This window comes from Mauremys reevesii, linkage group 8, assembly GCF_016161935.1.
Source record: "Mauremys reevesii isolate NIE-2019 linkage group 8, ASM1616193v1, whole genome shotgun sequence".
NCBI lineage: Eukaryota > Metazoa > Chordata > Testudines > Geoemydidae > Mauremys > Mauremys reevesii.
The window spans coordinates 52357691-52646048 of NC_052630.1; the positions used below are offsets into that span (position 1 = coordinate 52357691).

The window sequence follows — 288358 nt, forward strand, 5'->3', positions numbered from 1 at the left end:
GCTGGCAATCTGGGAAAACATCTTCCTACTTGTAAACCCAGCACAGGTGATCTGAAATCCTTGACTGAGAGACAAAACCCTCAATGCCAGTCTTACAAATCCCCTTTTCAGAGATTAACCTCACATTAAGTTGAAGGCAAGGAATCTGCAGAGACCTCAAACATGGCAGCACTTTGTCATGCAAACTACTGTTGACTCACCTTCAGTCGAGTGTCTCTTCCTTGCTGTGTCTTGGGGTCTCTCTCCCTCCTTGTTTGAGATACTCTCTTTCATTGGTTCCAGGAAGTCTGCAGATGGAAGTGTGGTTTCTTGGATTATGGTATCTTGTGGCTCTCCTCTGGGGGTGGGTACACTGTTCTCCTCTTCTGTTGGGGGTTCCCCTATGATTTTCTCCTCCAGAGCAACTGGCACTGAATGTGTTTTCCTTTCACCTAAGGAAGATACCATGTCTTTGTCCAGGGAATAGTCTGGTAAACTCATTGTGTTAAGGTTCAGAAGGCCTGGAGACTCCTCAGTGTTTGTTTTCAGAGAAATTCCATCAGAACTCACTGGCCTTCCCTCTGAGGAATCCTCTTCATTTACTGCAGAGGGGCTTCCAGACACACTGTTTGTATCTTGGGGACCTAGTGTTTCTATTTCTGGGGAGGTTTTCAGTTGGACAGAACCAGAATCTTCAATCATCTTTTCTTGGTGGGTCCTCAATACATTTTCACCTTCTTGGACCTGGGGAGTCTTCTCCTCCTCTCTTCTCATCAATTCTTGGGCCGGGTAGGCTGTGGGATCAAAAAGTCAAATACTGTTTATTTTCTTTAATATAATGGTCAAGAATACTGAGTTGCTGACTAGTTTTCTATAAACTCCCACCAAAACTCCTAGTCCTATACGCTCCAAAACTGACACACAACAAGAATGGGGATGAGATTCCCATGACTCCTCTCCACCAATGAACTACACTTTACCATCTTCGTAGAGATCTCAACCTGGCCTCTAAATTTGTGCCTGCCACTCTGCAAATACAATAATTTGTTCACGCTAATGGTCCTGCAAAGATTGGATCCTGGCTATTTTAGAAATTTACCCCTCTTTCTGTACTCTGCACCCAGCTGTCAAGACCAGCCAGGACATATAAATGGTCACCGACAGTCTTAGGTGGAAGTCCCTTGACTCTGTAAGTATAGTCCATCAAATTGCAGAATATGTCATAAGGCCTAACTATGTATCTGGGGTTTCCCTAGTTGGTATGTCAAGGAGAAGAGGATGTAGATTATGTTTTGTGGTTTGGGGAGTTTCTGCTAGTGGTGTTGACATGGTAGCAGATTGATCTGAGTGAATTCAAAACATTTCTTTGCAACTACTGTACATAAAAAATGTAACTTGCTTCTGCTATATTTCTAATTTTTTTTCATTGACTTTCTGTGGTGGTTCTACCAAAGAATTTAGGTTTGTTTGCAGAAACAGAAATGTAAAGCAAATATTAGAGAATATTTGCACAAAGGAAGTTTTGAACTCGTAAATGTGAGTATCTGTGCCAGGAACTTTAATCTTAGACTTCCAGTCAGGGATCAAACAACAGATATAAGAGAGCTATAGGCTCTAGCAAAACTACCCAACATGGTTCAGATTTCAAATACTGAATATTTGGAACAACCTGCTCACAAAAAATCTACAGCTCAAGAACTATTATCGTATGGAAATTATTCAGCAAATAATTTTGAATACAAAATAAATCTGACAAAATTGTAAGATGCTCTCAGACAATTCAAGAGCAGTGAAACAAATATATATTTGTTGAATACAATCTTTGCTATGAATTACCCACTGAATTCTTTTAGCACCGGTGTGGATTGGGTAAAGTGAACTTATGTGTTCAGGAGTTCTTTGGGGGTAAGGGGGACTGTCATTTATCTGTTTTACACTAGCACAGTGGTTCTCAAACTTATTTGATCATGCCCCCTTCATTGTGTCTGTAGTAGTTTACGCTCTGCACCACACCACTACATATACCGATAAAAAACAATCAACTTGCAACTCTCACTAAATATGAAAAACAGTAAGGCACTGATTCAAACAGAGCCAACAGACAATTGTAATGAGTAAAAGCAACACTGAAATTGTGGTTGATGCTTACAATTAAAGGTGCACCTAGTGTCATAGCAAACAGATTAACATACAAATGGCAACGACTCTGTATAATGCTATTCATTCTTACCAGAAATCTGTCAAAACGCACAGTGGGGACCTGAGGACCTGATATGTTTGGAGGAATTAGCTTTGCTAGTTATTCATTACTGTGGGTAAAATGTGCAAATTTTTCCCCCGCTAAAGCTTCTCATACCCAATTTGAGAACCTCTGTACTAGAAAATAAAAGTACGCAGTATACATAGAAACAAAAATAAATTGTCCAGTTAGGCTTCTGAATACCCAAGTTGTGCACAGATAATTGCTGTGAGGATCATTCTGGTTTACATATTCAAAATCTGGGGCCAGCAAGCTAGAGGCCATGTGTTGAACAGTTGGTCTATGATGTGACCAGCTATAATTTCCTGGTCTCTGGGTGCTGTGGAATTTGGATCTCAGAACTGATCCAATTCTTCTTTGTATGGAAAACATGTCTCCCACAGGGATTCTGGAACAATTGTATAGTGGAGGTACTGAGAGCCATTGAACCAAACTGTAAACCCTGTATATAATGAAAATCACTTCAAGCCAGGGGGTGCAGCAGCAACACCCCCAGCACCCCTATTTCCAGCACTTATGGTCCCCTAAGTCCACAACACACTCACTTCTCAAACATAACCATATTCATGTTCTTAGGGAAACTGGGAACTTTAAATTCAGCTCTGCAGTTGCAACTCTGCAGTTAGTTCATCTGCAATAAAAGCTACTTTGTTAATTGCCCCAAATATTGGCCTGTGGGACCTCTGCCCACCTCTGCTTGAAGCTTGATTATTTCAGAGGTCAGAAGGAGGGATAGCTCGCTGGTTTGAGCATTGGCATGCTAGACCCAGGGTTGTGAGGTCAATCCTTGAGGTGGCCACATAGGGATTTGAGGTAAAAAATCTGTCTGGGGATTGGTCCTGCTTCAAGCAGGGGGCTGGACTAGATGACCTCCTGAGGTCCCTTCCAACCCTGAGATTCTATGAAAGAAATTCCCCTCTATCCTCTACAGTAGAGCACAATTAGGTAACTGTACGGTGTTGAGGTGCAGGGTGGAAAAGGTTCTCTTGGTCTGAAGCATTGATCACTGTCCTGGATAGAACCCTGGACCTAGGATAGGTATCTATGGCCTTGTCAACACAGGGATGGCTTGTTCTCACAGGACTCTGAAATTCAAACCGCTAGCTTTGCTTTAAGTATGAGAGTGACTGGCATGGGGCTTCCTTTTATTGAACAGGAAATACAGAAATGAAACAGGCTTTTTCCTTTCCAGGTTTTAGTTTCATTGAGGAGATTTTCTCTTCCGGTGTTTCTGAAAATGCAGTAGCTAGGGACTATAGCACTGGAGACATGCATAGAACTCCCTTAAGACTCAGCTTTTCAAGGAGAACTTTGTTTAAACACAGATGCCCCAGCATGCGCGCACACACACCAGAATCCAGCCCATCTCTGCAAGCGTTCACCCACTGTGGCCCCACCCTATTCTTAAAGGACCAGCTCCCATTTATCTTATTATATAACTAGTAATAATGACAAATACAACAGTACACAAATATTGAAAATTATTATTAAATATTAACCTATTTCTAAAACATCTATTCCAGGGGCCTCACATTCACACCAGACTTACTCCGGTGAGGATCCTGGTCTCCGTTTTCTGCCATTCTCTTGATCGTTTGGTGTTTTGGTTTCTTGACTAGATTGTTACACTTCCTGATTAGGTCATACAGATGCCTGCTATCTTCTTTCTGGTCCGAATAGCTTGATTAGTCTCAACCAGCTCATGGAGACCATCCCCTGAGCCAACTAAATACAAAGAATAAAGCAATGACTCATACTGGAAAACTTGAGACCTTCCCCACCACCACCAAAGCCATTAATAAAGCTGTTTGGAGCTGTGTGAGCCTGTTACCTTTACGATGGAATATATCGAGATGCACCTCAGATAATCAGTGACATCTGAACACTTCAGGCCTAGTGCTGTTAACAAGCAGCTAATATGACTGTAAAGGTGTTCAACTGGGTCTATATGGGTGATCTTCAATTATGTTAAGATAATTTGACTGGAAAAAAAAACAAACCACTTTTGCCCATGTAGACCAGGCCTAAGCCCTTATATCTGAATCCCATTAGTGGGGCAGTGATTTGGGAAGTCACACTGTACCTGTCAGTGCTGTCTCTGTGGTCAGAGGACTTCAATCTCCAGGGCTGTCGCACCAGCAATTTAATCCACTCATTTAAAATATGTTTGAATCAAACTGCCACACACAGAATATAAATGCTGGGGGGTGGGAGGGAGAGTGTTGAAAGGAAAAGGAAAGAGGAGGCATGCCTCTCAACCTGCTAAGGCGTAAGAATGTGAGCCTGGCTTTTGAACAGTCACAAAGGCCCTAAGTGAGGGAAGGACACAAATAACACAGAAGAGCGATGTGGGATTCAGTTTCTTCACGTAATAATGTTTTCTATCGTTTCAGTTTCAAAATGATGCATTTTGTGATGCCAAACATGTATAGTCAACACTAGTGAGCAATGTATCCTGTTTTCAGACTTGGCTAAGAGGAACGAGTAAGTACATGGGCAATTGAAAAGAGAAACTTTCCCTGATGGCAATCGGCTTGCATACAAGATTTCTGCTTAGTACAGGATCTATATGCACAGGACCAGTAGTCTGTGCCCTCTGTCCCTCATACAGAGTCTAGTAAGAGACTTCCCCACACCAGATGGCTTACCGTCTCTATTGTCATGCCCTCTAACTGAAGGCAATACCATATTTGGAGTTAAACAAACAAAACTGCTCCCTATGGAGGCAAGTGGTCAGATTTACAGCTCACCCCCCAGGAATTTCTGCACTCTGCCGCCCACTGCAACCCACCACCTTTTGATTCCTCCTTTGTGTTATTTAGAAAGAGCAGGAAGTGAGAAATTAAAAGTTCAGTAACTCCAAGAGTTGAACACTTACTTGTGTGGATTGCAGCAGCTGCTCTTAGCGGGGATTTCTTAGCAGAGGGGTTGTTACAGGCGGATCCAAACTGCTCCCTACCACAAACGTCCCAAGGGCCCTTCAGTTTCGATGTTAGAGGGAAAACAGATCCTCTCAAATACACACACCCATAAACTCTTTATCCTTCCACTGTCAACGTGACAGTGAACTTTGCACCCATCCAAGGTGCCATAGTGTGGAATGCTGGGATATGTAGTTCTGCCCCCACTCTTTGACTACAGCCACGTTTCTTTGAATGAATAGTCCCTAGTTGTAGATCAGTCAGTGGCTTTGTTCTGATTACAAACATGTATTTTCAGGAAATAACTCATCTGTTTGGACTTATTTACATAACTCTACAATTGTACAGAGCATCCTTCAAACAGACTATCTCAAACCACTTTAGATGTTAAATAATAGAATTAAATTTATAGCAGCAGCAGCAGCATGGCAAATTCCAAAGGGACCTAGCCTCCTTGCAGCTCAAGTGGATCTTGAGATCAGATGGCTCTCTAGCTCAGTCCTTAAGTTGGTCTGGCTGGATGTTCAGTCTACGTCTATCATTCATTACCTTATCGCACCACTGAATTGCCACCAAGCAGCCTCCAGATAATCCTTCAGATTATAGCCAGCTCAGTATTAACCTGTCTCGATGGGACACTGAGCAGATGGCAACTGTTAAATACTTAAGAAGCATCATAGACAGTGCTGAAGGATGCTCAAAAGATGTGGATGCTTGTATAGCAGGAGCTACTGCTATATTTCAAGCCCTTCAGTGATCTCTGTGGGGACGTCATGACATTAAGCTTGCTGTGAAGCTGCAGGTCTATAGAACCCTGGTTACACCAACTTTATGGTACAGCAGTGAAATATGGACATTGAGGAAGGCTGAAGAGAGTGGATTGATGTTTTTGATTCTTCATCAGCTGCTCCATATTAAGAAGCAGAACAAGATCAGCAATGAGGATATTAACTGAATCCAGCAACTGTCTCTGTCAGCCCTGGTGACTTTCTTGGTACAGACTATTATTAGGATGGAAGACCAATTAACAGAATTACAACAGAGGGAGAAATTATTGAGGTATAAGGCAAGGGAGAAAAGAGGCAATTTATGTACGTTAAAAAAAAAATACAGAAGCGAACTGGCCAATGGGGGATTAGGAAGGGAGTGGTGCACAGAGTGATGCAGCTGGAAAATCACTGATCAGTCAGTATGTACAGCATTGGCAGTGTAAAACAGAAAGTGGGAAAGAAAAATCAGGGAAGCCAAGATTTATTGTTTTATTTTCTGGAACTCAAAACATCCCCATTTAGAAAATAAAGTGTCCAGCCCTTTTCCCAGTAGCCTTCCTTGCATAGGGTCACTTCATTAAGCCAGCCTTGTAGAATACCAGGCTCCAGACTGGAGCAGGTGCAAAAAGGCTCACTTCAGTGTTAAAGATGGGACTGTTCAAATGTTACTATTATGCTAGGCAGCTTAAGAAGCAAAACTAAGCTGGAGTCAAGGGCCTTTTGTTTTTATCCCCTTCACTGATCTTTTAACAAATTTTCAAAGCAGATTCATCTATTTAGTCATACCAAGGAATGCACTCACAGAGGGCGTTATTTAGAAACTGGTTTGAAAATGTTCTGTATATGAGAGCAGCATGCTTCTTCGATACGCTTCCATTCACCTCTGGATACATTGACAGGGCTGACCGTAAGAATGAGCTATTGCATGGATACTCAGCAGTTTAAGGGCTCCTCAACTCCTTCTGGCAAAAGGAGAGGAGAAAGAAAAAAGCCAAAGCCTGAAACCAACTCTCTTGGAACTTGGAGCCTCACAAAATGGAAGGGCATAGCACAGGCTGAGATGCACTGAAGGAGAATCTATTCTGTTTGTGTTCTTATACATCTGGTACATAGCTCACAGACATATAAAACGTGTCTTTCTGGGTCATGCTGCATAATCTTTTCCTTAATCCACATTTCACAAACAAAATGTATTTGCCCCTCTCATAAATTAATAGATTTTAAGGCCATGCATTTTCCCATTATATGAGGTATTAATTTTCAAATTATATCTCACAAGGCATATTTTGTACAAAGATTATTACTGTAGAGTGTAGGGTGTGAATACAGGAATGCATTCGGTCACACAAGCTTGAAAACATAAAGCTAAACAGTTTTTGAGTTACAGGTGATTATAAACTACTCTGATTGGAAATGCTGACTTTGTCTAATTTTCTTTGTCTCCATCTAGCAAAATTATAACTTGTCACAATCCTGCTGTGTTTTGATAGGTGTATATATATTGTCACTTAGCAACATTAACTTTTTTTTAAACTAAGGTTTTTGGGTTTTTTAGAAATATACCAAGTTAAAGAAGGGTCAACAAATCAGTTTGTAGCACAGTACTCCACTAGATTACGCAGAGCATATCTTGAAGTGCCGCTTTCATTTACAGTCAGTAACCCACATAATTTAATTCTTGTAAAGCCCTTTGAGACCTTCGGATGAGGTGAAATGTAAAGGTTTTACCTGCACATTTACCAGATGAATCTATGAAAGATTATAATTAATTTACTAGATCTCTTTCTGCATAGCTCTGTGGACTTTAAAACCTCAAGATTAGATGATTATCTGTTACATCCTTTTGTATTGGTTAATAAGACAATGCTCAAATTCTTTGTTCTCCTATTCCATTTTAGAAGACTGACAGTTAATACATCTATTCCTGGCATAAAAGAAGGCATGCATAATTTACATAACAAAATTTCACTTGCTTCTAAACATAAATTGAACTTCTAGAGCACACTTGTACAACATTATTTAACACTTCTTTCTTCTTTAATAAACATCCCACTTGAGAGGTAGAGAGGCTAGGAAATGAGGAAAGCTGTCATCCCACATTCTTGCTTAAGAAGTGCTCATAGCATATCCATGTCTCCCCAAACACAATTTATAACCTTGCAGTACAAAAAAGGCATCTTCCTGACTGTTATATATATTCTAAATAAGCTGGACTTTGCTGAAGAAATCACAGGAAGGAAATGCTCCCTTCCCCCTACCGATCCCCTTTCAGTAAAATGTAAACCCTTTAGGACCTCTTCATTTTGCAGTTAAATTTGCCTTTCCTGAATCGTGTTTACAGATATTCTTTGCTCAAATCCATGAGCAAAATAAACTAAATAATGATCTTGAATTTATATCACAGCTTGTATCCAGAAGATCCCAGATAACTTTATATGCTGTATTAGTAAAATCCTCTGGAGGTGACACATGCGTGTGGTTAAAAATGGTATTTAAAAAAATCAAACTTCCCTACTGTATGTTATAGGAATACTACTACTTTATGTTATTAGTCTTTAATCTGAGCATCTCATAGCACTTTTACATATATTAGTGAATTGCAATTGTAACAACCCTCTGAGGTAGGTATTTTATTAGTCCCATTTTATAGCAAAATTTACGTACAGAGTCATTAGGCCCCAATCCAGCAAATGCTTACGTTTGGGAGCAACTTTATACAATGTGTAGTTCCAGTGACTTCAAGGGGTTACTCATGGGAGTCAGGTTTAGCGTGTGTAACAGCTTGTCCAAGTTCAGGCAAGAAAGCCAAGAAAAGAACTCTGCACTCCAAGTTCACCTCATTGCCTTCATTGGCATGCTTGTGTGGGTCTAGCTTTTGCATTGCTCACAACAGGAGCAATGCAAGGCCCAATCAGCCTCACTTTTGTTGCTAGTTCCTTTCACAAGCCATTCCCTCTGTCTCCCCCACTCCTGACGTTTGTTTAAAACAAGTCAACCTGGGACTGACTGAGAAGCTTCCCAGAACCATTTCCAATGCTCTCGGAACTGCTGGATTTTCCAAAGCTACATGTGGGGGACATATTCGATCCAAGAGCTTCCAGCAGCACCATCAGGGTGGCACCTGTGGCTCCCAGCCCCGACTCTGGGTGGCACGACCCCCATCTTCAGGCAGCGTGGTAAGGGGGACAGGGAGCAGGGAGAGGGTGTTGGATAGAGGGCGGGGGTGGATTAGGGTCGAGACTGGGGGCAGTCAGAGGGCAGGGAACGGGGGAATTGAATGGGGGCAAGGGTCCTGGTGAGGCAGTCAGGAAGGACCAGGGGTTGGATGGGGCAGTGGGAGGCAGTCAGGGGCAGGAGTTCCAGGGGCAGTCGGGACAGAGAGAAGGGGTGGTAGGATGGGGCAGGGGTGCCGGGGAGCCATCAGGAATAAGAGGAGGGGTTGGATGGGGTGGCAGGGGGCAGTTAAGGGCCAGGGAAGGGGGGTGGATAGGGCAGGGGTCCTGGGGGGTGGGGCAGGTGTCCTGGGGCGTGGGGGGGTCACGACCCCCTCCTGGGGTGAGGAGGAGGGAACCGGTTGTTAATATTTTGGCAGCTCATCACTGCCCCCGTTCCATCCCCCTGTTCCCTGCCCTCTGACCGCTCTGACACTAATCCACACCCCCAACTCCCCTACCCTCTATCCAACACCCTCTCCCTGCTCCTTTACCGCGCTGCCTGGGGTGGGGGCCGGGCTGGGACCGGAGCTGCCCGGCCGAGTTCGCAGCCGGACCCGGGGGCCGGGCAGGAGCCGCACTGCCCGGCAAGGTCACGGCCGGACCCGGGGGCCGGGCAGGAGCCATGCCGCGCTGCCTGGCAAGGTCACAGCTGGACCTGGGGGCCGGGCAGGAACCACGCCGCCCGGCCCCTGGGTAGGGCCGTGACCTCGCCGGGCGGTGTGGCACCTCGATCCCTCCTCCCGCTGGCGCCCCCGGCCCAGCTCACCTGGTGGAAGCCGCTGCTTCCTTCTCAGCCCTCCCAGGTTTCCCGTGTGAACATGGGGAGGGGGAGGAGAAGCCGAAGGAGCGTTCAGAAGAGGAGGCAGAGGCGGAGTGAGGTGAGCTGGGACCGGGGGAAGGGCAGGGAGCTGCTAGAGCTTTTGTAAAATTTAAAAGCCCTTTTGGAACTAGTTGTCCCTCACGGGACAACCGGTTCTAAACGGGCTTCTAAATTTAACAACCGGTTCCCGCGAACCAGTGCGAACCGGCTGCAGCTCACCACTGAACGGGGGCAAGGGTTCCGGGTGGGGGGGGCAGTCAGGAAGGAGCAGGGGTTGGATGGGGCAGTGGGGGGCAGTTAGGGGTAGGGATTCCAGGGACAGAGAGAAGGGGTGGTTGGATGGGATAGGGGTCCCGGGATGCCATCAGGAACGAGAGAAGGGGTTGGATGGGGTGGCAAGGGGCAGTGGATAGGGCAGGGGTCCCGGGGGGGGGCTGTCAAGGAACATGGGGGGTTGGATGGGGCAGGAGTCCCCAAGGGGGGGCATGACCCCCTCGTGGGGTGAGGAGGAGGGAACCAGTTGTTAATATTTTAGCAGCTCATCACTGGGTAGAGGGGAAGAAAGAGGAAGCTGGGAGCGGATTGACGGATCCAGCTCTTGACTGTTGGGCAGAGCTGCTGCTGGAGCCGCAGGTTTCTCCGCAGCTAGAGCTGGGACGGGAGAGACAGGGGCCGAACGAGCCAGGCCACACCAGAGCGTTCGGCCTTAGGCGGGCGGGGCTGCTGCGGCCTCACGTCCCGTGACTTCCTCGCAATGAGGCGGGAGGCCGCTCCGGAAAAGCACCCCAAGAGAAACGCCCCTCAAAATGGCGGCCGCCCGAAGTAACGGGTTCCCCTAATAAACTTCCGCCCCTCAACATGGCCGACAGGAAGTGAGATTATCGAAGCAGCAGAGCCTATCATCAGCGGGCTGCAGTGCGGCGGCTTCAGCCTGAGGAGGAGTGCAGCGGGGGGCGTATCCGGATGGAAACGCGGCTGGCGGAGGAAGCGTTCCGCGAGGACGAAGGCGGGAGAGCCGAGAAGGAGCGAACGCCGAGAGGAGCCTATTATCTGCGCTCCAGGCAGCCGCTGCGCCAGGAAGCGGTGGAGATGCAGACACGGCAGAGAACCGGGGCCAAGCAGCCGGGGCCGGAGACCAGGCGGCGGGACGCCCAGGCTTCGGAAAGTGAGTGACTGGGCAGCGGTTACCGACCCGCGCTCTTGGAGCGGGCGGGCGGGCGCGCGTCGCGCCCCTGCTGTATCCTGTGGTTCGGGGCACGCTGGGGTGCGGTGAAGGGACGCGGGCGGGGGCCTCAGAGCGCTGCGGGATGCCCAGGGGGAGGGAGCGGTGTAATGGGGGGCGCAGGCATGATCCCGTACCGGCGTGGGGGGGGGGGTCGGCCGTGTCCCGTTCGCCCGGGGGAGGAGGGCGCCCTGGTCTCTGCCTCACCCGGTCCCTGCAGCCGGTCGGGCTCCGCGGGGGATGGGGGGGTGTCAGGGTCCTGAGCCCCCATTGGGTTCAGTGAGAGCTGCCGTGCTCAGCATCTAGGCTGGGGATCGGGGGGACATCACTGTGGTGTGGGTCACGGTGCACCCCGTGTGTGTGCGTGCTGGACCCGCCACGTGCGGGTCTCCCCAGGGGAGAGGCACCGCGTGGCTGCAGCACGCTGGGGCTGGGTTGGGTTTCCTTTCCCCGTACCCCGCGTCTCAGCTTCTCCCTGAGTTTGCCTGCCAAGTGCCCGGAGGGGACAGCTTAAACGCAGCAGACTTTACTTCTGTCATATGCAGCTAAACGGCTTCAGAGGGGCAGGTGAATGAAATGCAGGCAGCAAAAGTCTCCTTCGCTAGTAGGAGGAGCTTTACACGCTTCCCTTAAAACTGTTTCCAAGATAAAGGCTGGGGAGACCCAGGTGCGGAAGATGGGGCAACCTGGCTCCATAGGAATCGTTAATGTGACAGTGACATCTGGCCAGTAAAGTAATCCGGTTTAAGCAAATCAGTTGTGCTGCAAGAAACAGGGCAGGGCCAACTGGCTTTTGAAAGCAGAATAACAGCTTTATTTTGGGTACAATTAAATTCCATTCTCTTACCTGCTTGCACCTGTTTTCTTTCATACAGTCAATGTGTATCTTTTGTTTCTAGCATGATTGCCATTTTAAGGAGGGTAGAGTTTGCTATTAACCTTCGATGGTCTGGCCTGTCTGAGGCAGGGAGGGAAGAGATGTGGTACAGAGGACATTCAGCTTGGGCATTGCGCTGAGCATTTTCCCACCAGTTTTTGTCTATGGTAAAACTCTTTCCGGAATCTATATGGAGACGGTTGAGGTGTGCAGTGTGCTACATTCTTCTTAGCTGTCTCCCCACAACATAACTTTGTATCCAGCATCAGTTTTCTTTGAAAGGACCAGAAAGTGTTTAAAAATACACTATCTGCCAATGAATTGTAGTTATCAAATAGTTGAGATGTTACATTAAAGTTGTATAGAAGGTATTTTTAAAGTGAATCCCCAAAAGACTGGAATGACAAAGCTGAAGTTACTTGTACACCATTAATTCAGCCCCCTTGTAAATATTTATTACAATACAGTACTTAATTATATGATTGCGTACTTTTTTGCGGGCTCCTGCCTCGTTCATTGTTCAGGTTGGACTCTGCACTGTGAAGACTTAATTCTGCTACTCTTACTCATGTTGAATAATACCATATTACTTATGCAGTAACATTGATCTTAGTGAGTAAAGGTGGTAGAATTGGACCCTGTGTGTAAAGTGTGTGACATATTTAAATAGCTCACTGAAACAAGTGAAGAGTCAGGCTGTGCACTATACAATTGCTATGTCTGTTGACATGGAACACTTCCTCAATGGAAATAAAACTTACTCAAGTATTTTAAACTAAATAACTTGTAGATCTGTGCTTACTGCGTTATTTTGATCCTCCACAGTGAGTTCACTCTTGCCTTTATTCCCTGTGCACCAGAGACCAAAATTTGCTCTGTTACTTCAGTATAAATTTAAAACACGGAATTCAGCTTTACTTTGTAGCAGTGTTAATTGGTAAGCAGGCCTGCCTCATTCTCCATGTAGTAAATCTAAAGTGTGGTAAAACTTCTGGCTTCTACATAGTTCTAGATTTGTGCATGAGAAGGGGCTACTTTTATAGCTGCTCTCCTGCAAAGTTCTTCACATCCCTTAATGTATTTCACACTTCTCTGAATAGTTGTTTCAGGCTCTCTGCCAACTTTGTCAGGCTTCATTACATCTGTTTCCAGTTAGCTCACAGTGCAACCATAAGGGGTTGAGACTTCATTTTTTATTTTTTTGTTTTTACGCGCCGGTTTAGTTTCTCATAGGGATGTAAATACTGTTTAAAAGTTAACTGTTTAAACAGTAAAAAATATTTAATCTAAATGGTTAATTGCTGGGATCTATTTCCTCTCCTATCCTTACACTCTTAAAATTAAGCAGGAAGGCTCAAGTTGAATAGTAAAGCCCGTGCATTTCAATATTTGATGACAAGTCTCTTATGCACAACTTGCCTCTTATGTGGTTGTATGAGTGACTTTACTAGTTCAATCTCAGTGCTCTTATAAACTGAATAAAAATTGAATTTCCAGACTGATTCAGACATTTTTATTTCTATAGATATGTGCACACTAAATTACCTGTTTGTTTCTAAAGTACCTGTGGCTTTTTTTTTCTGTGAATGTTTTGAAGATGAAGTGTCCACATACAGAACCAGAAGACAAAGGGACAACACAAATTACAACAGCCAGACACGCTTGACAGAAGGTAACAGTGGGCTTCCTTTCCTTTCCCTTCCCTTCCCTTCCCTTCCCTTCCCTTCCCAGTTAGAGGAAGTCTCCCCCCTCCCAGATCTTATGAATTGCTATCAACAATAAATTAGTTCCTTAAAATATCTACAATATCCAGTTTCAATAATTTACCTATCTGCAGAGAAATATTAGATTTCACTCTGCAGTATTGTGTCTTCTTTCAAATAGTTAAGGTAGGCACTACTAGATTTTTAAATTGCCATTTACACAGTAAAGGCACTGTTGTGCTCTTTCAGATGCACCTTAACAGGATAGTTTTTTTTGTATAGTCTCCATTAATTTATGATTAATAAAAATATAATATTACAAAAAATATTTATTATTGAGGCCCCTTGGGTCTCAGCACATAGTTTAGATGCATCGAAATCAAACATTTGTATATAGGATTCTGCTAGGCCAAAAAAAGCCAGTATTTATTTGTTGTTCATACAGTGGTATATTCTTGAATCAACGATTGGTTTCCTAATCCATTGGTGTTCAGTTATTCCACATGGTTAGGGATTAGAAGGATGGTATTACTAAACAATTTTTTTTTAGGACTTGTTATCTTGCTTTTATTGATCTTTGGGCCTCTTTGATGCGTTAACCTCTCTAGGATTAGGGTTTTTGGGGAGGATTGGGTGAGGAACTTCACTTCCTCTTTAGCTCCTTGATGACATATGGGGAAGTTTCATGGAGCCTGATCATTGATTCTTTAGGATTGATCTAGGGGCAGATTTTGGGGCAGGATCAAACATTGCTTCATTTAGAGAAGTTTGGTCTGACTCACTCAATGAATGAATGACTTCAAAGCATGTCCTGTCTCAGTCCCTGACATAGAATCTTACGCTGTCACTCATTCAGGACTGAATCCTGCCTGACCTGCACCTTAAGCAAGTGCAATTTTTTACCTTCAGATCCAGAGCACTGGCCAGTACCCTTTGAACTAACTAACTGAGTGACTGCTTGCGGTAGTAGATTGTAAGCTTCTGTGTAGACCAGCTTTTAGAGGGTGATGAGGCACCCACTTTATCAGTGGGTTTTGCAGCTATTTGCCATATGGCAGAAGAATGCTGAGACTTGAGGATCCTGGGATCGATTCCAGCCTCCAGAGGGAAGTGTCCTCTAGGGGTAATAGACCCTTCTGCCCCATTCCCCTTGCTTGTCTCTGCCACTCTCAGCTCCTGTTCCTGTCCTCGCATCCCCTTTGTTTCTGCTCCCACTTTGCTGCCCATCCCCTGGATACACTAGCTACTTCTTGTCCTGCACAGACCTTGCAAACCTCAGGAAAATTGCCAAACTGGAGTTGTGGACTTGAGAAGACCATGTTCTTGAAGAGATGGAGTGGAGGGTTAAAGTACTTGTGGCGGAGGAGTGACTGCTTTGGTGACTCCCTGATCTTATTTGCCATACCCAACAGTCTCATAAGAGTTAACAGTCCAGCCAATCAGAAACTAGCATATTTATAGAGCGTTTTCTCTGCTTAGCGGAAGTGTGTCAAACTGTTCTATAAACCCATCAGAACCCAGTTTTTCAAAATGTTATACTTTTAATGTATTCCTCTTTCTCTTGTTTTAGGGAGTGAAAGTGCATTTGGCATAGCAGATATATCGCCTTTGGTTCGACCGAGTATAAGAAAGAGTCGACAGACAGGTAAATTAACTTTTAAACCTAAAGGATGGGGTTTTCACTAGTTACAGTATAATGTTAGTGAAACACACACAGGACTTGTGGGAGCATAGTTCAGTGATCACAGCCGGGAGTGGGAATTAGGGGACCTCAGTTCTATTTCTGACTTTGTCGTTGACTTGCTGTATAATCTTGGGCAAGTCACTTAATCTCTCTGCACTTTGCTTTTTTCTCTAAAATGGGGGTGGTACTCTTCTATCTCACAGGAGTTTGTGAGGATTAATGTACGTATGTAAAGCCTTTGAGATCATCAGATGGAAAGTGCTATACAAGCGTATATTGTTTTACAGTGCATGAGTTGCAGTAATAGTTGGCTGGGATATTGCAACATATAGTAATTGAGTCAGATAGCATTGTGTGGTTTTGTAAAAGCACTGAGTAAATGCTGTGACCAATAGTATCTGTAGTTATGCAAGCTAAGAGAAGGGTAATAATTTATATCTTGAAGCATGAGATCTTAACAAGGATTCCGGTGACACCTTAAAGATTAACAGATTTATTTGAGCATAAGTTTTCGTGGGTAAAAAACCACTTCTTCAAATGCGAAGAAGTGGTTTTTTACCCACGAAAGCTTATCCCCCAAATAAATCTGTTAGTTTGTAAGGTGCCACTGGGCTCCTTGTTGTTTTTGTGGATACAGACTAACACGGCTACCCCCTGATACTTGAAGATATAAATTGACTCTCTCAAAAGGATTGGGAAGGGATCCCAGACCATCCAATGTTTAGCATTACACTTCACCAAATGCATTATTGGGATTTGGCAGTACCTTCTCTAAAGCATCAGGCATAGACCACTGCCAGATGCGGGTTACTGGGCTCGATAGACTAATGGTTAGGTGTAATTTGGCACATCCCATGTTTCATTAAAAAACAAAAATATGAAGGACATAATGAAGTTTTAATTTGCCAACCTCTGGCGGTTGGGAGGGGAGCTAGGTCTGTTTTACAAGTGAGTGTGCAGCCTTTGCAGTGTCCTGAGAAATGTATCAGTGACTGCATCAGATAACCACAGCACGAACATGACTGCTTCATTTCCTTCCTTTTTTTCTGTTAATCGTTCTTGTGTTGTTTTGCCTTACAGAAAACACGCTCTCCAGTGCAAGTAGAGATTTCAAACGGAATGAGTCAGGTTGGTTCAAGTGACTTTTTTCCCCCTTTTAAATATTCTGGTCTGCTTACTGTTATAGGGTTGTTTCTGTGAGTTTTGCTTGTTATGACTGTAATGCCCAGATCGAGAGAGAGTGAGAGCACATGCAGAACTGAACGTTGACAGTGGAGTTTGCTGCTACTTGAAAAATGCTGAGATGTTGAGTGTTCCAAGTATAGACCTTTGACAATGTGCTATTACAATGACTTTTTCTGATTTCCTCCCCCACCCCAATACAGTAAAGTTGAAGTGTAACTGCATGACACTGGAAGCTGATTGGGTGGATTTTTCTTTCAAAAGAATTTCAGTTTACTCAGCACTGCATTTACTATGACACCCCCATGAGTAGAAGTGAAACTTAAAAACCAGTATCCTAGTGCAAAAACTTCAAATAGCATGTGACACAGTTGCAGCAATGACGCTTAGTGGTTTAAGTGTAGACACTCACTACAGCGACAGGAGGGGTTCTCCCATTGCTGTAGTTAATCCACCTCCTCGAGGAGAGTGGATGGAAGAATTCTTCTGTTGACCTTGTGCTGCTTACAACGAGAGTTAGGTCATCTTACCTATATCATTCAGGGGTGTGGATTTTTCACACCCAGGAGTGATGTAGATGGGTCAACCTAGCTTTTTAGTGTAGACCTGGCCTCAGATGTCAGCTATATATTTTTTTAAGCTCTATATTTAAAATTTATGTAAATGTCAGTGCTCTTATTGTTTTAAAAACAAAACCCTCCATTTTATAAGTGATTTTTGAGCTAAAGGTATGTTTTGGGTGCTGGAAGTATTTTTCATTTGGCTTCGTGCCTCATTGTGTTTACAGTTACCACGATAACCACATGCACTATTGTATATTGTGTCTTATACACTGAATAATTTTGCAGATGTAATCACTTTGCATAGTGGATTTTGATACTGTAGGAATGGCTGAGCTCTATACCGGTTTTAAAAACTGGATTCTGAAGAGTTTAAAGAACAGCCAAAGCATATAAGACTATCAGAAAATACTCTAGAAATGGTAGTTTCTAATTGGCTGGGGTGTTACCTACTGTTGGGTGTGTCAGATAAGATCAGTCACCAAAAGAGGGATGCTCTGAAGACCCACCATGTAGGCAGGTGATAGGCACTGTCTAAAGCTGCTGATTACAGCAGTCTTGTGTTAGGTGTGGCTTGTTAACTCCTCCATTCCTATAAGGGAGGTGGGAGTGATCCTCTGGACAGAAGGATCCAGGATCTGGGACAGTAGGGGCCAAAGGGAAGAACCTAGGAACAGCCAAGCCTGAGGACAAAGCTCAGGCTGGAATTTGTTTCCCTTTTTGATAAAGCCAGACTCCAGGCAGAGTGAGAGTTTGCTGTACTAAGAGCAGGTTAAGAATGCTACCTGCTCACACTAACTTTTTCCTCCCCAGTCAGGCAGTTTGCATTACTAGCTGGTGAAATTAGGCAAGATTTATACCCTAATATTTAGTTTCACGAGGGAAGTGAAATTGCAGATCTCTGCATCTTCCTCTTTCCTGTGACTTTTGTTCCTGTAATAGAGAGCTTATGAAAAAACCCTCCAGTTGACAAATAACTGCTTAATTCTGCAGATGATTTCTTTTAGATTGGGTTTGTGAAACATTTGTTTGTTTCTTAAAAGGAACTTGACACTGAACCTTGTAAAAAGAAAACAAGCTGTGGCTTACACAGCTGAAAAGGACAGTCTGTACCCTTTTGCTGACATTTCAGAGATTTCTGTTTGCATAATTTCATCCCCCTCACAGCCCAGTTTCTCCAAGATGATAGACCACTGTTACCTGAGTTAAAGGAGACTCCCCATTAACCATTAGTGTTATAGGGCCTAAGACATACAGTTGAACATTTGAAAGTTGCTCTTGGAGTGAATTCCTATGTTTCCCAAACTTCTATCAGTAGCAATTGATTACAACCAGGTTAATACTCTTTGGAACTGCTAAAGTCTGTAAGGGAATTAATAGCTATATCTTCGCTTAAAGTAATAATAGTGATTTAAAGAACTGTTGTATTGTTCAGTACAGACATCTGATGTCATATTTGCCCCTTTTATGTGCTGTAGTAGTGTATTTTAATCTTATGTGAAATAAAACTATTTCCCACTGTTTCATTATGCTGTTCTTATTGTTTGATAACTGGAGAGTATTTTTAAAACTGGACAAATACATTTTAAATTTAGCACAAAAATTGCTGTGAGCTGTTCCTAGAATAAGTATCACTTTCTTTCTGTTTCCTTTCCTTCCATCTAAAGAGAGACTGCGAGATCTGCACAATTCACCTGCATGTACGTTGCCTAAACTATTAGGAGTGCATGAGTGTCTGGATAGCCTAAGAATGTTAAAGATGAATTGACAAGTAGTTAAGGCCCCAAATGTAGGTTTTGCATGAAAGAATAAAGGGCTTGTCTACACACTCTTATGGAAATAAGCTATACTGGTGTAAGCAGCTTTATACCCATATAATTGTGTCCACAGTGTGGAGTTTCACCAATCTGAACAATCAGGTTTTAAATTGATATAGGTAAGTCAGTACTTAAACTGTGTGTAGACCAGCCCTTAGTATAAAGAAATGTCTTTGTGAAAACTTAAATAAATACTTCAGCAAAAACAGTGTTATATTCTTTTGGTGGTGAAATATTCCCCAAGAGTGTTGGACCTCTGGCACCCTCACAAAACCCAGATGCAATTGTGCTATTGCATGAGAGCCAGGAAGTGAACCTAAGTAAACGTGAAACTGACTAGTCTAGTTTTCTGATCAAGTTGAGTGTGTTGCAAACTAGACTGCAGGCACTCTGTTTTGTTTTTTTTTAAGTAGAGGTTTCTAAATATGTGAGCAGTCTGTCTTGAGTTCCTTGACTATTTACTTTTCTGATAGCATATTGCAACAGTCTTGAGAACCCATCTTCCCTAGATTTGCGGGAAGGTCTTGCACTTGACTCATGACGTTGATGTTCTAAAATCTTGAAAACTGGTAATGGAAAAAGCTGATTATCCCATCTACCAGGGGCCAGGGTAGGACTGTTCCTACAGTATATTTTCCAGCACACTGTAGTTCTAGATGCTTTAAGCGAGGGGGCAGCAGTCTATTAATTACTTATTACAGTAGAACCTCAAAGATATGAACACCAGAGTTATGGACTGACCAGTCAACTAGACACCATGTGAAACTGGAAGTAACCAATCAGGCAGCAGCAGAGACCCCCTTCCCCACCCTCCAAAAAACAACAACAACAGAGATACTGTACTGTGCTTGTATTGCATCTTTAAAGGTAGGCACGTCTGGGCTTCCTGTCCCCATCCCACCCCCATGCACGGGGCAGCCACTTACAGCTAGGAGGTGAAGATGCTGGGGCTGCCAGCCCAAGGCAGCCAGAGACAGCGGAGCAGGAGCAGCACTGAGGTCTGCGCCGCTTCTCCCACACTCCCCCTAGCTGGGAGGGGGATGCACTTTTTTTCTGTCCCCGGAGCGGGACATGCTGTTTACTTACACACTCACAACACCCCCCCACACACACACACACACCCAGCTGGGAGAGGGACAAGCTTGCAAACTCAGTCCGACCCAGGGAAAGAAGCTGCCTGCAAGGAAGTTGCTGGTGCTGAGGAGGGAGCTCAGCCACTGCTGGAGCCTGTACGAACATTTCAGAGTTACGGACAACTTCCATTCCCAAGGAGTCCGTAACTCTGAGGTTCTACTGTAATAATCACCTTACAAATAGCCAGGCAATTTATGTTTTGTAAACATCACAGATTTTATTACTTCAAAAAGATAGTCCATTAGTAGAACTAATTCACTTCTTTTATTTTGCACTGATGCATTCATTTTGTAGATAGGAAATTCCTATTACATTTAAACAGGATGTTTAGAACCCAAGATACTACAAAAATTTTTCCCACTTGCTCTCTTCCTAGAGGAAATCCTAATCTATCAGACAAACAATTTAGAGTGAAGCATATAAATTCCTTTTAAATAGGCAAACAGGCTGCTGTTGAATCACTGACTGACACTGTTGCAACAGAAGCAGTTTTTTAGTAGTTAAATCTCCTGGAATCCCAAAAGATTTCAATAAAAGTAAAGCCCCGTCTGAGCTTTGATTGGTTTTTGAGACGTTTGAAAGCTGTACATATTTCTTACATGCTATTAGGGCATAAGATAGCAGTCTTCCCTAAACTGGTCTTGGTGGCCACTGTGAGCCACAGTGTTTGCATTATAGAGGGGAGTTTTTAACTATTAATCGTAAATTCGGGCTTGGAAGAAGCCCCAGTACATTTTTAGAAATGAAGATTGAAAGAACTTAAGGCAAAACTGAGATCTTGAGCACAGTTTGAGAGCAAATGACTATGAACAGCTTCTGCTGCTATCAGCCATGTAAAAATACCTGGCCTAATGGGTTTGTTGTGAATACAGTGGTGACTGTGGCACACTTTAAGAGTAAAAAACTTTTGCTAATAGTTGCTATGCCCCTTTTTATGTAAGTTCTACACTAACCCCACTCCTTTGGAGGTGATGGGGAGCTGTAACTGCAGAAAAGTCTAGTGTAGCATAGCTATTACTGCAGAAATCAGTAGTCTTGGGGGTCCCCAGTCATGGGCCATAGTAGCATCAAGAGGCTTCTTGCCTCTACCAGCACCATTTCCCTCTACTATGTGTTGATCCTTGACTTTTTGCAACCTTGTGTTTCAATATGAGATTCCTACTTGTGGACTGAGATTTTAAAACAAACCAAAAAGCCACATTTATCAAAAGGAAATACACCTCTACCTCAATATAATGCTGTCCTTGGGAGCCAAAAAATGTTATCACGTTATAGGTGAAACCGTGTTTATACTGAACTTGCTTTGATCCACCGGAGTGTGCAGCCGCCTCCACCCCCCATCCCCCCGAGCACTGCTTTACCGTGTTATATCCAAATTTGTGTTATATCGGGTGGCGTTATATCGAGGTAGCACTGTAATTGTATTTGTGGAAGGAATATTAAACGTTATGCTTCAGTGCTTAAGCCAATCTCTAACTACTAGAGATCAGGAAGAGACCGAACGTGTGGGTCATAGTACTTCACATCTGCCAGTTGTGCAGTTCTTACCCCTACCTCTGAAGCGTCTAATGCTGGCCACTGTTGGAAACGTGATAATGGACTAGATGGACCTCTGGTCTGATTCAGTCTGGTGGTTCCTATCCAGCTCTGTTCACTTAAAGTTCTCAGGTTTGTTTAGACTGTGGCTTCTGAATTAGAAAGCCCATGACTTCAATAATACCTCACAAAAGAATATTGCATTGTATCTTTTAATACAGACTTAGAGTTAAATATAACTAGGGGGTGGGTGTGAAACTGAGAGTTAATAATTATTTCACAGATGAGAAGTTAGTCAACTAAAGATTTGAAATGAAAAGGAGTAATATAGAAGAACTGTTTTAGATGGCAGGAACTGCAGAATAGGCAATGATATTTTTATGAAGGAATGCTGAGAAGGCTGGTATTACACAAGGCAGGAAGGGGCTATTTCTTTAACAAAAACAAAAAACTCTTCAAACCTGTATTGTAGTCTTAAGAGATGCCAGTCTGAATTGGTCACCTTTCACCTTCAAGGCGCTGTACAGCTCTGCTCTTCCATTCACAACCTCTTCTCTGTTCATGCCCCATGCTTTGTCAGCCCTGTGCATTTGGTCACCCTCTTGATTGCCTCCCATGGTCAGCTCTGTGCCATCTATCATGCTACATCCCTACTGAACATCTGAAATATCCCTCTGATTCTGTGCACCATATGGTGGTACCTCGCTCTTTCAAATCCTTCTTCTAGCTTGATTCTCTTGGTTGACCTGCCATCTTGGTGGACTTTGCTCCTTCCTAGTATTAACATTACCCAAGGGAGAACTGTAGTGCCCAAACAGTTACACAAGTTGACAAAATAGCAAGTAACAAGATATGTACATCCAGTAGTTTATCTTACAACCTTTCCTGTTGTGGCCTTCACCTTTTGGTGTCCCATGATTAGTGTAGGCCATAAACTTCTTGAGACAGAGACCTGTCCTTTTATACTGTAAAATGTGATGCATACAGGTAGTGCTGTTAGCTATATATAATAGCCTTTGAGTTGTGTGGCAAGCAGTTCTTAATCTTTATATAACCTGTTGTCTTTGCAGATGAGGAGGAGGAGGAGGAAGACGAAGAGAATGCTGATGGCTACAGTGATGATGATGAATCTGAAAATGATGGGGGAAATTATAAGAAGACTAATGTGCGTCAACCACCAAGCAATAATGGAAGTGATGATTTGCAGTCGTCCCTTCTGTCAAAGGGTTTGTCTCCAATGATTATCAGTTCAGTTTTTTAAACGTGTAAACTTTGGGCCAGAACAAAGCAAAACATAAGATATCATTACAGTACAGTCCTGTATACATGGCATTACAGTTTTGTAGTTCAGTGTAGCATTCTGAAAAATTGGGCAGAGAGAACCACCCTTTGATACGTATGAAATATTTGTACAGTTGAGACAAAGGGGGAAAGATATCATCTTTTATTGGACCAAGTTCTTGGTGAGAGAGGCGTTCAAGCTACATAGAGCTCTTCAGCTGTGGGGAAGGTACTAAGAATGTCACAGCTAAACGAAAGATTGAACAGATAGTTTATGCTAACTACTTATGATATATTCTAAGGGACCATTCAAGGTGAAGTGGGCTATTAACACCCCTGAAGTCATAAGACTAAACGGGGGTTAGTGGGTTACAGATTGTAATAAGACATAAATTAGTGTCTCTTTATTAAGACCATGATTTTTAGTGTCTAGCAAAGGTATGAATTTAAGCTCCCAGGCTCATCTTTTGAAAGTATTGCGCAGGTTTCCTTTGAGGATGAGGACTGATAGGTCAGATATAGAGTGGTGGCTTTGTGAAAAGTGTTTGCCAACAGGTGATCTGGTATTTTTCTCTTTTTCCTGTGAGTTCATTTGAGAGCTTAATTACTAGTTTCACCGCATAGTTGTTGAGGCATTTAGTGCACTGGATGAGTAGGACCCATGGATCTTGAAGGGTGTTTTGTGTGGTGGGGGTGGGGGTGTTGATCATTGTATTAGTGGGGATATGTCTGCAGGTTTTGTGTCTGTTGTTCTGGCTGGGTCTGGTGCTGCTTTGAGTTGGTGTGCCCTGGTCTGTGGTGTCCTGGGCTTCTGATGATGGACATTTGCCATCTCTTGCTGGAGGTTGCTGAAAAACATCTGACACAACATAGTAGCCAAGATTCATTTTCTAGCCTGCTTAAATCCTGTTTAAACATGAGAAATCTACTATAAATCATTTTGTTTAAATATAATAAAGTTGAAGTTCTCCTAATTTTATTAAGGGAGCACTGTTAATTTGAAAACTAGTCAGTTGAAAAAAGCTCCTTGACAATTTTTGTGGATTTAGGTATTTATTTATTTTAAATAATCACTATACCGTTGTGTTAGGCCAAAATGCTCAAAAGTGAAATCCTAAATTTAAGTGCACATATAGGCCCCGGTCACTTAAGATACATGCTTGATAAGACTCATGTGAGTAACTTTACTTGTGTGTTTCCAGGAGTGGGGCCATAGCCGCTTAATTAGGTGGCCTTATTTTTTTTCTAGAAGAGCTGAGTTACTGACAGCTCCTAATGACTCTGGCAATGGAAACTAACTATACCAAGTGCTATCAAATAAAGTGATGAAAGAGAATTTTTTCCTCTACTCTTTCTCAGTTATAGTCATCTTAGATGTGACTTGTAACAGTATGAAAAGACTTTTAGACAGAAGTGTTTGGGGTTTTTTTAAGTTAAGGGCCCCTTTAAGACATGATTTAAGATAAATTGATTTGCAGTCTCTTCAACTGATACTAAAGTGTCTGAATAGATACACTGGAGGACTGGGTGATTGAGGACTGGTAATAGGTTATGGTATGAATCCAGTCTGGTCAAAATCGAATCAACTTGCTATATGATTGCTTATGGGAGAAGACCAGGGGAGCGGCCAGGTGCTCCAACCTGACCAAGCACAGAGATGAACTGGACTTGGAGATGAGAGGTGCATGCAAAAGCAGAGCTGTGCTGGCCTTTGTTCAGTTTTAAGGAGGTGGTGTACAGCACCTACACAGTCAATATGCTTTAGCACCCTTGCCCCTAGGCATGACCCCTCAGACTTCAGGTGCATGGTGAGATGACTGGCCTTGTTGTTAAACAAGTGGTTTTGGTTCCAAAAGGCATTAGTCTGGTGGTGCCTCTCATGAGAATTAATTTCACTTTAGTTATAACTTTCCATCCTCTGCTTAGAACTCCAGTGACTGAATTCAAAGACTAGGAAATAAAGACAGCTAAAAGTGTAGGTAGGGACAGGCTGCATGAGAAAGAAGTGACTGTTTTAAATCTCCCCCAGCATCCCAAATGCCAACCTGCCCTTTGAGTAGCAGTTTGGAAGTACTATGTCCATGATTGATTTGTCTCCAAATTGGTCAGTGTCTATTAAATTTATGATCTCTGTTCATTTTATTGTGGTGCTGCTTCTGTGGTTTGAATGTAATCCTATGCTGAATCTCAAACAATGAGCAGCCACTAATGAGGACATTGCCCAATGTGACAGGCATGTGTGGCTGCAGCTGAGCAAACACTGTGTTGAAGTATTAGACATGATACATAGCATTCATGTCCCATATGTTCACTTATGAGTGTTCGTGCTCCTAAACCTCTGATCAGGGTCAATTGTTTTAGGTTATCTCCTGGGATTCTGGGCTACCCTTCCATTACCCATTCATTTTCCTTGCTCAGATTCTGCCTGCCTGTCTGCTAGCATCCTCTACTCTCTCTCCATCTGTGACTATGCATCTATATACCTATCTATATGTGAGATCTTTCATCTTTGAGACAATTGCTGTGATTACAAAGGATTGATTTGACTCAAGGAGCCATAAATGTAGGTGTTTTTGTACCATGTGAGTAAACATTACATGTACCCTCACTGAAACCATAACAACAGATAACTGCATGGTGTGCATATTCATACATGTTGATGGAATGCAGTTTACACTGTCCTTTTCAGGAGTTACTTTTTAGTATCTTTTACCTTCTCGTATTTTTTACATGAATACTCCCAAGGCTCACTTTGATATAAAAGCTTGCATTTTGGGTTATAAAGCACTATCTGGTCCAGTTTTCTGATGGTGTTACACAGCACGTTGGTGGGCAGAAGTAACTTTGAGGACTGAGATTGTGCTTGACAAAACTACTTTTCTTCTGTTTCTTGAATCTCATATGGTAATGGTATTGCTTTAAATTATGCATATGTTTCTTCTGTTACTATGTTCCAGATCCCCCAACAGTTGTACAAAAACAACCAGTGTTTAACCAGAAGATGACATTCAGGAGACCAAGTATGTGGATAAAACTCTGCCTCTTGTTTACCTATGTATAGACCAGGGGTCTCAAACATGCGGCCCGCGGGCCGGAGCTCTTCCCTGCGGCCCACGGAGCTCCCCAGGGCCGCCCAGAGGGGGGGGCAAAGGGGGCAATTTGCCCCGGGCTCCGCAGGGGCCCCCAAGAGAAAAGCGGAGGCTCCCGCCTCCGCCCCTTTCCTGGAGCCTCGGCGCATAGAGCGCCAAGTCTCCGTCCGAGCGCCTGAGCCCCGCCCCGCCCCGAGCCGCGTGGGGAGGGGGCGGGGCTGGGAGCTCTGGGCTGAGCGCTGCGCTCGGCGTGGAGCTCCCAGCCCCACCCCCTCACCACGCGGCTCTGAGCGGACGAAGCTCAGGCCTCGCCGAGACGCGCTCGGGTAAGGTGGGGAAGCGGACCCGCCGGGCCGGGCCGGGCCTGGGAAGCGGACCCGCCGGGCCGGGCCGGGCCTGGGAAGCGGACCCGCCGGGCCAGGCCGTGGGGAAGGGAAGCGAGACCGCCGGGCCGGGGAGGGAAGCGAGACCGCCGGGCCGGGGAGGAAGCGAGACCCGCCGGGGCCGGGAAGCGAGACCCGCCGGGCCGGGGTGGGGAGGGAAGCGAGACCCGCCGGGCCGGGGAAGGGAAGCAAGACCCGCCGGGCCGGGCCGGGGGGTGGGGGAGGGAAGCGGGACCAGCCGGGGTGGGGAAAAGAGGGACCCGCCGCCGCTGAAGCGCAGCCCGGTCTTCGGCGGTGGGGGGCCCCTTCTGTTCCGGGACCCGCCGCCTAAGTGCCCCACCGCCAAGCCACCAAACAGCTGTTGGTGGCGCTTAGCACTTTCCAGGAGGGAGGGGGGAGGAGCGGGGAGCCGCGCGCTTAGGGGAGGAGGTGGAGAAGAGACAGGGCAGGGGCGGGGCCTTATGGAAGGGGTGGATTGGGGGTGGGGCCGGGGCAGCAAGGGGGCGTGTCAGTGATGCAGCCCTCGGGCCAATGCACTAGTCCTCATGCGGCCCTCGGGGTCATTTGAGTTTGAGACCCCTGGTATAGACTGATTGCTATTTTCTTTTGGTGGTTCAGCATTTGAGGAGTTTGTTAGCTCTACATAAACATGTTTAGTTATTTGTGCTTTTCTGAAAACGGGACCTGGGAGGAGTGTGGATGGGAAACTGAAGCTGGTCTGCCAGTTGAAAGAGATCAGTTTGCTGGCCTGAAACAGTTGTGAACTTGCCATTGTATTTGTCTCTGGGGATGGGGCAGGGCTGGCTTTGAACTCTTTGATGCAAACCTGAAATGAAATCCTTTCCAACTGATTATTTGTCACAGTAGCAGCTGGACTGCTGAGTTCATAGTCCCTTCCGCACTTCTGTTAGTGAGACAATGCTGGCTAAGCAGTGTTCTCAATGAGGTCAAGTCATTTAACCTTTAATCTTTCTGCCTGTTTTACTGTAGAATTAATCTACAGAAAGCAGAAGCTAGACTGAGTTTAGAGCTAAAATCAATTTTCATATGATTTCTCACCCCTTCCATTGATAACTAGATAAATGGATCAGGATTCTGTCATCTTAACTCCCCTTCCCTCCAATCACTCCAACAGATGAAGCTGAATCTCAGGTTCAACCCAGTACGCTGAAGAAGCGTTCACAGCCTGCAGCAAAAAGTAAGATTTATGCTTTCAGATCTGTTTAATGTGTATATAGCATTTAACCATTTTTGTGCCCATCCTTGTATTCAAGCCCCTTTAACTTGGTGCTGTATAGTGGGTCCTGCTAGAACAGACCTGCATTACAGATCCTGCTTATCAGGAGACATATTTTCAGCACTGAGGGAAAGATAACTCAAGAGGCCTCTTGTCTAATCTCTGATTTCCACCTGGTCTGCCCTCTACTCCTTTAATAGACTCTGGCATCAATATGAGATTAAATTTGGGGCACACATAGTGATAGTTCTGTGTTCCATTGGTTTTTTAAATTAGATGCTTCAAATTCAGTTGTAGTAATGTACAGAAAACTTTTGTCATCCTTCTTTTCTGATATATTTAGGATCCAAGAAATGCATCTTCTTGCTATGGGTCTGGTCCTACTTCCAAAGAAGTCAATGGGAGTTTTATTAGTGACTTTGTTGGAAGCAGAATCGGACCCTGTAGGATTCGGGAGGAGGAGAAGATTTTTAAGAACATGATACAAGCTTTTTTAATGTTAACAATAACCCTGGTGAATAGTTCAATCGTTTTGTTAAATTAACATTTAAAAAACGAACATGTAATCCATCTTCAAATGTCTGATTTCCCATGCATTTCAATGGTAAGATGCATTTCCTGTGTCCTTTTCATCCTCTGCTTTTACTTTTTGCGTTCTCTGAATGAATGGATGAGACCATTTCACTTCTGGGTTCTTATGCACTAGCACACTGGTTCTCAAACTTCCTGTATTGGTGACCTCTTTCACACAACAAGCCTCTGAGTAAGACCCCTCACCCCCTTATAAATTAAAATCACAATTTTTATATTTAACACTATTTTAAAGTGATATTTGTATGTTTATCACTTTTCACAGCAGACTTACTAGCGCAGACTTCACAGCAGACTTGGTAGCTAGCTGGGAGGCATGTACTTGCAACCCCCACATAATAACCGTGCGACCCCTAGTTTGAGAACCCCGGCACTAGCACAATGCAGTAATGTTTGAGTTGCAAACAATGGCGAAGAATGTTCATTTTGTTTAAAAATGCCTTTGAGATTGGTTTCTATGACTTTACTTTTTTTCTTTCTGTTGCCTTCAGATTTTGTAGAAGATTATTCTTAAAAAACTTAAATATTGGGCCAAGTTTGACCTGCCTCTTTAAGATACATTTTAATGTGTTTTTAATAATTTATAATTCTTTGATTAGATAGAATGGTTAGAATGTGAGTGAGCAAAATTTTCAAAAATGCCTTAAGTCCCGTTTTCAAACTGTGACTTGTGTGTTTAAGTTGTTTAAGTGCTTTTGAAAAATTTACCCGATGTCTTGCATTACCCTGCAGTTTTTCTTCTAAGGAAGTTAAGTCCTTCTTTCTCACTCCAGGGTGTCTCCATAATCTTGTGGTGGTCAGTTGTTTATGGGATAGAAAAATGGGTCTTTTCAAATGTCACTGTTCATTCATCCATACTAATTGATTCCTCATAGAGCATGACAAAAGCATTTGTTTATTTTTAACATCCACCCCCTCTGCCCCCATTCTCTTTTGTGCAGAGCCTGTTGGACAGTCCAGTGCAGGATGGCTTAAGATGTGCATTTTAATATTAGCAGTAGCTTCCGTTACTGTTGTATGGCATGTCTGGAAGAATCAATCCTCCAAGACTTTGCCGAGGGAAGAAATCAAAGTTGTGCAAGCATTTGAGACCCAGATGAAGAAACTTAGGAATGTCTATCCAAATCAGGATCCAAGACTGTGGGAGAGAATCCAAATGTTCCTTGTGAAACGACTCAATACCACCCATCCCCACTCGCAGCCTGCCATCTTACTGCTCACAGCTGCTCAAGAAGCTGAAAAGTCTCTAAAGTGTTTAAGTAACCAGATTGCTGAAGCTTATTCCTCCTCCCTGAGTGCTGCCACAATCAAGATTGATGGAGCTGGAAAAGCCACGCTGGATAGTGACGTCGTCAAGCTGGAGGTAGATAATAAGCTAAGCTCTGGGTTCAAGGAAGGTAAAAAAGCAGCTGTGGTGCATCGATTTGAGTCATTGCCTGCAGGCTCCACTTTGATCTTCTACAAGTACTGTGACCATGAAAATGCAGCATTTAAGGATGTAACTCTTCTGCTAACTGTCCTTCTGGATGAGAAGTCGCTGGGAAAGAACCTCAAGCTGCTGGATGTTGAGGAGAAAGTACGGGATTTTCTCTGGGCCAAATTCACCAATTCAGACACTCCCAGCTCCTATAATCACATGGACACAGATAAGCTGAGTGGACTGTGGAGCCGCATATCCCACCTGGTCCTGCCTGTTTGGCCTGAAAATGGTCTCCCTATGGAGGGCTGCTTACAGATGGATTAAATATAAGACATGGGAGGATAGGAAAACAGTGTTGTGGTATCTGGGCAGTGCAGAACTTAACTGCTGAGCTGAGGCAGCACACAATATTCTCTGTGCAGAGCAAGGATTGGTAGGGTTATTCCATTTAAAAGAACTGGAGTTCTCTCTAGACAATTGGAGAGCATAAGTATGGGGCACAGCTGTTAGGTTGGTGTCTCCTCAGTAACTGATAGGGCCTAGTGCTCTGTAGGTAGAAATGTCTTGCCCCCATTGTAGAGCCATCCCTCTGTATGTAAAGCTATTCTTGTGTGCAGTAGACAAGTGTGTGTCTGCTGAAACTTTTCCAGCTGTAGGTAGTACTGCTATTGGGTATGGCAAGATAATGAGATTTAGCGGATTCTACAGACTCTTCTCCCATCTCCTCTACCTACTTGCAATCTACTAGAATAACATTCCCTTCTATTCTCAGAGGCTTAATTTTATTAATTGGCGGTGGAGATGGGGCTACATGCATCCAGCCATCGGCTTTCTTTCTCCAGCTGACCATGGCTTTGGGTATAAGTTGCCGCTGCATGTTTCCTAGACTGACTGAATTGTATAGAAGATATTCTGGTTCAGGAGAGACTTCTCAAAAGCTGTTTCTGTTCTGTTTAGAAGATCCTGGTGCTCTTCTCCCCTCCCGCCCCCCCCCCCCCCAAAAAAAAAAAAAAAAGCTTTGGAGGCTGGGATGAACAAGGTGCAGGTGAGTGCATCTGCTTCCCAGAGCACCCAGGAATCCTCTGTTCTGCATCCAGTTTTAAGACCTACAAATCTCGAGGAGGAAGTGTTAAATGCTGTTCCAGTGTGTGCTAAAAAGACCTCACCATACCCTTCTCAAAGGCCTAAGATGTGTACATTCTGAACAGATTATTTTGGCTAGGTCCAAAGGTTTTATTCAAAAAGAGTATTTTTACATCAAGAGGATTTGTTTATTACTGTTGTAAGCCTTGTCCCAAATGAGTCCCCTGTGTGTCTGCATAAAACCTGCTGCCTCCTATGTAAATTTTAAGAAAAATAGACTTGATATGCATGTGTTGAACATATTTTATTGAGTGGCTCATGCCAAAAATCCCTAAAATTTACCACCGATTGAAAATCATGTATGTATTTCTATACCCACAGAAGAATTGTCATACTTTCATGCCTCTCTGCTGCCTAGTAGCTCATCTTGGTTGCCTCTTGTTCCAGATCCATTCAGTTTATTTGGATTTGAAGGAAACTGCTCACGTTTAAGATACGTTTTCTTATAATAGCTGTCAGATTGATGGCACTCTAACACATCTATTACTCAATCTTCCCCTTGCCTTGCTATAAAAGTCCTTAAAAGGGACTATCTGTAGGGGGTGAAAGGGCAGCTAAGTCCCCATGCTGAGACTACCAGAAAAGACACTGGTTTGCAATCTCAAATGGGCTGGATTAATGACCGGTTCAAGAAAACTCCATAGACTTGGAGCTGTGACCACTTATGCCAGTGGTGGATTTGGTCCTTCTTTGAGAACTGGAAACTGACCACGAATTTGTTTTATGTAGCAGTATTTATACAGCAAAGAGACATGGAAGTGCTGCCATTGTATGTGTGTAAGAACAGCTCATGAAGAAAAGAGATTTAAATGTTACAAACACTTCACTGGACAAGGGTTTTTTAAAATCGTATGTTAGTTTATCAGTTGGAAATGACCAGTGATGATTTGTAAATAATTTAAAGAAACTATTTTAGTAACCATTAGAAATAAATTTACCTATTTGTTTTATAACCTGTTCTAAGACTGCTGAAAAATTTTTAAGATGTGATCAACTTTTTTTTTTTTTTTTTTTTTTTTTTTACAAGCCAGCATTTTCAAATGTAGTTACCTCTGAAAATCAGTCCACCTTGATTTAGGTACTTGAATGTAGACTTAATGCCTAATTTTGGGCACCTAAACTTGACAACTTTGGCCAAGATCCTTGAATTATACGTAAATCCAGACAGAGCTGTTTGGAGAGGTGGAGGCTGGTCTACAGAGACACCCCCTTCCCTACCATCTGAGCTGTTACATAAACTTCATGAAAATAATTTTTGGCTAGCTGGGAGAAAGCTGCATCACATTCAAGTAGATTGGGAATGTAGTTGGGAACTTCCTCTTACCTGGTGTTCTTGCATCATTTCTTACTAGGGACTCTGAATTGGACATACTTATTCTGAGTTGTAAATGTTTGTCTGAGATTTTTAACCTTGTCAGCTGTCCTTTTCACCTCACCTAGACAGTTTGCATTCAGACTGAAAACACGAAGTTGTTACCTGCTTTTAATGTAGAAGGCACCTGTAATTGCAGTTGGTTTTTCAAGATTGAGGGAAGAATGATGCAGTGTCTACTCTGCCACCTTGCAGGCTGCACTTCAGTTTCCAGTCTTTTTAGTAATTGGTATGATGGAAGTGATTCACAGGTGATTTCTTACCTGTCTAAGCATTTCCACGCAGGCTGAAAAGCTAGAAAACTGAATAATGCTTGGCATTTATAGGGCATGTCACTGGAGGATATCAACATGCTTTACAAGCATTAATTCATTAAACTTCACTCCACCCAGCAATTATACTTTTTTTTCTTTCTTCATGTACATTTGATGCTTGTGAACTGTCAGTGACAGCCCTGGAGGTGGAGTTTCTCTATTGTATCATAGAACAGTTATAGCACAGACCTCAGAAGTGCAGGTTTCTCTACACTGTTACAAGGTGCCCCAACCATGCACTGGAGAAAACACCCTTAGGTAGCGTAGTCTCCTTGTCCTCTGTGAGACTGCATCTAGGAGATTAATGAGAGTGTTGGACTAGGAATACTAGTCCTAACGGGTGTTGAAATAATCTCATGATCACAACCAGTACAGACCAGGCTTCAGTTTATGACTTGGAGATGAAAGGCTCCATGTTTCTCTACCAATAATTACTTGAGCCACCCAGTTCCCTCAGAAGGGAGCTGATTTTGAAGGGCTGTGTGTTTAGGAGAGTAATTTTTTTTCTGTCTGAAAAGGTAAAATGAGACCTTGTTTAGTACATGCCTCTCTTTTACTCCTCACTGAAGATGTAAAGGAATTTCAGATATTCTTTGGCTAGCTGGGATAAAGCAGCATCATGTTACATGTATGTAAAATGGAATATAGTTCCAGATGTAGATTGCGGCACTTATCTCAGGGTGGGGAAATAAATTTAAAAGAGAAAAGCTATAACCTGGCCCACATTTGACTGTTCGTATACCACCTCAGTCAGGTGAAGTGAGGCTGTATGCATCCTTCACATGGTGGCTGCTGACCATTGTCCTCTTCAGGCTTCCCTTTCCATTACAATGTCACTCCTGCCATTGAAAGTCTTTTCCAACCACTCCACAGCACCTTGGCTTCTAGAGCAACCTCCTCGCTGGAGGGTGAAGCGGAGTTGGATCTAGCTGTCACAGACCAGTGAACCCAGCCCATGGAAATGAGTGAGTGCTTGCAGCAGCTAGAGCAAGGAAAAGTGTAATTCACCTGTGGGGCTGATAAAATAAAGTGCTACTTTGTGTTCTGCAGGCATATGCTGCAGTAGTGTTTTTAAGCTTTGGTTGGAGATTCTGGGTAGCGGTTGGGACATCATCTTTAGTGTTTGCAAGTGAAAATGAAGGGGAGCTGAACCAATTAAAGTAGCATAAAGTGCTGTATAAATACTGTGGCTATTAGCAGCTGGGGTCCAGTGGAGTCAGTCAGGAGGAAAACAAGTCAGTTATATCAGGGCAAAAACTCTGAAAGAGAGGAACCATAGTCTAGAGTAAACTTAGAGGGAACATATTTACCTATGGTACAGACAAATACTCAGGGCAATTGATTTGTTTTTAATAGTGATGAACAAAACCCCTCTAAAGAGTACAGTATACACGGTAAGAAGCTGCAAACTCAAACATAGACTGAAAACATACCCAATGACAGAACTGAAGATTGATGGCTTTCCATGTCTAAAGTGCAGTATTACAGATAAAAGTACTAGGAAAGGAAAAGAGTGTAGCATTATGAGAACAAGAAACACGGGCAAGTCAGTGTGGTGCCTAAAGGTGAAAAACATGTAATACTGGCCCTACATAGTAAATTGTTCAGGGTAGCACATCAACAGAAGAGACTCCAACCCATCTCCCTGTTTGTTGCCCTCTCCACCATTTCATCCAGGGTGGCTAGCTACCACTTCCAGTTACTCATCCCTGAACTTCTTTACCTAGGACCTTGCCTGAGTTCCTTTCCTCAGTAGGGACAGTTCAAACCATTCCTCTCGCTCTGGCAGATGACTGGAGCTGTATGGTGACAGTGATGGATCCTGCCGTCCTGATCCCGTGTCTCCTCGCAGTGGTGGCCTAGTCCTCCCAGCAGGGGGCTCTGCAGCAGTTCCTGCTTGTCCCACCTGCTTGCCCTGAGTTTGAGAATACTGCTCTCCCCTTCAGTGGTTTATGACATCACAAGCACCTAAAACAATGCACAACCAATCAGTACGCTTTGTCTTTCACATCCTGCTCTAACTGAGTTGTCAGTAATGTTCTCTGTTGCTACAATGGGCAAAGAAGAATCTTGAATTTGGTTTGCAGGTTAGTAAAAAAGGCTGATTTTCCCCCCCCCCCCACACACATTTTCCCAAAAATAAATGTGTATATCCAGGAATATGGAATCCTTACTTAACTTTGTGTGTTGACTGGCAGGTACTTGGGTAGATTCTCAATTCGGTACACAAGTGCAGATGTGCATACATGTTAAAATAGATATATAGGTAAATGTTATAATTAGTAAATACACTGCTTTTTATACATTATTGTTGTACACCATCTGGGACATGGTTAATTGGCAGTGTACGACATACAGAAAAGAGAGCCTGCTCTTGGTGCTGCATACTGATATGTGTGCATGAGTACACAAACGTAATCAAATTTTGTACCAAGGTATGTAGATGACTGGGAAGTTCTATTTTGTATGATGATCAGTGTGTGCAATATCTAATACAAACGAGGAGCTAACATCTAAATACCCTACAGTACAGCTGTTCCTACTTTGTTTTATGAGCCCAGATCATACACAGGAAATTTTCATTTTCTTTATATAAATTTTCCAATTCACCTTTTAAGATTCTAATATAAACGTATGTACTGTATTTTCCTGCAACTAGTTTTGCACCATTTCACAGTTGTCTTGTGTCCTGTTTTTACTGTTGGGTTTTGGCAGCTGGATTTATAACTGAATGCCTGCACAATCCAGTCCATGTTCAACAGGTGGAGATAACCCTTTCCAAAATTCCTGGATGGCTTTCAGGAAGCATGTCAGTCAAAGAAAGGAGAAGGGGGGGAGGGAATTTACAGGGTCTTCTTTCAGGCACAATAGCCAGCTGCCCCTCTCTATTTTTAGAAGGTGTGTGCAAGGGTACTATGGAGTGGAAAACTTTCCACAGCCTGGGTGTTAAAAGCTGTAATAGTCAGCACAGTGTAAAATGAGATGGTGCTTCTTTATGTTTAGTCCTCCTCTCCCGGCCACTGCTTTCTAGTGCTTGCGCTGCACTGCTGCAATATATTCAATAATGCTGCCTAGTTCTGTTACCAGTTCGTCAAAGCCATATTGGAATTGAGTGCACTTGTTTCTTCCTTTCTCTGTTAGCCATGGTTGTTTCCAGGTAAAGGATTTACTTTGTTTCTAAAAGGCTAATAATTTTAGCAAATTTAATTGAAAAGAGCTTAATTTTCACAAGAGAAATTAAATTTCCTTAATTTATCAGGTGTTATGTTGTCTCAAATTATTAATTTTTTTACATGAAAGCTGACTCTGGAAGCATTATATTCTTTGATCATTTGCTTTAAGATTTTGTGCAAGAGTTATAATTGAATTCCATTGTTACATAGAAAAGTCCTGACATTTTGAGAATGTGGGAATAATATAGAAGCAAAGTCAGGGCAGAGGGGATCTTTGTATAATGATTGAAAATAAAGAAGCTAAATTAGTGGCTTTCCTATTCAGTGTAAATTCTAATGCACCCTATTTGTCTGGAGAACGAGGGAAGAGTGAGGAACTAAATTAACTGCTAATGAGTAAAATAAAATGTTACGTTCAAAGACAATTTGAGGCAATATGTTACAGCAAGTGATGAATAGGTGAAGAGATCTGCCAGTAAAGTACTATTAAGCAACAGATTTAAGCAAACACTAGGTGACTATATGGGATATAATCAGAATTAAGAGGTCTTGGTTTATGGCTAGAACAGTTAAGCACTTTGGTAATACAAATAATAGTCACTTTGGTGCTTGGGCTACCTTTCTCAGGAGTCAGGAGGGAATTAATCACGATCATGCTCCTTTTCCCCACTAGAGATATCTGTTTTGTCTTTGTTGGCAGGGATTTTTTTTTCCTCCTCTGGCAAAACAGATACATATAATTTTAAAATCTTTTAAATTTTAAGACAGAGATGTTTGTTGGTGTGAACATTTGAGACACCCTGAAGCCCATGCTATGCACTGAATGAGGCATGGTCATATGGAAAATACAGTACACAATCATGTAATTAAACATTATCGTACTACGTATGCAGGAGGGAACAGAATGTTGAATGGGCAGCCTTTAATTCTAACACTTTCAAAGTACTGAGTGCTTGGCTTTGCAACCTTAACGTTTTTTTAACATAATGTTGGGGGTCTTTTGCATGTATTATTAGAGGCAGGGCTTGTGTCACTGCCTATTAAGGTTGCCCAACACATCATCTTATAAGACGCTGGATTCCAGTTGCTTATAACTTTGCCAAACATCAGCTGTTTGGGCTGAAATTTTCCATGCTGGTTGTCGGTAGTGGGCTGAATTTGTTTGGAAAATTTCAGCCAAAATGATTCAGAGTGAGGCTAGGGAAAAATGTTTTGCCCATGTTAAAATATTCCGGTGCACTAAAAAAACGCCCGCCCGCCCACCCACACAAAACCCTGAAAAGATTAGCATCCACATGATGACTATAATTTATTCTGAGAATCAAGGAAGCTTAGCAAAGCAAAAAACTTTGGACTCATGCACCTTGGTCCTGATGTGTCAAGCAATAAAAATACCTATTGGAGTGACACATGAGATTATGCTGAATAGTATACTATTAACTTTTTAAAACTGAAAGTAAAACTCTTCTGAGTTTTCTGCCTCTGTGTTGATCAAGAATGGAGTTGAAATGAGGTCGTCTCATTTTTCAAATTAGGTGACATACTGTTTCTTTAAGCAAGTAGCATGATGGAAGTGGATAAAGTTGTAGGTAGAAGCCCTTAAGTGAAGCAAGCATGTGCCCACATGCCTGTATATATACAATTGGCTCTTTATCAATAATGCTGTTTTTCCTTTTCTAATGACTTTCCTTCTTCAGTGTTAGAAGAAATACTTTACCTGTGTTGCCTTAGTGCAGGGAGCTGGACTAGATGACCTCTTGACCCCTGCATTTCTATGATTCTATAGCTGCATGTTATCACATGCCTGCTTTTCAAATACAGTTCTCTTTTTATAATGTACCTATGACGAGGGGGAGAAAAATCCTGCAAGGTACAGAAGTATTAGAGGTATTATAAAAATGATATCCTAAACATTTCCCCTTCCCTGCATTTTTAATGAAACTTTATTAAAAGTGAAAGAACTTAACTTCAGTTTTCATTGTATTTATTTAAACTGCTTGTTTGCTACATTTTTCACTTAGAATTAACTTTAAATTTCTTCACAAATATTTAATTGAATTTTTTTAAAAAAGGTGTAAACATCTGTACTCCTACTTTTTATAATTTTTTTTCCTGTTATTTGCCTAAACCTTATGTTCTGGGTCTCAGTGAGACAGTCACTTTAATTAGTCTTTTTTTTTAATTAAGTGGTTCTTATAAGAATGATTTTTTTAGTAGATATAAAAGTTGGAAAAATAACTCCCTGTTCTGGTGTAAGGAGGCAGGTTCAAAGATTTGGCATATGTAGACTTCCTGGAACCCCAGGTTTATTAACCCTGCACCATTTATTCAGGCATCAGAAGTAGACTGAGTTTCAGGCAGGTTTCTGTCTGTATAACATTTGGATGAGCCTTTACAAAGCAAATTGTTCTTTCACTCTAATAGCCATTTATGTAAAAACTAGAGTTGGTCAAAAAGTGATGGAGAAAAATTATAAACTAAATTTTGAAGTAATTTCTGTTCTGTGGGTTTCAAAAAAACAACTTTTCACTCATTCAAAAAATTGCACATCATTTTTGAAATGGAAAATATTTTAATTTAGTTTTTTTAAATATTTGATTTTTTTTCCTGGTTTCTTCCTTAATTTGATTTTTGCCCTGAAAAGGGAAGAGGAAAAAGGGGGAAATAAAATCATGGGGAATAATCCTGAATATTTTGTTCCATTTTTTTAAAAAGAGTAAATCATAGTGGGAGGGGAAAAAGAGGTTTAGGGTAATAGATCTAAAATAATGTCCTTATTTGAAAAACTGACTAGCCCTATACTACCTGAAGACTCCATTAAGACTTGGGTAAGAGCACGGCTGTTACCACTGATGCCATTGGTTGCAGTCCTCCTATTTGAGTTGTGCTAGGGGTGAGCTGCCGCTCTTACACAACAGTGTTGGCTGCAGTTAATGAATCTGGGCTACAGCACCACTTGATTGGGCCGTGCTGTGAAAAATTTTGTGGATGGTGAAATCTGGTCTCCCCTGTGAAATCTGTATAGTACAGGGTAAAAGTACACACAAGACCATGATTTCATGTGGGTGATCAGTGTTTCTCAAAGTGGGGATCCTCACCCAAAAGTGGACTGTGGGAGAGGGGGGGTTTGCAAGGTTACTGTAGGGGGTCCTAATATTGCTACCCTTACTTCTGTGCTACCTTCAGAGCTGGGTGGCTGGAGAGCAGAGCTGAGCAGTTGGCCAGCAGCTGCTAAAGACAGCATCCTGCCAGCATTACTGTAAACTCTCCCACCCCCACCACACAACTCCTGTTTGGGTCAGGACCCCTACAGTTACAACACCATAACATTTCAGATTTTAAAATCTGAAGACTGTGAAATTGAACAAAATGGATTGTGAAATCTGGTAGGGCCCTTTTCATTGATTTTAATGGAGGTTAGGAGCCTACGCTACTTTTGTGGATCTACTTTTGGATTCACTGCCCCAAAACTTTAACATAGGGTTAAGGCAGCACCCACCAAACTTGTCTTGTTCCAAAACACTGAACACATCTAAACTTAACCCCCTGAAAAGCTGCCATTCCAGGGTTAAGATACACACCACACCAGCTCTGCAATAGATGTCCTCCAGGTCTTAAACGCTGTGTCTCAACCTTAGCTGTAGGGGTGCTCCCCACCCCTACATCCCTTACAAAGGGCAGGAGAAATAGTTGGTTCCAGGTGCTGAGGATCTATTCAAACCATTGCCACTCTTGGAGCACGTTTTGTGGGGAATCTTTCCTCTCCTTCACTGCTCAGCTGTTGTCCCTCCAAATGGTAGCCCTGCCTTCTGTCAGATCTAAAGCTGAGAGGTGTCAGTGCCCGAGTATTACATCGCAGCTGAGGCAGGTGCGCCCTGAGGTATGCAGGAAGCTGTGCCACACCCAATATGGCCGAAGTCTCGTTTGGGCAGGAATGCTTAGGGGCGCCGCCATGTTTGGAAGGTCATAGATTAGGCCATTCTCGCGAGGCGTGGCCGGCTGTTCCCGCCCTGCCCCGCGCCGCTGCCGCCGCCGCTCCGTGTCAGTCGTTGGCCGGTAATGGCGACCGGCGAGCTCTCCTGAGGTGACTGAGCCCGTGCCGGGCCCAGAGTGGGACGCAGCCGCCCGTGGAGGAGCAACGCGAGGGGTGCTGCTAACTCCACCGGGCCCCCAGCCCCCCCAGGATGCGCTGGGAGCTGCCCCCGGGGTGGGAGGCGGCGGCGGCGACTCTCAGGTGAGGAGCCTGAAGTGGGAGAGCGGCTGGCAGCGGCCTGTCCTCAGCCGGGCCCTGCCCTGCTTCGCCCCGCGGCCGCCTCGGCTCCTGGCCTCCTGGGGCGAGGTGGAGCCCCGGGGGTGGGACGCCCTGGGGTCGGGCTCAGGGGCTCCATCTCTCGTAGGGCCGGTGTCCGGGCCGTGACTCGCCCCCAGCGCTGCCAGACCCACTGGACCTCCGCCCCCGGGTCTCCATAGTGCTGGGCAGCCCTGGCTCCGGGCCGTGCTGTCATTCCCTGTTTAAAGAGACCTTCCCGTAGGGCCATGCCCCGCACTAGCCAGCGGCGCTTTCTGCCGGGCTGCTAACCCGCCGTGAGCGAAACCTGACCTAGCTGCCCCGCTCAGCTGTGTCTGGGGGCTGGCTACTCTGCTTCTGCTCCGCTTGGAAAATGAAACTGGGTTAGCCTCGATCACGGCTCTTCCTAGCCCACTTCCCTTTCTGCTTCCCATGCTCGGGCATGACATCTGGGTGGTGAACGCTGTTGAATGTTCACAGCCACTTTTCATTTTAAATGTATCTATTTAAAGCCCCACACACCCCTTGTGTTAACATTAGGCTTGTAAAACCTTGTTTTAAAATACCAAGCGTACGTTTGGTGGTGGATTGACTTTCATAACCTTGTCCTCACTTGTCTACAAAAGTGTTGGAATGCTTTGAATGTACAATATCTGTATGTACACCTTGCATGCACTCATAACACAGCAGGCATTTTACAAATTTTGGTTAAGCTATTTGTTTGTGGCCTGATCTTTACACGGATTTTGTACTGGTGTGACTGTGATTTTGAGTTGTGATACTTTTTAAAAAAAATATCTAATATCATTATACTAGTACAACCGCTAATGTGGGTTTGGCTATACTGGTATAGCTTACTTCCCTTTCTGTGAGGGTCTGTCTTCACTACCAGTGATAAAGCGATGTGTAGTTGTGATGCCAGTGCTGGGAGAGAGCTGTCTCAGTGCAGTAAAGAAGCCACCCCAACCAAGGGAGTAGCTACTAGTGTACTGTCTACACTGCCACTTTATAGTGCTGAAACTTGCATTGCTCAGGGAGGTATTTTTTTCACATCTCTGAGTGGGAAAGTTTCAGTGCTGTGAAATGGTAGTGTAGACAAGGCCTAAGGGAATAAGTTATACTGGTATAACAACTGCATCCACAGTTGTGGTGGGGAATTATCCTACTTTAACTATACTAATATAATTAAAGCAGGTAAACTTTCTTGCGTAGACAAGCCCTGTAGTGCCTGGAAATATAGGTTTTTATTTTAATGTATGGTTGAATTTGTGCAGATCTATATCTAGACTGGTCAATTTTACTTTCTGGTTCACTTTCAGTTTAAACCATAATACAATACCTTTCATCTGAAAAATGGCTAAAAGTTCTGCTCTCAGCAAAAATTCTGGGCAATCTGGGATAGATACTATGCCTTAAGAGTCCCAGAATGTACTGATGCATCCAAATTTGTAAGGCACACTGTGTGTGGATTCAGTTAAATGTTTCTGTCAAACTGTGATATTGTGTTGACGCACTAACCTGTTATAAGGGCAAGTGAAACAACTAGCTGCTTCATACAATCTTTGTCACTAAAACAGTTTCATTACTAAAATGATGATGTTAATGGTGTGTCTACACTAACACAGTAAACTTTTTGGAGCAAAGAGAGATGCTATTAAAACAAATATATGCGGTGTGTTTTGAATACAATTTAAAGTTGTTTTAAGAATTGTCAAGAATGTTTGTTTGTCTCACACCCATGAATCAGATTACTCACATGAATATTCCGTTGATTTTAATGGGACCATTCTTGCCTCAAATGAAGCAATGTTTTTAAGCCTATGTTCTTAAGCGTAACTTTAAGCTTCAGAATAGTACCAGTTGAAGTCAGTAGGATTACTAGTGTACTTAAAATTAGACTTTGTCTACAACTTTTATATTGGTATAACCATGTCAATTAGAGGTGTGACTACTTTACCAACATATTTTACCAGCTACTGTCAATATAAGCCCTAGTATGGACACAATTACACTAGTATAGCTTATATTAGTTTGAACTGACATAAACTATACTGGTATAACTGTCCACAGTGGATGGGTTTTGCCAGTTAACAGCATAGGTGCCGACCCCGTGGGTGCTCTGGGGCTGGAGCCCACTGGCAGCTCCCCGCCTCAGGTCACCTCCGCCTTCTCCCCTGAGTGTGCCTTCCCTGCTTCTCCCCCTAGCTCTCAGCACTTGGAAAGTGCTGGGAGGGAGTGGGGAGGAGGGGGAACACGGTGCGCTTGAAGAAGAGGTGGGGCTGGGGTGAGGATTTGGGGAAAGGGTCCAACAGGGTCAGGGAGGAGGTGGAGTTGGGGTGGGGACTTTGGGGAAGGGGTTGGAATGGGGGTGGGGCTGGGCCAAGAGGAGGCAGGGAAGGGGTGGAGTCAGGACACGGCTGGGCCAGGGGTGAGGTCAGGGGTGTCAAGCACCCACCAGTGCCAGGAAAAGTTGGCGCCTGTGGTTAACAGTACAGGTATAACCATATTGGCAAAACTCTCCTAGTGCAGACAAGACATTAGGCATGTGCTGAAGTACTTTTCTGAATTGGGATCCATATGAGTAAAGTTACTCATGGCCATAAGAGTTTGCAAGTTGTACAGGTGTTACAAACTTGAAATATTCTGATGACTTCTGTCTAGTGTGACTTCAGTGGGACTAGTTAAGTGAGTAAGGTTACGCACAGGCACAAGTTTGCAGAATCAGGTACAGTATTTGGTTGAAAGACTTGTGTGAAAGAACCACAAACAAAGTGGGAAATAAGTTTCACTCATTGACTATACCAGGTCAGTTGAAACTGACTAATAACAGAGGGTGAAATCCTGATCCCATGTAAGTCAATGGCAAAATATCCATTGACTTCAGGGGGTCCAAGATTTCAACCAAAGTGCTGTCAAATACAAAAAGTAAACAAACGGCAAAAATGAAAGTTTTTTTCTTCTAATCTTCAATTATTAATATTACATGTTACATGTAATAATAGTAGGTAAAAATCAATCAGACAGAGGTATGATTCCTTTTTTAAGTTGTTGTTCCTGTTAAATAGATACAGACAACTCTCATGAATGAAAATCCAGCAAATGTCAGCATTCCTAATGAGGAAGATGATTTGTAATGCCAGGAACTGTATGGTCAAGTCTTGGGAAGATTTCTAGGTTCTTTATTGCTGTAGATAAAAGTGGCATTTTCTTTCCAGGATGCAGATACTAGCCATAAAGGTGGTATAGCAGACAATGCTAGCTATCAAGTTGGTACAGCAGAAGAGAAATTATCCATGAAAGAAAAACATACTTTCCAAGTTATATTATTTTGAGCTCTATGTACATGAAAGCCTAAATTCACTGTGCTAAAATCAGTCATGTGCTTTGGGATTTTGGGGGAAAGCTTCTGATACACTGTGACTGAAAACAGTGTTCAACATCTTAAAGTTTTCTGAATGTCTGTTTCTTACTGATATTATTGTTGTATTAATGTAGGTGGAATATATGGGCCCAGAGTCAAAGGTGTTAACATAAACCAGTCACTGTCCACCATTAAATAGTGTTAAACCGGGTTATGGGTTTGGTACACAGAGACTTCAGCATGCTTAATACCATGGTGCAAACAGCGTTAAATATTCTTTTAATATTTTCTTGGCGATACAAAGAAGAAGGGGAAAACAATTAAAGGTTTTGAAATGTAAAACATTAAATTAGGCTTTCATTTTAAAAATATCCATTGTTCCCTTTCCCTTTAACTGGAGACAGTCTTTAAAGGGAAAAAAAAAAACCCTTGTTTGACTGTCTCTTGTGTGGTATTAAAGATGATGATAACTTGTCCTTTGTGGGGAAAAGAGAAGTTAGTTGGAATGGGCTGGTGGTGCTGCTGCGCTTTTGTTGTTAAAGTCTGATCCTGTTTCCTAGAAGACAAAACAAGACAGACACACAAATGAGAAAAGAAAAGAACAGCAAAGATGGAAAATGCAGCTTCTGTCTCTGGTGTTGACTTTTACTTGCATACTTACTGCTGGAAAAATACAGGCAGAGCACATTCTCTTGTCAGCCACTCTGAGGCCTTGTCTACACTACCGGGGTAAGTCGACTTAAGTTATGCTTCTACAGGTCGTGAATAACATAGCTAGAGTCGACGTAGCTTAGCTCGACTTATTGCGGTGTCTACACTGCGTTGTGTTGACGGAAGACACTTTCCTGTCGACTTAACTTATTCCTCTCGTTCCAGTGGAGTATCGGAGTCGACCGGAGAGTGCTTTGCGGTCACTTAAGTGGGTCTTCAGCTAGTGTTCCCTCTAATTTTTTACGTTCATGTGTAGAATGAATTTTGTTGTGTGCACCAATATGGAGGTGATATTTGACACATCACCTTCATATTGGTGCACATAACAAAATTAATGTGGTGGGGGTGGCACCGAGGGGTTCAGCGTGTGGGAGGGGGCTCAGGACTGGGGCAGAGGGTTGAGGTGCGGGGTGTGTGTGTGAGGGCTCTGGCTGGGGGTGTGGGGTTTGTGTGTGGGCTGCCCCAGGGCTGTGGTGGGAGAAAGGACTCTCCTTAGCCCTCTCTCTCTCCACAGCAGCTTGGGGAAGGAGGAGAAGTGCCTCTCCCTGGCTGCGGGTGGGCCTGAGATGGGCCAGCGGGGAGGGGCACCTCTCGCCCGGCCACGGCAGGTCCATGCTGGGGGAGAGGCCTCTCTCCCTTCTGCAGTTCTGAGCCCCTGCCTGGGGCTTAATAGGCAGTTGCATGGCTTAGAGGGAATTTAGGTCTTCACTAGACCCACTAAATCGATCCCTGCTGCAGCAATTGTAGCAAAATCTGTCCATGGTAAGTGTAGACATGGCCTGAGACTTGGCATACTTGTACCAGAATTGGGGTTTTTAGGGCATTGCATTTAGTTGCCTCTCTGAGCACACAGCAGTGTTGCAGAATACACAGTCTTGGTCAGCTAAGCTGGACTTTTATTAGGCGGAAGGAAAAAGGAGAGAGACATAATTGGGGGGATCTGTGGGGGACAAAGTCTCACAACCCAGATGATATTTGGGATTTAGCTGGAGCTGGGGATGTTATCTGGCTCACTCTCTGCCCCTGTCTGGTTAGTACATCTTTGAGGATCGGGATGAAGAAGTTCTGGGGGTCCCAAGAGACAGTAGGTATGGCAGCCATGATGATAAAGCTCACTGCAATGGTTGTTTGCAGAGAGCAGCTGCTTCTGCTAATTTTTGCAAAAGGTATTTTCTTTGTAAGGGAGTGCAGGGTGGAATAGTCCATCTTCTCATTATTTTGTCCACCAGTAGGTCCAATTCAACACATTAATTTTTTGGTTAATTCATTTCCAGTCCTCTTCATCTCTGATTTACCAGTTATATTCTTAACACAGTCCTTGAATGGGATCAGTAAATCCCTTTCTGTTTAAATTAATTCAGTCTTTCTTAAACAATTTTATATAACAGAACATTGTGACAATTTATGAACGTTCATTCATTGTTTATAGATGAGCTTACAATTAGGCCATTATTACAACAACTCTTCCTCATTGGGTATCAATAAACAGTAATTTTTCCTAGAGGGTCTCTGTGTATTCCTTCACTTGGAATCCAGGCATTTGCTTGACAAGGTTCTAGACTATCCTTAAAGCTATTTCTGTTGGAGGCAGTGTGGGCCGTGCTTCGTAGCACTGAATGTTCAAGGTCCGAGGTTATAAGTTATTGACTGCACTACCTTTTTCAGTTTCTACCTTCTTGTCATACTTGGCGGGTGTAGGAATATTAAGCTTGTACCTGAATCGGACCACATCAAATGTTCCTCTTTACGCAACCTTTGGTAAATAATTTTAAGGTATTTTAATTGTGTTTAGCTGTGTGTGTGAGATAGAGATAACTTAGCTTGTAGAACCACTGTGGTTCCACTGCTCTCCCTTAGCCTCTGAAGCAGCTGCAGCTCTGGGGCTGGCAGGCTGTGGCTGCGCCGCCCGGTCTGGCCCGCCCGGGGCAGGCTGCGGCCAGGTCAGAAATATCCTCCCCTGGCCCTCCCCAGATAAGGTGGGAAGGGATGGGATGAGGAGAGTGTGGGGGTCCTGGGCTAGGGGTGGGGTCATGTGGGGGGTTGGTCACAGGGGTTACTCCCCTGACTCCCAGCTTCTCCCCCCACAAAAATTTCCCCACCAGTTGCTGTCCCAGCCCGTCAGGGTAAGCAGCTGGTATGCCGGGACACTTTGTTTACTTAGGTTTACCTCTGTGCCTGCAGACGCTCGAGGTAAACAAACCATCTCGTCCCACCAGTGGCTTATCCTGATGGCCTAGGAGCCAAAGTTTGCTAACCTCTGAATTATAGGGTAGGCTTATGAACAGGTTATAAAAAATTTCCATTTTTACTTATCCATCTGGGGGGGGGGTCGGCTTATAAACGAACTGGCTTATGATCGAATATATATGGTATATATTCCTCTGAAGACAGCTATTTAAAAATTTGTTTTCACTGCTCTGTGGAAGTGGGTCTACATGGGGGTCTGCTTCACACCGAAGTGACAGGAAGAGCCATTTCAGATACTAAGATACTACTACAATAATGTGGGCTATATAAATCCCTAGATTGGCTTCAGGACAGAGGTCCATCAACCTGAGGAATTTCTGGAACCCTTAGTGTCAGATGACCCAGAATGGCAGGATGATTACCGGTCTTTAACCTTCAAAGTTTGTTCCTCTGTCAACTTTAATCTTCTTGGTTTTACCCTACCCGAAGCTCTTTAAGGATAGCTTCTAACTGTTTGGGTTTAGAGGGGGTACTTGAATTCATTAGCAGACCTGTACAAGAAACTACTTTTTGTGTTCTTCTGGCCTTTAAATCGTGTCATCTCTCTGGAGCTTTTGGAAAGATGTCACTGAATATTGAGTCGTCTTATACTCTTTTAAAAAAATTGTCTAATTATTACTTTTATTGTCATGCTTCTCGATCTCAGTCAGACTTCAGACCCTTATTTCTTTTAAAGGCTAAGGTGGCACATGTGTCAGTTGTTCCTTTCATTCATCCATTGGCAGGGCCAGACATTTTCAAAGCTTTTCAAAATTCTCTAGGGATGACTCTTGACTGTGTTTTATTTCCTCGGTTCCCTGTTAATGTAGCCTCTTTATCAGGATTCGTCTTATAATTTCTGCAGACTCAGTGGAGCGCTTGTTGCTGTGGACTGACAGGTTCTCTCTGTCTTTCTATATTGAAATCTATTATAGTGTTAGAGGCCTTACCTCATACCTTCTGGATTTTTGTCTCTGGTCGCCTTCAGCCTCCTTTGTAAACATTCTTATTCACAGTGTCTCCCGTTGTCAGTAGTAGTTCACTCTTGTTCCTTTTTAAGAGAATTACAAGCTGTAGTCACCTTTTTGGTCTCTCAGTGTTGCCTGTCTGATCCAACTGGTGATGTATATAGTATCAAAAGGTAATTTGAAGGTAAAACATTTTCTTTGGTCTTATTGATCAAGACAAGAGAGATCTTTCTTCACTTTTATTTTGTATACTTTTGGTCCTTAGTGAATGTTTCTGTTTGTAGGTAAACTAACAGGATGTGGAGCAACAAATCGAAGGAGGTGCCTTTACAAAACCCAAGGCACACTCAGAACAGGGATTCCCTCAGAGGTATGGATTTGCTTTGTTGTATCGCTTTACTTTAGAAGCAGTTTTATCCTAGATAGTGTAATATTTTGTACTGTATTGTAAATTTTGTAGATATAATTTGTCTTAATTGAGTCAAAGGCTAAAACCATATCTTACATAAGAACGGCCATACTGGGTCAGACCAAAGGTCCATCTAGCCCAGTATCCTGTCTACCGACAGTGGCCAGTGCCAGGTGCCCCAGAGGGAGTGAACCTAACAGGTAATGATCAAGTAATCTCTCTCCTGCCATCCATCTCCACCCTCTGACAAGCAGAGGCTAGGAACACCATTCCTTACCTATCCTGGCTAATAGCCATTAATGGACTTAACCTCCATGAATTGATCCAGTTCTCTTTTAAACCCTGTTATAGTCCTAGCCTTCACAACCTCCTCAGGCAAGGAGTTCCACAGGTTGACTGTGCGCTGTGTGAAGAAGAACTTCCTTGTATTTGTTTTAAACCTGCTGCCCATTAATTTCATTTGATGACCCCTAGTTCTTGTATTATGGGAACAAGTAAATAACTTTTCCTAATTTACTTTCTCCACATCACTCATGATTTTATATACCTCTATCATATCCCCTCTTAGTCTCCTCTTTTCCAAGCTGAAAATCCTAGCCTCTTTAATCTCTCCTCATATGGGACCTGTTCCAAACTCCTAATCATTTTAGTTGCCCTTCTCTGAACCTTTTCTAATGCCAGTATATCTTTTTTGTGATGAGATGACCACATCTGTACTCAGTATTCAAGAAGTGGGCGTACCACGGGATTTATATAAGGGCAATAAGATACTCTGCATCTTATTCTCTATCCCCTTTTTAATGATTCCTAACATCGTGTTTGCTTTTTCTGACTGCCACTGCACACTGCGTGGGCGTCTTCAGAGAACTATCCACGATGACTCCAAGATCTCTTTCCTGATTCGTTGTAGCTAAATTAGCCCCCATACAACTATATTGTATGTATAGTTGGGGTTATTTTTTCCAATGTGCATTACTTTACATTTATCCACATTAAATTTCATTTGCCATTTTGTTGCCCAATCACTTAGTTTTGTGAGATCTTTTTGAAGATCTTCACGGTCTGCTTTGGTCTTAACTATCTTGAGCAGTTTAGTATCATCTGCAAACTTTGCCACCTCACTTTTTACCCCTTTCTCCAGATCATTTATGAATAAGTCAAATAGGATTGGTCCTAGGACTGTCCCTTGAGGACTAGTTAGCCCTCTCCATTCTGAGAATTTACCATTTATTCCTATCCTTTGTTCCCTGTCTTTTAACCAGTTCTCAATCCACGAAAGGACCTTCCCTTTTATCCCATGACATCTTAATTTACATAAGAGCCTTTGGTGAGGGTCCTTATCAAAGGCTTTCTGGAAATCTAAGTGCAATGTAGCCCTGATCCTGATTGGGGCTTTTGGGCACTACTGTAACATGTAATTACATTTAGCAACACTTACAGCTGACTTCTTTTTACAAAGTGCTTGTCAATATAGTCTAAGGAAAAAGATCGTACTTAAATATTATTTCAATAATTTTGGTCATATTACTAGATTTGTGAAGATAGTTAACTTTATAAATTTAGCTTATAGAGGTGAAGTAAGTAAAGCTTATGAATCTATCACCCATTCTTTGGAAATCTTGGCTATATGTATTGTATATGTAACCTGTGACGCTTAAATATATGAATTGGTATTTAAGAGTAACAAGCTGACAACTTGTAGTCTAAATGGGAGCTTCCACTGACAATATATTCATAGCCTGTTTGTAAAATAAATAAATAAAAATATAATAAATAAAAATTCAAAGCATGAGATATAATGGAAAAACCCCATAGATATTTGTGTGTCACATGGGTAATGAATTTGCTATAGATTTTTAAAATATATAGGAGTTCTGGCTTTAGCTGTAATAAGAAACTCAGCTTAACTTATGTAACTCTTGTTAACTTTGATTTTTTTTTTTGTTAAAAATATAGTTTTTAAAGAAAATCATAATATTGAATTGATGTGTTTTAATGACGCTGTATAATAATTATCCCACACACAGGAGTTTCAAAGTTTGGGATGAATTCATTAAAAGGAATTAGTTAGTGAGCCATGCAAAACTGTTTTAAAATGTTTTGTTTCATTGTGTTACTTGAATTAATAGGAAACTTGTTTTTATTCTTTTATTTTTGTTTTGTGAGATCTAACCACAGCTTGGGATACTTTTTCTCAAACTAAAGCTACAGTAAGTATAATTTTTTCTGGATTGAAATCAGTTAATGGCCACTGCAGTTTTATTTAATGCCTTATTTTCCCCATAGTTTGATGGTTATAAAAATAAAAAATGGGGTAGGTGGTTGGTGGCATGAAGATGATGGATGTTCTTATTGCTTTGGACCGCAATTCTGACAATGTAATTTAGTGCTACAAGAAGCTCAGAACTGAGGTTAATGAAAAATCAGTCTTGCTTGGCTACTATAAAACTAACACCATTATCAATGAATAGTATTGTTTGTATCACCCATACATTTGTTATACCATTCTGACTAACTTGTGCTAAATATTTTTGTAATTTCTTTTTAATTATTGCATAAAAGATGTAAATGTTAACTAGAATCTTATGATATTTTTACACTGAAGATTTTAACTAATATTAAATATTTCTTTATTTGTATTATCATAGTGCCTAGGAACCCCAGTCATTGGCCAGGACCCCCTGGTGTTAGGCACTGTACACAAACAGAACAAAAAGACAGTCCATTCCCCAAAGAATTTACAACCCCAGAAAGCACATAAGCTGCCAACTGGTAGCTCTGTAGTAATCCTGGGCCACCAAATTACATGTCAGCTTTCACCAAACTGAATATTATAAAGAATCTTTCTCCTGAAGACCTTAGTTAGGGCTAGTAAATATCAAGGGCAAGGTTTTTCAAAAGTGACTAATGATTTTGGGTGCCTAATTTTGGCACTTTAAAGTGTACTGGTTTTCAGAAAGTAATGAATGCCCATCCTCTGAAAATCCAGACCCCTTTACAATGTCAAAGTTGGGCACTCAAAGTCACTGCTTACGTTTGAAAATCTCCCAAATCCCTGCAGATATGAGCTGTAGAGTGAGATACCTCTGTTCATCATTTTAAAGGAACTGACTGTCCTCTCCTTACCTTCAGAGATAGAGGCTGTTGAAGCAATATACATGTGTTTCATAGTTCCATATGTACTGCACCAACCATGGAATTACTACTATGACGTGTGAACTTAAGCTATATACTCATGATGCAATGCTACATTTTCTATAAACTGGGATACAGTGATATCAAGATGCTAAATTTCTTTGGCAACTTAGGGAATTTATCTATATGTTCATTACCCCTCTCATTTTTAATAGCTGAGTGAAGTGGTACAGTTTTATATGTGGAATCCTATTTCGTGTTACCTCTAGAGTAGAGCATTATAGAATACAGTGTGTTTTCGTTCTTAGTGGTTATGTTTCAATGAGGCCAAGTGTTAAGACCTTTGGCATTTTGTATAATTCTGTTGTTGGCAATGACCCACTTGTGGAAACAGATTTAGTCAACAGAACTGAATTTGAATAATCTTTTTTGTACTAATCTCCATCATCTAATGTTTCTGGTCACAAGACTATGGAAGTTTATACCACCAGACTTTTAAAGCTGTTCTTCCCTGTAATTGTTTCTGACTATGAAAGCCAGAGGAGTTCTGTACTCTTTTTTTTTTTTTAAGTTGTATCCTCAACATTTGAAAAATGAACCTGAATATTGTTTTGTGTCTTGAAATTCTAGTTGCGTCATATTGAGAATAAACTGGAGGTAGCGCCTACCAGCACAGCAGTGTTTGATTCTGTCATGGATGCCAAGAAACCATCTGCCAGTGCTACTAGGAAAATAAGCAGGAAAGGTGTGTATTACTTATATAGGGCAGGGTAAGAATAAGTCTTTCTTAGTAGTATCATTTTTATTTTTTTAATCCTCTTTTCCTGGTTTCCTTTGTTTATGAACTTGAGAGAAAGTTGGAGCAATGTTTCTCTTCTGAATACATTGTCCTGAAAAAAAAAATATGCTGCCTATCTGGTGATGGCATTTGGAACTCACTAGAAGGGTGCTTTGCTGCAACTTGTGCTTGCCATAGTCTGTTACCTTGTTTCTACGGCATTCCAGCTAACAGCTACACACGCTGATGGCTAGCTCCAACAGTAGTATTACATTGGAGTGACCATCTAAATTTTTAACATTTCTTTAACTGGTTAACTTATTTTAATAGTTTCACAACGCTCACTTTCAAGGATAAATGCCCTTATATTGCCTTTTTAGAGTGATTGTAATCATGACAACAAGGCTATGAAAAGAGGAAAAATCATATTCTAATGCTACTTTTAGAACTTAAACCACTTATGAAAAAATGTGTTTCTATTTGCAGAGTGTTTTCCTCATCCCTATTCAGCCCCTATGGTTAGTTGTAATTTAACTCATTTGGCATTCTCATAGGTTTTATATCAGGGGTTCTCAAATTGGGGGTCGCGACCCTTCAGAGGGTCACAAGGTGGTTACAAGGGGGGTGTGAGCAGTCTGCTCGGTGGGGCTGACATCCCCGAGCCCCCATTAAATTAAATCCCCCCCCGCCCCATTTTTAATTTCTAGGGGGGTCACAGTCAGAGGCTTGCTGTGTGAAAGGGGTCACCAATACAAAAAGTTTGAAAACCACTGTTTTATATTGACATGTCAGAGCAGCAAGAAAACTGGTTGGATCTCTATATTTCTCTGATTCAATCAACTCTCTTAGGCTTAATCATTCCCAGTTATGATTTTTTAAAATATTCTTTTAGAAATTTTATATGCAGAACTAGTGCAATGATTTGCTTGAGTGTTTACCACTTACTCCTGGTAGCTTGAAACAGCTTGCTGGTGAAGAGAAGGTGATAACTTAAGTACTATTCTTGAGCACTAATTGAACCGGAAGAGAGCTGCATTCTAAACCACTCAGCGCTATGAGCCTTCTCTTCCTGCAGATGGTAGGTACCTAGAGGATTCCTTGGTTTCTGCTTCAGCCTCCAGGTCCTCCAGCCAAAATAAGTCACGCAAAGAGAAGTCCTCCCGCAGTCCTCTTCGAGCTACAACTCTGGAGAGCAATGTGAAAAAGAGTAGCCGTGTGGAATTTCGTGAACCCTTGGCTTCATACAGGTTAGTGCAAGAGAGAACTGACATTTACTGTGAAATACACAAACTGGAACAGAGCTGTTGCCAGTGTTCTTATGAACACTTCAGGACTGGGTTTATTTTTTTTCTGCCAACAGGTGGAGAATGGTTTTAGATTGGTTTTAGATTGAGCAAGTATAATGTCTGATGTGTTGCATAAGGGGCTTTATCATCCATTTACAGGAGGATGGACGCAATGATCCAATAGGTCTCTTATGTCTTTAACTTCAGTGATAATTCCCCCAATATTTGGAATATCACAAAAGTGTTGTATTTGTTGCTGAAAATTCATTCTTGTTCTTCTCCTGCTTCTGCTAACCACCTATAGTAAAATAATACGCTGTAATTATACTAATGTCTACTAAATCCAAGCATTTAATTCTTAGTATTGAGGCAAAACATTTGTTTTTAAAGATCAGGGAGTTGTCTTAACTGGATTTTTAAAGGGGTTTAAGTGGGTTAGGAACTCAAGTCCCTTAAACTGTTCTGAAAATTCCAGCCCTAATGGTTACTACTCACTATGACAACTTGTTTAAAAGGCTGCCCTTAACAGAGCTGCCACTCTTTACCAATAGTTTAATTTTCTATACAGTGTACAGAATAAGCCAAAGAATCTTCTTCAGCACTGGTATTGCAAATGATATCAAAAAGACTGAAATGTTTTATTTAACTGCTGAATTGCTGTTGCAAAGCCAGCAGAGGAAGTAGAAAGCATTATTACAAGTCATAGGGAATTAGTAGTTATTTCTTATCTTCTTGGCAGTAGTGATAGATTTTAAACACAACTTTTCCTATTTTTGATTCATCTTAGAATCTTTTTTCTAATGTATAATATTGGTGATGTAGAAAGAATGTTTTCTATCTTGATAACATTTTTTCTTTGCTCTTTTGAGGACTTTGATTGAGGACCAGCTCTTTTATTATTGCCATAACCAACAGAACATGACACTTCATTTATTTTTGAACATCATAAGTAATGATAAAGTTTTTCTTGGCTGTTGTCATGTATTCATGTAATTTAAATTTTTTAACTTCCTTGACATTTTACTTGTGGAATTTTTGCACCCTGTTAAGTCAGCAGACAAGCTGGTAAACTATTGCATAAACTTGGAGTCTTTAAAGAAACACCTTTAAAATTGCATAGGAGAGTGTTGAACAGGAGGGGATCACTGACCCTGTTGTAGGGAACACTCTCTGTCTGTCTGTCTCTCTCACATGCGCACGAGTGCAGAGAACCTTGCTGACTTTAAGAAAATATTGGTTGGGGGCAGTTGGAAGGTGTGTGGTGGGGAGAAATACTTAATGATTACAATGTACCCAAAAACCTAAAACAAGCTTGTCACTGCAGAGTTAGTTTGGTTAGTACTTAAGATTTCTGAGACTTGTAACATTTCACCATAAGTCCTTCATTACTTTTTTTCTCAGTTTGTGGCAAACCTCGGCCCTAGTCATAATGAATGACTTGTTTAAATTGATAAGGTGTAGGATTTTTTCAAGTGCTGAACTTCTGCCTAACTCAGATCCCACTGAAGTCAATGGTAAAACTTCTATTGACTTTAGTAAGAGTTGAATTAGGCCACCACTGACTGTTTTTTTAAAATCCCACCCTTTATCTCTTTATTTATAATGGGCCCAGCACCAATGTTATCTCAGTACCAGTAGAAATGAAACGTAAGCAAACATAGAAGTTCTATCTTGCCTGCAGGCTCCTCATTCCAACTGTGGATTTTCCTCGTTGGCTACATAGGAGGCAGAGTTGGACCTGTCAGGCTGGGGGCTCTTTTGCTAATTAAACTGCTCCTGTTGTTAGTTCCCCATCTGGAATAATTCTTTCCCGGACATCAGTTGCTTGGTGTAAAAACAGTGTATCAAATTGTTTGACTTCAAATGCAGGGCGGGAAACCATGAGCAGATGAACTCTTATCAACCTAATATCCATTTCTCATCCAAATATACTTAGATATAAAGAAATCTAAAGTACAGGAAATGAAAAAGACTAGCTTTTTACATTGTGAAGATTGTAAGATCAAGTACTCAAGTCAGGGCATTCAAATTGTTATCCTTGTGCTGATTGTTAATTCTGTCCTATTGCATGTCCTGTATACTTTTATGATATACATTACTAAGAGCGTGATACCTGAAGGTCTGTATTTAACAGGGAAAAGAGAAATAGAAAATGCTGTGTGTATGCAATGTTACGCACATGGCTTCAAAAAGCTCCCTTGAACATATACTTGCCCAAGGACTAAGCCTACTAGCCTAGATGAAAAATAGTGTCACCTCAGTACTCCTGCCATTGGCACATATTCAACCCCTCTTCAATAAACCTTAAATAAATTCTGCCCTCATAGCACGCAAACATCCTAGAATACCAAAGGAGCTGACTGAGAGATCTGAGCCATCAGCAAATGTTCAAAAAGTCATGGAAGCCAGGAGAGATTTTAGAGGACTGGAAAAGGGCAAATATAGCACCAGTCTATAAAAAGGAAACAAGGACAACCCAGGGAATTACAGGCCAGTCAGCTTAATTTCAGATAATGGAGCAAATAATCAAATTGCAAACACCTAGAAGATAATAAAGTGATAAGTTACAGTCATCATGGATTTGTCAAGAAAAATTGTGTCAGACCAACCTAACAGCCTTCTTTGACAGTAACAAGTTTTGTAGATGGGGGTGGGGGAGGGGAAGGAAGCAGTAGATGTGGTGTATCTTGACTTTAGCAAGACTTCTGATAGAGTCTTGCATGACCGTCTCATAAACAAACTAGGGAAATACAACCTAGATGGAGGGTGCATGATTGATTGTAAAACTGTTCCCAGAGATAGTTACCAGTGGTTCACGGTCAAGCTGAAAGGGCATATAAAGTGGGGTCCCATGGGGATTGGTCCTGGGTCTGGTTCTGTTCAATATCTTCATTAATGATTTAGATAATGGCATATAGAGTACACTTATAAAGTTTGCAGATGATACCAAGCTGGGAGGGATTGCAAGTGCTTTGGAGGATAGGATTAACATTCAAAATGATCTGGACAAGCTGGAAAAATGATCTGAAGTAAATAGGATGAAATTCAATAAGGACAAATGGAAAGTACTCCACTTAGGAAGGAACAATCAATGCACACATGCAAAATGGGAAATGACTGCCTAGGGAGAAGTACTGTGGAAAGGGATCTGGGGTCATAGTGGATCACAAGCTAAATATGAGTCAACAGTCTAACACTTGCAAAAAAAAAAAAAAAAAAAAGCAAATGTCATTCTGGGATGTATTAGCAGGAGTGTTGTAAGCAAGACACGAGAAGTACTGTATATACTCGTTCATAAGCCGAATTTTTTTAGTAAAAAAGGGAAGCACCAGAGCAGGGGGTTGGCTTTTGAATGGGTATAGAGAGGGAGAGGTGGGACACAAGGAGCAAGGAGAGACAGCACAGCCAGCAGAGACAGAAGGGAAGAGGTGGGGCCAGAGTCTCTCTGCTTCTGGCCACGCTGCTCTCCCCACAGCCTTCGCAGCAGCTGCAACTCTGGGGCTGGCAGGCTGCAGCCATGCTGCTCGGCCCCACCCCCCAGAGCAGGCTGTGGCCACACCTCCTGGCCTGCTGGAGCACGCTGCGGCCACGCTGCCCAGTCTGACCCGCTGGAGCAGGCTGCGGCCGCACTTCCCAGCCTGCCAGAGCAGCTCCAGCCAGGCCAGAGACATCTTCCCAAGATAAGGTGGGAAAGGATGGGATGGGGAGATTGTGGGGGTCCTGGGTGAGGGATGGGGTCATGTGGTGGTGGTCACAGGGGTTACTCCCCTGACTCCCAGCTTCTCCCCCTGCCCCCCCCCCCCCAAAAAAAAATTTCCCCACCAGTTGCTGTCCCAGCCCGTCAGGGTAAGCAGCTGGTGCGCTGGGACACTTTGTTTACTTAGGTTTACCTCTGTGCCGGCGGATGCTCGAGGTAAACAAACCATCTCAGCCCACCAGTGGCTTATCCTGATGGCCCGGGAGCCCAAGTTTGCTGACCCCTGAATTATAGGGTAGGCTTATGAACAGGTTATAAAAATTTTCCATTTTTACGTATCCATCTTGGGGAGGGGGGTCGGCTTATAAATGAACCGGCTTATGAATGAGTACATATGGTAATTCTTCCGCTCTACTCCGTGTTGATTAGGTCTCCACTAGAGTATAGTGTCCAGTTCTGAGCACCATGTTTCAGGAAATTGGAGGAAGTCCAGAGGAGAGCAACACAATGATTAAAGGTCTAGAAAACACGATGAGAGAAGATTGAAAAAATTGGGTTTTTTTAGTCTGGGGTAAAGAAGACTGAGGGGGGACATGACAACAGTCTTCAAATATGTAAAATGTTGTTACAAGGAGGAGGGAGAAAAATTGTTCTAGTTAATCTCTAAGGATAGGTGAAGCAGCAATGGGCTTAAATTGAAGTATAGGAGGTTTAGGTTAGATATTAGGAAAAACTTCCTAATTGTCAGGGTAGTTAAGCACTGGAACAAACTGCCTAGGGAGGTTGTGGAATCTCCATCACTGAACGTTTTTAAGAGCACATTAGACAAGCACCTGTCAGGGATGGTCTAGATGATACTTGGTCCTGCTTTGAGTGGAGGGGACTGGACTAAAAGACCTCTCAAGGTCCCTTCCAGTTCTGTGATTCTATAGGTTTTTGCGAACAGGGCTGCTAACAAGGACTTTCGCAAGGGAGTTCTCCAGGTGAAGGAGGAGCAAATACAGCACCCTTGGGGTAAGTAGTTGTCTGTAGTTTGTGTTTGGAGGTTACTTGCTGTGTGCTGAGCTTGTGTGTGTCTGTCCGTTTGGTTGTTTGAAGGACCATGTGCTGTGGCTGGCAGTTGGAAGCTGTGAGCTTCAAAGTAAGGTTTGAAAGCTAGAAGCCTCTGTTAATTGGCTGAGCCTTAGTCAGCGGGCGGGGCTATCAAGAATGCCAGGGCTTTATAAAGCAGTGAGCAAGTGCCAGGGAGCTTTGCGACTAGGGCTGCTAAGAGGGAGTTTCGCAAGGGAGTTTGGAAGGGGAGTGGGAAGGGGGCAAGGTTCACCTGTCTTTCTTTAAAACCTGTAAACTGAACTACATTAAAAACTTCTTGATTTAAACAAAACCCTTTGATTAACTTAGGTAGCTGTAGGAGAGAACGCAGGCAGAAGCCCAGCAGCAGAGTTGGGGCTATCCAGTTTATTGCGCTGAGTGCAGAATGTATGATTACCTGCCCTGTGGGTAGGTGGCGTTTGTGTGCATTCGGTGCAAGGAGACCGCATACAGGCTTTGGAGGCCAGGGTGGTGGAACTGGAGGAGCTAAGGGAGGCAGAGAGATGTGTTGATGAGGCTTTCCGGGACACTGTAGAATTGTCTCACATCTGGTTAGATAGCCCGTGCACTGTTGAGGAGGATGAAAGGCCCAGGGAAGTAGAGCAGTCAATGGGAGCAGAGGGAAACCTTCCCATAGTTGGGACCCTCCTTCCAGATGGTTTTAATGTATCCTCTCGCACTGAAGTTACCTCTCCGGGGAGGGAACTCCAGTCACTAGGAAAAGGCAGGTGTTAGTAATGGGAGATTTGATCATTAGAAACATAGATAGCTGGGTTTGTGATGACCGGGAGAACCGTATGGTGACTTGCCTGCCTGGTGCGAAGGTTGCAGATCTCTCGAGGTATATAGATAGACTTATGTGTAGTGCTGGGGAGGAGCCGGTGGTTGTGGTACATGTAGGTACCAATGACATAGGGAAGGGTAGGAGAGATGTCCTGGAAACCAAATTTAGGCTGCTAGGGAAGAGACCGAAATCCAGGATCTCTATGGTGGCTTTCTCAGAAATGCTCCCAGTTCCATGCGCAGGGCCAGGTAGGCAGGCAGAGCTTCAGAGTCTCAATGCATGGATGAGATGAATCTAAACCCCTCCTCTCTACACAATCATTAGGAACTGGGGAAACTTTTGGGTTAGGGGGAGCCTATACAGGAGAGATTGGCTCCACCTAAACCAAAGTGGAACCAGACTGCTGGCACTTAACATTAAAAAGGTTGCAGAGCAGTTTTTAAACTAGGAGATGGGGAAAAGCCAACTGCTGCAGAGGAGAATGTGGATCGGACAGAAACTTCTCTTAGAGGAGAGTCTATTGATAGAGATTTTCTAGGTTTTAGTCAGGAGGAGAGGATGGAAGAGAATAATGTAAGGGTCAGATCAGACGAGAAACATTCACATAAAAAAGAATCTGACACATCAGAAAAGGGCAGACAAATAAACAGTGACAAGTTCTTAAAGTGCTTGTACATAAATGCTAGAAGTCTAAATAAGATGGGTGCACTAGAGTGCCTTGTGATAAAGGAGGATATTGATATAATAGGCATCACAGAAACCTGCTGGACTGAGGACAATCAATGGGACACAATGATTCCGGGGTACAAAATATATCGGAAGGACAGAACAGGTCGCGGGGGGGAATATATGTGAAAGAAAATGAAGAATCAACTGAAGTAAAAATCTTAAGTGAATCCACGTGTTCCATAGAATCTCTGTGGATAGTAATTTCATGCTCTAATAAGAATATAACATTAGGGATCTATTATCGACCACCTGACCAGGACAGTGATAGTGACGATGAAATGCTAAGGGAGATTAGAGAAGCTATAAAAATTAAGAACTCAATAATAGTGGGGGATTTCAATTATCCCTGTATTGACTGGGAACATGTCACCTCAGGATGAAATGCAGCGACAAAATTTCTCAATATTTTAAATGACTGCTTCTTGGAGCAGCTGGTACAGGAACCCACAAGGGGAGAGGAAACTCTTGATTTAGTCCTGAGTGGAGCGCAGGAGCTGGTCCAAGAGGTAACTGTAACAGGACCACTTGGAAATAGTGACCATAATATAATAACATTTAACATCCTTATGGTGGGAAGAACATCTCAACAGCCCAACACTGTGACATTTAATGTCAAAAGGGGAACTATACAAAAAATGTGGGGATTTATTAAACAGAAATTAAAAGGTACAGTGACTAAAGTGAAATCTCTGCAAGCTGCATGGATGCTTTTCAAAGACACCATAATAGACGCCCAACTTAAATGTATACCCCAAATTAAAAAACACAGTAAAAGAACTAAAGAAGAGCCACCGTGGCTTAACAACCATGTAAAAAGCAGTGAGAGATAAAAAGGCATCTTTTAAAAAGTGGAAGTCAAATCCTAGTGAGGTAAATAGAAAGGAGCATAAACACTGCCAAATTAAGTGTAAAAATGTAATAAGAAATGCCAAAGAGGAGTTTGAAGAACGGCTAGCCAAAACCTCAAAAGGTAATAACAAAATCTTTTTTTAAGTACATCAGAAGCAGGAAGCCTGCTAAACAACCAGTGGGGCCCCTGGACAATGCAGATACAAAAGGAGCTCTTAAAGACGATAAAGTCATTGCGGAAAAACTAAATAGATTCTTTGCTTCAGTCTTCAAGGCTGAGGATGTTAGGGAGATTCCCAAACCTGAGCCGCCTTTTGTAGGTGACAGATCTGAGGAATTGTCACAGATTGAAGTGTCACTAGAGGAGATTTTGGAATTAATTGATAAACTTAACAGTAACAAGTCACCGGGACCAGATGGCATTCACCCAAGAGTTCTGAAAGAACTCAAATGTGAAGTTGCGGAACTATTAACTATGGTTTGTAACCTGTCCTTTAAATCGGATTCTGTACACAGTGACTGGAAGATAGCTAATGTAACAGCAATATTTAAAAAGGGCTCTAGAGGTGATCCTGGCAATTACAGACCAGTAAGCCTAATGTCAGTACCAGGCAAATTAGTTGAAACAGTAGTAAACAATAAAATTGTCAGACACTTAGAAGAACATAAATTGTTGGGCAAAAGTCAACGTAGTTTCTGTAAAGGGAAATCATGTCTTACTAATCTATTAGAGTTCTTTGAAGGGGTCAACAAACGTGGACAAGGGGGATCCAGTGGACATAGTGTACTTAGATTTCCAGAAAGCCTTTGACAAGGTCCCTCACCAAAGGCTCTTATGTAAATTAAGTTGTCATGGGATAAAAGGGAAAGTCCTTTCGTGGATTGAGAACTGGTTAAAAGACAGGGAACAAAGGATAGGAATAAATGGTAAATTCTCAGAATGGAGAGGGCTAACTAGTGGTGTTCCTCAAGGGACAGTCCTAGGACCAATCCTATTCAACTTATTCATAAATGATCTGGAGAAGGGTAAAAAGTGAGGTGGCAAAGTTTGCAGATGATACTAAACTGCTCAAGATAGTTAAGACCAAAGCAGACTGTGAAGATCTTCAAAAAGATCTCACAAAACTAAGTGATTGGGCAACAAAATGGCAAATGAAATTTAATGTGGATAAATGTAAAGTAATGCACATTGGAAAAAAATAACCACAACAATACATACAATATGATGGGGGCTAATTTAGCTACAACTAATCAGGAAAGAGATCTTGGAGTCATCGTGGATAGTTCTCTGAAGATGTCCACGCAGTGTGCAGTGGTGGTCAAAAAAGCAAACAGGATGTTAAGAATCATTAAAAAGGGGATAGAGAATAAGACAGAGTGTATCTTATTGCCCTTATATAAATCCATGGTACGCCCACATCTTGAATACTGAGTACAGATGTGGTCATCTCATCTCAAAAAAGATATACTGGCATTAGAAAAGGTTCAGAGAAGGGCAACTAAAATGATTAGGAGTTTGGAACAGGTCCCATATGAGGAGAGATTAAAGAGGCTAGGACTTTTCAGCTTGGAAAAGAGGAGACTAAGAGGGGATATGATAGAGGTATATAAAATCATGAGTGATGTGGAGAAAGTAAATTAGGAAAAGTTATTTACTTGTTCCCATAATACAAGAACTAGGGGTCATCAAATGAAATTAATGGGCAGCAGGTTTAAAACAAATACAAGGAAGTTCTTCTTCACACAGCGCACAGTCAACTTGTGGAACTCCTTGCCTGAGGAGGTTGTGAAGGCTAGGACTATAACAGCATTTAAAAGAGAACGGGATCAATTCATGGAGGTTAAGTCCATTAATGGCTATTAGCCAGGATGGGTAAGGAATGGTGTCCCTAGCCTCTGTTTGTCAGAGGGTGGAGATGGATGGCAGGAGAGAGATCACTTGATTACCTGTTAAGTTCACTCCCTCTGGGGCACTTGGCATTGGCCACTGTCAGTAGACAGGATACTGGTCTAGATGGAACTTTGGTCTGACCCAGTACGGCCGTTCTTATGTTCTAGGTTGAATCATTTCTACCCCATCTCTTTCCAGGCTGTCTGTTCTCAGTATGCTGCCCAAAGAGATGGCATCTACCTTCCTGGGTGCAGATCCCTTTTTTCACTTGAGTCTTCTGTATCTAGATTCTACCTCCCTTTTTTTAAGGCAACAGAAGCTGTGGTCCACTCTACTTCTCACTCTTCCACCCTCCTATAAAAATGTAGCAGCTCTAGCTGTTATAATTCCTTCTTTCCGTAAAATGTGCTGTAGTGCTTGGGCCACTCTGTTCCCAGTCTCCCTCCTTCTCTTCATGGAAAGCTGCTGAAAACTGCTTTGCCCACTCAGTTCACTCGTTTGGCCAAAACCTATGCATGCCCTGAATCAGTAGATGTTACAAACTCTGATTCTGCACATTTGCATTAAAATACTGCATATAAGAAATTTTGTCAGTCAGCTTCCAAAACAGCCTTATCTTTTGGAATTTTCTTACTTCTGATTGCTTGATACTGCAAACTGTTAACATCCCATTAACAGTTGTTGAGTTTTTAAAAAGGGAGAGAACTGTTGGGAAGGAAGATACTGGGAGGTAATTAGCTTGCTGAGCTGATCACCTCTATTAGTGAACCTTGTTAAGTTTGCTGTTCTACCCCCAATTCAGTCTGAAAGATCAGTAAGTTCCTTTCTCGTCAGTTTTTCTATGCTGTGCACATGACAGATGCAAGTTCCTTTCTCTGCAACTTAGAAGCTTCATTGTCTACTATACATTTTCTGAACTAAGAAGTGCTAACTTAAGGAACTGTGCACACATTTTTTTCACTCTTGCCAAACCTAAGCTACTGAAGGGATTTTGCTCAAACTTTCCAGGGGGTGGGAAGGAATCACTTTCAAGGCAGAAACCAAGTATAGAAAATTTCAGCTGAAATAGGGAAACATTCGAAAAGTAGGGAGCATATAAAAATGGGGTCATCATTTAAACTTTTGCAACTTTCGTTATATTAGGTAACATTAAGTGCCCATTGTAATAAACAAAGTAATTGTTTCCATGAGTCATCTAATAGGTGTTGCTGATTGGCATCTAGAAATCTATACTTTTCAGAGGTTTTCTGGTGTATGTAAAAGTTAGTTTATCTCAGCAAATGTTGAAACCATTATTATGCTGACCACTATAGTTTAGGCAGCATAAGCGAACATCACAAATGTTAAAATTGATAGATTTTTATACAGTGAATAACATTCTCTCTGATTTAAGAAACTCACAGGCGTTCATACTGTATACTTCATGTAGGTGATGATGACTACAGAGTTAATTCAAACCTAGTTTGTGGTGTTTTTACTGTTGTGTTTCTAATGTTGACTTTCTTTTGTGGTAGGGAGACTTATGGTGCGCCATCTTATCAAAGTGCTAGTCAATTGGAGGCAAAATGTTTGCTGTCTGGTTTAGACCGTAATGAAGCACAGGATAAGACTGAAGGAAAGAGCTGTATGATGTATGACAGGAATGAAAATGACTTACATAACAGAAATTTTGAAAGCCCACATTCTTCTGCTGCAGATGACACAGTTGTTAGGTATTTGAATGACCGACCAGCAATTGATGCTTTGCAGAACTTTGAGTCTCTTTTTAAAGCTGTAACCCCTACAAGATCAGAGGAGGAAAAGACTAATGGATCCAGAAGAGATGAGAGCAGCACTAAAACTCCTTTGAGTAGCACAGCCCAGGACGCGGAATTGAAAGGGATAAGGCTGGCAGAATCTTCTCCTTCCTCCACTAGTACTTCTAGTGCCCACAGGCTGGAAATCTTAAAACGGAGGCAGCATGACGCTAAATTGCATGATGCTAAATTGGAGAAGCTGAAGGAGCGGATTAGGAAGCAATGGGAGCATTCGGAAGAATTAGGCAGCAAGGGACAACTTCTGGGATATGCCGAGCAGCCTGTAGTGGTAACAAATGTGGAGAACGCAGTGACGCCAAAAGTCAGAAAAGTGGCAGTTGCACCCCCTGCTCCAACATATAAAGGTATGTAGACCCTCTATCTCATGTTATTTACATGTGGGGGGAGAGAGAGAAAGCAGAGTTTGTGCAGCGTGTCAAAATATGGGAATTGGCTTGTGACTTCTGTCTGTTTGGGTAGAAATCATTTAAATATGACCACAGGCAAGAAATTATGCCATCTAAATGTACACCTTCAGTATATTTTACATCATTTACAATTCCTCCTGTACCTTCTCCCCAGTCAAAATAGAAAATTAGAGCATGCCATCTCATTACTCTCTTAGGTTACCTGCATACCAGATGCATTTTCATGTAGTCCTGTGCAGCGTTTGGTAATTTATATATGCAGAAATTTTTTTTTTGTTCTAATCACTTCGTCAAAGGTATGTTAAACACCAGCTGCATTTAAAACAGTTTAAAGGTTTGAAGCAAAAGCCAGGAAGTGCAAGGTTAAGCTTTTCACTTTGTATTTCAGCATAAACACAAAGAATTAAGACCAAGTATTTGTCCTAACTTCAGGCTCCCATAATTTCTGTGAGTCTAGAATGGCAATGGTGGTGGTCTAACATCATTTCTTAATAAAATTTAGACTTTTTTTACAAAGAGAAAAATGCAGAAACCTCAAAAGGTACAATTACTGACATTAACCAAAACATCCTTTAGAGTTCAGGTAATCCAATATGGGGCCTCTTTAGATTATATGACCATATTATATTCTTATATACTGTTTAAAAGTATTGTTCACTCATTGAGTGAGATAGGTTTTTTTTTGTTTGTTTGTTTTTTTAAAGCTGTTGCTGACTATAATGGAAATACAGTCTTGAGCACAAGAGCTTTTTTAATGGAACCTCCTTTAAATTGTTTGTTGCACATGTGCTAGAAATGGGCCCTTTCTGTGAAATTAGGATCCAGCTTCCCCCCTAAACTCAGTGATATTTTTGTGAGTGAATAGAGAGTGGGTCTGCCTATAAATATATGTGGAATCCACTCCAAAGATTAAGGGTGCCTAGGCCCCTCTTTGTGCACAGTAGCTTCTTTTTAAATCTAATATCTTGGTTGGTTTACATACTTCTCTGAAATCTCTAAAGATGAATCCTGGTCTTTTATTCTCTAAATGTGAGATATGGAATAGGTATGAATTTCTGATAAGACTTGGAAAATCAGGCCTTATTTGTACTTTTGGTAATGCACCTTGTTAACCTAGTGCTTGTCAACTGCTTGCAGTGTAGTACTTTCTCCTCATGTAATATACCTTGGCAACTGAAAACAGCCTTAGGCACCATATAAAAGATATGTCTCTATTAAGAAGATAAGTCAACCTTTGTTAAGTCGACGTACAGCCACCGCATTAATTACTGCAGTGGCTGGTGTCCACACTACCCTCTTTCTGTCTGTGGTGTGTGCCCTCACAAGGAGTGCTTCCACCGTCTGAAGAGGGGCAGTGTGGGGGACTGAGAGCCAGGGCTCTTAGCTCCATGTAGCTCCCCACCAGGAGCCCAGCTGCTCCCCTGGGCTTCTTGCCTTCCCGCTCCCACCTCGGAGTGGTGGGGCAGCTGCCTGGGGCACCTTGCCTCCTTCAGGGAGATCTGCACTCAGTCTGGTCAGCTGCTGCGCTCCCAGCGGGAAGCCAGGACCGTGGGAGGTGGCAGGGCTCTCACTGGGGAGTTAGGAGCCTGGGCGGCAGCCCAAGCTGGAAGCCTGTGTGGCACCCCGGCTTGAAGCAGAGACCGGGCAGCAGCCATCTTTGGAGCCAGGAGTTGGCTTTCTTGTCAATTTGGAGCCGTGAAACTGACAAGAATGACAGCCAAAATCCGATGTAAGGAACACAGTGTCTACCTAGACCTAATTACACCGACATAAGCTCTATACCTCAGTGAGGTGATTTTATTATGTTGGCATAGCAGGGGAGTTACATCAGTGGGAGGAGCATTTCAGTGTGTACACCTCCACTGTTTTGTCAACAAAACCATGTAGTATAGATAAGGCCTAATAGCACAATTTTTTTCCTCAAGGTTTTTAAAGTATTCTGCAAAATCTAGATAAAACTCTGTTTATCATAGGTTTCAATCCTGCTGAGACAAAGATTCGCACTCCTGATGGAAAGGTGTGGCATGAAGAGGAATTTCAAAACATCAGTAGGGAGTTGTATCGAGATATAGCACTCCAATTAACAGGTGAGAAGCAGATCTAAGCTTATTAATACACACAGGCTTCTTTGAGAAGCATCTAGGGTTGCTACACACGGGAAATGAAAGGTAGAGCTACCTAATAGTGCATATCCTGTATTCCAGTGTTTCTTAAACGTATTTGATCACACGATTCTTTGCGTCTATAGTAGTTTATGCCCCCCTGCCACACAAGTAAATACACCAATGAAAAAATCAACATGCAAGTCTTGCTAAATATTAAAAACAGGAAGGCATTGATTCAAACAGAGCCACTTAAGTATATATTAAAGTAAATTTTAAGTGAGATGCTGCAGTTTTGGGCACCCGGCCAGCAGCCACCACTCTTCGGCTTCCCAGTTCTGAAGGCAAGGCAGAGGGCAGCATAAAATGTGCGTAGTACTTTTTTTTCTTAAGCTTCCCACACCAGAATATATTCTGTGCCTCCCAGTTTGAGACCCTCTTCTGTACTCCATCCACAGGCACTAGAACTGGTTGAAAAAACTTTTGCCTCCCACAGGATTTTTTTTTAAATAAGTCAAATGATTGTTTTATTTTGTATTGGAGTAAAAAATGCATATTGAAGTGGAACAATTTTTCATTTAATTTTGAAATTTCCCATTGAAAAATTTAATCAGATCTTTTCCCACAATAAAATTGTTTTTGATGAGACCACACTTTTTTGTGGTAAAATTTTTCATTTGAAAAAATGCAGACAGTTCTAACAAATGCACACCTTTCAGTTACCACAACTACTACCACTATGTGGCACATCTTTAATTCTGCCCCTTCAACACTCCTTTTTACCAAATTACCCACTCCCAAAATTAGTTGTGGAGATGTTTTGTGTTGTGCTGTGTTCCGCTATGAGGTAGCTTAACTCCTCCTAAAGTGTCAGGAGTGGAAAGTCATGTCATATGCTAATCAAAAGATCACTGGACAATACAGATACTTCAGGACCCAAAAAGGGACTTTTGTTGTCTTGACAGCTCTTATCCCAGTTTCTCTTATAAGGGGTAAATTAAATCAAACCAGGTATTCTCCCTCAGCTCAGGGGAAACAGAAGGTTCATCTGTATCCAACTTTCAAAAGAGGAGGAGGAGTGGAAAAGTTTTTCCAGTAAGAAGAGTGCCAGGATAACTCTTCCCACAATCACGTTGCTGTGTAACTCTTCTCTAAAGAAGGGAGACAAAAAGGGTGAACTAGTAGGAAATGAAAAAAACATTGTCATGATGTGCCATGATTTTTTTTTCCTTACAGCACTCCTACATTGTTTTTGTCTGTTGTGAGGATCTTGGGGATTTTATAATTTACTTGTTTGTTTCTTTACTGCTGCTTTGTTAACAATAATTTGATTTCAGGGTTTTGAGTTTTTTACAAGGGCTTGGCTTTGCTTATTTTACACTACCAAATGAACTTTTTTCTTTAAATGTTTAATAAACACACATACAAAAAGGGGGTGGGGGAGGGAAACAATGAAAATGTTCAAAGTGAATTGTTTTCAGTAATATCCTTTATTCTCTCTCTTTGTGTAGAGAACAAAACTTTGCTTGATAGTCTTTTAAATAGCATTAAATGTCTTTGTTGTGGCAGGGGATCAATTTTAGCGCTAGTACTCAGGTTTTGTTAAAGCAAATGCTGTTTCTTAAAACAAATGCATACAAAGGACAAAAAGAAAACAGTAACCAAAGGTGCTAAAATGTAGCCTGGCTTTGCTTACAGTTCAGTTGCTGAAAGACCACAAGTATAGCACATGCCCATTTAGCCACTCCAAGTCCTTGGCTTTACTCCTCCTGGCTCTGGAAAATGTTTGGCTGCTGTTGATTGCCCTCACTTTCCTCTGGCAAGTCTGTAGAATATTTTTACTGAGATAAGGCTACTTTTTAGTTTCAGACTGGCTACATCAAAATGATACTGTTAAATAGCTTCTGATTCACTAAGCCAGGGAAAAAGAAGAGATGAGAGGAATAAAGTGGCTATGGAAATTGACACACTAAGAGGGCGTAATGAGGATCTTAGGCTTTCATCTCGGGAGTTGCTTGGATCATACCAAAGATAAATGTTGCCCAAATACCTGTTCTTATCTGGTCAGAACATATTTCAGGCAAAGGAAAAGGACCAATGGTGTAATAGTAAATCTTTGGGCCCCAGTGTTAATGATGCTGGCTGAAGTAATGGTGGTTGTGATCCGTCTTCCTTCACACTCAGAACTTGCTGCCAAGCTGAAGAAGTTGACATGTGATCCTCACAAAAATGTCCAGAAAGAACAACAATCTATTTTTATCAAAATTACCCAGTCAAAACAAGCTTTCAATGGTCCACATATGTATGTTCTGCCATATTTGTAACTTCACCAGGAGCCTCGAAGGCTCCTAATTTAAGTGGTGTTTTTAGTTCAAACAAGTTTAATTTGCATTTGAATAACTTTATTGAATTATGTGCTTTTTGAAATATTTTTGTCACTTTTACTTGTCAAAAAGATTGTTTACATCTTTCACCCACTTAAGATGTTTCAAGATTTTAACCCAGGGTAGGATTCAACACATGTCCCAGTAGATGCCATCTCTGTTCAGAAATGGTCCTTTTAAATACGGTCCTTCCCTAAGCTCCAAAATGTTAAGCCTATACAACAGTCATTTTCTAACACCTTCCCCTTCAGAGAGACACACATACGCGCGCGCACACACTCTCTTCCTATGCATTCTCTTCCAGTAAAATTTGGGATTTCATAGTATCAGAATAATGTAAATTGTGGTTCTGACATGGGGTTATTGACATTATTGAGAGTAGATCTAGAAATACTGTTGTTTTTTTTGCGGTGCCTTGGTGTTTTAAAAATATGCTGAGATCGCATAAATTATCCTGCAAACATCTCCCAACAAAAAATAACTGGAGAATTCTGCACAAACTCTCTGGACTTTTATGGCTTTGTTATATAAGTATTAAAGATCCATTTTGCCTGTGAGAGACTGTTCAGTTTCTAAAATTCAAAGGTCTTTTATCACTAAGCCTATTCTTTAATTAATTTCAAAATGATTTAATGTAATTATTTTTTTCTCTGAATGTATTTAAAAATCAGCACAAGAAAACAATCTAAACTCTTTACAAAGTCAGTTGGGGCTCACTTTGAGAACTATAAGCAAAACTTAGCTTTTCCCAGCTCTCTCCTAAACTCTTGTGGAACCCTCCTTAGCTATGTGTTATCTATCTGTTGATCTTTCCACTCAAATTCACATTTGTTATCCTAGAGTTTTGGAAATGTCCATTAGATGTACCTTCACAATATCCCACAGCAGATGACTGCTCTCCCCAGATGATGATGATGTTGTGAGGTTTTTCTAACTTTTCTGAGACTAACTTGCAAGATGCTTGTTGTCATTCTGCCAGCAGAATCAGACACATGCTAAATAGCATACAAGCAATTCAAAATGTATGCATGGTAATATAATCTTCAGATTTCTGGCTTTGTCACCTACACTACATTGACACCACTTAAAAGATTTATCTTGAGTAACCGAACCTATTTCTTTTACCTTTCTGTAGACTTAAACTTCTCCTTCTGACTTGCAGGTTGTATTTTATGGATTCATGAAGTTCTAAATCTTTGGTGCCTTTCTGGCTACTTCTGACACTCTGGCAGTTCAAAGCAGCTGTAAACCTGGCAGATCAGTCTACTGGTGATTTTTCTAGAGTAGTGATAATCCCCATTTAGAGTTAGACCCACCCTTCTCATGGCCCTTGGTGAAGGAATTATGGCTTGGGTCACAGTTCTGCCAGTGATCCTTTGCTGCTGGAATTGCCTCAAAGGGCTTTGGGAAGCTGGGTGCAATTTAGAGCTGCCCTGAGGTGGTTCAGAATTTCACCAGGGACTGGACCTGCTCTTGACTAGTACCATGACTGGGGAGCCACAAAGTTGTCTTAAAGCCATTTTGCTTCCTTTGCTGAAGTTCTAGCCCAGGGTAGTCAATGGTGGACTGCGGGCCAAATCCAGACTACCAGACACTTTGGAATGGATCCTGAAATATTTTTATTTACTTGTTGTTTTTTATTGTTGGGTTTTTTACTTTCTTCTCTGGAGTCTGGACCATGACTATACCTTAACCAAGAAATTTGGACCTTGACAAAAAATAGACTACCCCTGTTTTTGCCCAGGGTTTTTATTCAGATTACTCCAGAGGTGGGCAAACTGTGGCCCACAAGCCACATCCGGTCCATGGGACCCTTCTGCCCGGCCCCTGAGCTCCTGGCCCGGGAGACTACCCCCGGCCACTCCCCTGCTGCTTCCCCTCCCCCGCAGCCTCAGCTTGCTCCGCCGCTGGTGCAATGCTCTGGCTGACGGGGCTGTGAACTCCTGGGGCAGCGCAGCTGCAGAGCCTGGCGGCGATGGCGTGGCTGGCTCCAGCCAGGCGGCACGGCTGTAGCGCCGCCAGCCACCGGTGTTCCAGGCAGCGCAGTAAGGGGGCAGGGAGCTGGGGGGTTGGATAGAGGACAGGGCAGTTTGGGGGGTTGGTCAGGGGCAGGAGTTTGTATAGGAATCGGGGCAATCAGAGGGTGGGGAACAGGGGGGTTGAATGGGGGCAGAGATCCTGGGGGGGGCAGTCAGGAATGAGAGGAGGGATTGGATGGGGCAGCGGATAGAGGGTGGGGGCTGGGCCCCGACCCCCTCCCCTAACTGGCCCTCCATACAATTTCCGAAACCGGATGCGGCCCTCAGGCCAAAACATTTGCCAGCCCCTGGATTACTCTAATGTTTATAGATATCTTATTATGTTTAACTTACCTTCTTTTTTTCTAGAAATCCAGTTTTTCTTTAAAAGTTTAATATAAACAGAGTTGTCCGAATTAAATAGACATCTAGTCCATTTCTCACGTTTTCCAGGGGACACATTTCAGTAAGAGGAATGAGTTGTATGCAAGTTTGGCCATATGCCGCTCTTGATGCCATGTGTACACCAGCTGTCTGGAATGATCTCCTTCATTTGAAAAGATCATATCAAATAGCTGATTCTAAGTAACCAATCTATAGTCATACACAGTACATACTGCAAATATATATTGAGGTTGTTCTATTAAACGTGAACACGTGGACAGAAAATCTAACATAGATATATTCACCATGTACTGTATGGACAGCTGAACTTATATTCTTTTCCAATCTGGTACTGAAATCAGCAGCATACCTGAAAATTCTGCAGAACCTTCAAGAACATGTCTCTTAGTAATTGAGGTTTTTCTTTAATTATGAAAATTAATACGACTAATATAGAATCTCATGATTTGGTTTTTTAATTGTGATAGTGGCTACATGTATCCTACTCAGTGGGTATGTTGATTCTGAATCCCACCCTTGGGTTCATCTCTATCAACTAAACACATGTTAAAATAAATCTTGTCCTGTCTACGCTAGAGTTTAAAACAATGTGTTAAAACACTTTAGCTAAATGCATTTTAAAATACCATATTTATCTTAGTCTACACAAGCCCATTGGTAACAATGCACTGACTTGCATTTGGTTCACTTTTTGAATGCTTTCTTTGCAGCCATAAGGGCTAAGGCTTAAGTCTTTTTTTTTTCTTTTTTTTTTTTTAATGAAAGCTTAAATGATGCAGAACAATTTTGAATCAGTGAATATGTCTACACCACAAACAAACACCCATGGCTGGCCTGGGTCAGCTGACTCAGGCTGCAGGGCTGTAAAATTGCGGTGTAGATGTTTGCCCCGTGAGCCAGAGTCAGCTGACCCAGGCCAGCAGTGGGTGTTTAATTGCAGTGTAGACATACCCAGTTGGTGTATTCTGTGGCAAATTCTGCAGGCACAGTTGCAGAAAGTACAATGCTCTGCTATTTAGCCTGTCACATTTTGATGGATTGGTTGGGAACCAAGGATTAAATGTGCTAGCATGTATAATGTAAAGTTAGAGGGTCATGTATTCAACAATGAAGAAGCTAGACGTAGCTCATTCAGGTGGAGCATTAATATGTACTTTGTAAAACTTAATTTGTCCTTCAGTAGAATAAAAAAGCAACATTAGCTCAGATATGCCAAACTATTAACGTGACTTCTAAACCCCAAAGTGAACTTCCTAACGATCTGTTACGGCTGTTATCTGTGCATACTTATGGCTTTGCAGTTTTCTAGTATTTATGTACACAGTGTTTGAGGCAAAATGTTCATTCTGAGTGTTTTGGGGCAAAGCTATAAGGGTAAGCCTAAGCAATGCATTGTGGAGTCTAACCTGTGGGCCTTGGAGTAGCAGTAGAATTCTACCTACCGGTGGGCGTGGTACATGTAGGTACCAGCAACATGGGGAAGGATAGGAGAGAGATCCTGGAGGCCAAATTTAGGCTGCTAGGTAAGAGATTGAAGTCCAGGACCTCCATGATAGCATTCTCTGAAATGCTTCCAGTTCCACGTGCAGGGTTGGTTAGACAGGCAGAACTGCAGGGTCTCAATGTGTGGATGAGATGATGATGTAGAGAGGAGGGGTTTAGATTTATTAGGAACTGGGGAAGCTTTTGGGAAAGGGTGAGCCTATACAGGAAGGATGGGCTCTACCTAAACCAAAATGGAACCAGTTTGCTGGCGCTTAAAATTAAAAAGGTCGTAGAACAGTTTTTAAACTAAGGGTTGGGGGAAAGCTGACAGGTGCACAGGAGCGTGTGGTTTGGACATCCCTTTGGGGAGGATCTATAAATGAAGATTCCCTATGTCCTACTAAAAAGGCGAGGATGGAAAATGATAAAATACAGGGAGGATCTGATGAGAAACAGTCAAATGAAAAAAAGTCCCATTCAATTACATCACGCAATAGGAGACAGCCAAAAAATGACAAGTTTTTAAAATGCTTATATACCAGTGCTAGAAGTCTAAATAATAAGATGGGTGAACTAGAGTGCCTAGTATTAAATGAGGATATTGATATAATAGGCATCACAGAAACCTGGTGGAATGAGGATAATCAATGGGACACAGTAATACCAGGGTACAAAATATATCAGAAGGACAGAACAGGTCGTGCTGGTGGGGGAGTGGCACTATATGTGAAAGAAAGCATAGAATCAAATGAAGTAAAAGTCTTAGATGAACTAAATTGTACTGTAGAATCTCTATGGATAGTAATTCCATGCTTGAAAAATAAGAATATAGCAACTTTGCCTCGGTCTAATACTTTGCCTCGGTCTTTAATGAGGCTAATGAAGGGCTAAGGAATAGTGATAGAGGGACCGATGGGAATGAAGATATGGGGGTAGACATTACGGTATCTGAGGTAGAAGCCAAACTTGAACAGCTTAACGGAAGTAAATCCGGGGGCCCGGATAATCTTCATCCTAGAATATTAAGGGAATTGGCGAGGGATATTGCTAGCCCGTTAGCGATAATCTTTAATAAATCCCTAAATTCGGGGATTGTACCGACTGACTGGAGATTAGCTAATGTAGTTCCTATATTCAAGAAGGGGAAAAAAAGTGACCCGGGGAACTATAGGCCTGTTAGTCTAACATCTGTAGTATGCAAAGTCATGGAAAAAATCTTAAAAGAGAGAGTGGTTCCGGAGCATGAGGCAGATGGCAACTGGGATAGATTAAAGCATGGATTTACGAAGGTAGATCGTGCCAAACCAACTTGATCTCCTTCTTTGAGAAAGTAACAGATTTTTAGACAAGGGAAATGCGGTGGATCTAATATATCTGGATTTCAGTAAGGCGTTTGATACGGTACCGCATGAAGAATTACTGGTTAAATTGGAAAAGATGGGGATCGAAATGAAAATCCAGAGGTGGATAAGGAGCTGGTTAAAGGGGAGACTGCAGAGGGTAGTATTGAAGGGGGAACTGTCCGGTTGGAGGGGGGTTACCAGTGGAGTTCCTCAAGGCTCGGTTTTGGGTCCAATTTTATTCAATCTATTTATTGCTGACCTGGGAACCAAGAGTAGGAGTGGGCTGATAAAGTTTGCGGATGACACCAAGTTGTGGGGTATTGCCAATTCGGAAGAGGATCGGGATATTCTCCTGGGAGATTTAGATGACCTTGTAAACTGGAGTATTAGTAACAGGATGAAATTCAATAGTGAGAAGTGTAAGGTTATGCATTTAGGGATGTCTAACAAGAACTTTAGTTATAAGCTGGGGACGCACCAGTTGGAAGTAACGGAGGAGGAGAAGGACCTAGGAGATCGTAGGATGACTATGAGTAGGCAATGTGATGTGGCCGTTAAAAAAGCTAATGCGGTCTTGGGTTGCATTAGGCGAGGTATTTCTAGTAGGGATAAGGAGGTGCTAGTCCCGTTATATAAGGCGTTGGTGAGACCTCATTTGGAGTATTGTGTGCAGTTTTGGTCTCCCATGTTTAAGAAGGATGAATTCAAACTAGAACAGGTACAAAGAAGGGCCACTAGAATGATCCGAGGAATGGAAGGCCTTTCGTATGAAAGGAGACTTGAGGAGCTCGGTTTGTTTTCCTTAACCAAAAGAAGGATAAGAGGAGATATGATTACACTCTTTAAATATATCAGAGGGATAAATACCAGGGAAGGAGAGGAATTATTTCAGCTCAGTGCTAATGTGGACACGAGGACAAACGGATATAAACTGTCAGTCAGGAAATTCAGGCTTGAAATTAGACGAAGGTTTCTAACCATCAGGGGAGTGCAATACTGGAACAGCCTACCGAGGAAACAGTGGGGCGAAGGACCTCCATGACTTTAAGATTAAGCTAGATAAGTTTATGGAGGGGATGGTATGATAGGATAACGGGCTTAGTCAATAGGTCAATTAAGTGCCACACTGGTAAATAGTACAATGGGTCAATGGTATGATATAACCTTTTCCAGAGGGTTTGGCTGGAGAGTCTTGCCCGCATGCTCGGGGTTCAGCTGACCGCCATATTTGGGGTCGGGAAGGAATTTTCCTCCAGGGAAGATTGGCAATGGCCCTGGAGGTTTTTCGCCTTCCTCCGAAGCATGGGGCAGGGGTCGCTTGCTAAGGAGTGGGTGGATCGGCTTATGTGGCCTGCATCTTGCAGGAGGTCAGACTAGATGATCATAATGGTCCCTTCTGATCTTGAATTCTATGATTCTATGATTCTATGAACAGGGCTATATTACAGACCACCTGACCAGGATGGTGTTAGTGACTGAAATGCTCAGGGAGATTAGAGAGCCTATTAAAATAAAAAACTCAATAATAATAATAATGGGGGATTTCAACTATCCCCATATTGACTGGGTACATATCACCTTAGAAAGGGATGCTGCGATAAAGTTTCTTGACACCTTAAATGACTGCTTCTTGGAGCAACTAGTCCTGGAACCCACAAGAGGAGAAGCAATTCTTGATTTAATCCTAAGCGGAGCGCAGGATCAGGTCCAAGAGGTGAATATAGCTGGACCACTTGGTAATAGTGACCATAATATAATTAAATTTAACATCCCTGTGTTGGGGAAAACTCCACCGCTGCCCAACACTGTAGTATTTAATTTCAGAAAGGAGAACTACACAAAAATGAGGAGATTAGTGAAACAGAAATTAAAAGGTACAGTACCAAAAGTAAAATCCCTGCAAGCTGTGTGGAAACTTTTTAAAGACACCATAATAGAGGCTCAACTTAAATATGTAGCCCAATTTTAAAAAACATAGTAAAAGAACCAAAAAAGAGCCGCCGTGGTTAAACAACAAAGTAAAAGAAGCAGTGAGAGATATAAAGGCATCCTTTAAAAAGTGGAAGATAAATCCTAATGAGGAAAATAGAAAAGAGCATAAACTTTGGAAGATGAAGTATAAAAATATAATTAGAAAGACCAAAAAAGAATTTGAATAACGGCTAGCCAAAGACTCCAAAAGTAATAGCAAAACATGTTTTTAAATACATCAGAAGCAGAAACAACCACTGGGGCCACTGGACAATCGAGATGCTAAAGGAGCACTCAAAGATCAGGCCATTGCGGAGAAACTAAATGAATTCTTTGCATCGGCCTTCACTGTTGAGGATGTGAGGGAGATTCTCAAACCTGAGCCATTCTTTTTGGGTGACAGATTTGAGGAACTGTCCCAAATTGAGGTGTCAGTAGAGGAGGTTTTGGAACAAATTGATAAACTAAACAGTAATAAGTCTTCAGGATCTGATGGTATTCACTCAAGAGTTCTGAAGGAACTCAGATGTGAAATTGCAGGACCACTAACTGTCATCTGTAACCTATAATTTAAATCAGCTTCTGTACCAAATGACTGGAGGATAGCTAATTGCGACGCCAATTTTTAAAAAGGGCTCCAGAGGTGACCCTGGCAACTACAGGCCGGTAAGCCTCACTTCAGTACTGGGCAAATTGGTTGAAACTATAGTAAAGAACAAAATTGTCAGACACATAGATGAACATAATTTGTTGGGAAATAGTCAACATGGTTTTTGTAAAGGGGAATCATGCTTCACCAATCTATTAGAATTCTTTGAGGGGGTCAACAAGCATGAGGACAAAGGAGATCCAGTGGATATAGTGTATTTAGATTTTCAGAAAGCCTTTGACAAGGTCCCTCACCAAAGGCTCTTAAGCAAAATAAGCAGTCATGGGATAAGAGGGAAGGTTCTCTCCTGGCTTGGTAACTGGTTAAAAGATAGGAAACAAAGGGTAGGAATAAATGGTCAGTTTTCAGAATGGAGAGAAGTAAATAGTGGTATCCCCCAGGGATCTGTACTGGGCCCAGTCCTATTTTCCAGATTGTTTATGAATATGTTAAAAGGGGTAAACAGTGAGTTGGCAAAATTTGCAGGTGATACAAAACTACTCAAGATAGTTAAGTCCCACGCAGACTGCTAAGAGCTACAAAAGGATCTCACAAAAGTGGGTGACTGGACAACAACATGGCAGATGAAATTTAATCTTGATAAAGGCAAAGTAATACACATTGGAAAACATAATCCTAACTATATCTATATATCTATATCTATAGATAGATATTCACACACACACACAGAGATGGGGTCTAAATTAGCTGTTACCACTCAAGAAAGAGATCTTGGAGTCATTGTGGATAGTTCTCTGAAATCATCCACTCAGTGTGCATCGGCAATCAAAAAAGCGAACAGAATGTTGGGAATCATCAAGAAAGGGATCGACAATAAGACAGAAAGTATCATATTGCCTCTATATAAATCCATGGTACGCCCACACCTTGAATACTGCGTGCAGATGTGGTTGCCTCATCTCAAAAAGATGTATTGGAATTGGAAAAGGTTCAGAAAAGGGCAACAAAAATGATTAGGAGTATAGAACGGCTTCCATATGAGGAGAGATTAATAAGACTGGGACTTTTCAGCTTGGAAAACAGGCAACTAAGGGGGATATGATAGAGGTTTAAAATCATGAGAGGTATAGAGAAAGTAAATAAGGAAGTGTTATTTACTCCTTCTCATAATACAAGAACAAGGGGCCACCAAATGAAGTTAATAGGCAGTAAGTTTAAAACAAACACAAGAAAGTATTTTTTCACACAATGCACTGTCAACCTCTGGAACTCCTTGCCAGAGGGTGTTGTGAAGACCAGTACTATAATGGGGTTCAAAAGGGAGCTAGATAGATTCAGGGAAGATAGGTCCATCAATGGCTATTAGCCAGGATGGGCAGGAATGGATTGGGTGACAGGGCATGGATCACTTGATGATAACCTGTCTGTTCATTACTTTTGGGGCACCTGCCATTGGCCACTGTCAGAGGACAGGACACTGGGCTTGATGGACATTTTGTCTGACCCAGTATGGCCGTTCTTATGTACCTAGCTCTTTCTAAAGCAGATGGAACTGCTGGATTCTAAGATAGTGGGTATGACCTAGGGAGTGATCATGCTGCAGTTCTCTGACTAATCCCCACTTAATCAAGGTAAATGCTGAAGCAAGTTTGCTTCTGAGTTTTATTTTTCCTTCCCATGGCGTATCAACTAACAGTTCACACATACTGTCTGCTTTTCAGAGGATTCAACAGGGAAAGAGAAACCCCCTGAGAAAAGCAAGGAGAAGAAAGCAACCAGACCAGTGCGCAAGGTCCAAAAGCTAACCAGGTCATCAAGCCCAGATTCCAAACCAGGTGAACAGTAGTACTCTTGACATAGGCTTCTTTCTAGATGTGTATGTTCACTGATTAGTTATGCCCAGACTGGTGAAAAAAGCTGTAGTTTAAAGGCACCCCGTTGACTTGAACTCTGGTCAGTTATACCAAATAACCTTTAGGATATTTTGTGCATTATATCATCCCTGTATCCCCCACCAGTTTTTTTTTCTTCTGTTTACAAAATTTTCCTTTTCCCTGCTGTTGTGTGCAACTCTCAGAAACAGCAGAAGATTGTATATGTATTTCACAGAGGTTGTCTGAGGACATTCACCAGCCCACTAGAGACCAGCAGCAACAGCAGAACTTCCTTGCTCTTCTCTTCTGCCTGTGTCATCTTTCGTCTCTGTGGAAGAGCCGGTGTGTGTGTGTGTGTGTGTGTGTGTGTGATATGTACTTCTCTGGGGTGCAGCCTGAAACTGGGATACCACTGAGCTCTGTCTCACCAGCCTGGGCTCTCTCTCCCACAAACCGCAGACCTCTCCCAGTCCTCCAGTCACACAAACATTTACAGGCAGGGACACACCCTAGTGAGTTACACGAATGCTTTTTCCAGTCACTTACGGACCAACAATATGCAGGCTCCAGCCACTTCCACCCCAGCTCCCAAGCCTAGGAACCCACAGCTGTACCATCTTGCCATGCTCAGAAGCCTGACCAGTGTAAGTTATTTACCCAGTTCGCCCCTCCTTCAGTGTGGAGAGGACATGCACCAGCCTCTGTTCCTGAGCAGATTTCCCTTTAAACTTCAAACAACACACTGTTCTAGGTTAAAAAAAACAAACATAAAACAGATTTATTAACTATAGAAAGATAGATAGATTTTAAGTGATTATAAGTAATAAGTGTACAGATCAAAGTAGATTACTTAAGAAATAAAACAAAATCACAATCTAAGTTCTATAAACTAGACAGGATTTGAATCAAGCAGTGTCTCACCCTGATGGTACAAACAGTTCACAAATTTTCCATACACAGGTTGGGGGGACTCCTTTCCAGTCTGGGACCAGCTTCCCAGTCAAAGTCTTTGTTCCTGAGGTGTTTCCAGGTATTGAGTTGTGGGGGGAGTGAGGCCAAGTGATGATGTCACTTTCCCGTTTTACAGCTTCAATGTGGAGGGAACTTAATTGTCCCAAACACAGCCTCCAGCACAGTTAGTGGAAAAGTACATGCACAAGATGGAGACCAGTGTCACATAAGCTGGTCACATGCTCTTGCATGCTTTGATGAGTCATAGCAGGGGCCATTACCCATATTCTGGCTAGAATATTCTGAGGAAAGTTCATTGGGTAGGGATAAGCTTCTTCCATGGCCCATTGTGTTCATTGATGGGCCATCAACTTGAATAATCCATTCACAATGTGCTGGCTAGACTGGATGTAAACTACCTTGTGGGAGTTACCACAGGAGCAAACACATTTGAAATACAGTAACTCCTCACTTAAAGTTGTCCCGCTTAACATTGTTTCGTTATTACGTTGCTGATCAATTAGAGAACATACTCAGTTAAAGTTGTGCAATGCTCCACTCTTCCGTTGTTTGGCCGCCTACTTTCTTCACAGCTGGCAGCCTCCTACGCCCCCCACAGTGCCTCCCCGCTGCCGGCAGACCCCGCGGATCAGTACCTTCCCCCTCCTCCTGCCCCGGCAATCAGCTGGCTTGCGGCGTTTTGGAGGGAGGGGGGAGGAGCGAGGACTCGGCGCGCAGGCTCCCCCTTCCTCCCCTGCCTCCTGAATGCCACAAGCCAGCTGATTGCCCTGGGCAGGAAGTGGGGGGGGGGGAGGTAGGGGGAGCCTGAGTCAAGTCCTGCGTCAAGTCCTCCCTCCAAAATGCTGCAAGCCAGCTGATTGCCGCTGGCAGGAGGCAGAGGAAGGAGGGGAAGGCGTGCCAAGTCCTTGCTCCTCTCCCCTCCCTCCTGCCTGGGGCAATCAACTGGCTTGCGGTGTTTTGGAGGGAGGGGGGAGAAGTGAGGGCATGGCACGCAGGCTCCCCCTCCCTCCCCTGCCTCCAGAAATCTGCAAACCAGCTGATTGCCCTGGGCAGGAGGCGGGAGGAAGAGGCTGCGCCAAGTCCTTGCTCCTCCCCCCTCCCTTCTAAATGCTGCAAGCCAGCTGATTGCCCCAGGCAGGAGGGAGGGGGGAGGAGCAAGGACTCGGCGTGCCTCCTCGCTCCCTCCCCTGCCTCCCGAACACAGCAATCAGCTGACTTGCGGCATTTAGAAGGGAGGGGGGAGGAGCCAGAATGCAGTGTGCAAAGTAAAGGGGGAGAAGGGGGAGGGGAGAAGAGATGGGTCTAGGGTGGGGGCTTGGAGGAAGGGGTGGAGTTGGGCAGGCTGAGGGTTGAGCCCCCTGCCCCTGGTGCTTGCAGAGTAGGGGAAGCTGCCCTGGAACCTAAACCCCCCCATTTACATTAATTCTTATGGGGAAATTGGATTCGCTTAACATCGTTTCACTTAAAGTCACATTTTTCAGGAACATAACTACAACGTTAAGTGAGGAATTACTGTACAGGTACATAGTCAATATTCATAACTTCAGATACAAAAATGATACATGCATAAAAATAGGATAATCATATTCAGCAAACCGTAACTTTTCCATTAACACCTCACATGACACATTTTGTACAAGATTTGTTGCAATTATAACACTGGTGAATACGGGGGTGCCAGGGTGTTGCTTTGGGGTACAGAATATCACAGTGGGATGCTGCATGTTGCTTTCCTGTTGCCTATCCTATCTCACAGATAGATGCCAGCAATGAGGGAGGGGCCATCAGTCTCCACTGCTAATAGGTGGGGTGAGGTCAATGGAACCTATTGTGTTATCCTCCTATGGCCTGATGGATTAGGAATAGAATGAAGGAGTCATCCCTCTCCTTTTTCCTCATCTTCCTCCCCGCCCCCTTCCTGTATACAGGTCCAGGTCTGTGGAGGGAATTGGGAGGTGGAGGGGAACAACTTCCTTCTCCGTTGCTTTTCCTGTACCTCAACTACAAAAATGAAGGGAGGCACTTTTCCTTTGTTGTACTAATCTTTGGTATTACAAGAAACAAAAGTAAATGGAAAACCTTTCAGATAGAATCATATTTTAATTGAACTTTCATGTCAAATAAGCAATCATCAGGATCAATCCAATCAATATACTAACATAGCTTAAAAAATGCATAGGGCATTTATTTTTGCATATTTAACCTCAGAATGTACTGTGGTCTGTAGTTAGCTCCTTTTTTCTTTAACTAAGCTTATAAAGTTAAGCCATATACAAATTTATTACTCCCAAAGAGTTTCGGCAACAAAGTTAATGTGGCACAATATAGAAATTGTGCACTCAGTATATAGTACTCAGGGGAGCGGTGTGTAAATGTCTCATTTTAGTGATGATGGCTAATAGTTGAAACTGGCATTGAAAGTAAATGTTAGATATGAAGCTGTTTCTTTGTGCTCTGTTGAATTCATGTTGTTCAGGAACTGTGAATGGCTAAGCCTCCTCCCTTATATAGAAAGTAGAGTTACCAAAACTTTAACAGAAGTTGTGTGTTCTGGATTCATCTTTAAAGTAGCTTGAATTTTAGAGCTGCTGCTACCTTCAGTTTGGTTTTCTTTGGGAATCTGAGAATGGATTTCCCAGACAAAGTTGAAAGGATAGCCTGAATTAAGCAATGCTTGTGGGCCTATGGATTAAGAAAGGAACCAAATGTCTCCTTAAAAAGAAAAATAATTAAGAGTTTTCCATAAAATATTTGTGACCATACTATTATTCCAGAAAGGGAGAGTAGCACAGAGGCAGTTGAACTCCGTAACCATGTTGATTTTATGGTGTTATCCAGCTACACCTATCTCTGTATTGGACTACATAATTCTCCTCATGTTTTTGTGCTGAAAATCTTAGAGGAGAGGCATCAGAGCTGGCTCAGTGTTATATCTGTAATGATGTTCCCTCCCCCTTCAGTCACTGCAGTAACAGAATGCATAACACAGCCAAGTACTATAAATAACTGCAGCTCATATTCTGCTTTGTTAGCTTCTTTTAGTGTAGACAGCTGACCTGATATAGAAGATGAGCTCTTCCTTCTGGCTTTGTGGAGGGGTATAGAAATAATTGAGAGCAGCAAGTTGGGCAAGAGAATCTCTTTGGCTGGTGCATCTATTTTAAAAAGGTTCATGGTAACCTGTTTCTAGTTCAAGTGACAGGTTCATAAACAGGTTGCATAGTTTATAATTTAAGTAGACACTGAAATGGTGGCTTTTCAACCTTTTATCTTAGAGATTCTATTGCTTTCATTAAAGGAGCATTGAAGATATTGAATGTCAAAACATACTAGATCTGCTGTGTTGGTTTAGTTTTTTAATTTAGTTAGATTCAATGTCTAGGTTTGTCAGAGCCCTGTAGGGCCAGTAGGCTGATATCCTTATGTATTTATGACTAGTTTTTAAACTATGCTCATGCTCTAGTGTATGAACATATATGGTTGGAAATCCCAACTAAGAGAGAGACAAATTGACCTGATTATTAATTACCTGCAAATTAGGTGTTTCTCAGCAGAGATTCAAGTGATAAATGGCCCAAATTAAATAATCAGTATACTGCTTTGCACTTTATATATATACTTTTCATCCAAGGATCTTGGTGCTTTACTTCAAAAGGTCATTAAATATTGTGTGGGAAGCTAACGGGAAGAAAAACTAGTCAGATGAATTTATATGTTTAATCTTATAAGCATTCAGTGAAGATACTTTTGTGCCAGATCTGCCAGCCTCTGATCTGATATAGGGCCATTGAATAATATTAATGCATGTTTGAAAAAAATAATTGTGATGTAACCCTTTATAACTGCATTCTGTTCCTAAGCAGTGCATAAACCATTAAGATAGTGTCTTAACCCTTTAAACTTCCCCTTCACGGAATTCCTTGCTAGAATCCACTGGATTTGCATAGCCCAGGACTGTTATTGACTCACATTTGAACATTCGTAAGAGCCATCTATTTCAGCAGCAAATTTGCTCTTAAAAATGCTATTGCTTTCTAAAGTCCTTTCTGTAAACTAAACTGCTGCTCGTTTAGCCTCAGTACTTAAAAATGAACCATTCATTTCCTCTCCCCCCCACCCCCATTCTGGGCCTCCTTTTATTCTCGTTACTCTGAAATTTTATCTTTCCCCCTATTCTATTTCTGCTCTGCTTTCTCGTTTTCCTACCCCCCCCCCCCCCGCTCAAGATACAGAGCCTCTTTTCTCAACCTCACAACCTTCTACAGATTCTCTCTTTATTTTCACTAACACTTGTCTTCAGATCTTTTAGGCCAGCACAGGACTATTACTTCTACCGTTTTTTGTAGGGATACAAGTTACTGCAGGATGCTTTGGGTTTTTACTTTGTGCTGTACCTTGGTAATAAACATTATACCTCAGCCTTCATATACTTTTATGCTTCGAGGCTATTTATTAGGCCTGAGTTGTGCAACTGAAGTAGCACCATATTTGTTTGGAATATAGTGATAGTTCTTAGTGTAATAATAAGTAGAAGGGTTATGGTAAGTACTAGGTACATTCAAGATGCACTGGAAAATACATTCAGTACTTCATTATTTGCTCTTTGTTTAGGTGGAGGTCATCTGATAAGTACATCTTCCTGGCGGGATGGACAAAAACTAGTGAAAAAGATACTGGGTCCAGCACCTAAAGTAGAGCAACAGAACAAAAGAGCAACATCCAGTGACAGAAATGGAAGGGAGAGAGCTACTAAATCTCGTAAGCTGTGCTGTATTTAACACTAGCTTTTTCTGTTGGTTTTAATTTTTTATTTAACAACTTTGCAGACTTCTAAGATTTGTGGAGGCTCCTACTATATTAGGAACATGCAGCAGTTAAGGTTGCAACTCAACCTGCTTTTGTTATAAAGCCCTATTTTTCTCTCTTATGACTTTGACTTGGAAAACTAGTTTGGCCTGAAAATTGTCAGTTCTTTGTGTCTTTGGATCCCACTGCAGGTGTATATGAATGTGAGAGCAGAATCTTTTTGAATAGCTGTGTCCACTGGAGCTGTGTCTGCACCTTCCATGCCCATGTGCCTCCCCTTTCCCACCTCAAAAGCATAAAGGGTAGAGCAGCCATACAGTCCCTCTGTTCCCTCTTACCAGCCTTGGCAGTGAGACAGAACTAGTAGCATTTGTCTGCTACCCCTTATTGTTTCTTCTCCTCTTAACTCAGGGCTAATTTTTCCCTTTTTACCCTCTGTTATTCTTTATTTCTTATTTTTCTGTTTGGATTGTCTCTTAAAAAAAGCAAAGGCACCTCTTTCTGCACGAAAATGGCATATTCAAAGTCTTCAGACTTCAAACCACATCTTTTCTGGATGGCTTAATCCCTCTCATTACTGGCCACAGCCACCGTTTATTCTGCCTTGGTGAGAGCCACATTCCAGGTCGGTGTTTGATGCGCTGGACGTTTTTCCACAAGGACATGGAAATTCAGGGAAGCCTGTATAAAGTTTCACTGCCTCAGACAGTGTATAGGGTCACTTCAGACCCTGAAGATGGAGGATCAACTTCTAAGACAGATCCGACCACTGTTAAGTTCTAGTCTGCTAGTGCCCCTGCTACCCAGCACATGACTCCCAAATGGGTGCCAACAAAAAATCCCTGGCATCAGGCAAGGCTCCGGCACCAAAGTCCATGCTGGCACTGAAGACTGGTGCAGCGTCTTCTGTGAGACAAGAGAGGCCCAAATATAGAGACAGACATGGCTCCTGGCACCAGTCCCTATCTTTCTGTAAGGAAGGGCCCTAACATCAGTTCTCCAGGGAACAAATCACTATGCCTCTGTCCATCACAGGAGGAGTAAGTGATGCTGGCTCAACCTTCAGCTTGGTGCTGAAGAAGCATTAGCCTCATGTGGTACCAGTGCTTACAATACCACTGGCACAGGCATTGACACAGGTGGCAGCTTCAACATCAGCACCATCTATGGAATTCCTAACAGTGCCTGATGACTTTTTACTGGAGGAGACTATCTTGTACCCGGTGATGTTTTTGGTACTAAGACTTTCATAATTGGCACCAGTGCATAATTTTGGCTTCTTGGCCAAGAAGGTCTTGGCTTCAAGGTCTCCCCAAAGGTCAAGCTGTCCCTTGACTGTTTCTTTGTTGTCCTCCTCACTGGAGCACACTCTTTCTCCTGTGTCTAGCAAGGAGTCTTCTCACCTCAGATCATTATATCACCACAGACAAGAGGCTCTTCCTTTACAGCTCCTACACACACACACACCCATCACAGGCATACAAATGGCCTGGTCAACCTGATCTGAACCAGTCTTACCAATACAGTGGGCCATAGTGGGATTGTGCATATTGGGGGTCTTTGGTCCTGGATATCCAGGAGACCTTCCTACCATTCTAGGAAGTAGAGTAGATCTCTGTTTCCCCTCCACTTCTATGCCCCGATCACTATCATTTGAGAGAGATGAGTGAGCAAGTGGTTGAGGAGGAACAGACACCAGAGAACCTGAGGAGCAACATCCTTTGCATTTCAGGCACACATTGTCATCTTTCCCCAGCCAAAGCTGTTTCTTCAACCCTTGTACCAGAATCTGATGACTTCAGAAGTTTCAGGACCTGCACCCCAGAATTGCCAAGAGACGTTTCAATGTCAAGTGTATCACTTTAAAAAGAAAAATAAAAAAAAAAGGCTCTCACAAGCTTCTTGAAATTCTGCACTCATCTGCTCCTGCTAGGATAGTACAACCTGTCAACGAGGGCTATGGACCCATCACTCATCCCATCAGCACTGAACTGGTGGTCCAACCTCAAGAATTTCCAAAATGGGTTCTCTTTTCTCTAACTCCTGCAAAGATGCTGATCACTGACACATCATGAGCAGGTTGGTGTGTTCACCTGGACCACCTCCAGATACAAAGGATTTGATCTCAAAGGAAAATAACCCTTCACATAAATGTTCTGAAGCTACAAGCAATTAAATTAACTTCCTTGGCATTCCAGACTGTCCTATGGAATTCCACAGTACAGTTTCATACAGTCAACACATATGCAGGTGCATCTGCACCTGCTTATTATCCCCATGTCAAGAAGCTATCAAGTTATGGACATTGTGCCAACAACCCAGGTAACATCTCTTCATCTTGCAGGAGTCAGCAAAGTTTAGCATACTACTAAGCAGACAATTCATCGCCAACTACAAGTGGTCTCTGAAGAGCTTTATCAAGCTTATTTTTTTTCACTAGAGGGGAAATCCTGTCATAGACTTGTTTGTCACCAAAGATCATCTGAAATGTCCAGCCTTTTGTTCTGGGGAGGCAAGATGCCTATCTCATACTGTTGGATCAAGGTCTCATATAAGCATTCTCACCAATTCCCATGATTCCCAGAATGACATGCAAGATCAGATGAGACAGAGTATCTCTCATTAGTCCTGATGGTCTCATACAAGTCAATACAGTTCTGGTTGATAGACCTTCCCCAGACATCTGCTTAGCCTCCCATTCCACTTCCAGACTGCCCAAATATAGCTGAGATTGGCAGAACTCAATTTTTGTTTTTTTATTTTAAATATTTTTTCTATTAACTATTTTTATTTTTATGGTTGTGGGGAGAAGGTTGAAGTTAGAGTTAGGGCAGTGCTGACTGTGATGAGCTGCAGAGGGCTTCCTGTGTGGCTGAGGAGCCCAAGACACCAGGGCCCAAGATGAGGTGCATGGGTGGTGGGGATCACCCTGGCCGGGCAGAGCAGAGCCCTCTGCAGCCAGGACTGTAAGGAGGACAACGAGCCCTTGGCCAGGGGGGAGGCCACCCTGCAGCTGAACAGTTCCTGCCCGGGGACAGCTCCCATGCTCCTGGCTGGTGAGTAGGTGAGCAAGTCCATGACAGCAGAGCTGTAGAGTGCTCCCTGCATGGCCATGGGACCGGTGACAGTGAATCCCAGCAGTCACAAGGTACAGGAAAGTCTGGGGTCCAAGTAGGGCATAGCAGAGATCTCAAGCCAGAGCCTCAAGAAGGACAAGTTCTTGGCTGTGGGAGAGGTCACCCTGCTGCTGAATGGCTCCAGCCAGGGGATGAAATCATTCAGCAGCTGGATGACTTCCTCTGTGATGGGGGAGAGGACTCCTCCCTGCAGTTCTGGCCAGGTGTCTCTGCTCTGCTGGGTCAGGACCGCAGTCTTTCCCACACCGTATGCCTGTCAGGATTGAGTCTCACCAGCCCCACTCACCAGCCGGGAGTGTGGGAGCCATTCCCAAACAGGAAATTCTCAGCAGTGCAGTGACTTCCTCTATAGCCAGGATGAGTGAGCAATCATCCTTGCAATCCTCATCCCTTGCAATCCTGGCCAGGGGTGTCTCTTCCACTGGGGCGAGGGATAGTTCGGGGGTTTGAGCATTGGCCTGCTAAACCCAGGGTTGTGAGCTCAATTCTTGAGAGGGCCATTTAGGGTACTGGGGTAAATATCTGTCTGGGGATTGGTCCTGCTTTGAGCAGGGGGTTGGACTAGATGACCTCCTGAGGTCCCTTCCAACCCTGATATTCTATGATTCTATGACAACTGCAGCCTCCCTGACACCTTGTTCCTTCAGGGATCGGGTGTCACTGGCCCTGTGGCTATGCAGGGAGCCCTCTTCAGCTGCACTATCATGGCACCTTACTCCTGTGACAGTGGAGCAGCAGAGGTCTCCCTGCATGGCCAGTGACACCCAATCCCTGCAGGGACATGGTGTAGAGATGGCTGCAATCCTGGATGGGCAGACCAGAGATCCCCGGCATTCCCAGCTGGTGAGAGGGAGTGGGGCCCATGATAGTGGGCTGCAGATGGCTCCCTGAACTGTTGCAGGAGCCATTCAGCAGTGGGGTGACCTCCCCTGCTGTTGGGGGCTCCTCCTCCTTGCAGTCCTGGTCAGGGGTCTCTGCTCTGCCATGCCAGGACCACAGCCTCCTTCTGTTCTTTGTGCCTGTAAGTATCGGGTGTCACCAACCCTGAGGCAGCTCAGGGAGCCCTTTGCAGCTCCGCTGTCTCTTACCCGCTCACGTACTCCAGTGACAGCAGGGTTGCAGGGGACTTGTTGCAGGGCTGATGATATCCGATCCCAGTAGGCACACTGGCTATTACTGTTTGATATTTTTTTCATCGATTTCAGTGTGTCAGCTGAAAATCCTATAGTTAGCAATTAAAATTTAACCCTGCCAAGCCTAAATGTAGTATTGCAGCATCAAGGTCAGATACTACATAAAGACCAAGGGTCACTGCATCTGATAGTCTGGATGTAGGCTTGTTGAGCGCTACTGATTGAGACACCTCTCTACAAGGTCCTATTCCAAAGCAGAAATCCCTCCATGAGGAGGCCTTTTTCCTATAAGTGGGGAAAAAAATTTCAACTTGAGTAGCTCAGCACAACTTTGACTTACTGAAAGCTTCTATACCAAAGATTCTTGACTATATCATATATTTGAAACATTCTGGATTTTTTTCAATTACATTACAATCCGCCTTGCAGCATTCACTTCATGTCATGCACTTGTCCAGTTATATATTTTTATCCTATGGTATCCAGATTTCTAAAGGGGTTGCTGCATACTTACCCAATAGTCAGAGAACTCTCTCCTGCATGGAATCTTTGCAAACCTCATGATGTCACTCTTGGCGCACCTTTTAGTATGCTCTTTCTACCACCTCTCATTTTCTTGACTGTCTTTTTAATCCCATCACATGGGCCAGTAGTTATCAGCAAACTCCAGGCTCTCGTGGTTGATCTTCCTTACACAACGTTCTGCAGAGGCAGATGATGTTGACACCTCATCCAAGGTTTTTCTAATGTCTGGATTTAATTTAAACTGGTCCATCAATTTACCTATTTTCTCCAGGCCTTGATGTTTCAAGGGCTTTATTATACTACCCTTTCAGGACAAATCCTTTGACTGTCTTCCAGTCTTTTTATTGCCTTTTCTCCAGTGACTTGAAGGGCTAAATCATCTCCTCCCAGAGAGTATCAAAACGGGTTACTCAGTGCATCAGTTTGCTACCGTATGGCTGAGATACCTCTTCCTTCAAAGGTAAAAGCATATACCACTGGAGCATAAACTGCTTCCTTTTCTTGTTTCAGAAACCTCCCCATATCTGACATTTGCAAGTCAGCTACATGCACCCCTTGAACGCTCCCTTGATCTGACTGCAGGATCAGATGCCAAGTTCTGGACTGCGGTATTATAACCATTCTTTAGTGGCAGTTCGGACTCCTTTATACCACCTCCAGATGGGGCACTGCTTATCAGTCACTTGGAGTGGGATCCACATGGATATGTTTGATTAAGAAAAAGTGGTTATTTACCTTTATAGTAACTGCTTTTTCAAGATGTCATTATCTATGTGGATCCCACTCCACAATCCAACCTCAATTCCCCACTTTTTTGGAGTTCTCTGAATTAGCCAGGGAACTGAGGGAGAGTTGCAGCTGCTATGCCCTATATGCCCTTGTGTGTGGGGGGGGGAAGGGACAAGGGAGAGTGTGAGGACATTCAGGATGCAGGCACCCGGCCCCACTGGACATTGCTTTTTCCAAAGATCAAGGCACTGAGTTGGGCACCTGGAGTGGGATCCGCACAGACAAAAACATCTTGGAGAGCCACAGATACTGTAAGATAAGTAACCAGGTGTGAGGGTTTTTGTTCATTTTTTGCTTTTAAGGCAAAGAGGGTTTCTGCAAAGTTGAAAGAAAATTCATCTGTGTTTTGAATTAAAAAAAGAGTGGTGTTGCACCTATTTGCAGCTTTGTGTACTGATGTAAGTGTTCACACAAAGTTGCAAGTGGATTAGCTAATTTGGTGCAACATTACACCTATAATTAAAACTGGTGAAATTGTGTGTATAGATAAGCCCAGGGTTGTAGTCTAAGATCTGCAGTTGTGTTTTATTATGGAATCAGTTATACCCTTTTGTAACCCTGGCTATAATTAAGAACCCTGGTTGTAAACTTGGAAGCGAATTCTGATCTGCATCTTACAGCAAAAACAAAATCCTTGAACTCTCAGATTTTCACATTTGTAGTTATGGTGTTAAGAGAAGAGTAATTCCAAAGCTTCATGACACAAAATTATCATTGTAGAGATCAAGAAGGATTTTTTCCAAGTTAGAGAGCTGTAATAGTGTATTACAAGAATTCTTCTTTCCTTTGAAGCAGCAGATTTTGGCCACCTTTGGTCTTAATGGCTATAGTCCAATCCAATATGGCAAATGTATATTTTTACTTAAGATTAATATGATAGCTCATATAGCTCCATATATGGATTGACCCTATGGTCCATACAATTTAATGTGGCCATTTTGATTTCAAAAACTGTAAAGAAAAGACTATAAAACTTGCAAGATTCTTTGGTATTCCAACAGTGTACACATTTCACATCAAATTTGGAAGAAAAATTGCACTTGTAATCATTTCTTTGCCCAATGTCTAGTTTCATTCTGAAGCAAACTTTACAGCATATTTGTAAAGCTGGACGGAAGGGATTTAATTATAAACTGATAGATCCTGAACTGTAGGAAACTATTAAAATATGTGCATTTTGGTAGCAGTGTCCTGGCTACAACCTATCCGTTTCCAATTAATACTAATATATATAAGAGCTTTGGACATCATTGGCTCTGCTTGGTGCATTACAATTCTTTGCAGATATTTCAGTGGTGGCTTCTACTTCCCAAATCTTTGCTTTATATATCAAAGCTTTTTAGTACAGTGCTTTTGATATATAAAACAGGATGTTTTCTCTTTCGAGTGGAACTGACAAGAGAATACTAGTTCATCTCCTTACTTTTTATGCTCTTCAATTATTGACCATTTTTATGTGATTGGTTTGAAACAAAGAAAATCTTCCCTCCCCACCTTTCTTTCCCATTCAAAATGTTTAGTTGTAGCATCTGACACCTTTCATTCTTTAGCAGGTCCTATTGGAAGGACAGGGTCAGATCCCAGACTGGATGTTACCCACAAAACCTGTCCAAGAAGTTCTGAATGGTCAAGGAGTAAAGTACAGTCTGAGAGTAACCTGAAGAAATTGGACTCTACTCTTCCAGATAGTAAACAAGATGAAGACCATACCTCCTTAAATAAGGACTTTCTGCCCATAGAGATACGTGGAATTCTTGATGACCTACAGTTGGACTCAGTGATTCCAAGTACAAAGCAAGAGAAAGATGGGGAAAGGCAAAGTCAGAAATCTGCAGTGCCTACACAAGGTGCCAGGAGTCACAGTCCAACAAAAAGGAAACCAGACAAGTTAGCTGCTAGTGAAGAGCCTCAAGTTATCTCCAAGAAACGTCACTATGACACAGATGAGGTTCGCCAGTACATTATTAGACAGCAAGAGGAGAGGAAGAGGAGGCAGAATGAAGAGAAGAAGGCACAGAAAGAGGCAACAGAACGGAAGAACAAACGGCTTCAAGAGCTTTACAAGAAACAGAGAGAGGCTTTTGCTAAGGCAAAGAACATTCCAACTTCTGAACCTTCAGCAGCTAGGCGACTACAGGAAACCTATTCTAAACTGTTGCTGGAACACACTTTGCTAGAAGAAACTTCTCAGCTCCCTGTTGCGCAGGAAATGCAGGTATGTCCGTTTCATTACCTCAGTATTTTAAAGATAGGCATAGAAATAGAGGGTAGACTACTTAGGAAGGTCCTGAATTATCTTTATTAAGATAGCAGTTAAGGAAAGAAGCAGAGTATATCTATGAAAACAATGATCTATACTAAAAACCAAAATTTTATTTGCCCACAAGACAGATAAATTGCAGAATCTCCTCGCATCAGCAAGACATACAATAATAGTGAATGGAAATTCAGTCTCTCGTAATTCTAAGTAGCATCTGAGTTTAATGTATTGATTAACTGATACAATGATTGAAACTTAAAAAATGCATATAATAAAACTCCGCAGACTGAATGAGGGGCTTCAGTTCAGCTTACTTTGGCAGAGCTGTGACTATTGAGGTAATTCAACTCACTGCTGTTTGAGGCTGAATGTGAAACATGGTTGTTAGATGACAGGTCATTACTGTTAACTTTCCTGGTTCCTCTTTGGCTGGCTCTGTGTGTGAGTAAAACTTGTGTCCCACCAGTCAGTTTTGTTGGGACAAAAATCTTGAATGCCCTCTCCTTTTTTCTATTTTTGCATGCTAGTAAAACTTTAATGTTGAGTTTCTTCTAGTCCCTTTGACTTTGAGACTTAAGCTCCTCAGTCACTTTAGGCGCTTCTGAAAATTTTGCTGTTAGAGTCTTCTTTTTATTTCTAGCCCAGGCCTGGATATCAACCATCTGGGGAATCTGACAAAGAAAACAAGGCACAGGAACGTTCTCCTAGTGCATCTTCCAGTAGTGATATGTCCTTGTCGGAACCTCCACAGCCTCTTGTTAGGTAAGTAGGTATGGACGTTTATCAGAGACTTCTAATTCTCCTTAGATCATATAGTACACTTCTAAAATGATTGCTTTTATAGTGATTAGTGATATAAAAGTGTTCTATGACAGTAGGAATATTTGAAGTGCAGTAATACATTTTTATTTTGAGGTTGTACAGGAATCTGATGCACAAAAAATTAAATTTTGATTACCAATCTGCCTCAAAATCATAGCATCTATAAATAGTATTTGAAATATAATTGACATCAACTGCTACTGTTATTCTTCTATAGATATCTCAGAGAGATGTGCATTCCGCATCAGGGACTGGTCTTTCCTTTGTCGTCATCCCGGTGCAAGAACAAGTAATCATATAACCATATCTGCAAGTTAGATTGCATTCTTTATTTGAATCACCTCGTTATTTTCTTCCTCACTTTCAGACTGAGGTTCCAGCTTTTGATTTTCACCTTCAGGCTCCACACAAGACTGTTTCTGCCTGCATCTCTGGTCTAACTTCTTTCTATTCCCCAGCTTGCTCCTATTTTTCCCCCTTCTGCTTCCTCCAAAATACTCAATTTATATCCATCCACCATTGCCTTCATACATGAAATAATCTCTCTCCCTCTTGTGTAGCAAGCAGACTCTTGCTCATTATCTGGGAAGCTTTTCATTAATTCACTAAAGTCAGAAGCAGCATGGAGTGGAATCTCTGTACAGTGTTTTGACACTGAACTGTCATCTAGTCATTTGATATATTGTCTAATTTAGGTTGTAAGTCCTTTGCAGCATCGACTGCCTTTTTTTCCTGGACATTTAAACTAATGGACACCACTTAATAAATGTAATCAAATTTATGTTAACAGCATATTCAGGATGCACATTGAAACATGCAAAAGTGAGGAAATGACTGTTAAGGCTACATACACATCCTTAACTCTGTCCCCTTGTACATATGCCCTATGATCTGGTCTTTAATTACATGATCACTTACTGTTTCTTAAATGTGTATATCTCATTACCATGATCAAATTAAAACACAGTTTTGTTGTGTAGCAATACTTGTCTCTTAGTCAGGAAGAGTTTTAGCTAGGGCTAGGAAATTCAAGTGGTAATAGTTCAAATACTATACTGGTATTGCTGTATAATGCAATATTAATATACTACTGTGATGGGCACCTTAGCAATACCTAGGTGTGGGTGCTAATAACAGGGAAGAACTGAGACTAGAATGGCTGCATAATTTATTTGGAGAGCCAAGTAGGAAGTTGAGAAGCAGGACTTAGCTGGTGGGTTTCTCAGGAAACCTAATATTCAGACTATGCTAGTAAGATTAAAGAAGGAAATTCCAAGACACTGGATCACTGGAAGAGGAATGCATTTGTAGAACCCTAGTTAGGGGAAACTTGGGTATCTATAATAAAAGGCTTTTATTTTATTTATAGATTTGTGAATATGCTTATATTCCACACTAAATGTGTCTAGTCCTTGCCCAGTGTGTCAGTTGCTATGAAGTGTTGGGAGGGTAATGTGAATAAAACTGGAGAGGGTTCTCTGGGCTTGGAAGACAGGAGTGGCAGGGAAAGCAAGGTGTCATCTGAACTGTATTCTGTAAACTTCTGCAAAAATCTTGCTTTTTCTTACCAAAGAATATTATCTGGTACAACATAATGCAATTTGAGAGTGTTTAGACTTTGTATGTATATGCTGTGTATTTTATGTATATACAGTATAGCGCATTTTTATTTTTGGTACATCTATAATTTCTATTTCCCAAAAGATTGTTGTATTTTGATGTCTGTGAAAAACCCTTTTGTTGCAAAGATATAAGTTCACATGAGCTCTTAGTACTTCACAAATGTTGCACTTGGTCACAAATTTCAGTCTTGTCTTTTGATTCTAGAAATGATTTGATGGAGCCTACGTGGATACAGCCAGATAGACTGAGCCCAAGAGTCCAACTCTCTCACCCACAACCTCTTGCTGGCTCAAGTGGAGGACTTTTCTCCCAGCTTTTGGATCTGGAGCAGATGGGCCTTTTGCCAAAGGACTTTGACTCAGTACTGTCAACCAGGAGGAACCACAACACAGCTGTGGGATCCTTGACTTTGACACCTCAGCCTTACCTGACTTCATCTGCTGCACAGCAAGATCTCTTGGTAAAGCCTGGTGCCAGCCAATATAAGAGTAAACTGGATCGTATTGAAGCCCTGAAAGCTACAGCTGCTTCTTTGTCTAGCAGAATTGAAAGTGAAGCCAAGAAGTTAGCTGGGGCGGGCATCAACTATGGCTCAGTGTGGAACTCTGAGCAACTACTGCGGGGGAAGCAGGATGATGGACACTGGGCTAAGGCTGTGAGTCCCCCTGTGAGAGAGGATAATGAAGATGTTTTTTCAGCCAGAATTCAGAAAATGTTGGTTACTTGTGTGTCTCATACAACCTTTGATGATAACCTTCCTGGAGTGGGCAACCTTAGTGAATTTAAAAAGCTCCCTGAGACTATCAGGCCTCATACTGCTGCAGTCAGCCTTGGAATGAGATCCCCAGTGAATCAGAGACCTGAAGGAATGCTAGGACATTTATCAAAGAGGCAAACTGACTCCCCTGGGTCTGAAAATCAGGCTTATAGTCAAAACAAAGGCATAATTCCTCATGATTCCAGCACAGATTCAATTAGTGAAGGACCTCTTCTAAGTGAGGGGAGTCTCTCTGAGGAGGAAGGTGACCAACGTAGGCAGTCTCCTTTGAAAATTGCTGAGGTGTTAAAAGAAAAGGAGTTCTGTGTTGGGGAGAGAACTGCTTTTGAGCCCATAAAAGAGTTTCAGAAGGAGGCAGAAAAGTATTTACCACTTTTCACACAGACAAGTGGCACACAAAGCAAGGGACCATGGGAGGAACTGGCCAAGGGAAGTCCACATAGTGTCATCAACATATTTGCAAAATCTTACCAACTACATGGAAAAGGTAAGGAAAAGAAATGGAAGTATTACACTGGGGGAATCTTGTGTATATTCATAATTTTCATATTTACTGCATTTTATAGTTGAATTTGCTGGTGATGACTCAATTTTCAAGTATCTCAAATATGAAGATGGATTAATAAGAAACTGTTATTAAGGCATAAGTGTGAATGAGGAAGTGTTATTTATTCCTTCATATAACCCAAGAACCAGGGTCACCCAATGAAATTAATAGGCAGCAGGTTTAAAACAAACAAAAAGTAGTACTTCTTCACATAACACACAGCCAGCCTTGGAACTCGTTGCCAGGGGATGTTGTGAAAGCCAAAACTATAACTGGGTTCAAAATAGAATTAGATAAGTTCATGGAGGATAGGTCCATCAGTAGCTATTAGCCAGTATGGTCAGGGATGCAATCCCATGCTCTGGATGTCCCTAGTCTCTGACTGCCAAAGCTGGGCGTGGACGATACAGGATGAATCACTCAATTACCTGTTCTGTTCATTCCCTCTGAAGCACCTGGCATTGACCCTTGTTGGAAGACTGGATACTGACCTAGGTGGACCATTGGTCTGATCTGCTATGGCCATTCTTACGATTCACAGGAAACTTTTATGGATGTAGTTTTGAGTAATAAGTGATTGACCTGATTTTATTTTTTCCTACTCCAGGAAGAGAATTCCATTGTTTTTGGAAGCAGAAGACTGCTTTTGTGTTTAGGTTGCTACACTCCTGCAGAGTGTAGGTAATTAGAACCTTGGACCTATTCAACTGTTAAATGCAACACAGTCTAATTTGGGAGTTAATTGTATTTTTTACATGTATTTACCATGATTTTAGAACATTGAACTATATGTGGTACAAGTTAATTTTATATGTTTTTAGAATTGTATGCTTAGGTTTTATCAGGTATCTTGTCATATGCAAAGTGCTATGCTACACCTAACTATCTTGGGTTGGGTTTGAGGATCAGAATGTGTTTGATAGTTGACTTCACCCCTTACAGTACCAAACAATTTCTCCATAGAAATCTCCCTAACTTCTTATTTGTAAGCCACTTGTATTTTTCTCTTTCCCTTCCCATTCTGTTCATCTCAGTTCCATATATGCTCAGTGTCCCTTTAAATATACTTCAAATACATGCTGTTGTGGACATCTTTCAGTTTGGCATCAATAACTATTTTCAGACCGCTTTGCCAGCGTCTGGGTTGGAAATTTATTTTTTTAAATTAAATAATAAAAGGGTCTTGTTGCTGAGAAAAAGGTAAGTCCTGCCCCTCTTCTTTCTTTTCAGGTTTCTTTAATGTAGCTGGGCAAGTGGAGCCAACAGGGAGAGCTGAGCCAGTGGTTGGGAGTATGCTTCCTCCTACCACAGCTCCATTTCAAATCCACCCACCAATCCCACCGATGCGATTTCTTAAGTGAGTTATTTCTAACCAAAGGATCAAGCTTTGTGCCAAAGCTTTAACAGCATTTCATCCCGTTCTCTTCCCATTTCAGTTATTCCTGAAAGATGGAATGCATACATTTGCAGGATTTGCTTAATGTAGTAATGTCAGTGACTGTATATATGCCAGATTTTCTTTACTCACCAATATAATGCTGCACAGTCAGGGTAGGTTACTTTGGTAGAGGGTAGATTTTTTTTTTTTCTTTTTTAACTTCAACTCTTCATATGTTGTCTTATCCAATAGCTCTGAAAAATAGTTTGGCAGACAACAGATAGTTAATGAACTGAGATCTCTGTAGCAATCTCTGGTCTTCATAGATTAGGCGCTGGTGGTATATCAATAGGCAGGATCTTTCTTACTAAGTGAGCAAGTTTATAGTGTTAATTGCTCTATTTGGTGCCTTGTTGCATATTTTCCAGAATTTTCATGCAGGACACTGCATTCCATTCTTGTACATAGCTGTTCTGTCCTTTTACCAGCGCACTTAATTCTCCTCTGTGAGGCACTTGCTCTTGCCTTCAGGTACTGTAGTCATTTGCTGCTGAATGTTTTCTACAAATTAGTTTACATGATGTCCTTTTTGATTATTTTTTTCATTCTTCAAAGATGATGGAATTTACTCCCTCTAGCTCTCCAGATGGCTCCACTCCCAAGCATCATGTTATTCAGATAATGTTTTCTAAGTGGCTTGTTACTTCAGTATAGAAAAGAGGCACAATATAGTTGACATTTTGTATTAGACATCCAACGGCAGTTTTATCATGTTCATTTAGCATGCTTCTATTGGGAAGGCATTCTTTCTTACTCAGTACTGGTGGAAGTATTTAAAGCTTGCAGCCTCATTGCCTGTCATGCAAGCTACATGGAGTTTAGTATCAACTCTTTTTTTTTTTTCCTTTTTCACAGGATTTGAGGAAAGGTCAAATGGAGGGTCTCCAATCTTGCGACCTTTACTTCCTACCATGAGCCCTCCAGATAGTGTTGTTTCGTATGAAGATGACTTTGTTTCATCCCAGGGCAGTGGAACTTTGACAGACAAACAGATTGCTCTTGAGCCTAGGTAATTATGTAGAAACATTTGGAGAAAATCTAAATGAAAAATGATACTGAATTTTTGAGAGTACTTATAAGCAGCTTCCTTTTTGCATCAAGTAATGTGTGGATATCCCCCAAAAGGGGTACTGTTACACTATTTTATCCCATTAGTGAAAAAGACGATTCCTTACAGTAGGATTTGGCAAATTATTTACAGTAGAACTTCAGAGTTAGGAACACCTCAGGAATGGAGGTTGTTCATCATAACTCTGAAACATTCATAACTCTGTGTCCCTTTAAATCTACTTCAAATACATGCTGTTGTGGACATCTTTCAGTTTGGCATCTATAACTATGGTTCTTTCAAAAGTTTATAACTGAATATTGCCTTAATATAGGTTTGAAACTTTACTATGCAGAAGAAAAATGGCAGTTTTTTACTATCTTAATTTAAGGAAACAGTTTCCTTACCTTGTCAAATCTTTTTTTTTTTTCTATTCCCTTTATTTTTAGTAGTTTACATTTAACACTGTACTGTATTTGCTTTTTTTTTTGGTCTCTGCTGCTGCCTGGTGCCAAATGAAGTGTATGGTTGACCGGTCAGTTCATATCTCTGGGTTTCATAACTCTGAGGTTCTACTGTATCTGTGGCCCTACACAGCTAATATGTCAAGCCACATGGCCTCGGAGCAAGCAGTGTAGGACAGAGAATTGAGTACTCCTGAAACCTAATCCCGGTTCTGCCCTGACTTCTTATGTGGGCTTGGGCAAGTCACTTAACTCTTCTGGGTCTGTTGCCCCATCTGTAGAATGTGAGAAGAATAGTTCCTAACCTTTCATAGCTGTTATGAAGCTTAATGTTCAAAATACTTTGAAAATATTAAGCCCTATGCAATTGCCAAATTATAATTTGTTACTGTCTTTTTGTAGGTTTCAGAGTGGTAGCCGTGTTAGTCTGTATCAGCAAAAAGAACGAGGACTACTGGTGGCACCCTAGAGACTAACAAATTTATTTGAGCATAAGCTTTCGTGGGCTAAAACCCACTTCATTGGATGCATACAGTGGAAAATACAGTAGGAAGATATATATATATACACACAGAGGACATGAAAAAAATTCCATCCTGATTATCACTACAAAAGTTTTTTTTCTCCTGCTGATAATAGCCTGTACAAGAGTTCACCAGGGCTCGACCCTCTCCGGGGTGGAGGGGAGCCACGCCGGCTCACTACACACCGATGGGTCCGGGGAAATAGTCCGTCCGGGGGTCTCCCTCGGTAGCCCTTGCGGTAAATCGGCTGCACTGTGATTACGTCTAGCCCTGGCCCTGGCTCCAGCAGGGCAACAACCACTGAGTCAGGAGGCTCAGGCCATCAGGCAGGGCTGAGCCGTAACAACAGTTATGAGCCCCGGCCCTAGGTCAGGGCGGGGCAACACACACTGAGTCAGGGTGCTCAGGCCTTCAGGCAGGGCTGAGCAGTAATAATAGGCTTCGGCCTCCTCAGGCCAGGGAGAGGAGGAGTCTGCCACCCCGGAGTTGGGTGGCAGGGGGGACACAGGCCCTCCCACTCCACTGCGTCCCAGCCCGGGGCCCTAGCAGCGGCTGAAGATCCGCTGCTTAGTCAGTGGGGATCCTGGCCGCAACACACTGACATAGGCTCTGGTAATGCTGCAGCCAGATGGGGGTTGGCTGCCCCTGGGCCACTTCCACACTCCCCCTCGGGCCCTACCTGGGTTCTGGCATCAGCCTCTCCAGGGTCCAGGAGCATGGGTTCATCGCGGCAGGGGTTGATTGGCAGGTCTGGCAACTCCTCCGGGTAGCTGGCACAGGGTAGCTCCGGCAGCTCCTCTGGGTAGCGGGCGCGGGGTAGCTCTGGCCAGTCTGGGCGGCTGCCTTGGGCCGCAGGAGCTTCCCAGTCTTGAGCTCCCCTAGGGACGTCTGCTCTCTCTGACGGCTGGGCTCCTACTGAGCTCTGAGGGCCAGCCTTTATAGTTCCGGCTCGCCGCCTGACCCTTTGAGGGGCGGTCTCACAGCTCCCTAGCTCCACCCACTCTGGCCTCCGGCTGGGCTCTTCCTCCTCCGGGGTGGAGGGGAGCCACACCGCCTCACTACATAGCCCACCTTAATTGATTACTCTCGTTATAGTTAGTATGGCAACACCCTGTGTATATATATCTTCCTACTGTATTTTCCACTGCATGCATCAGATGAAGTGGGTTTTAGCCCATGAAAGCTTATGCTCAAATAAATTTGTTAGTCTCTAAGGTGCCACAAGTACTCCTCGTTCTTTTGTCTTTTTGTAGTAGTTTGTTGTAAATGTCTAGAATTTTTTTCAAGGTTCCAGTAAGGCTTAGTAACAGAAATATATTTTTTAAAAATTCTGATAGAATTTTAAAACCTTTTCTGTAACTGCTTGGAATTTCAAGGCCATGACATTTCAGATCTTCCAATTTATTGTGAAAATGGTTGGATTCGATGTAGCTGAATTTTGAAAAAATTCAGCAATAAATTTGAATTTTCCATCTTTATAGCTCAGATTTATAGAATCATAGAATCATAGAATTCAAGATCAGAAGGGACCATTATGATCATCTAGTCTGACCTCCTGCAAGATGCAGGCCACATAAGTCGATCCACCCACTCCTTAGCCAGTGACCCCTGCCCCATGCTTCGGAGGAAGGCGAAAAACCTCCAGGGCCATTGCCAATCTTCCCTGGAGGAAAATTCCTTCCCGACCCCAAATATGGCGGTCAGCTGAACCCCGAGCATGCGGGCAAGACTCTCCAGCCAAACCCTCTGGAAAAGGTTATATCATACCATTGACCCATTGTACTATTTACCAGTGTGGCACTTAATTGACCTATTGACTAAGCCCGTTATCCTATCATACCATCCCCTCCATAAACTTATCTAGCTTAATCTTAAAGTCATGGAGGTCCTTCGCCCCCACTGTTTCCCTCGGTAGGCTGTTCCAGTATTGCACTCCCCTGATGGTTAGAAACCTTCGTCTAATTTCAAGCCTGAATTTCCTGACTGACAGTTTATATCCGTTTGTCCTCGTGTCCACATTAGCACTGAGCTGAAATAATTCTTCTCCTTCCCTGGTATTTATCCCTCTGATATATTTAAAGAGTGTAATCATATCTCCTCTTATCCTTCTTTTGGTTAAGGAAAACAAACCGAGCTCCTCAAGTCTCCTTTCATACGAAAGGCCTTCCATTCCTCGGATCATTCTAGTGGCCCTTCTTTGTACCTGTTCTAGTTTGAATTCATCCTTCTTAAACATGGGAGACCAAAACTGCACACAATACTCCAAATGAGGTCTCACTAACGCCTTTATATAACGGGACTAGCACCTCCTTATCCCTACTAGAAATACCTCGCCTAATGCAACCCAAGACCGCATTAGCTTTTTTAACGGCCACATCACATTGCCTACTCATAGTCATCCTGCGATCAACCAGGACTCCTAGGTCCTTCTCCTCCTCCGTTACTTCCAACTGGTGCGTCCCCAGCTTATAACTAAAGTTCTTGTTAGACATCCCTAAATGCATAACCTTACACTTCTCACTATTGAATTTCATCCTGTTACTAATACTCCAGTTTACAAGGTCATCTAAATCTCCTGGAGAATATCCCGATCCTCTTCCGAATTGACAATACCCCCAACTTGGTGTCATCCATAAACTTTATCAGCCCACTCCTACTCTTGGTTCCCAGGTCAGCAATAAATAGATTGAATAAAATCGGACCCAAAACCGAGCCTTGAGGAACTCCACTGGTAACCCCCTCCAACCGGACAGTTCCCCCTTCAATACTACCCTCTGCAGTCTCCCCTTTAACCAGCTCCTTATCCACCTCTGGATTTTCATTTCGATCCCCATCTTTTCCAATTTAACCAGTAATTCTTCATGCGGTACCGTATCAAACGCCTTACTGAAATCCAGATATATGAGATCCACCGCATTTCCCTTGTCTAAAAAATCTGTTACTCTCTCAAAGAAGGAGATCAAGTTGGTTTGGCACGATCTACCTTTCGTAAATCCATGCTGTATTCTATCCCAGTTGCCATCGGCCTCATGCTCCGGAACCACTCTCTCTCTTAAGATTTTTTCCATGACTTTGCATACTACAGATGTTAGACTAACAGGCCTATAATTTCCCGGGTCACTTTTTTTCCCCTTCTTGAATATAGGAACTACATTAGCTAATCTCCAGTCAGTCGGTACAATCCCCGAATTTAGGGATTTATTAAAGATTATCGCTAACGGGCAAGAATATCCCTCGCCAATTCCCTTAATATTCTAGGATGAAGATTATCCGGGCCCCCCGATTTACTTCCGTTAAGCTGTTCAAGTTTGGCTTCTACCTCAGATACCGTAATGTCTACCCCCATATCTTCATTCCCATCGGTCCCTCTATCACTATTCCTTAGCCCTTCATTAGCCTCATTAAAGACCGAGGCAAAGTATTCGTTCAGATATTGTGCCATTCCAAGATTATCCCTAATCTCCACTCCGTTTAAAGTTTTAAGCGGTCCCACTTCTTCTTTCTTGGTTTTCTTCCTATTTATATGGCTAAAAAACCGTTTGCTATTGGTTTTAATCCCCTTCGCTAGGTCCATCTCCACTCGTCGCTTTGCCTTTCTCACAGCTTCCCTGCACCCTCTGACCTCAATAAGGTAGGTTTCCTTGCTGATCCCTCCCATTTTCCACTCCTGGTACGCTTTCTGTTTTTTCTTAATGACCCCTCTAAGACGCTTGCTCATCCAGCTCGGTCTAAAACTGCTACCTACGAGCCGTTTCCCCCTTCTCGGGATACATGCCTCTGACAACTCCTGCAACTTCAACCTGAAGTAACCCCAGGCGTTATCTGCCCTTAGATCCCTAAATATGTTAGCCCAGTCCACTTCCCTAACTAGTCGCCTTAATTTAGTAAAATTAGCCCTTTTGAAATCATACACCCTAGTCTCAGATGCACTATTGATTATCCTCCCATTTATTTGGAAACGAATTAGCTCATGATCACTCGAGCCAAGGTTGTCCCCTACAACAATGTCCTCAACAAGGTCCTCGTTACTCACTAAAATCAAATCTAAAATGGCATCCCCCCTCGTCGGTTCAGCAACCACTTGATGAAGGAATTCATTAGCTATCACGTCTAGGAAAAGCTGAGCCCTATTATTATTACTAGCATTTGTCTCCCAATCTATATCCGGGAAGTTAAAGTCCCCCATGATCAAGCAGTTCCTATTAGTGTTTACCTCCTTAAAAACATTAAAGAGCTCTCTATCCATCTCTAAGCTAGATCCCGGCGGTCTATAGCACACCCCAATCACTATCCCGGGTGAGGCTCTGGTAGTTTTCTTCCCCAATGTGACCATTGCCCAAACAGACTCCGTATTGTCCATTGCAGTGCTAGTTATCTCCTTACATTTTACCTCATTATTGATATACAGTGCTACTCCCCCACCTTTACCTTTGCATCGGTCTTTCCTAAACAGCACATACCCTTCCATACCTGTACTCCAGTCATGGCTACCATTCCACCATGTTTCTGTTATTCCTACGATATCCGGTTTCAATTCCCGGACCAGGAGCTCCAGTTCCTCCATTTTGTTACCTAAACTTCTCGCATTGGTGAACAAACATCCTAATTTTTCCTGTTGGGCTCCTCTCACTCTTTTCACCCAACTCGGTAGGGACACAGTACTTCCAGTATGACTTGTAGATCTAGAATCTGTCCCCCCCCTCTTCCTTACACGTAACCGCCCCCCTCTGGCTATATCTGTTGTTATCTTGTTGTCCTCACTCCCAATGTGAAAATTTGGCGTGGAGAGCACTAGGACCTCTCCCGACCGTCTCCCCCCAGTGTCTAGTTTTAAAGCTCTTTTAATCAGATGAGCCAGCCTCCCTCCTAGAAGTCTACTTCCTTCCCTACTTAGGTGGAGCCCATCCCTTGAGAACAGTTGTCTGTCCCCAAAAGCCTCCCAGTGCCCATACATCCCAAAGCCCTCCTTGTAACACCACTCCCTCAGCCAACTATTAATCGTCACGATCTTCTCACCCCTTTGGCGCCCTTCCCTAGGGACAGGTAGAATCCCACTGAAGATCACCTGGGCCTCAATTTCCTTGAGCGTCTTACCCAACCTGGCATAGTCTCCCTTGATCCTCTCTAGCGAGAATCTAGCCGTGTCATTCGTTCCTACATGAAGGATGATCAAAGGGTTCTTACCCGCTCCTCTTAGGATCCTTTTCAACCTCAGGTCCACATCCCGTATTTTAGCACCTGGTAGACAGCACACCCTTCTGTTCTCCGGATCGGCCCTGGTCACAGGCCTGTCCAACCTTCGCAGTATGGAATCCCCAATCACGTAGACCTGCCTTCGCCTGGGGACAGCACGGTCCTCTAACCTATCCCCCGTTCCCCCTGGTTGCAAGCTCCTTCCATTCCTATCATCCCTTGTGGTTCCCCTTAAGCCATCCTGTATCCTCCCTGGGCCCAAACTTGGTGCTACTTCCATCGACTCCTCCCCTTTTTCTATGGGACTGGCCGCTCGCCTCTTTTTCTTTGGCCTCCCACTGTCAGCTACCAGTTGCTGTACCCCTTCCTCATTCTCCAAACCTTCAAACCTGTTCCTTAGCTCAATTTCCCCCTCACTGGCTCTCCTTTTCCTTGGCCTGCTTCTCACGGTCACATGCTTCCACCGCCCATCTTCCTCCTCTGGTGGTCCCCCTTCCTTGGCCTCAGCCCCTGCTCCCCCCTGTGCCCCTGGGCGTTCCCCCTCAGTTACTGCTTGCCATTGCTCCATCAGCCTCTCAAACCCCCTTCTATTCTCTATCAGGGTTTCTACCTGCAGCTCTAGGCCCTGGATCTTTTCCTCCAGCAGCTCTATTAGGCGACACTTCATGCATATATAGTACTGTTCTGGGTCCCCCGCTAGGACCAGGTACATACCACAGCTGCTGCATGCTCTCATCCTCGGTGTGTCCTCTGCTGCTTGGCTCATGGCTGCTGGCTGCTGCTGTCTTGGCTCCGCTTGGTGTTCTTACCTGGGGGGTGCAGGGCCTCCCCTTCCACCTCCCCCTTCCACCTCCCACGCTAACTCCCCTGTTGGCAGCCCTGTTTGCTGCCTCCTGTGCCGCTGCTCGCAGCTGTGCCGCTGCCTGGCTGGGCGGCCGCTTTTATAGGCCCCTCCTAGCCTGGCTCCTCCCCCTACTCAGGGCTCAGCCAATCCTGGCTCAGCTGCCCCTTCAGCAGCCTGCCCCTCCGGGCCTCTACAGCGAGATACAAACACTACACAAACAGACGCAAAGACACTCACCTGCTCCTCCAATGGCAACTCCCACGCTAACTCCCCTGTTGGCAGCCCTGTTTGCTGCCTCCTGTGCCGCTGCTCGCAGCTGATTTGAGGGGTTTGGAGTGGGATAGGGGAGAAGTGACAACCCTAACAACTTTTTGGGGAAGGAGGGCAGCAATACGTTTGTCTACAGTTTTTGTCTAGGCCTGAATAAGTGGAGGACAGAGCACATTTTTCATGTTGATTATATGGCTAGCTGTAAAAATGTTCTCTTACCGAAGAAAACAAATATTACAATTTAGCTTCTAATACAACTTACCACCTTTCACATAACACTATCCCTTTAATTTTTTTCATAAATGTATGACCCTATTGAAAAAGTCTATAGTTCTACAAGTTTATCAATAATATCAGACGTCATTGTGTAATTTAGATTTCTGTCAACTTAAGGGTAATACATATGTGTATCCAAATCTGTAGCTGAATGCCCATAAAAACTTGTATCTGAAATTATGCAAATATTCGTCTTTTGTAATTTTACATCTGGGCTGAAATTCAGTACACTTAGAATCAGGTCTAAGGCCTGGGCTACACTAGCAGGGTGGTTCGAACTAAGATACGCAAGCGTAGCTGAAGTTGAAGTATCTTAGTTCAACTTATCTGGCCATCCTCACGGCAGCGAATTACTCCTCCTGCCAAGGTGGAGTATGGGCGTTGATTCGCGGATCGATTTATCGCGTCCAGATGAGACACGATAAATCGATCCTCGATACATCAAACACTACCTGCCGATCCGGTTCTGAGTGTCCTAGCAACTTGCTACCCATATCTAATACCAAGTCATCTTGTTTCTCAAGATGGGTTTGTAATGCAGCAATATAAAATTGGCCCTGATTTTAGTCATCTGTCTCCTCAAGAAAGTCATGTAGATTTCTTGTGGCATGGAATAGAGGAGTTGAGAATCTTCTGCTAGTGTTTTTTGTTCTATGGCAGTATCAGTGGCAGCAGCAATTCCAGCATTCAAGAAGAGCTTCCCAGCAGGAAGTCTCCCCATGAACACCGATCTATAGAGCTAACCTCCCAGCATTCACCTGTACCCTGGTCTGCAGCATCTTCTCACTCATCTGGATCTTCTAAAAGGAGAGGGAAAAAGGAAAGTAAGTACAGTGCCGAGTGTAGACGCACTTTTATCACTTTTGTCAGCTGGTTATATTGGTATGCTCACATTTGTAAAGGATTTTTTCTGGGATTATTTAGTGTGATTGATTAAGCATTTTCACTTATCCAGGGTGGTAAGCATCTGTAAATCTAGTACCAGTGTGTAGGAAGCCTTGTTTACTCTTAACCCTGTATGAAAATGTCTGCTTTCATTACATTACTATTCTAAAGAGAGAGCAAATGTCTGTTTTCAGCAGTTACTTTCTCATGCTTTGACCATGTAAGATGCTCATTTGTAACTCAGTCTGTTACAAATTCGGTGAATATTGAAACTGAGTTGTTAACACTATTTCTACCAGAAACCTCACTGTACAGTTTGGGGTGATCCTTTTTTTGGCCTTGTCATATAGTAACTGCTAAAAACAAACAGTTGAGAAACTTAATAGTATCGTGATAAAATGTGCTATATTAAGCAAACTGTTTAAAAAATGATCTAGCTTTATTTTTTTATATAACCTAAAGATTATCCTCAAATTCTAAAATTAATTTTAAAAAATCCATTCAGCTACTGTGAAATTAAAATAATGGCCACCCTATACAATATATAGTCCATCATTAGGCTATGAAACATCTGTATTTTATGCATAAATGAATAAATATCAAGCCTCTTACGGTAGTTTGTTACATTAGAAAGGGAGCAAAATATGATTTGACAAATGGGAAATTAGTTTTATGCTTTTAAAAAAACAAATAATGGAGAGTAAGATGAGAATACTAAATTTAAAATGTGGTTACAGTCAGAAAAGAAATTGTTACATTGGAGGTTCCATATTTTCTCTGTGGCTTCTGTATCAGAATTCCTCAGTGTGCAAGACAAGATAGGAATTTTTCTAACCACCACCACCACCACCACAAAAACTGATATTTTCAGTTTGAGTTGCCAGTAATTGTGTGTGAAGTTGGGGTTTAGCTGACTATTTTGATGAAGAATGTGTGAGGCAGAACAGAATTGGCTATTATACGTTCATGGCTGAATTGGCTCTGCAGTGCAACAGGCACTCTATTACTAAATTTAAGTAGATGTGATTCAGAACAGGAGCTAGTCTTGAGTAAAAAGGTGCCATATTTATTTAAGAGCACTTTAGGCTAGATAAGGCCCTTTTTAAGTGAGGGAAAAGTCCACTCAATTGTTTCTTTGTAGCTAATTGCTGAACTTTGGATTTAACTTTGCCGGTATTATACTTTGCACGGATAGAATCTTTCAATGGAAGTTCACACCACTTTCCTGTGGAAGACGACAAAATACTATCTGAGTCAGAGCGTGGGTCCCAGCAAGCAAAGAAGTCCTTGCCTAACAGCAGAGTTTCTAATAGAGACCCTGAACAGAACGCAGATACTGATAGCACTTTGGAGGAGTTGTCTGGACATTCTTTGCTGAGGTAAAGTGGACCTTTATAAGACATCATGCACATATTACTAGAACTTGGTGTTGAGTTTTAATATGTAGTGTGTAGTACAAGTGCAACCATAATGTAGAGGGTGAGAACAGATTTGCAGCTTGATCTGCTGTTTCAGCACTGTATTGAATAACTTGGTATAAAAGTCTTAAATTATAGCCTGAGTCCTGAAAATTCTACCATCTATCTGGATAAGTTAGTAGTAGTAATTCACAATGTTTACTAGTGAAACACCTGTACTTGGAATAAACATAGTTTAAAAGATGCTGTCTGATTAAATTGATTCATTTTTAAAATTAAAGAAAATATTGAAGCTGACACTATCGTTCTGAGAGAGGACATAGAGTTTGAATATTATTTGTAAGTTTGTGCAGCTTTTGTAATCAATACAGCTACCTCATTTCAGCACAGAAATGATCCTCAGGGTCTTGTCTGTCTTGTTTAATGCTCAGAAGGAAACTGTCAACTTCAGTTCTTTGAAATGTTTAAGTTTAAGAGAATCAATTTTTTGATGGAATACCCTTTAAACACAATGTTCTGAAAACCTTTTAATTTTTGTAAATATTTGAGAGTTTTTCTTAGGGCTGTCGATTAATCGCAATTAACTCACACGATTAACTCAAAAAAATTAATTATTATTATTTAAAAAAATTAATTGCAGGTTTAGTCGCACCGTTAAGCAATAGAATACCAATTGAAATTTATTAAATATTTTTGGATGTTTTTCTACATTTTCAAATACACCGGACCCTTGCTAGAACACGGGATTTGGGATCCATGCACAGTACCATGTTAATGTGGGGACCGCGTTAAAATGAATTGCAATTAAAGTTATTACATTTGGGATCCATGGCCGCGACCACGTTATATGTGAATTCGTGCTATATAGATGCACTTTCTAGCGAGTGTCCGGTGTATATTTATTTCAATTACAACACAGAATACAAAGCATATTGTGCTCACTTTATCATTTTTACAGTGCAAATATTTGTAATAAAAATAATATGAACAAAACAAATAGTATTTTTCAATTATTATTTAGCATGTGCATAGTTCTCTAGCCAAGCAATAGCATCTTCAGTGGTGCGATGCAGTTCTTCTAGGCCACCACTGAACCTAGTCAGCAGGCATTCATCAACAATGTGTTTCATTGTCTGTGTTGCGCCACAGCTGCACAATGGACTGTCTCAAAAGGTCCAGCGATACTGGTTAGCTGCACAGAGACCTTGCCCGGACCGGAATCTGTTCAACAGGGATCATTGGTGACGGGCCATGTCAAAACCAGGTTGGCAGATTGAGGGGTCGGCAGCAAGGGACTGGTTGGGGATTATAATAGATATCCATTCCTCTCGCCAGAGTGTTTCCACCCTAACATCCTGGTGTGACGGATCAGACTGTAATGGGTGATGTGACAGCAAACATGTAGCTGGTGATTTCAAAAGGTCATTGTGCGGTGGCAGGCTTGGGTTGATGCTTAGTTTCTCTAGTAACTTGCCAGTGGCAACCTCTCCTCTAATATAAGGAGGAGCAATATTGCTCAGAACTGGAAGCCATGGGAGCGGTGTCAGACGCAGGGTGCTGGAGACGATCCGCATGGCGGCATGTAACTGCTTATCCACCAGTTTGGTGTGTGACATTTGACTCCATACTGTTGCACAATACTCCGCCACCGAATACGAGGTGACAAGAGCTGACAGCCGCAGAGTTGGAGCACGGGCACCCCATGACGAACCTGCCAGTTTGCTTAGAAGGTTGTTACACATCTTCTGTCTTCTTCAGGTGAGCATGGCAATTCAGTGAGTGATCTAAGGTCACACCTAGATAGACCAGTTCTACTTCATGCTTCACCTTCTGACCATTCAGATAAACATTCAGTTCTCAGGTTGCACTAGACTGTTTTTAAGGTGCTTGACTGAAGGAGCCAAGTCTTACAGTAGTCAGCTAACTTTAACATGTCCCGGTTTAAGGTGGCATCAAGCTCGTGAAACGTCAGGGCTGGGTACCGCAACAGATGTCTGCGTAAATGAACTTTCATGACTCCGTTGTTGGCAGGTCATTGATGTAAAGGTTGAACAGGGTTGGAGAAGGCACAGAACCCTGGGGTAACCCATTGCTCAGTCATCTCCAAACACTCGTCTTCTCCCCCATATGGACTCTGAATTGCCTATCACAGAGGAACAGTTCAGCGATGCCTGTGACCCAAGGTAGCAGGACCCATGATACCTTCACGAGCAGGCCAGTGTGCCATACCGTATTATACGCCGCTGTTAGATCAATGAAAACACCGATTTTCAAGGGTCTTTGGAAGCCATTTTCAATAAATATTGTCAGTGAGAGTACTTCGTTGCATATGCTACGACTTTGAATGCCGAAAGCCAGCTTGGTAAGGACTCAGAATTTTCTCCACATCTCTCCATTGTAGGACTAGGCGCTCCAGTGCCTTGAAGCACACTGACAGTAATGATATGGGACAATAGCTTGATGCTTGACTTGAGTCCTTTCCAGGCTTTAGGAGGTCAATGATTTTTGCGGTGTGCCATATCTTCAGTAGTCTGCCTTCACTGATGACCCTGGTGAAGAATTTCACAAGCCAAAGTTGAGCACAGGGGCCAAGGTTTTTCAGGAAGTCTGGAAATATGTTGTCATAGCCCGCAGCTGTTCCACATTTGATGCTACCCAGTGTCTGTTACAGTGAATGGTCCTGGGCAGCTTCTGATCTGGTGTACACGTTTAAACATATGCCATTCATTCCTCAATTGTCTTCGCACCTGTTTCTCCAAAGGTGATCTGGTCACTTTAAGTAGGTATCCTGGTTGGGTGTCACTGAGGGTCAGTAGAGTGCAGGTGGCTGCTGTGCTATTACAAGGCATTGGAGCAGACTCCAACACTTGTGGCTGGAGTGGGTAAAGCTCATTCTGTCGGTCATCTCCTCCCATCTGGCTCGGCGAGCAGTATCCAGTGATTCTTCTTCGAGTGCTGTCCCTGTGGGTGCTCCACTCTAGGTGACGGTGCGTCCCGGCGCTGTCGATCGGAGATTTTCGGTAGCAGTGCCTGGTTGGGGCGCACGCACCCAGATGGTATCTCCCGTCTAGTTGGAATCTTCCTGAGTGCGTGCGCCCCACACCCTCCTCAGTTCCTTCTCAACCATCCTCGGCTGAAGACGGGACTCGGAGCAGTGCTGCCTTCTCTTCCCTGGTATCTATAGGAAACAGTAACAAAGAACATAGAAATAATTATTAATTACTTCCCAGTTGTTTCCCTTCCTTTAGTATAGTTACATAGTTAGTTACTTAGTTTAAAAAAAAAAAAAATCACTTCAGATTTGTCTCTCACTGAGACACTCTCCCCTGCCATTTCTAATTTACAATGCCAGGGACTTCAGGATTCAAGAGGTGTGTTTTCTGGCAGGACTCCATACCAAGTTTGGATGGGCACTCACATTGTGTGAAGTGCCTCGCGGAAGCCTACATCCCCGCAAAGTGCCTCCACTGTATGAGCCTCGAGTCGAGGGCTCGGCACGACAGAGACCTGCGGCTTGAAATACTTCTCATGGAAAAATCCCCGCAGCCGCTTTTGGAGATGGGGAAAGTTAAACCCACTCCCACATCCTCCCCAGCCAGATCGGAACTGGTGGGGAGCGTTGCTTCACCCTCCCTGGAGCGGAGGCAAGAAGCAGAGCAGTCTCACAGGAGAGACTCTAACAAGGGTAAGGGGTCTCCTGCGAGATCCCTACCCTCTGTGCTGACAGCGCCAAAGGTAGGCGCCTCAGCCCCGGATCACGCCTCAACAACGGCTCCCACAGACCGTAGAGGCAGAAATTCAACCTCCCGGACACAGCAGGATTCCGCGGCACCAAGCGCCTCAGCGCTAAAAACAGCCGCGAAGCCGGCTGCGCTCTCTGCCCCGGTGCCGACAAGGACTGCGGCACCGCAAGCCCCAGGGCTAAAAACAGCCGCGAAGCCGGCTGCGCGCTCTGCCCCGGTGCCGACAAGGACGTCGGCACCACAAGCATCAGGGCTAAAAATAGCGCAAAGCTGGCTGCGCGCTCTGCCCCGGTGCCGACACGGACGTCGGCACCGCAAGCATCAAGGTAAAAAAAAAAAAAAAAAAGCCGCGGAGCCGGCTGCGCGCTCTGCCCCGCAAGCATCAGGGTTAAAAATAGCGCAAAGCCGGCTGCGTGCTCTGCCCCGGTGCCGACAAAGCCATCGGCACCGCAAGCCTCAGGACGGAAGAAAGGGGGAAGAAAAAAAAAAAAAAACGCGGTTCCGACCGCGTGCTCTCCCCCGGTGCCAGGAAGAACGTCGGCACCGAGCCTGCCTTCTGCCCCTGCACCAGCAGCAGACCCCCTGCAGGGCACCTCCAACCCTGAACTGGCTACCTTCACTGAGAGCGAACCTGATCTACAATGCAAACAGAGTTCTCCGCACCTCCCCCCACTGGAGCCTTTTCCACCTCAGGCTAAGGTCCGCAGCCAGCAGCCTCAGTTTCCCTACTTCGCTCCCTATAAATGAGGCACTCTTGGAACCAGCTGACGCTCTCTGCAAACTCCAGGTTCTTTATTACCAACCTGCAGAAAAACCGAACATAGATACTATGTTCCTGCTAAGGACGCTGACTTCCTGTTTTCTCACAACTGAACTCTTTCATTATCGATGCAGTCGCACAAAGAACAAAACAGCCACAATATCAGTCCACCCCGCAAGACAAGGACCTTAAACGCAAGGTTTACATATCCTCCACTCTACAATTCTGGATCGCAAACTACCTTGCACTCCTTGCCCGGCATGACATTGATAACTACAATAAACTTTTGAATTCGCCTCTTACATTCCAGAGGACAGGACAGCGGACTTTAAATCAATTCTGAGCGAGTGCCAATTGATTTCCAGAACAGCTCTACAAGCCTCTTTAGACACGACAGACACAGCAGCCCGTACAACTGCACCGGCTGTGGTTAGGCGCAGATCTTCATGGCTTTCTGCATCTGGCATCCCTAAAGGCCTGCAGGACAAAGTGGAGGACCTCCCCTTTGATAAATATAAACTGTTTTCTTAAAAAAAAAAACAACAAAAAAAAAAAACAACACCTGATGAACTACTTCATACAATGAAAGATTCTAGAGCGACACTGCGCACCCTGGGCATTCACCCATCTCTTCCCAGGGGTCAACGATACCAACCCTACCTTAAGACTACATACACAACAGTCTTATTGGCCTCAACACAAACCTTACCACGTAAATAGGAATCGCGCTAGACCCCCTAAGTGCAGACAAGATCAAGCTCAAGCAACCACTTCCCATCCATCTGGGAATAAACAACAATTTTAAAAGGCTGGTCCAGGGTCTGTGCGACCACTCCTTGATTCCACAGCCTATTTGCCCATTTCTCCACCGCCTCCAGAGTTTCCAACATGCCTGTCAGCAAATTACACAGGACCGCTGAGTCCTCGAGATAGTTCAGTCCGGTTATTCTAGCCCATTCGTATCCTATCCTCCTCCCCTTCCCCGTCCCTCTTCAGGGACCCCTCTCATGAGCACTTGCTTCGCGCAGAAGTGGCTTACCTTCTACAGCTCGGCGCAGTGGAGCCTGTGCTGATGCAACATCCTGGCAAAGATTTCTACTCCCATTACTTCCTGACCCAGAAAAAGACTGGGGCTGGAGGCCTATACTAGACTTACGCCAACTGAACAAATTCGCGAGGATACAAAAATTCAAAACGGTCACACTGGGCACATTAATTCCTGCACTGGATCAAGGGGACTGGTTTACAGCCCTCGACCCACAGTACGTCTCTTTTCATATATCAATTCATCCAGCTCACAGACGCTTTCTAAGCTTCACAATTGGTCACGACCATTTCCAATACAGAGTTCTTCCTTTCGGCCTCTCCACAGCGCCGGGAGTCTTTTCCTAAACTCTAGCTGTGCTTGTGGCTCACCTCCACAAATATGGGGTCACGCTGTTCCCCTACCTGGACGATTGCCTCATCAAGGGCAACTCCTATGGCGAGACACTCCAAGCTACTCTTTCACTATCGCCCTCTTTCACAGCCTAGGCCTCCAAATAAACGCCCAAAATCCACCCTGACACCTACACAACAGATTGAGTTTCTCGGAGCTCATCTCAACTCAATCCAGAGCAGAGCCTTGCTCTCATATCACAGATTCCTCGCTATCACGCAGCTCAAACACACGCTTTCTATTCATCCAAGGACACAGGCAAAACTCTGCCTACAGCTCCTTGGTCATATGGCAGCCACCACCTTCATAGTCCAGTACGCCAGGCTGCACATGAGATGTCTTCAGGGCTGGCTCAATTCCAATTTCAAACCCAACAGACACACCTTAGGGATGCTGTTAACTCCGCCTCCCAACGTTCTAGCTTCCCTACAGTGGTGGACAAGACCAGAGAACCCCTGCACTAAGGTTTCCTTCCAGAACTGATCCCCAGCACTCGTGCTCACCACGAACGCTTCCCTAATTGGTTGCGGAGCGCATTTAGGGGGACACAGGGCACAAGGCCAGTGGTCTGCATCAGAGTCGCACCTACACATAAATCTCTTATTGCTCAGAGCTGTGAGATGAGCGTGCCTTCATTTTCTTCCCCTCATAAAGAACAAATACCTGCGAGTCTTAACAGACAACATAGCATGTATGTACTACATCAACAGACAAGGGGGAGCACGCTCACATTCTCTTTGCATGGAAGCCATCCGCCTATGGAATTGGTGTATATAACGTCAAATACAGATCACCGCTTCCTACCTGCCAGACTGCCACAACACTACTGCCGACGCACTCGGCAGGCACTTCTCGACGGAACACGAATGGGAACTGCACCCCACAATACTTCAACAGCTCTTCTCCCTCTGGGGCACCCCGTCAGTAGACCTCTTTGCCACAATCCAGAACCGAAAATGTCCCCAGTTTTGCTCCAGAGTGGGACTCGGAACTGCATCCCCAGGAGACGCATTCCTCATCCCGTGGAACAGCTCTCTCCTGTACGCCTTCCACCAATCCCTCTGCTACACCGGGTTCTTCGGAAGATTGTGGACCACAAGGATCGGGTCATACTTATTGCCCCGGCTTGGCTGAGACAGACGTGGTATCCCTACCTACTCTGCATGCCCTCCCGTCACCACGGGCTCTCCCCAACAGGCCAGATCTCCTTCTCCAGAACAATAGACTGGCTCTTTACCCTGAGTTCCTCAAGCTCCACCTCACAGCGTGGTTCCTTCATGGTTCCAAACCCATGAACTAGCCTGTTCTGAGCAGGTCCGCTATGTCTTCCTGCACAGTAGGAAAGACTCCACTCATAAAACCTATCTGCAAAAGTGGAACCGTTTCACCCTCTGGTGCTCACATAATCACTTAGCGCCCAATATGGTGACCCTCCCTATCATTCTAGACTACCTCTTGGAACTAAAACAAGATGGACATTCGCTCAGCTCCACCAAAGTGCATCTGGTGGCACTTACCACCTTCCATGACCTCTTAGCAGGTTATTCACTCTTTACTCACCCAACCATAAAACGGTTTCTCACAGGCCTGCAAAACCTCTACCCTGAAATTCACCCAATATGAATTCATGGAATTCATGGAATCTTAACCTTGTTCTACACGCTCTCATGAAACCTCCATTCGAGCCCTTGGCTACCTCCTCTCATCTCCATATGTCCATGAAGGTGGCTTTCTTAGTTGCCATAACATCGGCAAGGAGAGTAGGTGAAATGAGTGCCCTGATGGCCCACTCTCCCTACACAATCTTCTCCAAAGACAAAGTCACTTTGAGATCACATCCTAAATTTCTTCCTAAAGTGGTATCTACCTTCCACCTCAACCAACCTATATACTTTCTATCCCGAACCTCACAAGACTCCACAAGAGGCAACCCTGCATACTCTCGATGTCAGGCGAGCAATTGCCTTTTATTTAGACAGGACTAAACCATTTCACAAGTCTCCACGACTCTTTGTTTCCATTACTGAAAAAAATCAAATGGTATGGCTATCTCTAAACAACGTCTGTCCAGGTGGATCTCTGACTGCATCAGATCCGGTTACCGTGCGAAGAATCTTCAACCGCCCAACGACATTAGAACTCATTCCACTAGAGCCATGTCGGCATCCATTGCTTTCTTACACAACGTTCCCATTCCTGATATCTGCAAAGCGGCTACATGATCATCTGAACGCACGTTTGCAAAACACTATGCTCTAATGCAAGACACCACGGCAGACACAATAGTAGGTCATACAGTACTATCTTCAGTACTCCCTGCCGTATCTCCAAAGTCCCACCAACCGTAGTGGGTACTGCTACACATTCACCTAGAGTGGAGCACCCACAGGGACAGCACTCGAAGAAGAAGAGAAAGTTACTCACCTTGCAGTAACTGAGGTTCTTCGAGATGTGTGTCCCTGTGGGTGCTCCACTCCCCGCCCTCCTCCCCTCTACTTTGGAGTACTGAGATGACTCTCCACGGTAGAGAAGGAACTGAGGAGGGTGTGGGGCGCACGCACTCAGGAAGATTCCAACTAGACGGGAGATACCATCTGTGTGCGTGCGCCCCAACCAGGCACTGCTACCGAAAATCTCCGATCGACAGCGCCGGGACGCACCGTCACCTAGAGTGGAGCACCCACAGGGACACACATCTCGAAGAACCTCAGTTATTGCAAGGTGAGTAACTTTCTCTTCGATCAGATGGTCAGCGACTTCTGGGTCACCAGATACCTCATACTGCTCAAGCAAGGCAGCGCTCTCCTCGTCAAAACAGAATGTAGACCGGGCAGCAACGGTGTGGGATGGCTCTGCAGGCTGCTTTATAGATAGCACTACAGAAGTGACAGTCGGTCTCATTTACCAAGATATGTTGGGCTGGTATTGTCACCACACTCTTCTCCAGTGCTTCCCTATGTTTTCCCCAGTCAGCTTTTTGGAAGTTCCACCGCTTCTTTTTGGAACCCTTGACAAATGGGAGCTGTAGCCCAATATGGATCAGCAACCATCTCTGTTAGCTGTGTGGAAAGTTATTCAAGACTTGGTATGTTGCTGGCTGAGGATGGCCATGAACTGAACTGACCCAGCACAAATCAGGAGAATAGTCATGATCCCATTGAGAGTGAATGGAATGTGCCTTACAGCTTAGCATCATGGATAAGGGCGAGGTCATTTTGAGATGCTCTGGCTGCAAGTTTTCACCATCAGTGTCAACCTCCTTATACGCCCAGTCTGTGTGATGGCTGTTGAAGTCTCCAACGTAGACAGCTTGCTGTGGCAGACTTGGTAGAACCTGTTGGTTCCAGCTGACGTTTGGAGGCATGTAAACAGTTGCTAGCCAGATACCGCCAACCTGGATGGCATCAAAGAATTCAGTAGACAATAGTTGAGTGGCATCTGCAATATCGGACCGAATGTATGTGGCTTGGCCATGCTTTGGGTGTGTCACATGGCACAACAGGTCGAAGCTGTTGATACTGTAACTCCCGGTTTCGGCAGTTGCCGTGTGTGTCTCTTGCAAGCAAATTATATCGATAGTGTGTCAATGAGCAAGAACACTGAATAAAGCATGCTTGGCAACTGACAAACCCTTCATGTTAGGTTGTAACACACGTAGAGCTGGAAGAGGCGAATCCTCAATTTTCAATTCACCTCATTCAAGTACCGTAGTGCAATCTCTTTATCATGAAAGTGCAACTTACAAATGTAGATTTTTTTGTTGCTGTTACATAACTGTACTCAAAAACAAAACAACGTAAAACTTGAGCATCCACAAGTCTACTTAGTCCTATTTCTTGTTCAGCCAGTCGTTAAGACAAACAAGTTTGTTTACATTTACGGGAGATAATGCTGCCCTCTTCTTATTTACAGTGTCACCTGTAAGTGAGAACAGGCATTTGCATGGTACTTTTGTAGTCGATCTTGCAAGGTATTTACGTGCCAAATATGCTAAACGTTCATATGCTCCTTCATGCTTTGGCCACCATTCCAGAGGACATGCTTCTATGCTTATGATGCTCGTTAAAAAAAGTGTTAATTACATTTTTGACTGAACTCCTTGGAGGAGAATTGCATGTTTCCTGCTCTGTTTTTACTCACATTCTGCCATATATTTCATGTTATAGCAGTCTTGGATGATGACCCGGCATGTTGTTTGTTTTAACAACACTTTCACTGCAAATTTGACAAAATGCAAAGAAGTTACCAATGTGAAATTTCTAAAGATAGCTACTGCACTTGACCCAAGGTTTAAGAATCTGAAGTGCCTTCCAAAATATAAGAGGGATGATGTGTAGAGCATGCTTTCAGAGGTCTTAAAAGAACAACACTCCGATGCGGAAACTACAGAACCTGAACCACCCAAAAAGAAAATCAACCTTCTGCTGGTGGCATCTGACTCATAATGATGAAAGTGAATATGCGTCAGTCCAAAGTAGTGCGGACCGTTATTGAGCGGAACCCATCATCAGCATGGACGCATGTCCTCTGGAATGGTGGTTGAAACATGAAGGGACATACGAATCTTTAGCACATCTGGCACATAAATATCTTGCCACACTGGCTACAACAGTGCCATGCAAACATCTATTCTCTCTTTCAGGTGACATTGTAAACAAGAAGCGGGCAGCATTACCTCCTGACAATGTAAACAGACTTGTTTGTCTGAGTGATTGGCTGAACAAGAAGTAGGACAGAGTGGACTTGTAGACTCTAAAGTTTTACATTGTTTTATTTTTGAGTGCAGTTTTTTTATATATTTCTACATTTGTAAGTTCAACTTCCATGATAAAGAGATTGCATTACAGTACTTGTATGAGGTGAATTGAAAAATACTATTTCTTGTTTTTTTACAGTGCAAATATTTGTAATCAAAAGTGAAGTGAGCATTGTACACTTTGTATTCTGTGTTGTAATTGAAATCAATATATTTGGAAATGTAGAAAACATCCAAAAATATTTAAATGAATTATAGTCTATTATTGTTTAACAGTGTGATTAATTTTTGTGTGTGCGATTAATCGCAATTAATTTTTTAAATCATTTGACAATCCTAATTTTTCTGCCTCTCTGTTGATGTTAAGAACAGCCTTTAGGGTGCACCCAAGTGCAACATCAAATGTGCTCAGGATTACCCCTCTTTCTCCTATTTTTTCTTTCTGGATATATGCCTACCTGTTGCCTTTTCAGTTTTAGTTTCAGTTTTGTTGCAGCTACTATGGGTAAAAACCTTTGTGCAGGGGCTGTGAAAGTGTGTGTGAGTTCTTCTCCCTCACCCCTGCCAGAACATTGCATCAGTGGTGGTGACGTACCAGTATATGAGACTGGAAGAGCAACTGATGAACAAAACATTGAAACAGACTCCACACTGTGCTGTCAAATTTACAAAATAAACATGTGGAAAAATTAGAGACTTTTTTTTCTCTAGACCTGCTTAATTATGATAGTCTTAGGTGTTATCTGTAGCAATAGCAGGTACAAAATAGAAGTGATTTTCAAATTAACACTGTCCCCTTTAATCTTAATTTCTGTACCAAACAACTGCAAAGAAAACCATGGCCAATACAGGGATCTTTCAGTTTAAGTGCTGAAAATGCACTGAAGCTAGCTTTTCTTTTTCCATCTTCACAAAGAGGAGTCTGTAAGAAGCTAAAAGAAATAGGCAGACTACCTATAAAGAGCTGTTGGAATCTCTGCCAGTAGAAACCACAAGAATGTCTCTTTGACTGGGGTGACTGTGGGCTCCCTGATGAATGAGTTTGACAGTGTGATGTTTTGTGCAAAGATGGGTTGCTGCTCCAAAGGAGTGTAGTGGGGGAGAGAATTTAATACCCATCCTTGCTGCTGTTGCAGTTCATGTTTCCATTAACCGTGTCATTGAAAATAAAATCTTGTCTCAAATCTCCTTCTAAAAAGACATGCAAGTTAGTTTTCATGTGTCTGTTCACTGAGGGCATACAGAATAATTGTGATGAATTGGCTTAGTTTAATTGAAATATTGAACCCAGTATTGGGTTTGAAAACCACCTCCTGACCTAATAAGATGATGAAATGAGTTGTGCTATTGTTTTAATATGCATCTGGGAGGCTTCCCCATGATTTAATCATCGACTGTTGATCATCTTTGCTTTCATAATTTTGGAATGTTAACATTTTTGTATGTATTTGAATCATTTTCTGAAAGTTTTTGGAAAGTGGTGTACTGAAACTTCTCTCCACAGGCAGTTTTCATGTTGTATTTTATTAACTATTACTATTTAATGCAAATTTAGGACTCTTTGGCATTTACCTCATTTTGCAAAGGGAGATTAATATTTAAAGGTAACAGCTCTGTCACAACCACTTGCACCTCTAGAGCATTTCCAAACTGTAAAGGGCTTCTATAATGTCAGGTTCTTCTGTAGGTTTAATTAATTTTCTGTAGGTAAAATTAAGTTCCTGGCCAAGACTTTCAAAACAAGGTGCCTAAAGTTAGACTCCTAAATCCATATTTAGGCACCTGAATGTGGCCTGATTTTCAGAAGTGCTGAGTTCCTATCAAATTCCAATGAAATTGATAGGAGCTGCTGGATAATCAGACCACTTATTCTGGTGCCTGAGAATGGACTTAAGGGGCTAACCTTAGGCACTTATTTTTGAAAATCTTTGCCCCATGGTACAGAGAGAAGTTTGTGTCTGAGATAGTCAAGGAGTCCTATCACCTTTTGATGTAGTTATTTAGGTGAAGGATTATAGGATAATTTCTACAGTATGTTACTGGTCTTGATACTTTAATGACTGTTTATAAATTTGACTCATATGAGGTTTTTTCTATGTTTAGAACCTCTAAGTAATCCTTGTTCCTTTGTTATTTATATACTAACTTGATGTATGCTTGATACTACAGAACAACTTTATCAAAATGTGTCCCAAAGTGGAATGCATGTGTAACATCCCTGTAGTGAGCCACTTCTTAAATGCAGGGTGGGCACCTGCAAATCATAGGACAGCATTCCTTGTACATAGTCTGTTCAAATGTAGACAAACAGGGGATTTAGGTTATTACTATGTAAACCAGGGGTCCCCAACGCGGTGCCCGCGGGCGCATCTAAATGCGCCCGCGTCCTGGCCAGCGGTCAAGCATCCGCCGAAATGCCGCCAAATTACTGTGGCATTTCGGTAGTGATGCCTCTTGCTGCCGACAAACGGCGTCATTGAAAGGCGTTGCCGCCAAAATGCCGCAGAAATTGGGCGGCATTTCGGCGGATGCTCGACCACTGCCACAGTCCTTCATCTGGCGCCCGCCAGGCAAAAAGGTTGGGGACCACTGATGTAAACTGTCATCCTTGCACTTAAATGGCTGGGCATTGGAGAATACTGATCTTTTTCTGGTTTGATTTTTCTGTCAGTCTCTCAGACAAGGGAAGGTCCCAGAAGACCCCAACCTCTCCCCCATCTCCAGGCTCCCAGAAACTGTTACAGTTTGACTCTCTAGGAAATACAGCGGAAAGAGCCAGGTCCCCTGCAGGCTTTCCTGGGACTACAGCTTCAGGGTTCAAGCCCAATGTACCCATCTCTGACTTCAGCCTGGGAACTAGCAAGACAGGAGCAGCAGCAGTGGCTGGTGAGCTGGCTCCATTCAAGCCCAACTAATTCCATAAAATTTCCTCTTTTTTTTTCCTCTTTGTATTTATGTATAATTTCTATGATACAGGCTAAGGGCTTGTCTACACTTGAAATGTTACAGCTGCAGTGCGGCAGCTGCATTGTTGTAGCTCTTCAGCACAGACACTCCTGTTATGTTCTTATGTCGTAGGTAATCCACCTCCCCAAGAGGTGGAATTCTGTTGACCTAGTGCTGTCTACACAGGGACTTAGGCTGGCTTAACTACATCATTCATGGGGTGTGGATTTTTCATACCCCTAAGCAGGATAGCTGGGTCAATCTAATTTTTTTTAGTGTAGACCAGCCCTAAGTCCTATAAATGTTAAATAGTAAGTATTCTCTTACAGGATCCATGCGCTTCTCTCCTGCTGGTCTCCAGCATCGTTTGTCAGCAGAGCTCAACTACCTGAGTGCCATTGAGGAATCTGTACGGCAACTCTCAGATGTAGAACGAGTGCGGGGCATATCACTTGCCCAGCAGGAGAGTGTTTCACTGGCTCAGATCCTAAGGGTGACTGGAAACATTCTTTTACGTGCTTTAACCCTCTTGTTCTGTATTTTGTGAGGAAAAAATAACCAAAGCACTGTAATTTAAATAGTTCTGCTGATGATTTGAAACAATCCACAGCTGAGGTGATGCAGTCTATTTGAAAATGTCCAATATATTTTAAGATCAATACCTGCATCATCTTCCCTGTTCTTATCAACACACCAGTGGTGAGTCAGGAGCTCCTACCATTAGTATGTCATTGGCTGAAATAATTGTTTTTACTGCATATCATGATAAAACTAGAATTTATTTACTTGCTAGATTTGATACTTTGCCGTTTAGGCAACACAATGGTGGTTGTTCAGGCTGGGTTCTTGATCTTATTCCAGGTATATCTTGGTTGAAATCTGTTCCTCTTGACGAGATTAGCTACTTCCCAAAGCAGAACAAGTAAACCTTCCAGATTCTGATTTCTTTTGTACCCAGAGGGAAAGGGGGGGAAGGGGTATACATAGTTGTCAGCTCCCTCACCAACAAGATATTGGTGCCAGAAGAGAGCTTGAAGGTTTGACTTTAGCACAGGAAGCTTCAAATAGAGCAGCATTCTGACTGTCAGTTAGCTACAGTTAGTGGGGTGGGTTGTGGAATCTAAATGCAGATTCCTTTACTTAACACTAAAATGTCTCAATCTATAGGCACAGCAGCAGCGACATGAGCGGGATTTGACTCTTTTGAAACTCAAGGCTGAGCAAGAGGCTTTAGAGAGTCAAAGACAGTTGGAGGAAGCGAGGCAGAAAGCGGCTCAGGTAATGCCTACCTTCAAAAAATATGAAGTGCGTAAGAGACAGAGCTTTGAATCTGTAAGTAAAACCTGTGTCCAGAAATATTCTTAATGTGAAGTCCATGGGTGGTCTGGAATGGGTGAAGGAATTTGAAGTATCTGACCAAAACACATCAGAGACAAATCTTAATTTCAAACTGATTTTTTTTTCTTTTAGGCTATAAACTCAAAACGAATAGTAATACTACCCACCAAGAGTAATTATAACTGTGCTGTTTTTTCTTTATAGGCCCATGCAGAATCTCTGCAGCATCTGGTCCAGTCACGACAGGAGGCAGCAGAAGCACTACAGGAGACGACATGTAAAATTGCAGCCCAACAGGTGGAAGCTGCTCTGCTCACCACGGATGCAGCTCGCCAGATCCGCGAGGTGAGATTCTGTATGAAAGACTTGATGAAAATGTTCCATTGCCAAGTTGTCTTGCTACTAAAACATTCACTCTTCAGTGTAGCTTCTTCACCTTTCAGCATGCTAGTGCTGGGTGGATATTCAGTAGAACTTCTGGCACTGCTATTTAGAAAAAAGTGAGTGGCCTTATAATCCCCATGCACTCCCCAGAGCATCTTACTAAGAGATAAGAACTATTAAAAGAAAGGGAAGTCATGGGCTAGAGAGGAAGTCAAGTTGATGGGCTAGAGAGAGTTTTTGGGTCCATGTTCTGAAGAAACTAGGGCAAAACTGAATTGAATTTCCATAGAGTTAAATGGAACATAATGATGTATAGTGAATACCTGTCGTCAATGCACCAAGCACATTTGCTGGGCACGCACCATACTTTCCTTAAGTATAAAGGGAGTTAAGTTTTCCCACTATTTTCAATAATGTACATATATATGTATACAAGAAAACATGATGGTGTGATGCAAATTCATCAGTGTGTGTTTAAGGTTGCTACATTACTCACGAATGATGAAGACATGAGCAAGTTATGTAGATCATTCCAACCAAAAATATTTTATGCTGCCACACTGTCTGTTCTGCATAAGCCATATATTTTACAGAAAAACTATTTTAAAAATTTATTTAGTAAGTTCTTGAAAAATATTATTGGAACTGATTTTTTTTTGTACCCATTCACCAAGCTTTTAGTCTCCCAAGTCTGAACATACAGACCTCCTGAGGAAGAGGAAGATTTAAAACTAGTAAATCTTGAGTTTCTAAAAGTAGAGTTTCCACATATTTTGATATGTTTGATACATTTTGTGTACCTGATTAGAAACAAACGCCTTATTCCATTGAAAAGAGGAAATTCCTGGGTTTCTGATTATATAATACCATTTCTAGCCCTTATGGTTTGTATGATATTGGACCATAAAATTTATGACTAGTCTTGAACAAGTGTCGTCAGTCTCATTCATCAGACAAGTATAATTTTTGGGGAAAGAAGAAAATGATATTTGGGCAGATTTTCTTAAAAAAATAAATCTGTTAAGCTGTTTGGAGTTTTGGAATGTTTGTCTAAGTGAAGATCATTTAGTGAACAGAGTTCAGGTTAGTTGGCCAAAGTAGCATGATTGATACAGTTTATCACATGGCTTTTCCCCCTCTGTGCTCTGCACATTTATTTTTTATTTACACACAATCTGCTCCTCTTTCTTAGTTGAAATTGACCCATCTTTAAGTGTAAATCATTTGTATATCATGGTGATGTGTGTCGTATATATGCCTGCAACAATTAAGAGTTTCACATAGGGAATGTAGCTGTGTATTAAGTATATTCCTTTATTCAGATGACAGAGTTGGCACGAACACAGATCTCAGATGCAGTCAGTGCTCCAGCAGCTCCGATCACCACACTGTTTGACCATCAGCGGCAACATCATTCAAAGTTCATGAAAGAGCTCAGAGATCGAGCCGATACAAACAGGTATTTGCCCAATACAACCTCTCACAAACGTAGCACTTTAGGAAAAGCAGTAGCAGTTGTTGTGGCCTCTTATACTAGTTCTCCCACCATTTTTTAGTGAAAATCTTATGGAGCTTTAATGAAAGAGCATTATATAAAGGAGTTCTATGTGAATAGAGTAGATAGACTAGGAAGATGAATTTATCTTAATGTTAAGAGTACAAAGACAGAATTTTTTCCCATGGTTTATACATCATCTGTTCTGTAAAGGGTTGTACATAAGTGATAAGTGAAACTGCTTACTCTTTTCATTGGATAGTTTTCGTCCTGTTTAGTTTGGTTTGATTTTAACTGCCCTATCATTTTTTAAGTCCTCCATTCTCTTTACTCAACAGACCCTTATTTCTCCTATTAAATTGAAGTAGACTTGTAAAAACCTTTCTTTTTTTATTCTTTATTCCAAGACTACTCAGATTTATCCAGAACATTTTCCTTTGACAGGAAAAATGAATCTGGAACCCCTTCACAAAGTAAAGAGAAGACAGCTGACTCAAAGCAGACATACTCCCCGTTATTTGATAGTTACTCAGAATCCTCAAGATCCAAGAATCATGATCAGAGGTGAGAAGAGATTAAATTATGCCATCTATTTCTACTTTAAAAGTGTAGTAAAGTAAAAATACATACAAATGAATGCTCTGGAAAATTGGTATCTATTGGAATTTTAACTTGTCCCCAATGAAAGTTTCTTCTTAATTCCCAGTAGTTCGAGATTGGTTTTATGTCCCAAAGCTTGAAGATTTCTATCCCTTCCAAAACTCGGGGGTTTTTTGGTTTTTTTTTTTTAATATTTACTATTATAACTCTGGATATTAGTGTTATTTATGTAAATAATCTTTAATCTAATCTTTTTGTGTGTTTCCTGCTAAACTCTGTGCCTCAAATGAAAACTTGTTGCAATATATTCCACAGTCTCGTGGTGTGGTATGAAGATATTTTTTTTCCGTTTTTAAATTTGCCACTGTTTAATTTCATTGAATGTCCCCTTGTTCTTCCTGTCTCATGGAACAAGAACGGAAACTCTTCTTCTGCCTTCTCTATACCATTAATTATTTTGTATATTTTTTATCTTGTCCCCTTTCTGCCATGTTTCCATTTGTGTCCTTTGTAAGGTAAACAGTACTAATCTTTTCAGTTTCTCTTTGTATGCGATTTTTTCCATGTCCCTAATCAATCTTTTGTTGCCTTTCTCTGAAACCTCTCTGATTCTGTTATATATGTTTTGAAATGGGGTAACTGGAACAGTAAATGGTATCCCTGGTGAAGACATACCATGGATCTATATAATTGCTTTACAATATATGTCATATTCTGTGTTCCATTCTTCATATACCCTGACATTTGGTCTGTTTTTATTTGGCAGCTGCTCTGCACTGAGCAGAAGTCTTCATTGAGCTGTCTATAGGTGCCTAGGTCTCCTTCCTGGGAGCTATTTGTTAATTTAGAACCCAGTAAGGTGTATGAGACCCTTCTGTTATTCCATCCATTATTTATTATCTTGAATCTGTCAACACTTAATTTAGTCTTTCATTATATTGTACATTCTCTCCTAGTTTGGTTAGGTAGTTCTGAAGTTCCTCATAGTTGTGTCTGGTCTTGACATATCCAAATAATTTTGTGTCTTCTGCATATTTTACCACCTCACCAATAACTTTTTATCCAGAGGAAAATTGACCACTTATTCCAACTCTTAGTTTTCTGTCTCTTAGCCAGTTTGTTTCCCCTCCCTAATAATAATAATAATAAATAATTTTAAAACCTAAAACAACTGCCCCCCCCCCCAAAAAAAATCTTTAAAGACTTGTAAAAGAAAAAGGCAGTGGTCCCCAACCTTTTCATCTGGCAGGTGCCAGACAAAGGACTGTGGCAGCGGTCGAGCATCCACCAAAATGCCACCGAATTTCTGCGGCATTTCGGCGGCGACGCCTCTCGATGATGTCGCTTGTCGGCGGCAAGCGGCATCATCGAGAGGTGTCGCTGCCGAAATGCTGCAGGAATTCGGCAGCATTTTGGCAGATACTCGACCGCCGGCCAGGACGTTGGGGACCCCTGGAAAAAGGGAATGATTGGCATGATTTATCGTCAGTACCCATTGCAGGGTAAAAGTACCCATTACAGGCTTGTTTGTTTCCCTGGCTGTTCCTTTCTATCTTAGACCAGAAGTGAGAACTTTTAGTGTGGATTTCCAATTTAGTTAGGCCTGGGATTTTGCAAAAGCCAAACTGCTTTTGTTTAACCTAAGTATTTTTTTAGCTAGGGTTTTTACTCAGTAAGAGAGAAGATAAGAATACAATTAATTTTTTTTTTTTTTAATGTTGAAGGAGTGAACAAGCAGAACTGTCAAATACCTGTGCAACATTTCTATGTCTTGGTTCTGGTGGAGAAAAGCAGAAACAAGTAAAAAGTGTTTGTTCTTGTTAAATAGTAGCAGCAGCAGCCGGCAGGAGAGTCCTTCAGTTCCTTCTTCCAAAGAGAATGAGAAGAAGCCCTCCCGACGTGAAAAGACAAGCAGCTCCATAGAAGAGCAGGCTCGTACTGCTGTGGATGATTCCTTGCGGAGCGATAGTATTCCATCACTACCAGATGAGAAAGGTTAGACGTATTCTTGATCCTTGGTGAAGCTAGAGGTAGTGCCTCGGAATTAAAGTCTTTGAGATAAGTGGAGGGGGAATGCAAGTGAAGAAAGATGAACCTCTGGACTAAGTGGTAGTCTGTGAAGAGATGACACCGTGGGAAGGAATCATTTAAACTGTTCTGTATTTAGGGGGCAATTGATTTCATAGCCTGTTTTATTTTCTGGTAATTTAACTGTTGCCGGATGTTCATTTACTGTTATACCAGAATATATGCTGAAGGCCAGATGTTTCAGCTACCATAAAAATGCATTTTTATAGTTATTTTAAAAAAAATTCAGACTGTGAAGTGGCACTGGATACCTTCCGTTTTTGAAGCCTTCATTAGCTAAATAATACTATTAATTAAAAATGTCTGATATTCTACTTCATTATAATCTCCAAGGGATGACCACACATTTTTTCTAATAGGCTTTTTCTGCAGGATATTAACTGTAGCTCAGACTAGTATTTTTATTTTGGCTTATACATTTTTCAGAGTATTAGCATTCATTCTGTGATATAACCCTTTTGCCCATTATTTGGCTGAATTGTTCAGTCTGAGTTTCCACACAACACTTTATACCTCTGCTGAGGCTAGATCCACTTCAAAGCCCATGTGTGCATAATGAAGACTCTCACTGGAGAATAAACTTTTTTTTTCTGATTCCTCCCTCAGACTCAGCTTCCATTGCAACAGAGTATTCCCTGAAATTTGATGAGTCCATGACAGAAGATGAGATAGAAGAAAAGTCTTTCCGGTCTTTGCTACCTTCTGAGAGCCATCGCAGGATTAACATGGAGAAGAAACGAGGTCATCGAGACGATTCTGATGAGGAAGTATCCCCAGAAAAGACAGCCCTGTCATCTGTCAAGGTAGGTCTCAAATACCATGCAACTGTAGTTACGGAGAATAAATACAATTGAGGTTCTTCTCTAGGTGAGATACTCAATCTGTTGGTGACTTTGAAATGAACCATTTTTTGTCAAGTTATGTTTGCAAACTTTAGGATGTTTCTTTTCCTGTAAAACACTCAAAGGATAATTGTATATACGAATTGTGCCAAATGTAAAGCTAGTAGAGAATGAAGCTTTCCCTTTGCACTGAATTTCAGTTGTACATAATATAACTTGTTTAACATTCTGCCTTTTAAAAAAAAAAAACTTTGGAAATCACGTAATAAAACTCTGATAAAAAGTTATTTAGCTTTCAAGTCAGGCACTTGAGAATTACAAAATGCCAGAATTATGATGGTCAGCGCAACTTTAATTCTACCTCATTATATGTTTTTTAATTACATGATCACACTTTTTCCACAGGACTGCTGCCTCATTCAGTGTACAGGAGGGACATAACTCACAAGGGGACAGAATTAAGGTTGCATAGGCAACCATAAATCAGGCATTTCCAAACTTTTGAATGTTTGATTGCAACCTAAATAATGTTTTTACCATTATATTTTTATGTAATCTTTCAACTATTTCAATAAACACATATGAATGTCTACTTAATACAAACTTCTCTAATAATTATACAACTATCCCAGTGTCTCCCCACATTATTATCCTTCAAACAAAAACCTTTAACTTAGAATTAAGCAAATCACATCAGCGCAGTTGCTGAAAAATCTAGAAATCACATTTCCCCAACTATGTACTTGTTGCTTTTCCTTCTTCTCTACATCCATCAAATACCCATACCACTCAGACCTACTCCATCACATATGCAGCCCTCTTCCTGCCACTGCCACCAGTTCAGTTCCTATTATTGACAGGGTGGGAGGCAGGAAGAATTAAGAGAATTGTAGCTAAAGGTGCTTCAACTCTGGTCCAGAGGTGACTTTCCTTCTGACAAACTTCTAGTGGTTCACCGTGGTCCCAGTTTGTTGGGCTTTGGATGTTCCAAGCCCAGCTGACCTACAGTTGGGCAGGGTTAAGATTTACCAGGGAGGATATGTGGACATGGATGTGGCATGGAAAGCACTCTCCTATTGTGCCACTTCCCCCAATAGATCAACAGACTTTTTGGAACTGTCATCTAACTATCAATTGGCTACAGTAGTTTTGTAAAACAAAATATAGAAGCCTTTAGCAAAGGATAAAGCTGAAACATGCAAGTAGAAAATCTACCCATGTTTGAAGCATTTAAATTTATTCTCTGCTGTTGTGTTTGGGGCACATTCCTCTGCTTCTCTGTTGCTTTGTGGCCTTGTCAGCCACAATGGAGAAAAGAAAAGAAACTAAAAATGGCATCAAAATTAAAAAAAAAAATCCAAATGTCCCTACACCAGGAAAAGCACTAACAGTTTTTCAGGTGAAAAGGACATTTTCAAGTGGATGTAAAGAACAGACTAACAACTTGGGGAAATTAATCTTACATTAATGTAAGATGTTGGAAAGTTCAGACTGAGCAAAATTTATAGGGAAAACTCTTTCTCGGTGTGTGGTATGTAATTCTCAGCCTGTACTTTAAATGCAGCATCATTGTCTTACAGTAAGGTAGCTCGATGTCTTTGTAAAATAAAAAAAATAAAAAAAACCACACCACTACCAACTGGGGATCTCAACTTGCCCCTCCCTCTTCTGTTTCATACCATCTCTTCAAATATCCCCTGGTATGAGTTTCAATCTCAACATGTAGTTGGGTACTGGTATTGTATATGCAGAATGCTGGCCCTCATCCTTTTTCACTTAGATAATTTGGGTCTGATGAAATATTACTTGAGGTCCTTTTTGTGGGGATTAACTGGTATTTCTCTCACTTCACCAGGAGCTAAGTATGCCATTCTCAGGGGGGCAGGATAGTTTCTCTAAATTCACCATGGAGATGGTACGGCAGTATATGAAGGAAGAGGAAATGCGAGCAGCTCATCAGTCTTCACTGCTTCGGCTCCGTGAAAAGGCACTGAAAGAGAAAACCAAGGCTGAGTTAGCCTGGCTGGAACACCAGAAAAAGTAAGAGAACTCTGAATATGTAGTCTCACTGATGATTCCTGCACTTGTGCTTCTACCTGGGTAGGTTTTTTTTTTTATGGCTTCTTCATGCTCTGTTTTTCAAATTCGATTAAATGTTCTTTGTAAACTATTCATCTAAAATCACTGTATACATATAAAAATGTAAAAATGACCCCCTTTCTAAAATTCCCATACCACCAACCAGCAAAGGCCCTGTATTGCAGTAAACAACCATAACTGTTTCCTTTACTCTAGGATTTCATGTGTCAGGCAGGGAACTATTAGAGAGTGACCTGAAGCATTTTTTTCACTCACTCTCTTTCAAATGACTGTGCTGTGAATATCTGTCTTGGGCATGAGAGAGAATGTCTGGCATCACCTACATTGACTCTCTTAACTTTTTATGTCTTTGCTACAGAATTGTATCTCAAACAGAGCCAAACTAAAAATAGCAAAACTGATTCTGTTTAGACCCTAAAGAACATAGGATAGTTCCTGATGGAGTTTTGACATGCAAAATGGTGCTCTACTCTGTTTTGGAGATGTAAGATTGCAGAGTAGAAAAGTATTGCTGTATTTGGAAACAAGAGAAATCAAGGCTATTTCTTCCCTTCCCCAATCTCTTTGCAGACATTTACGAGACAAAGGAGAGGATGACAAGATGCCACCTATCCGAAAGAGACAGCGTGGTCTGCTATTGAGGCTGCAGCAGGAGAAGGTAAATGCTGCTCTATTAAAAAAAAAAAAAAAAAAAAAAAATCCAGTTGAATCCATTGTATAGTCGCTGGACAGCTCTGACATTGTATAGATTCTTAAGTATTGAACAAGAACCACTGAACCAGGTCCTTGGATCCTAAGCTTATTGTGGTTCTCATTATTATTTATTTATTTATTTGTATTATAATAGCATCTAGCATTAACTGTGTCCCTTTACACCAGGACACAGTTATTAGTGGTGATATAGTAATTGATCAGCTGTCCTTGCTCTGAGAGTAGCTGAACAAAATTATCAAAATAACGTAATGCTGTGACTAATCATATGGCACAGACCTTACGGCAGCCTCAGAATGCATTCCAGGCAAATGGCTCTACAGTTCTTTTGCTGCATCTTTCCTACCTTTAAAGGCGGAAATAAAGCGTTTGCAAGAGGCCAATAAGGCAGCTCGGAAGGAGAGACAACTGATACTTAAGCAGCAGGAGGAGATAGAACGAATCCGCCAGACTACCATGAAACTGCAGGAAAAACTGAAGTCTGCGGGGGAAAACAAGCTGGTAAGTAACATTACAGAAGCTGTATCTTACCCATACCAGTGGTAATTGACTTCAGTGTTATAGCAATGAAAAGTTATCATGTTGAATATATAGCTTACAGATTTGCTCCTCCTCCTCCTAAATCTTCCCTCATCCCTTGGGTTTATGAGCAGTTTTGTCTGTCTGATCTGTTTACTTTATGGTGGAAGGAAAAAACAGCCATATGGCAATGACTTTCAAAAGATGTTTATTTTTTGACCTGGATCGCAAATGATGTTAATTGTCAAGATTTTCAAAAGTTACTAGTGATTTTGGGTATCTTGATTTATGGATACCAGCTTGAGACACTTTAAAAGGGTCTGATTTTCAGAACATGCTGGATTTTTGCCTTTTGAAAATCAGGCTGTTTTATGGAGTCCCAAGTTAGGCCCTGAAAAATTGAGGTACCCAAAGTCACTTTTGAAAATCTTGACTAATAAAACCAGTTTTCCTCACTATACATTTCTGGTTTAATCTGGAGAGACTAAAGCTTTCTGTTGATTTTAGACTATTTAATTCAGTCTTCCAGTTGCACAGGGTATAAGAGATTAGGGACGTAAAATGGCAGGGAGCCTCTGTATCATGGGCAATACTAGATGTTGTGCTTCCTGGATGAAAGACCTCTTTGGAAAGTGAACATACTTGTTACAGTACAGGATTGTTGATTATCGCAGCAGCAGGATTCGTGGATTTTCCAGACCATGCAAAGAGTGCATTCACTGTGAGTAAAAGGACGCAAAAGGAAGGCATGGTCATCTAGGAAAGAAAGAAACCCATGTAGTTAACTTGTTAAATAAGTCCTTGTTAGAGACGGAGGAAGGTAAAATGTAGAATCGAGATTCTATAGAATATATCCTATCCACAAAGGAAGGAAGAGAACAAGGCTGAGAAAAAGACATGAGAGAGGGGTGGAAGTGCAATACTTTGAAATGTGTAGGTAGTATGGTTTGAGGTCTTGACCTTTAGTCTTGCATGTTTCTTTCTCCAGGTAGAAAAATAGGAGAGATCACCTTACGGATGCTAAACTCTTTACAAAATCTAAGATGAGGCTTTATTCTAGTAATATGGAAAGGATTACTCAGTATTTAAGAAACTATCAGTGGAGACCTTAAGTTACAGAGCAGCAGAGTACTGAAGGGATTTATGCTGAATTTTAAAAATTGTTAGTATATGAAATAAGCTACCAAGCATCTGCAATAGGAACTAGTGCCTCAAGTTTCTAAAGTATTGTCAGATTGGTGTTGGGTGGGAGATAAATATGGGATAAATTAATAAAATAAAAAAGAAACTTGAAAAGGTTAAATAAAAAGAATTACCTGCTTTCTTTTTGGCTCTATAGTTTTCTCAGTAGAGGTTTCTTATGGATTATTTTCTTGATTGCTTAAAGTTCCATTGTGTGTGAGTTTTAGTAACCTCAGGATAAACTCTAGATAGACTGCTTGGATCCAAGGATTAACCTGACTAAAGCGGTGTGGTAATAACTATTGTTTACAGGGCCAAATTTTGTGTTTTAAGCTGGAGAAAGGAGGAAAGCGGATCAATATTCTAAAAGTTATTTTTTCACTCTTCACTCCAAGCCCATGATACTTTTCTTAATTTTGTTCTGCTTTTATTGTAGGAGGTTCGCAGTGAGGATGATATAAAGCAGAGCAATGCTTCCAGCCCACTTCCAACTGATGTAGAGACCCGTAGCCCTTCCCCAATCTCCATCTCCAGTAGTGAGACTAGTAGCATCATGCAGAAGCTCAAGAAAATGCGTAGCCGAATGGATGAAAAGTAACTATTTTTATAAAAGTTTTGTTTATTTTAATAAAACTAGTAGCAGAAAATAAGTAAATGCTTTGCTTTATTAGCAATAGATGACACTGCCAAGGCTGCTCCCTTTTACTACAGCAGCACTTAAGTTTAAATGACCATGCCATTAATTTATGAGGAGTTGAAATGGAGTTGAGTTCAATAGAGTACAACTTGGGAAAGTGTTCCCTGCAGTTCAGTTCAGATAGATCTTTAAGACTACTAAGATACAATGCCTGTGTCCTCTGGGCATCTCACTTTATCCCTTTCACTTTTTAAAGGGGAAATTTATGTAATAATGCTCTGTTACAGTAAATCTTTGCCCTGCATTCTAACAGAAATCTCCTGGCAGACTAGTTGACTTCAGATTCTGATTTGCAGATCACTGGCTAGCTGATCATATGGGCCTGACTCTCCTTGTTTTAAACTGCTAAATTGCATTAAAAGTCATCTAAAGATAAATTACTTTTCACTTAAGCAATTGCTGTAGGTGGCATGAGGTGGTGTTTGACCATGAATGGGAAGGGGAGATGGTCTGAATGATCATGAAGGAAACAGCAGGCATTCCATGAGATAATCCTGCTGTTAATATGTGGTCCATACACTGAGAAAAATTGAGAACATGTGAGCCACAGGCACTTATTGGAAAGCAGAATACAGTCTAAAAGGTGGGGGTATTTAAATTCAGTTTATTTTATTTTATTTTATAAATGGCTTTTACAGAATGCTTGCTTAAAGGAGATACAACCTAATTGGAGGGCACTAGATGCAGTACAATGAATAAAGAGATTCTATCGGATCCAGAACTTCCTTCAGGGAATTTTGGATGGTATAAATTGCACAGTGAAATAACCCTTATTCCCTAAAGATTGGTATTAGCTATGGCTCTACATTCCTGGTGTACAAGGTAATGAAGGAGCAAATTAATTGCTTCATGATTAGTAAAATTTTTCCTTGAGGCATGCCCTTTGTGTAATGCCTGTATAGTATATATGTCAAAGGATATAAATACTTGTTGCAGAACCACTAGTTCCTTTTCTTATTTCATTGGTTAAGTATCACATTTTCAAGTAAAAAATGTTTAGGCCATCAAAGACTGCAACTTGAAGGGCACGTGAAAGATAATTTCATCAGAGCTTGTAGACAAACTCAAGCTGATCTGAACAGATGAGATATTTGTAAAATACAAGTATGGAATTCTTCTTCACTGAAAATCTGCAGAAGCAATTCAATATGGGAGTTTCTTGTTCTGCTTTAAAAGTCCCACATACATCTAAAATAAGTTAACTATTATGATTCCATGTGTCCACTAATCTTGGATATTAAACTACTACCTTGAAGTTACCATATAAAATATGTTGCCCTAACTGCCTTCAACTCTTCTCTTTTGACCTTTAACTATGGGTCACCACTATTAATAGATTTAAAATAATTGCTGTAAATAGCTTTAAACTTGTTACTTGTTAAGGTAATTATAATTTAGTCCATATTATGCAGATTTTCTGCTGTTTTTTCTCTTTGTCTCTAGTATCCCAAGATGATGGGTCCAGAGAAAAGGTCATGAATCAAATGTTACACATCTTGTAATGACAAGATATCTATGACTCATTAGCATATTGGATACTTGAAAATGCCCTGGGAAGGGTATAAGTCCTCCCAATGTTAGATTCTCAGTAACTATGGTAATGAAAGCTCAGATAGTAATGGGGCCTATATAATAGGAAAAAACATGACAGAAGGTCAATCTGATTTCACAGTCTTTACCCACTTTGGGTCTAAAACAGGGGTGGGCAAACTATGGCCCGGGGGCTGCATCTGGCCCTCCAGACATTTTAATCTGGCCCTCAAGCTCCAGCCAGGGAGCAGGGTCCAGGGGTTGCCCTACTCTGCACGGCTTTGAGAAGCAGTGGCATGTTCCCCCTCTGGCTCCTACACGTAGGGGCAGCCAAGGGGCTCTGCACTCTGACCCTGCCCCAACCGCCGCCCCCGCAGCTCCCATTGGCCAGGAACTGTGACCAATGGGAGCTGCAGGGGCGGCGCCTGCAGACAGGGCAGAGTGCAGAGCCGCCTGGCCACGCCTCCTCATAGCAGCTGGGGTGGGGGCATACTGCTGCTTCTCGGAGCTGCTTGAGGTAAGCGCTGCCCGGAGCCTGCACCTTTGACCCTCTCCTGCACCCTAACCCCCTACCCCCCACCGCTGATCTCCCTCCCACCCTCTGAACCCCTCAGTCCCAGCCCGGAGCACTCCCATGCACCCCCAACCCCTCATCTCCAGCCCCACCCCAGCGCCTTCACTCCCCGATGGAGCCCTCCCCCCACCCCGCCAGGCGCCCCCTCCCACACCCTAAACTCCTCATTTCTGGCCCCACCCCAGAGCCCACACCCCCAGCCGGAGCCCACACCCCCTCCCGCACCCCAGCCCCATTTTGTGAGCATTCATGGCCTGCCATACAATTTCCATACCCAGATGTGGCCCTCAGGCCAAAAAGTTTGCCCACCCCTGGTCTAAAAGGAAGTCTTCTGACCCAGACTCCACTGATTAGTTTTGAGTGCCCTGAGCCTTCAGTCTTCTTCTTTAAAGAAGAAACAGCATTCAGGACAACTGAGACACTGACTATGAAGTCTTAAGGATCTGTGCCTCCCACGTTAGTCATGCTGAACCAAGGCCATCTTTATACAAGAAGGGTTGAGATTGAACTATGCCCTAACATAGACAAATCCTTTTAGAATGTGGGGGGGCCCCACCCTTTTTATGGGCAATAATGGATTCCAGAGTTCTCCAAAAAGAAAGGGTTTTTCTCCTGAATCTACTTTCTCCTCAGAACAAAAGAAGGTCTTTGAGTCTTCAAGGTTAAGAATCAGTCAGATTGATCAGAAGAATGACATTTCCAGTGGCGACAGATGCCATAATTCAGAATTGGTTCACGGTTCTTGAATTTTGAAATTGTATTTACATACCTTGATAACACAGTAGCTCTATAGGAAGTATCATAGGTGACTGTTACACTTTTTAATTGAAGTATTTTTATGTCACTATTTTTTTTGGTAATATTTAATTTTCATCTTGTATTGTAATAGACACCTCTCTTCTTTCTCCGGGAGTGTAGATCATTAAATAATACTTATCTTTACAGAAAAAGAGAGTTCGTTACTGGCAGATAACTATGCCTATTGCAGTCTTATAAAATTGTTACAAAATCTTCAGCCTTAGCAACACAGTATGTTCCACCTTTAAGATGATAGGAAAAGGCCTAATGATATTTTAGGTGCCAGTCAAAACAATTGTCCTAGTTCAGTAGAATTTTCAAGACTGGCTAGCAGAATAGTTGCCCTCCTTTATCGCTGCTCTGAGCAGTAAGAATGGAAACTGTGCCTTTGTGTGGTTTAATGTATCGTTCCAATGTTATCTAATTACTTCTTATGCTGTGGATTATGTATGTGTTTGGTAGAAGTTTAGGGTAGAGTAGCACTTTCTTTAAACTTAAATTAAACTTTTATTTTTGCCAAATAATTCAAAATGGATTATTTTTTTACATAATATTTTGCTACATTGCTCTGAAACTGTATGTTTGTTCATAAAAATTAGCATTGCAGACTGCAGTGTTCTCCCGAGGATGTAGCAAAGAATACTGTTAAATCAAAGCAGTACAGCAAGACAGTATTGGCAGAATTTTTGCAGATGGGGAAGGGAAAGCCATCCTTTGAAAGAGAACTAATATTGAATTAGTCTAATTGCATAAGGTGCAGGAAAGAAACTGAATGATAAGAATTAACTAAAAGCAAACCGGGGAGGAAGAGGGCTTTAAAAGCCTGCTATACTTCAGAATGGAAAAGAATGCTGGACTTGCTGTACTCTGTGGCAAAGGAGAGATTCTTCTCACTTCTGTGACAGCTTCAATACCTATTTTCTCCTAAGAAGAAAAGAGAAAGAGTTCTGTCTTAATCCTTCTGGTATGCATGTGAACAGGAGCATGCTCTGTCAAAGAGAATTAACACTTTTTTTTTTCCCTTGTGTCCTTTGCATATGCAGCTTCAACAACAATCATCCATGCACCATAGGAAATAGAGGAACTAACCTAATCTTTTGCTTTATCTTAACATGTTTCTTACCTTGCATTAGAATAGTGAGCTATCTGTAGAATGGCTTTTTCCTCTGAAAAAATATAGTGTTGCCCCGACAAGTTAAAGTATTATCATCCAGCTAGCTTCAGGAATTTTGTAATATGAATGCAATTTTGTTGCACTTTTAGTACTTTTAAGTGAAACAGGCAGTGTGTAAACCTGAAAAATGTGAGGCCAAGTTAGTGCTTTGCTGAGAATGAAAAATGGCAACATTTGCATTCGAGCTAGAAACAGATGTACCAGTGAACATTTCAGGCTATTTTTCTGAATCACTTCACTATTTTTGAACCAGGTGGTGCTACTAATTAGATCAGTGGTATTCACCTTTTGGAAAAATTGTCTGATTCATGTTTGAACCTACAAGTGAAAATGTGTTTAGGGGTTTCAGACTAGTACCATTGTCCACATCATAAAACAAGCAAGTCCTCTACTGAGGACTGGATAGCAGGAGGTGCTAAAGATCCAGGATTGAGGTGTGTGCACAGAACTGCAAATGGAAGCTTGTACACAAGCAACAAAATTATTAACAAAATCTAGAGGGGAAATTAACCTAGATAACAATATGAAAAGAAGCTTGCATTTAATTGGCAGAATCAACTGTTACATTTTATGCATAGAAGTAGCTATGTTCTGTTGCTTTTGGAGTGACAACATACAATTTTTCTGTTTAAGACGAGGTGATGTAATCCATGTAATGTTAACACATTTTTAAAATTCTTTGTTAGCTGCTCTCCTTTTCTCGTTCTTTCTGTCTTTTTGATACCTTGGTTTTAAACTCTTCCTCCTTATTTTGTAGACACTGCTCTCCTGTTCACTACTTCTTCTCTGTCTTTACGTCTCACCACTGGGCCTCTCTCAGTGTCTGTTTTCCCAACCTCCATCCCAAATTCCAGCTGTATATCTACAACCAGTTGGTCAGGTAACTGCACCTTTTTCAGTGGTGTACTCTTTGATAGAGCATGCTCTGTTCATTCCTAAACAGCCAGGACGGGAGGCACCTCATCAGAATAGAATTCCAACAGACTTTCCTCACTGTTTCCAAATTAATCTGCTATTGCTGAATATAATTTCCTGAGCGGTAGGTAAGAACGCGAAATGGACTGCATATTATCAAGCTGCTGCAATGGAGCAGTAATTGAAAACTTTATCTAGCTCTGGGCTTCAGGTCTGTACACCTGAGCTTCTATTTAGTTATTGCATCAGTGTTTGGAGAGAGCACCACATTTAACCTTTTAAATTGCACAAATAAGTTTTCCTTATTCAATGGTTTCTATTAACCTTTCAGAACCGATGGGTTAAAAAATACAGCACAGTTAGCCTTTGAAAATAGTAATGGTGTGGCGTGAATGCCTTTCTCTCCCCTGCTTCCCACTGACAAAAAAACAAAAAAACCCTTTTGCCCAGTATGTATTAGAATTTTCATTGGATTATTTTCTATAGAGATCCCTGCTCTATAGGATGCATGTGCACACCTGGTGTTACATTGGAACACTTTAGAATATAGCAAATATTGAGGTTGTATGCGTATTCTCTTGTGGTTCGGACCATTGAATCCCATAGGTTGTAAAAGGAACTACAATTCCCACCCATCCCTTTCTTTTCTCTTACCACTGTAGATTGAAGGTCAAATCCCTTGTTCTTTCTGGGCTTCTTTTGGCTTGTTAGCTAGTGTCATCATAAATAGTTAATGTTTGTGTAGCTGTTAATTTTTATGGCAGGTTAATTGGTTCTCCATGTTATTCTTTGGGTTGATACAGTAGGCATCTGGTTTGGTATGGTTTTGTCAGCTCCTGCTCTTTTGATTCCGTTTATTTCCATTGTCATAGTGGCTGAGTCTTAGAAGAATCTGAGGTTGAAGTAATGTACGTTGTATGAAGCAAAGATTTTTGTATTCAGACCAGTGTATCCAGTTCGTGGGTGAGTGATGCTCCCCACAGAGGTATATGCTTTATGCAGATTTCCTCCACTTCCCCTCCCAAAATACTCAGAGTGAGAGTCCCACCTCTGTATGTTGAAGAAAGTCCGACAGGTTAATCTGACTTTAGCTTAAATGTATTAATGAATAGGAGTCTGGGACATCTTCAGAGTCTAAAGATGCCTAGAAGTCCAACTCTGAGAAATCACTGGGTTCAAGAATGCCTCAAGGACAAGAGTGCTCATTAGGCTCAGATACCACTATTCCGTCTCTTGGAAGGAAGATGTTTCTCTTGGTCCTTTATAGATTCCTGAAATAAGTTATGGAGGCTTTGGCCTCTCTGAAGATCAAACTAGGATGCAGTTTAAGGTCTGCTCCAGGGTTCTCAAACCTATCAGGCATCTATGCAAAATCCTTCTGAAATAACCATAAGAAATCCACATGGCCTTGGACCTGTTGGCCGAACAGTCTCAATCCTTTTCCCCTGAGTGGAGGAGAAAGAAGAAATAGAGAATAATCATTCAAGTAGCTGCTGCTTTCTCCTCTTCAACTGATAAGTCTGTGCATACATACCATCCTTTTATGTCTCCATTTGATGACTTTAGGAAGTTTCAGGAGTTATTGAGCAGAATGGCAGAGGAGTTGTATATTTAAATTTGGATAATTCATGGAATGTCATCTCACCACTTGTATACTATCATTCAGCTCCAGCAGAACACAGCAACTATCCCCTTATTCCTTCTGAGAACCTCTATCATCCACCTCTATCCCAGAGATGTTTAACCCTGCTGATAATCACCAAATCCCAGAACTCTTCTTGTGGCAGTTAATAAGAAAACAAAGCAAAGAAGGGTTAACCCATCATGATCAGAATGTTGGGGAAGTAATTGTATTCATCTGCTGTGCTTCAGAAGAGAATAAGGATTCATCAAGTGATATTTGAATAGTACAATTTCTTGCCTGGGACAGACTTCTCCTATTAATGCACCGGCTTCCAAAATAGTTTAAAAAAGAAGCCAGGGTAGTTGTGCCTGAAGATCAAAAGGAGGCAAAGCATGCCTCTCATGTGGCTTGATTCCTTAGTCACAACTCATTTGGTAGTCATGGCAGTGACTTAGCAATTAATTAAGTCTAAGGAGCCCAGACATTCCACAAGATGTTCTAGCAAGTAGAAATATCTTCCTTTTGAGGTTCTCCTCATTAAATATGTGAAGATAGATTATATAATGGAAGAGAGAAAGATTCTAGGTATTGGAAATTTTTGACTGGATTGATCCTCCTACAGGAAAAAGCTAACTTTCCAGTATCCAAGTGCAGCAGAGCAATCCATCTGAACACTTCAAGAAACCCCCATCAGAAACTGTCATTCAGGCAGAAAAAACTTTAGTTAGCAGAGATAAAGGAACTTATCTACAGCTTGGTGTCTGTGCCAGTGGCTTTCAAAGCTTATTGGTTCATGTACCACCAATTTAAAAAAAAGTATGAAGTGAATGGACGGCATATCAAGCTCACATACTACCCATGATACATGTGCCATATAGTTTGGCAGCCCCTCATCTAGGCATGGTTTTTGAGGCAGCAAATTTAATATGCATGCAAGAGCCTTAAGATAATAAATGTGGCAGGTTATTTTCCTTTCTGCTTAGGGAACCAACTTCTTTCTTTATTTTTCATGAATCATAGAGTTGGAATTACCTCAGGCAGATGGGTGTTTGAGGTTGGTTTCAAAAAGATTATGCCATCTTATTCCACTCTATGCTTCTTGCCAATCTTTTCTTACCAGTTACTAAAATATGCTGAGAAGTAACTGTCTTCTTTAATTGGAAAAAGATAGCAAATGTCACCAAATGAAACCCTGGATGCCCCATCATCTCAGGCATTATAATGAGACATGAAGAGAGGGAGTTACCTCCAACACAGAACCAGTGTGATGAGGCCAAATCGAGGTGGAGTGGATCCATTCCCAATAACAGATCAACAGATCAGGAAATGGGAAAGGAAAAAAAGCTTTTTTTGCTTTGTGCAGCCTCCCAGTCCCTATTCAAGCCCAAATTAATGGAGTTAAATTTGCAAATGAATTTTAGTTCTGCAGTCTCTCTTTGAAGTCTGTCTTTTTTTTTTTTTTTTTCAAGTGTAGCTACTTTTAAACCTGTTATAGAATGTCCAGAAGATTTGAGTGTTCTCCCTACTGGCTTTTGTATGTACCATTCTGATGTCGATTTGTGTCCATTTATTTTTTTTTACGGACTGGGTCCAGTGGCCAGTGTAATAAATCAAAGGACTGAAAGAGGGTGCTGTAGTCATAATGAACACTCTTACAGCAAGATAATCAGCACTCTTACAGCAGGGTCTGAGGAGAGAGTCCAAATAGCCAAATAATCCTGCTGTAAGAGTGCTGATTATCTTGCTGTAAGAGTGTTCATTATGACTACAGCACCTCCTTTGTCAGTCCCTTTGATTACATTGGCCAAACTGGACAGTCCCTACGTAAAAGAATAAATGGACACAAATCGGACATCAGGAATGGTAACATACAAAAGCCAGTAGGAGAACACTTCAATCTTCCTGGACATTCTATAACAGGTTTAAAAGTAGCTATACTTGAACAAAATAATTTCAGAAACAGACTTCAAAGAGAAACAGCAGAACTAAAATTCATTTGCAAATTTAACACCATTAATTTGGGCATGAATAGGGACTGGGAGTGGCTGGCTCATTACAAAAGCAGTTTTGCCTCTCCTGGAATTGACACCTCCTCATCTGTTATTGGGAGTGGACTACATCCACTCTGATCGAATTGGCCCTGTCAACATTGGTTCTCCACTTGGGAGGTAACTCCCTTCTCTTCATGTCTCATTTATATAATGCCTGCATCTGTAATTTTCACTCCATGCATCTGAAGAAGTGGTTTTTTACTCAAAAGCTTATGCCCAAATAAATCTGTTAGTTTTTAAGGTGCCACCGGACTCCTTGTTGGTTTTTGTGGATACAGACTAACACGGCTACCCCCTGATACTTGACTTTATTCAAAGGTGATTGCCACAGATGCCTGTCACAGCAGTGCCCAAAGGGTCTGTTTTTATACACCTTCCCTTCTGTGCCCCTTCTAATAAAAATGATTCAGAAAATAGAGAGCCAGAGAACATAATCTTAGTGGCACCCCATTGTTTTTAGTGGTCTTGTAGCCGTATTGGTCCAAGAATATGAGAGACAACATAAGTGAGATAATATCTTTTATTTCACCGACTTCTGTTCGTGGAAGATATACGCTCTCGAGCTAAACAGAGCTCTGCCTCAGGTTTGAGGGATGGAAGCAGAATGTCTTAGCTAAATACAAGTTAAACAGAAGGGATAAGTGTGTTGGAGGTCATCGCTTGAAATTAAGTGGGTTATTGGGGGTTAGATTGTTATGCATAAAGGGTTTGAAATGGGCAGTTAAGGATAGCAGACAGTGCAGTATTATAAATAGTTGTAATGAGTCATAAAACCAGTGTCCCTGTTAAGTGCATGTTTTTTGGTAGCTAGCGGAGTTATGAATGTAAGTTTCCAGGATTGCCTTTTGGAGGTATTGTGCAGGTTTCCCTTGAGGACAAGTACTGAAAAATCACCTTTGGAGTGATCGCTGTGTGAAAAATGTTCCCCCATGGATGATATGATATTTTTGTCGTCTTCTGTGATTTTTATATCTGAGCTTATTCAAGAGTGCAGTGATTGTCTGGTTTCACCTACTTAGTTGTTAATGAGGCATTTGATGCACTGGATAAAGTACACCACATGTGATAAACATATGTAGGATCCATGAATCTTGAATATGTGTTGTGAGGGATATTGATCATCATAACAGTGGAGATATGTCTGGAGGTTTTGCATCTTGTTCTGGCAGGGTCTGGTGCCTCTTTGAGTTGGCGTGTACTGGTCTGTGGGGTGCATGTTTCTGATGATGAGCTGGGCAAGGTTGGTGGGTTGTTTGAAGGCCAGAAGAAGGGGGTTCAGGAAGGATTTCTTTCAGGATGCAGTCCTTATCAAATATGGGTTGTAATTGTTTGATGATACCCCATAAGGGTTTCAATGTGGGGTGGTAAGTAACAACTAGGGGTGCGCAGCCAGGGTTTTTTTCTTTTCCGTATTAAACAGGTTCTCCTGGTGTATTTGGGTGGCCCTTTCCATGATGTGATCTGCTTCTCTGGTGGAGTGTCCTTGTTTAGTGAAAGCCACTTTAAATGTGTTTAGGTGTGCATCTTGGACTTTGGAGCAAATTATGTGATATCTGAGTGCCTAGCTGTAAATAACAAATTATTTGGTGTGTCTGGAATGGTTGTTGGATCTGTGGAGGTAAGTGTGGTGATCAGTGGGTTTCTTGTGTATAGTCATTTGTAGGATTCCATTATTTAAGCTAATCATGGTGTCCAGGAAATGGATGCTGGTATGGAAGTGTTCTAGCACCCCATTGGAAGATGAGACTCTGGTTTTCACTGCTCATACATTTACTTAACTACCTTTTGACTGTTATGACAATTGGAATTGTACTTCTGGAATCCAGTCAGCCACAATGAACTGGGAATTCGAAACACATCAGCCTGGCTGCTGAATGAAGCAAGACAGAGGTAGTTACTGTAATGAGGTCATTGTCACCTAATTGGTCTCCATAAAAGTTTCTGTGTCAAGGACCTACTTGACTAACTGGAATGGCTATGACATGCATAATTGAAAACTGGGAATAAAAAGTTAAACAGTCTTGGTGAAGAAACAAATGTGGACTCCATAGTGATCCAAGTATTGTCAATTACAGTTCCCTCAAGATGCCTTATCCAGGGGTTTTGTACTAGGACTTTAAATGATACATAGGCCCTAAATTCAGTTATTTGCTGCCAGGCAGAGGGATCACTTATAGGCCAGCAGCATGTATCATATCATATTTTTTCAAAGTACTGAAGAAGCTCAGACCTCCAAAGGGATTAATATGTCCAACATGGAGTCTCAATTTAATCTTAAAATCCCTCATTTCACATCCCTTTGAACAATTAAACTAAGTTTCTCTATACTGATTTAGTCTTAGTGTGTTTAATGATACCAATCACATCTCCATGTCAAGTATAAGAGATTCAGAGTACTTTACATGTGAATTATAAATATGTCCCCAAGGACAAAATAATGCTGAGAACCGAGGAGAAATTCATCCCCTTCAAAGGTGGTCAGTGTTCCCCAGAGCCCAAGATATAGTTCTACCTTCCTTCTACCTCCATTTCTCAATGCAGGAAAAAGAAGCTGTGGCACACCCTGGATGTCTGATGGCTTCTGAAAATATATCTTCATATAATTATTCAGAAAATCTAATTTTATTTTGGAGCTTCCATGTAGATAACTGAAGGAAGAAAGCATGCAAAGACACCATTTCCAAGAGCAGGGATCCAGACAAACAATATTAAAAGAAGGGTTACTTATCAGTACGTATAGTTCTTCAAGTGGATTGTCAGTATGGAACCATATGCTCTCTTCTTATGGTTGCTTGTGGATTTGGAAAGAACTTGAGACATTTAGATTTGCAGTATTTTCTATACCAGTGAGGACAGTTGGGAGAATGTTGGGATCCTTGAAAAAGAATGCTCACGATCCCAATGGTCGCTGTTTTCTAGAGGGTTCTGACTTAATGCCAGCAGCCTTTTTGCATGCCCAGGAATGGGGACCACTACAGACAATCTGTTCAAATTGGTTACTGATGAGTAACCCTTCTATGTATAACTACAGTATTTAAAATCCTCAAAATTTGTAGGTGATTAGCTCCCTCCAGATTAGTGATCTGCTTATCATACTGTATTATAAAAGCTGGGCCTCAGAGTCATCCTAAGTGACCAGAACTTAATTATGTCTTTGTTGGCTTTCTGCTTAATGAGCCTGGTACTAGGTCAAGCTTGAAACCTCTTTGAAGGGGACAAGCATTTAAAAAATTCAAAATGGTGGGCCTCTTGGTACATTAAGAATTCGCCATCATAGTTTTTACATTAAAGACTTGCCCACTTCTTATAGAAAGGAAATGTGCAGAAAGATGTGAATTGGAAGATATCTGTTACGCTTCTGATTTTTTTCTGTGCTGTTCTACATAATTTGTCAATGAACAGCAATAAGTCCTACAGAGTAGTAACAATAAGTCACTTGCCTCCTTTTATTATATAGTTTTTTTGGAGATCTATGGACCGTCACAACATTGATATTGACTTAAAAAATGACTTCTATTTATACAAGTCTATACATTGTGATGATAAGAGCATCTTGCCATTGGGTCTTTTGGCTGTGGTAGACTGTTTTCCCATTGTCTTCTGATATGTTTATCAGGTTCCTGACTAAGCGAGAACAGAAGCTGATGCAGCGGCGACAACATGCTGAAGAACTGCTGGAGTGGAAGCGCCGTCTAGATGCAGAGGAAGCAGAGATACGTCGGATGGAGAAACAAGCCTTAGCTGCTTGGGACAAAGAGAGACTCAAAACAAAAACAGCCAAGAAGGAACTGGGGGACCAGAGGGCTGAACCCAAAGGTAAAACCATGTCCTGCTCAAAGAGTGACCCAATGCAAATAATGACTGGGGCAAAACATAGCATATCATAAACTATTAGCCTCTGGTAAGCTCATATTTTTGTATTTTCTTCATGTGTGGTGGTGATTGTTCCTCTCTGGACACAGAATTGTGTTCTGTCCTCTGCTCTTTATTATCTTCTACCTCTTATCATTATCTTTAACCTTAGCTACCACTTTTACGCTGATATTCAACAGTATATCTTTAATGACTTTGTTCACCCTCACTTCTTGCATTGACCAAGTAAATGTGTTGCTTTGTTTCAACTTTCCAGCGCTAAATACCTCTGATAGAATTGCTTCTCTTACACAAGGCGAGCTTTCTTAAGTGCCACTCCATCTTCTCTTCAACTCAAAGCTTTTGGCCTCCAGTGGCCTTATCTTGGTGACATCTTTGACGCTGTACCCTTCTTTATATTCTACATGTTATATCTTGAAATACACCTGAAATCGCCTCTGCAACTTTATCCATGTGTCTCAGTGCCTCTGTTTGTCTCTGTTATTCTAATCCATACCTTTATCTTTTTGTGTTAACTGCTGCAACTCTATTGGCTCCATGGACCAGCTTTCCAAACTTCAGTATTTGTACAGTGCCACTGTCCACTGCCTGTCATCTCGTGTGTACAGAGACGCGTGGCCACATCATTCATATATTTCAGGATCCAGTTTAAATTTTATTTTTTCTTTTTAAAACACAAATACCATGGTCTTTCACCTAGCCTGCCTCACAGACATTCCCTCTTAAATCCCCTTTTCATTTCAGTGCTGTTCTCTTCTATCTCCCTACCAGCCATCTTACTATGATTTGTGCCATCAGAGGGAGCCTTCTCCTGCCTCACAATTTGTATTTCAGATCAGTGAAAAGCTGTTTATCTTCCCTGCCTTTGACTTTTATTTTCTCTTGCTATGTTATTAACTCTGCAACTATGCATGACTAAAGTATTTTTGGATGCAGTTTGTATGAAAGGTTCTTCTGTATGAAAAATAAACTTGCTTCGATGCAGCTCCCAAAATGAGTCTCATTCAGTCTTCCTATGGCAGTTCGTAGCTTCAGCATGAGGTATAGAGGGCAGGGAGTCTAAGTGAAGAAAATACTGGTATCTTCAAGGATTGTCCTAGAGGATCTTAATTTTCCTTTCTCCCCTCACCAAAATAAAGCACATCTTTTGAATCTATGAGGCAGTTCAGTGTTATGGTCAGTTTCACTCATCATTGCAAACTCCCACTTGAACCTCACACAGCTGTATGACAATTTAAAAAAGAATGGTGAAATATAAAGTTTTAGTGAACAAAAACTCCAATGTGTTGAATGTAAAAAGTAAATGTATTTGTATTCCCTCCACTAATTTTATCTACCTACCAGGGTTGGAGCACAGTCAGCCTGGAGAATGGACTAAGGTGATTCCTTTCCCCAGCCTCTGCCCCAATATTGAGTAATTTTCTAAGGCTTTTTTCAATAGTACGCTATATCCTATAAAAGTTAGAAAACAGGAATTTTATAACTCAGTCCTGATTTCCGGATTCTGTCTGCCATCTGCCAAGAGTTGATGAAATCATAACATCTAAAATAGTGCAAGAAATATTTTCCCACTGTTCCCCTGTTTTAGGTTTGTCCACAACTGTTTCAGGGGAAGCATAGAATTTTGAACTCAGGATTTGGTTTTCAACCAATCACAGCTAACCATGCAATTTTGTTGAGGGGTGAGGAATTATTTCCATAGGCAGATTCCATGCTCCAGCATTGATCTCTGGCAGTTGACTTCACTACCTCAGTGACTGCTGAGGGTTGTAATTGAATAGGGGAGCCTGTCTTTGGGGGATGTTGGAAGATGTTCAAGAACCACAGAGCTTGGAAAATGTTAATTTAGAATATGCTGAAATCCTTTGTTTTAGGCATCCAACAGCCACTACTAATATTTGGCATTTTGTTTTATTGAAATTCCTTAATTAAATATCTCCTTGTTAAACAATTCAGTACCATATAATGTGAAGTAACACTGTGCAATCAGAATGGTGTAAACTTGAAAGCTTGTCTTTCACCAACAGAAGCTAGTGCAAATAGTACCTCACCCTCTTTGTTTCTTTAATGTACAATCTGGCATTTAAACACAGCTTGTGACTGATTTTGTTTGATGAAATGCAGTAATCAAAACTACCTTAGATTCATGTAAATAGTGCAAGTTCTTGCTTGGCTGACTATACTGTGTGCTCTCTTTTACCTCCACTATCTCATTTCAGAAGCAGCCAGTGAAGAGGAGTCTCCAGTGCTTTCCTATACTCATGTAAACAGTGAAAGCTCTGTCCCAGAAGAATTAGGCAGTCCAGCTGGTGAACCTGTCCAATCAGAGCCTGTGGACCAAGGGAAGCCAGTAAGCCCAGATCATAGTACACTTACTGAAGAAATGGTTTACTCACAGGATCTAGAGTCTGCTACCTCACCAGGCAAGCTTGTGAGTGAACTTTATCCTTTACATTTACATGTTCCAGTACTAGTAAAGAACCATCAGAAGAGAAGTAGAAAATAAACTTTCTAGTAGCCATTTAAAGCTTTCTACACAGAGATTAAACTTTTTGTAGCTGTAATGCTATATCCGAGGGTGTCAATAAATATTGCGCACTCATACTTTCTTTAAAATCTTTAGGGGAAAAAAATTGTTTTGGAATGGGGTCAGTTAAGCATTTTTAACTTGTGTGCAGACTTGCAACAGATTTTGAATGTGCCAGTGGGGCTATGCAGCATAATCAGTAGAATGCTAGCCCAGAATACCAGTGTGACTTGGATGGATGATAGTTTGTCACGATTACATCAGGCACAGGAAGCTAATACTATGATTTTGATTTGAGTAATGCATTATGAAGTGTTTGTAGGTATTCCATAGCATCAGGAACACAGCTGTGCCTCACACATAGTCTTGCAGGTTACAACATATAATGCCAGCTTGCTAGATAATTCTGGCTTTCTACTCTGTTCCAAGTATTATGTCTACTTGGCTTTGTAAGTTGCATCATGGTAATTCTTGTTCTCTGGGCTTTATACCTGGATTAAGCTGTGAGGCTAAAGATGCTGTCAGCCACTGTCTGTGGAAACACGGCTCATCTCGACTTACATTGAGTTTTACAAACACCTTTTCCTCTGGGAAAGTCCATTTAGAATGTGCAGCTGAAGAGCTAGTGCAGTATAACATCTAATGTGCCAAAGATTGTATTCTGTCTCGGTAAAAGGGCTGTGACAAGTATACTGTTAGTGCCGTAAATAAATATCTGGAAGAGAATCTGCCCTTAAGAGAAGTTTTGCCTGGCTGAAAGTTGAGTCCGTGTTGTGGTGGTTGATGTAGGGTAATGCCTTGCACTTCCTCATATTGAGAGATGTCCTTTCAGTTTAGCAGGTATATTTGGCAGCAGTTTTTACAGAAGTGTGGTTGCATCAACAAATATTCTAATCTGAAGCATACAAGTTTTCTTGTATAGCAATAAACTAGACCATGTGAAACAGAATTACTGAGATCCAGCTCAAGATAAGTGTCAGCTTTTGCTACTTTAGGTAGTTTTTGTTCTGATGCATAACACACTGAGAAAGATAAAGCTTATGTTAATGTATCTGGATAGGTAGTTAGCTATTTGTTATTGCTAAAGATTTATGACTAGAGAATACTTTCCTTCCTTGTAATTAACGCCTGTTGACAGTGATCTCATGCTTTTAAATTGAGCTTCACAAGTAGTTACTTATTTTTTCTTTCGTCTTTGAACAGTCTCCTTCAAAAAGCAGTACATCTATCTCAAAGCAGGATTCCATCAAAGGAAGCCACAGAACTGGAGGACAGCTGCATTTACCTGTGAAATCCCATCAAGTATCCCACAGTTGGTCTGATGAGTCTTTATCCATGACACAGTCAGGTAAGATTGAAGATATCAAGAATACATTGTCTTGTGTTTAAATTCATTTCTCATACTCTGTGTTTTTGCAACCCAGTAAATTAACTCATAAATCTAATTAAGTAAACTGAAAATATTTGAAATTGCGGTGACTTCAGGATACTGTGGGAGGATTTTTATATTAAAGTTGATCACTTCAGTGTACAGCAATGAACAAAGTTTCCTAAATTGTGATGTAATTAACTGTTCTAGAAGCAATACAGAGCCTGAAAATCTGGTCTTAGAAGTTGGAGGAAACGATCTTTCAGATCCTTTGTTTTAAACCATATTGAGTTTTTATACTTAAACACGCACGCCCACTGATATGAATGAGATCTTAAACATGTTGCTTTTTTCATCAGTTCACTTTTAATGAAGCTGATGTTACTGACTTGGGGAACCTCTGTTCAGAATACTTTGACTTAGTTATTCACACCCAGGGACATTCTGCAGTTTGTGAGCATCAGAATGCCACCTTCATTGTAGGGAAGCTTGCACTGGGGTTGTATGTCTGTGCTTTATCTGCTCTGTAGGATGTAGTTTATCATCCTCTTAGTTGCTCTACCTGACAACCTTTACCAGTAAGGAATTGTTTTTAAAAAATGGAAAAGGAGAAAATTGAAGCAAAATTCCTCTGACAGCAAATGACTTGCATTAAAATTAATCCTGAATTTAGAATTTGCGTGTGCTTATATACAAACAGCAGAAAGTGTTGGCCACCTCCAATGCAAAAAAGTTAACACCTGGCATAGTATATTATAGGTGGAGCTGGTAATACCAATTTATTAAGGTTGCCTGATATTTCCATTATAAGGCCATGTGTTTGGTTGCTTGCAGTTTTGATAAACTTTAACCATTTGGGCTGCAATTTTCCATGCTGGATATCTGCTTCAGACTGAATTTTCTTAGAAAATTTCAGCCAAAATGGTTAGGGTGTTTCTGAAATCAAGGCTAGGGAAAAATACGTTGTTTTGCCCATATAGAAAAATTCTGGCACACTTTTTTGAGAAGCTGTAGAGCAAGGACTTTAGAGCAAGGACTTGAAATTTGACAGAGGGGTTGCCTTTGTGTTAAGAATATGCCTTTTTGCTTTCCCTATAGAAATCCACCCAAATTTGGCCAAGTTATAAGCCTTGGAAAAATCAGTACATACATGCTCAATAGAGACTTCCTAGAGTTTAGCACAGGGATCTCAAACTCAAATCATCACAGGGTCCACATGAGGAATAGTACATTGGCCCAAGGGCCGCATCACTGAAACTTTTCCATACGATACAAAAGTATAGTCAAAAATGGAAAAAAAAAATGAAGAGCAATATAGTATGCTATTAAAAGTCAATGTATTAACTTTTTTAAAACTCTAATGCCCTGCCCCCATTCCAATCTCTGCCCTGCCTCAACTCCGCCCCCTCCCTGCTCCTATTCCAATCCCTTCCCCAAATCCCGGCCCCGGCCCTGCCTCTTCTCCGCCTCCTCCCCTGAGCGCACCACGTTCCCACTCCTCCCCACTCCCTTCTGGAAAGTCCTAAGTGCCGCCAAACAGCTGTTTGGCAATAGGAAGCACTGGGAGGTAGGTGGAGGAGCAGGGACGTGGCGCGCGGGGGGAGAGGGGAGCTTGGCTGCTGGTGGAATCGGTGCCTATGGAAGGCCACAATGCGGCCCGCGGGCTGCGTGTTTGAGACCCTTGGTTTAGCAGCTAGGATCTCCAAAAGTTCTGAGGCAAGAGAACTGGGAGTGGCTGGGTAAAACAACTGCTATAAGGAGCTAGAAGGTTGGAGAGAGACACTAAGATAGGCCAAAGAGCCCAGGGAGGAAGACTGGGATTGAAAGCTAATGGGGATACAGAAGGAAGAAGAGAGACAGGGTGCGGGGGACTGGGACTTGGGAGTAAGGTGCTTGGGGGGGAGGACTGGGATGAAGAGTCCAGAAGAGATTCTGGGACTGACTGGGCATGGACACTGGGACTGGGAGGAGAAGCCTGAGGGCTGAAGACTGCGACTGGCTAAGTGAAGAGAATGGGACCGGGACAAGGTGCTGGGGGGAAAGAGATGAGACTGAGACAGGTTTGAAGGGACAGAAGAATCTGTGCCCACTAGATGTGCTACCTTCCAGAGCTTGAACTAGAACCCAAGATCCCTAAGTCTCACCTGTCTTCTGCTGTCAGTAATACCTGTGGAACCCACTGGCAAAGTGTCTCATTCCCTCTAGTGCTGGTCCATATAGAGGATGACAACCTACTGATGCTATCAGTTACGCTATTAGCTCAAAGGGAAGAGGTTTCTGTGGTGTATCTAACGGTTCCAGCCCTGCTGACGACTTATGAGAGTGGCAGTATGATGCCACATGATGGAATTTGCGATTTTTTCAGCTTGCCTTTTAAAAATCTAGGAGATTACACACAAAAAAGCTACACACAAGAACATTAAGGTTGCACAGTGAAGCAGTCAGAAGCTAGGAAAAGCCAGAATTAATGTTGCCTGTACACCCTTAATTTGTCTTCCTCATGTGTATGCATTATGATACAGTCTTTAATTACATGATCATGTTCTATTTTTCCACATGACCCTTGCATCCACAAGTGAACAGGATGGAAGGTGCTCATGTAATGAGCAGCTATTCAATATTTTATTTTATTTTCATTGTGCATTGTGTGGCCTTAAGCCTCATTTGCTGGACACTATTCAAACCCTGCTCTGAAGACAGAATTATTAATTCATTCATGGACTTTTCTGTAGTGCTTATCACATAGTATCAGAGTACTTCACAAACGCTGTCATTTTTACAACTTCCCTGTGTGAAGAGAAGGTGGTATTATCCTCATTTTACAGATGGGGAAGTGAGGCACAGACAGTAAGGTCAAAGGTGTCCACTAATTTTGGGTGCCCAGTTTGAGGCACCTAAGACCTGCTTTTCAGAGTACTTTTCATTACATAGCACTTTCTGTACTCAAAGCACAGCTCTCACTGACTTGAGTTGCAGCTCTGAGCACTCAACACTTCTGCAAATCAAACTCCAGGGTCTCACCTTAGGCACCCAGAAAATGAGGAACACCTAATTAGTGACCATGTGTGAGAGGTTTGGTGTAAGTGACCTGCCTGACATGAGACAGGAACTCTGGGAGAGGCAGGGATAGAATTCAGTTCTCTGGGCCAGCATTTGATTGCCTTTAACCATGAGATCATCCCTTCTTTTTCTGCAATCCCCTGCCTCATTCACTGCAGACCTTCCAACTTCTGCAACAAATGAAGCAGGGGTCCTCTACATATCTCCACAGCAGGTCCATCCTGTACACTGAATGAGGTGGGGGTCACATGGAAAAAATAGTGTGTAATCATGTAAGTTAAACATGTATCATAAAGAATAAGCAAAAAGGGACTAAACTGAGGTTGTATAGGCAACCTTAATTCTGACATTTCCTAGCTTTTCAGTGCTTGACTTTGCAACCTTAATAATCTTATAACAGCTTTTGTGTGCACTAGAAAATAACAGGACTTGTCAGGACAAGTGTTTTCCATTTTGATATAAAAATGAATACATAAAATAAACACATTCACACTGATTAATTTTTAATAGCATGCCACCTTCAGGGCACTGCAACATAATTAAAACATGCAATAACTTGATAAAATTATCTTAAAGTTGAAACAGAGAAAACCAAATAAACATATCAGTATGAATAGATTAAAAATAATGAATATGGGGGGCCAACAGTGATCATAATGAGCTCTTTTGAAATAAATAGTCTTTCAAGTATTAGGTATTTTAAAATATGATGGAGAGACTAAGACTGATGTCAGCTGGAGGAGGGATTTGGGGATGCATCACTGCATTCTAGTTGGTCTGCATTGTTGCCCTTTTTCCCACACCATATGTAAAATCATCTTGGTTCATTAAAAAGACACTGTTGAGTTAAAAATAGATATTGCAGATTTATTTGCGTGTGTAACTGATGCCTGAGATAAGTAAAGACTTTTTTAAAATTAATTTACTTCTCACCATTCACTGTTTGTTTCCACTTCTGCATTTTTTTGTCAGCTTGAACCATGAAAATAGAATAGTCAATTTCATGTTTGTTTATAATCTATTTCTGGTTCATATGTGCTATCGATACTTGAAAACACTTTAGAGGAAAGCTGTTCCTTTAAAAAAAAATGCATTAAAATTTTTCAATGTCATGGCAACAGATTCCTTTGTTAGGCTTTGTAGAAACTTGCTTTATACAAAACCTAAATTTGGGCCTTAATTAACATGATGTTAGTTTCACTTAATAGGAGGAATTAATTGTAATCAAGACACTTGCCGTAAAATAGGTACACTACCTCGGACTATGAGGAGAGATCACATTCTTCCTGTCACACACACACACATCTATTTTGTGCACTGCTTGTTTAAAAACACTTTCATAAATATTTAACTACAAAACTTTACTGAAAAAGGAATGCATCACATTTACTAGCTGCTGGTAGTGAAAGACCTTACTGCTACTTACTGTTGCTGCCTTTGGTGAAATGAGGCACTGGTTATCGAACTGAAGTGTAAATTGCTATTGGGCCATGAAGAACTAGCTGGTCACCTGGTGCTGCTGACTTTTCTTCTTAATTTCAGCTGGTTTTATAGTCATCTATGCTCTTCATTGCAGCAAATGGTCTGGATCCCTGTAAAAGGGCTAGAAGCTGCCTCTACTAGGGGCTGTTGCTACACAGAAGGAGGAGAGGAGATAGGAGCAGCCCTGAGGCTGAAGTTTTCAGCCACCAGGGAGAATTGCCAATGGGACTGTAAATTAGACTGAAAACTATTAGTAATATTTATTATTTGTATTTTGGTAGTGCCAGTCATCGACTAGGACCCCATTGTGCTAGGTGCTTTACAGACACAGAACAGACTCCTGCTCCAAAGAGCTTACAGCCTAAGGGCTTGTCTACACTTACAGCGCTGCTGTGGTGCAACTGCCCAGTGGAGCTGCATTGCTGTAGCGCTTAGAGAAGATGCTACCTATGCCGATGGGAGAGCATCTCCGGTTGACATAGCGCTGTCTACACCAGGAGTTAGGTCGGTATAACTACATCACTCTGGGGTGTGGAAAATCCACACACAGTTATACTGGCATAAGTAGATAGGGTAGACCAAGCCTAGGTATAAAACAAGACACAACAGGTAGATACAGACAGATAGGGATGCACAAGGAATCAATGAGACAATAAGACCATGCCTTTCTATGAGTTTACAGTCTTGACTGGGCCTTGGTCATTACAGAAATACAAAAACATTTATATTAATGGCGACGACTCTACTGTGGAGAACGGAATCAATCAGCTGAGCATGACTTCCAATAGAATAGAGGGAGAGGACCACCAGGAGGATTGGAAGACCAGACAGTAGGGAATCTTGGGGGAGGGGAAGAGGAACAGAATGGATGGTAATGAAATTGCAAAAGGAAACCATGTGATTTCCTTTTTAAAGGAAAAGGAAAATATTTGTTCAAGTGAGCAGTGGCTATATTCACCACAGGGATATTGTTGTTATGAAAGACATAATAGATGGTCTGCAAAATTGAGACTAGAAGCATAAGTGATCCATGCAGTTGTGAATGGAATATAAGGTGGTCCATGAGACACTCTCTAAAGATGTGGTTCTCTGTACGCGTAAGTGTGAGAACTCCAGAAATAAGTTGTCAAACAGGAGGGTTTAACAGTTAAAATTACTACCATGATCAAACTGCTTCTCTTTCTAACTGAACTTAACTAGTCATCCTTCAGTCCTAGTGAATTTGTTTAGTCCAGGAGATTTAAAACTTGGTGGTCTTACTGTACTCCATCTATAGTTTTGCAAGAGACCTAGTTTACTTCTGGACCGCACTATTACAAATTAAATACTCACCATTAAAATAATACCTCATGTACCATAAGTGTGTTTAAGGTGAATTTAAAAGCTTTTAAACAGAAATTTTAAAAATATGTACATTCTTAAACCATTAAAAAGTTTCACACTGGAAAACATAAGATTAAAATACTGTTTCCTCTGCAGCAGTTGATATCACAAGCAGTTAATGACAAATCCTTACGTCTTTATCCAGACAAGTGCTCATTGAATTGAATGAATGAGAACCGAGTAAAGGTTACTGGATGCTTGTGCTATGTGTGTCTGTGATGTCCTTAACAAAACACAGAAGCCTGAACTTACTTACTGCTAAGCAGGGAGAGGAGGCAATGACTTTCAGATACTTATTATATCTAAAATATATATTTGAAACACATTTCTCTCATCTATAAATTAACCATTTGCATTCTAGACACACAGCATAGTTCTGAATGTTGAGCTAATTTTCAATCCTGATATTCTTCTGTAGATCAGATTCAGTCCATTTTATGTCACCTTCATAGCATAAGGGTATATCTACACTTGGAGCTGGGGGTCTGAGTCCCATCTTCAGGAGACAAATTCACACTAGCTTTCATCAAGCTAGCACACTAAAACTAGAATGAAGCTGCAGCAACATGAGCTGCAGGACAGGCTAGTCATTCTGAATATGTGCCCCTGAAAAACCTTAGGCACATCCTTGGGGCAGCTAGCCTGTCCTGCCTTCTGTTAGTAGTGTGCTAGCTCAATGAAAGCTAGTGTGAGTTTGTCTCCTGAAGATGAGAATCACGTCCAGCCCCAAGTGCAGACATGCCCTAAGTTTGTCATTGAGTAGGCTAATATGCATTAGTTAAAGGGAGAAAATACCTATGTATTGGTTTTGTTTATTTAACAGTGCCTGCACTTTCAGCATCTCAGTTCTGTGTGGTCTAGACTATAGGTTAGACTATGGGACAGGGAATTAAGAGGCTTAAAATCTACTTCCTGTTCTGCCACTGACATGCTGACCTGGGGCAATTCACTTAACTGTCCTGTGCCTCAGTTTTTCTATCTGCAAATGGGCATAAAAATACCGATCTTTGTAAAGCGGTTTGGGATTCTCAGATTACATGTGCTATATGAGGGCAGAAAGGTGTTCATTCACTTTACACTTTTTACCTTTTGTATTTTTTAAAACTATTTTTAAATGTGTTTGCATATACCAGCTTGTATGGATTTTCTGAAATATACCTGCAGGATAAGCACAGAGCCCACCCAAGACATGCGTTTGTTTAATTGTGTGCCTTTTGTATCATAGAATTGCTGCTGTGTTTGAAAGTTATCTATCTTGGTTATTCAGAAGTGTCTCTAATGTCTTCTTTCAGTGTAGGAATCACAAAGTTAAGTGACTTTGGCTTTTTAAGGATGTACAAGATAACTAAGAACATAACCATTTTATACATCATGTCTTTGCCAAACTCAGTACGGTCTAGTGTAGCGTTTTTCTTCCTTACCATATGTGATGTGATATCGTTAAAATAAGAGATGCTTACTTAGGAAGTATTTATTTTGATGAGATGAGCATGTTAAAAATAAATTATTTTACTAATATTTTATGTGATGTAATTTAAATTCATTAACTGAAGATTCTGTGCTTTGGATAGCAATACTTGTAATGTGTGAGATTATTTGAGGGTTAAAACTAAAGCTATCTTTTTCAGAAACCACATCTGACCAGAGTGACATTGAAGGCCGGATCAGGGCCCTAAAGGATGAGCTACGGAAGAGGAAGTCTGTTGTTTATCAGCTGAAAAAGGAACAAAAGAAGAGGCAGAAGGAGAGGCTGAAAGCCCAGGAGGCTAGTTTGATCAAACAACTAGAGGTTAGGAACAGTTAGAAGGGCTAAGTAACAAGTCAAACTGCTAGCATAGTATGAATTGGTATATTACAGTCAGTTGTTGAAGAAATCCTTTCTCTTGGACTTATTGATGCACCTTGTTATGACAGCAGCACCACCATTCTGGTACTGGTTTAAATATTTCCAATAATTCTATAGTAGCCCATGTGGTACTGATATTATGGGCTATCCTCTTCAGGCTAATCCACCAGTAGAATGATGTAAGGGGGGTGGGTTTTGGGGTTTGGTTTTTTTTGTTTGTTTGTTTGTTTTTTGTAGTATATTGACTCAGACTTGACAGACACTGTTGGAGTCTATAATAATAAAATATTAAAACTCCAGCCACTCGCAGCTGAAGAGCTGTTACTTGTGCAAATAAGCTATTTGTCCATACGCACATGAAAACTTCTTGCTTTGAGAGCAGTCTTCTAAAAGGAAAGGATGCGCTTTATTCATTTGATAACTTCTGTTTGCTGATTGATTCTTCCAAGAAGTTGTGATTTGGAAAATTAACAATCTTAACTTTTTCACACTCAGTCTTATGATGAGTTCATAAAGAAGACTGAAGCAGAGCTGAGCCAAGACCTGGAAGCATCACCCACAGCTAAACCTCAGATTAAAACTCCATCTTCGTCTACTGAAAAACCTAAAATCAAGCCACCTCCACTCCATAGGTAACTTGGAACTCTCTTGGTAATTTAACATTACCTTGTTAGCATTTTTCTAGGTCAACTGTACAAATGCCTTTTCCAGAATGTGCTACAGTTGTAATATAAAGTAGTTGTGTGAAGATACTTCTGAATGAGCATGTAAGAAAAGTACAATGTGTGCAAGCTTCTCTGTTCCTCAAGAGAATAGATCTCTGTTATGTACTTGGAGAACTGTAATCTATCTGAAACTAAACAAAAACATGTATTAGAGTGTGTGTGTGAGAACACTCAATAGCATTTCGGGGGGAGAGGGAAAGTTGATGCTATCTCAGAAAGTGCAGCAATCATTGGTATAGGGGAAAATCACAGGGAGGAAACCTGAAGACCACAGCTCCCTAGGCCATTAGAGAATGGCAGTGCGTTGATGCCTTATGCTAGCCCAGTCAGCAAGCACATCGTCAAACAGACAAGCATTGTATAAAGTTCCCATGCACAGTGTCAGGGTATTCTATTCTTGTCCTATCTCATCCTGGTGTTCTAATCTAGGTTTTTCTGAGCAGCAGCAGCTCCTGGTTATATGGAATTGTGACAAATATTATGGATGGCTTTCTGAGCTGGACAGTTCTCTTCCTGGCCCCCTGTGCAGGTGCCTTCTGTCCCTCCCCCTGCCATAGAAACCATTCATACTTATAACTTAAACCTAGTTTACAATCCAGGGTTTCAGAGGTAAACAGTGCATTAGCCCACTACACCTCTTGGTGCATCTCCTTATGGTTCTGTTTCCCACCCCAAGAGATGGTGCTAAAAATCCCATTGGCCTCTCAGTAGTAGGTTTACATGCTCTCAACTGCAGAGGGTAATATTTCTTACTAAGCTAATCTTTATTAGAAAGAAACCCTCCCCAGAATGTATCGCATCCCATGCATACATACACACACCTTTACACGCATGGAGCACGGGTCACTTGCTGGAGGATTCTCTGCACCTTGAGGTCTTTAAACCATGATTTGAGGACTTCAAAAACTCAGACATAGGTTAGGGGTTTGTTACAGGAGTGGGTGGGTGAGATTCTGTGACCTGCATTGTGCAGGAGGTCAGACTAGATGATCATAATGGTCCCTTCTGACTTTAAAGTCTATGAGTCTATAATTAGTTTCTATAGTCATCTCACCTTTAATGCACTCTTGCATTGAGGTACAAGATTCTTTAATTATTGCTGTTTGCACTTACACTATGACTAGCAATTCCAGCATCTGGAACATTGGTGCTTCACTTTATTGACTTTTCAACCCTAGGGCTGAAGCAACCAAGAATTGGAAATCACTGACTGAGTCAGAGCGGTCCAGAGTATCTTTGGAATCCATTGCAGAGCATGTTGGTATGTAATTGGAAAATAAATGCTGCAGATGGAGGCATCCTTTCATAAATCTTGAAGAATTCTATTCACTGTGTTTTTAAAAATACCGATTCTTTCATAATCTCTAACTGTTTGCTGCAAGGTGAGAAGAGATTTAGAGAGAGAGTTGATTAAGTCAAAATTGAATGCATAGTACACACTTTTTCTTTATAGTTGTATTTTTTTTTTCACATTTACATTTGTTTTGATTCTAACATTAATCTTCTGAAGAACAAATTTCACTATTCCTCCCCTTAGATGTAAAGCATTTTATTCGGGTCTCTTCTTTTAAGAGACTTTAATAATAAACAGCCAAAACATAGTGGAAAGAAAATGGTAAATTTTAGAAGAATATTTTAACTAAGACAAAATTATAGCATCTTGGCTTTTTCTTCTTGCTCTATCACTTCAACTTAGGAGACAGCAGAAGCAAACAATGTGCTGAACCACAAATATTTGGTTCTATCCTTGCTGAGGCTTATGTGAAACATCAAAAGTATGACAACTGTTTTTCTTTTTGCCTTTTGTGTTTCCCAGCATCATATAATTTGAGAACACTGCCCTTGAAAAAGCCAAAAACAATTAAAGATTTTCTTCTTTTGTTCAGATATTTTTCAGTGGTTTACTATTAGTGTTTATCTCTTCACATACATTTATAACCTTGTTTACCTTTGTGACCTCCAGACAAATACTTGAGCTTTTACCTCCTATAACAAAGTCCCATTCCTCAATAATAAACTCTTCACAGAACAGCAGCAGAGGTAGGAGGTTAGAAAGAAAGCTATGGAGACATAATACATACGGAATACAGAGGATGCTGTTGTTATTTACAGGACAGTCCAGCAGCCTGTGAAACTTTCACAGATCCCTGTTAATATCCTTTTGTCTCAAATCTTTTGACTGAACAGCTGTTTAACTTTGGCTGCAGTTTCCCAATAAAATAACGGGCATTCTTGATCACACCTTGCTCTGATAGGATTAAAAGATATCAAAAGATTATTCTGGATGATTTAGTATTGTGATGATTAATTTTTTTTATTTAAGATGCTGTATCATCAAGTTCTGAGAGGTCTGTGTCTGTACACGTCAAGAGACTCATTGACTCAGAGGTTCATGCAGAAGAACCTTCCCGAACCCTATCCCCAGTCTTCAAGTCACCAAGGAGATCCAGAGCTGAATCTGGTGATTCCTTGGACAGTGTGCCCTCATCAGCTCTTCTCCAAGATCTAAGAGATGGTGGCAGAGTATCCCATGTGTTAGTGAGCAAGTCAGAAGATGTATCCAGTGATGATATTGTGTCCAATCACAAATCTGATATACAAGAGGAGATGGAGTACATAAAATCAGAAGAATCCGAGGTTGAAGATGCTATTAATAAACATTCAGAGGGTTCTGGTGCTTTGTTGACGCTAGATATACACCAGGAAAGCTTACCAGAAGTCCTTCCAAAGAGAGACCTCCACTCTGACACTGAACAGTCTCAGAAGGAACTATTTAGCTTGACTGCTGAAAATATTCAGAGTAGAGAAGAGATCTCAAAACAGAGACAGACAATCAAAGATGATGTAGGGAGTGATCAAAGTGACAGATCAGAAAAGTCCTCTCTCAGCTTGAGCAAGTTGGCACAGGAAAAAGACTTCTCTCTGCCAGAACAAGTTTTTACTCAAAAAGAGCCATCATACTCTGAAGATTTTGTGGGGTCCTCCCCCAGAAAAGAGACATCAGTTGAAGAAACTCCTTCTGCTGAATGTTTCAAAGATGATTTTGAGATGCCTACATTGTCACACAGAAAAGATTCTCAATCACTTAGAGAGAAGTCACAGCATACAAAACCCTCTAGAAGCAGATCCACCAGCCTTGGCAGTGAAGATGAAATCAGTGAATATCTCAGTGACAAGTCTCTCTCTGTCTCTGGCAGTGTGCATTCGGAGAGATTATTAGAACTCAAGTCACCAACAGAGCTCATAAAAAATAAAGAACGCATTGATGTGGAGAAAGAACAAGCCCCCATTGAATCACCACTTCGGGTCTCAATTTCCATCACAGAAGACGCAAACACACTGGTAAATTTCAATATTGGTGACAGGATACTTGTGAGTAACGTCCAGCCTGGAACACTGCGATTCAAAGGTCTGACCAGTTTTGCCAAAGGGTTTTGGGCTGGAGTGGAGCTGGATAAACCTGAAGGAAACAACAATGGGACTTACGATGGTATTAAATATTTTGATTGTAAGGAAAAGCATGGTATTTTTGCTCCTCCTGAAAAGATCTCTCGCATTTTAGAAAGTTTTGATACCTATATAGACACGAATGAAGATGAAGACTCGTTCTTTGATGACAGATTGGGTCAGCACCACAAATCCGAGCAGAAAGACAAAGAAAGTTCCAAATCTGGCAAAGATGAAGAAAGCAAGGGAAGAGATGCAACTGAAAAATCGTCCCAAGATAAAGCTCCACCAGGCATGACTGCTTTAGAAGCCTCTGTTGGGCAAAAAGTTGATGATTACTCCAGTTCTGAAGTAAACCATATAAAGGAGGTTTTCACAGCTATTAGACCACTTGCCAAAGAGCAGTCTGTGGTGGACTGTCTGAAAGATGCTGTAAAAGATGAGATTGTCCATGCAGCATTGGTTTCTACTATAGAAAATGTTGCCACCATTCTATTGGAAGGTACCTCAGATGGTATATTGTCTGAAAAGCTGGAGAGGCAGCAGTCCTCACGGGAGGAATGTACTGAAAAGTCAGATAATTTTTCTTCTGGAGTTTTGGAAAAGCCTGCAACTCCACTTCTGGACCTATTGACCAAGGAAAAGAATCAATTAGAAGCCCAACTTAGACTGCCTCTTAGAGAGGAAGAGAAGTCAAAAAACCAGCTAGAAAAGGTCTCCTTATTGACAGACAGTCTACTTAAGGATTTTGTTAAGGACACTGTCAATCAGCTACAGCAAATCAAGAAGGTCAGGAATGAGAAGATTCATTTTAGCAATCAGGAGCTCTGTGATGTTCAAGAGGAATTATCATCCAGAACCCCAGCCCAGCATATGGAGGAGCAGGTAGCAAAGGACCTGCAGAACTTTTTTTTAAGTTCTGAATTGGAAGATGAAAGAGAAGAAGTTTCCTCTCCAGATATGTGTCCCAGACCAGTGAGTATATAACTTGCATTGATTTCAGAAGCTAATATATTAATTGTTTGTTTGTTTGGATAATTATTGAATCTGAAGATTTTGTTTTCTACCAATTTTGTTTCTCCCAAGTGTTGTCAGGTGACCTCCAGTGTGTGTCTCACTTTATGGTATATTCTGAAACATTTTGGGGATTTACAAAGTTGTATGGAACACCTACTCATATCACATGAAAAACTGAAAAACATTCTACTTAGAGAGCATTCTGCTTACATATATCATCTTTCCTGTATTAGCCTACCCTGTTTTTCATAATCCTAATTGAATCTGCATGAACGCTGACTCTTGTATTTGAAGAGTAAGTTTGCTTCTGCTTACTCTCCATATATAATAATCATCCTCTGACCTTACAGTTAGTTGCTATAGAGATCATTAAGATGTCAAGCTGCTAAAGGTGCTGGGTTAACAGCTCTCTGATAAGTGAAGTTTTATATCCACTGGACAGATATATCATGAACAGTGGAAGTTCAAGCTTCCCCAGAACCACTTCTAAGGGTAAGAATATAAGACATGGCCTCTTTGCTGAGGCTCTTAACAAAGCTGATAAATGTGGTGATATTCTCAATATGTTACTATCACAGAAAGCACCAGCTCACTTTCACATATGCCACCAAACAACCGGCAGCTTGTAATGGCTTTTAGTCTACTGATTTAAGCTAGATTGATACTGGTGGTAAGTGAAGTGAAAAGTTACATATTCCATTACCAAACTGGTCAGCCACCCAACCCCTCACAAACAAATTGGTTTCAGGGCAGAATGAGCAACAAGAACAGATGATCTATTTTAAAAAATGCTTCTCTCTGTTGTAAACTCCCTAATACAGTAACTTTTCAAAAACATTGGGGAAGAAATGATGAAAGTGCAGGTATATGAGTAGAATCAAATGTTTCCACTGGTTTGGGGGTTTTGAGATAATTATTCAAAAGTGCTTTATAAACACTGACAATCATATCAGAAGTACATTTCAAAATCGAATTATAAGAAGTGTTTGTTGGGCAATAGAGTACATTACTGCTTTGAATAGTAACTCTGTAATTCTGTTTCTTATTCCACAGGAGAGTCCAGTGTTTGGTGCCAGCGGACAGGAAGAGCTTGCTAAGAGGCTGGCAGAACTGGAGATCAGCCGGGAATTCCTGAGTGTGTTAGGAGATGATCAAGACTGGTTTGATGAGGACTTTGGCTTGAGCTCCCACAAGGTCCTACAGAAGCAAACTGAAGAATCAGCGGTGCTGCCCAAGACAGAGACACAAAAAGTGCCACCTAAGCCATGTGAGGAGCCTTTGGCTGTTCCACATACTGCAGTGGAAGTAGAAGTCATGGTGCATGCAGCAGCTGAGGAGCTGTGGAAGTTGAAAGAGCTGGGTCATGATCTTCAGAATATCAGCCTTCCCATAGACCTTGGTAATACCACCAAAGAGCAGGACATGGAGACTATAAGCAAACAGGTCTATAAACAGGTACAACCCTGGGGAACATTGATCTCATCCCCTGGATACTTGCCCTCAGAAGCTGAAGTTTTAATTTTGACCTTTTTCTTTTTGTCAAGGCGGTATTTGACTTGACGAGAGAGATTTTTCGGGAAATCTTTGCTGAGGATCCTAATCTGAATCAACCTATTTGGATGAAACCATGTAGAATTACCTCCACTTACTTCCGGCGAGTAAAAGATCCAAATGACCTTGATGAGATCAAGGTAGGAAAGATGCTATTAAATTGAGACTATCCTCATATCATATAATGCTTATATAGCATTTTTTCATTTGTAGCCCACAAAATGCTATGTGTAGGTAGGCAAGCATTACCTGGAGTTTAACAGATGTAGCATTTGAGCACAGAGAGGTTTCAAGAGTGGCTATTTGCTGAAAAGCAATTATGTAAAGATGGTTGTTGTTTTTTTGTTCAATAGATTTACCACCCTCTCTTTCTGGGATGTATTTGCTGACTTTAGTGACTTTAAAAAATTTCCTTTACTGCAGATCTAACAGACCTCAGTCCTGCAATCTGATCTGTCTTGGCAGATCCATACGCCTATGTGGACTTCAGTGGGACTCTATGCAAGGGTCTATTGTCATGGATCTGGTTGCGGGATTGGGGCTAAAGGAGTGAGCTGGATTTTATACTTTCTTGTGCATTATGTTTGTATGCTAAACTTCAATCAGATACACCAGTGCCGACCCCAGTGAAGGCAATGGAGTTGCACAGATGGACTAAAGGCATGATTTGAAGATGAAATGGGTGCACTGCTGTAACTGAGGGCCCAGTTTGGTCTGCAGGCTTTTTATTACTGGTGGTAATGCTCAAGAAAGAAAAATCTCAGCTTGTTGCTGAACCCAGATTTAATTTACAGGGCTGTATGTTAGAAAAAACATGTGTCAAACTAGCACTTTTCATATGGAAATCATTGGGACACAAACAAGGAATATCCCCTGCCTCCAGTGCTGTTTTTCCAAAGTTATTTTTCAGAGTAGAACTGCATTTAAAGTAACTTGCCCAAGATAACACATTTAATCTTTGGCAGAGTCAGGGACAGAACCTAGGTCTATCGAGACATAGCTGTCCCTGAACTGTTAATAGCTGGGAAGAATAAAGTTAAAAGGATAAAGGACTGTCTGTCTCTAACCCTATTTTCCTACAGTGTCCTGTCATAAACTGAATTAGTTTTAGTCTCCAGTTTACTGTATTGTTTAAATGAAAGTTGTGCTCTATGGTTAGTCAAAGCTCTAAGGGCTAAAAAAAATTTCAGCCCTTTTTAAAATATAGTATATGTACTACATAATGTTGCCTCTAAGATAGGGTTATTGCTCAGTGCTTCCATTGTAAATCTCTTGCACTGCAATGTACATTTCACAGTTAAACAGAAATCCACCCTGTATTTTAAGATCAGATTTTGAAGGGCAGGCACTCTGTACGGGATTCACTTCTTCCCTCAAATACAATATTAACTCTTTTCTTTTCCCTATAGAGTTTCATTGCAGCTGAAGTTCTAAAATTATTCAGCTTGAGGAAGGAACCTAATCACAAAACAGATTGGCAGAAGATGATGAAGTTTGGACGCAAGAAACGGGACAGAGTGGATCATATATTGGTCAGTGGATAAAAGCATCCAGTAGTTTGATTGTATTCTATCCCCTGAATACAAAGTGTTTGTTAGTTATATCTCAAAAGAAGGCATGAACCTTTTGACAAAAGGTAGTTAATCCTAGGTGCACAATTTAGAACTATATGTAAGTTCCATATGGTCCACTTACATTTTTGTCTATTTGGGGTACTTGCAATGAACAAAATAACTTTTAAACAGATCATTATGTGTGGATAGAGAGGGTAAGAAGAGGAGAAAGTTGAGAAGCATAAAAAGTTAAAACCATTAATTTAAACAGTGAATTTGTTACAATGTAAAATGCATAACTGAAAGGGTAGCCTTTTTTCTTTGGACCAAAAATGGTATTCCTATCCGTCACAAATTCTAGGAGAAGGACTGGCTTTCTGCCTTGATGAACCAAAGTATTTATTCTTTAGTAATGTTGTTTCCACTGTGACAAGTGATACTGAAATCCAAATAGATTAAGCTCCTTCCTGTGACAGAATTCTGATACAGCATTTCTTGTTTTTTTTCAAGAGTTCTGCAGTTAAGACCAGTACAGAATTTGAAATAGCATTGTAATTTCAAAGTGACTATATCTTCTTCATAGTACTGTGGTAGCAGCTATGCCACATGGTTCCCCCAGCATGTTCACTAATACCTCTGCATGTAAGCTCTGTTGAACAATATACGCTGCCAACGCTGGTGCAGGGATGGAGGATAACTCATGGGAGCAAGCTTTTTAAAGTTGATCTTTGGGTGGTTTTACTGAATGGTTTAGTCGTCTGTGATGAGTCTACTTGGCAATATAAGAGTTCCCAACACATTGCTTTTATCTTAACTATATCCTAAATTGGTATATAAAATTACCAGTTAATTCAAACCATGGATATCTTTGGTCTTTTGTTCTCTCACCTGTGGAAGATTTCCAGCAAAGCATTAGGAAGATTCTTCCACCAGGGACAAAGTTGCACCTTAGCTAGGTAAAGGATTTAAAGTTAGGGTCAAGTATCCTGAGATATCTGGGCTTTATTAGTATATGTGTTGTAACTAATATAATTTATAATAAGCTAAAGTACAGCCACATTAGGTATGGAACATGCAGCTATTGTGTGTCTGCACCAGCTCACTGTACCAGCTTTCAGTTATTATAAATTAGTCTCAATTGGAAACATTCAAAAAAGTGAATCGGGTAGAATGAGGTTGAAAATTCAGACACTAATGTACAATAGTCTTGAGACCTTCCAGATTTCATACAAGAATCCAGGTGTCAAAAGGTTAAAACACTTTAATCCATATATTTTAATAAATACAGTCTGACAAGCCTGTGTTTCATCCCACCTCACTCACACAAAGAAACGGAGGTAAAACAACCACCATTTTAGCTGAAGCATGGGAAAAATACAGACAAACAAACTCTGATATACTGTTTGCTTTAGGATTTGGCATTGCTCAGTGACATAGTTGCTAAGCTTATCACTGCAACGTAAGCAACCAAGAGAGACACTTCTAGCTTAGAAGTTTTCCAGGGTTTGGCTACTTTTTTCTATAAACATATTTGCTAAAACCTCTTTAAACTGTTAAGCAGCTGGTTAGCTTTCCTCTGTTTCCCTAATCAGCCTCCAGCATCTGCCAGTTTTGTTTCTGTGGTCATGAATTGTGAGAATACAAATACTGGATCATGGCAGCATCACTGACTGAATCAGTGGCTTTGCTAAATAGCAGTGTTCAAAAAGAAATAGAACATGATGATTTAACTGGAATTTCGAAAACTCAGTTTCATGTTTTCCTAAGCATGGCAATAGTCCATTAAAGGAACAAATCAAATTTGGTTCCAAATTTAGATTTTGTAGACATATTTCTGTTGCTCTTGGGTTTCTGAAGACAAATTTTCATTAGTTTTCGTCTGTGTTCTTATGTATAAGTTTATTTAAGAAATATATCTGCAGCTCAAATACTGTCTGTCATGCTCTGGAGTGGCTCACAACTGAGTGCCAACCGCAGGGCAGACACACCAAGCTGGTAGTGTGTTCTGTAATTAGAATTCACTAAGCCAATAACAAGTGTGAACTCCTAGATCACTACCAGTCTTACCGTGGAGTCACAGACAGTCCCCTGGGATTCTCCAGGGGGCTTTGCCACCCAGACAAACTGGACTTTGTGGTAAAAGGTCACTCAAACCAAAAATCATGTCACATAAGGTTGCCTCCCGTCCCAAGAGAACTCCGGGTCAGTTGGTATTCTATATCTTACACCAAAGACTACACTGGCAGCCAACTCTATTGTAAATGAACTAGAGGTTTATTATCTAAGAAAAGGCAATGAAAGTTATTAAGAGATTAAAGCAGGTAAAATCTATGCACAAATGAGTCACTCTTTATAATTCCAAATGGTGGCAGTCATGTAATAAACTGCCAGTTTCCCAAAAGTCTTTTCAGGGTACCCAGATTGTCTTTGGGATCTCCGCTTTGCATGTGGTACACATCCCAAACAGTCCAGAGATGAATGCTCTTTCCTTGAATCCATTCTTAAAGCTTCTTCTCACAGAAATCAAGCTGACAGGGTCACTACTCACATGGGCTTTTCCTTTGATGACAGAGAGTGAGGAATGCATTTTGAGTCTTTGATCTCCAATCATCATGAAGACCACTTGCTTTGAAATTAGCATTTTTCTGTTGAAGTTCTTCATTTGCATTTCAAAAGGCTTCTTTCTTGTCTGATGGGTTATTTAGTTACAGGGGTATTTACAATATAAATATTTGCTATTGCATTATAACAGGATACAGATAAGTGAAAACAATGCAAGTAACAACCCATTAGTTTTTCATTATGTTTAAACGCCAGATACACTCTTATGCATTTAACAATTACTTGAAGCTATACTAATACACAAGTGAATTGACCTGTGGCTTCAGCATCAGCTGGCACCTACTCTGCCAATGTTACATTGTCATCATACTAAAATAGAATCTAGAAGTTAAACTGTAGCTAGTCTGTTTATAACGGCTGATTTATTGTCCAAATTTGATTTGCTCCTTATAAAGGACTATTGAAGCGCAGAAAATAAACATAGTGAAAATTAAGTTATAATTATTTTCATTTTTAATAATGTGAGGCAGAGATTCTAAAACTTTCATTGTCTGAAATGAGACATTAGTAGAGTCTCTTGCAGGCTTCTTTCCTTCCCATTCATAATTGTGTAACATCCTGTGACAATTACAGCAATTGCTTACTTGGAAAAGTATTCTTAGTAAAGTGTGTACTTTTGGCTGTATTAAATATAATGTAGCAGCTGGAAACAAGGAGAGCCAGCACCATGTGACTATCCAGCATGCTGGGAACCACAATTTGGAAACCACCAGTGTAATGTGTTTGTAATATAGGCAAGGAAATTTGTTGTACGTTCCTCTTCTCCCAGACTACCAATAATGACAGTCAAGTACTTATAGTGTTGTGACTTTGCCTACCAGGAAGCAAAGAGGTGGTAATTCTGTCAGGCAAGCCCTGCATGTAAGGCCCCATTTTAGAGATTTCTCTTTACTTTTGTTTTTCCTTTTGTTCCTATTTCCTCTTACCCAGCTTTGTCTTTCCCCTTTTCCTCATTTCTAAGCCCAGAACTGAAGAAAAGGACAAGTACAGTTGTTGGGTTTAGTGTTGGGTGGTGGTGGTGGCTTATGATATACAGGAGATCAAACTAGAGACCTGGTGGTCCCTTCTGGCCTTAAACTTCATGACTCTACACAGAATGAGGCACAAAATAGACCTCAAAAAGAGAGCAGAAAAACTGAGGGGGAAGGATGATCAGCAGAGACAACCTCCAATGAGGATTCCCCTACCTTCAGCAGAGAGACAATCTTGTGGCGGAGTGTCAATAACACACAAAGCAGGACAGCATTCCAATAACTCTCCCATCAATCAGGTTTCCATTAATATTGGAGCTGGTCAAAAATGGGGGGGGAAGGGGATTTTGCAAAAATTTTGGAAGTTTTCATTTTGCAGGGCTCAAAGCATCCTTCACCTAAGGAGGCATAAAGGAACTGAGCACTTTGAGCTCTGTGAAGGGGCTGACCACAGTCTGGTCAGCCATGCTGGAAAAAGAGACTTGGTGCGAAATACATCTTTTAACAAACTAGAGTCTCTTGTACAATCGGGTTTAGTTTTAGAAGCGTATTTTTATTTTTGTTTGCTTGTGACTTGTTCTATCTTTATTCCTTATACTTGGTATCACTTAAACCTGTGACTTCTTGTTTAACAAAGTTGTTTAATTTTTACTATAAACCATTCATTGCTTTGATTAAAATAGTGATCCTTAACGCAGCTAATGTAATACGCTGCTAGGTATTTTCTCTTTAAGGGACCAGTGAAATGGATCACTTCTGTAAATGATCAAGGCGAGGGCTTGACACTGCAGAGCAGACAGTTTGGGGGAAAATTTGGGACTGTGAGAGTGTTGGGATCACCCTGGAAAAAGTACTGGGTGGTAGAAGCCGGGGTGTGATCTGCATGCTTGTAAGCTGGCTGTTGGTGTCAAGGCTGTTAGCCACATCAGCATTGCATTTAAGGCGCTCCAAGTTTCAGGGCAGGCAGTGACGCAACCCCTTACTGGTCTGGGTTGAACCCCAAAGTGTTACAGATTCCCAATTGGCTTTCATTGCAAATTCGGTACCTAACTGCCCTTTGCACCTTTGAAAATTTCCCCTTCAGTCTTCAAGAAGGTCCCTCCTCTTCTAAAGATCTTGATGCTTTTTTATTATGTTCAGGCACAGATAGTAGATTGGCTTGCCTCTGCAACAACAGCCAGAGTACCCTGCTTTTTCACTTGGGCCGTTAGGCCTAAAGCCCTGTCCACAAGCATATTTATCATAGAATCTTAGAACTGGAAGGGACCTTGAGACGTCATCTTGTCCAGTCCCCTGCACTCGTAGCAGGACTAAGTATTATCTAGACCATTCCTGACAGGTTTGTCTAACCTGGAGATTCCACAGCCTCCCTAGGCAATTTATTCCAGTGCTTAACCACCCTGACAGCTAGGAAGTTTTTCCTAATGTCCAACCAAAACCTCCCTTGCTGCAATTTAAGCCCATCACATGTTGTCCTTTCCTCAGAGGTTAAGAAGAACAATTTTTCTCCCTCCTCCTTGTAACAACCTTTTCTGTACTTGAAAACTGTTATGTCCCCTCTGTCTTCTCCAGACTAAACAAACCCAACTTTTTCAATCTTCCCTCGTAGGTCATGTTTTCTAGACCTTTAATCATTTGTGTTGCTCTTCTCTGGACTTTCTCCAGTTTGTCCACATCTTTCCTGAAATGTGGCGCCCAGAACTGGACACAATACTCCAGTTGAGGCTTAATCAGCGCAAAGTGGAGTGGAAGAATTACTACTCGTGTCTTGCTTGCAACATTCCTATTAATACATCCCAGAATGATGATGATGGGGTTTTTTTCTTTTTTGTCAACAGTGTTATATTGTTGAATCGTATTTAGCTTGTGATCCACTATGATCCCCAGATCCCTTTCCGCAGTACTCCTTCCTAGGCAGTCATTTCCCATTTTACATGTGTGCAACTGATTGTTCCTTCCTAAATGGAGTACTTTGCATTTGTCCTTATTGAATTTCATCCTATTTACTTCAAACCATTTCTCCAGTTTGTCCAGATCATTTTGAATTTTAATCCTTGCAACTCCTCCCAGCTTGGTATCGTCTGCAAACTTCATAAGTGCACTCTCTATGCCATTATCTAAATCATTGATGAAGATGTTGAACAGAACTGGCCCTAGAACTGATCCCTGCAGGACCCCATTCGTTATGCCCTTCCAGCATGACTGTGAACCACTCTCTGGGAACGGTTTTTCAACCAGTTTTGCACCCACGTTATAGTAGCTCCATGTAGGTTGAATTTTCCTAGTTTGTTTCTAAGATCATGTGAGACAGTTTCAGAAGCTCTACTAAAGTCAAGATATACCACGTCTACCGCTTCCCCCTTATCCACAAGGCTTGTTACCGTGTCAGAGAAAGCTATCAGGTTGGTTTGACATGATTTGTTCTTGACAAATCAATGCTGACTGTTACTTATCACCTTATTATCTTCTAGATGTTTGCAAATTGATTGCTTAATTATTTGCTCCATTACCTTTCCGCGTACAGAAGTTAAGCTGACTGGTCTGTAATTCCCCGGGTTGTCCTTATTTCCCTTTTTATAGATTGGCGCTATATTTTCCCTTTTCCAGTCTTCTGGAATTTCTCCAGTCTTCCATGACTTTTCAAAGATAATCACTAATGGCTCAGATATCTCCTCAGTCAGCACCTTGAGTATTCTAGGATGCATTTCATCAGGCTCTGGTGGCTTGAAGACATCTAACTTGTCTAAGTAATTTTTAACTTGTTCTTTTCCTATTTTAGCCTCTGATCCTACCTCATTTTCACTGGCATTCACTATGTTAGACGTCCAGTCTCTAGCTAGTGTGAACTCGTTTTGTGCCTTGGCCTTTCTAATTTTGTCCCTACATACTTGTGTTGTTTATATTCATCCTTTGTAATTTGACTTAGTTTCCACTTTTCGTAGGACTCTTTCTTTTTTTTTTCTTTTTTTAGATCATTGACAATCTCCTGGTTAAGCTAGGGTGGTCTCTTACCATACTTCCTATCTTTCCTATGCAGTGGGATAGTTTTCTCTTGTGCCCTTAATTATGTCTTTGAAACTATCTTCAATTGTTTTTCCCTTTAGACTTGCTTCCCAGGGGATATTACCTACCAACTCCCTACGTTTGCTAAAGTCTGCCTTCTTGAAATCTATTGTCTTTATTTTGCTGCTCTCCCTCCTGCCATTCTTTAGAATCATGAACTCTACCATTTCATGATCACTTTCACCCAAGCTGCCTTCCATTTTCAAATTCTCAACCATTTCTCAGAATTGAATCTAGAACAGCCTCTCCTCTACTAGCTTTCTCCACCTTCTGAAATAAAAAATGGTCTCCAATACATTCTGAGAACTTGTTGGATAATCTGTGCCCTGCTGTGTTATTTGCCCAACAGATGTCTGAGTAGTTGAAGTCCTCCATCACCACCAAGTCCTGTGTTTTGGATGATAGATAGTTGTTTAAAAAAAGCCGCCTCCACCTCTCCTTCCTGGTTAGGTGGTCTGTAGTAGACCCCTACCATGACATCACCCTGTTTTTTACCCCTTTTATCCTTATCCAGAGACTTTCAACAAGTCTGTTTCCTATTTCCATCGCAACTCTTAGGCCAATTGTACATATTTTTAATATATAAGGCAACAGCTCCCTTTTTTCCTGCCTGTCCTTCCTGAGCAAGCAAGACCCTTCTATACCAATATTCCAGTCATATGTATTATCCCACCAAGTCTCTGTGATGCCAACTATGTCATAGTTGTGTTTATTTACTAGCATTTCAAGTTTTTCTTGTTTATTCCCCATACTTCTCACATTAGTATACAGGCATCTAAGATACTGATTTGATTCCCCCCTACCTTCAGTTATGTCTTGTCTCTCCCTTATCCCTGCTATAACAGCCTATGCTCCCCCCAAATTTCGACCCTTCTCCCAGGTCTCCAAGTTTTTTACTTACCTGTGGGCTTTGGTCACCTGCCCACCTGTATGGGACTAGGACAAGGAGCTATACCACTGCTTTCTTCCTCTATCCCTTTTCAGAGTTTTGAGGAAGGTGAAGCATGACAAAGAAGAGGTAATGCTGTCAAGCCTCTTGAAGGCCCATGCCCTTAGTTTTTTGAGCTGATGAGCCTGTCATTGGCCACTGCTTGACCTTCTGGACCTGTTGATCCAAGGCCCACAATCTTCCTCTTTCAGTGTGATTTGGAGAGATTGGAAATAAAGCAAAGCTGCTTACTAGAAGAGGAAATCTGTTTTGAAATTGCAGTCTTTCTAGCTAGCAACAGAGAGCCTACTCCTGTGAAATACACATGAATTTGGAACCGTTTTTTTGTTCAGTGGGGCAACAAGAAGAATATCAATGCCTGCACAAGACATATTAATGCCCTCATTGTAGGGTTTCAAAAAGAGCTCAGTGTCTATAACCTAAGCGTCTGCTCTTCTGTCCTCTCTCTTATTGGAGTTCTTTCAGGAGCAGGGACACTAGTTCCCAGCTGATTTTTATTCAGTTTTGTTGGAGACACCTGCATCATCCAGTAACTTCTTAGTGGGACCTGTCCTTCATTTTGCAGGTACCCATGTTTGCATTTGAATCCCAGAAGGAAGTCTCCTTCTGCAGATGCTGCCCAAGCTACCCTTTTGAAGTGCTGCTTTTAATTGTCATAGTACCTTGTCAGACAGATGGGAGAATTTTAAGCTCCCTCATTTTCTCTCTCTCCTACACATCTGTGCACACCTCCTTCAGTATTTTCCAGGTAAGATGGTATTTGTTTTCCTGCCAGAATTCATCCTTGAGGGGGGACATGAATTCTGCTTCAGTTAACCTGTCCTGTTCACAACTTTATCCAAGCCCTGCTGCTCTCCAAGGTGGGAAACTTCAGTCCTGGTGTCAGAGGTGTGAAGTTCTACTGAATTCTTTCATGAGATTTCAGAAAGTTTCAACAATTTTTTTGTGCTTTTAAGATTGCTGCAAGTGTGTAAAAACTCACTTTAACCACCAGATAGGTAATGACCAGTATCATTTGCTTATTAGCCAGCCAAGTGCTAATGTACCAGTTTGGTCAAACATCACCAACTAAAGGTGTCTCAGTAACTTCATGGACTGAGGCCTCTTTGAAAAAATGTAAAGCCACATGGCACTCTCCACCCATGTTCATAAAGCACTATCACCTAGACTGCCTGCACCTGAGTGTTTCTTCAGCTGTAGAGCTCTGCAGTCAGCATGATAAGGTAGGTCCTCCTCAGAGCACCACTTGGTGCATGCAGTGTATGTCTTTGACTAAATCCATTGGAAGGGTAGGAGAAGAGTGGTGTAGAACAAAAGAAATTTAGTCTCTGTAATTCCTTTTCTTAGTCTTCTCCCCTGTCATCCTTCATCCCACCCTCCTTTCCTCTGAGGAGAGGTGCCACCCTATATTCTTATACCTTTTTCTAATTTCTTTGTTAACTGTCTGTGACGTTCCCCTGGTGTTATCTGGACCGGTGATCTGCTAGGTCACTCCAACCCTCCACTCTGGGCCTTACCCTGCTCTGCTGTGAGAACTCCCACTCCTGGGCTGTTCACGCACAGCCTTTGGCATGTAAGCTGCTTGGATTGTGCAACCAAATGACACTAGCCAATATCTCTGGTCCCAGACACAACCCTAGGAACCTCCGTCTTTCAGTGTCCAGTTATTCCCACAGGACACTGCAAGCTTATATGAGTTTGTCAGTTTAACAAAGAAATTGATATGTACCAGGCTTGTTATCCCAAGAGGAGTCTCTGACACATTTCAAACCAAACACACTGCCTCAGGTAGAGTAAACAAACAAATTTATACATCTTTGTAGTTAAAGTGATTATAAGTCAAAGTCAAAGCACAATAAGTCAGATTTGGTCAAATGAAATAAAAGCAAAACACATTCTAAGCTGATCTTAACACTTTCAGTGCCTTTACAAACTAAGGTTCTTTTCACCACAGGCTGGCTGGTTGCCCTTCAGCCAGGCTCTCCCCTTTGATCAGTGCTTAAGTTGCTTGGTGGTGGTGTCTGTAGATGGAGGTGGAAGAGAGGTGGATGGGAGTGTCTCTCCCTTTTATCATGTTCTTTCTTCCCTCTTGGCTTCCCCTGCCCCCCAACTCAGGTGAGCATTATCTCATCATAGTCCCAAACTAACCAAGGGAAGGGGGGTGACTCACTCAAGAGACCAACAGATCCTTTGTCGCTGCCTAGGCCAGTGTCCTTTGTTCTTGTGAGGCTGGGCTGGGTTTGTCCCATACATGCCCTGATGAAATGTGAACTGCCCCTCTTCTCCTGGAGAGTTTTGCCTGGGCTTGTTTTAAGCCATGAGAACACATTTTCAGCCTCAAAACTATATACATAAAATTACAACCTATAACATTACTATAACAACAATGCTCAGTGCATCATGAGACTTCCAAAGACACCTGACATGACGAGCTTTGCATTGGATACCACACAATCATATAAGGATGAACATGGGGGTGCAGGGTGTTCCCCTGAGTTATAGAGTGTCACACTGGCCTCTCAGAGCCTCTCCTTCCTGGGGGGGGAAGTGAAAGGACTGACCTCTGATATACAGGGCTTGGTTGACAGAGTCTTTGCCACCTTGTTTCCTTGTAGTCAAAGCCATAGCACTTTGTCTTTAACTGTTGGTTCCCGTTAGCCCTCTTTTTTTCCCCCCATACTGCTATGACAAAAAGGAATGATTAGGGAGTGATTTTCCTTTGTCTTATACATGTATGAATGACAGTTTCTTTAACTACACTAGGGCGGATCTATGGAAGCCTGCAGAGCACTAATGAAAGTACAGGACACCTAAAAATTGCCCTTTCACGCTTGTTTGGTGAGGTGCATTTTTTTTCCAAACACTTCAATAAGTATAAAGGAGCTGTCAAACTGTGAAACCACGTGCATTACTGAGGGCTTGTAGACATAGCTAGAACCTTGGAAGTTCTGTTCCTCTATGGTCTCCATTGCAGCCTGTTGGGCCTTCACATTACTTTTGGATTATTAAATTGCAAAGAATTCTTGTACAGTAGCTTGCCCCCTTTCACACTCTCAACAGATGAAGTCCCCTTGTGTAGACAACTCAAAACACTAAACAAAGAGGAAGAGGGTACTGGGTTTATTTCAGTTCTCCCTCTTTCCCTGCTCCCTTATTATATAAATAGAGTAAAATACCATAGATATTGATATCATAACTAATAAAATTATCACAAGCAAAGTTTTTCAGCCTTGTTTTGACCATGTATTCCAAAGTAATGTCTGCCTGATCTTCTTACTAGTTGTCCATATGTATTTTGGGATAGCTTTTATCCACAATGAGGTTTCCTTCTTTTCCTTTTCTGATTATATAATATAAATATATTTTAATTAAGGTAAACAGATACTCTTGTGCCAAATATAAGGTTCATGGCTCAGTGTTGGTTAGCACTGAAGCTGAGCAAATAGTGGAAGAGTTTTCAAGAGATACTCCCTAGCGTTCAAAAGAATGTTTTATTTGATTTCATGTTCTTTCTGAGCAAGTTAAAACACTCAAGGTTTACTAATGTGAATACATATGGAAGCAAAATTTTAGCATGAATGCTCAAAAGGTCTAATTTCAAATTGTAATATTCGTAACATTCAGTGTGACTATAGCCTTTGGACTATGCATTATTTGCTGATGATTTCTGTCTGTGTTCTTGAATGGAGCCCGTCATCTGGGGTAATTTTGAATAACAATTAAGAACTGCGGGATCTGCTCATGGACAAGAAAAAGAAAAATCATCAAATTGTTAGAAACTGTTTAGCTGTACGTAGCATAAAATTCAGTTAGTAGTAATGCTTTCAAGAGCAGTGAAGCATAAAATATGCTATACAAAGAAACCGTTTTGCAGTATCATAGTATTGCACAACAGCATTGCATGCTAGCATTTTTTATTCTACCGTCAAGAGAATTAGTAGTAAAATGTAAATTTCTTTGATACTATGGGTTTCTGATGCTTATTTAGCCATGTTCTAATCACCTACCTTCTTCCTCCCTCTGTTTTTCTTTGTACTTTCTTACAGATTTCAATCATATTTTCCTCTTTTGTGCAACACTGATCACATCATTGACTTTTTATAAATAAAAAAATAATTTTTAAGAATATTTCAATTTGAATTCACACTATTGATCAGGAATGATGACACATCAGTAGTGTTTTTCAAGCACAAAACTTATATAAAAATAGAATGGATTTCTTTAAAATGAACAGTAAGCCAAAGGGGAAAAATTTAAAAGTAAAAATATTCTGGTAAAAGTAATGTATCTGGTTAAGAGATCAGCTGTATAATATAACTCTTCATTTTACTGCACTAAGAATTGTTGTGGAACAACTTATATATAAAAACAATTCTGTCATTGCCAGTTATTTCTTATTCTACATTTTCTGTGCTTGTTTTGTACTTGTCCTAGAAGGCCTGAAGAATAATATTCCAAGAAACAATGGAGTGTTAACACGTTTTTTTTCCCTCTAAAATCCAAGGTGCAGGAACTCCATGAGGAAGAAGCTCAGTGGGTGAATTATGATGAGGATGAGCTCTGTGTGAAGATGCAGTTGGCAGATGGGATCTTCGAGGCCTTAATCAGAGACACTATTAATGTTCTGAACCAGATAAATGAAAAACAAGGGAGACTACTGCTTTTGTGACATCTGTGATAATAAACCAGAAACTGCGAAACTTCTTGTCATGGGCTTTCTGACTCCTGACATATACTACATCTCCACCATAGCAATATTGCTGCTGGACTTACATACATGGTTTTAAAGGCAGTTCAGATGTGATAAAGGAACACAGTATTACATCCCGCTGCCTTTAGAGACCTTACACTGGATTTGTTGTTGTAAACAAGCATGGTCCTTCACTTGATGGCTTGTGGTGTGTTCACACCATCCTTTTGCTAATTCAGCACAGAGAATATATGTCAGCACCTCTCCATGGTCTCAGACTGGGACTGTGAACTTCAGATTGTACTCTGAAAGTGGTTGGATGTGATTGGGTTGAGGTACTGGTCACTTGGCCCAAAATTGCTGTCAGCAATCTAAACTGAAGTGATCTTTAGAAAGGTGTATTGGGTGATTTTGATAACTGCTTGTCAGTTTTTAGCCATAAATGGACATTACAGCAATTAATAGTGTTACATTATTAACCACTTTGTATCTGCAGTCCTAACAATATGCATCAATTTTTCCACTTGAGAGTCCATTTAATTCCCTTGAAGTCCATTCCCATCTTTCTTCATGCGATGTGGTACCAGACATGATCGGTGGGCTAACAAAGAGGAACATGGATGAGCTTGCTTTTTTGCATTCATCTAAAGAATTCTTACTTGTTTCCTGTCTAATGTGCTTCAGTCAAGAGTTAAGAGCAAAGTAAAGGCCACCAAAAACTGGGCATAATAGACTAGACGTTGGTCAGCTTTACTCCTACCATGCAGCATTTCTTCATCTCCTGAACTACCAGCAGCTCTTAGATAAATGGATACTCAGGATTCTCTCAGGCAGTAGACATGCAGGAGTGGAAAATGTTTCTTCACAAAACTTTGGCCTTCAATAGCTCTGCTTCCTCCCTTGCTACCACCCAACCCTAATAAAACTGCTTCTCTGATATTTGAACGATTAGGGAAATGAGTATTCACCAAAGAAAGTGATGTCCAGTGCTTGACTGTGTACTTGTTCTGTGGTTGTGGGATTTTTAACTTATTTTAAGATAATTTATTACATTGGAGTTAAGGAAAGTGTCCAGTGCAGTGGTTGCACTGTCTTAGGTTTTGAAACAGCAGAACCGGTGAAAGGTACCTATGTAATACTGCATCTGTCCTGGAAACTTCTAGGGTCCATATTCTTTGCACAAAAGTCCAGCTTCTTGAGACGGGGGGTCAAAAAGAAACAAACTTCAGTGGTCAAATGTGGGAAGAAAAGGGGAAGACTATGAAAAGAGCCTCATCTGGACAAATTTCAGTGATTGTGGAGTGTTTAAGGGAGTAATCTGAAGACAAGATGTGAAAATATTTCCTGCTCCCTCGTTACATGCCTTCCTTCTCACAAATGTTCTTTTTCCAGAGCATTAGGCAGTAGGGAGCCACCCTGTTGTATTTTTGGAGCTATGCCCTTCGTCTTTGAGTGCTTTCTTAATCTGTCCTCCCTTTTTGTGTTTCTTGGATGAACACAGACAATCTGGGATTGAGTATTAATGCCTTAATAATGGAAGTCCTGTTTACTAACATGGGATGAGACCCAAAGCAGATTCGTATTCTCCAGGCATGTTGGAGTATTGAAGTGCATGCAAAAGCATGTTAGGAGGCACCCAAAAATGCTGCAGCCCATGATATGCATGTGGGGAGATTTCTGCTCCTTTCCTTCCATCTGTTTTTGTTTCTTGGATTTCCTACTGTGCATACGTGTGCTACTGCTCTGTTATGTTTCTCTCTCTTTCCATCTTTCCTTTTTGAGAAACTGTCATTGGAATATTTGCATTTTGCACAATGACACACAACTGGTAATTCTTTAAATCAGGGACAGCACTGAGAAATGTTGGCTTTTCAATCCAATCAGATTCTCAGATGTAGTAGTGCCAGCACCTCACGTGTGAGTTATTAATGGTGAGCCATATCCATGAAAGCTTAATGAGCAAACAACAAACAGGAGCAAATAGTGTCTTGGAACACCTCAGATAGGGCACACGTATCAATCTGTATGTGGTAGCGTTCTTTCTAGCTGTCCAGAAGTCAGATGATTTTCATGGGTGGCATGCATCTTTTTCATGAGTGATTCACTTGTGTCTGTAAATTAGCATTCTGATGCTAAACCTCAGCATTGTCTTAAGCATTTGACAAAAACCAACTACAGCTGCTGTTTAACCAGTATGGTATTACTAATCAGGTCACTGTCTGTTTCCTTTTCCTGGGTCTATCTTCTTTTCAACAGAGAATATTGTTATTTTTATACATAGTTATAGAAGAGGGCAGAGTACTAGCAGAAGGAGAGAAACCTACAAAGTACATCTGTGGCATGGGTATCATAGAAATAAGTTAGTTTCCATCCCGAGAAACCATGACCATTGCTGAGATAGTAAGATGGACTGCATCTCTGAGGCTTCCTGCTGGGATACAGAGTTTGTGCATGTGTGGTACATGCACCAGCAGAGAGTGTATTGTACTGGCAATCTTTCAAGATGTGGAAGAATGGAGATTACTTGTGCCCTTGTTGGCTTGAGTAAGCAAATATCTAGGTATCAGCTGCAGAAACAGTTGCTACCTCTCCAGGTCTTTGGGCAAAAAGAAACTGTGTTAAAGTAATGGTTTTGGAGAGATCACCATTTATTTTTGGTACCAATTCGTAATGGGAGCAGCCTAGACTAAAACAACTATGGCTGTTAAATTACATTCTCAACACTTGATAATTGTTGAGGTACACTGGAGGCTAGGACTGATGATCATCGACACTTGCTGATGGTCCTTCCAGGTCAGGCTTTGTGATCAATTGTTGAAGCAGTATGGGGAAGCCTTGAGTTGAATAAAGAAAAGCTGAATTTTCTCCCGCCCTCCCCCCCCCCCCCGCCTTTTTATGTCAAGCCCAAGGTGTTCTGTCTGGGTCATGGTTGAATTATCTTGGTGCAGCAGTGTTGGAAAATCCAAGGTTGAGGGAACATGGAAACTCCAGAATTTTTCTGAGCCCAAAAATAGGGTGAGCCCTCTATGGCAGAGTCAGAAAGTGCTGGATAGAGTTGATATGAAGACCTATGTCCCTTTTCAGTCTAGGAGGAGGTCTGTTAATGCAAGGTAGAACAGCCCAGGTTTGTATGAATATGGAGAGAGACCACTTCTCTCAGACTAGGATAATGCCTGAGCTACAGATCTGGGCTATTACTACTTTACCTTTCAGAAAAGGTTTTGTTGCTCATAAGGTTTTGTGGCCTGTTTGAAAAATCTATCTTGTTCACTTTCCTTTCTTGAAAAAGTGGCCTTAGCTTTTTGCAATACTTGAATAAATTGTGTATGTGCAAAAGATTTTCAGTAGCACAGCGTTAGAGAGCATTTAAATAACGCTTCTGCAAAGAACTGAGTGTAGTTCAGACTTTCAGATCCCTTAAGAATACTAGGAGAATAAATTCTATTCAGCAGAGTAACAGTTGAAACTTACAAGGTATTTAGTTCAAATTGTAGGAATTTTGAAGTGTTTACAAATCAGCTAAAATGGAGAAAAGCAAAATATCCAGAACATATTTGAAATATAAAAATTAAAAATGCAAAAATATATACAGATGAAAAAGGAGTACTGTAATTAACCTGCATTTAATAGGTTTTTTCCTTGACTTTGCAGAGACTTTTTATATACATTTGCAAAGCCGCCTTGGGAGACCCTCTCTCCCTGTGTACTGTATTGTGCAGATATTAAAATAAATAAACCTGTTTACTGTGTTTGTGTAAATAACCCGTTAACCTGGTTTCCATGCCAGTTTTCAGCCAATAATCGCATCCAGTGCAGCTTTGCACAGTAGAGTTAAGGATGTGGGTTTTTTTGTAATTATGAACTGTAAAATAACCAGGGTTGTCCCTGTGTACACCAATGTAAATATCTTTGTTAACTGAAATGTACTTTGAGGATAAAACCTGTAAATAAACTGATTTATAAATTAATTCTTATTTCCTGCTTCTTTATAAAATGGAGTGTAATTTCACAAATAGCTGATAATTCTGAAGGTGCCCGGTGGGTTTGTTCTCGGTAACATATTCCACCTTATCTCTGATGCTGCACTTTGGCTCCCAGTTACAATCTGCTAAATCCCATTATAATTGCCTTAATTGTAATAATACCTTATAGCGTGTCCTTGCATGTTTGTGGCAAAAAATAGAAAAAATCTTTGCTTTGTTTTTCAAAAATACAAGTCACAATTTTCAGTTGGAAAGATTAAAAATGAGTCATGGTAAACTTTTCAAAATGGACTTTAAAAATCTTCTTTTTAAAATTATACTAAAAATGTGTTATTTCGTTTCAAATAGGAAATATTAATAATATATTTAAGAAGTGGATAAAATTTTCCTAGAAATGATCCTAGACCTTGTTATATTTTCCTAAATGAGATGGTTTTATGGGTCTGCGCTTGTCTTCTCTGAACTCATCTTTATATAGTAAAAAGGAGTGTTCTCCAGAAGGTTGTTAGGAAGGCAGCACTGCATCCATTACACTTGATTCATATTTGGAAGATTACCTTCATAATTGTAAGGGTTAGAAGTGTAGTAATTTTAAAAATTAAAGCTAATGGAGCTCTGCAGAAGGCTATTGAGCAGCCACGACTTTGACTGTAAATTGCAGAAATCACAGGATTCATGACAACCAGCCCTAGTCATCATTAAATGCAAAAAAACTAGTACTAATTCAATATTAAGGTTGCAAGATCAAGCACTTTGATCAAGATGTTCCTACAACTAAGGTTGCTGTCTAGCTATTTTAACTCCTCCACATTACACATCCTGTTTATTTTATGCTGTACATTGATAGAGTAATAGGTTAGGGTTTCCATTTAATAAGGAAAAGAGGCATAATGAATTCTACTTATATGAATCATGGGAGAGTTATTTTTGCCAGAGCAACCTTATCTTTTTGGAGTTTTCTGGGAATCTGAGTGTTTGATTTCACAACTTTAATATTGCATTAATAATAATACCTGGCTCTTATGCAGTGCTTTTAGTAGATCTCAAAGCGCTTTACGAAGGTCAGCCTCATTGTCCCCATTTTACAGATGGGGAAACTGAGGCACGGTGCATTTGTGCCATCTTCATGGGCACAAAGTGTATGCGTGTCGCAAGTGGGATCCACACGGACAACCTATCTGGAAGAACCACAGCTACTGTAAGGTAAGTAACCTTTTGGGTTTTTTACAAATCAAGTCATCCAGTCTTTTGTGAGGACTTGATCCATGTCAGATTTCAGATTGGTTCATTGTTCATGTGTGGTTGAAATTGTTTAAGTAGAAAGTGAGCGGAGAATTAAGCACTTCATTCCCAACGAGGAATGTTTTGGAAAATTCTTAGCATGTAGAAACCAAGTTAGAATCAAGTCTTGCAGTGATCAATTCACTCAGGCTTTTGGATTTGTGCAAACCAGAGCACTGAGGTGGGTTGCTGGTTGAACAAATGGGTGTAACAGAGTAGTGTCTAAATTGGTGCTTCAAACAGGGAGAGCATGCATCGTCCAGCCCCACCCTTGAACTAATTTCCACTACATAGCCTGTCCTTTAGGACACATTTTGCTGTCATAATGCCTATGCTCACGATGGGAGCATATTCACTGGGAATCAGTGTTTGGGTGCATTTCAGGTTAGAAACTTAATCTTTGGATTTGTCTTCATTTTTGAAAACCTTGGCAGAGGACAACATTGCCACAGTTAATTGGAGAATGGCGCAGCAAACTGCTGCATCACTGCTTTGGGCCTTTCCCAACATAGCCTGTAAACCAGCTGATGCAGCCCCATATTATTCCCTGATTTGCGAATTCCTATTACTTCGCCCTGGCATTGACTATCTACAGCATTAACACTTCCCTGCACCACTTAAGGTGTGCAATCACATTATAAATGCTTTCAAACAAGCTCTCCCAGCCCTAGAATTTTGTTACCTAATGAAATTCTCTGAGTGAGCAATGCCAGGGCAGGTACTTCCTAAAGTCCACAGCGTTAATTCTGGTGGGCACTGTCTAGGATCTATTGTATACTCAGCTGCATCTTAATCTGGGGCTACACAGCCTACGATGCCTTGCTGAAGAACATTGTTGGGCCTGAAATGTAACACTGCTTCAGATTTTGGAGCATCCTGCAAAGCAAAGCGTTTCTGGAAAGTTCAGTCCTTCGTATGAATGGACTGCAGAAAGAAAGGTGCTAGCCAGAAGACACTGCTCCAGGAGCCCACCTTAGAGCACAAGCATTGGAAGAGGACAGTTGCAGCTCACTGACCTGATTTTACCATTCTGTGGGAGCCCAGCCCAAAATGTGGGTAACTGGAAGGCAGGCTGGCTGGAAGAAATATGTATGGGTTATAACAATGTTTACGGTATATGGCATGATCAGGGTTGGAGATGCAAGCAAAACACAGGGCTGGGAAGTGCACTAGTTGCTGGAGAAGGAAGTGAGATGCAGCAGAGTCTGAAGTAACAAATGAACAAATAGAGATGTACCAGTGACCATCCCACCCCTGAGTGTTATCTTCTTTCTTCCTGTGCCCTTCCTGCCCTTTCTAGAATATGGTGCTGTTTGAAATACACATGTGGAAATCTCCAGGAAAGGGTAAAGAACAGACACTATGGGAAAACAAATGGTTACCAAAATAGGGGGCCAATGGGTGTTTATAGGAGAGGGTACTTAAAGTAGGATCAAGGAAGAAAAGGGACATCTAAGGAAAGGTAGCATCCTTTTCTGCAGCAGCTCAGAGGTAACCTTGTTAGAAGAGTGGAAAAAGAAGCCTATTTGGCTTCAAATCTAGATGTTCATCTCAGCCTAGTTTTTCACCACTGGAGTCTAAATATTTGGGACCCCAATCATTTCTTCAATAGCAATCATCCCACTGAGATCAGTTGCAGGTAGCTTCCACCAACAGACAGATCAAGGGCCTGGATTTGAAGTCTGATTTGTCTGTTTCTTTAATCTCTGTGGTGCTTGATTTAGGTGGTATCTAGGGTGATTCTAAATAAAATACTATACGTAAATCTGTTAGATGTTGAAGAAATTGGATTTAAAGGGGGAAAAATGAAGGCCCAGGTATAAACTCAGTCAGGTTATTTATGGGTCTTGGTACTACCACACCTGTCAACTGGAATTCAATGGTAACTGGACACTTTATTCCCTCTGGCTCCTTTGAAAATCCCAGGATAAAGTGCTAGTTGACGGTGTTGCCAGTGCTCACAATTTCAGCACAAGTCTCACAATGTTTAGTGTTTGTCTTAAGTCCAAACTCCTGGAGTCATGTGACTATGTGAGACTCTTGGCCTTAATTAAGAAAAAGAATGAATGTTCTTAGGGCTCATAGTTATGGAGTCAAGCTTGACAACATGACCAGGTAAAGTCTCAAAAACTAGGGGGCAACTGAAAAGAGCCCCACATGAATTTTAAAATCACATTATTTTTAAGTTGTTCATGACGATTTGAGGCCTTTTTGAACCCTTCTGTGTGACAGTGCTACACAGGTAAGGAATCTTGTAACACTTGCATTCATGGAGTCCCTTCAACTAAGCCAAGGACTGAATATAAGTACATCAGAATGGATTTTCTTAACCCCTCTCCAATCTAGTATACTACCATCATAGAGGCTCTTATAGTCCATGAGAATGGTCGATCTTTGGCAATATGGGCTTCATCCAAAGCTCATTGAAGTCCATGGAAAAACGGTTTATTCAGTGAGCCCTAGAACAGGGGCCATATGAGATCTGACCTTAACATTGAGCTAAGGAACCAATTTTTCCTCTTCTTGATTTCATCTTAAAACAATTCACCAGGAGACTTTTAAAATACATGTATTTTATAAAAGTTCTTCCAGAAGTAAAAGGTGTGAAAGAAACTGATCCTTCATTAATTCTTCTGGCACAAGGGCGGCTGCTGCTGTTTTACAATTACAGTCGAGCTCTTTCCAATTCCAGGGGAAGGAAACATCCAGTCTCCTCTTTAGGAGAGGGTTTAAAAAAATGCTATTCAAGCATCATTACGCAATGAAAAGCACACACTGTCAATGAATGAGGATATGTGTGCCATCCTTCCTTCTCCCATCTTTGGACTAATGAAGGGGTGGTCATAACAAGCTACATGAATCTAGCTCCAAGGGTATCAGGAAGCATGGAAAATAACTTGCAACATGGAAGAGAGTCACTTTGTAAGGAGTCAAAGCATTTGAGGTGTGGACTCTTTCCCTTCACTTTGCATAACTGATGCATGTATAAAGTGCTAGAGTTGCAGCTAGAATGAGTCATAAAATTTGGGCTAATTAGATAAGACGATATGGCTTTTTAGCAGGATTGCCGGAGAATAAGTAATTGATTTTTAACACATTTGTAATTCATGATGCTAGAGTAACTTAATGAAATCAAGTTGCTGTCTCTTTAAAATGACATAAGCAGATGTGCCCTGGAGAAAGAATCAATATGGTAAAGCAACAGCCCCAGCTGTCATTTCTATGGCAGAAAAGTGGAAGCCCCAAGTCAGGACTCGGTCTTCTAACTCACCCCTTAGAAGAGATGGGGCATTGCAAAGTATCTGCCAATGCCTTGCAAGCAAAGATGCAGTTCTTGTTTTTTTCATAGCACCCTAATGCCAGGTGAGATGGACCCATCTGTTGCAATTGCTAGAGTGGAGGAGAGCTTAACCAATCAAATCAAATTATTCCAAGGCTGAGAGAAGCTGAGTCACCTTCCACTTCATATCGGGACTGGAATGTCCTGTCTTGAAGAATGAGTAAGCACGGTGAGGAGCATAATGAGAATATCTTGTAAAAAAGCTGAGGCTTCCTTGAAATGTTGAATCATTCTTATGGCATTAGAGAAGCAATAAACACCTCACCACAATCACCACAGTTCAATTATGTTATGTTTGTAATATAGGTGAGGGCCGTTGATGGCCTTAGCAGTGAAGAAAAGGTAACCACAAATTATATCTACGATGGGGGGGTGAGTTCTGGGTAGGGTGACCAGATGAGACACATGAAATATCGGGATGCGGGGGGGGGGGGAGGGGAGGGTGCCGGCGGAGCAACCCTCCTCCCCCCAAAAACCTAAGAGGTGGGGGGAGCCGCTGGAGCACAGGAAAAATTGGTGGGGGCTGATCACCCACCAGAAGCTCCATGCCCAGCTCCCCTGCACCAGCTTGCCTTCGCTCTGCCTCCACCTCCCCTGAGCTGGCGGCTGCGTCTTGCTTCTCCCCCCTCCCTCCCATCGCCATACAGCTGATTAGCGCAAGCCTGGGAGGGAGGGGTGAGGAGAAGGAATGCGGTGTGCTTGGGGAAGAGGCAGGGCCAGGGTGGGGATTTGGGGAGGGATCCAATGAGGGAGGGAGGAGTGGAGTCAGGGCTGGGCTGGGGGGGAGTTGGGGTGGGGGGCACGAGCCCCCTCTGCCTGTGCGCTGGAGGGCAAAATATCAGGACAATTTGCATCCCGACCGAACATCAGACAGGACATGGGACAAACAAGTAAATATTGGGACAGTCCCGATAAAATCAGGACATCTGGTCACCCTAGTTCTGGGCGGAGGACACAGGGACTTGAGTAGGTCTCTCCAGGTACTCAAATCTGCCCCACCCCTCTGAGCACTGAACTGGGGCAGGGACTGTCTCTTTATCTGTATTAGCACTGCACTTGGTACACTGGGAAGCTGATGGTCACTAGGACTGCCACAAAATAAATGATATACCAGTGGTGGCCAACCTGTGGCTCCGGAGCCACATGCGGCTCTTCAGAAGTTAATATGCGACTCCTTGAATAGGCACCAAGTCCAGGGTTGGAGTTACAGGTGCCAACTTTCTAATGTGCTGGGGGGCACTCACTGCTCTGCCCTTCCCCCCACAGAGCTTCCTGCATGCCACAAAACAGCTGATCAGGAGGTGCGAGGAGGGAGGGGGAAGCACTGATCTGCGGGGCTGCCAGTAGGTGGGGGAGCTGAAGAGGGGCTGCTGATGTATTACTGCGCCTCTTTGGCAATGTATATTGGTAAATTCTACCTCCTTCTCAGACTCAGGTTGGCCACCTCTGTGATATACCATCTGGAAATCTATCCATAGACACCACAGGGCAGTAATGTTTAGGAAGCCTCAAACCACAGCTATCAAAGAATGGGGAGAGCTACATGCTAATCCCACTCCCTGGTGAAATGCAACCAAAACTGCTAGAATGCATTAGGATCTCTGTGCTAATCCCTGTGCATTGAAAGCACTGTCTCATAAATGCACTGGAATCTTCACGTGAAACCCATCTCTAGTCTTACCCATGGCAACCAAAGTGCCCACTGTCTTCCCACTAATCTCCCTGGGAACTAAAGCATTGTACAGGGAGATAGTTACTGAAGTTCCTCAATATTTCATTTAGATGGAAGGTTTGTAATTTTGTGTTTGTAATATTGATTACTGTCATAGCACCTAAGGGCACGGGTCAGGACTGGGGCCTGGCTGGGTTAGACACTGTAACAACATTCCTCTTGCATGAAGATGGTTTGTTCAGGTAAGCAGAGTAGTCATGTCACGTATAAATGCTCCATGCTAGAGCTTGCTGCATCTCTTGTCAAGTGCTGGAATGCTAATGGCCTCTCAGAATCCTGTTCTTCTAGCAGAGCAAGTTGCACTAAATATCTAGGTGTAGCTCTGGGAAGATGAGCTTTCTGAGACCAGAACCAATAAACAAAGCCATAAATAAAGGGGAGTGCCATTAACAACCACGATTCCTGGGAGACCAGTGGATCTGAAACACATGCTGTCAAAAGGCCAACATGTTAATTTCATCTCTGCTTTTATGTATTATTGTGTGTGACTTTATAGTGCCCTGAAATGTGCTTCTCTAATGGAGGAGGATGGCTCAATTCCTGCCCCAGCGTGCTTGCAACGACTGTTATAGTGTTGCAATGCGGGAGTGGGTGACCAGGAATAGGGAGGGTTTGGGGGGAAGCAGGATAAGAATGATAGCAATGAGATCACGTGGTAACTAACCACAGACGTGCTCTCCTGATGCTTCTGTTAAGTGTTCCCCCGGTATTTATCTATATAAAATAAAGCAGATTAAAACAGAACAGTAAATACTAAGTATTTCATTGTTGAATTGCTTCCCAGTGCACCCCACTGTAAAGATGGGGGAGGGGGAGCAAATGAGCTTCAAAAAAGGAGGGGCTATCAGTTTAAATAAATGTGTATGAATAAGCAGGTTTCAGAGGCTAAGGCCAGGGTTTCCTGTGGGTGATGGAACATGGAGGTTAAAGGTGGTTCTGAATTCAAAAGTGTAACTACTCAATTCCATTTGTCATTGGAGCCCTGATTTCTGTGATATTTTCCATGTGTTTTTTTAACTTGTCTATTAATTTTTGCATGTCGGTGGGTGGATGTGATGGTAACATTAAATGATTTCACTGATGAGTTAGTGTTTTGCCAAGATAAAGCTGGGCTGCATGGGAGTCTAATGTAAAGAGCAAAAAGGTCAGCAACATTATGCTGGCACAAGGGAACAGAGCAAAGGAACCCTCAGTAAGATTTTAATGCAAGACAAATTTTCTGCTGATGTAAACTGGCCCAGTTCCATTGCAGGTGACACCAGCAGAGAATTTTTCTCCAACAAAGTGAAAAAATAAACACGGTGCATGGAATTGGTTTGCAACGGTTGGCTGGCTCTTGTGTGGTATCTATGTTTAGATCAATTTCCATATTGCAGCCCAAATACAGTTTTAGTGGTTTGTACCAAAATGGAAAAATAAAGATTATCTAGGATACAGAAAAATGCCTGTGACTTCTGACTTTATGTATATTTCCATGTCATGGCTTTTCTTAAACAGTTAAAAAAGCCTGAACAAAAATACTGTCCTAGAATAACTAAGTAGGTCCTATCTAAGCTCGTCTTTTTTTTTTTTTTAAGTTGGTGTGTGTGTGGGGGGGGGGGGGTTACCAGCTCATGGCAGGGCTATGTGTAATATAATTAGTGTTTAAAATCAGTTTTACTTCTGGGTTTCCAAGGTAAAATTCCCGTCTATCTAGGCACGTCTCTCAAATTCCCCTCATTTCAAGAGATGTCACACATTTGTCCCAAAGTTTCCTATCTGCCACAGTGATGGTGGTCTCTCACTTGGATTGCTGAATATTATTGGCTCCCATCACTGTAATAACTGAGCATCTCAGTCTTTAATGTATTTATCCTCACAACACCTCTGTGAGCAGGACAGTGCTGTTTATCTTCATTGTACAAAAGACTAAGTAATTTACCCAAGGTCAGACAGGAAGCCTGTGGCAGAGCAGGATTTGACTGGGAGGTCTGTCCAGTCCTAGGTGAGTGCCCTAACTACTGGACTACCCTTCCTCTCATGCACCTGAGGTTACAGAGTTATTTACACTAAAAAAATGAATCCCCCATTGTGATTTTATCATGGGTCTCACACTGTTGGGTGTTTTCCTTAAAGCCCAGTTCCTGGGGACAAAGGCTTACATGAGAATTTCCAGATTCTTTTCTTTAAAGTATGTTTCTGGTGTCATGGTTACAAGAGATGCTTGAAAAGATAAGCTGAGTCAACTCTCAAGGCAAGTTTTTTTTGTTGTTTTTTTTAAATATTGATCTCAGGATTATTTTTTGTTGCACATGATTTTGGTGGCACCTCTTGATTTTTGAACAGGTGCAGTTGGCTGATGTTTTGTGTCCTGACATAATTAAAATGCTGTGTCTTTGTTACGTGTTGCGGGGCATGGCTGGCCCCTGGCAGGTCTGGATCTAAGTATTTATACTGTATGTCAGCATTGCATGTGAGCAACTACCTTCACACCTGTATTAAAATCTGTGGATGTAGAACAAGGGGCTCTGGCAGCTGCTATGTAGTTAAACAGTGTAGTGTGACTAGCAGGGAACCATATGCCCACTCTAATGCAAAGAGATGTCTTTATCTCTTTCACTGCCCGGGCCTATATCCAGTGCATTTCAGTGGCTTGAAACACATCTCCCCAATGTCCTAGGATGGGGAGAGGCAGCTGTGCTAGGCATTTGTTTCAGATAAAGGAGGTCTCCTTTGCTGCACTGTGGGGACCAACCCCTGCCTTTGCCCAGACTGCCACAAAAAGGAAAAAATAACCCAACCACTTCCCCTTTGCTGGGGGCTTGTGCCAATGTACCTGCCAGTGCTCAAGGGTCTATGACCCACCCAGCAGGGAAGGGCAAGGGGGGCTTCTTTGTCCTATGCTATCTTAATCACTTAAGAGGCACCAGGGCACAGTGTAAAGGGGGAGGCGCTCCCTATGCCGGTAGGAAACAGTAATTCTTGCGTGGGTAACATTTTATTGCAGGTCGAGAAGTTTTACAGGGGCGCTGCTGCTTTAAACCCCTCGCTGTGTGTGGGTGTAGCTGGGGGTTGGCACCTTGCTCCCAGGTGCCTCCTGGCTCAGCAGAGCCTGAGACCCAGCAGGGCTGGCGGGAGGGGCTCGCCAGGTACCGGGCGTGCCCTGCCTGGGTCCCCACCCCGGCTGCCGCCCAGCCAGCCTTGGACCCCCGGCTCTGGAGCAGGGGCTGGACGGGAGGGGAGCTGAGCCACCGCCCACCCCCCGAGGCTGAGCGCGCGCGCCTCCCGCCCGGGGCCCAGGCCAGTGCGGTCGCTGCGAAGACGGGGCGGGGACGGCTGGGGCCCGCCCGGCCCAGCTCCGCCCCCGCCGGCCGGGGACAGGCAGCTGCAGCTACGGCAGCAAAGTTCCCCCGCGGCGCGGTCCGGCCCGGCCAGCAGCCCCTGTGCGGCGGGCTCCCTCCCGGCGGAAGATGGCGAGGCAACGCTGCCACCCGCACGGGCCCCTGCTGCTGCTGCTCCTGGCGGCCGCCCTGGCCGGGGCGCCGCCCGGCGGCCTCTACTCGCCCGGCGACCCGCTGGTGCTGCTGCAGGTGGACACGCTGGAGAGCAGAGTCCTCAACTCCAGCAGCGCCTGGCTCGTGGAGTTCTACGCCTCCTGGTGCGGCCACTGCGTCCACTTCGCCCCCACCTGGCGGGCGCTGGCCGCCGACATCCAGGGTGAGTGGCCGGGCCACGGCAGCCCCGCTTCCCTCGGCCCCCCAGCAAGGGCCCATGGCCACCTGCCCCGGGCCAGCTCTCTCCCCGTCCCGGGGCCAGCCTTCCTCGGGCCCCTCCTTTGTGCCACTGCCGTGTCAGCCCCTCCCCATAGAAAGGGCCCCCACTGTCCTGGGCCGCCCCATGCCCTTTCTGCCAGCCCCCTTCTCGTTCCCTGCCCCGGCTCGCTGGAGGAGTCCTCGCTTCTCTCCTCTGCATCCTCGGCCCCCTTTTCGGCTGTATCTCCGCCTTCTCCCTGCCCCCCTGGCATCCTCATTCGCCCCCACTCCTTTCCCCTCTTAAGTCCTTGTGTGCCCCTCCCCCTTCACTGCGCCCTCTGTCGGTGCCTCTCCGAGACCCTTGGCTGTTGCATCCCTGCTCCAGGTCATTTGCAAACCGCCTGGCCTTCCCCTGCTGCGACCGTTTCTTGTGTGTGGCTGACGGGTCCCAGCTGCACTCTGCGCTGTAGCTTTAGTGCCCGTTGCTGAACAGTTAGGAGAGCAACTTCCCTAAAGTTGGTCTCAAAAACCACATACAAACGAAGCCTCTTCCTGCTTTGCTTCTGCGTTGTAGCTACTTCACTTTTGGGGGAGGGTTTCCTTCTCCAGTTGTGACTTTGGGTTAACTTCAACGCTGTGGCTCCTTTCTCATCCGCCTGGCTGTGGAGGCGGCCAGAAGTGTAGTGTTGATCTGATCAGCTGAGGCCCTAATACAGACTGGGCTTGGGAGTTATTGGAGAGAGAGAGAGAGAATTGGAGGTTTTTTCCCCCACTGGCTTCTTGCAATGGGCGTGTGTGTTTGAAGGTTGCAGATGGAGTCTCTGTGGATCAACCACTGAGTTGTGCCCTGTAGCATGGGCTGGGACAGCTCCTGTCACCACAGGTGGCTCCGTCAATGAGTAGTTGATGAATTGGTGCTTAGTAGTTGTCCAGTTGGTCCCTCCTCTGATGTTTGGGGCCTGCACCCCAGGGAGATGGCAATGTGTTTTGAGCACTTTTCATCCTGAGGGATCTCAAGGCATGTTTACAATTTTGTTAATTGATTGCCCAATTAGATAGAGGCATGTGAATCACTGGACCAGCCACTGAAGTGCAGCCGCCCTGCAGGCGGACTGTGACAGCTGTTCAGAAATGCGCAGTGGCACTGAATGGAAGTGTTGGGATGGCAGTGAAGAATATTGTGGCCATTTGAAACCTGCAGAGCGAATTGTAGGTATTCTGGCCAAATTCCAATGTAAGAAACACCCATATTCTTCCCCAAAGTGCCATGAGCTCAGACAGCTCATTTTGTGTCTCATCCAAGAGGCAGAAGGAAACGTGCCAATGGGAAAGCCACCCACATCACTTCCTACAGCGCCTTCATTTCCTTAGAGGACTCATTATCTGCTTGGTATGGCCATGCTTAACATGCAATATAGGAGGAGGATTTATATTTGTACCTTCAAAGGGCTTTCCCAGCACTGAATCTTTGCAGCTGCTGTGGGGTAGGTAAGTAAATATAATTATCCCTGTTGCACAGACCAGGGAACTGAGGCAGAGTGGCTAAGGATCTTGCCCAAGGATACCCAATGAATCAGTGGCAGAGCTGTGAGTAGAACTCCCATACCTGTGCACTAGACCATGCAGCCTTAGTGATGAGATTACAGCCTGAGGTTTGTGTAACTGGATGACAGAGCATTGGTTCATGCTCACAGGTGTTTTCTGGTGTTGTGCCCTGATTCTAGACACTGGTGGAACAGCGCTGATGTGACTGTGTGACTTAGTGGGAGGTCAGGAGGGATCGTAGAGATCCTTGTCATCCCCTTGAAGGCCTCTTCAGCACTTCCCGTGTGCATCGTCCTGAAGGGACTGGGGAGAGCTTGCCATAATGGGGTGGCCAGGACCAGCCTTAGGATCAAATGACCCTTCACTCCCTTTGTGCTTCCTCCCATCTGGGGATCTCAAAGTGCCTCCTAAACAGTCAGGGATTCAGCTTCCAACCCTCCTTATTCACAGGAGGGAAGCATTATTCCCGGCTCGCAGAAGGGAGAACTTGTCAGAGGCTACGTGATGTTCCGGGTTGCCCAGCAAGTCACTGGCACAGCTAACTTGGGCCAGGCCTCTGATCCATGGGTTCCCATTCCTATGCCTTAACCACAATGACAGCGAGGTCCCCGGCTGCCAGAAGAGGAGAGGCATATTGTGACTTATTGCTGTCCTCTCCAGGTCTGCCGCCAGGGAGCGCTAGGGTGGGCCATGCACTGCCGAGCTTGCATGGGGTCTGGGCTTACACAGAGCAGGGTCCCACATGCTATGGGCCAGCCTGTGGTGTGACGCTGTAAGCCAGCCTTGCCTGTCTGGTGATCTTACCACAGGGATTGAAATTCCAGCATCTGGTGCCCCTCAGCGCATCATTTAGGGACTCTTTGCTGTAGTTGCCTGTACCTTCTGGACCCCACCCTAGTATGCTCCAGATAAGACTCCTGCACAGTGACATGCCCGGACTGGGGACAAACAGACATGGGAGGGCCATGAACCTCATACACACAGAGGCCATGTCTGCATGGAAGCTGGCATGGAAGCAGTAGAGTCTCATGCCTCAGGCTGCACATGCTGGTCTGATGTCTGGAGCTGAAAGGAGGATGCTGCTGATTGCAGTTCTCTGGGGTGAGTTGACAGCCCTTCAACCGGCTCTGGAGGAACACACTTAGTGATGATGGCTGTCAAGTGGGGCTGGTGTCCTGTGGGGAAAGGAGACACATGCTGGTGGCCTGTGTTACACAGGAGGCCTGACTAGATGATCACAGAGGTCCCTCCTGGCCTTGGAATTGATGACTCTATAGGTGCTGTAGGCACATGGCCTCCCATTGGCCCAGAAAATTGTATTTGGCTCTGTGCCAGCAGGGCATTGCACATGCACTCTGTGCAGAGCTCTCCTGCTGACATAATGACGGAAGAGTCTTCACTGTGAACCCACGTTTGCCTCCCTCTGACGTGTGTTGACAGAACCCAGCTCATGCAGCTGGAGGAAGTACACACACCCACACGCCAGGGCTGAAGAGGTACAAACGTGCCTTTAGCACAGCATTCAATGGTGGTGTGCACTGATGCAATCTAAGCAGGGAGCTTCTGGCCCCTTGCAGCCCCTCACAACAGCCCCAGGCTGGATTTGCTTGTCGTTGCAATTTTTCCTCCCCCTTTTCCATTCTGGCAGGAGAGGCTGTGTTTAAACTCAGGACACTAGAGAATTTTGTCTCCGCTCGCTGATGGCTGCGGAAGCCCATAAATCAGACTTGGAAAAGCTCCATGAATCTAATTGGGCAAATGCTCATCTTTAAAGTGAAACCTCCTGGAGTGGGGAAGAGCCTGGCCTGCCAAATCCATCTTGGGTTGTCATATGAAAACGTGATGGAGAGTTTGTACGAAGAGACCTTGCCTGGGTGGGAGGGGAGAATTGTTTCTCGTTTGTGTTTCTCCCACCCAAATCCTTTTCTCAGCCGATCAGTGCAATTCATACACTCCCCTTTCCCTGCACTCGGGAAGCCCTGAGCTCCAATCTGGCTTAGGGGTAGATTTTCAAAAGGGCTGTTGGGTACCTGTGTCCCATTTGTGCCTTGGAAAATGCCCCCTTAAGTCACACATGGGGAAGAATTTTGCTTCCTTGTAATCCCCACCTCACAAAGTCATTATGCAGCTGGTTACAATTGGCAGCCTTTCCTCAGAAGAATTAAGGATGTAGATCTGCCAGACCAGTGGCCCGTCTAGCCCAGTACCCTGTCCCTGACAGTGGCTAGCAGGAATCCCCTTAATGGACACTATGGAATATCCTGTGGGGAACTTAATTTCTAGCGTCCACCAGGCAATGTCTGACTGCGTCCTGAGGCTTGAGAGTTTAAAGCCCTTCTAATTTTTCCTGTCTAATGTAACTGAATGTTCACAGCTGTATGTCCACTTGCCCAGGCCTTTTCTAAATCCTGCTAAACTCTCGGCCTCAGTGAGATCTTGTGGCAGTGAGATCACGGGTTAATTGTGTTTTTAACATGATTTCCTCTGATCAGTTTTAGTTTTGCTGCCTTTCAGTGTTACTGATTGTCCCCATGTTCTTGGGTTAGATGAGCAGGCCCATGATTACCTGCTCAGTGTCAGTTATGCTTTGCTGTACCTCCATCACGTTTCCCTGCCGATGCCTGCTCATGTGGAAGTCTTCCCATGCCTCTTGCCCTAAGCCCTGGTCAGAACATAAGAGCCCTGACGGATCTGCATCCCAGCAGGCGAATAGGAGCAAGTGCTGCAGGTCAGGATCAAGGTGCCGTGGGCAAAGCTGGGATGCGCCTGGCACTGGAATAACCGGAATAGCAGGAGTGTTGCAGGTCAGAGTTGAGCTGCCTTGGCAGAGACGTCTCAGAACTCAGGGGTGTTGCAGGATGAGGGCAGCTTGCACAGCGCTGGTCTGCATGAGCCTGGCTCTCGCTAGTGCAGTTTTTTCCTGGCTTTCTCCACCCAAAAGGTGCATTAAACCACCCGCTGCCTTAATGTGAGCTGAGCCTTTTATGTCCACTGGCGGGGAGCATGAAACCTGCCTGGAAGGAAAGCCCTGTGCTTTCAAATGGATCATCCCCAGGGCAATGCTCAATAAGAGAGAGGCAAACACCCCTCAGTGTGATTGTGAGCCCAGCTTCCACGGCCAGTGTGTGGGCCCCAGGATGGTTTCTAGGGAGCCCCGACACAGTCCTTGTGTAGCAGCTGTAGCATGGCTACAGAGGAGCTGAATAGAAGGCAGATTGTGGGGACAGGATGGAAGCCCTCAGTGGCTGGGACCTATTCAGTGCTGTGTGAAAGGGATGTTGCATTTTGGATCTTGGGGATTCTGCAGAGAGAGGCTAGAGTAAAGGATGTGAACGTTCCCAGCACTGCCTGGGAGTGCAACTAAAGGGCAACCTGCCCCAAACACTGGCTCTGACTCCCCCTTGCCCTGTGGAACTGTCTGCATGAGCTGGACACCTGCCCTGCTCCTTCAAGCGCAGGTAGCAGCAGCATTGCCAGTGTGCTCCCCCCTCTTAGCTGGGAGCGGGCACCTTTTTGGAGCACTGCATTTGGCCTCAAATGGCCAGCAGGGATTGCTCAGACAATAAAAGCACAGAACTGCCTCTCAAATTGAGAGCTGCAAATGGCGCTTGTGCAGTGATTTGAGGGCTGGAGTATATTGGGGGGCTGGTATTTGCCTTGGACTCGAACCCCCCGGGTGCTGCTGCACAATGTTCTCTTGTGGGGCTGGCACAAGTAATGGTACCGTGTGACCTGTGCTAATGGCTGCGTGTCCTGCACTGCAGTAACACCTCTGTCTCTGCCAGAGCTCCTGCATATCAATCACACTAGGTTAGGTAGCCACCTGGTTGCAATGGCCAGAAGAATAGCTAATTGATGCCACCGTATTCCATCCCTGCTGTGCCCACCACCTCCTATATCTTGGGTCCTGTTCCCGTCCTTTTAAGCATGTTCCATGGACCGGACCCCAGAGCAAACAGAGGAAGTTGCTATATCAGTCGGATATGCTCCCCTCTGAGGAGTGGGCTGTCCCATTCAGACGTGCTTGGAAGGCACCTGCAAGGATCCGGGGGTTGCAGCTCATAGCTCAGAAGAGCTGAGTTTTCAGGGGGGTGGATTTTTCTAGCCAAGCATCATTTTAGAATGAATCCCCAGGGGTACCCAGAGGCAAATGCAGGGTCTAGTTTCCTAGGCAAGATGCTCTGTTCAAAGAAAATGTGTGGGGGCGGCATGCTGTGATGTCAGGAGGAGCCAGAGGCATGGATGGAGCAGCCGTGCACTCACTGACTGTGTGGGATGGACCCTGGAGCTGGCCTGTCTGAGTGAGGACAGCATTGCTGTGCGTTGGGGAGTAGGGACCGGCCTGTGCCCACGTGTGGGGAGAGGGAGAGAGTGTTCTGGGCTCACAACTGCTGCCAGAGAGGCCTCTGAGCCACAGTGTTTATGGAAGAGGGATTAACAGCTCTGCATTGGATCTCTGCCCGCTGGCACCAGGCTGAAGCTGCTCTCCCCTACGTTCCTCCTCTGGTCTCCCAGGAGTGTCTGCTAAGCCTGCCACTGTGAAGGGCCGGGAGGACGTTCTCCTTGTTGTGCCTGGGGTGGAGGAGGCGAGGTCCCTGGAACAAAAGGGCCCAGTTCTCCCTCCCTGGCACCTTGCCCACAGATGAGACTTGTGAGTTTACTGCGCTGACCCATGACTACTGTGGGATTCCTGTCTCTGCAAAGTCTAGGGAGCTTCTCTTTTGGGATGGGGAGAAGCTGTGAGCTCAGTTGAGCTGTATATGGGGCTGGGGTCCCTACCCTCACCCAGTGACTGCAGCCCAGAGAGAAGAGGATGGTGGCCAGAGTGAGGATGCCAGTTGGCGGGGGGGGGAGAGATGCGGCAGAGACGCGACACACAGTATGAGTTGCTTAGATCTCAGCCCCCAAGTGAACACACGTGCAATGTGATATTATCCACCACTTCGCAAGGCTTGTGTGTTTCACTCCCTGCAGCCCTCAAACTGTGGCTGTCAAGCCAAGGGGGCCTGGGTTGTCCCTGGAGATGAGCCCTCTGAGGAAAAGGCCGGGTGCTGCAGATGACTGTTCCTAGGTGAGCATCCCAACCCAGCCTCAGCGTGGTGCCTGGTTCACTGGACAGCTAGAAGGGCAAAGGGGTGGTAGAGATGGAAAACTGAGTTCCTGACACCCTTCTCCCCTCACATGAACACCTTTTGTAAGAAAAGAGGTTGAGCCCCAGGCTCCTGACCGGATTCCAGCTCTGAGCATTACGCTCAGTCAGTCCAAAAATACCCCCATAGCATTTGCTGGTGAAGTGGCCTGGTGCTATATAAATCAAGTGGTTTGACGTGTGTAAAGCATGCTGCTCTGCTTCCTGTCTTAAGCTGCTGTGCTTACTCTGCGCTGGTAAATGGCTGCCATGCCGTACCCCAGAGCCAGCTGAATTTCATTGGTGGCTATAAGGCTCCCGTTGCATGAGTGTCGAAAGTGCTTTGGGATGAGCAGTGCTCTAGTGATGGAGGAGGATAGAATTCAGCTTCCGGCCATGGAACTGTAGGAAAGGTTTGGGGAGGTTACCCATAATACATTTCTTCCAGTGGAAAGAGCAAGATTTTCCTCCCGGGGGTAGGTAGGTAATGCTGGAAGTCTGTGCAGTCCTCAGCAGTGTCTGGGAGTGAGATACGAGTAGAAATAACTCCAAAATACTGATGGGCCGCTGTCTATTATGTAATTGCAGTAGGGAGCAGTAGCTACGGTATAACAGAGGCTTCCCCCAACTTAGCCCTTGTCCAGCATGTCCGAGTGGCTCCTGCCCCGTTTCCTGGGGCTGGCGTGGCTGGGGGTCTCCCCATGAGCAGTGAAGCTGTGACAGGGAAAAGCAGCCACTGGAATTCAGAGTGAGCTTCTGCCCCAGCGGCTGCTCCTGTTCTCAGCGCAGAGTGGCCGGGACTGGAGAGGGGTTCAGATCCGCTAATGTCTGTCCGTCTGTGTCTCCTTTCAGAATGGAGCCCCGCGGTGAACCTTGGCGTCCTCGACTGTGCAGACATAGCCAATCAGAAAATGTGCGGGAAGTTTGGGATAACTGGGTTCCCTACGTTGAAGGTAAAGTGAACACAGGCTGGGGTGGGTGGCAGGAAAGCGGAGCTGGTCCAGCTTCAATCTGTAGGGGCGTGTACTTAGCATTCTGCAGCGGGGCTCACACCAGTGCTCTAAAAATAGCTGCACAGGCAGTGCTTTGAACGGTGGCTCAGACTCTGAAGCCTAGCAGGGGGGTGGGAGGACCTGGGCAGGGAGGCTCGCTCCAAAACGCGTAACATTCCATGGAGCTGGTACCCCAGGAGGCCCCTGATCAGTTCTAGTGTGGTCCTGGTCTCCAGCCTGTGTTTTACTTTTGGGTCTGAACAGCAGCATTGGCCATAAGCCATCTGAAACCACCCCCCTCTTGTTTATCTCAGCGCTTCACCGGGCAGACTGTGTTTGGGGGCATACCCCCTCCAGCCCCCTGCACGACCCCAGCCCACTCCCACAGCCCTCTGCCCACCTTGACTCCTGCACCCCCTCACACCTCCCCTGACCCTTGCCCTGACCCCTGCACCCCCTCACACCTCTTCAGCACCCCCCACACCTCCCCAGCCCCCTGCCCTGACCCCTGCATCCCCCCTCATACCTCCCCAGCCCTGACCCCTGCACCCCCACACCTCCCCAGCCCTGACTCCTGCATCCCCTCACGCCCCAGCCCCTACCCTGACTCCTGCCCTCCATCCCCACCCCCATCCTGAGAACCAAACAAGAGCTGCCCCAGGTAAGTGCTCCACACCCCAACCTCCTGCCCCAACCCTGAACCCCCTCCCTCACCCAAGCTCCTGGCCAGACCCCACACTCCAACATTTTTTTTTACAATATTTGGAAAGATCATTAAGTGGTCCCTCGAGACCCTCTGTGATTTTCAAGTGGTCTGTAGAAAAATAAGTTAGACTACAAGAACAATCAAGGTACCTCACTTTATTTTAATTTACTTGCTATTACTTATTGGAGAAGGATGAAGGAAAAAAAGAATGAAAAATGAGGGTAGGGAGAGATAAGAGAGAATGTTCTTTTTCTTGGCTGGGTCCCAAGGAGGAGCCCCAAATATGAAGCTAAGCACAGGGCTAGGGGGGCCCCACTAACTCTAAATCCACCACTGGCTGTCACATCACCTGGGCTGGGGATACTGTCAATGCAACCACGAGGCGAACTAGGCAGCTGCCGAGGGCGCCAGGATTTGGGGGCGCCAAAAAGTGGTGCCCAAAAAATTTTTTTTACACTACAGTGAAGTCACATCTTATGTGGGGGTTAGGTTCTAAGGTCAGTGCGTAAGAGGAAAATCATGTATAGTGAAAATTACCGTAAAGTACAGTACACACTAGAACCAGGGGTCCTCAACCTACAGCACGCATGCCAAAGGTGGCACGCAAGCGGATTTTTTTGTAATGGCAGGCTATGGGTCCTGGCCGCCGATGAGCCCCCTGCCGACCTGGGGTTCTGTTCACTCAGCCGGCAGTGGGCTGAGCAGGACCGGCAGTGGGCAGGCTCCTGCCTGCTGGGGTCCCGGCCACCGGCCCCTCTCAGCCTCCTGCCGGCCTGGAGTTCCGTTCACCCAGGCCGGCAGCAGGCTGAGCGGGGCCGGCGGCCGGGACCCCGGCTGGCAGGAGCCGGCGGCCAGAACTCCAGACTGGCAGCAGGCTCAGTGGTGGCCAGGACCCGCAGCCTGCCAGTAAAAAAAAAAAAAAAAAAAAAATCAGTTCCCTTGCCACATTTGGCACACGTGCCGTAGGCTGAGGACCCCTGTTCTAGTGTATACAGTTTATACGGTGTGTACTGTACTTTATGGTAATTTTCACTATACGCGATTTTCCTCTTATGTGCTGACCTTAGAACCTAACCCCCGTGTAAGATGTGACTCCACTGGATTCATTTTTGAAAGTTTATAATAAACGATGCTCGGGGGGGCGGGACTGAGCAAGGTGGAAGTTCCGCCTAGAGTGCAAAATATCCTTGCACTGGCCTTGGATACTGTGTCTGCTGATCCCCACAGTCTCCAGCCTACCTGGGCAGTACAGCAGACATGGCTCTTCTCCACTCCCTAGCCCACCCACCACTTGCCCCCTCCCCCTTAGGCTTAGCCTTCTTACTTCTAAAAATGATTGCTTGCCCCTCTCCCCCCCTCAGGCTTTTCTGGCAGCCGTGTTGCCAAGTATCCAGTTTTAGACTGGAAACTCCAGTAGAAAATGGGACCTGGGTGTCCGGTTAGCAGTGCTGACTGGAAACTAAATGTCCAGTTATAGGAGTAACCACATTACCTTCCGTGGGAGGAGGGGCAGCTCAGTGCAGAGAGAGACAAAGAGAATGGGCTAAAACCGGGTAGGTACCTGCTCTATGTGGGCAGGGGCGGGTTGGGTGGATCCTGTTTACCCCCTCCTCAGCCCTGCTGCGCTTGCAGTTTACCCCAGCTCCTTCCTTGCTCCAGAGACCAACCCTAGCTCCTGCCCACTGTGCTTTTACCCCCGGCCCCTTTTACAATCATTCCCCAGGGGGGCCCACAAATATGTTTGGCGCCGGGCCCACAAAAAGTTAATCCGGCCCTTGTGCCTCCTAGAGCACTTTATTCTTGTGGCTTCTCCTAGCCTGTTTCTTTTAACTGTTTCCTCTCCCTGTCAATTCAGCTGAATGATGACCTTGCATCTGTTTATATAGCACCCCAAATGCATTCCTGGGCATACATGTAGGAGTCGCTTCATCCAGCACTGAAATGCAGCCATCTCTGGAGTGAAACACAGTAGCTGTTAAACAGTACACAGCATCCCTTCTCAGGCATCTAGAACAGGCATATCCAAGTGAGATTGCCGTGGGGATCTGGGGAGGCAGAATGTAGTGAGGCACAGAGGAATTTGGCCAGGAGGCTGGAGCTAACAGCTCAACTCTTGTAAAAAGTACCATGGGGGTCTGCCACAAGTGACTTCACTTTTGTGTCTATTCCCTAGGCCGCACGGGTGCTACACGATTTCATTCCCATCTGTTAAGTGCTTTGAGGCTTCCCATATTGGGTGGCTCTGTTGTTATTGGCAGTCAAATTGTGATTCCACCCCTTGGTCCCGTGCCCAGCAAAAAATTGTGTAAATATATATAATTTAAATATTTCCTCATGCAAACAAACCCCGGTCCAACATAAGCAAGAATGCAAAAGCCTCAGAGATGCTTTGCTAACAGGCAATGAATTCCCATAACTTGGAGTTCAGATGCAGGACTTAATTATTATTACTATGCACAGGGCAGGAGAATGGCACCAGAGTAAAAGGTACCCTTCATTTTTCTTTCTTGCATTTCTGTTGGGGACTCCCTGTAATGAGCCCTCTCTGAGGTCGTAGTAGGGAGAGCAAATCCAGAGTCTGGTATGTCCCTGTTCATCCTTCCTTCAGGTTCCCAGCGTGCCTCTTGTCCTGGCTGTGTTCCTTTCGCAAGGAACAGGGACTCTAAGTGCCTGAATCCATTCCAGCTGGGAGGATGGTGTGGTGCCTTTGATCTGGTGCAAAGGGGAATACATCATATGACCGTTTCAAATGCCTCTGTCACAAACATTTCCTGAGGCAGACCTAGTGCAGTTCCTGCAAAGTCCTGTAAAGAGACGGTGTCAGTGAGTCCTTCTGAGCAAACATCACTGTGTTTCCAGTGACCCTTTGGATTATTTGAAGCCGGAAGAATTCTGTGACTTGTTTTTTGATGTTTACTTTCTGCACTAGCTGGTGAGCTTGCTTTGTCTGAGCTGTAACCCAAGCTAATTGATTGCCTGTTAACTAACAAGATGCCAGACTCCAGGGTTGACATTCCCTAATGTTGGTTCCTGGTTGGATCTCCTGAAACGAACACTTTATGACTGGCTACTCTAGAATTTACACTCATGATCGTTAACTTGAGTTAAGGAGCAGTCAGCTAGCTGCAGTTACAGCTGGACCAAAATCTCTGGCTGTCTTTGTGTGGGATTTTTGACAGTGGGATAACTAAGGCATGGGCGCGGCCCTGCTGGAGACAAGGGACAGGTCGTTTTTAGCGTGATGTAGTTGGATGAGGTCAGCACTAAACCTCCACCTGGGGTTGACCTCACCTAGCTACATCCTGGTAAAATGAAAGAGCCTTGTTTCCACTAGGAGTTTGCAGCAGGATCGCTAATACTCATTACCCTGCAGTAAAAACCCACCCTTTTTGGCAGTGAAAATAGCCTGTGTTTTTGTCTACACTGGGAAGATGAGTGGTATATTCAAACATGGTATGTAAACACTACTCTACACCTAGTGTAGACAAAGACAATTGTGTTTAAGAACGTTAGCTGGTTGGGCTAACCCTAGGGCTTTCGACACTGTAATGTGAATGTTAACGTGGTGGGCTTGGCCCTGTACCAGGTGCTGAGTGGTTTTTAAAAACATATTAATTCAAATGTGTTAGCTCACATGTTTTAAAATTCCGCTCGTTTCCCAGGTACACATAAACCCTGTGGTGAAACCAGACAGGTGAGTTTCACTTCCTGGGCCTCATGCACTAGCATGGAGCCATTGGCAGGGTCAGGCTCCTCATGTCATCACCTACCCATCCCCCATACACACTCACTCCCAGCTGGACAAAATTTGGCCAGCTCAATGCCCGTGCTAGCAATTCCCTCCATTCCCCAGCCATGTGGTGAGTCGTGTTTCAGTGTAATGTCTGCAGGATTGCCAACTTCAGGAGATCAGAGATCATGAGATTGGCCAAAAAATCATGACATTTAAAAAAAAAAAAAAAAGATGTGTTTTTCAGGTCAGTCTCTTGATTTTTGACTCCCCCCTGCCTCTGCCCAACCCCAGTTTGTGTGCATGTGACAATCAGTGTTGCCTGCTCTGCCACATGTACTGGATAAGGTGATTTTGGCCCCTGTTACAGGCATTATCACCCCCGCATCTGCCTGTCTCCTGCCCAGTAATTCATTCTGTCCGACAGGCCTCCGTTGTTTCAGCAGCAGGTGACCCCCAAAAATCCTGAAGTTTGAGAGTTCTGTCATGAGATTATGAGTAATGCGATTTCTTAATAAAATTAAGTCTGTCTCGCAAGTTGGCATGTCTGGGTCTATAGTCAGACTTAGTCCCAAAAGAGCTTATTTATTTAAATGCCTTGGCCTGTACCTTCAGAGACCTGCCTCTAAGGCCAGCAAAACTCCCCACTTGGGGCTCTCCTGCGTTGGGGAATCTCAAAATGTACAGGACAATTTCTGATCTCTTTTTGCTTTTTTATTTTTGTAAGTTAGTTTCCAGCCCTTTTCCTTCGATAAAGATAACAAAGTGAGGGTCTGTTCCAACTTCTGTTCGGGTCAATGGATTGGAGCTATCAGCAGCTCCAATCAAGGACCAGCAACTTGGGAATTTGCACTTTTAGTTCAAGAAATATGGGCTGTATTTTTCTGTAAATCTCCCCCTGGTATAGCTGCACCTGTGGTAGTGGCTGTGGGAGCGCTAATATATGCCCCTCGCTGGTGGAGATCTGTGACCTTTAACCCACAGATATTATTACAAAAATAACTTTATTTTAATAAATCATTCAATCATCGAATTCTAAGTTTGAAGGAGTCAGGTGTACCAGCTGTACACTTTACAACTGCTAAAGAATTCTGAGTAGTTAAGCAACAATTAAAAGGGCCTTAGACAGAAACACCTCTCAAAAGAGACAAAGTCTAACAAGATAATGAGTCTGTTTGCTGAGCTTGTTTATTATTCAAATGAAGCATTTCAAAGGAATTCAGAGTGAGCAATCAAGTCTTGGGCTGTGGCTACACTTGCATTTCAAAGCGCTGCCGCGGCAGCGCTTTGAAGCGCTAAGTGTAGTCAAAGCGCCAGCGCTGGGAGAAAACTCTCCCAGCGCTGTCCGTACTCCACCTCCCTGTGGGGAATAACAGACAGCGCTGGGAGCGCGGCTCCCAGCGCTGGGGCTTTGACTACACTGGCGCTTTGTAGCGCCGCAATTTGCAGCGCTGCAGAGGGTGTGTTTTCACACCCTGCTGCAGCGCTGCAAATTTGTAAGTGTAGCCAAGCCCTCAGAAGCAGTAAGCCATCTAGAGGTAGCCACTCAAGATTTCCATTTCAATAAAGAAAGAGGTGGCTGGGGAAAAAAAATTCTGACATTTGCAAGTTGGCATGTCTGGGTCAGCAATGACAGGTCAAGTCCCTTTGGTTTGGTTTTTGTTCCCTCTGGGGCAGGGCGGCAGATGCACAAGAGCCATCTCAGGTAATAATGGGCACTAACCCTAGCGTCTTGCACACCTGGGCGGGCCAGCTCTGACTCCCACCTGCCCTAGCTTTGACTCAGGGAGCCCTATGGCTGGGCTGGTGGCCAACAAGAGGGTGATTGTAAAAATCCACCCAAAGTTCCTTTCTGTGGCTGGCTGGAAAAAGAAACTTGCCGGACTCCTGGGGTAATTACAGTCCTGGGATCAGCCTAAGAAGAGCTCCAAACCTAGTGGGAAATGAGTGGGTGTGGATTGGGATGCTCCCTGCTCCAGGGGGTCCTGTGAGACCCCTCAATCCGCTGGGTACTTTAATTGGCTGTTGACGGGTAGAACCAAGTGCTGGAGCGATGACCCTTACCTCAGATGCCACAGGAATGGGTCTGATGTGCTAAGCCCCTCGCCTGGCCCAAAATACAGCGCTTGAGCCTGTCTTTAACAAGGCTCCCAAAGCCCAGAGGGACCTGCTGATGTGGCAGTGCTACAAGGCCGTTGGTTGGGGTTGTGTTGTCCTCTCCCCCTCCCTCCTCCCAGCACCTTCTGCAAACAGCTTTCGCTTCCAGCCCAGCCTGGTCGGCAAATATTTGCCATGAGATTTCACTGATCCTGCTGCCCTGCCTGCATGGAGGGAGGCGGGAGAGTGCACAGCTGGCATCAAACACAGAGGGCACATGACTCTTTGCAGCAGGTACTGTGGGGCAGCCTGTATCCTGAGCCCTGGATACATAGAGCAGGCCCTCCTCTGCTGTTGAGCCTTTAAAGGGACTGGCAAAGAGGCAGCATGAATGATCCCCAGAGCCGGGAGGTCACTGCGGCTGTATGAGGTTGGCTGTGTTCCTGGGCCCTGGCCAAAGGAGAGAGTGGGCATTCTAGGGTGACCAGATGTCCCGATTTTATAGGGACAGTCCTGATTTTTTGATCTTTTTCTTATATAGGCTTCAATTACCTCCCACCCCTGTCCCGATTTTTCACACTTGCTGTCTGGTCACCCTAGGGCATTCATCTCCCACGCAACCCCCATGTGCTAACCCTCCTGCCTGCCCTGCTGGCCCTTCACTGTAACCCCTGGCCTGCCGCTGTGTGCGGGGGGACTGAGCTCTCCGAGGTGCTGCTGCATCAGATAAGCGGCTTGGGTGTCCGGCCCTTCTCTTCCATGCAGAGCTGCAGCCTTAGCATCGGCACAGCCCTCCTCTGGGCTGGAGGCATCGTCGCGTTTTTGGCCAACTTGCTGCGTCCCTTTTCCCAGGGCAGGGCTTCACATACCCGCTGTTCCCAGAGCTGACAGGCAGCTGGTCAGTCAGCCCGGCTGGCTCCTCCAACAGCAGGACTCTCTCTCCCCATCCAGGACCTGCTAGGTCCAATGGGCTGCAGCCCTTACGCTATTGAGCCTGATGATTCTCCTCCTGGCTGAACACAGCCAATGGGGGGATGTCCCTGCAGTGCCTTGGCACGCGCAGGATGGCGGCTTCTCCCCCACCTGCAGCACGGCTGGGCTGTGGGGTCTGCTGCCCATGCTCCCCAATGGCATAACTGCAACGGGAGCATTGGCAGCTCCCTCGTCTTTATCATGGTCAACTGCCGCGTACCAGGCTCTGGTGCCGGCGCACGGCAACATGGCCACATACTGAACCCTCACAGAGCTTCCAGGAAAGGGCAGGAGCCCTAGGCTGGGATGGGGCATCTACCTCCATGGAAGCATCCCCTTCCGCAACCCCTATGGTACGCGCACACTTGTGCCCCCTGCCCCTGCAATAAGCGATTCTGTCTCATCCCTTATCCCTCTCCCCCGGGCCAGCGTGCACACCAGGCCCTGGGGGAGGCAGAGCTGGTGTGCAATGCCGACAGTGGGCTGGGGACACTCAGCTCCGCCCCTTTAACCCATTGGCTCTAGACAGGCTGTGATTTCTGCTTCCCCACTGTCTAGCTGAGAGTGGGGCTCTGGCAAGGGCTAGTTGGCAGAGGGTCAGCCTGGAGAAGCTGGTAGTCTAGGGAAAACATCCAAACTAGCCGGGCAACTGCTCCATTGATTGGGGTAGTCTGCCTGCCTTTACTTTACGAGGATCGCGATCGAAGGGTCCCGTTGTTCCTGCTTGGTGGCAGCTGAGAGCGCTCTTAGTTTCCTTCTTTGGTGAGGAGCTTGCACTGAGCGCAACGAGCCAAGCTCTTGTCCTCTCCAGACTGCATTGCTGTACTGTGGGACTTCGCCTAGGACAGAGGGTGGCCTCCCACTTCCAGAGCAGGCCTGGCCTTTGGGAGATGTCGCGCCCATGCTCCAAACAGCATGGACAGCCAAACCATTCCATTATGGGTGCCATTCATGGGGCTGGGTTTGATCTATAACCAAGATCCTATGTACCCTGTAGCGAGGTGACGTTAATTCTGCAGCACAATCTCTGCATTTCACAGTGCCCCGGGGCAGCCGGCTGGGAATTCTGTCTGCTTCAGCAGAATTAAAAAAGGTGGACTTTCCGTAATTGAAATATGAAGATGAACGATGCGCTTTGGCACAGAACCCTGCCCACCATTGACCTTGGTATTAAATGTCATTCATCTGACGTGTTTTTAACTTTCATTGTACTGCAGAATTGGCCAAGCTGGGCAAGTTTGAAGTTTTGGCATCTGGACAGGGGAGATAAAGAGTTTTGCACCTGTGCGCTGTCCCTGCAGGCCAGAGCCACTGATAGACTTGTTGACAGCCCCCAGATAGGAATTCTGAGGGCTGATGGTGGGAAGGTTGCAAGATGTGTGTCTGGATCGTGATTGGCAAAGAGACCTTGACTCTCCAATGCCCGCTCCTCCTTCCCACCCCCTTCTTAGTCTGACAGAGCCAGCATGTGAGTTTGCCCTTCAGGGTTAGATGAAAGATCTGTTTGCTCCCTGAGGCATTTGCCAGGAGGTGGGGTAGGCTGCTGAGCAGATTTGTGTCTGGGGAGTTTCACTTAGTCTGTATTGGGTCGGTTTATTTATTGCACTTTGTGCCTGTTTTAATGATTATTCTGCAGGTGCCTAGAGACCTTTTATAAATTGGCAAAGCCTAGTAGATGGAGCATTAGACTGGGACCCCAGGAGGCCTAGGTTCTATTCCTGGTTCTGCCACTGGCCTTCTAGGTGACCATGGGCAAGTGACTTCACCGCTTTGTGCCTCAGTTTCTCCATCTTTTAAATGGGGATAATGATATTGATCTCCTTTGTAAAATGCTTTGAGATCTACTGCTGAAAAAGCTATGTAAGAGCTAGGTGGTATTATTAGGGATGATTAAACTCACTTGGGAAAGTAATAAACTTTACCTTCTGTATAGCATTCTTCAGCCCTACTTCTCAAAGTGCTTTACAAAGCAGGTAAACATTTTACAGATGGGGAAACTGAGGCAGAGAAAGGCAGCCATTGGCGCAAAATCACCCATCAAGTTGGTGGTAGAGCGGGAATAGAACACAGATCTCCTGAATCTCAGTCTGATGGATCAGTCCATGCTGCCTTACAAGTGCTCTGTGGGTTGCAATGAATGTTGTTAAATGTTCTCCAGATGCTCCTGTGGACACTCTTCCCTTATGTTTCTTTTCAGTTTTTCAAGGCCTTCTCCAAGAGCCCTGAGGACGGGATGAAGATATTCCGTGAGTATTCACAACCTCCTGGCTCTTTAATCCTTGCTGGACTCCCCTGTTGGAATTCGTCCTGCTGTGGTGGTTTCCTTTCCATTGCCGCCTGCACGCCTGCTGCGTTCTAGAGTAGGGGGTGGTCAGCGAGTGCTTTCCCCAGGTGAGGGTGGGAGGGCAGGAGGTTTTGGTGGGGGAGGACTCATGAGAGGGAATCACCTGGCAGGGGATAAATGAATAAAGCATCTCAAGCTTTGTAAAAGAAATGTTTCTGCCATGAGCCACTAACCAGCCACTGGAGGTGCTGCCAGGGTGGGTTGGGGATATATTGTACAGTATGGTCCAGTAGCGCTCAGTCCCCATGTGACACTGCTATCATAGGCAGCGAGTTCTATGGGCCCGTGGGGCCCAGGCTCCACCAATAATCCTGAAGCTGGGCCCAGCTCCACCAATGTTTGGGCCCCAGGCCCTGTGCTTTGGGGGTCCCCGCGTCGCAATGCCGGGCGCTCTCACCTCAGCGGCAGCTCCCGGGAGAGGCCCCAGCCCCGACTTGGCTCACAGCCCATTGGCCAGGAACCCCAGCCAATGGGAGCTGCCAGGGGCGGTGCCGGAGCTGCCTGGCTGCGCCTCCACAGCAGGGAGGGGGAGCGAGCCACCGGCAGCGGCTGAGCCCTGGGCAGAGCGAGCAGCAGGGTCTGTGCCTGTCAGACAGACTCAGCCGGTGAGCTGTGGGGGCAGCCAGACACAGAGACACAGCCGGGGAGGGGGTGTTGGTGGGAACAAACAGACACAGCTGGGGGTTGTGGGACAGACAGACACAAGGACACAGCCAGGGAGTGGTGGGGACAGACACACACAGCGGAGGGTGGTGGGGACAGACACACACAGCGGAGGGTGGTGGGGACAGACACACACAGCGGAGGGTGGTGGGGACAGCCAGACACATGGACACAGCCGGGGGTTGTGGGACAGACAGACAGACACAGCCGGGGGTTGTGGGACAGACAGACACAAGGACACAGCCAGGGGGTTGTGGGACAGACAGACACAAGGACACAGCTGGGGGGGAGTTGTGGGACAGACAGACACAGCTGGAGGTGGTGGGGACAGACAGACAGACACAGCCGGGGGTTGTGGGACAGACAGACACAAGGACACAGCCAGGGGGTTGGTGGGGACAAACAGACACAGCTGGGGGGTTCTGGGACAGACACACACAGCTGGGGGTGGTGGGAGCAGCCAGACACACAGACACAGCCAGGGGGTTGTGGGACAGACACACACAGCCGGGGGTGGTGGGGGCAGACAGACAGACACAGCCGGGGGTTGTGGGACAGACACACACCAGGACACAGCTGGGGGGTTGTGGGGATAGACAGATGGAGCCGTGGGCGGGGAAAGGAGCAGCAATGGGCACCCCGGGGCTGGTATAAAATACACAGGACGGGGGGGGCTTCCTGAGGGGACTATATCAACACCCCCCGCAGAGCAGACCCAGGTTGCAGCTGGCTCCGCCTATCACAGCCCCCTGCCCCACAGAGACCCACACAACCCTCTGCCCCCTCGAGAGACTCCCAATGACCCCTGTGCCCCTGTCACTCCTCTCCAGAGAGCCCTCCCCTTTGTGCCAGCCCACTCCCCACCCCCACAGCCACCCCACCACCAAAGCTCCCAACAAAATCCCCCATTGCCATCCGCCCCCCCCCCCACCCCAGCCCAATCCAATGGCCGGGAGGCTCCCAGTCTAGTGGCTATCAGGGCCCACGGGAGCTGCACATGAGGCAGGGTGCCTGCTTGCAGATGCAGACCTCCCTGGCTGTGCCTCCACAGCACAGGGAGGGGGAGCCACAGGTGAGCAAGCCCTGGTCATCATCATCATCACAGGCCCAGTAATTCTCTGGATATTTAATTTCACTGAGGCAAAATGTGTGCAATTTTATGGGTTGAATGATTGAATGACATAATACCCACCTGCCCGCATTGTCCATCACTAAGTCCAGTAATTTTGTCAAGTGTTTGTTGCACAACATGGTGGTGCCTACCCCTACCTTGTGCTTCAGGGGGTGATGGGGTCCAGGGCAGCCTGTTATAGCCTGTTATAGAACTACCTGATTAGTACTTGGATATGTTGGCTGGCATCTTTTTTTTATGTGTGCGCTCCCCCTGATGTTAAAACCTGGCTACAGCACTGGGGAGGGGAGCTTCCTAGACCTGTGCAGCTGGGGCTTAGGTGAATTTTGTGATACTCTGCCCCTCCCCAGCTACCACCCTGCAGTCCCCACTCCTGCACCATGCTGGGCAAGGGGCAGCCCCATCCCCAGTGAGGCTATGGTGAGGGGTGGCAGCAGGGGAGGCCACACGTGATGGCAACCTCCCCCCTCGGTACCCACCATAGGGGAGGCGAGTGGGCATTCTGGACCTGAGAGGGACCCTAGGAGCATGTGCAGTGAACTGCGGGGGAGAGGAGGGGTCCCTCCCCTGGAGCTTGCTGCTGCCAGGGAGGGTGGAGGGGAGTCCTCTTTGGCCCTAGCCCTGGGGCAGCCTGTCTGCACCCCAAGTTCCTTATCCCCAGCCCTGCCCCAGAGTCCTCACCTGACAGGAAAAACACGCAACTTAAATTTGGTGGTCAGTTTAGAGTATCATAGAATATCAGGGTTGGAAGGGGCCTCAGGAGGTCAGCTAGTCCAACCTCATGCTCAAAGCAGGACCAATTCCCAACTAAATCATCCCAGCCAGGGCTTTGTCAAGCCGGGCCTTAAAAACCTCTAAGGAAGGAGATTCCACCACCTCCCTAGGTAACCCATTCCAGTGTTTCACCACCCTCCTAGTGAAAAAGTTTTTCTTAATATCCAACCTAAACCTCCCCCACTGCAACTTGAGACCATTACTCCTTGTTCTGTCCTCTGCTACCACTGAGAACAGTCTAGATCCATCCTCTTTGTAACCCCCTATCAGGTAGTTGAAAGCAGCTATCAAATCCTCCCTCATTCTTCTCTTCTGCAGACTAAACCATCCCAGTTCCCTCAGCCTCTCCTCAGAAGTCATGTGCTCCAGCCCCCTAATAATTTTTGTTGCCCTCCACTGGATTTTCCAATTTTTCCACATCCTTCTTGCAATGTGGGGCCCAAAACTGCACATAGTACTCTAGATGAGGCCTCACCAATGTTGAATAGAAGAGAATGATCATGTCCCTCGATCTGCTGGCAATGCCCCTACTTATACAGCCCAAAATGCTGTTAGCCTTCTTGACAAAGGCCAGAGGAAGGAGTGTTAGTGCCTGTGTGGACTTCTGAGAAGTGCATGGGGTGGAAGGGGATGCTCTGGAACCACTCCTTCAAAGCCAGTCAGGACTCTGGGGGAGCCTCCTCTCTGAGCAGACTGTCTCCAGGGCAAGAAGCTTACACCTTCCTGGGTCTGACCTCAGAGCATTCAGCATGCCCTTCCACATCATGCACTTTCCGCAGTGAGTCCGCCCAGGCGGGGTCCTGGGGCAGCCAGAGGTCCCTGCACCCCAACTCCGCAGTCAGATGTGACTCTCAGTCAGACTGTAAAACAGAAGGTTTATTAGATGATGGGAACACAGTTTAAACAGAGCTTGTTGGTACAGAAAACAGAACCCCTCTGTCAGGTCCATCTTACAGGGTGGGGAGCCCAGAACCAAGTTCTGGGTCTCTCTCCCCATTTCCCCAGCCAGCTCCAAACTGACACTCCCTCCTCTGGCCTCTGTGTCTCTTCCAGACAAGGAGGCCTTGTCCTGATCTCTTTGTCCCCAACACCTTCAGGTAGCATCTTGCAGGGGAAACTGAGGCACCCACACAGTATTCAGAGAAAATATTAAGAACATTCCCACTTCATCACAACAGCTGCAACAAAATATAATACCGTATATTGAAGTAGGCAAGTGCTGCTTCTGACTTTCCACTTTTAATTGACCCTTGTAATCTTGTGGCGCTGACGCGTTGTAGCTTCATTTTATATCGGCTTACAGGGTGGGGGGGGGCACCACCATTTTGGGCCCCACCAAAAATTATACAAACCTGCCGCCTATGACTGCTATGGCTTCAGGGATCAGGGGTTGGGATGGGTCATTGTTAGCTTGGATACAGTCCTTGGCTTTTTGTGCATTGTGCTTTGGTGGTGAGCTGTGTGTTTTGTTCCCCCAACAGATCCTGGGGACAGCATTCAGAACCTGAGGCAGAGCATAATCACCAACCTGGAGATGCACAAGGAGACGTGGCCACCTGCCTGTCCACCACTGGAACCAGCCAGGTTATTGGAGGGGGACATAATAGCAGAATGCAACTGTGTGTGTATATGTGTATGTGTATGTGTGTTGAGGAGGGGCCTGGGGTGAGAGAAACAACAAGGAATGGACTCGTGCTTAACCGGGCCTCCAGTAGCAGTCCTTGAGACCTCTGCCGCATGTGGATGATGACTGTGTTCAAGGGCCTGCCCTTGATTCAATCCCTGTTATCGTGTGGAACGGAATTCCTGCGGGTTGGGCTGGAGACCTTGCCCTAGGCGGTCCGAAGAGGCTCCTGGTTACTCCCAGGACAGTGACACGCACTGCAGAGGTGTGAGCGAAACTGACAGCCTGGTGCTGGAGTGACTTCCTGGAGTGACTGTGATAATAGCACATGGACGAAATGAGGAAGACAACTCTTTAGCCAAGAATTAATAGGCACAGACATTTTGAGTTGCCTCCTTGGTAACGTTCCAGACCTCCTATGTGTATCTTGTCCATGTGATGTGCCCAGAACTGTCAGTGTGGGGCGGGTTCCATTACCTACAAGGTTTTTTCCCATGATTTGTCTCTAACAAACCTGCCTGTAACTACAACCCCAGGCTGGAGAGTGGTGGCTGCTCATATTCGTCACTGGGGGGAGGGTATGTCCTGTATTGCTTGTGTACGGGAAGTGTCAGTGCCCTCTGCTGTATCGAATGAGACCTGCTGACGGCCTGGGAAGGGCAGATGAGCCCTAGTGCTGCCCACAGCAAACAGATGCCCCTGGAGTGGCAGTGGCTTGAGTGTTTGGAGCAGGAGTCTGGGTTGTTTCCCCTGGGATACACATGTGCGTGGTAGTTGATGGTCCGCGTCGTGGCCGGGGGGAATGGCTGGTGGCACAGAGGTGCCGTGCCCACTGCTGTCCCTGGTCTTCCTCCATGTCCTTCGATCCTAAAGTTGCCCTGCAAGCTGAAGTCACTGCTGCCTTCTGGCTCCTCCCTGGCTGAAAGCCCTTGGTCGAATCTTGCCCGTTCAGTGTATGATCCGGGAGCGTCTAACCTGACCTGCCAGACCTAGATAGCAGCCAGGACTCTGCTGTACAGAGGAATTCCTGGCTCCCAGCCCTGTGCTCGATCCACCGGACCAGGCTGTGCTGGCTACAGGAAAGCTCACCACTACTTGAGCCTGGAAAGCCCCTGTGGCTATAACCTGTTAATGCTGGGGGCAGTGGGGAAAGGTGTTAAGCCAGGAGGCAGAAATGGATCTGTGAAGCCAGCCAGGCTGCCTGCAGATCAGCGATGCAAAGGAAACTCCTCAGATCTGCATCTGGTGATTGCCAGGGGCGAGTGTGTGAGCCTCTCTCCCCTTCGGGGGTAACCACATCCTTGTGCTTTCCTCTGTGCCTGTGAAGCTGATCTGGCACTTCCTGGGTATGAGTCACCTGGGCCTGGCTGGGCCGGACAGAACAAAAGGGTTTGAGCTGCACTGCCCACTAGCCATTCCTGCCCACATTTCAGTGGAGGAGCGGGAGGACGGCCCCTATCCAGGCGTTGGACAGCATGCTGCAGGTGTCTAACTACCCTCTCCTCCCCACTGTCTGAGCATTCCAGCCTGGGCCCCCAGCAATGCCCCCTCCTTCCAAAGGCACGTCTCTGTACTCCTGCTCTCTCCCGGCTTTGGACGCTGCGCCATGCACAGCGCTGCTCCTTGGCAAAGGTGGACTTATTGCACCTCTCGATGCCCTGTAGGCACTTATCCTCTCTCCCCCCCCGCCCCGAGTAAAAAATGCAAAGCCACAGGCAGAGTTAATCAAATGCCACAGGTGTGGATGGGGAAATTAACCCCAGCCAACCTCCAGCATTCCAACCTCATGTTCAGGCTCCCCACTGTCCGATGCCCCACAGGGGAAATTGGGGGGTTCATTCCCACTCCCCAAGAGCAGAAGCGTTTGGGCTCAGAGATAGGGTTCAGGCTGTCTCTGATGTGACCCTATCTGTGTCTTGATGAAACTGCTCTGGCTCTAGTCCCACTGCTGGCTTTCACAGTAGACAGGGTTTTAACCTCAAGTCCTTCCATAAACAGTCTCCCATCTCCCGTTCCTTGGCTGACCCTGGCAGATTACCATACAGCCAGTGAACTGAAGCAGAAAACCAGGCCGGCAAGCTCCATGTGAATTGAACAGTGTATAAGCAGAGCTGATCTCGGCCACCTACCTAGGCGACAAATCCATCTGGGTTCAGCTCTGTGCGAGAGGGGCAAACACCCAACCCTTTGCCAAGCTGCTGTGTGTTGTGCTGGTAGGGAGCACGTTCTGCGCTGCTGGGGCTGGCGCGTTCACCTGCTCGCTCCGTGTCACTGAGAACACTTCATTGTTTTCTCCTGCAGCGTGGAGGAGATCCAGGGGTTCTTTCAAACCAACAATGTCACGTACCTGGCGCTGATCTTCGAGACGAGCGACTCCTTTCTGGGCAGAGAGGTGGGCATTGTTGTTTTGTTCAGTATTTGTGTTGCTGTAGCATCAGGTTGGGTTGGGGCCTGTCACTGTGCCTCCGTGGGTCACAGCTGAGGATGCCAAATTCAGGACAAACTGCTGAGAAATAGGGCAGACTCACCCCTAAACTGGTGGTTATTCTTCCATAAGATATAGCAAACCAGTAACAAAAGTAAACGTCTGTCTCACCACACTGGTTAACTAGAAGTCAGAAATGCAGCCTCCTTAGGTATCCCAGCCCTTGTTTCACCACCCAGACCCTAGACTTTATGATGAGTGGTTATTTAAAACCAGTTTAATCAACCAAAGGGTTCTTCTGATCCCAAAGGACCAGTCTCATACCCAGGTCAACATATAACTCAGATCTTACCCAGTAATCATGCTGTAGCCAAACCTTTTAGTATCTAATATCTAAAGGTTTATTTATAAGAGAAAAGAAAGGGGTGAGAGTTAAAATGGTCAAAGGAATCAAATACGTACATTCATTGCAAAGTTCTTGGGTCAGGTTTGTAGCAGTGATGGAATAAACTGCTGGCTTACAATGTCTCTGGTAATATCCAAAAGATTGGAAGGTCCTCAGTCCACTGGTTGGAATTCTCCTGCTAGTGTAAATCCGTAGTCCAGAGCAGGAAAGAGGCAAAATGGAGATGCTACCAGGGTTATTTATACTTTCGCCCATGTGGAGGGAAAACTGTCAGTGTTAGTTTGTGGAAAAGTCCTGGCACAAGATGGAGTTCAGGGTCACAGGAGCATGTCACGTCCTTGCGTGCTTCAATGAGTCAGAGCAGCCATTACCCATATTCTGGCTGATGCATCCTCAGCTGCTTCTATGGCCTCTTGTGTTAGCTAAGTGTCCTTCAATGGGCCATCAACTTGAATAGCCCATTCACAATATGCTGACCAGACTGGATGCAAACTACCAACCTTGTGGGCGTTACCACAGGAGCAAACACATTTGAAATGCTGGTACATAGTCAATATTCGTAACTTCAGACACCAAAATGATACACGCACACAAACAGGATAATTATATTCCTTTTCTGTTGACACCTCACATGACACATCTTGTACAAGATTTGTCGCAATTATATAACAGTAGTATCAACAATAATCACATAATGTCACCGGGCCCCATTATACAATGCATGTACATGTAGTGAAAAAATGGCCCTTTCCCCAAAAAGCTTATGGTCTGAGTAGATGAGTGGAGAGGCGAGTTCTGATTCTCCCCCTAGGCCCCTCAGGAGTTAGTATACAAAGATGTTAACTGTTCCTTGACTCTTTATATCCTTTCCAGTTTCCATAGCCATCAAGTGCCACGTGCTGCAGTTAGGTGAGGCTAAGGATCATCAAGTAGTGGTGAGCTTTCCTGTAGCCAGCACAGCATTGTCCGGCGGGTCGAGCACAGGGCTGGGAGCCAGGAATTTCTGGCATCATTTATTCAGGGAAAGTTCACCTTTTTTAACTTAGCCCTGGCTCTGCCACTGACCTGGGCCATAAAATGTCTGTAAAATGGAGATCCTACTTCTCCACCTCTCGGGGCTTTCGTGAGGGTCAGGCCATGTTTGTACAATGCTTCGGAGGCATAAAGTGTTCCCTCAGTGCTAGATATTGCTGTGTCCTGACTCCTGCTGGGAGAAGCGGGGGCTGGAGCAGCCATGAGCATCCCACGCCACCCCCCAGAGGAGAGAGCTGCTGTAAGCGGGCCTGGCCCTGGGACGTTCTGTTCCATAGCCAGTCTAACCCATGGAGCGTGCTGCCTTGCAGGTGACGCTGGACATGCTGCAGTACGAGAACGTCGCCGTCCGGAGAGTGCTGAGCAGTGAGGAGGAGCTAGTGAAGAAGTATGGCGTGACTGCCTTCCCTTCCAGTTTCCTACTCATCAAAAATGGGACCTTCAGCCGCATCCCTGTGTGAGTCCTTCCCTGCTGGGACCCAGACCGGGTGGCCTGTGATGTGCCAGGCCTTCACATGGCAGCTGGGTGTGACGCTGGCAGGTGGATCCCACTGTACCTAAGGGGTGGGAAGATGAATCCTGGCACCGTGGGACTGATGATGGAGGGAACTTGCTGCACTGAAGCTTGGAATGTGAACCTCGGTGCTTGTGCACAGATCCCCCTGCCCACGGCCCTTAGAGAGAGATCCTGTGGTGTTTGATAGGGATAAAACCCGTAGGGTTTTATTGCAGCTCCTCTCCTATCCCAGCTGGAGAGCTCTGGCTCGAAATGGTCTACAGAGGGAATAGTTTTCTCTGTTAAACACCATGGGACCTTTCCCTAAGGAATGGGTTGTGAATCCTGGTGCTGGTGGGCAGATCCCACAGAGATAAGGCCAGCTCCTATTGCCCATGGAGCTGTCCAGCTCCAGCCTTCCCTGCCTGTTCTGGGCTGCCCCGTGTTGAAACACTGGGTGTGGCTTTGTGATGCTGTGTGTGGCTTTCCTCCCCGGACTTCCCCCACCAGCTACAGCTACAAACTGCTGAAAGCCCCTCTAAACTCAGCCCAGCTTGCAAGTGTTTCGCTGGCTGGGGAATACATTAGTGGACTTTGCAAAGCTGGCAGGGAGTCAAGTTGTCCCTGACCACCTCCCCGACTTGGCCAGCCTCCCCACACCTCCCCCTTGGTTTTCTAATTGCGAAAAAGTTCATTAGGAACCAGACAATGGCTGGTTCTGAAACGCTGGCAGAGAACAATGGCGCCGGGACTCAGCCCCTCTCGTGGGTTCCTGCTGCTGAACGGCACGTGAAATAGCAGCCAGATGGTGCCTTCGCACCCTCAATGGATGATTGATGTCAGGCTGGCAGTGCAGGGAAGAGTGTGGCGGGGCAAGGGGGTAAACAGACACTTGTGGCTTCCCTAGGAAGGGTCGTGGGAGGGGGTCTCTTGCCTGGGTAACAGCCGAGCAGGGAGTTTTTCCTAATGGGAATCGTGGCATTTGCAAATCTCGTCTGTGCTGCTTGGCGTGCGGAGGATGGGGTGAGCCAGGTTTAGGGGAGGAGGGGTGCTCTCTGATGATGCCAGCTTCACCCAAGAGCAGAGTCATTGTTTCCTTGCTTCGGAGCTGGTGGAGGGGAAAATTGCTTGTGACGACGCCGTCTCTCCACCATCTGCTTGCGGGCAAACATTGGGCTGTGAAAGCAGAGCGGAAAGCGATGGCTCCTCGCTGCCGGCTCTCCTGGGCTTTCCTGCCGCTGCCTCTCACAGAGCCTGACAGCTTTGCTCATTCTGTGTGGGTTAAGTAGGGAGTCCTGTATTCCACCCTCTGCTCCCTCCATCTTGCCAAGCTGTCCTGAGAGACAGCAAAACCTCCCACAGCACCCTGGGTGCCAGGGCTGGGTTTATCCTGCACAGATCCCAGTGCATCCGTACCCCCAGCTCTTGGGTTAGAGGGCGTTACTGATTCCAAGAGGGTAAAACCCACCCGGGCAGAACTGGGAATTGCCCCACAGAAGGGGGAGGAAGAGGCAGGTCCTTGAGGCAGCAAGGGTGGTTGGATCCAGGTGGTGGCATATCTTGTGCTTCTGTACCCCTCTCTCCCTCTCGTTGCCCCAGCCTTCCTCTCTGCAGCACCGATGGCCCAGACTAACCCCAAATGTTCTTCTCCCCCCTTAAAGTGCTTCCTAACCAGCTCTGCCTGCGAGCCCTTGGCATATTCCCTGAGCTGCCAGAGGAGGCAAACCCCACCCCAGAGCCTAGGGTGAAAGGAGGCTGCAAGGGATAGAGCGAAGCTGGGAGAGTGGCTGGGTGAACTGGGGCTGCCGATCCCCATGAGAGCTGTGCCCTTCCTCATGCCAGCTGGCCTGGAACGCACGCAGTGCCCAGTCAGAACCTGAGTTCTCTATATAGGTGGCTTGGTTTCTAGTGCTCTCCCTTCCCCCTGCCAGAGCCCCATTAGGGACATTCCCTGTAACGTGGCCAGTGGGTCCCCAGTCTTGGCAGTCAGAAGAGGTGCTGGCTCTGCCTTGTCAGATGCTTCAGGGTACACGCCAATGGCTGCTGAGAATGTGTCTGTAGAGGTGGTGGGAGGAGCGGAGAGCAGAGACCCTGCCCTGCAGAGAAGGCAGTCCAAAGGCAGGAGTGGGGCCATGCAAAGCAGGCTCAGGCTGATGGCAGCAGGGCCGCTCCGGCTGTATGTTCGGAAGGAGGCCAGGCAGGGTGCTCAGGGAGCTTGGCTGGGACTAGCGGAGGGACATAGCTGGGAATGGATGATAGAGGCAAAGGGAGCAGTAGGGAGGGATGCATGGGCTGAGCACAGGGAGTGGGAAGCGATATGGGAAGTGCCAGAGGCAGCAATTCCAGACCAGGTGGACCAAGGAGGCAAACCCATCCCCTTCCAGGCGTGGCTTATGTGCGTGTCTCTCCGCCCCTGTTAGGGACAGAGCCTCGTCCCCTTTCTAGGCAGCTGGAGCGGGGAGCTAGTGATTCAAGCAAGGCCATTACCAGCTGGGGGCACACTGGGGCCACACAGCTAACAGTGCAGATACTCTCCCACCCAAGGAGACCCATGGAGGCCCCCTGGGTGCGTGGGGCCTGCCGGTGCATGTGGGAGGGTGGAAGCAGATGGGAACAGCGCACATTGTTATGCCAGGAATCCCACCCCCATCCCCAAGGACACGTCTGGCCTCCTGCCTGAGTGTGACAAACCCCAGGGTTGCAGGCAGCTGTGTTTGTGGTGATGGAAGGGTTAATGGGGGTGAAGAGGTGACCCCCTGTTCAAGTGGAAGAGGCTCCTCTCACGTGTTCCCATTTCCTTCCCAACAGGCAAATGGAGGCGCGATCCTTCTACACCCACTTCCTGCGGAGGCTCCCTGGGGTCACGCGAGGCCCCTACGCGCCGACCAGGGCACCAGACATGCGGATCAAGACGACCCCCACCCCGCGGAGGGCTGCAGACCGGTGAGCACCCCCCGGCCCCACTCTCCTGTCTGTCCATGCACACACTCCCTCTGCCCGCGTTCCTCCACAGAGCTCTCCCTCAGCTGGGTAAGCGCTGGGCCTCCAGCATTATGACTGGCTTTGGGAGCTTGATGCTTCCTGTGGGGGGATTCAGAAGGCCTGGCCACCAGGAGCGCGTGCAGACGAGTGGAGCAGAGGAATGGTCAGTCGGCTTGACAGGCATGAAATGATGGCTACGACGCCAAGGCCGGGGCAAGCAATTGGCCGAAGCAGCAGAGTCGGAGGAGCGTGGGTACCGTATTGCAGTTTGGGGCAAGGGAGTCACTCATTGCTGTCACTGCTCTTGGATGCTCAGAGAGCAACAGCTTCTTGCCATCTGGACCTGGTTGGAGGGGCTGGGCCTTTCCTGCCCTTTTCTGTGCCGTTGCCCCTTGCTGGTGAGATCTGCACGCTGTGCTCTGCGTGGGGTGGCACCATTCGGACACTGAAGTTAGCATGGGATGGGCCTGCTGCTTATCAATGCTGGGTCCCAAGGTCATGTGAAGCAGCCATGCTCCCACGGCCTGCGCTGGCTGCCTTTTATGAGTGGACCTTCAGGCATTGGCCTATGAAACCCTAGAGTGACACACTCACCTTCCCCTACGTTACAGGGGTGATCAGTGGAGCTGACGGCCCCGTGGTTTGAAAGGGCAGAAGGTGGGGCCAGGGGCTTTCTCCACAGAGGGACCTTCTGCTGGGGAACTTGCTCTTGGATGCATACCCCATTCAGCAGAGCCGAGGCCGGTTGACATCCAGGCCGTGCTGCAAGCCTCACCTGTTTTACCCTGCTGGGCGAGACAAGGCAGTGCAGGAGGGGTGAAGCTGGGCAGGGTGACTAGAGAAAGTTCTGGCAGCTTGTGATCTCGCACCCCAGATCAGTGGAGAACAGTGAAGAACATGGCTCTGAGTTCAGTCATTACAGAGGTGCCGGTAGGGTGACCAGATGAGAAGGAGAAAATATCGGGACACATAGGGGAGCAGGGGGTCCACCGGCGGAGGGAAAAAAAAAAAAAAAGCCGAGCGCTGCCGGTGGAGCAGCAAGAAGGAAAAAAAGAGTGCTGCTGGCGGAGCAGCAAGAAGGGGGGTGGGGAGTGCTGCTGGTGGAGCGAAATATCGGGGCAAATTGTGTCCCGACCAAAGATCATTCGGGACGTGGGACAAACAGCTAAATATCGGGACGGTCCCGATTTTATCTGGTCACCCTAGGTGCCGGTATGAACTGGGGACTGAATTCCGAACAAACGGCTCTTGTCCTGGATTCCCCGGCTCTGGGGAGCATTGGGATTGGGACAGATGAAGACGATGGCCACCTCCCCACGTAGGGGTTCCTGGGACAGTCGAGGGCATAGGGAAGCCAGGGGAGGGTGGAGGTGATGACATGTCTTAGTGGGGCTCTGTAAGTAGCTGAGATGGTTCCAGGGCTCTGCTTCACTCTGCAGTATGGTGCTACCAAAGCCCAAATACTGAGGTGACTCTCCCTGGAGCCCTACAATGAGGGACCGCTCCCTGTGCCCCAGGTTGCTGCTGTTTGAGTTTAGTGTAAGGGCCTTGACACTGGTAGGTCTGGGCTGCTTGCTCCCAAGGGACCGCAGGGGGCTTATGCTTGGAGGGTGAGGCTGCAAGCTGGGTCAGCAGCAGGAAGAGATGTGGTCATGCTGCTTGCTCCTTGCCCCATCCCTTCCCCCAGCCCACCTCGCTGTCCAGGGATGCTGGAGGTGTTCCCCTGCCCTGCTGAAGGAAGGGAGAGCTCATTGCCTTTCTCCCCCCAGAGGAGGCCTGCAGGCTCTGTGGTGGGGCGCATTCTGCTGGCGTCTGTACCGTGCTGGGGTCCTGGGTGTATTTTGCCCCCCCCCCCCCATTTCTATCCGCCCACCGTCCCTCCTTTGCTTTAGCTGTGGATTGGCAGGTCCTTTGCTGTTGGTTTTGCTGTGATGGGGGGGGAAGGGATGAAGAGCGGCTGTAAAAACACAACCATTGTTATTCCTCTTGCTGCTTCAGAATAAAGAGAGCAGGCCCCTTCGCCTCTAGCCCCACGGGGGTGAGTGCCATGCTGCTAGTGAGGGCACTGCGGGGGCTGAATGAAGCTGGAGGCTGAGCTAACCTTGGCCTCTCAGATGAAGCCAGACTCTGGGTCGTGACTGAATTCTGCCATCCCCTCGTGGGAGAAGGGGCTAGGACTCGCAGCTGTAATGAGGGGTCCTTTCCTCCCAGGCGGATCCTGGGGGGATACAGTTGAGGTCCCTCACTGGAGCAAGGGTCAAGGACCCCCTTTCTGCAGGCAGGCTCAGACAGTTGTTAACGCCCTGTTTTTCTCCTCCGCTCTCCAGCTCAAAGGTGTACATGACTGACCTGGAGTCCGCGCTGCACTATGCCCTGCGGGTAGAGGTGGCCCGGTTCTCTGTCCTAACGGGAGAGCGGGTGAGGGCCCTGAAGGACTTTGTGGCGGTGCTGGCTAAGGTGAGCGCTAAGGAGCCATCAGCCAGGCAAGGCCTGGGTGGTCTGTAGCCCCCTCATGCTGAGAGCAGATGCAGGGCCTTTGCTGGGGCCTCACTTACCACCGTGGCAGTCACTGGACCTCCCCTTCAGTTGGATTAGAGGAGGGGCAGGCTGGTATTTGAATCCTGTAGCGAACGAAGCTGGGCATATCCCCATACGCGTTCTGCTTGAACTGGTCTCCAGAGAACCCCATCTCCACGCCGTTCGCACACCCCACATTCCGACCCGCGTAGCAGCCCTTGTGACGAGACCCTGGAGGGCTCGAGCGCTGCTCTGCCTCAGCTGGCCTCTAACAAACCCCCTCGGTTCTGGCTGCTTGGCCCTAGTCCCTAACTCCGCTTGAGCTCTGATTGTGAATATGGGGCCTTTGTTTAGATAAATGGGAAATTGGAATTGCATCGTCCCCTGCGCTGGGCATGAAAATTATATGTGCCCTTCCCAAACCTTCACTGGTGACGTGACCAATCGCATCGAGCCTGGACATGAGCCATGCCTTTTGAAACCCCGTCCACCCGTGCTCAGCCATTCACCAAAGCCACTTCCCCCTGAACCTCCTGCAAGAAGGCACCACCATGGCTGGTTCTCTCCCCCACACCCCCCCGACCTTGATGCAGATTCTTTCCTCCTGCTCCCACCCCTACCTTGAGCATCTGTGTTGGCTGCACTGGTAAGCGCGCACACAGCAATGCCCTCTGCAGTGAGTGGCTTTGAAGTGTCATGGGCACCTCTGTTTTGCTATGGCAGATAGGTGGCTTGGCGGCCGTATATTTTCTCCTATACAACCCTCCCGAACTTACCTTTGGAAATCCTCTTTCACAGGATGAAAGAACTCTCCTCATGCAGGGTGCAATGCGATTGTGATAGCAAGGGACCACTAAGGACCTCTTGCACACAAGCCCGTTTCCTTTGGAAACTTGGGTTTGATTTAAAAAACTGGAGAAAATAGTTGCTGGAATAATTCAGGGTCTAAAAGACGTGCCTTATAGCGAGAGATGTAAGAAGCTCAGTCTGTTTAGTTTCTCCATGAGAGGGCTGAGAGGTGACTTGATCATGGTCTAAAACAGGGGTGGGCAAATTTTTGGCCCGAGGGCCACATCTGGATGGGGAAACTGTGTGCAAGGCCATGAATCTAGGGCTGGGGCTGGGGCAGGGGGTTGGGGTGCAGGACAGGGCTCAGGGTAGAGGGTTGAGGTGCGAGGGGTGCAGCAGGGAGCTCAGGGCAGGGCAGGGATGCAGAAGAGGGTGTGGGGTGCAGGAGGGGTTTGGGGTGCGGGCTCCGGCCCAGCGCCACTTACCTCAAGAGGCTCCAGGGTGGCAGTGGCACACAGCAGGGCTAAGGCAGGCTCCCTGCCTGCCCTGGCCCCGCACCACTCGTGGAAGTGGCCAGCATGTCCGGCAGAGGCTCCTGGGGGTGGGGTAGGGCAGGCGTGTGCTGCCCTCGCCTGCGGGTACCACCCCCAAAGCTCCCATTTGCTGTGGTTCCCTGTTCCCAGCCAATGGGAGCTGCGGGGGGCGGTGCCTGCAGGAGATGGCAGCGCACTGAGTCCCCTGTCCTCATCCTCCCCTCCCCACCCCCCGAGGCCACAGGGACGTGGTGCCGCCCGGGGGGGGGGGGGGGAAGTGGGGCAGTTTGCCCCGGGCCCTGCAGGGGCCCCCACAGAATATGGTATTCTATAGTATTGCAACTTTTTTTTTTAATGGAAGGGGCCCCTAAAATTGCTTTGCCCCGGGTTCCCTGAATCCTCTGGGCAGCCCTGCTTAGCCCCGCTGCACCATGGGGCTGGCAATCCCGTGGGCCAGATTGAAAGCCCTGATGGGCCGGATCCGGCCCGCAGGCCATAGTTTGCCTTCCCTTGGTCTAAAAGATGCTGAGTTTCTAATCTGCTGCGGGGTGCTCCCCCCCGCTCTGCCCAGGACCTGCCCCCACTCCACCCCTTCCCCCAAAGCCCCATCCCTGCACCTGCTTCTTTCCACCCCTGCCCCACCTCTTTCCGCCCCGCCCTGCCCTGTTCCTCTCCTGAGCGCACTGCACCCTTACTCCTCCCCCCAGCGCTTCCTGATGCCGCGAAACAGCTGATCCATGGTAGGCACTGGGAGGGAGGGGGAAGCATTGATTGGCGGGGGCCCCCCAGCAGGCAGGAGGCACTGGGGGAGGTTCTGGTAGGGGGGCTGCCACTGAGTGCTCAGCACCCACCATTTTTTTCCCATGGGTGCTCCAGCCCCAGTGTCAGTGCCTATGTGAGGAAGACATTTCTGATCATAGAGGGTTCTTTAATGGAGCAGAAAAAGGCCTGACGAGATCCAGTGGTCAGAAACTAGACACATTCAGGCTGGAAATGAAGGTGATTCACCATTGGAACATCTTATCTGGGAACAGGGTAGATTCTCTGTCACCTGAAGCCTTTAAATCAAGACTGGATGTGTTTCTAAAGCAGATGCTCTAGTTATGGGCTTGATGCAGAGATTACTGGGTGTGGTTCTGTGGCCAGCACTATGCAAGAGGTCAGGTAAATTGTTGTAATGGTCCCTTCTTGCCTTAAAATCTATTAATCTAAATGTGGGTCACTAGTGCAATGAGTCTTGGGTTCTCAGCTTAGACCTTTATTACTTTTTCCCTAATTGCCCAACTGCTGCATGATTAACAAAACTGGCCGGCTGTGCCTGTGAAGGGACCAGGACTTAGACTAGCAGGGATGGTGCAGGGCAGGACTGAGGTGCGTTGGAAGGGAGTGTGTGAGGAGGGCAGGACTAGAATAGCCAGTGGCCGTGTGAGTCAGACCTGAGGTGCTTTGGCATGGTTGTGCTGAAGCTTGCTTAACACCTAGCCTGCTTGTGGCCTGGCTTTAGCTAATGCTCTCAATCTCTCTCACTTTCTTGAGCACGGAAGATTTCATTAAATGAATACCCCACCCTGCCACCTTCCCCTTCAAAATACAATCCCCCAGGAGAGTCCAGGCTGTCTTCGACCCTCAGAGAGCTGAAGGGCAGCTGGGGTGGGGGAGGTGGGGGGTGTTGCTACACCAGCCCCCCAGGCTCTGGAACCTTCAGAGGACCAGTCTATACTGTGAAATGTGTTTGGTGTCAGACAGCTGTAGTAATGCAGCTCCAGATTAGGAGACAAAGCTGTTCAGATGCAGGGAACAGAGAGTCCAAGACTGAAATAGCACAAGGAACCCAGTTCACCAGCCAAGCTCCCTCCCTCCTTGCAAAGTGCAGAGATGTTGGGGGGGGGGGAAAATGGGAATGGGGTGTGAGGGGGATGGGTGTATGTGTGGGAGGTAAAGATGGGGAGAGAATGGGGTGTCAGTGGGGGGTATAGATGGGGAGCGGCATGGGGGTGGAGTGGTGGGGAGGGAATGGGTGGGAGTGTGTGTGGATGGGGTGTGTGGATGGAATGGGGTGTGGGTGGGGAGGGGAACGGAGTGTGGGTGGGTGGATGGGAAGGAGAATGGGTGTGGAGGGGAATGGGTGTGTGAATGGATGGAATGGGATGTGGATGTGAATGGAGTGTGGGTGAGTGGATGGGGAGGGGAATGGGGCGTGTGTGTGTGTGTGGATGGAATGGGGTGGGGAGGAAGGGAAAGGGGTGTGTTTGGAAGTATAGATGGGGTGGAAGGGTGGGGAGGGGCATGGGATGTGGGTGGGAAGGAAGGGGAACGGGTGTGTATAGAGGTATAGATGGGGGGCGTGGAAGGGTGGGGAGGAGGATGGGGTGTGTGTGGTTGGAATGGGATGTGGGTGTGAATGGAGTGGGTGAGTGGATGGGGAGGGGGATGGGTGTGTGTGTGGTTGGAATGGGATGTGGGTGGGGAGGAAGGGGAACGGGTGTGTATAGAGGTATAGATGGGGGGCGTGGAAGGGTGGGGAGGGGGATGGGTGTGTGTGTGGTTGGAATGGGATGTGGGTGGGGAGGAAGGGGAACGGGTGTGTGTAGAGGTATAGATGGGGAGTGGCATGGGGGGGTGGAAGGGTAGGGAGGGGCATGGGTGTGTGTGTGTATGGAATGGGGTGTGGCTGGATGGGGAGGGGAATGGGGTGGGCGTGGGTGTGTGTGTGGATGGAATGGAGTGTGTGGGAGGGGAAGGGGAATGGGTGTATGTGGAGGTATAGATGGGGAGGGGAATGATTCTCTTGCAACCTCTCCCCCTTCTGCCTCCTCAGTCTGGTGGTTGGGTGTGTACCATAGTCTAGAGGAAACAGTTTTGTGCTCAGTGCAAGGTGTTTCAGATTTAGGCCACTAGACGGAGCAATGTCACCAGGATTCCCACATTCCTGACAGTTGCAGGGAATTTGCCTTCTCTGGATGTCCAGACTCTGATCCTTAAATCTTGCGTTTCCCAGAGACGTGTAGGCCTGCGGGGAGAGAAGCATTTATTTTAGAACGGGTCACCTGCTAAACCTCACCCCAAATCTCCAGTATCCCCTGGGAGCCTTTGAAAGGAGATTTGGAGGGGTGAGGGGGGCTCCTCAGCAGAAATGTCAGTTCCCTGTGTTTGTTTATTGTCTAGCATAACGGGGTATCCATGGAGGCTAGACCCTTTTGCTTTCATTCCCCCCGCACTTTCCTGGGTCCCCACTTCCTGCTTTTACCCACCTACACTGTCTCCTCTCTTTATGTTTGTCCCTGAGGTGGGTCTTCCCCTCCTTCAATCACTCGCTCCCCCCCTCCCTGGAGTGCTTGCGGTTTTAAAGTGCTGATACTAATCGGATTTGTGTTGACTTATTGTCAAAGTAGCTTTTCGTGTTCCTCGGAGACTATTTGGAGTTACGATTGAGATTTGGATCTTGGCTGTTGGCCCACAGGGCTGACTTATTCACAATGGTGACAGCTTGAATACAAATGAAAGGGCTTCCCAGTGCTGGCTGCTTGGATCTTTGGGGGAAGGCTTCATACCAAGCTGGACAGCCTGAGAGTACTGTAGCTGTGAGCTCCCCACAGCCAGTGCTCCTGCACCATTCCCTGCAGTGACTCCTGCTGGGAGAGGCTGGCATTGCAGTCGCCGAGAGTTTCTCACAATCTGGGTCTCACCCCATTTCCCACCTGAGAGAGGCTAGCAAAGGGCATATGAGACATGATAGTATTGCTAAGAACCTGACTTTATCACTGTAGGATGATTGGTGTCCTATTAGCCATCATGCTCAGTAAAGGTCTCCAAATGTCCCCTGGAATCAAAGCAGGAATTTCTCCCATGCCTGGGTTCACGTCGACCATAATGGGTAGCAAGGCTTTTGTTGGTAAATGTATTTCCTCCTCGCTCTGTTCTTGCTGTAGTATTTTCCTGGCCGCCCCTTTGTCCGGAACTTCCTGCGCTCTGTGGACAGGTGGCTGAGGAACGTGAGAGAATCAAGCATTCCCTACAGTGCCTTGGAGTTGGTGTTGACCAACAGAAAAGAGGTGGGTGACATAGAGATGATTTCCCTTTAGCCCTGCAGTGTGTGCACGCGTCTGCCTCCCACAGTCCTTTTCTCTCAGTCCCCTTCTGCTCTCCCTCCCCTGCCCACCACGTTAGCCCTGAGGTTGTTACTCTTTGTCTGCCTGTCTCTCTCCCCATCAGGGTCAAGCCCCGGCGGTGCTGTCGAACAACGTGACATGGGTGGGTTGCCAAGGAAGCGAACCTCATTTCCGAGGCTACCCCTGCTCCCTCTGGACCCTCTTCCACCTCCTGACAGTGCAGGCGACTAGACACCGCAGGCTGGGCACAGGTAAACACACGACCCCATGCGCGTCCCACTCTGAACGTGCTGGATGATCTAGCTCTTGGCCATAGAGAAAGGAGTGTGGGAACCACCGTGATAGCTCCCCTTGGCCGTAGCTCGGGAATTTCCGGGAGCTGCTGCTCCATGGGAAATGGGATAGGGAGTGTAGGTAGGCTCCGGCCAGAAAGCTGAAGGCAGTCCTGGGGTTTTAGAAGGGTTGCAGTCCCTGCTTGGAAAGCCCTTCCAGCCTTTCCCTGTAGCCATGGAGTTGGTAAGCCCCACACTAGGTGGCCCATTGTAATGCCCCAATCGTCTCTCACCCCACCTTGCATGCCTAGCACCTGTATCTAAAGCCTGTATCTTGTGGCTTGCTGGATCCCCCAGCATGAGCGTTCTGCAGCTCTCATGTCAGGTGGTTGGCTGCCACTTCTCCCACGTCTGGGTCAGAGCGCTGAGCTTCCCAGCCAGCCAAGGGGGCTGCGCTCCCGTGTGGAATCTTAGCATCTTCTCATCAATCAGCTGCGCATGGCGCTCTGTCCTGCCCCAGGGCCAAATGTGCTGCTGTCTCTGCTCAGCCAGCCCCAGCCCCAGCTCTGGCTCACAGCTAGCAATAATAGTATCTAGCTCTTCTGTAGTGTGGCTCTTTAGTGACAGCTGAACACTAGCCCCAGGGCCTGCTGGGTCACAGGGGATGGGTCTTAAACAGGACATACAAGCCCGACTGCAGAGCCGACCTTTGGTATCTCTGCTGGTTTCCCTCAGGATCCCCTTGCCCAGCCTGGTTCATGGTGCCATGGTGTCCCATGGTGCCATGCCAGCACCTCCCGGTGCAGGTGGGGCTGAATGCTCTAAGCGTCTCACACTTCACTGGAAGCCCTGTGCTGGGCCTCACACAGCCCTCTCAGTGTAGCTGAGGCCACCTGCTCCGTGGCACTGTGATCCTGAGCTGGCTGGTCCTGTGGACCCACCCGGCCTTGGATTGCTAGCACTCTGCAAAGAACCTGGGTTCCTCTGGGCAGTGTGGACGGCAGGGAGGCCGCCGGGCACAGTGCTTCTCTGAGCTGCCAGGGTTTCCCCAGCCGAATGAGCTGTCTCACCTCCCCCTCCAGGCCCACTCGAGGTCCTTGGCGCTATGCGCAGCTACGTCCAGTCCTTCTTTGGCTGCCGGGAGTGCGCACAGCATTTTGAGGGCATGGCAGCGGAGTCCATGGACAAAGTGAGAAGCGTGAATGAGGCAGCCCTCTGGCTTTGGTCAAGGCACAACCGGGTCAACGCTCGGCTGGCAGGTAAGGTGGGGAAGGGGGTGTCCTGCTGGTGAGGCTGGTGTTGGCCGAGGAAGGAGGGGAACGAGGTGCCTGAGGGAGAAGTTAGCCCCCAGTGCAGGGGGTCCAGACCCTCTGGCCGTATCTGGGGAGGGATGGGGGACAGGGTCTTGGGGACAGCTGACTGCAGCGGGGTTGGAATTTGAGATGAACCTCATGGGCCGGCTGGTGCCTTGGCTTGTAAAGCATAGGCTGGGCTGACTCAGCTCCCCAATAACCCTGTGCCTGCCCTGCCACTGCTGCGCAGTGAGGGGACGTCTCTCCTCGCAGGTTGATAACTGCGGGGGGAGCCGGGCGGAAGGGGGAAGTCGGGCACAGGGAGCTGTGAGAGCGCTCTGCCTGCATGCTGCGGGCCAGCTTTGTCCGTTCATTTCTCCTTTGAAAGCAGGAGGCGGGTTGCCATGGGTTAACTCTGCAGCCTGGCAGGGGGCTGGCGGAAGGCCGTGGGGAGAGATCGCAGACCCCGAGGTGAAGGGAACAGGCAGCTGGTGGTGCTGAGCCAGAGACCGCCCCAGAGAGGCAGTTAAATCTTATCTGGCTTCCCGCAGGGGGCTTTAAAAGCTGCCACGTGCCCTGGGAGGACCCTGCTCCCGAGACGATTCTCCAAATGCTCCATTCGTGTGCAGACGCTGCCCCTCCCCCTTTGCACACGAGCTTCTAGAGCCCAGTTCAGGGGGAGCTGGGACAAAAGCAGCTGGCAGCTGAGAAGGAAGAGGGAGCAAGAGTGGCCAGGCAGGGGAAGGAAGGGGGCAATGACTTCCTGCTTGTCAGTGCAGCCTCCCCAGGTGTGGGGCATAGCTAGGGTGACCAGATGAGAGGGAGAAAATATCGGGACACATGGGGGGGGTCCACCGGCGGAGGTGTTTAAAAAAAAAAAAAAAGTGCTGCCAGTGGAGCAGCGAGGGAGGGGGGCAGTGCTGCCAGTGGAGCGAAATATCGGGACAAATTGCATCCCGACCAAAAATCGGTCGAGACGTGGGACAAACAGCTAAATATCGGGACGGTCCCAATTTTATCAGGATGTCTGGTCACCCTAGGCATAGCACCCTCCACCCCAGCTCACAGCATTCACCTGGAACGCCCATGGCCCAAGGATGTGGCCCAGGCTGACACCCAGGGACTCTGGCAGGAAGAGGGAAGAGCCCACTGAAGCCTGGGAGAAACTACCGGCCTTGGTCCCATTGTGGGGTGACGGTCCCTGCTCCGGTCGGTCAATTGGGGGGGGGGGCAGGGAGGAGACTCCCAAGTCTCAAGCGGCTGCAGCTCTTGGCTACAAGAGCCTGTTCTTGGCACTTGGTAGGCTGGGGGTTCTTGCACGCCTGCTCCCTGCCCCTCAGGGTGGCTGAAAGACACGTGGGCAAGTGGAGCTGCTCCTGCAAGCGAGTTGTGCATGACCTCCCGGTCAGGGCAACGTGCGAATCCCACTGGAACTGTGCTCCCTGCTGGGAGTCTCACGCTAGCAAGGGGAGAGCCGGCTAAGGCTGGAGGGCTGTGGGCAGGCTTGGGGTGTGTCTGTAAGATCCATAAGGCACAGAGCCTACTCCCTTTCCTTCAGGGCTTATGGGGTGGATGTTAAATGCTGTGGTTATTGTGCTGGGACTGTCCTGCTTCTGGAGCCCCTGGTGGGACTGTGTCTGAGGCCTTTGTTCTATCTGATTTATCCAGGTACTGAGACCGAGGACCCCCAATTCCCCAAGCTGCAGTGGCCTCCCCCAGAACTGTGCCCTCTGTGTCACGGTGTGGTCAACAGGCGCCACGTGTGGGACGAGGCAGCCGTGCTGCGCTTCCTCAAGGCCCACTTCTCCCCGGCCAACATCTTCTTAGACTACACGGAGCCCGAGAGGGCTCTGGTGGTCAGGCGCAGCCGGGAGGCAAAGGAGGGAGCTGGAGAGTGGGCCATGGGTGACGGGGAAGAGAGAGAAGAGGAGGAGGAGGAAGAAGAGAGAGGAGAGAATGGGAGAGGGGAGGAAGAGGGGGAGGAGAGAGGAGGGAATGGGGAAGAGGAAGAGGAGGGGGAGGAGAGAGGAGGGAATGGGGAGGGGGAGGAGAGAGGAGGGAATGGGGAAGAGAAAGAGGAGGGGGAGGAGAGAGGAGGGAATGGGGAGGGGGAAAAGAGAGGAGGGAATGGGGAGGGGGAAGAGGACGGGGAAGAAAGACGACCAGGGAAACCCGAGGGCGCAGGGGTGGGAATGGAGGTGGGTGGCTCGGAGAGACGAGGCATCTTGGGGCCACGGAAGCCGAGTATTGTCCGGATGAACCCCAAGATGCAGGAGCTGGAGGAGGACATTGTGGACCTGGATTCCTTCAGCGAGCTGCACTACAAGAGCAAAGCCCTGAAGGCTGCGGCGGCCAACAAGGGGCGGCGGCTGAGCAAGAGGGACACCATCCCGCTGCTGTTGGCGGACAACAGCCATGAGGCCTTTGACTATGCTGCGGCCTGGGAGCGCCTGAGGCGGCGGGGGCTGGGCTCCAAGCAGCTCATCGGGGCCCTGGAGGAGGACGAAGGGGACGCCCTGAGGAGGAACCATTGGTTCCGCATGCTGGGAGTGGGCTTTTCCCGCCTGGACGTCAGCCTGTGCATCATCCTGTACTTCCTCTCCTCCATGTGCCTGCTGGGCATGTACACCTTCTTCCGCATGCGCACGAGGCACCGCAAGGGCCGCCCCGGCTTCCCCACGGCGTGAGGCTAGGGGGTGCCACGGGGTGGGGGTGATGGTATAGGTCAAGTGCTAACGATTCCTTCCGGGGGTCTGTGGCTGGAAAAGCGTCTGACTTTCTCTGTCAGGGTTGCTAGGGCAGTGGGTGCAGCTGGACGGCTTCTGGATCTTGCCACCACTGGCTACACGGACATGGGACCGCCCATCGGACAGATATGGCAGGGTGTTCTTCTGGGATCCAAGAGCCTTACCAAGCCACCTGAGCTCCTCAGAGACCTCTAGCAGAGCCACTGTCGGGTCAGGGTGAGGGGCTGGAGGACGGAGTGAACTGGGAGAGGTGTGGGGAGTTCTAGCTGCCTCCCTGTTTACAGTAGCTCAGCCTCTGGTAAGGATTGGGGGGAGTCTCCTTTCTGGTCTGTTTCCTGCTGCACTGCGGTGAAAGTGAATCCAGCCCAAAGCGCCCAGGCTGCCCCAGAGGGTGCAGAACTTTCTCTTTGCCAGATGATTCCTTCACTCTTGTAGGCCAGGATCGCTAACCTACCCAACCCAAGGTGCTCTCACACTATACTCAGGGTGTATGTCACCCACCCACACAAATAAGGGACGGCAGTGCCACTGGCTGGAGATACACATAACACAGACAGGTGCTGAGGAAGCCGTGTAGCCAGAGCTAAGCCAGTTCACCGTAATCCTGACCTGTAACACTCCTCCCCACCCCCATGTACTATTTGTGTCATGAGCCACTGCTCTCCTTATCCTAATGCATCTCAATCCTGTCTTGAAATACCACCTGCTCCACGCTCTTGGGTTCCTTCTATGCTGGCTCTGCATTTGTGAGAGAGACAGAGAGAAATGGCCACAGGGGTCAGACTCACCAATCGGCATCTGGCTTCTGAAGTTCAGGGCTCGCAGGGGAGGAGTTGCTCTGTTAGCCCAGAACAGCTGTTACGTCCAGCCTCTCTGCAGCCCAGAGTGCACATGGGCACAGAGGTGGGTGGGAAAGGACACGGACCCTTGGTCTGACCACAGACCGTTCTGCTGGAGCATCTAATTCTGTGCCACCTTGGCCTGTCATGTTGAGGCTGTCCCCAGCCTTCTCCTCTGTATGTGGCGTGGTGGCATTAGTGCTGGCAGGGTTCTGTGTCAGCCTGTGCTGTGTTTCACCTGCTGGGGGCATGCTCGGGCCAACGAGCCACCTCTCTGAAAGTCTTGCAGGCAGATTTGCTGCTACCTTCATGCTTTAAAAATAGAAGTGGGAGGAGGTGGTGGGCTTTGCCAGTCCCCCCAAGCCTATATTATAGTATAGAGTCTGTGAAACTGGGAAGAAACTGGAACTCTTCCTTTTGGCACCGTGGGTGGGGCCAGCCTTAGAGCCAAATTCCCCTAGTACAATGAAAAGCCATAGAACCTACCAGGAAGTCCTGTGCTGCTCCATTACTCCACTTTGTTCCCACCTGCTTCAGCATGCAAGCATGGGCGCCTCCATTAGGGTGCCCAGCTATGCATTTGGGTGCTGTGTTTTGGTCTTGAAATCCAAGCACCCAGAATTGGACACAAGTTTCCCAGATGCACCTGGGCGCTTGTTCAGTACTGGAAATATTCCCTCCCACATCCTTGTATAGTGAGCACTGTCAGCCCAGGGCATTAGATCTCTGACCCCTAGCGTTAGTGTATCTCACCGGCCTGCAGATGCTGTCACTTTGTTCAACCTTTCTATGAAACCCATTGTACTGGAGTCACCGTTGAGCTGAGGAAAGAGAATCCTAATGCAAATCTTGGCATTGCAAGAGTCACTTAACTTATCCCCATTCATACGCCAGCTCTTCTTGGGTCCCCATCCCCTGTCCTTTTGTTTGTGTATTATTTAGAGTGAGGTCTGCAAGGCAGGGACTGTCTAGCACTGTGCAAATGACCTTTGGGCTGGTGAGATCCAGAGGCTGGCTGCACACTGGGTGAAGGAGCATTGCTTGTTGATTGTTCTGAATGTAGCTCCTGGTACCATCCAAGTAACCCCAGGTACCCATAGGCTTTCTTCAAAGAGTGCATGCAACTAGTTACAAGTTAGGACCAAGCTTTTCAAAAGTTACCAGGGATTTTGTTTAGCCTGCTTGAGAGGCCTCGAAAGGGCCTTACTGTCACAGGCGGAAATCCAGCCCCTTTCAAGGCGTGTCAAGTGTAGCATCTGAAATCACTAGTCACCTTTGCAGACCTTGCCCTGGGGGACCTGCTGGGTTAGCTGTCTGTGGTGTGGTTTTGTGCTCCATCGCCAGGTGGAGAGCTAATGTAGATTGGCTGCCTGTGCTTCTGCCTCTGGCGTCTAGCCCTGGTCAGACAGCTGTAAAAATGCTACTGGCCGATCTGTACTCACACTGCCACTGGTGGGGCTCCTACAGCAATGATGAGTGACACCCAGCCTGACCTGGTTTTTGTCATCTCCCCGCTTTTTTATTGTTTCTTTTTGCATCCCAAAACCGGGGAGGAGGATGGGAGGAACCGGTGCCTGGAAATGGGGACAGCCCTGGAATTTGGGGGTGGAGAGCAATCTACGATCACCCTTCCCATCCCCCACTTGGTACTTGAGAACATCTCCTGCCCAGAGGCTCTCTGCCTTGTCCAGTGTAACCCGGTCCTGCCTTTGGGAGTGGTGAGGCTCCTGTGTCTCTCCCTTCCACGGGCTTGTGCTGTCCTGATGGATCTGACCTAAGCCTGCCGGGATGTTTCTTAAGCCCAGACTGGGATAGCTGAGTTCTTTGCTCTTTTCTGAAATGTGCCTTTAAAAAAAATCTGGACTCCTGAGCTGCAAAATATTGGCTTTGAGATCACCTGTGGATTCCTCCCTGATTTTTACTCGGTTACCTTCCTTTTGCCATCTACAGGCTGGAGCTGGGGGGACCAACTTGCTGGGCTACTGGATTTTGGTTTTTGGAGGGGGCTTGGAATGTATCTGAGCCTCCCAGGGCTGTGCCCGTGAGAAGCTATGCTAGCCCACTCAGAACTAATGGGCACTCCTCAACCATCTGAACTGGCCTGGCATCTGAAGCAGCTTGCTGCATGCCTGGTCCTTCATGAGCTGGTGTTTGTGGGTTGGAAATAGCCCTCAAAGGAATTCTGACATCACATGATGGGGTCACACATGCCCTTCCATGTTGCCTGGCATCATGGGTCTTTGTGTGTCACTGGAGAGAACCGATTCCTTTGGGTGGGGGGAGGGGTGCTGCACCATTATCTGTCTCAGCCAGTCTGCTGTAAGGGGCAGAGCGGCTTCCCTACTTGGCTGGTCCCAACCCAGACCTTTAGCTCAGAGTGTCGCCCCCAGGCTGAGGTCTGCAGGATGCTCTGCTCCGGGATGGGTGGAGGAGAAACATTTATCTTTAATTGTTATGAGAGGGTTGGGTTGGTTTCATTTTCTTCACTTTAAAAGTGGTGGTTGGTTTGTGCTCTGTTCCCAGTGCCAGGCTGCTGTGCCAGAAAGAGCCAGGGTCTCTGTGCGCAGTGTCTATGCTTGTGTTAGTGGAATAAATTATTTTTGCTAATAAACATTCTGCTGTGTTGGATCACGTGTGTGTCTAAAGTGTGTGGGTCTGAATTGCTGTGACGCAGAACAGTGCAACACAGGGCGTGACTCTCATCTGCTGAACTCGAGTGGGGCCAGCCAAGGAGCTGAGTGGGCTAGGGACCCGCCTGCTTTTCATTCATGCCCTGTTTACTCTTGTCTCTTCTCCACCTCAACTCTCCTTGGGCCTCCTGTTCCTGGCCTCCTTCCACTAGCCCCCTCCTGGCCCTGTGACCACCTCTTTTTGCATCCCCAGTGCAAATCCGATGATGCATTGTGTGCTACTGAACACCTTCTTGGCTTGGAGGGAGGGGGTCTGAGGAAAGATTTCTGACTCCCCTCTGTCAAAAGAAATCTATGCACATCCCTACATCTCTTCTGTCTGCAGGACCCTCCAGTGCATGGGCCCTCCCCGGGGGTGAAAGTAACTTAAAAGACTTATCCATACGCCGGAGTTCTGGGTGGGGTGTGGCCTCAACTGGAAGGGGCGGGCCTTTCAAGTTTTAAAAGCCCTGGGGCTCCGGCTGTGGCTGTGAGCCCCCGGGCCTTTAAATCACCCCGGAGCTTCCAGCTGCAGAGGTGGCTGGGAGCTCGGGTGAATTAAAAGGCCTGGGGCTCCAGCTGTGACGGAGCTCCAGGCCCTTTAAATCACCTCCGGAGCCCTGCCACCGCTACCCCGGCGTGGTGGGGCTAGGGCTGAGGTAGCAGCAGCAGGGCTCCAGAGGTGATTTAAAGGGCCCGGGGCTCCCCACAGCGGCTGGAGCCCTGGGCCCTTTAAATCACCTCCGAAGAAGCTGGTCCAGTCTGGCATGGCGCACCAGCTCTTGCCGGTATGCCATGCTGTACCGTACCGGCTTGCTTTCACCTCTGGCCCTTCCTGCCCTACCCTCAGGACTCAGCAAGGCTTCGCTCAAAGCCAGGCACCACACTGTATCATTTGTCATCTAAAGTAGCAACCCTTTTACAAGGAGTGTAGCCTTTGATTCTCCACCCCGCCTGTGCTCTGCTCCCCTCTGCCATGTTCCATCCCAAAGAGATTTAAAGTCCTGTTTCTCCTGTGCACCAACTTCACCTGGGAAGGGCCAGGAATAGCCTTCCTTTCGCTCTCTCTTGCCTTGTTTTAATCCAGCAGAAGATTGCATCACTCAGCCTGGCCTGGCAGAGAGAGGATGGCTCAGCTGTTTTCAGAGTTCCATCCTGGTTGGCTGCAGACTAGCCCAAGGCACGTGGCTGCCCATTGCTCTCCAGCCCTTAGCACCCCAGCAGCGCTGAACCAAGCACAGGCACCTTACCTGGCCATTTCTAGTTGGTCTCCCTGGCTCCCAGGTGCTTGGAGTGCTGCCCTGGTATTGGAGCAGTAGGTTGGCTGTTGCAGTTGGTTCTCCTGAATATGAGAGCACGCAGCTGTCTTTGGTCCTTGATGAGCAGGGAATGAGAAAGGGGAGAGGATTGTTAATGGATTATGGAGCCATTCACCTGTCACCAGCTTGATTCTACTTTAGGGGGCTGACTGGGCCACACCCAGTTGTCAGCTGTTCAGGGCCTGTGTCCGTTGAGTTGGTGGGACTCCATTCAGCTCCTGGTGGACAATTCATGTCACCACTGTCAGCACAGACCAGATCCTGGTGGGGCTTCCTGGCCTGAGCCACCTGCCCACCTTAGTGTGGGTCCTGTGTGTTGTGGTGAGGCACCTTAGTGGGGTGGGGTGGGGGGAGCTTGCCCCTGCCCTGGCAGCTGTGGTGGAAGGAAGTAGAGGGAGTTCTCTGCCCCCGGGCTGGCTGCCTCTGGTCCCTTTCACCAGGGCTCAGTTCACTTCAAAGGGCACCTGGGAGCAGGCTCTGCCCTGGCATATGGACTCCTCCATGGCACTGTCAGGGCAATCAGATGCCCTTGCCCCAAACGGGATGTTGGGGGGAAGGGAGCCTGGATATAGGGTGAGGATGCACCAGAAAGCATTTTTCCCATCTTCCCATGGGCACGCTGGGCAGTGCTGTCACCAGGCACTGTTAGTACCCTCTCTCCAGGGACGGGTGTGTGCTGCTGCCCGGGATGCTGAGCGTGGAGGCTGGGGCAGGCAGCGTCTCCTCCCTCCCCACTGTGCATCTTGCTGGGGCTTTGACTGTCTCAGTTGGTTTCTAAGGGATTGAATGAACCCATGTCACCTCCTCTTGTTTGCACTGTGGCCCCTTCTCCCCATGCCCCACCTCTCCCCAGAGCTGCTGGCCCCATTTCTCCTGCCCTTTTATCCTTGTTACAAATCATTAAGGAAAATGGTTGTTTTCCAGAGCTGGTCCCAGGCCATCTGCTCCCCTGGCGCTGGCTAAATCCTCCTGTAACAAATTCATTGGGATTACGCCGGCCGCCTCTAATCCCGGCCCTCCCCCCACTGCGGGGGATTTAAAAGGATTAGAGACCGGCTGATAATAAACTTTATTAAGGGGGGCAGTGGGTGTCAATCCGATTTGGAGCCTTTTTTCTTGACATCTTCACTTTGCTCAGGTGGGGATAGGGGAGACCCAGAGGTATCACAGGAAGTGGGGTGCGCTGGCTCTGGTTGGTATGGGGCGCAGGGGGACCTGGGTCCTTCGCACTGTGCCTCACACCTGCTTACGGCCTGTCTGGGAGCTGAGGGCCACTGGTGGCTGTGGGAAGAAGGCAGATGGGAGGGCAAGCAGTGAGGAGTCTTTCCCCTCTCCCTTCCTATCGCTCTCCCTTCCCCTTTCTCTCACTCTTGTTTCTTCTCTAAGTCCTTACTCCCCACCCGTGTCCCTTTTCCCATCTCGCTCTCTGCTCCCCACCTCCTGGGGGCTCTGTCTAGCACCTGCCCCCACCCACACACTCAAAGCAGCACAGGTGGTCCCCCTCCTCTGGGGAGGAAGGGTTGCCTAGTGGTTAAGGCACAGGCCTGGAGCTCAGGTGTTCTGGGTTTGGTTCTCTGCTCTGCCACCAACTCCCTGCATAGCCTTGGGAAAATCACTTCACTTCGGTGTGCCCCAGCTCCCATCTGCCAAATGGGACCAATACTTCCCTCCCCCCTAGGCTAAGTCCATTTTTGGCTGGGCGGTGATGGGGTGGGTAGATTTGGGCTGAATTTCTCCACAGCGTAAGAGCGGGAAGGCAGGTCCCGATCCTGGCAGGTGCCAGTTCTGGGTCCCTTCTAGCCAGGGGCGGCGCTAGACATTTTGCCGCCCCAAGCAGGGCAGCATGCCGCGGGAGGCGCTCTGCCAGTCCCGCGGCTCCACCGGACCCTCCGCAGGCATGCCTGCGGGAGGTCAACCGGCAGAGCTCCCCTCGCGGCATGGCACCCCAAGCACGCGCTTGGTGTGCTGGGGTCTGGAGCCGCCCCTGCTTCTAGCCCTGCAATTTCTCTGCCTGTCTGGATGCGGTGAGGGCTTAAATGGAAGCAGAGCTGCCCCCTGGCAGGCTAGTGGGTCTCCAAAGCGACAGGGCTGGGGTAGAAGAGAAATCACCAAGTTAGTGTTGACTCTGTCAGTTAGAAGTGGAGGGCCAGGGGCCTCTGCCTGCGGCTGTGCCAACCTACTAGGCCTCCTCCCTTGCTTTCGCTCCTATTCTGAGAGTGCATTAAGAGGATGAGGCTCTGTGGCCAGCGAGGGCTCAGCATGGCCTAGAATTAGCCTGGCTGCCTTTATATCAGGGAGAGGGGTGTTAGAGTGGGGAGAGCAGCTTGTTGCTGCAGGGGGGTGGGAGGGCTCCTGGGAGCCACTGGTTAAAACTCCTTTGCCCAACAGAAGGGAGGGGCTGGGGTGATCCCCCTGCCTCTGATGGCGTCACTCCGTTTTTGGATTCTGCTGAATCAGCCCTAGCACAGCAGCTCTTCTATTTAGGTTCTTGCACCACGACCACCCCAGCAACTCCCCAAACAATGTGTGGCTCTTTGCAATGGGGCAGATTGCACTAAAAGGCTGGTGTCTCCCAACCCTTCCCCAGGGGATGGAAACCCCAATATATGGTCTTCAGCCTCTCCCCATTTCATCATACGGATACCTCTTTCTATGCGATTATCCAGTATTCAGGACTCTGAGAGTTGCTCCTGTAGGAGGAGAAACTGATGAGGGAGTCAAGTATTTCTTTGCAATCCTGTTAAGTTACAAAGAAGTCACATAAAGTCCTGTTTCCCTGAACACAGCAGGAATCACAGTTTCCGTTGTTCAGGAGACCATTTCTTTGCTCACTGTTCCAAGCCTCTTTCCAGCCAGTCTTTAGTCCAAAAGCTGTCCTCAGCTTTTCATCAGGGTCACACTTCCCTGATTGTCTCTGAGGCTCCCTTGCTGCCTTCTCTGTGTGCTTCTCTTTCTTTCTTTCTCAGATGCACACAAACCTCACTCACCCAGCCCTCTGCATTTACACTCAGTCCCAAGGAAACCCTCTGCCCACATAACTCAGATTCTTGAGCAGCCTGGAATGTTGCCTGTGGCTGTGCAGTGACTTCTATTGTTTCAGCTATCTCACTCCATAAAGGAGCTGACATGCTTCTTACATGGATCCTGAATGGAGGCTGTTATGCCCATTAGCTGCAAGGAGGTTTCCCCCAACCCTCAACGTAACAGTTCACCTGTTGAACCCTGGACTGCACCATCAATACCCTCCGTATGGGTTGGGGATAAAGTATCAGCCTTTCCAGCAAAGGGTACTTAATCTAGTCTGTTTCTGCCTGCCCTCCTGCTGCTAGTGGGGAAATCATCCTGATGAAATGGAGAAAGCAAATGCTTCTATCTCCCCTTTGCAACACCTGCCCCACCCGCTCCCCTAGAATTTAGGGTTTGCCGGAGGCCACAAGGGAAGCCTCCCATAGGAGCATCAAGCTCTTGGCACATCTGTGCAAAGCCTGTGGACACACTGGCTGCCCTGTATCCAGAGAGAACGTCTGCCAGGGGCTGTGTGCCCCAAACACTATTCATGTCCGTCATTGCCCCTCCCCAGCCCTGTGATTGATAGATGGGGTGGATCCTCGTCATTAGCAGGGCTGCTACTGCCTCTGCCGCCTTTCACCCTGATTTCCCCAGGGTGCCTGTGAGCATTATCTATAAACCTAAGGGGTCCTCCCCTCCCCACCAGCTGGTCCCCTCTTCCATCAAGTGGGCAGGGCCGAGGGGAAAGGAGGGCTGCTTTGTGAGTGAAATACCCCAAGTTCAGCTTGAAGTATCTCCCAGCCAGCTGTAGGGGACAGTCCCTGACCTGCCTTTTCCATAGGCTGTTTTAGCAGTGAAGTGCTCGTGGCTAAGAGCTGGAACCATTTGTGTTGGCTACTGTTAGTGTCAGGGCAATGCAGCCGAGTTGCTGCAAAGTCCTCCCCTCCCCTCCTCACATGGCCTAATGGCTTCTTCCAAGCATTACGCTTGGTGTCCAGCTTCCTGGCAGAGACCTGCTGGGGGATGCCCATCATTCCCGCTGCCTTGTGCCCAGGCTGACTTGGAAACTACACCCTGAGTCCAGTTAGCTCCCGGAATGCTACACACCGCTGAAGGGCTGCTGCTCTTTACAATCCAGACATTTTGCATGGAAAAGGCTGGTTATCATGGGCACTGCTACTGTCCTACTTAAAGCAACAGCTGATTTAACAGAAAGGAAGCCTAAGCTCAGCTTTTCTTTGCCTGTGCATTTAATACAGGTGAAAGGTGCTAGCTAGACAGACAGGCCTGGAGATGGAAGTCCTGGACTCAGTCACAGCTCTCCCAGAGCACCGTGCTCTGCTTTGCCTCGAGGGGGGGGAACGGATTATGCCATCTCCATCCTTGCTCAGCCTATCAATGTGCGCAGTCCACTGTGCAGAGTTGTCCAAAGGGGCCACTTGTGTTTGATGCAAACGCCTGCCCTGTGGGATCCCGCAGCTCATGTCACATAAGCCACCAAACAGTTATTAATGACTTCGTCTCACTATGAATGCACAATTTAGCAGTAAGTGACATCTCTCCTTGCGAGTCCCCTCAGCCAATCAGGGGTCCCTGGGTAGAGCAGGGTGAAGAACTGATATTTCGGTTTGGTGGTAGTTCAGAAAAATTGGGGAAAAAAAATCAGTTTGGGGCAAACCAAATCTGAAATGTTCCTGAATTTTTGGTGAATCAAAAGTCTGTTTCAGATCTGTTCTTGAGCATGGGGTTGTGTCCCTGACTATCTTGGCTAGTAGCCATTGATGGACCTATCATCCATAACCTTTTCTAATTATTTTTTTAACCTGGTTATACCTTTGGCCTTCACAACATCCCCTGGCAATGAGTTCCACAGGTTGACTGTGTGAAGAAGTACTTTTTTATGTCTGTTTTAAATTTGCTGCCTATGCATTTTATTGGATGACCCTGGGTTCTTGTGTTATGTGAAAGGCTAAATAACACTTTTTCTCCACATCGTTCCTGATTATGATTGAGGTCTATAGCCTCCCTTAGTTGTCTTTTTGCTAAGATGAACAGTCCCACTCTTTTTAATCTCTCCTCACCTAGAAGCTGTTTCATACCCCTCATCAGTTTTGTTGCCCTTCTCTGTACTTTTCCAATTCTAATATGGTTGTGGTTTTTTGAGATGAGATGAGAACCGCATGCAATACTCAAGGTGTGTGTGTGTGTATCATGGATTTATATTGTGGCATTATGGTATTTTCTGTCTTACTATGTATCCCTTTCCTAATGGTTCCTGACAGTCTATTAGCTTTTTGGACTGCTGCTGCACACTGAGCAGATGTTTTCAGAGAATTATCCATAAGGACTCCAGGATCTCTTTCTTGCATGGTAGCAGCACATTTAGACCCCATCATTTTGTATGTAGTGTTGGGATTATGGTTTCCAATGCGCATTGCTTTGCATTTATCAACATTGAATTTCATCTGCCATGTTATTGCCCGGTCACCCAGTTTTGTGAGATCTCTTTTGCAGTCAGCTTTGGACTTAACTATTCTGAGTAATTTTGAATCAACTGCAAACTTTGCTACCGCACTGTTTTACCCCTTTTTCCAGATCATTTATTACTATGTTGACAAGCACTGGTCCCAGTACAGATCCTGTGAGGACCCAACAATATATGTAGCTCCACTGTGAAAACTGGCCATTTATTCCTACCCTTTGTTTCCTAGCTTTTATCCAGTTACTGACCCATGAGAGGATCTTCCCTCTTATTCCATGACCACTTGCTTTGCTTAAAAACCTTTGGTGAGGGACCTTGTCCAAGGCTTTCTGAAGTCCAAGTACATTATATCCACTGGATCATCCTTGTCCACATGTTTGTTGACTTCCTCAAAGAATTAGTGAGGCATGATTTCCCTTTACAAAAACCACATTGACTCTTCCCCAACAAATCATGTTCCTCTGCATATCTGATCATTCTGTTCTTTACTATAGTTTCAACCAATTTGCCTGGTACTGAAATTAAGCTTACCAGCCTGTAATTGCCAGGATCACCTCTGGAGCCTTTTTAAAAAATCAGCATTACATTCCTATCCTCCAGTCATCTGGTGCAGAGGCTGAATTAAGTGATAGGCTACATACCAGTTAGTAGTTCTGAAATTTCATAACTGAGTTCCTTCAGAACTCTTGGGTGAAGACCTTTTAGTTCTGGTGACTCGTTACTGTTTAATTTATCAATTTGTTCCAAAACCACCTCTACTGACACCTCAGTCTGGGACAGTTCATCAGATTTGTCACCTAAAAAGAATGGTTCAGATGTGAGAATCTCCTTCACATCCTCTGCAGTGAAGACCGGTGCAAAGAATTCACTTAGTTTCTCCACCACACAGCCTTGTCATCCTTGAGTGCTCCTTTTGCACTTTGCTCGTCCAATGGCCCCACTGATTGTTTGGCAGGCTTCCTGCTACTGATGCACTTTAAAAAAATTGTTGTGGTTAGTGGTTAGCTTTTGCGTCTTTGCTAGTTGCTCTTCAAATTCTGTTTTGGCCTGCCTAATTACACTTTCATACTTGACTTGCCAGAGTGTGTGCTCCTTTCTATTTTCTTCAGTAGATTTGACTACCAATTTTTAAAGGCTGTCATTTTGTCTCTAACCACCTCTTTTATTCTGCTGGTTACTCATGGTGCTACTTTTTTGTTCCTCTTACTGTCTTCTTTGCTGGGGAGGTGGGGGGAGATACATTTTGTTTGAACCTCTATTATTGTGTTTTTAAAAAGTTTCCATGCAGCTTGCAAGCATTTTATTCTAGTGACTGTTCCTTTTAATTTCCATTTAACTAGCTTTCTCATTTTTGGATAGTTCCATTTTTTTGAAGTTAAATGCTGCTGTGGTGAATTTCTTTGGTATTTTTCCTCTACAAGGATGTTAAATTTAATCACATTATGGTCACTATTACCAAGCAGTTCACCTCTTGGACCAGAGTGGGGAGTTGAACCTGAGTCTTTCGCGTTTCAGGTGAGTACGTTAATCACTAGGCTAAAGGTTATGGGAGGGTGGGAGCACCATCTCCTCCTGCAGCCATTTTGTAAATGTCTGAAAAGATTTGTGTCAAATTCATGAATAGTTTGGGGTCGATTGAAATTAAACTGTTAGTCCAAAAACCTTTGCCCAGCTCGAGTGTTGGACAAACAGCTCAAGTCTCTGGAGGGTCTCCGGGCCCCCACCTGCCGGAGCATTTTAGGTTATTCCTTTGGTCCCTTTTTTCTCCAGTTAGTGAACTACAGAATCTTGAGTGGGCAGCAATTGCCTGACAGCGAGTGCCCAGAACAGCCCTCCTGCCTGTCCTCCTGAAATGGACAAAGGGACGGCATGTCTGCCATGGGAACAGGACAAGGGGAAGGGGCAGGAAGGGATGGCGCTCAGCTCATTAACCTGCATGGTGTGTGTTTCCTCAGACTCTCTCTTCTGGGCCCTATTCCTGTTCTTCTGCCCTCCCATCTCCAGACCTTGCTGTTGGGTCTCTCTCTCTCCTTCCCTTGGCTCTGTACCCTTCTTTGAAAAGTAGAATCTTCTTTCCTCATCCTGTGTCTCTTCCACGTTTGCTCTCATTCCATGCTATCATCCCCCTCCTCTCGCCAACCCCTCCTCTCTCCAGGTTGAGGTGTCTCTATCCACCTTGACCCCACCCTTCTGCTGGTCTCTCTGTGCTGCTTGCTTCCCCCTGCATTACATGGTCTCTCCATGATCCTCCTCCAGCCTTTCCTCTCCTCCCTCCCCGACCATGTCATCCACCCCCTTCTCACCCACAGCATCAACTCTCTGGGGTTCATTCTTCGGATTCTTCCTCCTTCTCCTGAAGGGGGCTGCTGCTGAAAAAGGGGTGCTGTGTTTCTCTGCACACCCACATATAGCCCCTCTCCTGAGGCACGGCTCCACCCTGGTGTTTGCTAATTGGTGCTGCTTCTCCCTGTCCCCTCACATGGTTCTTGATTTTGGCACCTGGTGCCTCCACCCCTGGTGACTCCTCTCTGTGCTTGGGCCACAAGGGGTGCTGGTCCATGGGACAATAACTAATACAACCCAGTACCAAAAACAACAAAATATATTAATACAGGCCCCCACAAATGAAATGTCACACTCTGAAAGACCAATATAACACAGGCGGCTGTACTGGGGACAGGAAACCAAGGCTCTAAGGATGGAAAGGATTAAGATGAACTAAAATACTCAAACATCAACAATATAACAAACTCCCCAGCTCCCTACATTCATCACTGTACACAACTCCCTCGCTTCCTCCTTAGCACCAGCCCAGGGAGATGGGACACTGAGGATAAATCCTGCGATGAGTGCTGTGATTGCTGGTTGGCTTGAACAAAAAGAAAGGGGTTTCCTTACAGTGTCTTCACCCCTAGGCAGGGGCGGCTCCAGGCCCCAGCACGCCAAGCATGTGCTTGGGACGGCAAGCCGTGGCGGGCGCTCTGCCGGCACCGCGAGAGTGGCAGACTGCCCTCGGCGGCTTGCCTGCCATGCTTGGGGTGGCAAAATCCCTAGAGCCGCCCCTGCCCCTAGGTGGGGTGGGGTGGGGTAGAGTCCTCTCCTGGCTCCCTCGGCTGGAGTACTATGGAGGTCTCGGCTAGGTCAAGGGACCTGGCACTGGGTGGACTCTCCCCCCCCCCAGCCCCCGACTACTTGGCTGGAACTCCCTGATCGCCTATTAAATCCCACAACAGTTCAACATCTCCCTGTGGGTGGGGAGTGGGAGTCGAGCTTCCCCAGGCTGTGTTGCTCCTCTCCCCACTCCAAACCTAAACAGCCCCAATGTGAAACCAGAAGAATTCCCAAACTGTCTCTAAGGCAGCCTGGCCCTCCCACTAAGGGACTGAGCAGTCCAGGCCCCTCATTGGCCCAGCAAACTGTCTATATAAATCACTCCATCCAAAGCATCCTCATCGGCTTTTGTAGGAGTTTCCAGTCTACTCCGTCCTCTCCCCAGACCTTCAGCAGGCTGGGAGATGGAACCGTTGTTGCTGTAGTCCAGCGGCTAGGACCAGAGTCTGGGCTCAGCGTTCCAGAAGCTGGCAAACTCCAAAGGGGTTTCACACACGTACATTCTCTGCCCAAGTGAGCGGAAGAGAAACAAATCCAAGACAGAACAATGCTCAGGTCCCCATGAGCGAGTGCAGTGTGTGTCCCCCCTCGGCCACATGCTGCAACCTCTTCACCTCACAAAATGGCAGCTGCCCTGCCAACAGCAGCCTACTAGATTCTTAAAAGTGCATAGACAGCAATGATGCAAGCTTCCCTCCTTGCTGCTCTCCAGCCACTGTGCCTCCACCCTAGCCTGGAGAGCACACTTCTATAAGGAGGGGCAATTGGGTCTCCAGGCACAATTGTCCTTGGCCTCTCTTGCTGAGAGGAGCCAGCGAGTGCTAGCTGTAGTTCTGTGGACAATTGTCCACTTGAGACTAGACTGAGAACAACTAACTCATTTTGCTGAAGCCACCCAACAGCTGCTAGATGACAGTTTGCATCCACTCCTGGACTTGAGCCAGCCACTTCAAGAGCTATGTCTCCACAGCCCATCGTCAAGCCTTTGAGTCATTCAGTCCCCACTGCTTTGGACAAGTGTGGACATGAGCGGAGACAGAACTAGCAGGTGTACACCTGGGCGGATGCTAGAGGAGGACAGGACAGCCATAAAGCTACAGCAAGCCAGTTATCTCAGAGCTGCAGGGAAGTTCTGCTCAGTTTAGCATTACTGCCAGGCAGAGCAGTGAGAATTACAGAAGGAACTATAGCTGCCAGTGCAGGCAGGAAAAAGAGAGGCCAACAACCAGACTTTCTATAATCCTGATTGGGGCATTCCAACTCCTTCTAAGAACCTGGCCCAGGCTTTCCTCAAGGCCAACACAACTGCCCTGACTCAACCACACGCAGGCAATTCGGGAGCTTCTTTCTTGAGGCTGGCTCAAGATAGGGTAACTCAATTGCCTCTTGTGCTCTGCTGCAAGATGTGAATACGCAGCATGCAGCTTTTCATGCTCTAAATGAGCCAGATACAGGGCTCGTGCCAAGGAGAGCAGAAAGGGTGCTGGTCACCCTGTACTGAGGCAGAACAGAGCAATTAAACTAAACAAAATAGGCCAGACACGCCAACAAATGACCCTTTCCTTGGGGCTTTTTCACCATCATCTGTTTTGCTATTTAAATAAATATGATATAGTTCAGCATTGTTACCCTATGCCCTGGGACTGAGCATCCCTGTACAGTATCCATTCTGCAGCTCAGCCAACAGGGTCTGGGGTTTCGCCAATTTTCCATGTATTAGTTCATGAAGCACTGAGTGTATCTTTTGTTATTATTCATGCGACTTTCTTATGCATGATTCTGATGGTGCTGTCTACGAACCACACTTCAAGCTAGGGACGGCTGGGGCAGCTAAGTCCCACCAATAATGCCCCAGCTGCCAGCCATGTTAGCTAAGAGGTGAAAACATTTTCTAATATACTACGGTACTGCTGGATGCAGTACCACCTTCTGCCATAAGGGGCTCCTGGTGGTTCTCTACCCTGCTCATATAGCAGAGGATGCAGATGCAAAGCAGGCCTCCAGGAGCTCATTTCGATTCTGCTAGTGAGGGTGCAGAGTTCCTCTATGCCTAGAAGAAGGGGAGGGAGGAGAAGCAGCTAAGCTAAGCTCCCCCCCCACCTCACCCCCTTACTTTAAACCGACTCAGCAATGCTAGCTCGTAGGAGCAATACGAAGACACAGGTCTCTGTGAGGTGACTGGCCAAGTGCCGCTACCTTAGTGGAATAAGGTCAAGACAAAGCTCTCTCTGAAGTTCCTGGGTCAGCAGCTCCGCCTTGCTGGGCTGGTCTCAAGGAAGCATTGAGGCAGAGCCGTCCCTGGGGTATGGCGAATAGGGGCGACTGCCCTGGGCCCTGTGCTTTTGGGGGCCCTGCAGAAGGCAGGTGGGGAGGTTAGGCAGGAGGCGGGTGGGCGAGTGGAGTGAGGAGGTGAACGGGGAGGCAAGCAGCAGGCAGGCAGGGGGGACAAGGAGGAGCCCCCCTACCAGAACCTCCCCCTCCCCCCAGCACTTTCTGCCCGCTGGTGGGCCCCACTGATCAGAACCTCCCCCTCCCTCTCAGCGGCTACCACCTGTCGTGGCATCAGGAGGCGCTGGGGGGAGGGGAGAGGAATGAGGGTGCAGTGTGCTCAGGGGAGGGGGCAGAAGTGGGCAGGGAAGAGGCGGGATGGGGGCAGGAAGAGGCTGGACAGGAAGGGGTGGTAAGGGGCAGGGGTGGGGCCCTGGGGGAAGGGGTGGAGTGGGGGGCAGGGGACTGGATGGAGCCAGAGGGAGCACCTCCCAACAGATTAGAAACTTGGTGCCTATGTCCCGGGCCCTGCACCCCCCTAGGCATGGCCCTGCACTGAGGTCATTAACTCAGTGCCCCATCTTGCTGGATTGCTGTTTGGCACAGGCCTTTGTGAGGTCACTGTCAATGTCTTCACCAACAGATTATTTCTAAAGGAAATGTGGTGTATTGTATTCCCATTGTAACCTGTCACTTAAAATTGCAGGGGTTTTCTTGCTCCTGCTTGCATTAAGGGGGTGGGGGAAGAGGTCTGAAGAGAAGTGTGGGACCTGGGCATAGCAGCAGTCAGGAGCCAACAGCCAGTCTAGAGCAAGGTGGGGTGAGTGGAGCCTCTCTGTTTTAGGGAGCAGCCTGCTTTGTTGCTCTCTGTTTTGGAGTCCTTGTGGGTTATCTTTCTGTAGTCTAGGAAATAAAGCAGTGTTGTGTTGCAACCTTCCAGTATGAGTACTTCACATCTAACTTCTCTGTGTGTATGTTCTACATAACAGGAAGTCACTGCAATATTCTACTGCAATGGTGCGAAACACTATGAGATGTGGTGTTGGGGTGGTCACTGTGGAATACTGTAGCATTGTTTTATTAAGGGTTGCTCGACTTCTGAATTGGATGTCTCTGTAATCTGTGAATAGAGGTTCTATCTGGGTGTCATGCTTGGAGTGTGGTTATTCTGGCAGCCCCTTTGAAAAGGGAAGTTATGGCAACAGATTCCCTGTGACATGGGTGGAGAGAGCATGTAGGCATTATCTTGGAATGAGGAAAGGGGCTGGAATAGGAGCTACTCCCACCAATTTCTCCATTTTACAATAAGAGATGATTCCAGGCATCTTCCTGGGCGAATGGTCTCATTCTAGTGATAAATGAAGACTCATTTTGACAGGCCCAGGAGATCCAGAGACATCAGGAATCATAATACTATAAAGGGGAAAGCATGACAGCAAAGACCTGATTAGGAGAGGGAATTGTCCTGCGCCATAAAGGTCAGGTATGAGTTGAGATAACAGCCCGTCTGTGTCAGAGGGATTTGGATCTGGAATTAGGGACAGAGGGATCCTGTAGTATCAGGTGTGTGTAGGATGGAGTGGGATTCAGATGGGCAAGAAGTGTGATTGAACATGGAGCAACCGCAGGGTCGTGTGGGACCTGGAGCTCTGCTGAGGCCCAGGGGAGCAGTAGTAAGACAGAGAGTAGGATAATGGCAGGCTTGCATGGGTCAACTCGAACTCCTATGAAGCAGGGAGAGCCCCCTCCTCCCCTCACCCGACCAACTTCTGGATGGAGCTTCCTGGCCTGCAACTAATTACCTAAATGGACACAGGCTGTTGAGAGACAGTCGCTATTCCCTAATAGAATTTGCCCTCAAGTGCAATTTAATTTTCTCTGAGGTTGTTTTTCCAGCCCCCCTTTCTCCCCCGTCCTCCCCTGACACACACACAGAGTCACTTTCCCAGCTTCAGAGTGGGATCAAAGTACGTTCTCTTCTGGGAGACCTGCCACCTTTGCCTCTTCCCTTTCCCTTTCCACCTTGTTTTCTTCTCCTCTTAAGCTTGTTTTTGGGGCATTTAAATAAGTCCCCACAAGGACCCAGGCCCCTCGATGTATGTGTATTGGAGCAAATATGGATTCAGCTAATGTTTAAATATTTTCAGTTAAAATAGCATCCTCCTGCTCTGCAGTTCCTGAAATGGGAGACTGTTTCGTCAACCTCTGGTGAGTACAGAAGCTCGTCCGTGTTTGTAAATACTTTGTACCTGGATCCACCTCTCTCTCTCTCGCTCTAGCCAGAGGAAGGGGGTATGCAAGATGAGGGGGTATAGAATGGATAGCACTGGAGTAGTGGGGGAGGGGCTATTGCAACGTTCTGTGTAAAACATTTCTGTGTTGTAGCTATGGCTAAGCATTCATGTATTCCTGCCTGGGTGATCAATAAGGGCTTGCTGCCGAGGCTCGTGGGTGCTGGGGAGCTGCAGAATGGAGGGGATCCTGCCAGCCCAGCCCTTGTCTGAACAGTCCTTGATTTCCTTTAGAAGGGCTGAGGGTGGATTGTTTTCTGCATCTCGGCTCTGATGGCTGCGAACATTCACCCCTGGTACTGGGGGGGATTTTTCACATTGGTTCTGTTGCGCCAGGCTCTGGGCTGGAGCCGCGCTCTTTGGGGATTTGGTTTTTCAGCTGATGGTTTATCTCTCCTTCCCCTCTGCCCACTGCTCCTCTTAAAGGGAAAACAGCCCTTGTGAAAGGGGAGAGTAACCCCAAGGGCCATAGCACAGGCTGACCTCATCAGTTGTCTCTCCATTGCAGACTGAGGGCAGCTTTTGGCCCTTCCTGATCTTTAGTTACCGTGGGCAGGAGACGGGTGTGTGCGTGCTGGCCCTTGGGGAGTATTTGCCCACCCTGTGCTTTAGACTGTTTCTCTAAGTGGACTGAGGGCTGTGAAAGGTGATCAGCTGACAGCCCTGGAAGCCAAATCCTGTGTCCTCACCAGAACAGGTCCACTCCAGGCAGCAGCGCTGAAGCTTCCCCGCCCATGTGCCCCAGCCCCGCACATGGACAGACCCCCTCTGGGGATGAGAAGGTAGCTCAGTCTCCACGATCCTTGGCAGCTCGGCGCAAACTGTCAGCATGTTTTATGGCTGACATTGACAGCGGGAACCAGGCTGAGACCCACCACGCTCCTTTCCTATAAGCCAGTGAACAGCCATCAGTGACTTGTGGTGTCTTTTGACTTGGGCTGGATTTCAGTGGCTGACCTAGCTGTGAAAGGGGCTTTATCTCCTTACTAATCCGTGAGCCTTTCTGCAATGGAGACAAGGCCTTTATTGGGGTGCTTTTGGAGGGCTGGATCTTACCCTGGAGTACCTTGCCTCTCTAATATCCTGGGACTGACACAGCTACAACAACACTGCATGCTAGCATGGGATGAATGAACCTTGATCCTAGCTGACATCAGAATACCAGCCCCAGGGCCACAGCGGGTGGAAGGTTCCTTTGTTTCTAATCTCTTTACACGGCCCTGCGTGGTTCTAGTGTTTCCAGTCTTGGCTGTAGTTGTCTTCACACAGGCCCTGATTCAGCAAGGTTCTTAAGCACATGCAGAGCTTAAAGTTAGCTATGTGCTTAAATCCCTTGCTGAATTGGGGCAGAGCTAACATTCGCATGCACAAATCGTTAAGGTGGGTGTGTATTTATATAACTTAAATGTATACAGGTGGGGCAGGGGACTGTTTAGTTGTATTATTCTTTAATATTACTGGTAGCAGCTAGAGGTCCCACTTTGCATCAAGGGCCCGGAGTGCTAAGCATTGTACAAACACAGAGCTGGATACATAGCTGCACCAAAGAATATGCAATCAGAAGCCACCAGTGCCTCGTGGGAAACTCTGAGATAAATTCTCCTTACAGATTTCTTATGATTTATTACTGAAGCAGTGGTGTTTTGGTTAAAAAAAATAAGTTGGTAAACTACCCTCAGCTAAACTTCATGTATTCCCCAAATGAGAAGTGGGTAAGCTCCGTTTACCTTAATTTACCCTCGACTACACTCCTGTATTGAACCCAGGGGCCCTAATCAATATCAGGCCCCCATTGTGTCAGGTGCTATATAAACCCAAAATAAACAGTCCCTACCCTAACAAAATCATTCTGGGTTTCCAGAGTGTTTCTGCTTTTATATCTGCTGTACATTTACAAGAATACAGGGCTTCTGCTCATTCCCTACCTTAAATCGTGATCCTGTTCTTGTGACCTCATAATCCTCTGCTTGTGACAACATAATGAACTGCTAAAACATTTGATTATGATGTTACAAGCAGAGACTTATGAGCCCACAAACAGAGGATTATGACTTCTGGTGGGAGAATAAACAGCAAGAACAAGTGAGTTTTTACCAATAGTAAATAATCCAACCCAAGAGATAGTAGAGAGAGTTTTCATGCAAACCACCCTAGTATTTAAAAACAACAACAAAAAAAACCCCACTGAAACCTTATTATTTAGGCCCTGGGGGCAGATCTTCAGCTGGTATAAACAGACATAGCTCCACAATGGAGCAATGACAATACACCAGCTGAGGATGTTCCCCCAAGGAGTTCTAGGAGGTGTATACTCATGATACCTGGGAGGACGCAGCCATTCTCCCAATGAATCTCCCTGAGCAGTGCCCTCCTCACAAAGCGAAGAAACAGTCTGGTAGGGAGCCTGTCACGGAGCAGAGCTGGATTAAGAGACCAGGAGTAGCTTTACCAATTCGGACACCACTTTGCAGATGTGGCACCAAGTTAAATGTCCAGCTGGTTTCTTTCTGGCTCTTGACGGATAAGAACCAGAATTTGGGCCTCTCTCACACTCGAAACAATTATTTAAAATCATCATCGACAGAGAGGACCCAGCAGCAACCTTATAAAATACAAGGCCAGGCCAGGATCTGCCTCCCGGCTCTGCTCCTGCAGTTTGGCTGGCTGCTGCTGGTGGCTGCAGACATGGTAATGTTAAAGAAAGAGGGAAACGTCTCTGAATGCCCAGGGTGCCTTTGCTCCAGGGTGATATTCTGTCCCCCCCCACCCCTCTTTGGCAGGGATGCAGGGTTTTCACTTGTACAAACTGCCCAGTTCTTTCCACAAAAGAGTCTGCTCTCCCCTCCACCCCCCACAAAAAAAGTCAGTTTTAAAAAAATCAAAGCAAATCCTGAAATTATTTTGTACTTTATGTAGAAATGGGATTTCCCCCCTCCCTGCCCCAAAACACTTAGTTTTGCTGGAAAGAAGGGAGTTTGCTGGCCCCAGAACCAGGTCTCTTGTCTCTCTGGCCCACCTAACCCTGCCACCTGTGTCTTAGGTTTTCTGTGTCCCGGTAACAGCGCTGTGCCAGACAGATGACCAGAAAATAAGAGCGCACATTCCAGATGGCCAGAGGGGAAGGTCAAGAGACAAAAGAAAGGCTAGGAGGGTAGAGGAATGGATGACGGATGACTGGAAAGCCATGGAGAGTCAGCGCACACAGGATCCTGTTCTTTCATTGGACAGCTCCTAGCAGCTCCCTCTGGGAAGAAGGAAACTCCCTTGAGGTTTGGCTCTGTATTGCCCTCCTTGCTTTTTCTTTGCTGCTATGAGTAATATGGACCAGGGCAGAGGGTCTATATCAATCTAGCAAAGCAGAAAAATGAATGAAAATTGAATTCCCCGAGGAGAAGGGGGTGGGGCGGAAGCTGTTATCCAGACAGAAAGATAAATCAAAGAGTTCGGGAGAGGAAGAAGAATGAGCTGGTTTCCACTAGCAATGGAATAATTAGGGAAACAGGTTCCAAATGCGAACAGGAATCTGGGAGGGGAGGAAGATGATGGCTGTGAGTCTGTGCATTCCGCTTTGAGCCCAGCTTCTAGATCTGCATTTAGGAAACTGCCTTTCAATTGCCTAGCGGTCTGTCTTGTGCTTATAGTCACCCTCCAGAGACAGCTGTCTGATTCCCAGAGACACAGCTCGGACTGCGCTCAAGAGACTGCAGCTCCATTCCCTAGAGGCGGCTGCACTCTGTGGGTGTCTTAATGCACTTGAGAGGCCGGGGCTCAGTTGACGGGTGGAGGACTAGGCTGGAGTGTAATTCCTACCGTGCTGAAGAGAGACAGTGGTTTGCTCCCCCAACCCCAGGAGCTGACTTCTAAATCTCCCTGCACTTGAAAGACTGCAGCTTGATTCCGCCTGGCTTAGCACAGAGAGCCCAGGGCCTTTCAGTGACTGCGGCGTAATTCTCAGAGATTTGCATGTAAAACCTACTGCCTTGAAGAGACTGTGCTTTGATTCCCATGTGCTGATTGGAAGATGTTCCTGCGCGTCAGAAAGGAAAGCTCTAGTGAGTAGTTATCCTTCTTAGGGAGCTGTCCAATAGAGATTGGCTAATATACATTTGTATGTATCTATTAGTTGGCAGAATGCAGATGAGTGTTAACTGTGACTACTAGAATCAGTGTATCTGGACCCCAGTCACTTGTCAGGTATTAGTCTTGACCCCGGTCAGGACACTGAGTCCAGGAAAGAAAGTTCATCTTACCAGCTCTCCTGAGTTTCATACCCTGATTATACCCATGTCAAAGGTGCATGACAAATGCACTGATCACATGGATGTCAGCCCCATATCTGCAGGGAGGGAAAGTATATTGTATATGTGTGTATGCAGGGCAATTTAACAGCTGCTTTAATTACTTGTAAAGTAAGCAACACTTGGTTTTAAATAGCACAACTTGCCTTATGATATCTTTGACAAACTGTGATGTTTTGCTTTGCTCAGTCCCACTTTGCATCATCAGATTTGAGTTGGTGGATGCATGTGACACACACACAAGGATTAATCAACTCTTGGTAGTTGCTTTGGGCTTGGCTTTCAGTGGAGCCAAGCACTCACGGCTCTCCCTAACTTCACCTGGCATTTTGGGTGTAAAACACTATTGTATCCTCAGGGTTATGTACAGCCAGATGGAGGTCTTCTCATGAGGTCATGATTCTGCCTATGTTCCACTGGTTGAGTGTGTTGTCACTCAATATCTTTTAGGAGTGGAGTTCTTTGCAAAGCTTTGGGAGACTCCATCTTGATCCTGTAGTTAAATTAGCCTCTTCTAATAAGCACCATTGTTCTTTTCTTATTCACTACCAGACTCCAGCTGGAATGACCTATATATGCAATGCAGCATTCTTATTTGTCTTAATGCACTTTAACTTTTTGAAATAATTTGCTTTGCCTTGCAATACGAGGTTTTATTGGAATATTCTTATGTATATGCTCTGCAGAATTTGATTTTTTTAAATAATTTTGATTAATAATATTGATGTTTATTTTTTATGCATTTTAAAAACATTGTATCCATTTAAAGTATTACCGTTGAGCAAAATTAAGGGTTTAAGCATTTTTTCAATTTTTATCTATTAAATTTTCACAGTTGCAGGAAACTATGGGAGATGGGGAGCAGACAATTATTGAATGACAGTAGACATTGAGCTTCAAAAAGTGAAAGGTTTAGGGCCATTAAAACACAAATTGTCACCATCATAAAAAAGTAAATAGCCTTAAATTAAACTTTAATAAGTTCTCAAGCTGCATTTTTCTTACTTTGCCTGTCTATAAATTTGGATTATTCCTGGAAATACTTTTTTGACAGCCTGTGCATGTACGGTGAAATCAATGTTTATCTGCTTTTACCAATAAAAATCTATTCCTTCCTAGCCTACTTATGTAACACTGGAGTGTTCCTTTAAACTGTGCTTCAGTTAGCAGAGGGTAAGGGAATATAAGTGGATCCTACTCCATTTGACTGACTTTGTTCCTGCATGGGAAGAGTCATTTAGATCCTATAGCATGCAAGGGATTGTATTTCCACTAATGGAGATCTGGGGACAAATTAAGTTAGAGAAGAAGGAGGGTCATGTATATATTTCCCTAATGAGACTGGACAATTTCAGAGCCAATGAGCATGTCCTTTTGCAGGCTAGCACTTTTCTCATTCCATAGAAGGGATTCTTCAGGAGCCTGTATGTCATCTCTCCCAGACGTTCTTAGTTATTCCCTGTGACTATCACCCCTGGTTTGTTTATGCAATTTTATCCGTCACCTCCTGCACACGCAAGCTTTTCCTTCTCCTGCATGGCTTCCCTCCCAGCCTTTGTCAGTCTGACCTCATCTGGAATAGCCTGACTTTGTATCAGTTTAGTAGGTGCATACTATGGAATTAATATTATGTCTCTGCATGGCTCCGGAAGCCATGTCCCATAGGAGTCCTGAAAAACATACACATACAAAAGAGAGCTTTTGAAATGTTCCCAATCTATGGCCTATGGATGTAACAAAATAGATTTTGATCTAATGCATTGATTTCTGCAATTCACTATAGTAATCTATCCCCAATAGCAACCTCCCATATAGTGGGTGCTAGCATAATTATTAATATTGATAGAAACCATATCACATGGCTCCATTGTCTGTAATGAAGAACCTTGTTGGTTTTTTTTCCCCCACTATCTTGGGCATTTTGTTCTTTCTTATTATATTGTCTATTCAATATTATGTCTCAGGAAAAGGTTAACATTTGGAGACCTCTTTCATGCAGAAGACCCAGATAGATAGACAGATCTATAGCAATACCAGATATGTTATGCCATATTCCTTATCAGTGTTCCTTGTGTGGAAATTCTCTGCCTATGCTTTTTAAATTGGATGGGCCAAATTCACCTTTGGTATTTAACTGCTCTAAACATCAATGATTTTACTTCAGGAATTAACTTCACCCCTTGTCTGAGACTAGGATCTCATGTCTTCCTCCCTCCCGCCCTCTGAATTAAAGGGGAACTGGGGAAATGTCCATGTGCTTACTCTCATTGTGGTGAACCAGTGTAAACACCTATAGAAGCTCTCCAGCGGTGAAACATCCCAAAACACTCTTGCACAGCTATTTGAGTAAATTTGCTTGTTTCTTTTTAACATCCATGGCTGTGTATCCCTTTTCCTTCCTCCACTTTGTTTAACTGGTATTGTCACCCCACAATATTTTGGTTAATTGGTGATTGCCACCTGTTCACTGGACTCATGGAAGTATGAGGTTGAATCTTGGGCTTCATCATGGCCACTCTAGCCCTGGACAGATAGCCAGGAGACCTGGGGCCAGCTGAGGATCTACCCTGGGGGTTTATTCTCCGCTCTGCTGCTGACTACGTTGCCTGGGGCAAGTCACTTACCTGCTCTGTGCCTCAGTTTCCCCAGCTAAAAATTGAGATGAGTCTTCTCTCCCTTTGTAAAATGCTTGGAGATCCAGAGATGAAAAGTGATAAAGAGCTCTCCGCTATATTATTATAGTTAGTGTTGTCCTGATTAAAGAACCCCACAAGCAATTAAAATTTAAAAAATACCAAGATAAAACGATTTGTACATCTGGAGGAGAGTGTAACTTCCCACATGATCTCCAGAACATTCTGGATGGCTGGTGGTGGGTTATGAAACACATTTTTCTACCTATATGGGAATGATTTGGCTTTTCAGCTTGGGACTTATGTTCCGCCTTTGTGGGAGCTTATTCCCTGCCATTCTCTGCTCCCTGGTCCCAATGCTTGGTCTCATCAAACAAGGATATTAATAGAGTTGATCTAAAAATGATTATTTTTTTGTGCAAATTATAAGGAAAATATTGATACTTCAATGACATTTTTTGTCAGAATTTGGAAAAATTCAACCAGCTTTAGAGCTGGTCTAAAAATGGGATGAATACTTTTGTGAAAAAATTTGCTAAACAATTAAAATTAAAAATTCTTCGTTTTTCATCAAAACTTGATTTATTAATCTGGAAGTTTTTGACTCACTCTAGATAATAACTCCCCATTTTTAAATTCGAGTCTATTTCGTGTTTGCTTTTGGGGCTACCAGACATAGAATTTACTAGCCAGGTTCATAATTCCTTCTGCCAAATAATTGTTAGGGTCTTTCTCCAAGGCTTATCTCTATGCACTTGTGCCTTGTGACTTTTACTGACGTGATAAATCGAAATGTCTTTGCCCTGCACACCTAACGTCTAATAACAGTAATTAATAATCGCAGGGTTGTTTGACGAATCGGACACGGTAACATTCCAGCCGGGGAGATCTTCAGTAAAAGTCCCCTTCGGTAAAAGTTATTTTAACTGGAGGTGCAACAGGCGAGAGACAAGAGGCGGGGGGCGGGGGTGTACAGCCTCAGCTGATATAAACGGCGCGATGACCATTTATGCCAACGGAGGATCTGCCCCTGAGATGGGACGGGCAAGGTGAGCACACTGAATCAAATCCATTCCAGCGGGGGTGAGGAGGGGGAAATACGCGTGAGCAATGAGGTCATCGCCATACTTCGCCCCAAGAATGAATTTAGCCTAGAGCCTTTTACAGAATCGAGGGGGTTTCACCCCCCTTCCCCTGATCCCAGCTAAGCCTGGCTGTTTCTGTGCAGCGGGCTTGGAGAAAGCAGATACATTGGTTGGACACAGGTACTTTTCTAATCATCTGTTAAACCTCTCAAAAGATTCTTAAATTCCTCCGTGAGAAATAAATGTCGATATTTTCGTTTGCTGATACCCGCCAGTAAATCAGCCCAGGGATGGGAAACTCACTCGCCGTTATTGTTCGGTTTTTTGCTCATTTCACTTATTGTTTTTTCGTTTAAAAAGTCGCTATTACCAGAGTCCTGATCTCGGTCTCTCTCAGCTGGTGTGAAGGACATTTCCCAGCATGGTTTAATATCGCTGGCAGCGGAATGGACACGGGTGTGTGCCGGGCTCTTGCCGTCCGTGGGGCTGGTCCAAAATACAGAAGGGGCAGGACATGCATCAGTCCTTAGTTACTCCTAAAATGTGCTGTTTCAAAACCCTCCCCCCCAGCCCCGGGTGAGGAAAGCGGTCGGCCATCCGGAAGAATGGGAGCTGTGGCAAATGGCAAACATTACAATCTTTAAGGTGGAGCGTTGGATTTCTTAGGACATCTTCCTTGTGCATTAAGAGGGGGTTTTCAGCGTGCTATCGAAAGCTATTGGGCTGGCTGTTTTCTGCCTTGGGTTTCATGGGGAAAAGGGGAGGGGAACCCTTCTGAGGAGATTCAGTGGACGGCAAAAAAACCAAGTGCTGGAGCTCTCTCCTTTCCAGTCACCCAAATGTGGGGCATTCCAGCTTCCTCAGCCAGCCGGCCAGCATTCCTCCCTACTGCCTAGAGAGAGGACTGGAAACACCGAGTAACCACAGCCCTGCCTGTAGCCGCAGTGTAGCGAGAAGCGGCCTCCCAATCCAACAAGCAACAGGACTCCCACCAGCGTTCCCCAGGGTAGGGGGATGTTTGGCTGGGCAAATACTGAAATTGACTAGATGAAATTGGTCAATCATCCAGCTCACGTTGATATGATAGGCTGGGGCCAGCAACACTAGCCTGAGGTTTATATATATAAAGTGAAAAAGGCTATTTTAAAGAAAACCTGTTTGTTTACCACTCTGTGACCTTTCTGCCCTGCGTGTCATAATAATGCATCCGTGATTCGAATTGTTTTTAAGAGGAAAAGCTTCATAATGAACAGAGGCGGGAGGAATAACTTCCTCACGTGAGATCTGAATTTTTCCAGAGAAATAAGTGCTGAAACCAGGCATTTCAAAGTGTGCGCGGCTTGTGACCGTGGAGCAGGCACGCACTGAGAAGAATCGCAATGCTCTGTGAGAAATACAGACCCGAGAGTTGTTCCTCAGGCCTGGGCAAGGTGAAGCGACGCTGTAGCTGACGCTGCATGTCAGCGTGGGGAGAGGGGGGAATAAAACACCGGGAGCTATTTGGATAAAGGGGAAATCTTAGAACAGCTGCTGAGGGAGACAGAACCAAGCAACGAATCGAGCGAGCGAGAAGCCGCAGCAGAGATTAGCGCTGCAAAACGAGGAAGGCCGCGTGGCAATGGGAGCAAACCCCAACTGGAAGGAACGGCGGGGCCGGGGGGGGGGGTTGTTTAATCCTGTCAGCGGCAGCCGAGGCCTGTCGATGTCTGCAGCGTTTGTTACGAGGGAGCAGGTTGTGCAGGGGCCGGTGGCCGGGTGGCGAGGGGTAGCTGGCTGGCTGGAGCCGCAGGGTGAAGGGAAATGGAGCCGGGGAACGAGGGATAATAAGGGGGGGGCTGTGACTGACGCAGGGATTTCTCGCGTGCGCCGGTGTAACAGGCGTGGGGCGCCGCTCGTTCACTGGGGTAACCTCCCGACTCAAGGGACGCCAGGGACTGCGCAAAGCCAGCAAGACAAGCAGCTCTGAGCCACCCGCTGCCGCCGCTGCCTTTATAGCCCTCGCAGGGCAGGGGCGGGGCTGAATGCCAGGTAACCACGCCCATAAAGGCACAGGCCGCGCCCACTTCGCTTGGTGGCCCCGCCCCTAAAATCTTTACCTGGGCTCTGTCCTTTGAGTGTCCCCGCCCCAGCTTCTGACATGATGTAAGGGGATTGGCTGGTGGGGGCGGGGCCTCCCTGCGGAAAGTGACGTCACGCTCACTCCCTGCAGTGTGAATGAATCAAACCTGCCTTCAGGGGACCAGCATTCCAGCGAAAAGAGCTGCTGCAGCATCACTTTAACCCAGGATACACTAACCCAGGATAGCAGGATCAAAAGGGATTTGAAACAGACCAGGGCTAAAGCAGGGCCACTCCAGTCCTCCGGCACGTGTAGAAGGATCAGCCCTGATTGTACTTTAAACTTAATGTTTTATTTTATTTTTATAGAGAGAGAAAATAGAGCCGTTTATTTTTTATTTTCTATTTAAATAAAATGATGCAAAGCTCAGCACTCACTACAGAAGGTTCTGTCAAGGGGCTTCCAGAGATTCTTGGTGTGCCAATGCAACGTAAGGATTTTTTTCCCTCATTGATTTAATAATAAAGAAAACTGGCAATGATAGAAGCCTAAATGGTGCAGGGAGGGTGGCTAACTGCACTGTGAGATCTGGAGAGGCGGGCGGGCGGGGGGGAGTACTTGAGAAATGTAAGACGGGTGGGTATTTCCATGTGAGGCAAATTCCTGCGAAGGGGCTGGATGAGGTTGGTTGCCTTCTTTTTAAAATACTAATAATATAGAGAGAAAAATAATAATGTGCAACAGGGAAGGAAGTACCCGGAGAGCTTAGCAGAGTGGATATGCATGATGATTGTGCTGATTGGGGAAGAGGAGCTGCTAGGCAGCTAATGGGAAGTAAACAATCTTCCTAGATGAGAGCAAAATACTGGTCCCGCAGCCACATCAACTTTAAACCGCCTTGCAAGAAGTTGGGAGACCCCCTGAGCGCTGCATTGTAAGGAGGAAATCTCCGGAGAGTGCATCCATCGCGCCAATTTGCTGCTAGGAGTGGGGAGAGCCCCATGCAAGTCACCGCCGGGGAGTTTATTTGCAATCTGCTCTTCGGAAATACAGGTGGGGAGCGGGGGGAGCGGAGCCGCTGAGCTGTCTGCTGGGGGAGATCGCAGGCGGTTGTTTTGTCAAATTGGAATTGAGGGTAGTGTAGCTCAGGCTAAGCTGTGAACTCTGATCCAGGAATGTTATATGCATAGGAGAGCCTAGTTGGGAACCCTCGCTCGGGAATATAGATACTAAGCATATGTATGTATCTACACGTGTGTGTATATAATATAGCTATGCGTGTGCGTATGTATGTACGTGTGTATGTGTTTGCGTGTGTGTGTGTGTGTATAGATCTATATACACATGCTGGTATATATGTTGTTTGTGCATATATATATATGGGGATATATATACGCACACTATATATACGGCATGTGTTGATCTATGTACATACACACATAATCTAGACACATTCATACTCCATAATATTCGTTGCTTGTCTTATGACCCCCTATTTCTTGCTCTGTTCCCGACGCTGAGCACGCGGATCGGCCACTCCTGGAGGCGATAGATGCTCTGGCCAAAGGCCGGCTCCCTGCGCAGCTCTGAACGCAGCGTCTCTCCCCCGCACTCGCGGCCCGTGCGCGCTGGTTAGGCGGAGACGTCGCGTGCGGCTTTGCCCGGTTTCCGGCGCTTTCCGCTGAAATGTGAACTCAGCCGGGCGCTCGGCAAAAACATGCCATGTAAATGGCCGGGGAACCAGAGCGAGAGTTTTCTGCAAATGCTGCCACAGGTCTCTGGCTAACCGGGGCGCCGGCGTGCGGCCGTGTCGGTGTGTGCGTTGTTACACACCGCACCGTGCTGCTTGGCGCGGCACGGAGCCTGCCCGCCTGGCGCGTTGAAGGGTTTCGCTTGGAGACCCTTTTGCTAACTCACTCCGGGCCCGGTCGCGTTTGCAGCCGGGACGGAGGTCACACTGAGGAGGGGGCGCTTTGCACATCCCCTGCCGTCCTGCCCCCCCCAAGCTAGTTCCTCTCGGGCGAGATGCAGCGGGCTGGCGGGTGGGGACAAATTATAGGAAAAGTTAGGGGCCGTTCACACCTTGCTTGACGCGCAAGTCTTTGCTACCGTCTGATACCCAGCAGGAAGGAAGTGCGGTCACTTCCTTGCGATAGCAGGGCACAGAAAGGGGTGGCAAAAATATCTAGGTCTGATCTTGGTCGACGGAATAAGAAGAACGGGGTCCAGCTTCTGGACTGTTCCTTTGTTTGTATTTGATTGTTTGGCGCCTTCTAGATTTATCTGTCTACCTGTGGTGCCCTCTCCCCGGCTAGAAAACGGGGGGCTGCTTTAAAGGCTGTAGGGAGCCAATGCGACCTCATTTGATTCTCCTTTATGATCCAGAGGGGAAATTTCCTCCTCTTGCTACTGAGTTTTAAAATCCGCCTCCAACCCAATCTCACGAATTGAGAGAGAGAATTAACTGGACCCGGCCATTTATCCGGAGACAGACCTGTCTGTCAGAAACAGGCTCCAATTTATAGTTCGGGTCAGATAATCTGTATTTATAATGAAAAGTCAGTTGGTTTAGATCAGATATGGCTAAGTTGCATGTCACAAATCCTTAAAATCCCATTGTATCTATCTGTCCAAATATTGGTACCTAGATCTAGACTGCTATTGAATGATGTATGAATACAGATCTCTCTCGTATACATATATAAATACACACCCCGTTATTTCGGTATAGACACACCATTATCTGTATATTTATAGAGAGATCTGTATCCATGCATAATATAGTACCTGTCTAGCTACATACCATTATGTATAGAGTATACAAGTTGTTATCTCCATTTCTTCTCTCTGTGCTGTATGTAGATAGATACTATATATACAGAGATACAGATGTACGTGTAGCTACATATCTTGGGCTGTTTATCTTTTTTCTCTACAAATCTCTGGCTGTAAAAGTATCTGTGTATTTAGAGACAGATCCTTCTTGTCGAACAGCTTATACACGCGTCTAGTATATTCATTCCATTGATCAATTCATTCCTTTTCAGTCACATCCCGGCGCTTTGTGTTCTGGTTGCTCACATTTCGATACTTACGGGGTCACTGGCTGGCAGAGCTGAAATTCCTGACCCCGACAAGCAAAAGATGCTGTTTCTTTACCCTCCGCTTTCCCAGCGCTTGTGCTTGTGCACGGTGTTTGCTCCAGACTTGTAGATCGGGAAGGGCTCTGTGCCGTCTCTGCTTGGTCAGTTACCGGTCTTTAGGCAGCTCCTGGAATCCCCCTCTCATGCTCCCGCTGGGCACTGGAGCTCAGGTGAAAGACTTGGGGGCTGCAAAGGCTCTTGGGGGGGTCATTTAGTCCAGATCCTGGTGGATTCTTTCCTGCAGGGATCTCCTCCATTTAGTCTGGAGCGCTCCATCCCTTGGGTTTCCTGAGCAGCAGCCCCCGGATTCTCCCGATTTGCAACAATACTCTTCCTCCTCTCCCCCACCCCTACAAAACAACCCTGGTGTTGGGAACGTGCCCAGAGCGGCTGAATGGCGAGTCTGAGTCAAACATCTCCAGATAGAGGGGACAGGAGCGATCCGGGCAGCCGCGTTTCACCTCCGGCTCTTTTATCTCCTTCTCTCACCCTTTCCTCTGTTGGGGTGGGGGGTGTTTGTATTTTGTTTGATTAAATACTTGCAAAAGCCGCGCAGAAAGCCCCCTGTGCGTGATGAAAGATCTTTGCTTTCCCGTGACCCCTGGTTCAGAGCCCTCTCCGTACCAATGGGGAGGCATGAGAAGGGTTTGTCAGTTTCACTAGCCCCCTGTCTTTGTGTTTGCTGTGGACTTTCATCTCACCCCTTTGCTGTTCTAGGTACCAGCCACGGGGGTTTGTTTTGAATTGCTCTGGGATAGCAGTATTGTAAGAAACTGAGTCCGAGTCCGACACCGCACTCCTTTTCTTTCCTTCTCTGCCGTGTGCACCCCCCGCCTTCCGTTTATCCCAGACAACGAAATAATGATGGTTCTAGGCAACCGTCCCCGTTAACAATTGTTTTAAATTCGACGAAACAAGTAACCGATAACGAATAGGGTGTGAGGAGTGTGTGCCCCCCCAGCCCTTACAATATCGCTCCCAGCAGGCGTGAGAGAAGGTCTAACAATTCCCTTCGATTCGGATTCTAGGAACCACCTGGCTTGAGAAGGAATCTCGCTTCTCAGATCGAAAAGGGCGGTAGGAGACACTGGGGGTGAGAACAGCGGAGGCCTCCGTGTTGGGTCTGATTTCCCCTTTATACTGGGGGTCCTTGACCCCCTGCGTCCCAGGCAAGAGGGAAAATCACCCTGTGCTATTAATGCCCTGGCCCGTGGCCAAAGCCCAGGGCTCCCGATATCCCCTTTCCTGGCCGGGAGCCTGAAACTCCGTCCCCTCTCGAGCTACCTGGGACCCTTTCACACTAATCCGGCGGGGGAAGCAGCAGCTCAGGGATGTCTGGAAACGCCGTTTACAGGGCTGGATGCTGGGCTCCAGAGCTGGTTGGTTGGTTGATTGACCCTTGAGGTGCCCCATATGCAGCCCAGCCGGGGCCACTCAGTGCTGGCCTGGGGTCAAGATCAGAGGAAGGGGCATTTCCCTACCTGCTTCGCCGACCCCACCGCCGCCCCGTGCGCTTCCCTGGGGCATAATTTCCCTTCCTTCTGTTTGCCCAGAAGGACATTCCGTCCCAGCGGCAGGTGGATGGTGAGCGAGGAGGGGGAATTGGTTTGGGTGAGAAGAAAATTCAGGCATTGAGATCTCTGTTAGCTGATCGCGATGCAATAGCGACAGGAGACAGACCTCAACAATTTAAAGAGTCTCTATCTCCCCACATACAGATCGCTAGATAAACTATTTCTCTATAGAGAGATCAAATTCGAATTGTCTATGGATAGAACGTAGTTATCTCCTCACACATATATAAATGTAATTGTTTTTACACCTGGATCCATGGAGATAGATTATTTGAATTACAGATGCGTGGATACATTTTGTGTCTATATTCCTCGATTTGTCTGTCGATGCATCGTTTATTGGGCAAAATTAATCGATGGATATAGAATTTGTTGTCTGCATACACACCATTGTCTCTGCGGCTATGTGCATCGGTTTATGCGAAACAAATTCTACATCAAGAAGAAATCTATATAGGTGAATTGTGTAATTTGCAAGATGCGCTACGGAGAAAGCCTTGTTATGTGTGTCTGTTTCTATATTTGTGGATTAGTGCTGAAAAGGCTAAACTGCTTGGGTTGCTTCGTAAAGTCTCATTTAATGTCTGTGAAAATGACCTGCCCTGGTCAGAGCTTCATCCCAAACCGAACTGGGATTAGCTCGCCCGAGGGTGAATTGTCTCTTTCCCAGTCGTCTCTTTGCACTTCGGAAATGTTCCCCTGCGTTTTGGGAAGGGGCAATTTCCACCCGCCTACCCCCCGTGTCGCCTCTTGTTAATTTCGCGATTATCCCGCATATTCCCGCCAGTTCAAACCTTTCCCCCCTTTCTAGCAAGTCGTCGGCCCGGTAAATTATCAGCGTCAAAAGCCCCTTTCCAAGTTGGAAGAAATAAACGAAATCTATATGATTTGGGAGGGGGGGGGGTTATTCCGATCCGGGAATCTCTCTCCTGTTTTTTATTTTTTCTCTCTCCTCATAACCCATATTCCTAGAGATGTGTCCGGTAGGAATTAGCTCCCTGGACTAGTGCAGGATTAAGCCGGGAAGGCGATGGGGAAGACGGACGCCGAAGCGCTTTTCTGGGGTTGTGTGTAGTTTTGCCTGGTAATTTCCTTTCTCGCCCTCCGATCTCCCACAGTCCTGGCTCTTTCGGGGTGAGAAAAGAAACCTGGTTTTATTTCCTCACCAATGGCAGGAATTGCCCCTCCTGCCCCAGACGCGGGGATTTCCCCCCATGTGGGCGCTGCATCACTTTCTCAGCGCGGTTCCGGATCGCTCCTGGCGTCTATCAAATTAGATGTTAGTTAAAGACTCACTAGATCTACGGCGCCAAACCGAACCCACTTGCCGCAGAGACACACGGGCCCAGCCTTTGTTCAGCTGCCCAGCGCCAGTGCTTGGCGCCAGCTTTTTCTATTCGAGTCCATTGCTAAGGGCTCGATCCCGTGCGCCCTGCTTCCCCGCTAACTTCACAGGGAGTTTGTGGGGCTCAGGGTCTCGGCTGGGCAAGGTCTAGTCAGGGTTGCTCGCGGGCCACAACTGTGTTGTTGTCGCACACTCTGGTCCCGATTCTGTTATGCGCCGCGGGGGGTGTTCGCGGGGGCGACGCGAACTGGCTGCGGCGCGTTAATGGTGCAAACGTTTTGTAGTAGCAGGGGCTATTCTGCTCCTACGTGACTTCCCCTGGAGCAGGATCGGCCGGGACTTGCCACCAGCCCTTGTGTAGCGCAGCCGTTGCAGCCGCTCTGCTTCGGTTTGGTTCTATTGAAATGTCGCTTCTGCAGCAGGGCGAGGAAACACAACTCGGGAGGCTGATCCTGAGAGAGCAGAAACTCCACAGTGCAGAAGTGAAACCTTGTGTGCGCTACCTAAGGGCTGGGATCAGACTCCCCAGTACCCTCCACCTCACGCAGGAAAATTGCCCCGCGATTTTTCTTGCTATCTTCCCTGCCTTGTTGGTCAGGGAGGGCTCACGCGCCCGTAAAAGGGATGCCAAGCCAAAGGGCTGAGAATTCACTTCCCAGCATCAGGCCATGAGGAGAAAGCCCGGGAGTGCCTAAGGGGGTGGGGGAAGACAGTGGTGGAAAGCAGCGGATTTCTGCAGTGTTCCGGGTACCTCCTGGCAGCAGCAACCCCCAGAATCCAGAGCCCTCTGAGTGAAATATGTCTGGAAAGAGTGACTCATTGAACGGAATGTCAGGTCAGGCATTTCACTGATTTCGATTAGCGGGTATTAAATAATGTTACTCCTCCGCCTTCTCTCCTAGGGCTAAGAGAAACGTATCTATCTATCTATCCCCCCTACACCACATCTATCTATCTATCTATCTATCTATCTATCTATCTGGATATTAGCTCCAAGCCAGCGAATAATCATTCCCCTCCCTGTCTGCTACCCAGACATTGCAGCGCTGTGAATCAGAAACTGAAATTGGACTAGATACTAAAAGGAAAGTGTCTTCACTGGGTTCCATTGTCCCAATCGAATGAAATTATACGAGCGAGCAGAAATAGTGAAAAGTCGGTGGGCGTTTGAGAAGTTTCTCAGTCGGTTTTTCCAGGCGGAGAAGAGTAGCTTCCGTGCGTTTGTTCTGTACAGAAATTGGTTCACAAGCTAGTACATTTCAAGCGGCGACGCGTGCCCCGCTGAGGCTGCGATCCGAACCTGAGCAAAGCTGAAGCGTTCAGTGAAGTCTGACAACTTCTTCTTGTCTCATCTGGTTGTACCAAGGTACAATGCAAGCGTTGTGTTGTAAATTACCCACTGTGACTGTCCTGAGAGCCCGTGGTCGCAATGCACAACAGGAGGGCTAAAAGGGGTGTCAGCCTTCACTCGGGGTTGCCTGGCTGTTGCCAGTTTGTCTCGTTTACCTTTTTGTTTTACAGTAGATTTTTGTTTGTTTGTTTTGTTTTAACACTAGTGATGAGGCTGACTTTCCCGGCGTGGTGGCTACAGGGGGCTGAGTTATTGGTCAGATCCAGGGGGTAGAGATCAGGAGGCGTGAATATTCCTGACTTTAAAAAGAACAGGAGTCCTTGTGGCACCTCAGAGACTTACACATTTATTTGAACATAAGCTTCTGTGGGCTACAGCTCACTTCATCCGATGGATTCTATGTATCCGATGAAGTGGGCTGTAGCTCACCAGATCTTACGCTCAAATAAATGTGTTAGTCTCTAAGGTGCCACAAGTACTCCTGTTCTTTTTGCGGATACAGACTAACACGGCTGCTACTCCGATTCCTAACTTTGCCACTCACTCGATGGCACTGGGAAAATCACATAAAGCCAGATTATGTCCCCTTCCTTCGGGCTGAATAGCACTTTGCTCTCCATTTCAACGGTCTGCCCCAGCGTGAGGGGAGAAAATGTTGCCTTAGCCTGGGTCCTTGTTTTTTTGCTGGTAAAACGGAGCTAACACCTGCCCAGCTTTGTGAAGCCCGCTGCAATCCTTGTTGCTATTATCAATGCAAACCACTGTTGTGTTTCTCCGTCCGTGCCCCGCTGCAATCCAGGCTGTGGGGAGGGTCCAGCTGCGCTGGGACTCAACGAAACTCTTTGCACGTGGGAAGGGTCCGCGCAGCTCTTGCCCCTGGTTTCGGGCAGAGCGTTTAGCAGGCGTATCACCAGCGTGCTATGCCACCCAGGCCTCCCCAGGCGCTGGGGCAAAGGCAAGGCAAAACTAGGCAATAGGAAGAGTGTGCTGGGTGACTCACGGCACTGGGAATAAACAGGAACCGGCAGGATTTTGTGTACGGTCATTTCAACGTGAAACTGACGCATGCTTTAAAAACACGCTGTAGTGATACTGTGAGCTTGTGGCGTCCAATCCTCCAATCCCTCCTCACTCAAACAAATAGTCCTCGCTCCTGCGTGTAGGCCCGTTAGCTTCAGTTGGACCTATTGATGTGGGGAAAAATTTGAAGCCGGAGACAGTAACAATTTAACCTGTGTTAAAACGCTGCTGTTTCCATTCTTGTTAAGTGATCAGGCTGTGAGTGAGTGGCTTGCACAATGCTAGTCTTGAAAGGGGATTAGGGTGGCTAGTTACTGTATTTTTTTAAACTGCAAACGAAACCACATATGAACCAAGCAAGCCACCATTTTCTTCTACTCTCTGTAAACTAAAATAATAATCCTGCCCAAGCTGATTTAAACCCAATGCTTTTTTAATTGCTTTCAGCCTGTGAACTTCGAGCCTGAGATGACATTTTTAGGGTTGAATTATGAACTTCTCAGTAATGGAAATACTGACACGAGCTTAACTAGAGTGGCACCAGTGATACTGCGATGATAAATGAACGACACCACTGGGCTATCGCCTGCCATCATTCCACATGCAGATCTCCAGGGGGAGCTTTGCAGTCAAAGTGATGGCAGAACAGGGCCCATTCTAGCTGAGGAACCCACTGACATTGCCTCTGCTTATACCAGATCTGAATTTGTCCCTGTGTCTTCCCCCCTCACACCAGTTTTTCATTCTATTTGTGTTTTAGTCTTGGGGACGATCTCTTTGGGGTCTGATCCTGGGAAGTGCTGGGTGCCCTCAACTCCCATTGGCTCTCAGAAAAGGGACTCAGAACCTTGGAAGGTGGGGCATTTTTTGGATTGATCCAAACTCCATTGAAGTCAATGGAAAAAGTCCCAGTGACTGCACTGGAGTCAGATCGGGCCCTTTACAAGGAATAATTGAATTAACTGGATATTGTTGCATGATGCAAAATATATGAAGAAGGCAAATAATAAGGAGTTAAAAATATGTTTAGGTTGGTGCCAAGGGTATAGCCTAGGGTAATAGGATGACACTAACAAAGGGAAAATATAGGGTGAATATCAAGAGACAAATCCTACGTGTGAGATCTAGAGGTAGACAACAACATCTGTCAATTAACAGTGAATCTCCTTTCCTTTGACTTCTCTCTGCCATCCCTCAGTACTCCTACTGCTGGAATAGGAATTCATGCTTCCAGCTTTTAAGGCCTCTCTCTCATTCTAAATTTTGTTTTATTCTAATAAAGCCAAGAATTGTGAGCATGTTTGGGCAGCATGCAATCTCAAATAGTTACAGACAAAATACAATTCTTGGCTTTATTAGTTAGAATGTGGGGAAGCTGAGTTCTATTTAGGAGTACTGAATAATAGAAAACAGGGTTTAAAAAAGCCCTAATAAACCACCTCATCTATTCCCTGGGAACCAGTGCAGGACTGTGGCCTGCAGTGGCTTAGCCTATGTTTCAAATAATGGGGCTTCTAGCACCTCCCAGGGGAGGCTATTCCACAGCCTTACAGATCTCACACGTAGGATTTGTCTCTTGATATACAAAGGTTGTGGATCTCTCAAGACATCTAGATAGACTTACGTGTAGTGCTGGGGAGGAGCCAGTGGTAGATGTAGGTACCAATGACATAGGGAGGGATAGGAGAGAGGTCCTGGAGGCCAAATTTAGGCTGCTAGGTAAGAGATTGAAGTCCAGGACCTCCATGGTAGCATTCTCTGAGATGCTCCCAGTTCCATGTGCAGGGCCAGTTAGACAGGCAGAACTGCAGGGTCTCAATGTGTGGATAAGACAATGGTGTAGGGAGGAGGAGTTTAGATTTATTGGGAACTGGGGAAACTTTTGGGAAAGGAGGAACCTATACAGGAAGGATGGGCTCCACCTAAACCAATATGGAACCAGATTGCTGGCACTTAAAATTAAAAAGGTCGTAGAGCAGTTTTTAAACTAAGGGTTGGAGGAAAGCCGACAGGTACAGAGGAGCACATGGTTTGGACAGAGACATCCCTTAGGAGAGGATCTAGTAATGGAGATTATCTATGTCCTACTAAGAAGGAGAGGATGGAATATAATAAAATACAGGTAGGATCTGATGAGACACAGTCAAATGATGAAAAGTCTCATTCAATTACATCATGCAATGGAAGACAGCTAAAAAGTGACAAGCATTTAAAGTGCTTATATACCAATGTTAGAAGTCTAAATAATACGATGGGTGAAGTAGAGTGCCTTGTATTGAATGAGGATATTTATATAATAGTCATCACAGAAACTTGGTGGAATGAGGATAATCAGTAATACCAGGGTACAAAATATATGGGAAGGACAGAACAGGTCATGCTGGTGGCGGAGTGGCACTATATATGAAAGAAAGTGTGGAATCAAATGAAGTAAAAATCTTAAATAAGCAAATTGTACCATAGAATCTCTATGGATAGTAATTCCATGCTCTAATAATAATATAGCAGTAGGGATATATTACCGACCACCTGACCAAGATGGTGATAGTGACTGTGAAATGCTCAGGGAGATTAGAGAGGCTATCAAAATAAAAAACTCAATAATAATGGGGGATTTCAACTATCCCCAGGTTGACTGGGTACATGTTACCTCAGGACGGGATGCAGAGATAAAGTTTCTTGACACTTTAAATGACTGCTTCTTGGAGAAGCTAGTCCTAGAACTCACAAGAGAAGAGGCAATTCTTGATTTAGTCCTAAGTGGAGCACAGGATCGGGTCCAAGAGGTGACTATACCTGGACTGTTCGGTAATAGTGACCATAATTTAATTAAATTTAAATCCCTGTAGTGGGGAAAATACCATAGCAGCCCAACACTGTAGCATTTAATTTCAGAAAGGAGAACTACACAAAAATGAGGAGGTTAGTAAAACAGAAATTAAAAGGTACAGCACCAAAAGTAAAATCCCCGCACCACCATAATAGAGGCTCAACTTAAACGTATACCCCAAATTAAAAAACATAGTAAGAGAACCCAAAAAGAATCACCGTAGCTAAACAACAAAGTAAAAGAAGCAGGGGGAGGCAAAAAGGCATCCTTGAAAAAGTGGAAGTTAAATCCTAGTGAGGAAAATAGAAAGGAGCATAAACTCTGGCAAATGAAATGCAAAAATATAATTAGGAAGGCCAAAAAAGAATTTGAAGAACAGCTAGCCAAAGACTCAAAAAGTAATAGCAATTTTTTTTTAAGTACATCAGAAGCAGGAAGCCTGCTAAACAACCAGTGGGGCCAATGGGCTATCGAGATGCTAAAGGAGCACTCAAGGACGATAAGGCCATTGCAGAGACACTAAATGAATTCTTTGCATCGGTCTTCACAGCTGAGAATGTGAGGGAGATTCCCAAACCTGAGCCATTCTTTTTAGGTGACAAATCTGAGGAACTGTCCCAGACTGAGGTGTCATTAGAGGAGGTTTTGGAACAAATTGATAAACTAAACAGTAACAAGTCATCAGGACCAGATGGTATTCACCCAGGAGTTCTGAAGGAACTCAAATGTGAAATTGCAGGACTACTAACTGTAGTCTGTAACCTATCATTTAAATAAGCTTCTGTACCAAATGACTGGAGGATAGCTAATGTGATGCCAATTTTTAAAAAGGGCTCCAGAGATGACCCCGGCAATTACAGGCCAGTAGGCCTGACTTCAGTACCGGGCAAACTGGTTGACACTATAGTAAAGAACAAAATTGTCAGACACAAAGATGAACATAATTTGTTGGGGAATAGTCAACATGGTTTTTGTGAAGGGAAATCACGCCTCACCAATCTACTAGAATTATCTGAGGGGGTCAACAAGCATGTGGACAAGGGGGACCAGTGGATATAGTGTATTTAGATTTTTAGAAAGCCTTCAACAAGATTCCTCACCAAAGGCTCTTAAGCAAAGTAAGCTGCCATGGGATAAGAGGAAGGTTCTCTCTTGGACTGGTAACTGGTGAAAAGATAGGAAACAAAGGGTAGGAATAAATGGTCAGTTTTCAGAATGGAGAGAGGTAAATAGTGGTGTCCTCCAGAGGGTCTGTGCTGGGCCCAGTCCTATTCAACATATTCATAAATGATCTGGAAAAAGGGGTAAACCGTGAGGTGGCAAAATTTGCAGATGATACAAAACTACTTAAGATAGTTAAGTCCCACGCAGACTATGAAGAGCTACAAAAGGATCTCTCAAAAGTGGGTGACTGGGCAACAAAATGGTAGATGAAATTCAGTATTGATAAATGCAAAGTAATGCACATTGGAAAGCATAACCCCAACTATACGTATAAAATCATGGGGTCTATATTAGCTCTTATCACTCAAGAAAGAGATTTTGGAGTCATCATGGATAGTTCTCTGAAAACATCCACTCAATGTGCAGCAGCAGTCAAAAAAGCAAACAGAATGATGGGAATCATTAAGAAAAGGATAGATAATAAGGCATAAAATATCATATTGCCTCTATACAAATCCATGGTACGCCCACATCTTGAATACTGCATGCAGATGTGGTTGTCCCATCTCAAAAAAAGATCTATTGGAATTGGAAAAGGTTCAGAAAAGGGCAACAAAAATAATTAGGGGTATGGAGCGTCTGCCATATGAGGCGAAATTAATAAGACTGGGACTTTTCAGCTTGGAAAAAAGATGACTAAGGGGGGATATAATAGAGGTCTATAAAATCATGACTGGTGTGGAGAAAGTAAATAATGACATGGTATTTACTCCTCATAACACAAGAACTAGGGGTCACCAAATGAAAGTAATAGGCAGCAGGTTTAAAACAAACAAAAGGAAGTATTTTTTCACACAACGCATAGTCAGCCTGTGGAACTCCTTGCCAGAGGATGTTGTGAAGACCAAGACATAAACTGTAACAAAAAAGAACTAGATACATTTATGGAGAATAGATCCATCAATGTCTATTTGCCAGGATGAGCAGAAATGGTGTCCCTAGTCTCTGTTTGCCAGAAGCTGGGAATGGGCAACAGGGGATGGATCACTTGATTACCTGTTCTGTTCATTCCCTCTGAAGCACCTGGTATCGGCCACTGTCGGCAGAGAGGATACTGAACTAGATGGACCTTTGGTCTGATCCAGGGCAGTCAGTGAACTGGAATCTGGTTGTATGGGATTCCTTCTCTTTCTCTTGGTGTAGTTTTCTCTGAATAAGATTTTCCTTTCTGTTCTCCAGTTGGAATAATGAATCTGGGACTATCTGAAGATGTGTTGCTGCAATACAGCACCTGAAAGGTTTTTACAAAAATAAAATCAGGCCAGATCCAAATCCAGATCAAGCCAAATCAGGCTTGTCTACACTTTTCGGATGATTGACGCTGCAGTGCTCGATGCATTGGTGGTTGATTTAGTGGGTCTAGTGAAGACCCACTAAATCAACCACCAATTGCTCTCCCATAGACTCCTGTACTCCATCTGATTGAGAAGAGTAAGGACAAGTCTTCACTACCCGCCAGATCGGTGGGTAGTGATTGATCTATCTGGGATCGATTTATCGTGTCTTGTGTAGACGCGGATCTGGGATCGATTTATCGTGTCTTGTGTAGACGCGGATAAATCGATCCCGAACACACTCCCCGTTGACTCCGGAACTCCAGCTTGCGAGAGGTGGAAGTGGAGTTGACAGGGGGAGTGGCAGAGGTCGACTCGCCACCGTCCTCACAGCCAGGTAAGTCGACCAAAGATACGCCGACTTCACATAGCTGAAGTTGTGTCTCTTAGGTTGACCCCCCGCCCCAATGTAGACCAGGGCTAAGGGGAGTCGACAGGACAGCAGCTCCTGTCGATGTCATGTAGTGTGGACCCCGCGGTAAGTAGATCTAAGTTACATTGATATGAGTTACGCAATTCATGTTACTCAAATTGTGTAGACAAGTGTAGTGTAAATGGGCATAGCTCCACTGAAGTTGATGGAACTACTGCTGTGGAGACAAGCTGGGGATCCAGCCCATTAGCTCTGGTTCTGACCTGATCTCATGTTACCTCATGTAACAATATAGGGCCTAATCTTGCAGCCCTCCCATAGGCTTCATTCAGTAGTTCTGGATGTCACTAAGCTCTGCCCATACAAATGACATCACTGTTTCCATAGTAACTAATGCACTTCAAGGAGGAAATAGCAGAGCAGAATTTTATTTTTAAAGGACAAAAATTAGTGGCATAAACAAAATATGTGATGGCGGGGATGCTATAAAGTTTTCATTGCTGCTAATCTGGAAAAAGCTACATAATTCACTTGTAGCTCAGGCACCTATGAGTAATGTGGTCATTGCAAACTCCTGGCGATAAGTCCTTTATGCTGCCTCCACATTATGGGCCCAATCCTCCAGTAATTACATACACAAAGTTCCCACTGACATGAGTGAGTCTGGGGTGTGCAAAGACTGCAGCATCAGATCTATCTGTCTATAGCTAGCTAAAATTTAGTTCCATGTAGTGTGTGTGTGGATGAATCTTTCCAATGAGAAATTAAAAACTGAACTTCTGGCTGCTGCACGTGGACCTTAAGGATCCTATAACGGGGTCATTGGTCAGCAAATGTCTTCTCCTCTATTGCTGTGCAGTGTGCTATGCAACAGTCAGCCAGGGCTCTCCATCCCCAGAGGTGGCTGCATGTCATTGGTACTGCACATACGTAGTCTGTGGAACTCTTTGAGCTGAAATGCCTATGTGAGTGTAATATCTTGTATATCAAACCTCTCCTTTAGACCCACCTCTGCTGTGACACATATATGAAACAGAGCAATTAATGAGGGTGAGACTGAGGGGCAGATGGGATTAGTTGGCTTTTACTTTATTTATAATAATTTTAAAGCAGCAACTTTGTATGAGTGTCGAAACATTGTATATATTGATTGCAGCTCTCTCTCCAGGGCAGGGACCCTGCCTTCATATGTGTTTGTATGGCTTCCTGCACAACAGAGCCATGATCCTCACCCATGCTTTGGGGTGATACTGCCATACATGTGTTAAATACCCCCGCCCCCTGCACTCCATAGGTTCTGATTGACAGCTCCTTGAAGTCCAGGGAAAGTCTTCAAGGGGCTCTGGATTAGATGCAGAGTGATGTCATTTATTTTTTTCCTTTAAAGCCTGATTTTGCAATTCCCACTCAAGCAGAGCTTCCACCGTCCGGTGCACCTGAGCTAAGACCACAGGATCAGGTCCTCCATATAAACACCGATCGCTCCCTAGAACAGGAAAAGCAATTCTGACATTGTGCTGCAATGAAAAAATGTGGAGCTTTGTCTGCTTCAAATGGAGTTAGTTATCATGTTATAACCTCATAGAGGCATTTTATTTATTTTTAAAGGAGTAGCTCCATTAGCTGGTACTTACATTACCTCTGTATTCAGTAAAAGCAGGTTCCTCTGCGCATGTACTATGAAGTGTGGGGGCTGGATTTGGAATGCCCCAGATTTCAGGAGCATTCAGAGCTGAAGGGTTTGGTTCAGCCTGTTAAAAAAAATAGGGACCATCTGTAAAATTCCGAGTTGGATGACCTAATGCTTGGGGGCTATGCTGTGAGGTTTGCTTTGAGACCCTGCCCATTCAGGATTCTCTTGATATCACTGCATTTGATTTCTGTGGCTCCCCTCAGTGACAAATTGATTGAAGAATTTCATAGAGTATTTTACAATCTGTTTTGGTACAATAATTAGCTATTTTTTCCCCCTGAAAAATATGGTATTAGATAAAATATGGGGATAGATAATACCATAAAGATTAAGCCAGTGTTATAAATCATTCCAACCACTGCCCTGATCTAAAACGTGCTGCTGGTGAATGGCACCCAAACAGACCACACCGTGTCTGTCAATTCATCACTCCGAAACTGAGCAAGGAATAGTACCAGAATCTGAGAACTAGCTACATTTATTTTAATGCTGATAATGGGGTAGTGCCAAGTTCTGCCCTGGCTGGTGCTTATAGGGAGAGCTGAGTGTATGTTCAATACATGAACCTCTACTCCTCCTAAAAGCTGCCAGCCTGGGTGGGATTCCATTGGGCAGGAAGAGCTGTGAAATGCCTGGAGCTGGGCATACTTTCCTGTAGATTTTTAACAGTAAGGGTAATTTATCTTTGGAACAATTTACCCAGGGTTGTGGTGGCTTCTCCATCACTGGAAATGTTAAAAGCAAGATGGGATGTTTCTCTAAAAGATCTGCTCCAGATCTGCTCCAGGAATTATTTTGGGGGAATTCTGTGGTGTGTGTTATCAAGGTGATGATGATCACTGTTGGTGCCTTCTGGCCTTGGAATCTATGAAAAGCCACAGCATTTACCTCTGGCTCTCTCATGCTGTGCAGCACAGCTTACGTGATATCTAGCTAAGGCAGCGTTCCTCAAATGTGGCCACCGTGGCCGCATGCGGCCACCAGGGGCTTTTCTTGTGGCCACAGCTTCCTGGGCTGTTATGGGGGGTGGGGGAGTAGAGGCCTCGCCCTGTTGCTCCTGGATGCACTGCCTTGGTGTTGGTTTCTGGGGCTGCCAGCAGTAGTTGGGCCCTGCTCCCCCTGTGGAGACACCTGGGGCACAATGCTGGAGGACCAGGCACCCGGTGAGTTCCCCACCTTCCCTGGGGTGATGGGGTTCAAGCTTTAGGCTTCCATCCTGGGGTGGTGGGGCAGAACGGCAGCAAGCTCTGGCCACAGGGCTTTGGGCTCTAGTCCCCCCCCCACTGCCTCCCTCTACCTGCCCCATTGCCCCTGCTGCCTCCCCCGACGCCCCATCCAGGGCTTAATTTGTCCCCAGGCTTGACAGGGCTGAGGTAGTCTGTTGTGAAAAGCGATACTTGTATGCTTGTTAATATCACTTTTCACAACAGACTTACTAGCTAGCAATAAATACATTGCAATGATTTGGACATGTATATGTGCATATTTATTTGTTTTTCCTAAAGCTAATTAAGTATTTTAGGAAAAAGTGTGAGAGCGGTCAGCAGCAAGAGTCGGTGGCTGCACTCTGAGGCCACCAAAAAATTTGTCCTGAGAACCCCAGAGCTAGGGGCTCATCATACAGTACCTAGCCAGAGCTCCAAGCCTCTTTGGAGTCATGGTGCATGGGCCAGATCAGGAATCAGATGTTGCTGGATAGCCCTGGTTTGAGAGCTAGGGAAGGATCTTTTTCTGCTGTGTGTCCTGGGGGATGTCTCCCTGTGATCTCTTTCCCCTCCAGTGAAGCCACACAGCCAGGGGCGGCTCTAGCGTTTTGGCAGCCCCAAGCAATCATGCGCGGGAGGCGCCCCGGAGCCGCGGGAGCAGCGGACCTCCCGCGGGCATGACTGCGGAGGGTCCACTGGTCCCGCGTGGCTCGGCTGTACCCCCCGCGGCTGCGGACGGTTCGCAGACGCTGCGGCTCCGCTTGAGCCGCGGGACGAGCGCCCCCTCCGCAGTCATGCCTGCGGCAGGTCCAGTCGTCCCGGGGCTCCGGTGGACCTCCCGCAGGCATGACTGCGGCAGGTCCGCCGGCCAGCCTGCCGCCCCCCCTCGGCCGCAGGGTACGCCCCCTAGATTTGGCCGCCCTAGGCACCAGCTTGTTTTGCTGGTGCCTAGAGCCGCCCCTGCACACAGCAGAAGGACAGGTCCTAGCCCAGAGCATTCAGTTTTCCAACACCACTGTGATTTGGGTGCCTTGATTTGTAGTCTGAGTCGCTTTAGAGCAGTCTTATTGTCAGAGGGAGGGTGCTCAGCCCTTTCTTGCTGTCAGGCCCTTAGCTATCTCAGAAACGAGGCATTTTGCTTTAGAAAATCCTGGCCAGAAATCAATCAGTAACTCATTTCTGGAGTTCACCGTTAAAGTGTGCTATTTCCTTTTCCCCCCCTTAACATGGGTTGAAGAGCATATTAAACAATTCAAGGCACAGAGGAATTTTCAGATTATTTTCAATAAAATCTTGGGGGGCAGGGCCTTCCTCCCAAAGTAAATGCTCTCAATTTTTTTTCTTAAAAAGCAAATCAGTAACCAACATCAGCCTGTTGATTATAATGTTATTGCAGTATAATGAAGCCTGCTTGGGTTGCTAGTGGGCAGCTTTGAACCAAGGACTTCTAGCAATAAAAATGTGGGCTTTTTTCACTTGAGCTAAAAGAGGATTTGTCCTAGCTGCCAGAAGTAGTAGACTCTCATCCTCTTATGTTGTCCAACTGCTAACGGAAGTCAGAGGCTTGCAGTGTGCTGGTATGGGTTACAAGTGCTATTGCAGAGTGCCAGGGGCTGGCAGAATTTGGCCTGACTAGGTGTGTAGTGATGCACACAAATCAGGCAGTGTAATTGTATTATGTAACTCAACCTTGTCACCTGCTACTGTTTATCATTGTACTGTAAGGCTGATTTTTTCCCCCATATGGTATTGGAACCATCCTGGGCAGGTTGACTCCATGCTGAGGTTTCTTTCCTGTAGGTCTCAGGTTCATGTGACCCTGTCTCAGCCAATAGCTAGAGCCAGTAACGTTTGCCTCATAACAATTGATCATCTACTGTGGGAGAGCTACAGTGCCAGGCTATTCTAGGTCACATAATTCTGTCTCCTCTTATTGGACAGTGTTATCTGCAGTCCACGATTATCATAAATAGCTGGTTGGGTGGACAGGTAGGTAGATACATAAGGACAAGCGGAATGAATTTGTACAGACGGATATGCAGTCAATTAAGCAGCGCTGTTAATCTAATTATGTGTGGTGTGGATAACTGTCTGCCACTAAAAGACAAATGCCGAGGTAAAGTATTTATCAAAAATACTGTAAGCGCAGAGGTGAAGCTGAGACATTTGTTATTAAAGAGCTAGACAGTAATCTGGTCACAGTGTATAATTCCATTAACATTATTCCTATTATACCAAATAATTTAGTTAAAATAAATGAAAGAAATGAAAGCCATTCTGCAGACATATGATGGCAATGGGAGAGCTGACCCCAAGGAAGGCAATTCCATTTAAAAAGACAAAGCGGGCACACTGATTCTATTTAATATCTTTTTTTCTTTATTTTTTTAAAATCTTTGACTGGAAGGGAGTTTTTCCCCCCTCTGATCCTCGCTGCCTTGAGTCACATGGACCATCCAGAAGGCATGGATGAGGCACCTTTGGAACCCATCAAGGCCTCTCTGGGTTTAGCCACATGGATCAGTCAAGGAGCAAGAACCTGGGATCAAGAATTAAAAAATAAGATTGTTTAATTCATATGAGAATGGGGCCTCGAGGCCACTACCAAGATTGTGCTAGGCACTGTACATGCACATGGTAAGAGACAGTCTCTGCCTTGAATAGCTTGTAATCTCCATAGATAAAACAGTATTATTAGCCTGCTATCCGTGTGGGGACTGAGATTAAGAGACTTGCCCGTGTTACACCCACAGGCTGTGGCAGAGTTGGGAACTGAAGGCAGCTCTTTTGAACCCTATCTCAGTGCCTTATGTCTACATTGCAAAGAGAAACCCACAACACCGAGTCTCAGAACCCTGTTGACTTGGACTCACAGTGCAGATATTCAGGCTTGGGCTGTAGCCTGGCCTCTGAAACCCCCAGAGGGGACAGTCTCCAAGCCCAGGCTCCAGCCTTAGCGGGAATGTCTGCTCTGCTATTTTCAGCCTGCAGCCTGAGCCATGCAAGCTGCAGTCAATTGACCCAGGCTCTAAGACTTGGTTCACAGGTGTTTCTTTGCAGTGTTGACAGCCTCAGCTCTCCAAAGCAGCCCTGAAAACAACTGAGAAAGCCCCTGGGTTCCTCCTCATGCTGTAGCTGAGAAGCTGCATTTTGATTGGCTCACAAGCTGAGTATCTACCTGCTTCTGCCAATCAACAAAGAGCTTTATCAGAAGTAGAGTTCACTTTTTTTTTTTTTTTAATGAAATCGATTTCTCAGAGTAAACTGGCTTCAGGCTGGCCAATGTGTGTGAGCTTTAAAAAGCATATCAATAAATAAGCCAATCAGCTTGTCTGTTTCATTTTGGTAGAATCGGGTAACTCTTTCCTGACCCTTCTCTAGATTTGTGGCAGCATACAAATGCCCAAATAGTTACTGCTTGTCAGTTGTCCTGAGACCACAGACCTGCCCAATAGACAAGTGAAAGAAAGAGCTGATGCACAAACATCTCCTGTGATATTACACTCCTGCTACAGGGCATATTTCTTTAAAATCAATCATCTTTTATGCATGCATGGCAGCATTATGTGCATTGCTTTTACATGGCAATCTTCTCTTGCAGACTTTTACAGCACTCTCTGCTTATTCTGAACTATAGGCAGATAGAAATGGAGATAAATATCTAGCTATCCAGATCTATATAAGCTGTCTGTCTCTAGACAGACATCTTATATGAGTCTAGATAGCTAGATATATATCTTGCTTTTATACTGAGCCTCTCTCCCCAAAGCATTTCAAAAGCTCTTTACAAAGCATAAATACTGCACAGTGGGACTGTTGCAGTCAACAGTGAAATGCAGCCACCTTTGATTTGGAATGGGGTAGCCATTTAACAGAGCCCAGGAACACCATGTAACAATTTAGGTCAGAAAGTGAAGGAGCTACACTATAGCCCATTGACACTGCAGTGAATGTGAGAATGTACAAACTACATGCAGCATGTATGCTCTGATTTGGTGTCTGCTTTTGGATTGCCAGGCAGATCTGTGTAGCACAGGAGAATTTTTGCATAGCTATAGACAATGTCCAGATAGCAACGCTCCGCATCATAGTCGAGCAGTCTATGGAGTGGAACTCCTCGTTGTACATCTTTTTTGTGAGAGAGAAAGTTAGATGCGTGGTGGGAGGAGACCCTCTGGAAGCTCCTCGGCACTATGGCATCCCAGCAAAGGTGGTCAACCTGATCAAGAACTCACGATGGATGGCATACACTGTAGAGTGATCCATGGCAGCTCAACAGCAGCACTTTCCCAGTGAACCGACGAGTCAGACATGATGTTTTTGTTCACACTTCTCTTCTTTCTTCGTCATCGATTGGATTAGACAGACATCCACTTATGAGCGAACGGAATCCAGTGGTGGACGTGGACCCAGCTTGATGACTGACTTTTTGCCGACACGACCTGCACTCCTTTCACACAGTAAACAGCAGATGCAAGAAGACCAACGTAGTGGCAGCCACGTCATCACAGGTTGGGATCAATTCCATCACAAAACGACCCAGTCACACTGAATGGACGCCCTGGAAGAAGTACAGTCCTTCACCTACCTAGGTAGCATCATCGACCAGCAGGGGTGGCACAGACGCAGACATCAAAGTACAGACACCATCAGTAACATCCACCTCTTGGAGAGGACCGTCAACTCCCAGCAGAGGAAGAAATTAGAAGGAGAAGGTGGGGCTGGACACATACACTACGCAAGCAGCCAACCAACATCACCAGACAGGCACTGTGTGTGACCCCCCCAGGCAAAGAAAAAGAGGCCGCCCAAGAAATACCTGGCGACGCGACCTTCAGGTTGATAGCAAAAAAATGGGCTATACCTGGAACCAGCTAGAGCGAATGGCCCAGGATAGAAGACTCTGGAGATCTGTGGTTGGCGGCCCATACCCCGGTTGGGGTGACGGGCATGAATGAATGAATGATAGACAATGTGTCCCTTCAAGCCAAATTAGGGTCGCCAGTTTTAGCTGGATGTATCCCTGGATGTTTCATCACACATCATCTTTAAAAATTGATCTTTAATTCCTGGAGACTCAGCAACCCTAAACCAAATACCTGGGCCTACCATCCAATCTTGCTTTTACTGGCAGTAATGAACCCCATGATCTTGGTGTGTTAGCTCTGTACTGGTGTCGCTCTTCTATGCTGTCACTTTTCTCTCTCTCTCTCTGTTTGCATACTTCATTAGATACCCTGCTGATGGGTTTGGAATCATCATCTGTTAGTGTACTCCACCCTACAAAACTGCATGTCTTTGTTACCTTCTAGTAGCTAGTCCATATAAGAGGATAAGAACCTTACATAGCTGCCAACTAGAGGAGTTACTCCTTTTACTTAAGCTGTAGAGGCTCATGCTTTTAATCATGCTAAACACCAAAACCCATGTCTGGGTGGTTATATTAGCACTTATGTGCTCTCTGTTGAATCCTCACAGATTCTTTTGTTTTGAGGTATTACATGTATCCTGACTTGTCCCTACTCCTCACAATCCATTGTATCATAGGCAGGGGCTGGTAGCATCACCTGGTACTAAAGTTGCTTGACACCTCCCATTAAAAAGACTCAGTTTTCAGTTGCTTATAAAATGCCAGACTTTGACTGGTTTTTAGGCTGAAATGTTCCATGCTGGATGTCTGCCTCAGGCTGAATTGTTTTGGAAAATTTGAGCCAAAATGGCTCAATGATTTCAAAGAACAAGGCTAGGGGAAATAAAATACGTTGTTTTGTTCATGTTAAAAAATCCTGGTGACCATTCTTGTTTGCGAAGCTCTAGTGCTCCGTGCTTTGAATCAGGAACTTGCAGTTTGGAGGGGAGGGCAGCGATTTGTCATCTTTGTGAAAAGCCATCTAAATTTGGCCACCCAAGTTTCCAGCCTCTGAAAAATTGCAGTTTGCCCATGCTCAGTAGAGACTTGTTAGAACTTCTCAACTTAATGCCTTAGAGACTTTGTCCACAGTGGGACTTTGCCAGCAATTGCAGCTCATGGGTGCTTCAGGCCAAGCGGTGCTGGGTCTGGGCACCCGAACTGAGAGCAGGAAGCCTGTCCCTTCATGTGCTCTCACTGCTTCCCCTCCTGGGCTCAGGCATGGTGGGGGAGGAAGCTGCTTGAACTGAATGCAGAGGGGACAAGAGCCAGACCTGTCAGGGGAAGTACTGTAGACTGGGAGAAGAAGCCTGATGGGGAAGACTGGGACTGGAGCCTGATGGTGGTGTGGGAGAGGGAAAGTAGGACTGGGAGTTGCTGGGGGTGATGGGGACTGGGAGCCAGAGGAGGGACCAGAGCATATTGGGACTGGTTGGGCATTGAGCCTGGGAGCCAGGTGTGTGGGGACTGGGATCCAGGGGTGGGGGAAAGAGGTGGCAGGAGGGGGACAGAGCAGGTGAGAAGCCAGAGTGTGAAGAGAGAACTGTGACTGGCTGAGCAAAGAGACTGGGAGGAGGGACACTGGGATTGGAGGAGGAGTCTGGTAGAGACACTGGAACAGGGAGCCAGTGGGGTTAGGGAACGTGGGTGTGTGGGTGACTGGAGGCCAGTGGGGAGTGAGGAAGAGACGGGGGCGGGGAGACTGTGTGGGGGGCTTTACAACCTCAGTAATGTTCTCCTCAGGTAGAGTTTGTGTGTGTGCTAAGTACGTGTCACCTGACCTAAGCTTTTATGTCAAATTCAATACAGAGTGATTCACACAGAGCCCATAACTGCCAAGGAATGTAGGCAGCCGGGTGTTCTTCACCAGGCTGGAATTACGCCAGGGCATGGGGGTGATTGCTCCTCTTGCACAACGTGCTGGGGGATTGCTAGTGGGAGTGGATGGCCTAGAGCTCGGCTTTGAGCCCCATCCAGGAGCTGGCATCTCCACAACCACTTTTTAGTAAGACCTTCTTTAGTGGAAAGAATATTTTAACGTGTTGCCCCCTCCCCCCACAGCTGAAGGTCTATGCCTGCCTACTTCTGTGAGTGGAGGGGGCTCGTGCTCCACAGATATCGCCAGAGCCTCTGCCACTCACTGCCGTGGGAGAGCTAGGTCGGGATGTCAGTATGTGTGGGGGGAGGGTTGGACTCTCACAATAACTGTGCCTCACAAACAGGAGCTTGTTCCTGAGGACAGGGTTTGCAATGTCTCCCTCCACACAGCTGAGTAGACCCCCACCCCTAGGAGCAGGAATGCATTGGGGACCCCCTGGCTCCTGCTATGGCTGTGATGCCAATGGGTGGCAGAGAGCAGCAAAGTGCCTCTGCATAGCAGTTCTGTGCCCTGGAGAGCCATGGGATTACAGCCCAGACTCTTCCATTGGGATGGGGCTGGGAGGGGAACCCCCAATGGGACCTCTGGGAGGGGAAACTTGCAGCATGCCCACTCCCCACTGGGGATGAGGTATATAGGGGAAAGGGGAGCACCAGAGTGGGCGGCCTGGTTCATCTCATGCCACAGACGTCCAAGGCACTGGGAAAAGCAATAGAGGCCCTGCCCCAAAGAAGTGAGAGTCTAGCAGTGCCCGTCCAGTACAAAGCAAGCCCTGTGGTGGCTGTGCTGTCTCTGGGGGCAGCAGGGGGACGTGGTCAGTGAGGGCGATCCAGGAAGGCTGAAGGCAGGGAGTTTTAAGGGGGCCTTTGAGGAAGGGAAGGTGTTGTTGGTGCACAGGAAGCAAGAAACTGCCCCAAGGACGGGGGGCAGTGTGAGAGAAGGCTGGAAGCCAAGAGTGGGGGGAGGAGGTGAGGGGAGAGGCTAGGGAGAGGGAGCAGGAAGACAGGGGAGTTGAGGCGAGCCAGGGTGAAGCTGCTCAGGGCCTCAAGGGGGAGGATGAGGAGGATGGCCTGGATGAGGAAGGGGAGCAGAAGCCACTGAAGGGATGTCTCCCGCTATATCTGTGCAGCGCCTAGCACAGTGGGGCCCCTGTCTCGCTGGGGTCTCAAGACACTCCTGAGGTGTAATGCTGTTCAGCATAGGCATGGGGTGTAGCTGGAGCGACGGGAGAGCAGGGGGCTGGTTGAGCAAGCTGTGTTCTTGTCCAGAAGGGAGTGGGACACTAGGTGAGCTTAGCTCCCTGAACGCTAATCTCTAGGTGACTGTGTCCCTCCATTCCCACAGAGCAGGGAGATACAGGCCTCCGAGGCCCGCCTTTTCCCTTCCCCAAATGGGGCCATCCTCACTGACCCTGCTCTTCTCCTCTCTCCCTCCTCCCCCAACTGCTGCCTCATCAGAGATTCCCCAGTGCGCCGGCTGCAACCAGCACATCCTGGATAAATTCATCCTGAAGGTCCTCGACAGGCATTGGCACAGCTCCTGCCTCAAGTGCGTGGATTGCCAGATGCAGCTGGTGGACAGGTGCTTCTCCAGAGCTGGGAGTGTCTACTGTAAGGAAGACTTCTTCAAGTAAGTGCAACCGTCTCCTTTGTGTTGGGAGGGCTGAGTGGCAGTGGCCTGGGTGTTTTCTGACAGCTCACACCAGGCTGTGGAGAAAGCTCCCCCTTGCACAGGAGACCTTGCTCCGGAAACTCCCTGCCAGTGCTTGTGAAGGGGTTTAGGACTAAGAGCCCCGCTCTCAGGAGCACACCAGAGTCCTAACAATCCTCCCAAGCTGTTTTTCATTAGAAATAAATCCCTTTCTAACTTAATATTTCTCCTAATCGAATCACAACCTGCCCCTGCAGCTGCTTTGGCACAGTTTAGGGTTAGCGAAAACCAGGACATGGCTGCTTTGGCCTCCCCTCCTGGGATCAGCTCAGAGTAACTCAATTGCCCAAATCACAGAAGATGCCAGCTTGGGGAGCCCTCAGTTACCACCCTCATGCCTCTCATTCTGGGTTTCATCAGAAGGGGAACCATTTGGCCTCCCAGACAGGCTGGCTGCAAGGGGGTACAGTCCACGTTGAGGCTGGTGGAAATGGAGAGAAAAAGGAAAACAGAAGGCGATCATGGAAAGACAGGCGTGATGTCCCTTAAGCAGACACTGGTACAGACAGACATGGAAACAACTGGACAAATTTTAAGCATAATTTCTCCAAAATCTTCTTATATATAATTTTTTTTAAGCCCAAGTGTTTAAATAAAGGGAATTTTGCTGCTTTAGAACTGCCACAGGCTGAATGCTATTTGTGGGGATTTAACCTTCTTAGAGACCCAAATCTCTCTAATACTCCTCTCTCCCCCACACCCTCCCCCTCCCCATTACATTTTAAAGCCCAAATTGGACTAAGGATTCGGCTTGTTAATCACCCTTCCTGCATCAAGCACATCTGTTCAGATCAGAGCTAGAGGGCAGGAGAAACCCACACAAACACAAAGACTCCAGATCCCTGCTGCTTTTCAAGATCTCCTCTCTTCGTGGGTTGTTTTC

At 45.1% G+C, this 288358-nt stretch overlaps 5 protein-coding genes and 1 long non-coding RNA gene across 21 annotated transcripts in view; 4 read left to right on the plus strand and 2 right to left on the minus strand.

Annotated features, from left to right (window-relative positions):
• TOR1AIP2 (torsin 1A interacting protein 2) overlaps positions 1 to 5513 on the minus strand; it is a 14372-nt gene extending 8859 nt beyond the window's left edge. For 2 of the 3 annotated variants that reach the window (XR_005584049.1, XM_039486232.1), the window contains exons 1-3: positions 5118 to 5511; positions 3789 to 3964; positions 201 to 773 (exon numbers count right to left, since the gene is read on the minus strand). Coding sequence is in view for 2 of the 3 variants with exons in the window: in XM_039486232.1 (XP_039342166.1) it covers positions 201 to 773; positions 3789 to 3822 (607 nt within the window). In the remaining variant the exon portion in view is untranslated. Of the gene's footprint in view, positions 1 to 200; positions 774 to 3788; positions 3965 to 5117 lie in introns of all 3 variants that reach the window. The other variant, XM_039486233.1, reaches the window with a different exon arrangement.
• Positions 5514 to 10797: 5284 nt separating this feature from the next.
• Positions 10798 to 31781, plus strand: LOC120370860 (torsin-1A-interacting protein 1-like). The gene is made up of 8 exons (XM_039486135.1): positions 10798 to 11130; positions 13662 to 13736; positions 15338 to 15412; positions 16532 to 16579; positions 22751 to 22906; positions 25919 to 25981; positions 27569 to 27631; positions 29203 to 31781. Exons 1-8 carry the CDS (start codon positions 10929 to 10931, stop codon positions 30003 to 30005), a joined length of 1485 nt encoding a protein of 494 aa, XP_039342069.1. The 5' UTR covers positions 10798 to 10928; the 3' UTR covers positions 30006 to 31781.
• On the minus strand, positions 21621 to 39688 carry LOC120370861. 4 transcript variants are annotated; one of them, XR_005584001.1, is made up of 6 exons: positions 39265 to 39688; positions 37401 to 37546; positions 36302 to 36401; positions 34234 to 34478; positions 27493 to 27619; positions 21621 to 22454 (listed from the first exon to the last, which is right to left on the minus strand). It is a non-coding gene; the product is annotated as an uncharacterized LOC120370861 (long non-coding RNA). The 4 variants fall into 4 exon arrangements; XR_005583998.1 differs by lacking the exon at positions 21621 to 22454 and adding an exon at positions 22900 to 23820; XR_005583999.1 differs by lacking the exons at positions 21621 to 22454; positions 36302 to 36401 and adding an exon at positions 22900 to 23820.
• Positions 34470 to 178458, plus strand: CEP350 (centrosomal protein 350). Of its 11 annotated transcripts, none has more exons than XM_039486128.1 (38): positions 34470 to 34597; positions 47522 to 47607; positions 49813 to 49856; positions 51412 to 51526; positions 52635 to 52806; positions 63402 to 64048; positions 66085 to 66198; positions 78151 to 78264; positions 83887 to 84033; positions 91216 to 91880; positions 92566 to 92687; positions 94575 to 95635; positions 97989 to 98142; positions 106413 to 106576; positions 107833 to 108016; positions 121424 to 121638; positions 122028 to 122191; positions 122866 to 122976; positions 123241 to 123381; positions 124743 to 124879; positions 125360 to 125479; positions 127344 to 127510; positions 128210 to 128406; positions 130301 to 130485; positions 131116 to 131203; positions 131611 to 131757; positions 133394 to 133551; positions 145937 to 146136; positions 148413 to 148624; positions 149924 to 150068; positions 157643 to 157803; positions 158356 to 158492; positions 159764 to 159846; positions 160909 to 163007; positions 164103 to 164504; positions 164594 to 164740; positions 166010 to 166132; positions 178263 to 178458. In XM_039486128.1, exons 2-38 carry the CDS (start codon positions 47535 to 47537, stop codon positions 178425 to 178427), a joined length of 9480 nt encoding a protein of 3159 aa, XP_039342062.1. In that variant the 5' UTR covers positions 34470 to 34597; positions 47522 to 47534; the 3' UTR covers positions 178428 to 178458. The 11 variants fall into 11 exon arrangements, with proteins under 11 accessions (XP_039342062.1, XP_039342066.1, XP_039342067.1 ...); XM_039486127.1 differs by lacking the exon at positions 34470 to 34597 and adding an exon at positions 39772 to 39917; XM_039486130.1 differs by lacking the exon at positions 34470 to 34597 and adding an exon at positions 39773 to 39917 and having other exon boundaries at positions 52674 to 52806.
• A 13441-nt stretch (positions 178459 to 191899) lies between these two features.
• QSOX1 (quiescin sulfhydryl oxidase 1) lies at positions 191900 to 237289 on the plus strand. The gene is made up of 13 exons (XM_039484752.1): positions 191900 to 192480; positions 200041 to 200141; positions 209883 to 209931; positions 214080 to 214182; positions 216524 to 216614; positions 218397 to 218542; positions 221390 to 221524; positions 223891 to 224020; positions 229332 to 229454; positions 229615 to 229762; positions 230866 to 231042; positions 232744 to 233030; positions 233211 to 237289. Exons 1-13 carry the CDS (start codon positions 192234 to 192236, stop codon positions 233760 to 233762), a joined length of 2289 nt encoding a protein of 762 aa, XP_039340686.1. The 5' UTR covers positions 191900 to 192233; the 3' UTR covers positions 233763 to 237289.
• Positions 237290 to 251132: 13843 nt separating this feature from the next.
• LHX4 (LIM homeobox 4) overlaps positions 251133 to 288358 on the plus strand; it is a 73481-nt gene continuing 36255 nt past the window's right edge. Inside the window, exons 1-3 of the mRNA XM_039484754.1 lie at positions 251133 to 251192; positions 251676 to 251727; positions 287223 to 287394. Coding sequence (XP_039340688.1) covers positions 251133 to 251192; positions 251676 to 251727; positions 287223 to 287394 — 284 coding nt within the window. The remainder of the gene's footprint in view (positions 251193 to 251675; positions 251728 to 287222; positions 287395 to 288358) is intronic.

Excerpts from the sequence above, each read along its gene's own strand:
- LOC120370860 (XM_039486135.1), top strand. The coding sequence starts at position 10,929 with ATGGAAACGCGGCTGGCGGAGGAAGCGTTCCGCGAGGACGAAGGCGGG. Across the intron at positions 15,413-16,531 it reads AAGAAAGAGTCGACAGACAG|AAAACACGCTCTCCAGTGCA; the intron begins GTAAATTAACTT and ends TTTGCCTTACAG. Across the intron at positions 25,982-27,568 it reads GATGACATTCAGGAGACCAA|ATGAAGCTGAATCTCAGGTT; the intron begins GTATGTGGATAA and ends TCACTCCAACAG.
- CEP350 (XM_039486122.1), top strand. The coding sequence starts at position 43,950 with ATGCAGCTTCTGTCTCTGGTGTTGACTTTTACTTGCATACTTACTGCT. Across the intron at positions 84,034-91,215 it reads GGAGAGAGCTACTAAATCTC|CAGGTCCTATTGGAAGGACA; the intron begins GTAAGCTGTGCT and ends TTCATTCTTTAG. Across the intron at positions 123,382-124,742 it reads CAGCTCGCCAGATCCGCGAG|ATGACAGAGTTGGCACGAAC; the intron begins GTGAGATTCTGT and ends TCCTTTATTCAG.
- QSOX1 (XM_039484752.1), top strand. The coding sequence starts at position 192,234 with ATGGCGAGGCAACGCTGCCACCCGCACGGGCCCCTGCTGCTGCTGCTC. Across the intron at positions 218,543-221,389 it reads ACCTTCAGCCGCATCCCTGT|GCAAATGGAGGCGCGATCCT; the intron begins GTGAGTCCTTCC and ends CCTTCCCAACAG. Across the intron at positions 224,021-229,331 it reads TTGTGGCGGTGCTGGCTAAG|TATTTTCCTGGCCGCCCCTT; the intron begins GTGAGCGCTAAG and ends TTCTTGCTGTAG.